This window comes from Calliphora vicina, chromosome 1, assembly GCF_958450345.1.
Source record: "Calliphora vicina chromosome 1, idCalVici1.1, whole genome shotgun sequence".
In the NCBI taxonomy this organism is placed as follows: Eukaryota; Metazoa; Arthropoda; class Insecta; order Diptera; family Calliphoridae; genus Calliphora; species Calliphora vicina.
This window is the reverse complement of record NC_088780.1, coordinates 146,026,899-146,315,256: the sequence shown is the minus strand read 5'-3', so window position 1 is coordinate 146,315,256 and position 288,358 is coordinate 146,026,899. Positions and strand designations below refer to the sequence as shown.

The 288,358-nt window shown below is 29.8% G+C and overlaps 21 protein-coding genes across 25 annotated transcripts; 11 read left to right on the top strand and 10 right to left on the bottom strand.

Moving 5' to 3' along the window:
* Nucleotides 1–70,961: 70,961 nt before the first annotated feature.
* On the top strand, nucleotides 70,962–196,089 carry kay (transcription factor kayak). Of its 2 annotated transcripts, none has more exons than XM_065516063.1 (3): nucleotides 70,962–71,693; nucleotides 192,860–193,280; nucleotides 193,356–196,089. In XM_065516063.1, the coding sequence occupies exons 1-3, from the start codon at nucleotides 70,977–70,979 to the stop codon at nucleotides 194,531–194,533; spliced, it is 2,316 nt and encodes a 771-aa protein (XP_065372135.1). In that variant the 5' UTR covers nucleotides 70,962–70,976; the 3' UTR covers nucleotides 194,534–196,089. The 2 variants fall into 2 exon arrangements, with proteins under 2 accessions (XP_065372135.1, XP_065372134.1); XM_065516062.1 differs by lacking the exon at nucleotides 70,962–71,693 and adding an exon at nucleotides 185,309–186,808.
* Nucleotides 196,090–198,462: 2,373 nt separating this feature from the next.
* On the top strand, nucleotides 198,463–201,266 carry sro (SDR family oxidoreductase shroud). The gene is made up of 4 exons (XM_065516057.1): nucleotides 198,463–198,671; nucleotides 200,108–200,504; nucleotides 200,577–200,938; nucleotides 201,000–201,266. The coding sequence occupies exons 1-4, from the start codon at nucleotides 198,568–198,570 to the stop codon at nucleotides 201,112–201,114; spliced, it is 978 nt and encodes a 325-aa protein (XP_065372129.1). The 5' UTR covers nucleotides 198,463–198,567; the 3' UTR covers nucleotides 201,115–201,266.
* A 593-nt stretch (nucleotides 201,267–201,859) lies between these two features.
* On the bottom strand, nucleotides 201,860–203,819 carry LOC135964013 (zinc finger protein-like 1 homolog). Its single transcript, XM_065516058.1, has 5 exons — nucleotides 203,582–203,819; nucleotides 203,401–203,512; nucleotides 203,149–203,342; nucleotides 202,826–203,087; nucleotides 201,860–202,754 (listed from the first exon to the last, which is right to left on the bottom strand). The coding sequence occupies exons 1-5, from the start codon at nucleotides 203,681–203,683 to the stop codon at nucleotides 202,462–202,464; spliced, it is 963 nt and encodes a 320-aa protein (XP_065372130.1). The 5' UTR covers nucleotides 203,684–203,819; the 3' UTR covers nucleotides 201,860–202,461.
* A 264-nt stretch (nucleotides 203,820–204,083) lies between these two features.
* Nucleotides 204,084–205,549, bottom strand: Polr3F (RNA polymerase III subunit F). The gene is made up of 5 exons (XM_065516059.1): nucleotides 205,407–205,549; nucleotides 205,238–205,279; nucleotides 204,754–205,162; nucleotides 204,438–204,689; nucleotides 204,084–204,379 (listed from the first exon to the last, which is right to left on the bottom strand). Exons 3-5 carry the CDS (start codon nucleotides 205,144–205,146, stop codon nucleotides 204,143–204,145), a joined length of 882 nt encoding a protein of 293 aa, XP_065372131.1. The 5' UTR covers nucleotides 205,147–205,162; nucleotides 205,238–205,279; nucleotides 205,407–205,549; the 3' UTR covers nucleotides 204,084–204,142.
* LOC135964015 (uncharacterized) lies at nucleotides 205,347–206,673 on the top strand. The gene is made up of 2 exons (XM_065516060.1): nucleotides 205,347–205,508; nucleotides 206,192–206,673. Exons 1-2 carry the CDS (start codon nucleotides 205,419–205,421, stop codon nucleotides 206,558–206,560), a joined length of 459 nt encoding a protein of 152 aa, XP_065372132.1. The 5' UTR covers nucleotides 205,347–205,418; the 3' UTR covers nucleotides 206,561–206,673.
* Rpt2 (26S proteasome regulatory subunit Rpt2) lies at nucleotides 206,507–208,238 on the bottom strand. Its single transcript, XM_065516055.1, has 3 exons — nucleotides 208,083–208,238; nucleotides 207,034–208,005; nucleotides 206,507–206,971 (listed from the first exon to the last, which is right to left on the bottom strand). Exons 1-3 carry the CDS (start codon nucleotides 208,083–208,085, stop codon nucleotides 206,627–206,629), a joined length of 1,320 nt encoding a protein of 439 aa, XP_065372127.1. The 5' UTR covers nucleotides 208,086–208,238; the 3' UTR covers nucleotides 206,507–206,626.
* A 1,329-nt stretch (nucleotides 208,239–209,567) lies between these two features.
* On the top strand, nucleotides 209,568–211,120 carry Srp14 (signal recognition particle 14). Its single transcript, XM_065516061.1, has 4 exons — nucleotides 209,568–209,700; nucleotides 209,760–209,832; nucleotides 210,652–210,752; nucleotides 210,823–211,120. The coding sequence occupies exons 1-4, from the start codon at nucleotides 209,677–209,679 to the stop codon at nucleotides 210,952–210,954; spliced, it is 330 nt and encodes a 109-aa protein (XP_065372133.1). The 5' UTR covers nucleotides 209,568–209,676; the 3' UTR covers nucleotides 210,955–211,120.
* On the bottom strand, nucleotides 211,082–220,244 carry Dcr-1 (Endoribonuclease Dcr-1). Its single transcript, XM_065516054.1, has 9 exons — nucleotides 219,529–220,244; nucleotides 217,308–219,435; nucleotides 216,717–217,253; nucleotides 215,275–216,652; nucleotides 213,317–214,677; nucleotides 213,098–213,230; nucleotides 211,812–212,449; nucleotides 211,504–211,745; nucleotides 211,082–211,432 (listed from the first exon to the last, which is right to left on the bottom strand). The coding sequence occupies exons 1-9, from the start codon at nucleotides 220,146–220,148 to the stop codon at nucleotides 211,264–211,266; spliced, it is 7,206 nt and encodes a 2,401-aa protein (XP_065372126.1). The 5' UTR covers nucleotides 220,149–220,244; the 3' UTR covers nucleotides 211,082–211,263.
* Nucleotides 220,245–224,170: 3,926 nt separating this feature from the next.
* LOC135958602 (uncharacterized) lies at nucleotides 224,171–226,456 on the top strand. The gene is made up of 2 exons (XM_065509499.1): nucleotides 224,171–225,960; nucleotides 226,374–226,456. Exons 1-2 carry the CDS (start codon nucleotides 224,407–224,409, stop codon nucleotides 226,437–226,439), a joined length of 1,620 nt encoding a protein of 539 aa, XP_065365571.1. The 5' UTR covers nucleotides 224,171–224,406; the 3' UTR covers nucleotides 226,440–226,456.
* Nucleotides 226,457–226,859: 403 nt separating this feature from the next.
* HP1c (Heterochromatin Protein 1c) lies at nucleotides 226,860–227,752 on the top strand. The gene has a single exon (XM_065516053.1). It carries the CDS (start codon nucleotides 226,968–226,970, stop codon nucleotides 227,640–227,642), a length of 675 nt encoding a protein of 224 aa, XP_065372125.1. The 5' UTR covers nucleotides 226,860–226,967; the 3' UTR covers nucleotides 227,643–227,752.
* LOC135964007 (mitochondrial GTPase 1) lies at nucleotides 227,751–228,815 on the bottom strand. Its single transcript, XM_065516052.1, has one exon. It carries the CDS (start codon nucleotides 228,701–228,703, stop codon nucleotides 227,765–227,767), a length of 939 nt encoding a protein of 312 aa, XP_065372124.1. The 5' UTR covers nucleotides 228,704–228,815; the 3' UTR covers nucleotides 227,751–227,764.
* A 491-nt stretch (nucleotides 228,816–229,306) lies between these two features.
* Nucleotides 229,307–231,028, top strand: twf (twinfilin actin binding protein). Its single transcript, XM_065516051.1, has 4 exons — nucleotides 229,307–229,461; nucleotides 229,546–229,623; nucleotides 229,691–230,466; nucleotides 230,534–231,028. The coding sequence occupies exons 1-4, from the start codon at nucleotides 229,437–229,439 to the stop codon at nucleotides 230,687–230,689; spliced, it is 1,035 nt and encodes a 344-aa protein (XP_065372123.1). The 5' UTR covers nucleotides 229,307–229,436; the 3' UTR covers nucleotides 230,690–231,028.
* A 2,534-nt stretch (nucleotides 231,029–233,562) lies between these two features.
* Nucleotides 233,563–234,710, bottom strand: 140up (RPII140-upstream gene protein). Its single transcript, XM_065509498.1, has 5 exons — nucleotides 234,491–234,710; nucleotides 234,268–234,433; nucleotides 234,117–234,205; nucleotides 233,780–234,050; nucleotides 233,563–233,721 (listed from the first exon to the last, which is right to left on the bottom strand). Exons 1-5 carry the CDS (start codon nucleotides 234,658–234,660, stop codon nucleotides 233,629–233,631), a joined length of 789 nt encoding a protein of 262 aa, XP_065365570.1. The 5' UTR covers nucleotides 234,661–234,710; the 3' UTR covers nucleotides 233,563–233,628.
* A 2,928-nt stretch (nucleotides 234,711–237,638) lies between these two features.
* Etfb (Electron transfer flavoprotein beta subunit) lies at nucleotides 237,639–238,913 on the bottom strand. The gene is made up of 3 exons (XM_065516050.1): nucleotides 238,895–238,913; nucleotides 238,740–238,828; nucleotides 237,639–238,575 (listed from the first exon to the last, which is right to left on the bottom strand). The coding sequence occupies exons 2-3, from the start codon at nucleotides 238,788–238,790 to the stop codon at nucleotides 237,865–237,867; spliced, it is 762 nt and encodes a 253-aa protein (XP_065372122.1). The 5' UTR covers nucleotides 238,791–238,828; nucleotides 238,895–238,913; the 3' UTR covers nucleotides 237,639–237,864.
* A 1,990-nt stretch (nucleotides 238,914–240,903) lies between these two features.
* LOC135964004 (3'(2'),5'-bisphosphate nucleotidase 1) lies at nucleotides 240,904–242,092 on the top strand. Its single transcript, XM_065516049.1, has 2 exons — nucleotides 240,904–241,104; nucleotides 241,182–242,092. The coding sequence occupies exons 1-2, from the start codon at nucleotides 240,991–240,993 to the stop codon at nucleotides 241,983–241,985; spliced, it is 918 nt and encodes a 305-aa protein (XP_065372121.1). The 5' UTR covers nucleotides 240,904–240,990; the 3' UTR covers nucleotides 241,986–242,092.
* Nucleotides 242,093–244,269: 2,177 nt separating this feature from the next.
* On the bottom strand, nucleotides 244,270–248,664 carry ncd (non-claret disjunctional). Its single transcript, XM_065516048.1, has 3 exons — nucleotides 248,411–248,664; nucleotides 247,659–248,347; nucleotides 244,270–245,740 (listed from the first exon to the last, which is right to left on the bottom strand). Exons 1-3 carry the CDS (start codon nucleotides 248,610–248,612, stop codon nucleotides 244,520–244,522), a joined length of 2,112 nt encoding a protein of 703 aa, XP_065372120.1. The 5' UTR covers nucleotides 248,613–248,664; the 3' UTR covers nucleotides 244,270–244,519.
* A 1,843-nt stretch (nucleotides 248,665–250,507) lies between these two features.
* Nucleotides 250,508–255,218, top strand: PolI (DNA polymerase iota). Its single transcript, XM_065516047.1, has 3 exons — nucleotides 250,508–250,601; nucleotides 252,154–253,153; nucleotides 253,218–255,218. Exons 2-3 carry the CDS (start codon nucleotides 252,173–252,175, stop codon nucleotides 254,685–254,687), a joined length of 2,451 nt encoding a protein of 816 aa, XP_065372119.1. The 5' UTR covers nucleotides 250,508–250,601; nucleotides 252,154–252,172; the 3' UTR covers nucleotides 254,688–255,218.
* Nucleotides 255,219–258,073: 2,855 nt separating this feature from the next.
* Nucleotides 258,074–262,900, bottom strand: Ada2b (Transcriptional adapter 2B). 3 transcript variants are annotated; one of them, XM_065516044.1, is made up of 5 exons: nucleotides 262,856–262,900; nucleotides 262,660–262,757; nucleotides 261,552–262,424; nucleotides 259,599–259,678; nucleotides 258,074–259,524 (listed from the first exon to the last, which is right to left on the bottom strand). In XM_065516044.1, the coding sequence occupies exons 1-5, from the start codon at nucleotides 262,860–262,862 to the stop codon at nucleotides 258,843–258,845; spliced, it is 1,740 nt and encodes a 579-aa protein (XP_065372116.1). In that variant the 5' UTR covers nucleotides 262,863–262,900; the 3' UTR covers nucleotides 258,074–258,842. The 3 variants fall into 3 exon arrangements, with proteins under 3 accessions (XP_065372116.1, XP_065372115.1, XP_065372118.1); XM_065516043.1 differs by lacking the exon at nucleotides 262,856–262,900 and having other exon boundaries at nucleotides 262,660–262,831; XM_065516046.1 differs by lacking the exon at nucleotides 262,856–262,900 and having other exon boundaries at nucleotides 259,267–259,524; nucleotides 259,599–259,748; nucleotides 262,660–262,835.
* A 1,601-nt stretch (nucleotides 262,901–264,501) lies between these two features.
* Nucleotides 264,502–269,569, top strand: Wdr37 (WD repeat domain 37). The gene is made up of 5 exons (XM_065516042.1): nucleotides 264,502–264,860; nucleotides 264,924–265,473; nucleotides 266,844–267,218; nucleotides 267,289–267,535; nucleotides 267,619–269,569. Exons 1-5 carry the CDS (start codon nucleotides 264,704–264,706, stop codon nucleotides 267,742–267,744), a joined length of 1,455 nt encoding a protein of 484 aa, XP_065372114.1. The 5' UTR covers nucleotides 264,502–264,703; the 3' UTR covers nucleotides 267,745–269,569.
* Nucleotides 269,570–271,261: 1,692 nt separating this feature from the next.
* Nucleotides 271,262–274,049, bottom strand: wda (will decrease acetylation). The gene is made up of 7 exons (XM_065516041.1): nucleotides 273,894–274,049; nucleotides 273,656–273,822; nucleotides 272,726–273,577; nucleotides 272,388–272,666; nucleotides 272,033–272,333; nucleotides 271,627–271,973; nucleotides 271,262–271,565 (listed from the first exon to the last, which is right to left on the bottom strand). Exons 1-7 carry the CDS (start codon nucleotides 274,014–274,016, stop codon nucleotides 271,424–271,426), a joined length of 2,211 nt encoding a protein of 736 aa, XP_065372113.1. The 5' UTR covers nucleotides 274,017–274,049; the 3' UTR covers nucleotides 271,262–271,423.
* A 3,343-nt stretch (nucleotides 274,050–277,392) lies between these two features.
* Nucleotides 277,393–285,855, top strand: Pex11c (Peroxin 11c). 2 transcript variants are annotated; one of them, XM_065509483.1, is made up of 5 exons: nucleotides 277,393–277,584; nucleotides 284,691–284,873; nucleotides 284,936–285,117; nucleotides 285,221–285,277; nucleotides 285,351–285,855. In XM_065509483.1, exons 1-5 carry the CDS (start codon nucleotides 277,519–277,521, stop codon nucleotides 285,565–285,567), a joined length of 705 nt encoding a protein of 234 aa, XP_065365555.1. In that variant the 5' UTR covers nucleotides 277,393–277,518; the 3' UTR covers nucleotides 285,568–285,855. The 2 variants fall into 2 exon arrangements, with proteins under 2 accessions (XP_065365555.1, XP_065365561.1); XM_065509489.1 differs by lacking the exon at nucleotides 277,393–277,584 and adding an exon at nucleotides 282,182–282,397.
* Nucleotides 285,856–288,358: the final 2,503 nt, after the last annotated feature.

Here is a 288,358-nt window from a genome sequence, read left to right as displayed (position 1 = left end):
ATAGACGTACATGGCTTAATCGGCTCCGCTATCTATAAGGATCCAGAATATAAATACTTTATACTTTTTTTTGTAATGCACTTTAGTTATTTTGTAGTTATTTTACGCACCAGAAGTAATATATTGAGAGGAAGGTTTTTAAAGTTAACTGACTCTATGTAACCGGTATGTGAATCAAATGCATTGACTATTTTGGACCAGTTATCAGACAGTCTTATTGGAATCCAAAATGGCCATGCAGAGGGTCATGCCTAACGTGACTAGTTAAAATAACTAGTCACGTAGCTAGTTATGTAAATAGTTGTCACCCTAAATAATAGGTAATATCACTAGTTTGGGACAGTCTCCTAGTACTGTTGGGGTGTGGTCTGCCAATTTGTTATCATTTAGATGTTGGTACACTTTTGCTAACCTAAGGATACAAATTGTTTTAATATTCAAATTTAATAACCATTATTACATATTTGTTTTTTTGAGTTATTAAGGATCCCTTAATAATGCACAGAAAAAATTATGACTAAAATATTTTCAAACAAATGCATGTTTGAAATCAGATTTGTATTTTATTATTTATTTTATTTGGTTTCATAAATATTTTAGTTGGTTTTAAATTTGATGGTTAACAATGCTAACAACTTTTTTTAATAATGAGAAACGTCTATTTGTTTTGTAAATATTTTAACATAATGTACTTAAAATCAAGCACTTTTTCATTTTGTGATACATTTTTATAATATTCAAAATAATAGACAACACTTGTACATAACAAAATATTTTCTTTATTAAAATTTTGTTTGAATTTTTTTATAAACTCAAACAATTTTTTAAATTATTGAAAAAATGTTTGTTTACTTTGAAACAAAAACAAATTTATAGTGAATTTTGACAAACAGCTGTAAAATAAAAATAAATTATACATATATTTTGAAAAAAAATATTTACATATGTACACAATTTTTAAGTTTTGGTCGTCATGAAACAGACTAGGAGTTCAAGGGCTCAATAACTCCTCACGTTTCAAGATTGGTAAGTATGTATGAACTTAAAATTCTTTATTATATCATTGTTAAACATTCCGGTATAATTGCAGACGTTGTTAGCTTCCTATGACAGAAATTTGGGAGAATACGACATAATTGGTAAGACGATTGATTTTCATTAAGATGAATGTGAAAACTGGTTTATCTTCCCACAGGTGAACAATATCCATATAACTTGGATTCCCGTTTGCTGGATAGTCCGTAAGTGGGAGAAACTAGTTCATATTTTATATGACAGTATTTTCTATAGAAAATATTGTGTATAACAGTATTTTCTTTAGAAACTATTATATATAACAGTATTTTCTTTAGAAAATATTGTATATAACAGTATTTTCTTTAGAAAATATTGTGTATAACAGTATTTTTATATAGAAAATATTGTCTATAGCTGTATTTTATATAGAAAATATTGTGTATAATAGTATTTTCTTTAGAAAATATTGTGTATAAAGTATTTTCTTTATAAACTATTGTGTATAAAGTATTTTCTTTATAAACTATTGTGTATAACAGTGTTTTTCTATAGAAAATATTGTGTATAACAGTATTTTATATAGAAAATATTGTTTATAATATTATATTATAATATATAATTAAAATATTTATTGATTTTGAATTTAAATGTTATTAATATTTTAATTGATTTAATAAAAAATATTGTTTGAATATCTAGTCAAAACCAATTATTTGTTTCTATGGTTTTATTAAAAATATTGTTTGATTTTATGTGGAATTTCATATAAATGTTTCATTGATAGCAGAGCTGTAAATGAATCATTCATTTTTGAATTAATTCGTGAATCATTCACACAAAAATATGAATTGAATGAAATTTGAATTAATTCAAATGAATTTGGTAAAAATGAATTGCAATTCGTTTCCAATTCATTTGAATTGAATTGATTTTGAATTAATTCAAATGAATTAGAAAAAAGAATTAGCAATTCATTTCCAATTCATTTGAATTGAATTGATTTTGAATTAATTCAAATGAATTAGAAAAAAGAATTAGCAATTCATTTCCAATTCATTTGAATTGAATTGATTTTGATTTAATTCAAATGAATTAGAAAAAAGAATTAGCAATTCATTTCCAATTCATTTGAATTGAATTGATTTTGATTTAATACAAATGAATTAGAAAAAAGAATTAGCCATTCATTTCCAACTCATTTGAATTGATTTTGTAAGTAAATCTACAGTAAGCATCACTGTCGTTTTGTTATTCAACTAATTTTTTATGTAAAAGACGTTTTGTATATCACCTAATATAGTCCAAAGACAAAAAATTCTTAGATTTAAACTTTAGCAATAATTATTTGTTTAAATATTTGTATATTGTGGAAAATTTCTTTTTTGAAAATTTTTCAATCGAATTTTAAAGATTCTAATGTCTTTGAGTCGTCAAAGATGGCTTTGATTATAGTTTATTGTTTGTGATTGAGAGTCAATATATTGTTTAAAGTTTCTTGTGATTGATCAAAAAATTAATATTGTTTTGTTTAACTATTAAAAATGTCATCAGCAAGTGATTTCTCAAATGATGATGAGTCGATGGATCCAACATATTCTATTCAACAAATAACCAGAAAACGATTGTTTGATGATACAAATGAAGACGGACCATCTTCCTTTAAAATCTCGCGCGTTGCTCTTGCAGATATGACGGATAGCAGCACATTATTAGAATCAACATCGTCAGAATCTACTAAATGCTCGCCTAGGAGTTTGCTTTTTGGACATTTTTTTTCAATTAAAACAAAGGTTTGAAATTTGCTTCTAAAATTATAAATTATTAAGTTTGACATTATTTCTACAGCGTAAGGAGACTATAAGTAAACTTAATAAAGGACAAGTCATGGCAAAGTGCAACAATTGCGATAAGATATTATCAGGCTCATTGAATGTGACATCAAATTTTATTCGCCATCTACGCACGCAACATAAAAAAATATATGATGAGTACGAGTTGATGATGAAAGTTGAAAAAAAAGCTCCAAAAACACAATCAGTATTTGACTTACTTGTCCTTAAGTTTATTGCTAAAAATATGCTACCTGTGTCACTTGTGGAGTCAAATTCATTTAAAGAATTGATGCATTTTGCAAATCCGACGTTAAAAGTTATGTGTAGGCCAACCGCAATGAAGCTAATGGACTCAACTTTTGACACCTTTAAGGCTAAAATCAAGGACATAATAAAAAGTGGAAGTTTTTTTTGTACCACAGCAGATATTTGGTCTACAAAGCACCGCAGCTTTTTTGGGTACACATGTCATTGGCTGAATGAAAAATTTGAAAGAAAGTCAATTTCGCTAACTTGCAAACGATTTGGAGGTACCCATTCTTTTGAATCGATTGGTCAAATTATAAACGACATTCATACCGAATACGGTCTTAATGTTAGCAACTTGGTAGCAACAACAACGGACAACGGATCGAATTTCGTTAAGGCCTTCAAAGAATTCGGCGTTCTCGGCGAAGAAACCAACGAAGACGAGGACAATATTCTGGATGAAGAATTAACAGATTCATCAAATCGTGCTTTGAAACTGGTTTTACCAAATCATATTCGATGCGCAACCCACACACTAAATTTAGTCGCGACAACTGATTTCAATATAATTATTAAATCACAGAACTTTATTTATGAAAAGCATAAGCAAGTAAGTCAAATCTTTATTTTGCCAAAATACTTTAACGGTTTTTCAGGTTTATTCTCAATTTTAAAATTGCTTTTGTGTTAGGTTTTGAGAAAGTGCAGCTTGCTGTGGGCGAAAGTTAACAGGCCTAAGTCATCGGAACAGATAGTGCGATCTTTGGGGACTCAGTTAAAATACCCTGTAGCAACAAGATGGAACTCTTTATACGATAGTATAAAAGACTTACTGTCCCATAAGTTCGAGCTCTACGATCTATGCCAAAAGTTAAATATTGAAATTTTTCTAGACAGTGATTTTGAATATTTAGAAGAGTACTTACAGCTTCTGCAACCAATAGCAGAGGCTATAGACTTTCTCCAAAAAGACGACGGCATGTTATTTGGTTATCTGTTGCCATCCTTAGCCACAATTCAAATAAAATTTGCCAAAATACAATTGAAAGATGGAAGTGGTTATCTGAAAAATATGGCTACAAAATTAATGGAGGCGACGAAAAAAAGATTTAACAATTTCTATAACTTAGATGCAACCGTCAAAACAGCAATTGTGGCATCTCTTCTTTGTCCACCAATTAAGTGTCTGTGGTTAAAAGCTTTGAACCCAAATTTTGATATTGGCACTGAAGCAGACATTATTCAAATGGCAAAGGATGCTGTTCAACAAATGTCTGATAAGGACATCACAACGTCAACCAATTCAGAGAGTAACATGTTAAATTACTTCGATTTTTCTATTTGTGGTAATTATCTAATCGCTTTGCAGAATAATTTTAAAAAACATTAACCATAATATTTTAACATTTATTACAGAAACTCCAGAAAATACAGTGTTACTCAATATTCCCGCGGAAGCGGAATTCGCAGCATATTTAGCAGATTCTTCAAAATCATTAAGTATGCTGCATAATTATCCGACGGTTAAAAAGGCTTTCTTTAAATTTAATACGCCGTTACCATCGTCAGCTGCTGTTGAAAGATTATTTTCGTACGCCTCTATTCTAAACATCCCTAAACGTGGATCTCTTTCAGATGATAATTTTGAAAAGTTATTGTTGTTGAAGGTGAATGATGCATTCTAATTAAATATAATTAGCCTTATTTTGTAACTAAAATAATAGCATAATTAGTTGATGCAATTAATTCCTTATATATGTAGCTCATTTAATATACATATGTACATACATATGTATGTATGTATCTGTTTAGCATATTTATGAAACACAATTGTTTTTTTGTTGAAGATAGTTTTATTTTTTTGAAATAAATATAACATAAATATTAGCAAAAAGTTTGTCGTTGGGTGGTCGTGGGTCACAAAATTTCAAAATTTATTAATTGCTTCTTGAATTTGATTGATTGCAACTCATTTTTGATTCATTCATTTGAATTGCTAATTCTTTTTTCTAATTCATTTGAATTAATTCAAAATCAATTCAAATGAATTGTAAATGATTTGCAATTCACTTTTAAAAATTCATTTGAATTAATTCAAAATCAATTCAATTCAAATGAATTGTAAATGAATTGCAACTCATTTTTACAAATTCATTTGAATTAATTCAAAATCAATTCAATTCAAATGAATTGGAAATGAATTGCAACTCATTTTTACAAATTCATTTGAATTGGAAATGAATTGAAATTCATTTCTGCCTAATTCGTTTGAATTGATTCAAATTTCATTCAATTCATTTTTTCAATTCAATGAATTAATTCAAAATTTAGCTAATTCATAATGAATTAAAATCAAAAATGAATGATTCATTTACAGCTCTGATTGATAGTTAAAATATTTTAATAAGAAAAAAAATTTTTTTTTTTCAATAAAATATTTACAAATTTTGTTGTTTGATTTTGTGATTTTTGTGATAGGTCCCATTTCAATAAAATATTCAATTGACTTTATGAATTTTGTGATTGGATTTGAATTTTTGTTTTTTCTGTGTGGGTGTCCCGAAATTAAATTTGTCAACCAAAAAAGAAAAAAATAAATAAAATTTTGACAAATGACAGACTGACCATACTGTTCTTTTCCGAACAGGCGACAAAATTTCCGCATTCGTGATCATATGAGTTTGCGAAATTACAATGAATAATAAGATAATTACGATCTATTTTACGCGATAACGAATGTTGTAATTCAGCTCCAGAATCTTAAGACGTGAAAGATGGATCTTACAATTTCGTATGCGTTGAATTCACTCATGTTCTGTGAACAGAAACCGAAATTGAATCGACATGATTTACTAGTTTTACTTTTGAATACACAAACCTGGGGCTGTCATAATCTCAAATAAGAAAATCAATTTTACTCGATGTCGAATGCAGAAATTCTGCCCTTATTTTAATGTTCAAAATCGTACGATTGGCTGAAAATCAATTTGTCAATTAAACGGTTTTTTAAATCGCCCATTTTTGAAATCACTCTACAGAACAGGGATGATTGTCTTCTAGGGAAACTAAAAAAATAAGAAAAGCAAATAAACAAAACAAAAGAAAAAATAAAGAGTTTGAAACCCATTTTTATGATTTCATATAAGACAAAATTACCATCTTACACTTATCTGCCGAGAAGACTTTTTCTGAGGAAGCAAAATAATGAAGTAAATCCACTTTCGATTAGAATGGAATTCTATGATAGGGTGGACATTTCTAGCGACAAGAATAGGAGATATGTAGTATCCACCTATTCTTCAATATCCAAACCTGGGATAAATTAGAGTTTGCAGAAGACCATTTACGTCCTTTTAATATTCATAAAGGTCCATTTGTTTTAATATGAGTATTTCAGGGGACTCCAATAAAAATTGTTTTTTAAAAAATGAGCAGTGGTGTGGGGACCACAAGCAGGGGACGGCATAGTTTATGCATGGTGGTTTGAGTGAGACGGTCCTTAATGCTGCGTTTTGGAATCTTTGAATGATTCTCCGGGTATCACTCAACGAAAATGACAACATTGGAGCAGCGTAAGCACCGACAACAGCTAAGTTGTTCGGTCTCAAACGTACTGCCTAAATATGACGTTTTCCCCATTCGTGTTCCAAAATCTTTGTTTTCCAGTGCCTTTAGTCTTTACAATTTTAATTTCTAGTAGTTTCAAAATATGTAAATGATAATTTTGAATTTCGATGTAGATTTCTAAGGGCTCTAAAATATGACCCTATTGCGTTGGATATATAATAGGATATATAGTCTAAATAAATACTCGTTTAAAAGCTAATTTAAAATTTTAATATTTCTAAAAGTGATTTTCAAAATAAGGGGTAAATAAAAAAGCACTAACATTTCCTCAAACTTAAGTCAAATGTAAAATATATTCAGTTCAATGCATTTAATTTCTTTTATTATTATTATTTATTTTTTGCTTAATCAAATCAACAAGAAAAAAACATGTTTATAAACCAATAATTCATTAATACAAATTGAAATTGACCCAATTTGCCAGTTGCATAAAAACAGCAACCAAATTGGTTTTTTTTCCGAAGGAGACTACTGCTGCTGTAGTCTGTAAAATTTGTAAATAATATTTACTATATGTAAGTAAGAGCTATAGTTCGAAATTTGTTTTCATATTTGTAGGAGTCCATATGTTTAATAGACAACACAAGAACAAAAACAATAAATAAACAAAAACATTTGTTTGCAACACGTGTGTTTTCTCAATTTGCACAATGTTTTGCAATGTTCAAACCTGTTTTCATTTACAATTTTTTTTAAGGGATTTTGTGTGTTCAAAACACAAAATTACAAAAAAAAAAATTTAAACGGAAAAAAATGTACTTTGACACAGATACGAGTGCTGGTTGGTACTCGTGCAATGATTTAACAGCAGTCAGCTTTTTGTACATTGTATCTTTCAGATACTCAATTGTTGTGGCATAATTTGTTTCATTCATTCACAAATACAGCACAACACACACATTTCTACAAATAAGTATAAGTATGTGTTAACTTTTTGTTTGTGCCACTACAACATGTTGCATGCTGCAACTTTTTTGTTTGGTGTCTTGTGCTTGTGTTTTTTTTTGTTGCTGAATTTACAACGTTTTATAAACAGCTGCTAAAGTTGGCGCGTGAACACTTGGTCGGTGCTAAGAGTTGTTGCAAAATGTATTTTGGTTTAGGTATATTTTTTTAAGGAATTAATTCATCATTTTAAGAATCAATGAAACGATTTACGTCATATTTCAGACCGAAACTGTTTTTTAATTTTTTTTTACATAAAAAACTGAAAACCAAGGTTGGCTACCGATAGATTTCAGTAAACTCAATTACGGACTGTTTTCATAATTTAGAATTTTTTATAGAATAACGGTTATGGTTTTTTCGATTATTTTGGTAACGCTTTTTAAGAGGTAACGGTAAACAACCTTGTTCAAAAACCATCAACTTGAAAATGATTTAAAATCAAAACCTTTCAAAAAGATCACAATTATGAACATTATTTTTTTAAAGAAATGGGTTTATTCAAAATTTTTCAAACCATATTTAATTCAGTAATTTTAACAAGCATTTATTTAACTTACAATGTTTGAACAAGTTTTCGTAGACCGGCTGAATTGTGGCATTTATGCATTAATGACAGTGCAATATTATCGTGACCTGGACCTGATGCTGCTGCCGACTCCGAATCTACCGACTCCTCAATAGCATACAGCAGCCATATCGTGTTTAAGTTCGTCAAATTTGTCTTGACAAAAGTACTGCTCGAAAATTCAGATTTATGTTTGAATCATTTTTAAAACTGTTAAAATAAAATAGTTTTATTTAAGTCCGATTTTTTAATTTCGAAAATTAAAATAATTAAAATTTTCATGAATTTTAAATTATTTTCAATTTAGTTTCAGAATATAAGCTTTTTAAGATATTTTCGAAAATTCGAATTTATATTCGAACTTTCGAAAAAAAAAATTTTAATTAATTTTACCACTTGTTACGACATTTTCGAATTTCGAAAAAAAAATAAAAATGTTCGGAAGAAAATTTAAAAATGTTTATGAATTTTGAAAGCACATTCAGTTTGTGAATATAAGCTTTTTAAGACACTCGAAACTCGAATTTGAGTTAAATAATTTGAACATATGTTCGGAATAATGGGTGTATGACTTAAAAATGGTATTTTTTTTTTAATTTTTAGTTTTTATTTTGAAACATTTGTACAATATAATTTTAATCAAAGTATTGGCCATTGTTAGCTATGAGCATTACCCATCTTTCTGGCAACAGGCCTAGAACGAATAAAGCCAATATCGGATACTCTGTTCCGATCGGACGGGAAACATCCGCTTTATAATCCATAATAAAGCGGATGAGGCAAAACATCCCAACCTCTTCATTCAAAATACTTTTTAACAGGTATTGCAACATGTGGCCGAGCGTTGTCATGATGGAATATTACGGTTTCATGTCTGGCCGCATATTCTGGGCATTTTTCGACAATTGTTTGGTACAGGTTCCCTGTGATGGTCTGTCCAGATTTCTGCAGCACTCTTTTGCTCTTTTGCCAAATACATATAATTAATTACGTTAGCGCCAGAAATATTTGGCTTTGGTTTCGATTCGTCTGGTTGGCCGGGCTTCACATACGATCTCTTACGCTTCGGGTTATTGTAATGGATCCATTTTTCATCGCAAGTAATGATTCGATGCAAAAATTATTTTATTTTATAGCGTTCAAGCATCATTGCAAAATCGTCTTTCAAGGTCTCTCGGCTTCAATTCGTATGGTACCCAATTTCCCTGCTTTTGGATGAAATTACTGCTTGAGTAGCTCCCATTGATTTTGCAAACTCTTGTTTGTAAAACAATCTTCATAGAGTAATGGCTCCAATTCTTTGTCTTCAAACTTTTTTGGCTGGCCACCACTTCTAAACCGCAAAAACCATCTCTCGCACGTTTAAACCGATGAACGGTGGGGCAGAATCAAAATTCAAAATTAGTGGGCGTTTAAGTTATTAAAATGGGCCCTTCAAATGATCTATAAGCGCTATAAGGGCTCAAATGAGGGTACCTTCGATATGTAAAATTTTTTAAACACGTGCCATATTTTTGTTTCCCATCCGATTTCAAATTGCTATTTATCTCAAAATTGAAATTTTAAAATTTTGCCATATTTTGTTCCACTTTTTTTAAAATATAGGACGTACTTTTGGACCGAATGTACTCACATTTTTTCTTATTAGTTAGGCAACTAAATTACAAATAATACACAAAAGATTTCAGTTATGGATCCAAAAATAAACGATTTTTCAATTTAAAAATTCAAAAAATAGTAGATTTTTGCTGTTTTTTGGGCGAAAAGATGACTTAACTCTTTTTCTTTCTGTTAAAAAATATAGCAATTTTATTAATGTTATGTTTCTCTGTAAGGTATCTTTACGGAGAACATTTTGGTATAAAAAACATGTCCTATTTTTCGAATATGTTGCCCCAACGGCCTTCGGAATTTGACCTATTTTTTATCAAAATTTCAACTTTGGGTCACATGTTCTAAAACCCCAAATCACAAACCAGAGGGAAGCTCTGGAATATGTACATTGATGTGATCCCTATCTATCCCCAAAGTATTTTCCCAGACCCGAAGGAAATGTGGACCGTATGGGCAAAATTGTAAAAAATACCATTTTTGGGATTTTCGCTCCAATTTTTAGGAATTCCCATTGACCTTTTGACAAGTTTTACAAACAAAATTTCAAGTCAATATCTCAATTAAAAAAAATAGAAGAATGTTTATTTAGATGATTTCGTAAAGAAGTATGTATTTACATATCAGAATACCAAAATACTTCTAAATAATCCAGATGGTATGAAGTAGTCATTGAGAAGTAAGCGGTTCAGTCATAGAGAAACATAGAGCGGAAACTAGAAAAAAACTCAAATAAAAAATTACTCAAAATCATCACACATACGAGTGTTGTTTTTGTTTTCACATAGTTTTGTCTACTAAAACATTCTCACCACTTAGGTTTCTGACAACTGAGTTAGGTCTTTGACAGGAGAGTTTCCGCTCTATGTCTATTCTCTATGGGTTCAGTAATTATTTATTTTCTACTTTCTATGTAGTATGCTTAGATTTTTTCGTGCTTGGAAGATAATTTTGGAATAATTAATTCATTAGCAGCTCTGAATATACTCGTACAAGAAGCTGCTGCAAATGAAAAAAAAAATAAAAAATATCAAACAAGAAAAGTTGCTATTTTATTGTTGCTGTTGTTCTTGTTGGGGGAATGCCTGTCTTTGGCACATGCGTACCCACAAACATGAGTCATTTAAATTATTTTTTTTGTTCAGTTTTAACCAAAATAGCTAAGAAAAAAATAGTTTGTTTTGGTTTTAATGGCATTATGAAGGAAAATAGCAGCAGCAGCAGTACAAGAAACAGCAAAAAACCGAGCTAAAAACGTTTCTGCTTTACAAAATATAATATTCGTATGAGCGTATGTATATTTTTGTTGTCGTACGTACAAAAAAACCATACGTACGTTTTTGTGGTTTTCATTTCATCCATTTCAGACGCGATCAGATCACCACATATGGAGCGTATGTAGCCATGATTATGTGCTTATGAACGCATGTCAAGTCAAAGTCTTCATTCTATATACGAACTTTTTCTGACTCTGGCTCTGGCTCTCTGTAGTATATTTTTATCTTTTTGCGGTTTGATATTGTAGTCATTTATGTAAATTTGTGTATTTTTTTTTTCTTTCTTAAATTTGTATGTTTTTGTAGGTTGGTTGGTCGTCGGTTTTTTGTTGTTTGCTGCTTCTAGTGTTTGTTGTTGCTGTTTGTTTTCTTAGTTTTTCTGGGTTTGGCTACTGATTAAACTTTTGGACTCTTGTTTATTTAACGATGATATCTTAACACCTTTATTTTGGGTTTTTATTTTATTTTATTTATTTTTTTTAAATGTTAAACATACACACAATTGTCAAAAGTATTTTGTTTGATTTTGTTCTTGTCTTGACTTGTCTTTTCTTGTCTGTTGTTTGTTTATTTTTGCTGTTTGGCCAGCAGTCCGTCCGTCGGTTTATCTCATATCGAACTATGAATGTGGTTAATTGACAAAACGGAAATTATGTATAGGCATAATCTATTGTACTCGCACTCGTATTGCAAAAGTTAAGTTTTTTTTTACTGTGGAAAGTTTGGGTAATTCTAGTTAACTTACTAACCCTTTAGTTGAGGGCTATATTAAATGATCATATCGTTTGTAACTAACTGTAAACTTGTCAAAAACGTCATATTTATTTTAATTGGATAGTAAGTTTTTCTAAAAACAGAGAACTGGCAAATATGATGTATGAAAATTTATTTTTAAAAATCATAAGGAGTGAGATCGAAAAAATCTTAACATATATAAATGTTAATAAAAAAGAAACCATTAAACCTACAGTTTTGATATTTTTTATTTGATTGCAATTATTATTACAAAAAATATTATGAACCTTTCCGGAAACACTTCCATTAAGGTTTTTATAGAGCTTTCTGTCACTTTGTTCGAACAGGTAGTCCATATCCGTTTATAATCTACCACATTTTTGGACACCTTTTTTTGCTCTTCAATTCTCTTTTACCAAGATCCCAATATCTCTCCACTGGCCTTAGCTACAGACTGTTTGGTGGATTTGCCTATCTTGGTTCCAATACCACATAATTGTTCTTGTACCACTCAAGACCGTGCTTACCATAGTTATAGGATGCCAAATCAGACCAAAAATAAGTGGACACAATAAGAAGTCTTATGAATCGGTATATAGTGCCGCTAAAGCGCACAGATTGTTCACCGAAGCCTATGGTGAATGTGTTCCATCGGTCTTTATGTGGGAGAGATGGTTTGTACGGTTCAGAATTGTTGATTTTAACACGGAAGATAAATATAGCCAAATAACCATAGTGCTAAGGTAATGCTGTGTATTTGGTGGGATTAAAAGGGTCCTATCTATTATGAGCTGCTGAAATCTGACAAGAAACCTGTACCAAACGCAACTGATTCGCTTGGACCGAGCATTGGCCGAAAAACGCCTAGAATATGTGGCCAGACATGAAACCGTAATATTCCATCATGACAACGCTAGGCCACATGTTGCAATACTTGATGGGAAATGCTAGGAAGATGGGAAATGCTCATAGCAATCTATATATATAAAAATGAAATGGTCCATGTATGTAATGGCATCACGTGAGAATGGCTAGAGCGATTTGGCTGATTTTTTTTATTCGATTCGAAATTTTGAGGAGATGGTTTGTAAAGAAAAAAATCTAAAAATTACGGGTAAAACTCGGAAATTTTTTTTTACTCCAGCCAACTGTACTGCTCCCTAAAGTATGCAGTACAATTTTGGACATATCATTTGCAAATAAATAAGAACAGGCAGGTGTATGTGGGTTGGAGAAACTTGAAGAACTAACATTAGTAAATAGCTACCGGGCGAAACCAAAAAACCGGTTTCCGGTTTAACCGAAAACGTGTGTTTTTGAAAAAACCTGTTTTGATTATTGTAATTTAAAAAAGCCGGTTAAACGGTTTCGGTTTTTGTCTTCAAAAAAACCGGTTAACCGGTTTATATTAAATTTTTATTTAATATGAAAAAGGGCTTCTTAAATTTATTTTTATTTGTAGACGCTAATAGGAAATGTGTTAAGAATTATGTACTAAATCTTCGGAAATTTAGCATTTTTTAAATTCTTATTCATTAGATATTTTATATCTTTTACGAAATATTGTCAAATGCTATAATTTTCTATAAAATAAATCAATATTTTTAAAAATGGTATCAAAGTTTTTCGGAAATATATTTGAAAATATATTTTATTAAAACCGGTTAACCGTCTTACAAAAACCGTTTTGATAAAAAACCGAAACCGGTGGAGTTTACAAAGATGGTAAAACCGGTTGACCGGTTTCCGGTTTTGGATACTCTAGTACAAATGTTTCAAAATAAAAGTTAAAAATTTAAAAATTTCCGCATTTTTAAGTCACACACCCAATAATAAAATTTACAAATAATTAATTATGTTTTAAATTTTGTTTTTTTGTTTCAATAAACAAAATTATTGAAATCAAAAATTACTATTTTTATAAATTAAACAATAATTATTTATAGAATATCGTTAACGTTATTTAGAGCAAGTTTTAATATAAATAAGGAAAAAAAAGAAAAATGTAAAATAAATTTTCACCAGGATCCGTGCCTGATTTAGAGGTAACGGTATTTACGAGTATTTCGGTAACGGTAATTGATGTTATTTCTGTAACGATAACTATTTTCGGGGTAACGGTAGCCAATCATGGCAGCAAGCAAATTACATATATAGAGAATGTTCACTTACATTACCAAATTCTTAAAAAAACAATTATCCTCGTCCCACTGTATTTTGCGTTCTATATTTTTAAAAAATTAAACACAAAATAAAACATACACTTATATTAAGAGCGGTCTTTTTGATCCATATTTGCGGTTGTCAACATATATTTTCAGTTAAATAAATAAATTTTAATACTTTTTTTTAGGTATTTTTTTATTGTTTGTTGACTTGTTTTTAAATTATGAAAGAATTCCCAAACAAAAAACTGAACAATTCTATACAATACTCGTACATACACCTTAAAATAAAAAGATTATCTACATTTTTCATCACATCAACAAGAAATAGACTGAAATCTAGCATTATTTTAAAGCAAACACATACAACAAGTACTAAGCATTTGAAAAACACACAAATATTTCATCTAATCTTTAAAGATCTATCTTGCTTGAAATGTGTGTGTTTTTCGTTTAGAGTCAAATATATAATTCACATAAAAATAAATAATTACTCATACGCCATGATGTCTAGTGGCAATAATGGGAGAAAAAAAAAATAAATACAAAAATAATTACGAAAATTATACACTGACAAAAATGATGTAAGAAAAGCTAAGTTTCATTTTATATTACGTTAATGGGGACGTGTGTAATTTCTACAGTGTAAATATATTGCTATCAAGTCAAATTCCAAATATCAAATATTAAAGTTCTTAAATTTGTATCTCAAAATTTTTCTTTAATAAATTCTGCTTAATGAAAATATTTCCTACAAATAAATTCTTTCCCATGTACTCTTCTCACCAGCATCTATGATTTCCAAAACTAAATAAGCAATTTTTTTAAATTACATTTTAAAATTTAATATTTCTTATAATTACATATTTATTTGCTGTTACTAGCAAGCATTTTTTTGTAATAACTTAACAAATGCAAACAAAACAAAAAAAAACTATTTAAAAAGCCGCCAGTTATTTTTTTCTCTAAACATTTTGCTGTTTTGTTTTCAAAATAATTCATAATAATGTGACAATTTGAAATGCAGGTGCAAAAATGAATAAAATTTAAACGAATATTAAAACATTAGAATATTTTGTGGCAAATGTTTAGTATTGTTTTTTTTTTTTATTATTTTTTGTTCAATGTTCATGCTCGTAGTAAATGTATGAATATGAATTGCAACAATATGAAACCCTCCCTCATAAATTTGAATTGTATTGTGATGTTGTTGGTTGTCGGGTGTTTTTATTTATTTTTTTTTTTGTTATCATGATATGCTGCATTAATTTTTGCTAATTTTTCTTACCAAATTAAAACCGCTCACTGAAAAAAATAAAATCATGAAAAATGTAAATTAGTTTTTTTGTGGCATGTTTCCCTAAATACAAACACCTTAGTTGAAATATCGATTTAAAAGAATTGTTTCATATTGAATTTTGAGAACTGTTAAATGTTCTAAAAATATTTGTTAAAGTTTCTGTTAAAAATATCAACATATACAGGCCTGTCACACATTTTGTTTGTAAAAATTTTAGAAAAAGAAATAATTACAAATAAATATCAATTCCACTTGGAAAACTGAAAGTGGTTTCATTCCGAAAGAAATTTTCGTTTTACTTTTTCTGAAGAAGCAAAATACGGAATTAATTCCACTTTCGATCGGAATCGAATTCTGTGACAGGCCTGATAACCAAAAACTCTGGGCCATAGTCACCTTTAGAATTTACAGAGGAGTTACGAAAACAACTCCTTGGTACAATTCTGAAACCAGTTCTTTAACTAATGATTTTGTTTGGAATTATCATTTTCGGATCTAGTAGGTATTACGGAAGCGTTAAGTAATATACACCCTTGTGTTTAGAACGGCTCCAGAACTAGTTCATTCATCAGCTATCGTTTATTACAGAAGAGATATATTTTGCAAAAATGTTTCGCTTACGATTCTTGAATCCCTTGAAGGGTTTCTTGAAAAGATTCGAGTCAGTTTTTTCTGTGAAGACGATATTTTTTTAACATACAATTTCAAATACATTGCAATTCTATCAAATATTCTATATTTATTAATAATTTGCATATCTAAACAACGTAATATTTTGTTATATCGGTACGCGATATAGCCATTTCAATCTGTCTGTTGAAACTTTCGAAAGCCCCCAAATAACTTACAATCATGATTGATACCTCAATATATAATTGTCAAATTCACAATCGGTGTCGTATCGTTGCATGGTTGTATGTCGTAATTTTATTTATTAATATTTTGTTTTTGTTTCGAAAAATTTATTTGAAAAATATTTATGGCATACAACGTTACAATGCTACGACACCGATTGTGAATTGGAAAAATGTGTAATTAGTTCTCCCAGCGTCCTTATTCAAATTGTTCCGAAATTGTATTTGAAATCAAATACATTTTTGTAACGGTTGGTTTAAGGTTGCATCATCTTTCTCAATCTTTCTATTTCTGGAGGCATCTAATTGTGGACAATGTTGTTTACCGGCCGATTAACAGCAGTTCGAGCCCTTAGCGCCAAATTATCGTAAGCGACAAAACACAAATTTTACAGGAGAAGGTTTTTTCGATTATTTTGAAAATTATACATAGAATTAAAAATTTTATGATGCGATATATTATAATTTCGATCAAGCTATTTGTCTATTTTTCAAAAATATTTATAACTTTTGACAATTACAAATTCATGGAATATTTTATTGAAAAATATGACAAAAAATGTTTTTTTTATTGAATTTTTGCATAGATACAAATTTTTCGAATTGAAATAATTGTTATTTATGAATAGTTTTTAACGAAATTTCACAGTTATGTGAAATTTTCTATTTAAAATGAAAAACTAAAAACGAATTTTGAAATTTATTGTCAGCAATCCCGCAATTCTCAAAAAAGTGTTGAAAAATCCTAAAAATGGAATTTTTAAGTTTTTTGGCTATAATATCCATACCAGGGTCGGAGTTATCGGAACCCTTTACAAAATAATTAAAAGCATATTGGGCCATCTAAAAGCGGTTACTATATTTTGATATCGAATAAGCGATTTGAGAATTTTTGCCCTAAATTTTAATTTTACATAAAAAATAGGTATTTTTTGAATGGACCTGGTCCCCTCAAACATTTTTAAATTTTTTTTTCATTTAAAATATTTTATGAAAACTTAGCTTTCAGAAAGTATAAATTCCTTATACATCCTCTTAGAAATTTTTTGCGGTAACTTAAAAAGAAAAAAGTTATTTTTTCCCAAAAAATTAGCGAAAAATCGGCATTTCAAAATGTTTTAAATTCAAATGCATATAACTTTGGATTTAGTCATTATTTTTAAACAGTTATTTTCTTATTTGCACATACGTATGTTGTTAGTCCAATGAAGGAAAACTGGAGAAAATCGGAAAATATTTGGACACGCTGTTATCAAAAAACTGGAGTAGGTTGGGTAAAAATTTTGAACATTTAATTTTCAAATGCGAATATCTCCTAAGCTATAAGAGACAATTGATAGCTACGACTAGGTATTTTGTAGCACTCGCTCGATTTTATGTGTGTAATTCTTTTGAAATCGGAACACAAACGACGAAATAGGATCATTTTAAAAATTTAATATAGCCGAGGTGTCCTACTTTGAGGACCCTTGGTCGCGGTCCTGGTGGGCAAATGAGGTCCACGATCAGAACTTAAACTCGAGAACACTTCTTCTTTGCGCATGTGAAATTTCATTCAAACCAATCTAACCACATAGAAGTTACAGATTTATTTCCCTCTTTTTTTTCTATACCACTATGTGTCGCTTACGATAAAATTCGTTTACTGTAAAATGTAAACATTGATTTACGATAAAATCTTACCCCCTATAATTTTGAATTTATTAATAATTTTGATATTCTGAGAACGCCATCAAATTTTAATTTTTGCAATAAAAAAAAATTGAAAATGTCGCTTACGATAATTTGGCGCTAAGGGCTCGATATCTAGCGGATTTTTTCCCGTTACCGCAAATTTTAAATATAGATTTAAGACAGGTTGATATATTTATAAAAAAAAACTATTTGCGTTTTTTAGATAAAAAAAAAAATATATAAATAATCTCCAAACATTACCGCGAATTGTGGGTGAACTTTTTTGACAACCGCGAAAAAGTAATATAATTTTTTTAAATAACTTTCCATGGTCTATAACTATGCTAGGGCCATTTTGATATTTGCTAAAAATTTAAAAAAGTTATAGCCCTAGTGTAACATACAACATTGAATAAAAACTTTAAGTGGATCATTGTAGAAATATAACTTTCATGATGCTACTTTAAGGAAGATGGCGCTGTGTATAAATACTGGCGGCGCTTGCAGTCTGTGATTTTGGAATTTTTAGCTTCCAATAGCTTCTAATTTAGGGGCCAATACCAAATTTAAAGTTTAAATACTGAGATGTTAAAATTAACCATCTTCTTTGGCAGATCTGAAACAACAAGGTCCACTACTAATTTTCAGTCCAAAAACAGAAAATATCCAAATAATACGATTTTTCTTTTGTTCGAATAAAACGGCTTTACTTTTCTTAAAACAGCACAGAGTGCCTTCATATTCCTGGCCCGATTTTGCATCATGCCACTTTGGAAAAAATGCCCTTGAGTGGAATTCAAACAATAATGTAAATTTTGTAACAAATCCAACCAACTGTTCAGAACTTCGGTCTGCGGAAAAGTATTGGGCTCTTGTAAAAAAAAGAAGAACACAGGAAAGGTATCCCAGGACATGTCCGATTTTAAAATTTAGATATATTTCAGGCTACTCGTATTTTAAAATTAAAGGTCCAACTTGCTATAGCCTAATATACATCGTTGCAATGGACTTTGAAATATCTATCATTAGATATCCATATTGTCTATCAGCCCAATTATGAAAAACAATTCCCCCGGAGTTTTTTCCCTTTTCTTTTTTTTAACATAGAATTTAAATAGGAATAATGAGAAAAGGGAAAAACTCCCGGGGAATTTTTTTTCATAATTGGGCTGATAGACAATATGGATATCTAATGATAGATATTTCAAAATCCATTGCAACGATGTATATCAGGCTATAGTAAGTTGGACCTACAATGGGTCAAAATCGGGAAAAATATTTTTTAACCCGAATTTTTTTTCATCAAAAAATTCTGTTTCCAAAAAATTTTTTAATTTTTTTTAGAAAACAATTTGTAAAAAAAAAAATTTAAAAAAATTTTAATTTTATTTAAATAAAAATATTTAAAAAATATTTTTATGTATAATTTGGTGAAGGGTACATAAGATTCGGCACAGCCGAATATAGCTTTCTTCCTTATTTTTTTCCTTAGAACCAATTAGTTCAGAGGATAGAATGAATTCTGGAAATAATGATGGCATCTTTATTGTTTCCTATTCATTAAAGAGATTTTTTTATACAATTTTAATACAAGTTGTTTATTCTTCTTTTGTGACGTGGTAAAGTTTCTGTGAAAATATATACAAATGTTTTCCCTTCCAGGACCAAAAATTAATATTATTATAATTATATATGCATAAATAGTTTATAAATTTATCACAGGTTTATCAAACAAAATTTCCATACAAAATTTGGTTTATAAAACTTTAATAAATTTATTAACTGTTTATACATATGGGGGTAAGTTTTTACCTGGATTTTTACCAGAAATTAAAACTCAATGATTCTTATTCCTTTGAAGTACTGGTTTTTATTTAGTATCACAATTTAAAAAGGGTGTTACATATAGGATGTTTTTAAATTATATCCACATATTTGAGTTAAATGTAGGAAAAATAATAATATCTAGTTCAGAATTTTAAATATTTAAAAATCTTCAAACAAACAACTATAAATCCTTCATATAGGAAATGTCATCTTAAGACATTTACAATTATAAATAAATGTGGCATGAGTTAAGAATCCGAAAAAACTCTTTTTAAATGTCATACCCTGTATAAAACATATATGAATTGGTTATGTGCCTGCATTTTATTTAGTTTTTTTTTCCGAAATGTTGCATGTTGTCTCATTGTATTTGTGTTTTATTTAACTTTTTCTGTTGTTGTCCCATGTTGCTGCTGTTGTTGTTATTAATATGCTACAATAATGAGTATTTATTTATTTTGAGGGTTATCTGATGCTGTTTGTTTTTTAACATTTATTTTTTAATTTTTGTATTTTTTTTTATAATTCCATGGCCATTGTGTGCAATATTGATTTTATTTAGAATTTCAATTTTTTTTTTTTTTTTTCAATATATTTTTTGTTTAATTTTTCAAGGAGTGGCAGTGCAATTTCTAAGTGTTTGGAAGTGTTATGGTTTCGATACCTACCCGCACATAAATACATTTGGTACTTTGTGTTATAATTTATTTCAAATATTCATATTTTTATCTTAACTTTAAGGGTAATCATGCATTTTTCATTTAGTGTTATTTCGAGGTTATGAAATGGGCTAAAAACAAAAACACTGTGAAAGTAATAAAACATACAATGTTGGAAAAACAGTAATATACTTGGTTAGGAGTTTGTTGTTTTATTAAGTGTTTGAAATTGGAATTAAATTCAACATTTAGGTAACTTTAACAAAGGTGTAAAATTAATAATTATTAAGATAATTAAAAATACATATATATACAGTATCGGTCAAAATATATTAGACTAAATTTGCAATGAAAGTTTTTATAGAAAGAAGAAAAGAAGAATATTTTTTATGCACTTGTTTGTCCATAATACCGTCAATTTTGTGTAAAGAGGTCCTAAGCTTTTACCAGAAAAGCAACCCCACAACACAACATGTTGTGTCCGCCTGCATTCTTAAATGTTACAGTACAGTATTTGGTATTTAGTCTGTAATTTACAGGTCGTCGAACTCTATACATTCTATTAGATACCACAAAGTTAAATTTAGATTCTTCGAAAAATAAAACGGTATTCCATTGTGCTACAGTCTCGAGCAAATTTAAGACGCGATTTACTATTTTTCTGCAACATTAATTTAGCCCAGCTAAAACTGATCTTCCATACTTAACTCTGGATTGAGTAAATCTATCACTTTAGAAGCTGACGTGTATGGAAATTTTTTTGAACTCTCTCACAATAACATAACCCATCGATCGATAAATATTTCGATGTTCAAATACAGAGTTTGGCCAAAAAACCATGGACGTTCTAAAAGTATCAAAAAAAATTGCAAGTGGCTGAAATTTAGTTCAAAAATAGAGAATAAAATATGTGATTAAAAAAAAAAATTGGTCATTCAAATTTCGGATTACATATACAGTAGAGTGTCCCTTAGAATTAAATTTTTTGAAATGTTGAAACGGTACCCGCTGAAAACTTTCGTAATGACCTAAAATACCACCAAAAATGTTTAGCTTGTTCTAAGAAGGGCAACCCGTGCCCACTTTCGATTTAGTTTTGAGGTGCATTTACAAGGGGAAAAAATGCATTTTTTCACTTTTTTCAATGTTTGCCATTAAGCAATTTAATTTAAAAGAATCGAAATGTGTACGTAATTGTCGTTCTAATGAGATATAAAAGACAAAAATTGGTTAAAAAATGTTAAAGTTATTAAAAAATCTCCAGGCCATTACGTGTCTCAGGCCACTAGAACAAGAAATGTAGGAATAAAATTAACATATTTTGAAAAATATTAAAACAAAACTTTATTCTTACTTAAAACATATCCATATTTACTTGTATATGAGTTTTTATCTTCATAGGATACAGTTAACCTATTCCCAGGTATAACCAAAAAAAAAATATTTTTTTTAACTCCAATTTCAAAAATGTTGTTAAACTAATTTCAGAATATTTTGATCATCACATGGGGATTTATTTACAACATAATAGGGAATAAAAATGTGAAAAAGTTTTTCGTACCTACGATATAAAAGAAAGATAGCGAAATATTATATATTTTTGGGCCGATTTTGATGAAACTTAAGAAAAATATAACATGAAGTCTAGTATTTACAATAACAGTACAAAAATGGAAATTAATCCTTAAGAGCACTTGGGGTTAAAATGACTGTGTTTTAAAAACACAAAATTTTATCAAAAACTGAAAAATGTGCATTTTTTTCCTAATTTTGACAATAATACAGTTTGACACAAATTAGATACAGGGTTAATTTTAAATTTGTTTTTTAATGTAATATTCATTAATATAAATAAATCTACATATTTCTAGAAGACAATGCAGAATGTTAACGAGTTTCACCTATTTATTCCATATAAATAGTAAAATTTAGCATATATCTGAACTTTGACCTCGATGCGCGTATAGAAATCGTTGTCCAATTTGGCTCAAATTTTCAGCACTTAACTTTTCAAATCTAAAAAAAATCGGCTGTCACTCTAGTATATACAGTGGTTGACAAAACAATGGAAACTTTTCCAAATATTTCATTAGTGGCCTAAAATCTGAAATAAGTTTTTAAAAATTTTTAACATTTTTTTAGTATTTTATTTGTATACTTTTATTAACTTAATTTAACAAACAACAAAGGACATAATTAATTAAATTCTAAAAATGAGAAAACAAAATTAAAAGATTTCTTTATTACGGCATTGGAAACTTAGGTATTATTTTAACAAATATGGTCTAAACTTTGCAATAATTCAATATTTTGTTGGGTATCCCTTATTTTTTATAACTGCTACACATCGACGATGCATTGAACCAATTAAAGAGTCAGTGGTCTCCTTTGAAATATTTTGCCATTCCCTTATAACCGCCTCCGATAAATCTTCCTTCCTGGTGTAATTTTGGGCCCTTATTTTACGATCTACAATTTTCCATAGATTTTCTATGGGATTGAGATCTGGCGATTGGGCAGGCCTCTTCAAAACACGTACCTGGTTGGATTGTAACCACTCGGTTACAACCCTAGAGGTGTGTTTCGGGTCGTTGTCGTGTTGGAATCTCCAAACTAGGGGCATATTTTCCTCAGCGTATGGATACATAACATCGTTTAATATGGTTCTGTATCCTATACCTGTCATGGTATCTTTTATAATATGAATTGGGTCCATGGCTTGCCCTGAAAAACATCCCCATACCATAATATTGCGATCGCCAAACTTTACAGTCTTATTTGTGTACTTTGGATCTAATCTTTTTCCCTTTGGTCGGTCGTCTTACAAATGTTCTCCCATCACAGCCTCTTACATTGTATTTGGATTCGTCGGAAAAGAGGACAGTACTCCATTTCTGTATCGACCAGTTTAAATGATCCCTGGCAAATTGTAGACGAGCAGAACGGTTCTTTTTAGAAATGAGTGGTTTTTTCACAGGACGATAGCAACCAAGAACATCCTCATTTGCCCTGCGACTAACTGTTCGGGTACTTATTTCTAATTTTAGGCTATTAACTACCTCTCAAGGAGTTATTTTTGGGAATTTCTTGAACTCTCTCGCTATTAAATTATCTTGTCTAGGAGTAGTCTTACGAGTTCTTCCACCTAAATGTTGAGTTTTTACAGAACCGGTCTCACGAAACCAGCTTTAAAATCGTTAATTATTTTATTTTTGAAGTCTTCAAAAATCTTAACTTTAGCCATTTTCGTTAACTTTGAAAAAAAAAAAATAAATTATGCGAAAAACTTAGAAATAGAAATTGTGAAAAATTACCAGAATTTAAAAATAAAATAAGATAACTGTAAACAGGATGGTTTTTACATCGTTCTTTTAAATATTATTTTCGTTTTACACTTCTTTCTTGCAGAAGTTTAAAAGTTTCCATTGTTTTGTCAGTAGCGAAATAGTGAATATTTTTAATTTTGTTCCCTTTTTTCAGAATATAATTAATAATGTTGTTTGTTTTTCAGTTAATTTATATAAATAAAACTATACAAGTAAAATACTAAAAAAAAATTTTTATTTTAAAAAAATATTTTAAATTTTGGCCTACATATGGAATATTTGGAAAAGTTTCCATTGTTTTGTCAACCACTGTATGTATATTCTGGATCGTTTGTTGAAATAACGTGCATATTTAAAATCGGCTCATAAATGGCTGAGATACATATAAGAAAAAAAACGTTGACTACCTCGATTTGTTCATCTATTTTCACCAACAATTATAGTTTTCCCTATAGAATCAATTTTTGTCCAATATATTTTGACCGACACTGTATGTCTCTATTAAGATCTAAATATATTTCAGATGTTAAGCCACAAACCATCATCTATAATAGATTTTTATTTTCAATTCTAAACAAATGCACTCTATTTACCCAACCGATATATAATTTTATGGAAATAAAAAAATGCATTGCAATTAATAGAAAAACCTTCACCTTGACTTAAAAATAAAATGCGACGCGTCGTATAAATTTATTTAAATTTCTTTTAACGATAAAAATGCAAAAAAAAACGAAAACAAAAACAAAACAAACCAATGGCATTTCCGTTTGTGCCATCATACAATTTACTTCAAAGGGAAACACGGCTGAAACACACAAACAACAAGTTTAGTGTAACAACAATAACAACAATCTGCTACATTTAACGGTTCTTGATTGTTCCGTGAAATTAATTAAAGTGTTAATGTTAATTTTAGTGAAATTCCATCATAGTTAAGTTAAGTTTTTGTGTAGACCTAGGTCCGGCATACAACTGTACAACAAATTGCTACAAATAATTTATTATTGTTTAGTGAAATATAAAATACATTAAAAATCACGTTTTTCCACTGAATTAAAAAGAAACAAAAATTATTGTATTTTAATTTAAGTCACATCGCATCTTACGTGCGATAACTCAATCGTATCAGGTATGAAATTATGGTACAGTTGAAGGTACTTTTTGAAACTATATTTATTAGAGTCGGATCGAATATTCGGTTTCGGATTTTGGCAAAAATCGGTTACATTTCGGTGAAGATTTGACCGAATACTTAAGGATTGAGATCGAAAAAACCTTAACACAAGTTTTTCCAAGTATTATTTGATTTTTTTTGATCAAGTTACCTTTGAAAAGTATGTCGGTTATTATTATTTTTAATGTCATTTAAAATGAGTGACGAGAAAAAAGTGCATACTAAAAGTATTAAATATTTTCAACAAAACCCAACTTGATCCTACAAATAGTTGGCCAAACAATCAAAGATCTGCCGTCAAACTGTTTCCAATGTTATTAAACAGTATCGGGAGAACTTTTCCGTTGATAGACAACCTGGTTCAGTTAGAAGGAATGGACCACATAATGTTTCTAAAGTCTGTAGGAAGAATTTTCAAAATAGCTCCCAACACATCCGGTAGGAAAGCAGTCCGGTTAGCTCAGTACTCGGACTATTTGGTACGAAAAGTTAAAGCCAATGCAGGTCTAAAATAAAATACGAGGCTCAAAATGATCCTGATAGGAACTCTGCTAAAAATTTAGAGGCCAAAAACACAGCACGGAAATTGAAATCAAATTTTATAAAATGGATGACGAAACGTATGTTCTGGAAAATTTCTGGCAGCTTCCGGGTCAATATTTTTATGTTGCTGATGCTCGAAGGAATGTTTTGAAAAAGTTTTTGTTACAAAGGGTTCTATAAATACCGAAATTTACATCAAGGAATGTTTACAAAAGAGGATGCTTCCATTCATAAGACTTCTTAGGGCCATTATTACAACTTGCCGTTATAGTTAAAGGTAACTTTAAGCAATAGAAAAAAAGTACCCTTAAAGGCAACTTTAACTATAACGGCAAGTTGTAATAATGGCCATTAATGTTCACTTATTTTTGGCCTGATTTGGCATCCTATAACTATTGTAAGCAAGGTCTTGAGTGGTACAAGAACAATAATGTGTACAAAGAGAGGCAAATCCTCCAAACTGCTCGGAGCTAAGGCCAGTGGAGAGATAATGGACTCTTGTTAAAAGAGAATTGAAGAGAGTAAAATCATTGGGAGCTACTCAAGCAGCAATTTCAAAACGTTTGCGAGCAGATGATGGATGAATCCTGATCCAAAAACAGGGAAATTGGGTACCATACGAATTGAAGGCGAGAGACCTTGAAAGAAGATTTTGCATGTCCGAAACGCTATAAAAGAAAACCATTTTTACACCGAATAATTACTTGCGATGAAAAATGGATCCATTATGATAATCCGAAGCGTAAGAGATCGTATGTGACGCCCGGCCAACTAGCCAAATCGACACAAAAGTAAAATATTCATGTCCGATATTGACTTGATTCGATATTGGCCGCAAAAGATGAGCAGTTATTTTGGCGCGGAATCCATATGTTGCTAGAAAGATGGGAAATGATCTTAGCTAACAATGGCCAATACTTTGATTAAATTTATATTGTTACGTTTTAACCTTTTTAAAATTTTGGTTTATTTCCTTTAAATAAACCGGATATTTTTGATTGCAAATAAAAGCCGTTTAGTAGTTTGAAAATTGTAACAACTATTTATTTAAAATGTACAACAACAGAATTAAAAGTCACTCAGTGTTTTCTTATATACGTTTATAAATTCGCAGAAATATAGACTCACTTTATAATGTACACGAATTCACTTGAAAAATACAGCACACTTTAAGGAACTCAGTTGATGTTATTTCGAATAGCATCTCTGATAAACTGACTAACGACTGCAACCTCTGGCACTGTTTATAACACTGTCATCTGCAATCTAGATTGTTCTTTAACTGTCAAAGCTTGTGTATTCGAAGCCTAGAGCTTTCTAATACACACGCCATTTCTGGTGAACTTTCTACAATGTTCTTTAACTGTCAAAACTGAATATTCGAATTCGAATATACGAGTCGCAGAAAACATTTAGCGTTGCCATTCTTACGATCAATGATCCCACAGATATGTTACAGTTTGAGAGGCACTGCTATTTGAAAGCATTATGCAACTTTAAATCAGCCGTTAAAATCGTTATATTTGAATTCAAGTACAATTTCGTAACAATATTGTGTAAATGCTTCAAAATAAAACCTGAAAATTTTAAAAAATCTCGCATTTTTATGTCATACACCCAATAAATAATTAACAATTTTAATTTTAGTATTCTGAGGTTAAAGAAATTAATATCGTAATATTTATTTTGATATCGAACAACAATTTAATTTTCCATCTCTGGAAACAAGCATGATTAATGATTTCTATTATTAATAAAAAAATTTAACATAAATTAATTATTGCTACAATTAAGGCCCTAAAAGTACCAATTGTTAAAATCGTTTCGTACAATTTCATAATATCATTTCACATCCCTGACGTGTATTATCAAAACCAGTAGAAATTAAAACAAAAACTAGGTTAAACTTAACACTCTCACACAATCACATGCAATCACACACTGCTATACTCCCTGACAAAATATCAATAGAATGAGTCAGTCATGTCTTACGATCATTATTCGTCGTCAGTCATAGAAGATTGAACGTACGAACAAACGTCTTCGAAATATTTTGTACTTTAAACGATTGACTGTTTTTGTTTTCTCTAAAACAAGACTTAAACAACTGTTCGTACAAAAGACTAAATACTAATTTGTATTGACAATAAAAATAGTAGTAAGTAGATAAATGATAAATGATCACTCACAAATACAGCACAGTGTAATGCATTGTTTATTCTGCTACTTTTTGTGCTTAGGGAAAATTTGTTTTTTTTGTTTTCTTTCTTCGATACGTCTTTATCAATTCTAGGAGACACTGGGAGCAGTTTAGCAGAAAAACATTTATAGTTTGAATTAAAAGTTCTCTATGCTTTTATTATGGCTTTTTAATCAAATGACGTCAAATGAGGTTTATTTTTTTTTTTATTTCAATTTCATTTTTAAACAAATGACGTCAAATTGTTTAATATAGATTTAATGAGCAATATTTTATAGTTTTAATTCATTATTATGAGTACTTCATAATAATAATTGAAATGATGTTGTGATTAAATTGTAGCCCAGCGAAATTTATGATTAAGGGTATGGAATTTTCGATTTTATGTATTTTTTTTTTATTTTCAAGCATATTTACAGTTATTAAAGCGACTTCTAAACGGTTAGTCCAATGGAATTTGACATGAGCAAAGAGGAAGTGTTGTCGAGTTAAAGTTTTGAATTTAGACCTTATGTGTCCATCAGGCCACCGCGGCCAGGGGTCCCCAAAGTAGAACACCTCGGTTATGTTGAATTTTAAAACGATCCTATTTTATCGTATATACCTCGTCATCAGTGTTGCCAATTTAGCCCTTTTTGGGCTAAATTTAGCCACAAACAAATTAATTTAGCCTTTAGCCATTTTTTTAGCCTTTTTTATTTTTATTTAGCCATATATATTTACTCTAATGAAAATTATATATTTACTCTAATGATCTGAAATTTTTGCTGTTGAAAATTAGTAAAATCAGTTTTTTAGCCTTTTTTTCTAAGTATTTAGCCCTTTTTGTTCACCATGAATTGGCAACACTGCTCGTCATAGCTCTCAGTTATTTGTTACACCTTACGAAATTAAATTTTCAACATTTGAAAATAAAAATTTCAACATTTTATACACCCTACTCCAGTTTTTTAATAGCAGCGGGTCCAAATTTGTACATATAATTGACTTGTGTGGGAATCAAACCAGCATGCTCAATTATTCTTTTGTGTTTGATAGTCCAGCTTCTTACTCACTGCTGCATGTACGAGTTATTTTATTGTAAGTTAGCAATGGTTTTAGCATAAATTATATATAAATTAATATAATACTAGCTGAACCCGGTCCGCGTTGCTGGCCCTTACAATAATTCTGTTTTATATTGCATCTCGATTTGAATATACAGTGTCGGATAAAAAAAAAAACACGGACTCCCCCGACCTGACATCGCACCCGAAACACTGGGGTGGTCATATGACAAAGTTGTAGCAGATATCTATAAGTACAGTGGCATGATTTGCCCTTAAAAAAAAGAAACGGATGTATTTAATGCAAATGGGATATTATATTTATGAATTCATCTTAAGGACATATATACGTTTCTTTTTTTATTTACTCGGGAGCAAACCACATACAAAACATGAATTTTCCAAATGTAAGTCAGCAATAGTCAACGATTGGCCTAATGCTTTGTCGTTGGAAATCTTTGGTATGCGTGAAATCATTACGTCTTCTGATTTTAATCTGCCACCGATGATTGTTGCCTCAATTAAATTTGGTGAACATTTTTTGATGGTCAATCGTGTTCCGTTGGATAATTTTGGCGCGTTTATGTTGCGGAGAAACATTATCTGTGATCCAACCTTCAATGTTTCAGTAGCATAATTGAGGCTTGTTCTTCGTTCATTACTGTGTCAATCGATTTGTATTTCATTGTTTCGCCAGTCAGTTTCAATTAATTCGCTCATTGAGCTTGTTGACATCATCATTTTTTGGTACCAAAATTGCACGTTCCCACAGCCAATCCGAATTTTTGTAGTTGGTTGTAAGACTTGTGAATACCTTGTCGACAACGGATTAAATATTCATTTGCATTTGGCAGAAGTTCGGCGGGAACGAAATCTGATTTCTGATAATCTGATCTGATAATATAAAAGCACTTTTATAGTACAATGTTAACAGCGGCCTACTTGTTTTATCGAACGATATGAAAATTTGGTATGTACCGGACATGTTACACCAAATCATTCGCTTCAGAGTACACCACTGTGAATTAAAATTTTTAGAATGATGTTAAGCAACGAAATTAAAATTAGCATTGTTTGATCGTTGAGAATGAAAAAAAGCATTTATTTCTCGAATGAAAAAATAAAAATAATTTTTTGACAATATTTTTTTTGGAATTTTTTTAACTTTTTTTTATTTGCAAAAGTTTGGCCACAATTACTGACCTTGAAATCATTAGCGGTATAGTGTAAAAATTGGATTTTACCACGCCCCTCCGCCCACAGACCGAAAATCAAAAATCTGAAGATAAAAATCGGTCCAGCCATATCTCCGGAACCACTAGTCGATTTTGTGCAAACTTCCCAACGTACCGTGAAATTTTGGTTGAAATCGGTCGACCCGTTTTTGGAGTTAGTGGTGACATCAAAATGTACATTTCTTTTTATATATAAGATGAACAAAAAATTTTCGTCCATAAACATCTCGCTTTTCAATCAAACACATGAAACCTTTGTACAATGTAAATTTATTCAAAGTATTAGCCATTGTTAGCTATGATTCCGAGGCAAAAAAACTGCTCATCTTTTGAGATCAAGAACGAATCAAGCCATTTCGGATGCCCTGTTCTGAAGTGAAGAGTATCTCAGAGAGAGAGAGGGCATTCTGCATCGATCGAAACATATAGTAGTCGCACGGGACAAGGTCTGGAAGGCGGGTGAGGCAAAACTTCCCAACCACTTCTTTCGAAAGAGTTTTTAACAGATATAGCAACATGTGGTCTAGCGTTGTCATGATGGAATATTACGGTTTCATGTCTGGCCGCATATTATGGGCGTTTTCAGCCACTGTTCGAATCAATCATATATGTTGCATTCGGTACAGGTTCCCTATGATGGTTTGGCCAGCTTTCAGCTGCTCATAACAGATAGTACCCTTTAGGTCCCACCAAATGCAGAACATTACCATAGCGCCATGTTTATTTGGTGTTAGTGTCGATTCGGCTGGTTGGCCGGACTTCACATACGATCTCGTACGCTTCGGGTTATCGTAATGGATCCATTTTTCATCGCAAGCAATGATTCGGTACAACAATTATATTGTTTTATAGCGTCCAAGCAGCATTTCGGACATGTAAAATCGGTTTTCAAGGTCTCTCAGCTTCAATTCGTATGGTACCCAATTTTCCTGCTTTTGGATGAATTCTGCTGCTTGCAAACGTTTGAGTAGCTCCCAATGATTATGCAAGCTATTGTTAAGTTTGACAAAAATGTTCATGACCTGGCGATTTTTGTCTTCCGTGTCAAAATCTCGACTTGTGAACCGAACAAACGATATTTCGCACGTTGAAACCGATAAATCACATTCGGTCTGCTTCAGCGGCACTTTTTTTTAAATTAAGGAAGTAAAGCAAAACTTCCCTCATATGAAGATATGAAAAACTTTGTTTTTTCTTGTTCGATATCGAATGTTAGTTTCTCTAAAAAGAGAATTTCAATCAAATTTACTCTATATCGAATGAGGTAATTCGGCCACTGTTTTTTTATCGACGCACTCCTTAATATAAATGAAGTAACATTAATTTATAATAATTGTTTATAATTTGATTACGAAAACCTTATATTCATATTAACAAAATGTTCATTGATTTACTTTAGCAGGGCAGGGCGTAACTAATGTTTTATATATTTAAAAAAAATAAATATAAAACCAAAATAAATATTATACATTTGTTATAAAATGCATGAGAATGTCTATTATTAAATATCATATAATTTATGCATCTAAAATACAAATTTTTAACTTTCAATAAAACAAACAAAAATATAATCTTATCGATATTTTCAATCTGTTTCAGTAATTAATTCATTTGCATAAATCTACAGATTTAGGTTTTGTTCAAATAATCGTAAATTTAATATTATTTTTTTAATTTTTTGTTGTTGTTGTTGTTAAGTATAAATTATTTCATATTTTTGCTATACATTATTAACAATAACAATATGTTTGTTTAAAAAAAAAATATAATTTTATTCAAAAATTTTATGTCATAAAAACCAACAACAACTCAGAGAAGTAAACTTAAGCCATGTAGATGGATGAGTCAGTCAGTAAAGATCTTCTGTGTGGTCTGCTGTTGATCAAATCCCTCCCGCTGCCAGAATTTTGTTGTTGTTTTTTTTTTCTTTTATTCAATCTGATTTATCACAAAACAGATTAGATTTGTTTAGGAATTTATTTATTTCAGTATTAACAAGATTTCAAAGTGAATTCTAAGTTTTTTATCGAGCAGGTTATACTAAATCCTTAAATTTAGCTGATCATTATGACCAGCTTTTTGTAAAAGTTAATTTAAATTTTTAAAAATGATTTTAATTGTCAAAAATAAAAATATAATCAAATAAAATCGGAATCATATTTGAACTTTGAACACAAATTAATTCCACCAATATTAATTTAATTCTTTATATACATAGTTTTACTTCTTAATGAATTGATTATATTACAGATACCTCTATATCTCAATGACCTTGGTTCATTGCAATATTTTCTTATTCTAAATTTAGAAATGACGTTTTTTTTAGTATTCGTTGGTCAGGTTTATTATCACTTTAAAAGTTTTTGCGCTTATCAGTTGACAACAGTTTAATAAGAATTGTCTTTTTTACAATGACTTGCTTGTTTACTTAAATTAATAACTATATGGGAAAAAGTTTCAGTTATCTTGCTTTGCGAAAATGTGGGAAATAAAATAAATTGTTTGTGAGCAATCACTATCACTAGATCTAAGTAGATCTAGTGATAGGATTTTTACAACATAATTTTTACAATTAATGAAAATGTAATAGTGCCAAAAATTCAACTATTATGTCATAAATTCCTTTAGTAATAGGACGACTCCACTGGGGATTTTATTTTTGAGTTTAATTGTTTTCTAATGTACAACAATTAACTCTAACAGCGCCTATTATAAACTCAAACTGACTGCAACTTGCTGTACATATTTATACAAACAGTGCCATATTCTAGAAGCTACATGAATTATCTAACAGACAAAATTAGAAGGTTCCATTTCTAGATCTTTCCGCAGCCTTAATGTTCATGTTAGCAACTTTTACAGTTAATGTTAGCGGCAATTTGCTGCCAAGTATCCACTTATGATAATTTATGCAAAAGCTGTTGGATGTGGAAATCTGTCTCGAAATAGTTAAATTCAAATTGATATTGCAATTTTGTAACAATATATAGTCAATATATTCGTTCAGAGTAGAGTTTCCTAAAACCGACAAATTGAAAACCTCGGTTTCGATAATATACAAAAAATACTATACATAATAACAAAATTGTAAGTTTAATTGTCAGGAAATATGATCAATATTTTTCTACCCTACACCACCATAGTGCACGCAGAGAAACAATATAATTGGGCATGGTTACTGTAACCATTTACATAGTGTTACAAGTTTTTTAACAATATTATAGTCACAGTAACTATTTACATGATTGTGGTAACCATAATATGGTTAATTAACGATTCACATGATTGTATCAACCATATATATGGTTACAGTAAACATATATATGTTTGTGGCAACCATATTTATGATGAAAAATGTTATCATAATATGTTGTTCTCAGAATTCTTCTTCATCATATGAATGATTGTCACAAACATATATTTGTTTACTGTAACCATATATATGGTTGATACAATCATGTGAATCGTTAATTAACCATATTATGGTTACCACAATCATGTAATTGGTTACTGTGACTATAATATAGTTAAAAAAACTTGTAACAATATTGAAATGGTTACAGTAACCATGCCCAACTATATTTATACCCTACACTACCATAGTGGGGAGGGTATTATGCGTTTGTGCAGATGTTTGTAACGCCCAAAAATATTAGTCTAACACCCACCTTAAAGTATACCGATCGACTTAGAATCACTTTCTGAGTCGATTAAACGATGTCCGTCCGTCCGTCCGTCTGGTTGGCTGGCTGGCTGGCTGGCTGGCTGGCTGGCTGGCTGGCTGGCTGGCTGGCTGGCTGGCTGGCTGGCTGGCTGGCTGGCTGGCTGGCTGGCTGGCTGGCTGGCTGGCTGGCTGGCTGGCTGGCTGTCCATGTAAACCTTGTGCGCAGAGTACAGGTCGCAATTTTGAAGATATTTCGATAAAATTTGGTACATATTACTTTTTCGGCACAAGGACCAAGCCTATTGAAACTGGCTGAAATCGGTCCATTATTTCACCTAGCCCCCATACAAATGTCCCCTCGAAATTGGACTTTATCGGGCATAAATGTTTAATTTATCTATGTATCTACACAAATTTCGCTCCAAATAAGTTTTATATATACAAAATTCATGTCACCAAATTTTGTTACGATCGGTCCATAATTAGTCATAGCTCCCATATAGACCCGCTTCGGAAAATCACTTTAACGTGCATAAATCGCTTAAAAATGTTGGTATACACACAAAATTCAACATAGTTAACTTTAATATAGACATAAATCACACGACCTAATTTTATGGTGATCGGTCCATAATTGGTCATAGCTCCCATATAAGGCCCACTTCCGAAAATCACTCAAAAATAAAAATTATTAAAATTTTAAAAGAAAAATATTTTTACTCATTTACTTGGTGTAGGGTATTATATGGTCGGGCTTGACCGACCATAAATTCTTACTTGTTTTTCTCTGCGTGTGGGGAGGGTATAATGCGTGTGTGCAGATGTAAACCTTGTGCTCAAAGTACAGGTCGCAATTTTGAAGATATTTCGATAAAATTTGGTACATATTATTTTTTCGGCCCAAGGACCAAGCCTATTGAAACTGACTGAAATCGGTCAATTATATCACCTAGCCCCCATACAAATGTCCTCTCGAAATTGGACTTTATCGGTCATAAATGTTTAATTTATATATGTATCTACACAAATTTCGCTCCAAATAATTTTTATATATACAAAATTCATGTCACCAAATTTTGTTACGATCGGTCCATAATTAGTCATAGCTCCCATATATAGACCCGCTTCCGAAAATCACTTTAACGTACATAAATCTCTTAAAAATGTTGGTATACACACAAAATTCAACATAAATAACTTTCATAAAGACATAAATCACACGACCTAATTTCATGGTGATCGGTCCATAACTGTAATAGCTTCCATATAAGGCCCATTTCCGAAAATCAGTCACAAATACATAAAATTATTGATATTTTAAAAGAAAAATGTTTTTGGAAAAACATTTAGTTAGTGTAGGGTATTATATGGTCGGGCAAGTGTTACTAGTTTTCTGGTAGGTTTTGTCGACTACAACAAGAATATTTTTTTGCAATTTGGTAAACACTCCCAAAGTCTTTCGCACCTTTATTTTAAGTTTTTCGTATGACTTAAAAATGCGGGATTTACGATAGATGGCGTTGTTAATAACTTATATGTCATTTTGAAGAGTGGCAAGGGTATATATAAGTTTGTCATTCCGTTTGTAATTTCTACAATTTTTATTTGCGATCATACAAAGTATATATATTCTGAATCGTTATAGATAGCGAAGTCGATATAGTCCGTCTGTGTGTTGAAATCAACTTTCTGAAGCCCCCAAATAACTTACATACACGAATGATATCTCCGAAATTCTTCCGGCTCGGTTGGTATTTAAAATCGAGAAAATCGGTCCACAAATGGCTGAGATATAAGGAAAAAACCAGGACAACCTCGATTTTTTGACCCATATCTGGATTACTAAATCATTAATATAGACAATATGGATATCTAATGATAGATATTTCAAAGACCTGTGCAACGACGTATATAATACCATAGTAAGTTGGACCTACAATGGGTCAAAATCGGAAAAAATATTTTTTAACCCGAATTTTTTTTTTTCACCAAAATATTTTTTCACTAAATATTAAAAAAAAAAAATTAAAAATTAAAAAAAAAAATTTTTTTAAAATAAAAAAAAAATTATAAAATTTAAAAAAAAAATTAAAAAACAAAATTTAAATTTTGTTTACCTAAAAATATTTAAAATTTTTATTTTAAAGTATAATTTGGTGAAGGGTATATAAGATTCGGCACAGCCGAATATAGCTCTCTTACTTGTTTATTCTCACTTAGTTATTGAACATTTTTTTACACTAAAAAGTCTTTTTTGCTTCGAAAATGTCGAATTTTGTACCACCAAAGCGTCACACAGAGCAATGGCTTCATACATTTTTTCCTATCCAAGTAAAAGTCTAGAAATTTGGTACATATTTTTTCTGAAACAAAAGAAGAACGTATGCCGAGTTTCAATAAAATCGGCCATGACCACCGCATACCGCCCATGCAATCCAAATGCAATACATTTTTGTATAAAAATTATAAGGAATGGTCGTCGAGCATTGAAATTTGGCACCGAGAATTATATGGACTAAATTAAGAAAAAAATTAAATTTCATCAAAATCGACCACGCCATACAATCCAAATAGATTTTTTCGCATAAAATTTTTCCGGAAAGTTTTGCTTTACTTCTTTAATTTGAGAAAAAAGTGCCGCTGAAGCACACTGATTGCTTACCAAAGCTAATGGTGAATGTGTTCCATCGGTTTCAACGTGCTAAAGGTGGTTTGTGTGGTTTAAAAGTGGTGATTTTGACACGGAAGACAAAGATCGCTCACGGCAGCAAACAAAATGTTTGATGACCAAGGCTTGGAGGCCTTACACCATGAAGACTCAATAAAAGCTTGCAAAATCATTGGGAGCTACTCAATCACGAATTTAAAAACGTTTGCAAGCAGCAGGATTCATCCAAAAGCAGGAACATTAGGTATCATTCGAATTGAAGCTGAGAGACATTGAAAGACGATTTTGTATATCTAAAATGCTGCTTGAATGCTAATCATTTACTTGAAAAATATATAAAAAATTAAAAGACCTTTTAGTTTTAATTGAACCAGCTTAATTGGATCTTCGTTGGGTTATACTATTAGGGGTTCCTCAAACACAGAATCCAAATCAAATATTTTTTTGCATCTCTTACATACTTGAGTACTGGCTGGAGGGCGTATTTAATTTTAAATAATTATATATTTTTCCATATACAAATACATGCAAATATGTTATTCTATACATTTTTAATTGTAATAAACTCTCAGATAATTCCTACATTAATGTTCCTTACATAAATGGTTACAATTTAATTAGTGTAATAAATCCCAAAGTTCATTAAACTTAAAATAATTAAATATTCCCTCCGTACTCATCAATCTCTTCTAAATCGCACTCAGGCAAAACCAGCCAGGCATATTTAACATTCACACTCGCCTCCGATCATTTCTGACTGTCCGTCTGTCAGACTGTCTACACCTGTTTCTTTTTTTTATTATTATTTTAATTTCATTTTTAATTCGTATATAAGTATTTTTAATAAATCAGAAGTAAATCTCTGTTGTAAAAAAGCAAAAAAATAAAAAGAAAATTATAAAAAAGATCATGTAACAATTAATACTCGTACTCGTAAGACGAATTCAGTTTTAGTCTTTCGAGAATGCACACTTTTCTTAAGTATTTGTTTTTTTTTTTTAGTTTTCGTAAAAAGGCATTTATTGCGTCGTAAAAAATTTCAAGTCCATTCACCATCATTGTTTTGTATGTTTGTATTTTAAAAGTTGGTAGAATAGAGAATATATATTTGTATGTATGTTCTTAGTATAGTTATAGTAAATAGTATTTATTTCAGAGTATTTACTTATATGTGAGTAAAATGATCATGCAATCAATAGCTATAGAAGTGTAATCTGTTGTCACGGCATTAAAGGAATTTCCGTTTTTCAAAATATATTTTAAATTATATATTTGTAATTTTAGTTGTTTGTTTTTATTTAAAAAGTGTTTATTATTATAATTAATTACATTGTATTGTAATATGTAGTATATGTAACAAATTTTCATAATAAAAGTCACGAGTATTTGTACACAAAATAATTTTAACAAAAAAACTTAAAGTTTCATAAGGACTGAAATTGAAAAAACCTTAACACACGTTTTTCATTAAAACATTTAACCAAAAACCCAACTTGGTCCTACAAAAAGTTGGCCAAACAATCAAAGGTCTGCCGTCAAACTGTTTCCAATGTTATTAAACAGTATCGGGAGAACTTGTCCGTTGATAGAAAACCTGGTTCAGGTAGAAGGAATGGTCCACATGATGTTTCTAAAGCCAATAAATAGAAAGCATTTTCATAACAGCTCCCAACACATCCGGTAGGTAAGAAGTCCGGTTAGCTCAGTACTCGGACTATTTGGTACGAAAAGTTAAAGCCAATGCAGGTTTAAAAACATACAAGTCTCAAAAAGTCTGACAGCAGCTCTGCTAAAAATTTAGAGGCCTGAAGTTGAAGTAAAATTTTATAATGGATGACAAAACGTATGTTCTGGACAATTTTTCGCAGCTACCGGGTCAATATTTTTATGTTGCTGATGCTCGAGGAAATGTTATAGGAAAGTTTAGGAACTGAAAGCAGTAAAATTTCCCAAACAATTCTTGGTATGACAGGCAATATGCAGCCAAACATTTGTTACAAAGGGCTCTATAAATACCGCAATTTACAGCAAGGATTTTTTACAAAAGAGGAGGCTTCCATTCATAAGACTTCTTAATGTGTCCACTTATTTTTGGCCTGATTTGGCATCCTGTCGCTATAGTAAGCAAGGACTTGTACAAGGTACAAAAAGAAAATGTGGTATTTACACCAAGAGAGGCAACTCCTCCAAACTGCCTGAAGCTAAGGCCAGTGGAGATCTTGGGCTCTTGTTAAAAGAGAATTGAAAAGCACAAAAAAGGTGCTCAAAAGTGTGGTAGATTTTAAACGGAGATGGACTACCTGTTCGAACAAAGATATAGAAAACACTATAAAAACCTTAATGGAGGGGTTCCGGAAAAGGTTCATAAATCACTAGTGATTAGAACTAAAAAAATATTTTTTTTGTAAGTTGTAATACACAGAGAAAACAGATTCGTGATAGCAACCGAATTTGTTGCCAATCGAATTATTCTATCTTAGTGACCGAATTTTACAGTTGTGTCTACAATATTTTGTAAGGGGTAACTAAAGTTTGGTTGCCTCAACTGAAATTCTTCTCTATCAACTGACATTCTGTTGTTAGAACTGAAATATTCTATGTGTGCAACCGAATCATTCGATTCGGTTGCACACTGTTTTCTGTGTTTCTGTTTTCTGTGTGTAATAATTTCAATCAAATAAAACAAATCAAAACTGTACGTTTAGTGGTTTCTTTTATATTAACATTTATGTATGTTAAGATTTTTTCGATCACACTCCTTATTCAAAGTTTTAAATTTAATTATCGCTGTTGTGTTGTCAAAACTATTCTGTAACATTAAGAAGCAAATTTAGATGGTTCAAAAAATCGACATTCTTGAATTTTTTTTCTTAGACCTTCTTTAGGCGGATACCTCTCAATAATGGACAAATTTCCGGCAACCGTAGTTGTCCACTATAGAGAATTTTCACTGTAATCGGTTTCATTCTCAAATATGGCAAAATTAAGAGGTCCACATAATTAATATTCTCTGATAACATTATTGACAATGATTTAAAAATTCCTTTTCTCAAATACCAAACACTTGAAAGATTTTAAATAGAGCTGTTTTAAAACAAAAATCTAATTAGGGCCAGGTTATCGCAAATTCGTTTTCATGATTAGATAAAGGAAGAATAGGACTATTCATATATATCACGTTTTGGTGAAAGTCGGCAATTTTACAAATTAAGAAATCTGAATATAAATAGTTATAGAGAAATGAGGGAATTAAATTGCAGAAAACCTTTTGGGTCTTTAAAGCTTTAGATGTCCTCTGCTTTAAAAATGTACACTCGTTAGTTTCATTATGTATAATTGATTCTATAAAAGTTTGAAAGTAAATTCGTCGGCCTGTACTCTACTATTTAGAAATATTTTAATATATTGATTTCATCAGATATCTGGTTACCTCGGAATATTTATTTCAAGCAACATAAAAAGAACTGTTTATGTTTGAGAAAGTTTAGAGAATTAGGTTTTTTATCAAATAAAAATAACATTAGTTTTATATCGTTTGACTTTGTGTACAAGCGAAGACCTAATGCATCTTCAATAATCCGAGATCTGGAGACCGACGCATTTTCTACATTTGTACTGGACTTCTGCACTTCATTGACGATCACACCTTGAGCGATCAAATACTATCTTAGGACGATACAAAACGTTATGATAATTACATTAGTGTTCTTAATATTCAACTATTCCATGTGTATTATACAGCCAGGGTGCCATTAATCGAATAATTTTTATTCAAATAAATAAAATTATTAAAAATCGACAAATAAATTTATTTTCAAATAAAATTTCTTTAAAATTAACTAAGAGCCTCATACAGATCAACAATAATTTCATAAACTATTTAAAAATGGATTATAAATAAAATTTTATATTTTATTATTATTTACAAATTATTGAAAATGTTCTCCTTTATAATATTGGATGTATGACATAAAAATGCGGGATTTCTTCAAATTTTAGCTTTTATTTTAAAACATTTGTACAATATAAATTTATTCAAAGTATTGGCCTTTTCCCATCTTTCTGGCAACATATGGATTCCCAGCCAAAATACCTGCTCATCTTTTGAGGCCAAGAACGTATTAAGCCAATATCGGATACTCTGTACTAGGGTATTCGAATTATTCGATTTTTCTTTTGTTCGAATAAAAGGAATAATTCGAATAAGAGATTTTAACTTGTTCGAATAATTCGATCACACGTTTAAAATTAATCGAATTATTCGAATAATTTAAATTTTTTTAAAAAAGTAAAGAATGAAGTTTTGATGTCGGTTTTTTAATATTTTATTGTTAAAGAAAAACAAAAAATAACGTTAAAGTTTGCAATTTAAGAATTGATGTTAAAAAACATTCGAAAACAAAGTCCATCATTAAATTTTCAACAGAAATATTCTGATCAGATTAACTCCCGAACAATCTACAAAACAATTGACTAGCAAACCATTTAGTTTTCGTTTTGGAGCTATGCTTTAAAAAATTTGAGCTAGTTGGACATGATCCTGAATTCAAATACAATATAAACTTATTAAGAACTTTTTATGTCGTTCATTAATTTGGGGTTTAAATTGAGTAACTAATTCTTTAGTAAATTAATTATTCACTATTTCTAAATTATTTATAACAAATTGTATTTTCCGTCAAGCTCTATCAACGTTGCCGAATCTTTGCTTAATAAAGTGGTCTTGGGGAATTACACAATAAAGGGAATCTGTCCAAAGTTTGATATCATTGTCAGTGAACGTGGCTAATATGAAGTCAGGCAGTGTATGATTGAGGCATTTACAAATACGCAAAAAGTTTATTACCATGTTAGACAAAGATGTTCAAAATCATGTACATATAATACGAACTCCATGCTTTTCTTGCAACAAAACGTTAGTTTGCAATATTTGTGTTTATCATTCGATTTATTTAATATTTTGCAACACTTACGTACACGGTTAATAACATCACTTATATACATATATTTTAAGATCATGGCCTTCGTCTATTTCAGTGTAATCATTATAAATGTTATCCTCAACATCACTTCGACGACCGTTTCAAAATCACATTCAACTCCACTTTAATCTAAGTTAAAATTTTGATTATTAATTGCGATTCTTCTAATATTTCTCCAGCTAATGCCCGTAATTTCAACAAATAGATATCTATCAGTTCCTAGTTACTTATGGAGTAAAAATATATGGTAATTTTTACCGGTAGATATTGATTTGAAATTAATGTCAAGTTACCTGTGAGGTAAATTTATCTGCTGGGTATTTTACACCGTAAATATCTATTTGTTGAAATTACGGGTATAAATAACAAATATTTTATTCCGTACCTTTTATTTTCATTGGTTCAAGCCCTAAGTAAAAAATTTTGAAAGATTTGTTTTTAGAATTGTTACTTCTTGCAGTAATATTTATATATTTATAGAAGGAGCTATCGGAACACTCATCTACAGTGATCGAAAGTCCCTTTGTCTTTAGTTATTTGTCGAATTTCCGAAAGAATACAATTTTTTGAGTCATTATTACTTATATAAATTTGGAATTATGAACAATTTTAAGCAATTTAATAAATTTAAATATATATAAACATTTATTCGATTATTCCACATAAAATTGTTCGAATTATTCATTATTCGAAAATGGTCATTTTTAAATTGTTCGAATAATTATTCGTAAGAAATTATTCGATTAATCGAACGATCATTAGTCGAATGAATACCCTACTCTGTACCAAAGTCAAGCGTATCCCAGAGAGAGCGTTCTGCTTCGATCGAAACACGGCACGGCCTGGACTATAAAGCGTCCGTTCGGTACAGGTTCCCTGTGATTTTCTGGTCAGATTTCAAGTAGTAGTAAATGTAATGAAATGTAAAGAACATTCTAAAATTATCTAAATATAAAACGGAAATTGCCTCTTATTACTTTAATGTTAGTTATATTTATCAATTAACTGCATTGCATACCTTTTAGGAAATTAATTATGAATTTACAATATTTCCTATCTAAATTCTCATTGTAAACATAAAACAAAACATTACACTCGTTTGAATAAAAACACATTCCAAGATACCAATAAATAACCCAGACAGACCAACCAACCAACCAGTCTAGTGAAAGCTCTCAAACAAATTAGTTTCACTCATTCCCCGTCAAAGGCAAATGTAAATTCTAATTTTTGATTGGTAGATGATCACGTCATTTAAGTGATTTTAAAACAACATGACTCACTTTCATTACACTGGGTTGGTAGGTAAATGAACTAAATGTGTATGTATTGTATTGTATGCAGTGGTGTGGAGTGGAATGGTAAGGAATCGGTCATAGATGATCGTAATTATTTTCTCAATTGTATTGGTGAATTATATTTTATTTCGTGAGTTTGCTAGATGGGAAAAGAGGGAAGGGAAGGCGAGTGGACTAAGTTGGTAAGGTTGGAAGGTTTAAATAGTACGTACGAGTACTCACTCACTTACAGTACATTTAGATTAAATATGCATGTCGTATGAGTTATGAATGGGTATCACAATGAATTTCAATTAATTGTAATTTGTTTATTCGTTGTGTTCGGTTTTTATTTTATTTTTGATTTTTATTTAAATGGGAATATAAAGAGATTTTTTGCAACTGATAAATCGTAAGCAAAGTATTAATTAGTCGGCAATTGCCAATAATTAGAATGAAGGTAGGGTTTGTTTTTTGGAGCGAACACTCAACTCAAACTTAAAGAAAAAAAATAAACAAAAATTTAAATATCATTTTTAAAATTTAATGATTTATGGAATTATACCAACATTTGTGTTTATTTTTTTTGTTCATTATTTGTTTTAAGCCGTTAGATCTTGTATAAAATATATGAAAAACCATAAATAACACTCGCCAAAACAGATTGTATGTCTGCTCTTTGAAATTAATGTCTTTCGGTAATAAAATAAAATATAAAACATTTACACAAATCATTTTTATAATCAGCCATAACACCAAAAAACAATACTCGTAATAATAATAATAAAAGTTAAAATTTATTATCTTTTTACCTGATCGATAACAACAACTTTGTTTTAACAGCGAAATGAAATGATTTTTTTTTTTCGTTGATGTTTTTTTTCTTTGTCTTAAATAAATGTCAATAACATGTCAAAAATATACAGAAAATATTTCACAAAAATTCTGTAAAGAAATGGCATAATATTAAAATCATTTTATGATCGCCTCAAAAGGAGGTGTCGTGTCGGATTTTTAAATAGTAGATCGCCGTCGTGCTAATTATGAACAGCAACATCAATGTCTTTCAGGCGACAATCAACCAATAAGATGTTGTTTTATTATGGTTTGCAATGTCAATGAATGTTTGTTTGAGTGACAGAGACTCCCTCTCTCTGATGACAGCCTCGAGTCTGCTGTCGGTCATTTGGCCAGCCAGCAGTAATAATTAAAACAATAGCATTGTCTTTTTATTGTTGTTAGTGAGTGAAAATAATTACTGCTGTTATTTTTTGAAATTGTTGTGCATTCTCAGCAAAATGTTTTACTTGTCTTGCGTGCTTAATGACAGGTAGGCGTGTAATGTTGTGATTCTCTTAATTAAATTAAAATGTTCTTATATATGTCAGGGTTTAGAAAGACTACATAGTTACTTTGAACTAAAGTACATTTTTGTAAAGGATGAACTAGAAACGTTTGCTATTTTAGAATATTTAATAACATCTCGTAAATAATTAAAAAAAAATAATCTCCATTATCATGTTAAAAGGTAAATTTGGCAAACTATTCTTCCTCCATGATTATGTTATTATTATTATGCTAAACATTAAAAATCGTTACATAATCTAGAAATAATTTCATAAACTATTGGCAGTATGACTTAAAAATGCGGGATTTTTTTAAAATTTTTAGATTTTATTTTGAAACATTAGTACAATATAAATTTATTCAAAGTATGGGTCATTGTCAGCCATATTTCTGACAACATATGGATTCCGAGCCAAAAGAACTGCTTATCTCTTGAGGACAAGAACGAACCAATAAAATATTGGATACTCTGTTTCAGAGTGAAGCGTATCCAAGAGAGAGAGAGAGATCGTTCTGCATCGATCGAAAGCAATAGTAGTTGGACGGGCCACGATCTGGACTATAAAGCGGGAGAGGCAAAAAAAAACAGATATTGCAACATGTGGCCGAGCGTTGTCAGGATGGAATATTACGGTTTCATGTCTGGCAGATCGTAATGGATAGGACCCTTTTGGTCCCACCAAATACAGAGCATTAAGCACTAAGGGCCATGGATATTTGACTGGTTGGCCGGGCTCCACATACGATCTCTTACGTTTCGGTTATCGTAGTGGATCCATTTTTCATCGCAAGTAATGATTCGGTGCCAAAAATTATTTTCTTTTATGGTGGCATACGTAAGAGATCGTATGTGGAGCCCGGCCAATCAGTCAAATATCCATGGCCCTTAGTGCTTAATGCTCTGTATTTGGTGGGACCAAAAGGGTCCTATCCATTACGATCTGCTGAAGTCTGGCAAGATAGGCACAGGGAACCTGTACCGAACGCAACTGATTCGTTTAAAGCGAGCATTGGCCAAAAAACTCCCAGAATATGCGGCCAGGCATGAAACCGTAATATTCCATCCTGACAACGCTCGGCCACATGTTGCAATATCTGTATTTTAAATATACAAAATCGTCGTTCAAGGTCTCTGAACTTCAATTCGTATAGAACTCAATATTCCTACTTTTGGATGAATTCAGCTGCTTGCAAACGTTTTGAAATTGCTTATTGAGTAGCTCCCAATGATTCTGCAAGCTCTTGTTGAGTTTCACAAAAATATTCAGGGAGTAATGCCTTCAATTCTTGGTCTTTAAACATTTTTGGCTCGCCTGGTCGATCTGTGTCTTTTGACAAAGATATGTACCCTGCAAAATGATATATAAGTTATTAAAAACAAAAACCGCGTTCAAAAGATACGCCATCTATTGTAAATCCCGCATTTTTAAGTCATACATCCTATAGAAAAATAATCGTATGTTGATTCTGCATGAATATAAAATAATAAATTCAGGTAAATCCGTATAAAATTTTACATTATTTCGACTTCTAGGGTTACTAAATTCCGTCTGCTTATATCTCTGCCATTTGTGGACCGATTTGTTTGATTTTAAATAGCAACCAATGTTGGACAATATTTATATATCAGTCATGTCTGTAAGTTATTTGGGAGTTTCGTAAAGTTTATTTCACGAAACTATTTATTGAAATTGCCACCAATGTTGGACTATAGCGGATATATTGATGTAATGCCCTGGTAATTAAAGTAATTTAAAACACTATTAGTGCCATTAATTTCTCTAAATATGAATATCCTTAGAAGTATCAATATTAGACCCCTTAATAATTTATTTAAGAACTTGAAATTAGTTTTAAGTCGAAATTTTCCTTCTTTAAAAATCTGTTCATGTCATATAGTGAAAATAGTTTTGCATGTGATAATAAAATTTGATAATAATCGAATGATTCAGCCACTTTCGTTTATTTGAATCGTAATTCATCTTTGTCAACTGACTATCTTGTTCTTAGAACCGAAAAAATCTATAAATACAATATAATTTAATCATTCGATTAACAACAAATTTTATCATAACAATAATTCTGAATATTGTTACTTTAAGAATAAAACATGTACAAAAAATTCGCAAAAATATCCCAACAAATTGTTCGCTAGTAAAGACCTTATCTTTCTTGGAAATTAATCTGGTTTACACATTTGAAAGACAGTTCATATTCTATCATAATAACATTTGTTGTCTGTGCCGCTAAAATATGAGATAAATCTACTCGTAGTTTTTTGGTTCAACCGAATCTTAGTGAATTTCCAAACCCTGAAAAACTAATGAACAATTTTAATGACCTGTGTTTAACTATTTTAATTACAATCCTATTCATTCATTCATTCGCTATTTCTTTCTCTCTCTTGCTTTCTTCCCTACATTTTCGTTCTCTAGCCATAAATAAGACTCTCTGTTTTGATTTTGAGCCTCTAATTGTAAACAAATAGTGTTTGCCAAAGTCATAAAAACAGCAACAATTGACAATTACAAATATTTAGGGCGTAAGGTGTTAATTGACTAAATGGCTGGCTGTCTGTCTGTCAAACTAATTGTTTGGCTTTGTAACCAAATCTCAGTGTAAAGAGGGCACAAGTATTGAAAATAAGATTTAATGAAAAAACTCAAGATTTGTGTTGTTTACAAACAAACCAAATTGTTTGTAAATGAGTGTGTGGGTATGGAATAGTTCAGGGTAACTAATGAACTACGAATTGTACTTTGTATTTATTTAGTTGACAAATTGTACCTGGCTCTTAATGTAGGAATGTCGTAACTCACTATTTTATTCGTGATTTTAAAACACCCACCTTAAAGTATACAGATCGACTGAGTCGATTATACGGTGTCCGTTATTTTTATAAAATTTGGTATATGCGTTTTTTCGATCAAGGGACGAAGCCTATTGAAGTTGGTTGCTATCAGTCCATTATTTCACTTAGCCCCCATACAAATGTTCTCCCAGAGTAGGACTTTATTGGTCATAAATGTTTAATTTGATATTTGACAGATATAAATAAGTAACCCAATTCTGTAAGAATCCGTTTATAATTAGTCGTAGCTACCACACAAAGTCCCCGGCAGAAAATAATTTTAACGGGAATAAATACAACAGGAATAAGTTTAATATAGAAATAAATCACGCGACCTAATTTCAAGGCGATCAGTCCATAATTTTTCATAGCTACACCACTTCAGAAATTGACTTTAACATAAATGAATTAAATATTTTGACATCCAAATAAAATTCAACACAAATAAGTGAATTCGCTCATTTTCACAAAATTGTATGTGTATGGCTTAAAAATGCGGATTTGTACAATATAAATTTATTCAAAGTAGTTTCGAAATCTTTCTGGCAACATATGGATTCCGAGCCAAAATAACTGCTCATCTTTTGAGGCCAAGAACGACTCAAGCCATTATCGGATACTCTCACGCAGAGAAAAAACATGGTTAGACATGGTTATGACAACTATACTATGTTCTCTGTAACAATATATTGTTGTCGTAAACATATAATTATTGTTTTAATTTAATTTCAACAATATTAAAGTTACTGCAAACGTTTATATTTTCATCGCAATTATAAATATGAATATGGTTTTCGAACAACTAAATAATGATTATTAGGTAAACATATTATTTCTATGTACAACCATTAAATGTTAATTTTATATACTCGTAGTCATAATATGTTTAAGATGTTAACAGAATATGTTTACAACAATTAAATAATAATAAATGTAGTCATAATATGTTTAACATGCAAACAAAATATGTTTACTTTTAATAGTCTGTTTTCCCACCATTTGTGAGTGTTGGTGTTTGTCTAAGCTATGTTATTTTTACAAGTAAATTTTGAGTGTCTGTAATTCCCATTCGCTCTATAGTTTTATTTGTATATTATCTTTAACTTTCCTAGAGCGAATAACAATAAATTTGATTTAATCAATAATATTTTAATTGAGAATTTAGTACTTTAAAAATAAAACCTATTCAAATTTTGTATTTCCAAAAAATAAATTTTAATAATAATATGATTATTTTGGATCATAATATGATTTAATTGTATCATAATATGATTTAATTGGGTCATAAATATGATGACTTTGGGTCATATTATGATTGATTTATATCATATGATTATTTCAAAATATATTATGATTGATTTTTATCATAATTTGATTATTTCAGAACATATTATGATATTTTATGATACTAATAATGATCATAATATGTTTTGGACTACAAGCAAAAATCTGAATATTATATTTTGCTCTTAGTTTATGGTTACCACAACCATGTTTTTTCTCTGCGTGCTGTTCCAAAGTGAAGCGTATCCCAGAGAGAGCGATCTGCAGCGATCGAAACAAATAGTAGTCGGGCGGGGCAAGGTCTAAACTATAATGCGGGCGAAGCTAAACTTTCCAACCACTTCATTCTAAATAGTTTTTATCAAGTGTTGTAACATGAGGCCGTGTGTCGACCTGATGTCTGGCCGCATATTATAGACGTTTTTTGGTAAATGCTCGCTTCAATCGAATCAGTTGAGTTTGGTACAAGTTCCCTGTGATGGTCTGGCCAGATTTTAGCAGCTCATAATAGATATGACGCTTTTGTTCCCACCAAATACAGAGAAATACCTTAGCGCCATGGATATTTGGTTTTTTTTGATGATTAGGCTAGTTGTCCGGGCTTTACATATCTTACGCTCCGGGTTATTGTAATGAATCCATTTTTCATCGCAAGGAATAATTCTATTGGATGAATCCTGTTGAAGTTGCTGTTTAAGTAGCTCACAATGATTTTGCAAGCTCTTGTGGAGTTTGACAACAATTTTCATGGCTGCTTTCTTCTTGGTCTTCAAACCATTTTGGCTGGCCTGGCCGATCTTTGTTTTCCGTGTCAAAGTCACCACTTCTGAACCATTTCTCGCACGTTGAAACCGATTGAACACATTCACCATAAGCTTTGGTGAGCAATCGTTGTGCTTCAGCTGCTCTTTCTTCAAGTTAAAGAATTAAAGAAAAACTTCCCGCATATGATGATGCTTGGTTGGCATAAAATTTCGACATTTTCGAAGCGAAAAAAACTTTGTTGTTTACACTATAATGTTCAATAACTAAATGAGAATAAATGACAGATATGTAGCCTTCAAAATGACAGCTAAGTTATTAATAGATACATCATCTATTGTAAATCATGCATTTTTAAGTCATACACCTAATAATTTATTTTAAAGTAAACTTTGGCAAGGGTTGGGTACATAAGATTCGACACAACCGAATATAGCACTCTTACTTGTTATACCCTTCACCTTCGTGAGAAGGGTATATACATATAAGTTTGTCATTCCATTTTTAATTTCCACAATATAATTTTCCGACCCTATAAAGTATATATATTCTGGAACCTTATAGATAGCGGAGTCGATTAAGTCATGTCCGTCTGTCTGTCTGTTGAAATCAATTTTCTGAAGACCCAAGATTTCTTCGGGATCCAAATCTTCAATAATTCTGTCAGCCATGCTTACCAGAAGTTTCCTATTTAAAATCAGCAAATTCGGTCCACAAATGTCTGAGATATGAGGACAAAACCAGGATAACCTCGATTTGTTAACTATTTTTGACCTATATCTGAATTACTAAGTCATTAATATAGACAATATGGATATCTAATGATAGATATTTCAAAGACCTTTGAAACGACGTATATAAGACCATAGTAAGTTGAACCTACAATGGGTCAAAATTGGAAAAACTATTTTTTAACCCGAATTTTTTTTCACCAAAAATTTTTTTTTTTAAATTAAAAAAAAATTTAAAATAAGAATTCGAAATTTTTTTTCAAAAAAATTAAAAAAACAACTTTGTATAAAAAAATAAATTTTGTTTACCTAAAAATATTTAAAATTTGTATTTTGAAGTATAATTTGGTGAAGGGTATATAAGATTCGTCACAGCCGAATATAGCTCTTTTACTTGTTTTTGGTTACTTCTCTGATTTTTTGTTGCTTTTCTGATATTTGTTTTGCTATAAAACTTTGGCCCACAAATTAATATTGAGTGCAAAAGAAAGATCATTGAAGTATTTGGAAGATTATGTCAGATAATTCATTTCGGTAATTCTTTTCATGTTTAAAATGTACTAAAAGTACCTCAAAATATATTCATATATAAATATTTACAACAAGTGTGTACTTTTTATTCTGGTAGCTCGGTGGTCTATTAGAATTTCTGATATTATATGATTTTTTTGCTTTCTTTAATTTGTTGTTATAAATATTTGTTTCATTTATTTATTTTTTTCTTCAATTTAACGAACGCGTGCTTAGTGTTATTAGTCATACTAAAAAAAAGGCGGCAGCCAAGAAGACTACTCGTATAAAGTTTTTGTTGTTACAATATGTATTTTATTTTCAATACGTTATTTTGTTTTTGTTTGTGTTGTTCCACAGTACAACAAACTTTTAGCTAACCGCGCATACAATGGAATGAGTGTTTGACACTTGTGATCATACACTGAAAGTGTTAATACGGAAAAATTTGTTTGTAAAAAAAAAGTGAAGTGAAATGAAACGAAAATAGTAACAAATTATCGCGAAAAATAAATAAATGCTTAGAAAACGGAACAAATAAGAATGTGAAATACATATATTTTGAGAAAAAAAAATACAAAACGGAAGTTTGAAATTTATTAAAATACATACATATGTATTTCTAATGCAAAACAAATTTATGATTAATAAAGTGTTAAAGAGAAAAAGTATGTTTATTTTAAATTAAAAGTTTTTTTTTAAATAAAAACCCCTAATATGTTTAAATGATAACGCAATATATTTTTTAATTTATATATATTTATAATATATATTAAAAAAGTTCAAATAACAAAAGTGAAATAAACAATCTAAATAAAAAAAATATTATTTCCTTGCATTAACTAACTAAACACCATTAAAAAAATACTTTTCAAAAAAGTTGAAAAATTCAAAATACATACCTACTTAAAGTTAAAATAATAAATTAATTATATTTATCTGGTGTGAAAAATTAACGGTCACTTAACTTTTGAAAACACCAAAAATTAAATACATTCTAAATTCATATTAAATTACCAAAAAAAAAAATACCCCAAAAAAAAATTGTATTGTATTTATTTTAAACATTCTACATTTATAGAGAGTGAGAGGGTTCTAAACCAAAACAAAAAAAAAATTGAAAATTGGTTTAAAAAATTTAAAAAAATTACTGACCCGTGTTAGTCATTCTCAATTAACTATAATATTTTCTGTTATTTTTTTTTTCATAAGGGTATAGTACAACAACAAAAATAACAATTATAACTCAAATAAAACAAAAATTATAGAAACAATATAAAGATCGAATTAAAAGTGCTCTACAACAAGTTATAAAATAAAATTTGAAAATAACTTCATTCTCCCTTCATTCTTAATTTGATTAAAAAAAACTTTATCGTTAAAATAATAAAATGTATCACAAAATATGTTGTATTCAGGGTTGTCATTCGAATAAAAATTATTCGAATAATCGAAATATTTTTATTCGAATAATAAAATTTTTCAGTTTAAAATAAAAAATTATTCCATTAATTATTATCAAATAATCGAGTACCCGAATATATTTATTTCAAAGCTAAAATTTATAAATTGGAAATGTTTATAACCAACGCTAAGGGAATACAAATATTCAGGGTTGTCATTCGAATAAAAATTATTCAAATAATCGAGAAAAATAAAATATTTTTATTCGAATAATACAATATTTCAGTTTAGAATAAAAAATTATTCCATTAATAATTGTCGAATAATCGAGTACCCGAATATATTTATTTTCAAGCTAAAATTTTATAAATTGGAAAAATTTATAACCAACGCTAAGGGGATACCCTATCGGAATGGAATTCTGCATTCCGATTGAAAGTGGAATAAATTCCGTATTTTGCTTCTTCAGAAAAAATTAAACGAACATTTCTTTGGGAATGAAACCTCTTTCAGTTTTCAAAGTGGAATTGATATTTGATTGTAATTTTTGGTTTTTTTTTTAATTTTTAATCAATTTCTGTACCAAAACCTTAAAATTTGTTTTAAAATGAAAAACGCTGTCAAATTTAAATCAGAAATACAGAATTATGAAATATTTTTGGAATTAATAAATTTCACGGAATCTGATGAACCTAACACGAAATCAATCGGAATAAAAACTACGGAATTGAAACCATTCCGAACGAAATGTGTGACAGGCCTGTATATATGCAGTTGATGTTAGGAAATAATGTTATGAGTTGGAGGAAAGAGGGTGTAGTGTTTGTGGACGTTTGACTTGTATTGATAAATATTATATACCGCCGGGAATACGTTGGCAGGTAGTAAATTCGACCAACAAATAATTTTCCCTGAATTTGTGAGAAGCGGTTTGAAAAGGGTAAAAATAGTTTAGAAGAAAAAAAAGTATTATTGAATGATAATATTTATTCATATAGGACATAGAATAAAATATACATAGAAGCGCTACTGAGAGACAAAGAACATAAGTTTTTTGTCAAAAACCTAAGTCTTGCAACAGCAGAATACATGTAAATCTAAGCTCCTTTTCTTGATTAAACGCTTATTGGCCAAGTTATTAACGATTTTAGATATTTTGTGTTTTTATATAAAAAAATCGATTTTTGTTAAGAAATATGAGTGATCACAGATCAATCTCCTTTTCTTGATTAAACGCTTATTCGCCAAGTTATTAGCGAATTTAGATATTTTGAGTTTTTATGTAAAAAATCGATTTTTGGTCAGAAATATGAGTGATCACAGATCGGGTTCCTTTTCTTGATTCAACGTTTATTGGCCAATTTATTATAGATTTAAGCTATTGTGAGTTTTTATATAATTAATCGAATTTTGGTCTGAAATATGATTGGTCACTGACCGATGTATTTTGCAGATGTATTTAATAAGTGGACGTGGACAACTTTTATTTATGTAAAAACTTTTGCGGACTATGTATAGAGAACATTAAAGAAATTAGTTAAATCGGTCCAGGCGTCCTGCGATTTTAGATATATCGAAAAAAAAATTGGTGTGATCAATTTTTCTTTCAGTAAAAATTTAAATTGGATTACTATGATCATTTAAACAAAAAATTAGCCAAATCGATGTAGTCGTTTTCCGATTTTAGATAAATCGAAAAAAAGTGGGCGTAAAAGTGTGCGTGATCAGTTTTTCATTCCGTAAAAACATAAGTTGGGCTATGACCAACATTTTTTTAAAAAAATGTGTCTAAATCGGTCCTGCCGTTCTCTACTGATGCAATTACCAATGAACGACATTTGATTTTTATTTATATAAATGAGTGCGAATGAAAGTGCGCGTATTAGGTATGAAATTACTTATGTCTGCTGAACGGCACCCCTGATAATATATGTAAAATAAGGATCAGCTGGTCACATTCCGAAGATGTTCTAAAGTATCGATGAACCGGATAACAGTTTCATGACCTATAAGATCAACCTTTGTACCCGGTCCAGAAGCTCTCGACTTGTTATTGCAGCTCCGGTTCATATGTAGGAATTATATTACATTTTTGGACGAATGAAGCTAGTGTATATAAAAAGAAGGTCGGAAGGGGAGAAATATGTCCGATACCATCTTAAGCAACCCAAGCATCTAAATGTTTCATTCGCAACATCGAATATATGACGATTCCAACGGACGACACACTGTCTTCTCGTATGTAGAATCAATCTGAAAATCCATCAGTTTCGTTACCAATACGAAGAATTGATTGTGGTGAAATCTCAAGACGTTTATGTGTCAATAGGCAACACTGAGTTTTGAGTGCCTAGAAATTAAATCGGTTCAATTCACCCCATTAAAGGGAAGGAGCAAGAACAGAGCCCTGGAGGACTCCAGAGCTCAATATGAAGTTCTCGGAGCAAACACCATCTATTACTACCAGGGATTATTTTAAATTTTTAGCTTTTCTTTTGAAACATTTGTACAATATTAATTTATTCAAATTATTGGCTATGAACTTTTTCCATCTTTCTGGCAACATATGAATTCCGCGCCAAACCAATATCGGATACTCTGTTATGAAAGAGAGAGCGTTCTGCATCGATCGAAACAAATGATAGTTGGACGGAGCATGGTCTTGATTCTAAAGCGAGACAAAACTGCCCAACCACTTCATTCTAAATACTTTTTAACAGGTATTGCAACATGTGGCCTAGCGTTGTCATGATGGAATATTACGGACCTTTTTGCTGCCACCAAATACAGACCAATTCGGCTGGTTGGTGGGGCTTCACATACGATCTCTTAATGGATCCACTTTTCATCGCAAGTAATGATTCGGAGCAAAAAATATTTTCTTTAATAGATTTCATGCATCATTTCGGACTTGCAAAATTAATTCATATACAGCCCAATTATGAATAAAAAATTCCGCGGGAGTTTTTTCCCATTGAATTTGAATAGGAAAAATGAGAAAAGGGAAAAAACTCACGGGGAATTTTTTCATAATTGGGCTGATAGTACCCAATTTATCTGCTTTTGAATGAAACCTGCTGCTCACAAACGTTTTGAAATTGCTGTTTGAGCAGCACCCAATGATTTTGCAAGCTCTACAATTTGTGCAAGTTTTACAATAATCTTAATGGAGTAATGCCTCCAATTGTTGGTCTTCAAGCATTTTTGGCTGGTCTGGGCGATCTCTGTCTTCCGTGTCAAACTCACCACTTCTGAGCCGCACAAATCATCTCTTGCTCTTTGAAACTGATGAAACTCATTCACCATAAGTTTTGGTGAGCAATCGGTGTTCGACATTCGAGGCACTATTAAATGGCAATATAAAAACAATCGTAAGAATCAAAGTCAAATCAGATGCCTCACATTACCAACTGCATAAATCACATGAATCGTGGTTATTCCTAAAATTAGACCGACCGCCCCAACAAACATTATTTATAAAATTGCGTGAATAATAGCCCACAATATTTTATATTTAAACAGTTTTTATTCTGAAATTTCCAGCTTAATTTAAAATTGGTTAGAAGGAAATTAAGATTTCTTTTATAAAGATAACTTTGTCATATATTATTTAGCATTAAAGGTGATCTTTAAAGTTAAAGTCTTAATACAATTTGCGAAACTTTAAAAATCCTGTTATTACATGTGTAAGACAACATTTTAAAGTTTAAGTTTAAAAATAGATCTTCTAATGATCTTAAAATTAGACTAATCCAAACTTGTTCGGAATTAGAGCGAAGAAACATTTTGTCATATGAAGTTTTGAATGGAGAGTGTTTCCTGTAGCAATATTGTATGTATTCTATGCAATAATGACAAAGAAATCAAGATATTACCCTTGCAATTAGATCAGTACAGGCGCGGATCCAGTTCGTTCTCTAGTGAGGTGAACAAATTAAAATATATTTTATCATTTTCTTTAAATAAAAATTTCTTTTACCGACTTTTGCTTTCATACAAAAGGTGGTTCCTTGGAAACTTAAATCTATTTAGAAAAGTTTTGAGAAGAAACTTGTTTATGATTGTAATTTCAGGTACATTTTAACCCATTAAGAGCCATTATTACAACTTCCCTTTATAGTTAAAGTTAACTTTAAGAGCATCTTTTTCTATTGCTTAAAGTTGCCTTTTACTATAAAGGTAAGTTGTAATAATGGCCCTAAAGCGGATAAACATTATATCCGAAACAATCAGACATGAACTTGTTTCAATTTTTTTTTTTACTCAAGCTTTTTTACTGGCGATATTTTGTGAGTCATAATATGATAGATTTACATATATTGTTTTTAATATAATCCAATAATCATTTGACCGGAATTCACTAAAAAAATTAAAACGTCTAGGATCTAAAAGCCCTACCATAATATACCATCTTATACATTAGCACTTTTTATCATGTCATACCTCACGAGATTTAGTTTTTTATGTTGTAACGAAATTGTTCTGCTTCCAGTTCGTAAATTCACTGGTCGAAGTCACATTGGGTTGAATAGACAGTAGAGTATGTCTGGAGTCTCATGGGGACCCTGACCAGTAGAGATTAATAATGTAGCTCCATCCCTACTTCTGTGTCTTCCAATGGGTGTTGGGGTGACATCTAAATATAAAATATTGCTAACGCGAAATTGATATTGTGTCTATGTGTTGAAACTAGGAAAACAGGTTATGGAAGTTCAGTTAGAGGGAGTAGTGTTTGTGGATATTCGATTTGCCCACATTGAAAGTGACGAGAAAAACTTCATTCAGCACGAAGATTATTCTACAAACAGAACAGAACCCTTCAATATCGTTTTATTGTACGTTGTATGTTGTGTTGATATTGTATGGTATGGTATTCAGGCAGCCGTCCAAAACCTTCGTCTCGTACAGCTCAGTTGGGTTCAATAATCGTTCCCTTTGTGATATTGTAACAGGTCTTCTGTCGTGGAAAGTTCTTCCCTGGTGAAAAAACTTCGAGTTCATAGAGCCATCACTGTGTTGACAATCATTGGCCGAGTGAGACGAGAGGCAGATTCAATTCTCGTGAGAACCAAAACTTGATTTCAAGTTGCAGAACAATTTCCCAGATTAGAATACATTAGAATGTAGTATCGATCGAACAGTGAAACACAATCCTCATTACGATGATGTTACATTGAATTAATGGAGTTGGATACCCTATTCTCTCCTCTCCAAAATAGACTTTGAAGCATCGGCGCATACATGAGAATTGTATTCCATTTCTGGTGAAATATTATAGGTGAAGTAAATAGTAAGGAGATTAGAGTCTGCTTCATTTGACACTTGAAAAATGTTTTTAGTCACAGGTGAACATTTTTGATCGATTCACAGTAAAAATTTGGGTTCCATAGGCGACGAAAGTCTGAGATCGAAGTAGTATCATTATTTCGGCGATTAGAATAAAATATTGGGAAACAATTGATAAGAATAATAATAGTAATAACAGTTTATATAAAAACAGTCTAATTTTAAATGTGAGTGTGTTCATGTGGTTTCTTTTTGAAATTAATAAAAAGTATTTTCTGAATAGTACAATTCGGTGAGTCATAATTAGAGTGTCCAAAAAACCGGCAAAATTAAGAAATCGGTTTCCGGTTTAACCGAAAAGGTGTTTTTTGAAAAAACCGGTTTTGATTTTTATCTTTTAAAAAAACCGATTAACCGGTTTCGGTTTTTGTCTTCAAAAAAACCGGTTAACCCGTTTATACTAAATTTTTATTCAATATGAAAAATACGCTACTTTAAAATTTTTGAATTCTTAAAGCAATATTGTCAAATGCTACAATTTTCTATATAATTAATCAATATTTTTAAAAATGGTATCAAAGTTTTTCAAAAATATGGTTAAATGAGCTTTTGAAAATATGTTTCATTTAAACCGGTTAAGAAAACCGAAATCGGTCGAGTTTATAAAGATGAAAAAACCGGTTGACCGGTTTTCGGTTTCGGTTTTGGATACTCTAGTCATAATGAAAATTTTTTTTTTAATTTTTCTTCCTTGAAACGGAATATAACTCCTGAAGAAATGGGATTTAGAAATATTTACTTATTTAATTCTGAATTTCCTTTTATATACATGACTATAGAATATTCAATAACCAAAACTGGAAAACGGTTAACCGATTTTTTCAGCTTGAAAAACCGACCGGTTTCGAATATTTCATATTTTCGAATAATTCGACATGACAGTTGTTTCTATCAGTTAACTGGGTTTTTATAATTAAAAACTTTTTTTACCAACGGAAATGTAATTTTTCGAATATGTAATCCACAAATTGGTTTTCTAAATAAATCATTTTTTGAATACTCTAGCCATATAGTTAGTGTATAGATAGAGGTTCCTGATGTAAGAACTCAATGAGATTTTTAAGTAAATCCTATTTATAACACAGTTCTGTCCAAGTTAACCCCTTAATTGTGTGCAGAGTACAGGGTGTAATAATCTGCTTCAGTCAACAAATTATCAACAACAAAACATAGTAGTTGTAGTATCGAAAAGACGACAGCAACAACAACAAAACTAAAAACATCACACTAGGCCAACAGCAGCAATAGTAATTGACGTCGACGACAACTATGACGGCGTTACAATCATTCTACACTCAACTAAACCGATCGATCGATCGATCGGTCTATCTACCGACCAAACGGCCAATATTCAAATTAACAACAAAATTTTCATATTGACCATCGAGTGTGTGTGTCGTGTCGTGTGTGTGTTTAATTTAGTTGTGGAACTAAAGTAAATACTTAAGCGGCGGCGGCGTCGGTGGCGACAATCCCAATTTCCAGCCATCTGAAGTAAAATAATAAAAACAACAACAACAACAACTATAATAAAGTAACAGAACTGAAATGAAATAAAGTTAAAAGACAACAAAAACGATCGTGTAATAACGACAGCGACGACAACAAATTATTGTGTATAACGTCGTTAATTCTTTTTGTTGTTGCTGTTTAATGTTGCTCGTTGCTGGTTAATGTTGTTGTTTTTGTTGCTGTAATTTTTCAGTTCCTTTTAGGAGTAGCGTAAGTAAATGCGAGTTTGTCATTTTGTGTTGTTTTGTTTTTGTTTGTTGCTGTTGTTGTTGTTGGTGAATTACCAGCGCGCGCATACTCGCGTGCATATTTCAAACCCAAAATAAACCTACCAATCAACCAGCCAGACACATTCAGCTAAAAGTCATTGCAACAGTGGTGGTCATATGTTTAAGAACATCAAAGCTAGGTATTGAAAAAGTGTGATTAAAATGAAAATTTTAAATGTTTTTTTATTGTTTACAAGATTTGTTTTTCAAATATTATATAGGTCCGTAGTTTGTTGTTTCAATTTAACAATTTAACTGAATCTAAAGAATCTATCGGATTCCATCATAACCATTCCGAACGGAATGTGTGTTAGTTCTGCTATTTTAAAGAGAAAATATTTGTTTTATAATAATGTCCATTAAAAAACTGCAAAACAATACGAATTGTTATTGTTGAAACATCAATTTATCAAAAAATTTATAATTTATGCAATGATTTTTGGCAACCATAACCTGGACCAGTATCATTGTAATTAACACTAAACAATACTATATCTGAGACCTATCAAAGAGTGTCTGAATGACCCTTTTTAAATTTAAAAGTGTTAGATATTCAGCCTATCTCTACCATCCAGGAACCAGCCACGTAATAGTGTAGCAGTTGACTTTCTTCTAGGAGTTCTAAACGTTCTTCCATAATGGCCCAAACATATAAAATACTTTTGTTTCAACTGCAACTGAAAGACATTTGTACATTGTGCTGAAGTTAGCTTGTCTGTATATAAATTCAAGTATTTAACTGCAGCTGTCAGTTGCAGTTAAACCGAAAACAATGCATGTATGTGGTTGGGCCTTAAAACATTGTCCATTTGTGGTCGTTTGGTCAGTGAATCTCACGATCCACTAGAGCAAATACGAAATGTTCGTAAGTCGTCTCTCAAAATCTAAGAAGTGGATCCTAATGGAATATTAACTATTCATGGCAACATTTTCGGCTTATTTCTATTTGATTTCGTCGAATTGATAGCTTTATAATTTTTTAAAGTTTTCTTGTTGTAGCATCCTGATAAGTTTTCTAAATTTGTAGGCACCATTGCGACAATACGGTTCTTAATATCTTGCAATTTGATGGTCCAATCGAAATTGGATGCAATACAAAGCAGTAAATGGAAGCAATACATACTACTGCTAAACTACTATTGCTACTCACAGTAGAAACTGTCAAGTTCATGTGAAGTGAAATCGATGTCTTCTGATCGTCAATGAAATTTGCACCAAGGTTAGTCCTATTGGATAGTATTTATGTCTTGAGTTACAAAACATTTATTTTGATATATATCCCACAGCGACCAAAAACCTCTTAAAGGAATGTACCTAAGCTTTCTTTTGAGCAATAAAAAAGGTCCCATTTTGAAAAAAGTTAGATTTTGCAAAAAAAAAGTCAAACATTTTATATCTTGAGTTACAAAATATTTATTTTGATATATATTCCTCTAAGCGAACAAAAAGGTCTTCTAGGAAAAGACCTAAGCTTTCTTTTGAGCAAAACTTTTAAGAAAAAAAGTCATCAAAGTTTTTGATTTTGCAAAAAAAAAGTATGTTTTGAGTACCAAACCTTTTTTTTTTGGTAGATATCTAACTCGCATCCCAGACCAAATAGGTCTTTCTTTTGAGAAAAAACGGCCAATTTTGGAAAAAAGTGAAAAAGTTTTTTATTTCGGGAAAAAAAATTCAAATTTTTTTTATTTTTTTTTTTTTTCGAAAGATTGAAGAAATAGATATCTAAACTATTTGGGACACATTTTTCTGTTTGGCGAAAATATCAAATTTTCGCCAAATAACTCAGAGAGTTCTCGACCGATCTTGTTGAAAAATTGTTTCTAAAATTACTATCCAATAGGACTAACCTTGGTGCAAATCTACCGATCGGAAGACATCAATTGCAAAAGTTGGTTCACTTGACATGAAATCGCCCATATATATATTTTCCCGTAGTTGCTTTTAGGAGCATAGGGCCTCAGTACGCCGAGATTCTTAGTAATTCATTTACACACAAATAAAATACATGGTTATGACAACTATGCTCTGTTTTACTCAGTCATAAATGTTTGTCGCACACGACTATATTGTTAAATACATTTTATTTCAATAATAACTTACAATGTTTTCGGTAATATTAAGTATTAATAGGAGGGTCAGGCGGCATGTATTGCTTGTGTATTGGGACATGTATTCGATACATATGGAATTCCATGTGTACGTCAAAATTCACGTTATACATACGATTAGCAATTTCCACGTTCAAACGTACATATGTAATTTCATGTGACATAACCTCTATTAGTTTATATGTTTGTTGTTTTTAACAATATATTTATTTAAAACATTTTTAAATCACAATAAATATATTTAATGCAATGAAACTTATTTTGTGATGATTTTTCTTATCCCTTTTATTGTTTAGTGTTTTTTATTTTGCAATCACACAGTGTTGTATTTCAAAATACAACACTGTTGTACACACGAAAATAGAACATGATCCAAATGCCAAAAATGTCACGAGTAATACACATGTATTTTACATACACATAGATTCATATGGATCACACGGTATGTATATGTTTACATGTGGAAAAATGTCTCAATACATGGCACAAAACACAAGCAATACATGCCGTCTGACCTCCCTTTAAGCAATTCTTTTAAAGCAACTTTTCAATGTATTTACATGTATTGCATTGTCCATTGGAATGGTAGTTGGAGCATAACGATTTACTGGAACTTGAATTAATTCTCAATGAATTCTTTAATGGCATGGTTAAGAAATAAAATTTTATTTGATTTTGAAAATTGTATTAAGAATTTATTATTACGAACTTTTGGTAGAACGCAGCAAAGAAACAGTTTTACAAAGGAGAATTTTAATGATTTCATACTGAAATCAATAAATACAGCGGATCATTCTGAAGTGCTTATAGTTGAACGGCATCTGACCAAATCCAACAATAACCCACTACTTTTTCGGATATTCTCAAAAAATATTAAATTACGTATCTCAAAATTATTTTAGATTTTCAGATGTTTTAGTTTTTTGATTTATATTTATCTGTAGGCTTTATCCCTTGCTTAAACTTTGTTCCAATTCAACCATTTCGGATTTGAAAATACAAAAAAAAATATTTTTTTTGAGACACTCCTCTAATTAAAACAGCTTTTGTTGCACAAAAATTCCAAGGAGTTATACAAGTAGTCAATGTATCCCTTTCAGACAGTAATTTTCACTACTGTAAATTTTATACATCCAGGGAAGTCTAAAGTGACAAATTACACTTTAGTGTCTCTAGGTAATCTAGGATGTAGTCACTTTAAACTTTTTTTGTACAATACTTTACAAGATAGTAATTTGCTATTAGATAGACAATTGTCATTCAGTGTGCTATTTTAAATTACCAACTACCCGTAAACATTTAATGCACACTGTACAACATACAATAATACAAAACAATCCTCAGAATGAATATATGTAAGAGAGTATGTGTGAGTGTCAGTGCCTGTGTGAGTGGTAGTGTGTGTGTGTGTATTTCGTATTTTTCGCCAGTCAAACAAACATTATTATTTCAGCTCAGTTTACTTAACTTACTACTACTAAATTCTACTCTACGCTAAACTCGCGGCGCACACACAACACAGTAAAAAAAGGTTTATCAAATTTCGGTTTACATTTCGTATTTTAATATGTTGCGGGCCCTGCTAACGTAAGGAAGTAAAAACAATAACAACAAAAACTAAATACTATCTAGTACAACAAAAAAAAGAAAATTTAAAACCAAAAACGAAAAAAAATATTAAAAATAAAGAAAATCCCTTAAATGATAAAAGTGACAAATTAGCTAAAGAAAAATATCAAAAAAAAAATTAACTAAAATTTATTTTTTAAAAAAAACCGAAAAATTATTTGAAATCACAAATGATCTAGATCTATAATAAATCAAAGTGCCTCAATATTTCTCTTTAAAAATGTGGAAGTTTTTACAATTTTACAGTTGTTTCACAAAGCCGATTGATTGGAGCTGATGTCAACGACCTTTTTCGTTTAAATCACAATTAATGCAATAAAGTTATAATTAACAAAAAACAACAACAACAACATATACATATTTCAAATTTGTGTAATTAAAAAAGTACAAAAAAAATAACAAAAGTTTAAAAAAAAAAATATTAAATGCTTTTTGAAAAAAGTTGTGGGTGTTAAAAATAATGCCATTTATTATTCTTAAAAGTGCCAAAAATGTAAGTGGTTTTTTTGTGTGTCATGATGATCAACGATCTGTTGAAAATGAAAAAAAAAACTTAACTAAAATACAACACAACACTGTTCGAAATTTTGTAAATGTTTGTTTAAATTTTTATAATTTTTATGGTGAAATTCTAAGAATTATAGTTGGCTTTGTTGTTATTATTGTTATTGTGCCTGTGATTAACAACATTGATAAGCCATCAAAAAGAAAAAAAAAAACAGTTTTGAAAAACGTCGTCGTCGTACCTACAAAATACCTGTGACATTGTGAAATTTTAGTTAAATTTTGCATCTCATAAAACAAATTATGTATTGTGTTCTGTTCTGTTTAGTTCGAAAAAAAAAACAAATCAGAAAAAGGTGTGACTTGAAAAATTAAAGTTTTTATTTTTCAAAAAAAAAAATTGGTTTAAGTTTTTTTTTGGGGGCTGTAAAAATTTTTAATGAAACTGAATTTGTACGATAAAAAAGTTCAAACGTAATTGTGGGGAGTTAAAAGAGAAGTGTTAATTTTAATAAAACTGTTACACAAATTCTATTAAATTTGTTTAAAAACCAAAATTGTTCCCTAGTTTTATAAGTCAACATCAGGAACTCATAGCAGACTTTTTTAAACAAAAAATGAATATATAGATTTATTTATTAATCTTCGAAATATAGAGACCAGAACTGTCTTGTAATTCGCACGACAGTATATCAAAATAATGGCGGTAACATTTTGTTAAACTCTGTAAACTTAAATTTAATTAAAATTAACATACATATTATTCAAAGCTGGCTACTAGGGTATTGATCGTTCGATTAATCGAATAATTTCTTACGAATAATTATTCAAACAATTTAAAAATGGCCATTTTCGAATAACGAATAATTCGAACAATTTTATGTAGAAAAATCGAATAAAACGAATAAATGTTCATATATATTTAAATTTATTAAATTGCTTAAAATTTTTCATAATTTCAAATTTAAATAAGTAATAATGACTCACAAAAATTGTAGTGTTTCTGAAATTCGACAAATAACTAAAGACAAGGGGACTTTCGATCACTGTAGATGAGTGTTCCGATAGCTCCTTCTATAAATATATAAATATTACTGCAAGAAGATACAATTCTAAAAACAAATCTTTCAAATTGATTAACTTAGGACTTGAACCAATGATAATAAAAGGTACGGAATAAAATATTTGTTATTTAGCTGGCGAAATATTAGAAGAATCACAATTAATAATCAAAATATTAAGTTAGATTAAAGTGGAATTGAATGTGACGGAGAATGTGATTTTGAAACGGTCGTCGAAAGTGATATTGAGGATGATTAGATTGAAATAGATGAAGGCCATGATCTTAAAATATATGTATAGAAGTGATGTTATCAATCATGCACTGCCTGACTTCAAATTAGCCACGTTCACTGACAATGATATCAAACTTTGGACAGATTCCCTTTATTGTGTAATTCCCCAAGACCACTTTATTAAGCAAAGATTCGGCAACGTTGATAGAGCTTGATGTATAATACAATTTGTTATAAATAATTTAGATAAAGTCAACAATTAATTTACTAAAGAATTAGTTACTCATTTTAAAACCCGAATTAATGAACGACATAAAAAAGTTCTTAATACGTTTATATTGTACTTGAATTCAGGATCATGTCCAACTAGCTCAAATTTTTTAAAGCATAGCTCCAAAACGAAAGCATTTGCTAGTCAATTGTTCGGGAGTTAATCTGATCAGAAAATTTCTGTTGAAAATATAATAATGGAATGAATATTTTTTAATGATCAATACTTGAATTTTTAACTTTAACGTTATTTTTTTGTTTTTCTTTAACAATAAAATATTAAAAAACCAACATCAAAACTTCATCTTTGCTTTTTTAAAAACAAATTAAATTATTCGAATAATTCGATTAATTTTCAACATGTGATCGAATTATTCGAACAAATTAAAATCTCTTATTTGAATTATTCGTTTTATTCGAACAAGAGAAAAATCGAATAATTCGAATACCCTACTGGCTACCAATTCAAAACGGTTAATAGGTAACGGTAACGCTAATTTGGATTATTTCGGTAACGACAATTATCTGTAACGGTAACTGTAGCTTTGCGCTAACGGTATTTGCTATGATTTCGATTGTTATTTCATTGATAATGTTTGTTCTATGCGTTCTATGTTTAAGTTTCGTTTAACGAAAAACAACACGGATCTGCAATGATTTTGTATACCCTGATTCTAAAGGTGGGTCACATATGGTAAATATTTGCTCAAAAAATCGTAACCACTTTTTTTAGTACAAATTTGTTTGACGTGTTTACTCTTACAAGTGTTTTGCAAGACCAAACAGCATCAAATAAAATAAAACAAAATTTTTTGTTTCGAATCATCCTAAGTAAAATAAGTTTTTGAAATAAATAAAAGAATTCAAATGTATTTTATTTAGTGGTTAAGTCTTTCTCGTCAAATATTTGTCATATGTTACCCTACCTTAACTGTATACCTATTTTTTTCAATGCTACGTATAGTTTTCTAGTAGTCTTGAGTAGTACATGAACGAACTAGTTCAATTGAACGATTCATTTGTTTGAACTAAATGAACTAAAGAGTGAGCCTGAATAAACTTATATGTACTTGTATTAAGTTAAATAAAACTTAAACCGTTCAATTAGGCTTTTTATCCCGGGAATTCCCGGGACAAATTTCCCGGGAATTTTGCCAATTTTTCACTACACGATTACCGGGATTTTTAGTCGGGATTCCCGGGAATTAAAAACTTTTTTTAAAAAAAATAAAGTGAAAAGTTTTTTACAGTTTTTCGTTTATAACTCCGCAATAATAGAGCGCTTATTATTGTTATTTATTTGGGGTTTTTCAAATGAACATTTAAAATAGCATATGGAAAACTGCACAATCTAAAAAAAGGTGAATAATCTTCAATGTCAAGATTGACCAAGATTCCAGAAAACACTAGTAGAACAAAGGTCCCTACTTTTTATGGAGGCACACCATTTGGTATTTTCAAGTATTGAATTGATTTTGGACATTTTGGTAACAATGACAGCTTTATAATGAGTGTGTTTTGCAGATGTTGTATTATTTTACCTTTGAATGTAATAATTTAGAAATTTTCCAGATCAACATCAATTTTATCTCTTAACTATCCAGTATTCATTCCTTTCACTAAAAATTTAATCATTCAAAGTTTTAAATAAATTCTGTTATTAATTAACTTCAAAATTAATTCAATTTAAATGAAGCTTTTGAAGGAAGCTAAATAATTAGATATTGGGAATGGATTTATGAAATGAAAGGCTGACATTTTTTAATTACGGATTAAAATTTTAGTGAATTAAGCTCAAATTGAATTAATTAATACGAAGCTCTATATAGTATAATGATTATAGCACTAAGTTTTTATATAAAATTTTGCTATAATATTCATAGTTTACAGTATTATTATATATTTCGGGTATAGCCGGGTACCCGGGAATGTAGAGAAAATTTTTACCGATTCCCGGGAATCAAAAAAGGTCGGGAAATTAAAAACCCTACGTTCAATATAAAAATTCTCAAAAAATACGTAAATTTATTCAAATATTGAGCAATTTCATTAAACATTAAAATATTAACATATCACATTTTCCAGATATTCTCCCATTAAAGATTTTATAGTTGCTTCCGTTACCTTTTGGACGAGGTGGTTCATTTACACTTAAAATCGAACATATCCTGGCATACCTTTCTCGTGTTCTTTAATTATTTTTTTTACAAGAGCCCAATACCACTGGCCGAAGTAGTGGACAGTTGGGTGGATTTGCCTACCGTGATACAAAATTTACATTATTGTTTTAATACCACTCCAGGACCTTTTTTTATAGTGACATGATGCCTAATCGGGTCAAAAATTTGAAGGCACTCTGCGATGTTTTAAGAAAGGTAAAAGCCGTTTTTGTAGAAACTCCGTAATATATATTTCTCTTCTTATCGTGCCTGATATTAAAAATGACTGGCTTCTTTTGCCACAACTGCAAATGGCTTGTCACACAAGAAACATCTTGGTGAATTTTGTTTGTTCATCATCATAAGCGATCGTGCATCAGCCATATACGATCTGGAATTTTCTGAACTGTATACGTCTTCAACCCAGCATTAGCTTTGACTCTGTGCAAAAAAGAATCAGAGCATTTAATTTTACGAATTGCTTTTCTGATAGAAAAGTTGTTCGATTTTTTTTTTTACTTTTTTTCTTTCTGATCCAGGTTTTCTTTCAACGTTCAAGTCTTCCTTATTCTGTTTAATGGCTTTTGAAACAGTGTGACGATGAATCGTCAAAACTTTTGCTATTTTTTAGGAAAAGTTTTAATTATTTTTTAACGTAATTTTTTGCGGCGACCATTTTGTTTTGTGTAAATGAATGATTTAGAAAAGATAATATCTAATATATATTTAAAAGCTAAAGTGATCAACAAATTAATAATTTGTTGGATCAAGGATAAGTTTTCGCTGGAATAATGTGTTTTTTATGACTCACTCTTTATGAGGGCCATCCTAAAATACTAGTTTTTAGTTTTTCTATACTCAAACCAGGAAACTTTCTTAAAAGAAAAGCATGTATCTAATGCTATTATCTCTGGAAACCAAAGGCGGGTTTAAAACATTTTGTTTTCCAACCGTCATGTTTTCTCTCAGAGACCACTTTTTCTTGATCCAGTTATCTACTGTCCCATAAACACATGAAACATGGAAATTTAGTGCAGACACTTTGTTGACCTAAGATGAATTGCAATAGTGATTCGGGTCTTAATCTCCAGACTTAGTGTTTTTCACTAAGTCTGTTATAAGCTTTCTCAACTATTTGAGTGTATATTAAACGCAAATGTAACAAAACACATTTAGGCCATTTGAGATATGAATTTATTAATATAAAATTCACTTTTTGGCTTTTGTGGTTAGGCTGTTAGCTTGTTTGCCCATTAAGCTAATGATAGTTTGTAAATGCCAACAAATCTATTATTTTTTAAATTATTATTTTAATGTTTATTATTAAAAATTCATGAAAACAAGCTGCTTTTGAACATATTTGCTTATTTTTAATCAGTACTTTACTTGTGCCTTGACTTTGTATATTTTTTGTCAAAAAAACCCCCGTTATCGATTTTTATAATATTACTCAGCATAATTTATTTTTGATATTAAGTCTGCATATTATTTTGCTATACTTTCTATTGCAAGATATTAAACAAAATTAATTTGAGTATTTAAAAATTAATTTTCCAAAAAATAAACAAAAATACATATAAAGTTTCTGGGATATCCTAACAAAACCCGTCGATTACCACTCACCAAATGTGCTAAAAATATGTAGTTGAATATTTAAGATAAAGTTAATTTGATTATGAAAAACTAAAACTTTTGTATATAATTTTTTTCTAAATGTACGATTTTACTATAAACGGAAATATTTGGATAAAAAAATTTTAAATCTAAATCATTGTTTGAAGTGGTATTTACAGCGTATGTGCAGTACACTAGAAGGAGAGTACTATTGGGGGTTTTCTAAAATAATATTTGGTCCAGTGATAGTGATGTTACTATAGACCAAAGGTTCGAAAGAATTAATTCTTAATTTCATTATCGAAATCAAAATAATTTTATCTCTTAACTATTCCGTTATTAAATTTATTCTGAATCTATTCATAGGCTTAATTCATTTGTACTGTAAATGTATTGAATTCAATCCTTTAAGAATTAATTCTATACAGAATTAATTTTTTATTGAATCATTAAAATTTTCTTGAATTCAAATCCATTACAAAACAGCTTTAAAAGTGTATTGAATGATTAAATTTTTCTTCAATTAAAATTTTTTATAAAAAATAATTTTTTTCCAATTCATTAATGATTAAAAGCAGAACAAAACCAAGACTGACCCCCATTAACACGAAGTCTGGTTATGTATTAACTATTTTTGTATGAAAATTGTCAGTATAACTGTTAATAGGATGAATGAAGAAAATACATTTTAATTCAATTTGTATAAGATTTGAATTAACAAAAATTTTATCATTCAAAGTTTGAATGAATTCTGTTATGAATTAATTCAATGGTGAATGAATTATATTTAAAAAAAAATCCTTTGAATGAAGCTAAAGAATTATATGTTGGTAATGGATTTATGGAATGCATGGCTAACATTTTTTAATTCTGAATGAAGATTTTAGTGAATGAAGCTCAGATTTAATTAATTCGAAGCTCTGCATGTATAATCTTATCCCCTATATTTTTGATGTTATTAACAATTTTGATATTCTGAGAACGCTAAAACATCAGTCGGTCCATAAAATTTTAATTTCTGCAATAAAACAAAAATTTTAAAAATGTCGCTTACGATAATTTGGCACTAAGGGCTCGATATGCTATGAGCAAATATCAGTGCAAATCAAAAAATCCATCCATCGATTAAAATTTAAAAATTTTGTGTTTTTGCAGATTAGTCCAATTATTAGGTTCGGTTCTGAAAAGAGGTTTAGGTCAGACTCTAATGTTTTTCATTATATTAAAAAAATAATTCATTTTTGATTTTTAATTCACCATAAATTAAAAGATATCGATGCATTAAAAATAATATTCAACTTCCATTCATATTTTGGGCAAAATTAATGCATTGCTAAATGATTCAAAGATTTATTCAATAATGAATCACTCTTTTGCAGTTCTGCTACCAAATATTACATAGTATGATTAAAAGTAATAGCATGTCATTACCATGTCATTTTGCTGGGAAAACTGTCAGTACGATAAAAAATAACTACAGATTGAGAAAATGAGGTTTAGTATGCTTTGGTAGTTTCCTAAAAATTCACGATTTATTTTGTATTAACAACTATTAACAAGAGTAGACCTGCCTCGTAATTCTTATTTTAATCTTATAAATACTTTTATACACACAATTACATGTATATAATTTATCGTTCTCTTAATAATAGATTACTTAATAACCTAGAGCTTCTTAATTGCAACTATCTTGTTACAAACCAATTAAACAACTTTATAAACAAACTTGCATTTAATAAAATATAATTTTTTTTTATTTCAAAACCACACACAATTTTTTTTCTTTCCACTCACACAAACACACTCTGAAATATTGTCAGATTTAGAAATTTCTTTATTATTAAAAACTGAGATGAGTCATTTTTGATTATTTTGCGTAGACATTCGTTTTTATAAATTGTTTAACGTGAAATTTCAAAACCACAATATTGTTCACTTACGCACGATGATGATATAATAAAGACACACATTTTCAAAACAGAAAGAGCTAACGAACGAACGACCGAGTATTTACTTATTTATTTAAATTCGTAATAATAATTAGCATAATGTCATTGTATCCAATTTAATAATCTCACATTGTCTGTCTTCAATCGTCATTGTATCTAGTAGATATTTGTTGTAGTATTTTCTGAATATCACTCATTGTATGGCCGTTTATCATAAATTTTACAAATGTTTTGGTATTAAATGATCATTTTGTATTTAATTCAATTAAAATATTATATCAAGCGATTAAGTAGCTTGAATTTAAATTTCATATACTGATTATTGAAATTTTTAAGTGGGCGTGGCAATAATAATAGATTAAGGTGTTATAAGCTGTTAAAGTCAGATTAAAGATTTTTGGGGCAAATATTTTAAGTTTTGTAGAGACTTACAAACAATTAATTTAAACATAGATTTTTGTTAATCCATAATTCAAGTTTATTTCTAATTTTAGATAATACTTAATACATTGTTTAATTTGAATGTTGGTATGTATTTATAATACAATGACCTCTTTTGAGTTTTTAATTTAATTTTGTCTAAATGTTAAAAATATCAATGGTACTTTGTTGTATTAAATAAATACTTCACGCAATATTGTGGTTTTGAATAAATAGAAAAAAAGTAAAATTTACATATTTGTCATACATATTTTATTATAAGGAAATTCCATAGAAAAGTATTTCATTTGAATTTTTGCCATTACGTAGAAATTGGCTTAAAATAGTAAGGATATTTATGATTTTATATTAAAAAAATATATAAAATACGTAATTATTATTATAGATTAAACAAGCGGACTTATTAAGATCATTACAAACATTTACAACTTTCGAACATTTGATTTACTAAATTTCAATTTATTATAAAAATATATTCTAAATTTTATTTATCCCTCTTCATTTATTTTCAGTTTAAAATAGTCTAAACCAAAATGCAAAATACCAATAATAATAAAAACTACTATTATTACAATAATAATAGCAATAACAATAGCAGCAGCAGCAACAACAATAATAATAATCAAAATGTTGTCAGCAATAATATGTTGCAACAGCAACAGTTGCATCAGCAACAACAAATACGTGTTTCGACATGGGTACACGATACAAATCGTAATCAAAATCAATATCAAACACAGATAATACAGCAACAACAACAGCAGCCGCAACAATGCATGCAACAGCAACAGCTGCAATATCAAAACTATACACCGTCACCGCCACAGCAACAGACACAAATATCTGCAGCAGCAACAACAACGATCTCTCCCTTACCCTCAATGAATTATTATTCTAATCATAATCATCAATTGTTGCAACAGCAACAATCACAAACACTTGTCTCGTGTATGCAACAGCAGCAGCAGCAGCCGCATACACAATCACGACAACATTTGCAACAACAGAATATTAAGCTTTTACAACAATCACAATCCCAACACCAACAATCATTACAGCATCCTCAACAAGTACTGACACCCGCGCCCTCTCCCATTACACCTAATGCCAATATTTTAAGACAACAGCAACAACAACAACAACTGCAGCAATCTCAACCTCATTTGACAGCCCAGCAGCGATTACATCAACTACAACAACAACATGCTCAACATCTGCAACAACAGCAACAGCATCCACAACAAAGCAGGGTAAGTGAAATTGATTTTGTTATATCGTATTTATGTAAACAGTTTTATAAAGGAATCAATTCATTGATTTGTTTAAATTTATTTAAAACAAGTAGGGCCGTTCCTTACTAATTTGGAATAAAGTTTTCTGTATTTCTTGTGTGAATACCGAAATTTTTGAACAAAAATGCGCGTAGAAATTTGTATGAGGGCTAGGACCGATTCAATCAGCAATTTCAAAACATTTGCAAGCAGCAGGATTCATCCATAAGCTGAGAGAACAAAATGATGCTTAAACGCTATAAAAGAAAATACTTGCGATGAAAAATTGATTAATTACAATTACCCGAAGCGTAAGAGATCGTATGTGAAACCCGGCCAAGCCGAATCGAGACCAAAGCCAAATATCCATGGCGCTAAGGTAATGCTCTGTATTTGGTGGGACCATAAGGCTCCTATCTATTATGAGCTGCTGAAATCTGGCCAGACTATCACAGGGAACTTGTACCGAACTGATTCGTTTGAAGAGCATTGTCCGAAAAACTCCCAGAATATGCGACCAGACATGAAACCGTAACATTCAATCATGACAACGCTCGGCCACATGTTACAATACCTGTTAACCTTTATGTTTTTTTATGGAATGTTTTGCATTTTCAAAATGCTGTACCTCTGAATTCGATATTCGGATCGACTTGAAATTTCTTGATATCCTTGCCAAATTGTCCCAAGTTTGGTTAGGATAAAGCCCATTTACAAAGTTGCACCCTTACGTCAACAGGATACATACCTGGGTATCCATTGTAAAACGCATGCAAATATAATGATAAAATTGAAAAGTATATTATTTTTTTAACGTTTTTGATAACAGCGGGACCACATATATCCCGATATTCTCCATTTTTCCTTTATTGGACTAACAACAAATGTATATGTCAAACAAAAAAAGAGTTATTTAAAAATCGTGACTGATTCCAAAATTTCAAAGAAGATGTATTAGGAATTTATACTGTTTGAAAAGCTAACTTTACACTAAATATTTTAAATGAAATAAATTCAAAAATTGTTGATACGGAGGGGACCAGGTCCATTCAAATAACACCTATTTTTTATGTAAAATTCAACTTTAGGCAAAAAAATCAAATTGCTTAGTCGATATCAAAATAAAGTAACCTATTTTAGATGGCCAAATATGTTCTGATGAGGATATTATAGCAAACAAACTAAAAAATCCCATTTTTAGGATTTTTCAAATTTTTGGGAATTACGGGATTCCTGATTATAAATTTCAAAATTAGTTTTTATTTTTCTATATCTACTAGAAAAGTCTATATAACTGTAAAATTTCATTGAAATTTATTAAAAAATAAAAAATTAATTTTAATTTAAAAAATTTGTATCTTTGCAAAACAAAAACAAACACTTTTTTCAAAAAACAATGACTAAATGTAAGGGTAAAACTGGTTTTTATTAAATTTTTGAACCTTTTGTCTATTTCTAAGAAAATAAAAAAAAATAATACAGATATTCCAACAAACGAGTTAGATATTAGCATTTTTATGTTAACGGCATGCCATTCACCATACAAAACGTATGAACATACCCAGGTATGTTGCTGTTGACGTACGTAAAGCAGTTCTGCTGCTGACATAAAGGTTAAATAGTATTTGGAATGATATGGTTGGGAAGTTTTGCCTCACCCGCTTTATATTCCAGACCTTGGAAGAGAGTATCCAATATTGGCTTGATTAGTTCGTTGAAATTACTTTATAATACCATAAAAAGTTTGTTTTTCAATTGAAAATTTTGATTTTTTTAATTTAACTAAAATTAGTTCTAAAAGAAAAAACCAAAAGTGGAGAATAATATTCTCTATTCGGTTTTCGTTTACGTTTTCACCAGCAGTTTATTTATATTTAAAATTTGTAGTGGTTATTGTAACAGCTACAACAAGGTCAAGGAATTGAGCAACACATTCTACACATTCCAACCTCAACTGCGCAGGAACTACTCTGGTTTTCTGCGGCAGGTTCTTCTCTATGTCTGCTATAGGCCTTGGTATCCTGCGACAGCTACAACAAGGTCAAGGAATTGAGCTACTTTTGCTGGGTTAGTTCATAAATCAATTAGACGAAGTGATGGTTCGACAGCGCTTTTGGACACAGTCTTTGGGTGGACCAGTGGTGGGTACATTCAAACCTAAATTGTGCAGGAACTACTCTGATTTTCTGCGGCTGGTTCTTCTCTATGTCTGCTATAGGCCTTGGTATCCTGACCGAGGATACTTGGTTGATCCTGTTTGCAAAACATTTCTCGAGCTTCCTCTAAATCAAACTACTGCCCAAAATTTGCAATGACACAATTTCCATCCATTACTATAGATCAGTGACAAATTTTAAAAAAATATTATTTTTTGAGAAATTTGTTTTTTACCTCGACCTTCTTCGATCTAGGACTTTTGGAACATTGAATATCATAAACCCAACATTGTCTTTAACTCGTCATATATTGATTTTTACACATATATTTGGTTGGGACCTACCTCAAAAGCTCAAAGTTCATCCCCTAGCCGTTTGTTTAACCGCTCCAGATTTATGCTCATTCATTAGGTCCTTATTGAACTTTGTGATCAATTTGGAAATATATTTCTTGATCACATGTAATATGAAATAGTTTGAATTTATTTAATCTACTTGTATTTTCCTCTCCGTTGCAAACTAACAAACAAATCAATTTTAAAAACTCAAAGGAATATTAAAAGCTGTTCCACTTTTTTCGACGCTCTCCTTGTGTTAAAAAATTTAAAAATAAGAAATTTTTATATAAAGCCTAGAAAATGTATATCCAATATGATAAATAATGTTCCAATGTCACAAAGATAAAATACCCCAGTTTTGACGACGATATTTCTTCCCGATCAGCCATGTAATGCTCCAGATCTATTTTTGTAAAGTTATAAAATTGATTGTTGGAAAGATTCCATATCGGATAAATGTATTTTAAGCAAATAACTGTTAAATTTGAATACTATCTCAGCATTTTGTCTTGGATTGAGAAATCCTGCTATCGCATTTTCAGCTCTCCTTTAATGTTATTGTTCTCCTTGTTATTTTTTTTTTTATAAATATCAATTGTTTTTGTTTACATGTTTAAATTTCATTTTGTTTATTATTTAGTATTTACAAAAACACACCTCTCTTGCTCTTTATTTATTTGTTTGTTTGTTGTTGCTGAATGTTCGTGTTTTGTTGTTGTTGCTGCCATTAAACAATTAACAAGACAAGAAGAAAATGCACAATTTGTTGACAGTGCGTGTGTAAATTGTTCATTCGTTCTACTCGTCGCTATCATGCTGTCTTCTGATTTGTTGCATTCATTTCTTCTCATTCTTATTGGAGGTGGAGTCTTCTACTTCATCTTTGTATTTTTGTTTTTCAATTTCTTATTACGTTTATAAATATTTTGAGAGGGGTTTTGTTGTTATTTTGAAATATTTATATCTGTTGGATTCTGTGTGTTTGTGATTCTGTGATGAGATGATGTTTTTTATTTTTATTTTGTGCTCTCATAGGTGATCTTAATCCCTGATGTCATTTTGTGGTTGATGGCAGATTTATGGCAAAAACATATATTTTTTTGTTTTAAAAGTTAGAAAATTTTATAGGTAGTAGGTATTTCGATTGCGTCAATCGTTTGATACAGCAATCGTTTTAAGAAAATTCAAATATGTAGTACAACTAAAACAAAAAAACTTTTAAAATCAATTAGGTTCTTTAAACTAATTATTCTATTGACATGACATTTTATTTTCAACATAAATTGATTTTCTCTGTAAAATTCTTCCTTTTTTAATTGCAAAATGCTTTTAAAATGTTTTTATTTTTTATGAAATTTTTGTTGAGTATTTATTTTATTTATACATTGTTTTTATTATTTACAAACACTATTTAATTGTAAAAATATATTTCCCGGAATTCATATAAACTTCTCTCGAAGTGTAAATTAGAGTTACGTGTTCGGTTCTAACTAGGTATGCCAATCCCGATAATCCCTGAATTTTTTGGGATTTACGAATACTGATTTTTGATATCTTGGGAGCTTTATGAAGCTCCCATATTACTTTAAAAACTAAAATTCGTCGTATTTATAATACTAAAACTAAGCAGGTCTCCTCTACATATTGAATAATAAATATACCGAACACCGATAATACGGTGCTACGATGGAAAAAAACTTGGAAAACGGCCTAGCGTGGGTTATAGGTCTTGTTGAGTACACTACAAATTCTCTCTAAAAAGTTCAGAAACACCCTCAAATTCAGAAGTTATTCTGAAAAAACCGTTTTCAGTGATGTTCGTCGACTTATCGCTTAGTCAGTTTTTGTCCGACTTTAAATTTTTTAACGGGTTTGGAAAAAAACTGATTACTCTTTAAAATGACGTTCATTTTTTGATACATTTTTAAGTTATAAGCAGGAAAACCAAAATATGCAAATGCATATTTTTTCTGGAGAGTCTAATGAGCACATGGATAAGATATTTACACGTTTCAGAATTATTTAAGAATTTTGGCATCGATTTGTTAGTGCATATTTTTGCATATTTACCCTTAAATGCATTTTTTTGCATATATTCGTTTTAAGAGCATATTTATGTCATATTTTGCGTTTTTAGAGCATATTTTACTGTTTAATAGCATATTTTGACTTTATCAAAAACAAATTTTGTCTTACTTATTTTTCGCTGTTGCGTTACAGGTTTTTACTTCCTTTGTTTAAAATTCAAAATTGAAAAATAGATTGCTTTTTTTAATATAAAATAAGCACTTTTTTAATAATAGCGCCATCTAAATATCAAATTTTAGTTCTAATTCAAACTTAACAGTTCTAAGTGTTAATGAAATATTGTCTTTTAAATTTGCTCCTATAACATCAGTTGATGTCGAAAGAACATTTTCTATGTATAAAAATGTTTTCAGATCCAATAGACAACGATTTTTATTTGAAAATTTAAGTTAATATTTTGTAATTTATTGCATAATAACCTTAATTGAAGAAGTGACTTTATATTTATATAAAATATCATCAAAAAATACCTTTCGAGGCCTTTTCATAGCTTATTGTTTTTATGTTGTATTTATTTTTTGTTTTACTTGTTTTAGTTTATGTTATTTTTGTTTATTTTATGTTACTTTACCTATTTAGAAATGAATTGTATTGATTTTTTTAAATAAAAGTATATTTTTTGGTTAAAAATTATGTAAAAGTTTGTTTTTTAAGAGCATATTTTTTAAATTTTAAGAGCATATTTTAAAGTTTTTACTGCATATTTAAAGCGCTTAAAACGCTTTTTTAGGGCATATTTCCGGTTTCCCTGGTTATAAGTATTGTTTTTCTTAAGAATATCTAAAAGAAAAACAAAAATTAACAACTTTTTTGATTTTGGTCGCTTTTTATGTTTATTTTGATATGAAAGTTTATAAAAATTTATACCAACATATATAGAAAATTTAGTTCTTAACAAAACATGGTTTTAATTATTCAAATCGGATGAAAATTATAAAAGTTATTCAACTCTTAATTAACACCATTTTTAGTATTTTCTCCCCCAGCGCATATAAATAAAAATAAACAAAAAACTGTAGAAAAAAAAATATTTGTAAAATTTTGAATTTACAAGGTAAATTTTTTGCAAATATAAACCGATTTTAACAAGTAATATCTTATTTTTCCCATATAAAGTTGTCTTTAAAACACTGTGCAAAAAAGAATAGGTTTTCATAGAAAAAAATTAAATTAACTATTGTTGAATATAAAAATTACGAAAAAAAATAAAGCGAAACTTTTTATAAAAACTTACGGAATTTTTCTTGATATACATTTTGTGCTTACATTTTATGAAATATTAATTCTTTGTCTATCCATAATAGTTTAAAATTTTGAAATCGGTCTAAAAATGTGTGAGTTATAGGTACTAAAGTACTACGACCTACCCTAAAACAGTTTTTTCAAAATATCTCAATATTTTGAGGGTGTTTCAAAATCTTTGAAAACGGTTTTAGTATGTCCTCACCTAGGCCTACAACCCCCATTAGGTCGCTTTTCAAGTTCTGACAAAAAGTGTCATTTTGTAGCAGAGTGTAATTATTCATCGGTTTTTTCTTTGAGAACTAATTTCAGCAGAAAAAACTTAGAACTAAAAACAAGCTTTTTTAAATTTGGATAGTAGATGACAGTAGAAAACAAGACTTTATATCCTTATAATTCATCCACCTAATTCTTCAAATTGTTCTAGCATTAATTAGCTTTGAAAAATACGATTTTCTACAGACATATTACGCTATTCTTTTATTTATTTATCTTCAATTTATATAACCAAGCCTTAGGAGCCATTAATGGCTAGTATAATAATTTGCAATTTCATTTAAAAGAAGCGAAATGTGTACGTAATTGTCGTTCTAATGAGATATAAAAAAACAGAAATTGTTTAAAAAATGTTCAAGTTATTAAAAATTCGTGCCTCAGCCCACTAGAACAAGAAATGTAGGAACAAAGTTAACATATTTTGAGAAATATTAAAATAGAGGCTCATTTTTACTTAAAATTTATACATATTTACTTGTATATGAGTTTTTGACTTCGTAGGATGACGTGAACTTATTCGCAGGTATGACCAAAAAAAATTTAATTTAAAATTACCGTTAAATTTTTAAAAATTTTATTTTTTTTAGAATTTTTTGATCATTACATTGGGATTTATTGAGAATATAATAGGGAATAAAAATATGAAAAAATTATGTCAATCACCCCTATAGCGAATCAATATTTCAAATGAAATATTTTTCCTTTTTTCGTTCATCAAATTGGTTCATGTGAAAAAATTTCCCTTGTGAAAGTTCAAAATTACCTATTGTGAATGAAAAGTTCATGGGAATATCACAATAACAATTTTCACTTCGAGGGAAATGAATATTTCATGGTAACATAAATTTCACATGTTATTGCCGATAGGGGTGAATATCTTCTACAGTTTTTCCGTAGTTGCGATTTAAATTTTGCGATTTTCGGGGAAAAACTAATTTGTTGGCCATATTTTGGCGAATGATAACAATTTCCTTACTGTTATGAATTTTAAGTAAAACCTATACCGAATATTATAGGCCATATAGTTATAAATATACTCTAAAAGTTTTACAACGTTAACCCTTAAATCGTGAAGGTCAAAGTTGCACTGTTGTAAATTTATGACCTTAAGGTATATTTTTGCAACTTTCATTAAAATCGCGACAAAAATGTATAATATTTCGCTATAATTCATTTAGATATTCCAAATATTGCAAAATTTTACCTGTTTTTACCCCATCGATCTCATACTTTTGTCAATTTTTTTTTGTATCGTAACATCACACAAAACTGCCCTTAGTTTTTGAAAAATCGAAAATAAAAAAATTTTTTAGAGTTGCATTTTTTTTCCTCGCATAATTTTACCACAGTTTTTACTAAAAATTGTGTAATTACACTCTGCTACAAAATGACACTTTTTGTCAGAACTTGAAAAGCCACTTAGTGGAGGTTGTAGGCCTACACCCAGCGAAAAAATGAACACATCCGTGTACAATTTGACACCATTCGGTGTCAATAGTGTATCAACCCCGTATGTGTACAAATTGTAAACGAACGGTGTCAATTTGACAACGAAAAAATTACACCATTCCGTAGCCGATTTGACATCATTCATTGTCGATTTGACAACGTTCGTGTACGATTTTATAACAGACCTTTGACAATTTGTCACCGTTTGTGTACGATTTGACAACAAAAATTATCGACTTGATACCGTTTGTGTACGATTTGACACCTGACAATTTTTCCTTTCTATTTTTTTTGGTAATTAATATAAATAACAATTTCTTTATTTTTTAGATTTTTTTAATACAATACATATGTATAAAACATAAATATAAAATAAATATAAAAACTATAAATTTCCATTTGGAGTTGTATGTCGTCACTGGATTTGGTGGTCTTCTTTGCCTGGATCTCCACTGACTTCACTGCCTGGATCTTCATCTGCATCAACACAAATTCGCAATCAAACACAATTACACTTTCTTTTATATTTTGGTTCTTAAACCATTTATTTGCATCACTATTACCCTTTATTATTTATTAAAATATTTTAAATTTTTTAATGTAAATAAAATTAAAACACACTTATGAAAAGCAACTTTCGTTGAAATGCGTCGCAAATAATTTAACAATATTGCGTTGTCGATTCGTACCCGTTTGTTTACAAATTGTAAACGTACGGTGTCGAAAAAAAGTGACACCGTATGGTGTCAAAATAACACCAACCGTTGTCGATTTTGCAACGTCGTTTTTCCCTCAGTGTAGGTGAGGACATACTAAAACCGTTTTCAAAGATTTTGAAACGCCCTCAAAATTTTTAGTTTTTTTGAAAAAACTGTTTTAGGGTAGGTCGTAGTACTTTAGTACCTCTAACTCACACATTATTAGACCGATTTCAAAATTTTAAACAATTATAGTTAGGTAAAGAATTAAGCTTTCATAAAATGTATGTATAAGATCTATATTCCTAGAAATTGTTTAAGTTTTTATAAATAGTTTGGCTTTCTTTTTTATTTTTTCTTAATTTTTCAAATTCAACAATAGTTATTTTAATTTTTGTCTATGAAACCCTATTTTTTGCACAGTTTTTTATAGACAATTTTATGTAGACAAAAACAAGATATTAGTTGTTAAAATCGGTTTATACTTGCAAAAGTTATTAAACTTTTTGACACAATTTCTAATGTACCCAGCAAGCCCTATAACCTACGCTAGGTCGTTTTCCAAGTTTTTTTTTCATCGTAGCACCGTGTTATCCATACGTACAAAAATATTGGACAAAATGTCATACAATAATTGCCTATGATCAAAAAAATATAAAAATAGCAGATGGGGAGAATTGGATTCAGTTATAAGAAAAATAATACCAGTTGAAGATCACATAGCATTGCATTTTTTATGCTTGTTACTGTATATTCACAACTGAAATCAGCCAAAGATGTGCCTAATTCTCACTTCAGGACTCATTTTCACTTCCAAATTAATATATTTATGCAATGCGACAGAATCTTTTGCACTATGGGTTTAAGTTAATGAAATATTTGCAAATAAATCTACATTTAACTTAAAATATTCCAAGTGCATCATGAAATATCATTAAACTTAATATGTAAACAAAAAAACAAATAACATTTAGTTTAACAAAAAGTAGTAGTGTCCATGAACTTTTTGTTTTGATTTAATTTAATTATTGTTGTTGATTTTTTTTATTTTGTTATTGTTTGTGCTATCCTCCCAACAACTGTTTTTATTTTCGCTTGTTTTGTTGCTGTTAATTTAATATTATATTAATTTATAACAAATTAACAGCTTTAAGTAGCATCTGATATAAAAAAATCGTTTAATGGTTTTAGTTCTTTATTTTATTTTACTTTAATTTGTTTTGTTTATTATTGTTGTTGTGTGTGATGGTTTATAAATATTTTTTAATTTAATTTTTTTACTCCACCAGACAGTTGATTATAATCATGGAAATCTGTGTAATTTTTATTTGTTCAACGTCATCATCATCAAAAACATTCATTAATTTTATTACATTTTTATTTAATTTGTTGTAGTTGTTTTTTTTTGCCAAACACAGCAATAATTCAAAGTCTTTAAAATGTATACGAATTAAAAAATAAAAAAAAAAATAAGGAAAACAAACAAATAATCAGGGCATTTTTTGATATGAAAGCAAATAAAAAATGTAAAAGTATTTGAATAATTTATGAAAATTTTATTTTCTTTGACAATTATCTCTTAAAATTTCATAAAACAGGAATTATTTGAACTACTATTACCGCTATTTTGAAGTAATTTAATTAAACAGCTTAAGTTTATTCAGCTTAGTTCCACTATAACTGAATACTCTACTGTTTTGGATTTATTCTTTGTTGCAAAAGTATTGCTAAATCTGTCTTTATTATAAAAATATTGCAATTTTATTTATTGTCTTTAGTACATATTTTTTATTGTCTTTGTATGTATTTGGCCGATCACTTTAATTGGAAACATATTTATTTAATTTATTACTCAAATGTCTTCCTTTGAAATAATTTCAAACAAAGATGATTCTTTTTGCATGTATAATTGAATTTCTAAATTATTCAAATTGCGTTATTGCAATTTATGTCACAAAATTAATGATAAAAATTCAGATTATCAAGAAAAAAAATGTTTTCTTTGTTTTTTCTAAGTTTACGTTTTTTGCTACATGTGACATGTTGCAACATCTAGTGATAGTCAGGCTAGACCATCTGAGATGAGCAGACTCAACAAATTTACCTATATGAGTGATTAACAATAAGAAAGCGTTATACCAAATAAACGATCGATTCAGAAAATGTTAAACGAAAATTTCTTTCGGAATGGAACCACTTTCTTTTTACAAAGTGGAATTGATATTTGTTTGTAATTATTTGTTTTTCTAAAATTTGTAATCAATTTTTGTAACAAAAACTTCAAATTTGTTTTAATCTAAAAAACGCTGCACAGTGGTATGAGAATAAAAAAAGAGGGAAATAAATCTGTAACTTCTAAACCCTTACGCCGATTTGAATGAAATTTCACATGCGAAAAGAGGAAGTGCAGTCGAGTTTAAGTTTTGAATTTGGACCTGATGACCCCACCAGGAGCGGGACCAGGGGTTCCCAAAGTAGGACACCTCGGTATGTTAAATTTTTAAAATGATCGTTTGTGTTCCGATTTAAAAAACATTACACATACAGAATCTCCTCGTCGAGCACTACATAAAACCGCTATCAATTATCTCTTACAGCTTAGGAGATATTCGCATTTGAAAATTTAATTTTCAACATTTTTACCCACCGTGACCGTGGTGGCCGCGGTTCCAAATATTCTCCGATTTTATCCATTTTTCTTTTATAGGATTAACAATAGATCTATATATCAAATAAAGAAAAAAGTGTTTAAAAATCATGACTGGGTCCAAAGTTACATGAATATAAAAAAATAAAATAGGCGATTTTTCGCAATTTTTTTGGGAAAAAAGTACTTTTATTCTTTTTAAGTTATCTAAAAATTTTCTAAGAGGATGTATAATGAATGTATACTTTTTGAAAAGCTAACTTTACGCCAAATATTCTAAATGCAAAAAACATTTATAATTTTTGATACCGACGGGATCGGGTCCATTCAAATAATGCCTATTTTTTATGTGAAATTCAACTTTAGCGCAAAAATTCTCAAATCGCATACTCGATATCAAAATATAGTAACCTATTTTAGATGGCCCAATAAGTTCTTAATTATTTTGTAAAGGTTTCCGATAACCCCGCCCCTATTATGGATATTATAGCCAAAAAACGAAAAAATCCCATTTTTGGGATTTTTCAAGATTTTGTTGGGAATTGCTGGATACTTGATTACAAATTTCAAACTTTGTTTTTATTTTTCCATTTAAATAGAAAAATCTACATAACTGTGAAATTTCATTAAAAAATATTTATAAATAAAAATTTTATTTCAATTTGAAAAATTTCTATCTATGCAAAATTCAATAAAAAGCATTTTTTGTCATATTTTTCAAAAAAGTATTCCATGAACTTTTTAATAGTCAAAAGTTATATACATTTTTGAAAAGTAAACAAAATCCTCTATTCATTGATATATAACATGTCTACCTTATGTTTTTTACGTGTCAAATAAATTAGGGGAAAACTAAACAACTCGCTGAGAATTTACCTAAAATTTAATTATAAATATTAAAAATACGTTCTTGAATATGGAATAATTTTAACTCCCCAAATATTTAAATTCGAAACTAGTGTGTTCTGTCGCCATTTTCGAATACTTCTGTTGACATAATAACTATAATTTCTGCAATTAATTATTGCTTGACATCTTAACTTTACGATACAAGTTGTTTTATGGTTAATTTCAATCATTTGCAAAAATTAATTATGAGATGCATACACCTTATATAATCCACTGTGCATCGATCAAAAAATTAAAACTTAGACCCACTGTACAAAAAAAAACTGGACTATAAGTTTATTCTACAAAAATGATCTACTCAACATGGCCTTTCAGAATTATTGGGTAGCTATTCTGTTCCAAAAATGTTGTTGGCCAGTGTAATCCAAAAAAATTAAAAATTTTACATTTTAATAAACTTAATTATTGAAATCAAAAATTTATATTTTCATAAATTAAAATTATTTACATAAAAGTGATAAAGGTATTTAGAGGTAATTTTAGAACCTTCACATTAAATACAAAATGTATCTAGGCAATGTTTCTAGCAACAATGTTGCTACTTTCAATCAAACACGTGAATTAGCTTATAGGCCACTTTTTTCAATTAATGAAAAACAAAAAAGTATTAGAAATATTTTTTAACTGAAATGTCCACATGATAAGAGTGAAGAGTGAATGAACACACTTTAGCTCTCTTCACATACCTATATATACTTCCAAACACATGTTTCGACTGTCTTAAGACCCCAACAATCCAAGAAAATCATAAAGTGTCGTCTCTAAACAAACATTTCACATGAACATAAATATAATCAATAATAAATTATTTACGATACATTTTCGATGTACAAGTATTGATAAAAAAAATTAAATAAAATAATACACACGATTTATAAAATACAACCAAAATCATAAAAAAACTAAAAAAAAATGTATGCAAATATTTGACCAAAAAATATTTATAAATTTTTGTTTAAGCGTGAGAACTGACAAATTTACATCACGGTATCAAAAAGCGAAATTGTTTTGAAAAAGTATTCAAATGAAATTTAAATACAGCAGACAACAAGCAAAATGTTTATTAAATTCAAAATGCAAACCACAGATACATAATTTTAAAATTGAATATAAATTTAAATGATGAGGGTTAAATAATGTTTTTTTCTCTTTATTGTTGTTAATTTATGTTTTTATTTTATTTTTTTTTTTTGGTTTCATCTGAAAAGTTTATATAATTGATATTAATTTAATTAGGCTAAAAAACTTTAATTTATTTTATGAAGACAATGAAAATGACTGGATGAAAATATTTATTATGTGATACATATGTATATGATAATATGAAAATGTATTAAAGTGACTTGAAGCTTTAAAATTAAAACGTTGTTAGAATTAATTATTCAGATAGAACCCTAAAGGGAAGAGAACTGTCAAAGAAGTAGTTATGTAACTGGTTCCTTTCCCCCAGGTAACGATATTTTAGCTGTAACGGTTATTGCAGTTATAAATACAAGGTCCGACCAATAAATTTTGATAGAGGAGACCAAAAAAAGACACACGTGTATCGGCGTTTTAAAAGTTTTCATATGGATTTCAGTTGAGGGGGGGTTTAAAGTTTCCCAACTCTGGCACATTCTTATTGTTAATCGACATCGGTCGGACCTTGTAATTTTGGAAAAAAATTGATTTTGTTTTATAGTGTTTTCGAAGAAGTCTGGTCCAATGATGCCACCAGCCCTAAATTTTCTTCAAGTAGTGAAGGGTTGTGGATGAATTTGTTTTTCGATAATCAAATGTGGATCAGCTAAGTCATCAAGGTGAAAATGTTCTTGATCCTTTAGAATGAAAACAAATTTTCAACTTAGCTGCCAAACTTTCATAATTTTTTATATATTGTTCAATAATGAAAGCGCATTATTTTCTCTAGTAATGCTCAATTGTTACTAAACCAAACTGTCAGTTGTCAAACACTTTCCTGAACAAATTGCGACATCGAACAGACGTCTAAAGTCCAATGTATTGCGTGCTTCTTAATTATGTAGAAAGATGTATGTATTTGTTATCAGAAATATTAATACTTTAAGGGTACAACTGATAATTGTAATACCAAATACATTTACCCCCATATTCATCATAAATTTTTAAATAATTAAACAGTATTTCCATTCAAAATTTTGTTTAATAAACCTTTGATAAATTTAAAAATTAATAACTTAAAATTATTTAATTTCATATTATATGGGGTGTATGACTTAAAAATGCGATATTTTTTTAAATTTTTTAATTTGTACAATACACATTTATTCAAAATATTGGCCATTGTTAGCTCTGACTTTTTCCCATTTTTCTGGCCACATATGGATTCCGAGAGAACTTTTCATCGTTTGAGTCCAAGAACGAATCAAGCCAATGACGGATACTCTGTTCCAAAGTGAAGCGTATCACAGAGAACATTCTGCATAGATCGAAACAAATAATATTCGGTTGGGGGCAAAACTTCCCAACTACTTCATTGTAAATAGTTTTTAACAGGTATTGCAACAAGTGGCCGAGCGTTGTCATAATGGAATATTACGGTTTCATGTCTGGCTGAATCTTCTGGACGTGTTCATTACGTAGGGTACAGATTCCCTGTGATGGTCTGGCTAGATTTCATCAGCTCATAATAGATAGGACCCTTTTGCTACCACCAAATACAGAGAATTACCTTAGCGCCATGGATATTTGGCTTTGGTGTCGATTCGGCTGGTTGACCGGGTTTCACATACCATCTCTTACCTTCGGATTATTGTAATGTATACAAGTAATGATTCGGTACAAAAACGATTATCTTTTGTAGCGACCAAGCATCATTTCGGACATTCAAAATCATCTTTCAAGGTATCTCAGCTTCAATTCGTATTGTACCCAATTTATCTGCTTTTGAATGAATCCTGCTGCTCTCATATGTTTTGAAATTATTACTTGAGAATCTCCCAATGATTTTGAAAACTCATGTTGAATATTACAGCATTCTTCATGGAATAATGCCTCCAATTCTTGGTCTTGAAAGTTTTTTTTTGACTGGCCCGGGCGATCTTTGTCTTCCGTGTCCAAAATCAGCACTTCTGAACCGCACAAACAATCTCTCGCATGTTAAAATCGGTGGAACACATTCACCATAAGCTTCGGTGAGCAATCGGTGTGACTCAACGACACGTTTTTTTCAAATTAAAGAAGTAAAGCAAAACTTCCCGCATTTGACGCTTTGTTGGTACAAAATTCGACATTTCCAATCAAAAAAAAACGTAAATTGTTGTATTGCTTTCGAAAATGTTCTGGCTTTAACGTCGCCCCCTTATATAATCACCCTTATCGTGGTTGGCGGATGTGTTTTACGGCTATGACTGTTTCGTACTAGATTAAAGGAACAGGTTACATTTTATCTTTAATCTAGTACGAAACTGTCATAGGTGTGGGACGCTTTAAGGTCCTATTATAAACCAGTGATCGTCATAAAGAGAACGTGGATTATAACAGAATGTTATTCACTTTTTTCTCTATTGAATACGGTCCGGCTTTTAATTGTGATATTCGTTTATTATTTGAACTTCGTCAATATTCTCATTGTTTAAAGGTTAATAAACTATCATGGGCGGCTTTTGGTGATCATGAGCGCTGATCACTGTTTTAAACACACTGTATATTACATAAAATTTACAATTTATTAATAAATTTTAAATTATTTAATATTAGAATGAATGATTGAATTTCGAATAAACAGTGACATGTTGTTATCCATTATTATGTGAAATGATTTACAGGATTTAGAATTATCTGCATGTAAGATATAGATAAGAAAAGAAATCTCCAGATCAGATGATGAAATCTGGGTTGGAACAATGAAATTGAAAAATAAAACTGATAAGCAAAGATTATTTTTAGTAGTTTTACAAACATTTTCTTTAATACCCTCGTATGTTCAATTTCAATCGTAATTATTTGCTAAGCTAATTGACCATTGATAACACTCTAATTTGCATTCAAATCATAAACAACATCTTAATCCCCTAGTGATCTCAGTATATTTAGGGAAATATTCCAATTTTAATCAAATTAAACTCAAGTGTGATTAATTTGTAAGAAGATTCACACTTGAGTAAATATGAAAATTATAATAAAACTAAATCACATGTTAAATATTTAACTGTCCAATGAAATAAACTGCTCTAAAAATAAACATTATTCCATAAAAATTAAGGCGACTGTAAACTTTTTCTTTATTTGCATACAACTGATAAAATAGACTTGTCAAGGAATTTATAAAAAAATAGAACTTAAAACATTTGCTATTAGTCACTTGATATACAAACCTTTGTACTTTTTGTTTTAACCAAACACGTAAATTACAAATAAAATTTCAAACCATTTTTTTTTCTAAATTTAAAATTGTTTTGTGAGTTGTGGTAATAATTATTTGTTCTGGTGCTCGACTATAATTATAAATCTTAGAAATCACATGATCATGGTTTTTTTTTCTTCCACTTACATTTAAGTAATTTAATATAGATGTGTAATATTAGGCTGCTTCAAAATAGCATGAAGTAAATAATAATTTAAGATACAGCTTGTAACTCCCCTTTGTTTAGTTTATAGTAAAAAACTCATTCTGCATTATCGGTCCCGAAGTTTGGAAATGCCTTTGAAAGGGAAACAGAGGTAGTTTCTCTTTTAGTTATAAATATTAATAATTTTAAAAGGACACTAGTTCGAAATCCTCTGTTCTGAATGTTTTGGGAATACGCAACAATTTGATGAATATAACAATAGTTGCGGTCGAGTTTTAATAAAACAATTTCAAAATATACAGTTCGTTAAAAGTACGTTCTAAATTTTTAAAGGACATCTGTTTCGTATTAAAGGAAACTTTTTTGTATGTTGGAGATTTTTCATAAAGTGATTAAGGTATTTATAGACGGCAATACAGAGTATTAACGCTTTTCAAATTTAAAATATTATTGAAATCATTCGGTATTTCAAGAAATCAAAGGAAATATTGGCCGTATGACTTAAAAATACGGAATTTAAAATAGATGGCGTATCTTTTGATTTCAATAACTTATATGTCATTTTGAAGGGTACATATCTGTCATTTATTCTCACTTAGTTATTAAACCTTATAGTGTAAACAACAAAGTTTTTTTTTGCTTCGAAAATGTCGAATTTTGTGCCAACAAAGCGTTATATGATTTACTTCTTTAATTTAAAAAAAACCAACCGTTTGCTCACCAAAGCTTATGGTGAATGAGTTCCATCGGTTTCAACGTGCGATAGATGGTTTGTGCAGTTCAGAAGTGGTGATTTTTACACGAAAGACAAATGTCGCCCAGTCCAGCCAAAAAAGTTTGAAGACCAAGAATTGGAGGCATTACATCATGAATATCGCTGTAAAACTCAACAAGAGCTTGCAAAATCATTGGGAGCTACTCAAGCAGCAATTTAAAAACGTGTGCAAGCAGCAGGATTCATCCAAAAACAGGGAAATTGGGTATCATACGAATTGAAGCCGAGAGACCTTGAGATACGATTTTGCATGTTTTAAAAGAAAATCATTTTGCATCCATTACAATAATCCGAAGCGTAAGAGATCGTATGTGTAGCCCGGCCAACCAGCCGAATCAATACTAAAGCCAAATATCGATTGTGCTTAGGTAATTCTTTGTATTTGGTGGCAGCAAATAGTTACGTCTCTAACTATTATGAGCCGTTGAAATCATCACAGGGAAACTGTACAGAAAGCAACTTATTCGATTGAATCAAGCCTCATCCGCTTTATAGTCCAGACCGTGCTCCATTGGACTACTATTTGTTACGATCGATGCAGAATGCTCTCTCTGGGATACGCTTCACTTTGGAACAGAGAATCCATTTATTGCCAAGGTTTAATATTAGGCACAATTTTTATCTAAGTGCTTTTCTCCAGTTTTGGGAAAATCCACTAATCTGTATACATTTATAAGAGTAACGTTCTGAGTTACTGACCAACCGATTCATCATCGATCAGGCCAAACGGCTCTTTTTGTAAATTTGAACTTTTTGGGGGTGAAAATCTGTCTATTCTTTTTTTGGTAAACATGTTGGTACTTTTTGAATCAGAATTTGTTCCTTGGCAAATAAATGCTGACTTGTAACCATTTGAGTCATATATTTATGGAGTATTTTGCACATTTAAAGGGGGAAACGTATTAATAAATCTAAAATACATAAGAACCATATATACTGGTGCATATTCCTATAAACGCACACTACTTTTTTTTTAAAAAGATTGTAAAAATTAAACATGAACATATTTAGGGGGCTACAAATTTGTTTATTAAATCAGTTAAGACTTGTTTACAAAAAAATTCATTTGTACTTTATTTATTTTGTTTTACTTAATTTTCGGGATTAACAGCCAATTTTAAGGGTATTTTCCTATAAACGCACTTTAATTTATGGGCCACTGTAGCATTATTAATAATGTGTGGTTGGTCCTTTGTTATGGATTGTTTCAAAAATACGGTCTGGCATTGATTCCACTAATTTTTTAAGCAGATTGGAATCAATTTCCTCCCAGACTTGTTTAATTCTTAGTTTCTGCTCTGTCACAGTCATTATGCTTTCATTCTGGGCATTATTTGCATAAACTTTACGGGCCATGTATCCCCACAAGTTCACCATTCGGTTTAAGTCCGGACTACAAGCCGGCCAGTCCAACAGAGGAATGATATGTTCATTAAACCAAGATTTCGATTGCTTAGAAACATGGATTGCAGCATTATCTTGTTGGAATATGCAATCTTCATCCATTTTTTCATCCATAAATGAGAGAAAAGCATCTTCCAACAGTTCGTTATAAATCGCACTATTCATTTTTGTCGGAAAACATATTTTCGACTTGCCAACTACAGAAAACGCTGCCCAAACCATAACTCTGCCACCACCGAAATTACGTTTTGACATCCGAACATCGTTTGATCTCAAATCGTGCCAATAGCATGAGTATGAGTCAGGACCGTCAAAATGAAATTTTTTTTCGTCAGAGAAAATTACTTTTTTCCACTCCATTTCATATATTTTCTTGCGAATTTTAGACGATTTTCTTTATGGTGCCTTTTTAGCATTGGTTTACATTTCGGCTTTTTCCATTTTATGTTTTTATCGTTTCGTAAAATGTGTGCAACGTGTTTGGAAGTCACTGGAAGATTCAATTTATTCTTTATTTGTGTGGAATTCAATTTGTTGCGGGTTGCTCCTTGTTTTATTAGATTAAGTTGTCTTCTTGTTAGTTTTGTATTTCAATTTGTAGGTTTGCGAACTTCATAATTTTGACCTTTCTTCAAGAAATTTCGCACCACACTTTCCGAACGATCGATTTTACGTCCAATTTCTCTATTGGAACATCCTTGGTCGTGAAAAATTTTAATTTGAATCTTTTCTTGATCAGACAAAAAAGTTCCCTTGAGCATCTTTAAAAGTGATGAAATTTATTGATTCAAATAGAAAAAGTTGCAGTAAATTGAGATGTTACTATTAGAAACGTACCTTTGGTTGAAAAAAAAAAACTAAAATTGATAATACTTTATTTTTGGTAACTTTTTTAAAAACAAATTTCACGTCTGCGTTTATACGAATCTTCCACTTAAACTAGCACCAAGAACATTTGATCGCATAATTAAGGCAAACAACAAGAATAAGAAAAAAAACGTGTTTACTTTCAAAAAGTACCGTTAAGTTGTCTCTCATTAAAAAAGTTAAATTTTGCTTTTGGATGAGATCAACAAAGATATAACAAAAATACAGAAAAAAATTAAGTGCGTTTATAGTAATATGCACCAGTGTATTTCAAATTGTATTTTAGTGCTCCTTTTTTTAATCCGATGGTACCTTTTTATTCTTCTAAATCATGGAATTAAGTTCATCTGATCCAGGAATCTAGACTTTTTTGTTACGGTTACGGTTAAATACATATTTCAATTCAATTTTTGTATGGACCAGCCTAATAAAATGTTCATACCTTTTTATTTATTTAGCTTGATGTTTTTATTAAAAAATTAACTAATTTATTTTTTAATTTTATTTTCAGGTAAGTGACGTTTTCCTATTTTATTTACTTATCACAGCTTTAACAATGTAACAAAGTAAGTAAATGTGTATAATTCTAAAAGTTAATATTTTAAATATTCTAAAAATTTAGTTGTTTAGTAAATTTTAAAATAAATTTTCCCAGATTTATTCAAGAGTTTTTTGCAATATTAATTAAATCTAGTCCTCAGATGCCTGACAAACTTTATTTAACCAAAAATTTAAAAATTGAGTCACAAATTTATTTAGAAACTCTTTTAAGCAAGACTTAGGATCTGATTCAAAAATTTTTATATAAAATTCCTCAGTTTTCAAATAATTTTTTAGTGTTTTTCATAAACCAATTTTAATATTGTTTTTCTATCATATTATCAAGTCAAGCCATTAGTCATTGGAAGATTAGTAACACCAAGAAAAATTTAGTCCTTGAATAATCACATAACTATACAACTTCATAATCTAAAAATCATATAAATCCTACTTAATTCACCTTGGCATATCTTTTGACTTGATTAGCTAATGTTAAAGTGTTAAATTCATAACATTAAATTCGATAAAATATAAATTTTAATTTGAATACCCCCCTAAACCAATCAACATTATTTAATCTTAATCAATATTATAAATCTAGGCAACCAGACAGACAGACGTATTAGATCTAAATGTTCTCAATTTAAGAAAATCACACAAAAGTTCACACACATCAATTTGGTTAAACATTGATTCTCTTATATGGCACAATCTCAATCACTGGGGGTGGTAGAATTATTATTTTATTTTGTTTTATATTTATTTTATTCTTCCTTTGTATTTATTTGTCTTATAACTTTAAATGGCAATACAGTAGTAGTATTTTCTATACAATACAATGATTTATTTCATTATTATTTTTTTTGCTTTTGTTCCAAAGTAGCCTCTGGTGAAGACCGCAGAGACTCAACATGAAAATGTAATTTCAATTGCAATTGCTGTAGAAGCAGAGTTTGTAAGTAGTGGATTCATGTAACTGACCGATACAAGTTTAAACTAAAGTTAAATTTAGTTTAAATTTCATTTCATTAAAAATACAAATATTTATTAAACTTGTTTTAATGAGTTTTTTTAGATGAGCTAAAGTTTAGTTAATTAAAGCCAGAATAGATATTGATTTAGTCAACTATTACCACATCATTTATATGTGGTTTAAAGCTGGTTTAAAGGCATTTTAAAGGGTCAATAAAATACTTATAAATCAATAATACTTTGAATACTTTTTGAAGAACAAATGCTTTTAGAACCTTAAGAAATCTCGAATTAAAACAAAAAAGTATTCAAAAATGTGTTACATTTAAAAATGACTAAAATATTCTTCTGGAATATTCCTTTTTTCAATTTGTTTTCCAATTTATTTAAGATTTAGTCCAGTATTTGTACTTTGCGATATACAGTATTGGCCATAACTAAAGCACCCCTTCAAGGATATACTATAAAAAATTTTAGTTAATTTTTTGTTGCAAATCCTTTGTTTTGGATGGCACAAGAACATCTCTTGGCATAGAAGATAATATGTTTTTATGGCGATTTTCAATATTCCTTCCCAGGCTATTTTAACGGCATGAAATAAATCGTGAAAATTTCCGATCCTTATTTAAACAATTTTCACGATTTATTTTCATATTAACAATGTGCCACAAGTTCTCAATAGGACTGAGATCGGGACATTGACCAGGCCAATGAAGAACTTGAATCTTATTGCTGTGTAGCCAAGTCTTACAAACTTTGGAGGGGTGCTTAGGATCGTTATTCTGTTGGAAGCTCCCTATAATTGGCATCTCTTGACTGGCATAAGGCAACATTACAGCTTTCAATACATCACGGTATATGAACCGATCCATAATCCCATAAATTTTATGATTTGGCCCAAATCCTTGACCAGAAAAGCAACCCTAGACCATTACATTGCCTCCTCCATGTTTAATTGTTCCTTTGCAATACTTAGGATTCTGTCTTCCTCCTTTTCTTCTGCGTACACGCCTTATTCCAGCGGAACTTTTTAAGTTGTATTTGGATTCAGCAGGGAACAGTACTGTCTTTAATTTTTGGACACTCCAGTCGATGTGGGCTTTGGCAATTTCAATGTAGCTTTCTTGTTCTTAGCTGATAGAAATGTTTTTTTTGCTGGTCGTCAGCTGAATAATCGGGCTTCTACTACTTTTCTACATATTGTTCTTTCGCTAACACATAATCTTAAACTTGTTCGTACTTAAATAGCTGATGCTGTAGGATCTTTTTGTATTGCTTTTTTGATCAAGGAATCATAATATCGTGTTTTTTTTCGCGAAAGACCTCCAGAATGCACCGGAAATTTTCGACCAGTCTTAAAAAATTTTGAAACGAGCCTGGAAATAACTGATCTGTTAATTGAATATTTTTTACTAAATTCATGTAGTGATAAGCCCGTCTTCCAGTCTTCAATAACTTTAATTTTAAATTTACTGGAGTACTTGTTCCTTGTCATTGTTTTTTTCACAATAAACTGTATAAAACTTAAATTTTGCACACTACGTCTTCCTATATTTTTATCTTTTGGAATTTTTAAGTCCATTCATTGTGATTCCCGATAAATCACATTGCAAATATGCAGTACCGAGTCAAATTTTTAAACATCTTATAAGAGGGTGCTTTTGTTTTGTCCGTTGCGTTTTGAGTTTTTATATGATTTATCATTTTAAATCAATTTTTAATAAAATGATCTTTTACTAAATGAATATTAAATGAACATTAACAATATTAGTTAATAAAATATATACAAAATACATCCCAAAAAAGCCGTTTTTATCAAAAAAATTATGATTTGAAAAAATCCATTGAGGGGGTGCTTTAGTTATGGCCAATACTGTATTACACAAGATTAACTCCACAACTTTAACTCGAAACAACATTCGAAAATATCTTAAACTAATCGTCAATCTTCTAGTCAAATTCCCTCTTAAACCATCTTTAAACGTTTCAATATAGCGTTTAAACTATGTTTATGGCTTTTGCGTTTTTTCTTATCCTTCTCCTCTTTTCTGAGTCGGAAAATTTTACCCTTTTTGTCAATTAAAGAAATTGGTAATTAAGTTTTGTTAGATCCGAAATAAGAGTGATCACAGATCTTAATTGATAATTCTAGATTACTTAAGTTAAATTAAACATAAACGTTTAGTCAGATATATGTATGTATTAGATTAAATTCTTAAGTATTAAAAAAGCTATTGTCGATTTAAGATTTTCATAAGAAAAATTTTTCAAAGTTTTAGCTTTTATTTTGAAACATTTGTACAATACAAATTTATTCAAAGTATTGAACCTATGAACTTTTCCCATCTTTCTGGCAACATATGGTTTCCGAGCCAAAATGATTTCTCATCTTTTGAGGCCAAGAACGACTCAAACCAATTTCGGATACTCTGTTCTAAAGTGAAGCGTATCCCAGATAGAGCGTTCAGCATCGATGGAAACAAATAGTAGTCGGATGGGGCACGGTCTGGACTATAAGGCGGGTGAGGCAAATCTTCCCAAACACTTATTTCTAAATGGTTTTTAAAAGGTATTGCAACATTTAGCCGTGCATTATTTTGATGAAATATTACGGTGTCATGTCTGGCCGCATATTCTGGCTGTTTTTCGGCAAATCTTCGCTCCAAACGAATAAGTTGTGTTCGATACAGGTCACCTGTGGACTGGTTAGGTCACCTGTGGACTGGTTAGATTTCAGCAGCTCATAATAGATAGAACACTTTTGCTCCCACCAAATACAGAGTATTAACTTAACGCCCTGGATATTTGTCTTTGGTATCATTTCGAATGGTTGACCAGGCTTCACATACCATCTCTTACGATTCGGGTTATCGTAATTGATCCATTTTTCATTGCAAGTTATGATTCGGTTCAAAAATTACTTTATTTTAAAGCGTTCAAGCTTAATTTCGGACATTTCAAGGTCTCTTAGTGAATTTAGATGAATTCTGCAGCTCACAAACGTTTTGAAATTGCTGATTGAGTAGCTCCCAGTGATTTTGTAAGCTCTTGTTTAGTTTGACAACAATCTTCATGAAGTAATGCCTCCAATTCTTGATTAAAGAAGTAAAGCCAAACTTCTCGCATATGACGCTTTGTTGGTACAAAATTCGACATTTTAATGTTTAATAACTAATGTGCTGTTTTTCGATAGCGAACGATTGCTTTGAGTGGACGTTTTACATGTATTTTGTTTTTGTTACAATAACAAAACACATGTTAAATTTCCATTCAAAGCACACGTTCGCTATCGAAAAACAGCACATAAGTATAAGAAACAAAAATCGCCTTCAAAAGATACGCCTTCTATTTTAAATCCCGCTCGTTTTTCAATTGAAAATTATGGAAAATGGAAATTTAGATATCACAGGTGAAGCAATTTTAAGATTAAATTTTTCATATTATTCAGATTAAGCCCAACTTCTTAATTAAATGCTTATTAATAAAGTTATTGACGATTTATTTCCCATCTTCCCTCTTTGGTCTTATATATTGCTGCTGAATGAAAACCTATATGCGTCAACACCTAAATGCGTCACTGATTTACAGATGTCCAGTTTAAACTGCTTACAAATTAGATTAACAGCGTTTAAACCTACATTGATACATACATAAATCTAAATCATAAGCAATTGTTGATTGTCTTTTAACTGCTGGTTAAACTAGGAATGTAATGTTAGGCTAAATGAAGCATTTATGGATTTTTTGTTTAAATTGAAACTAAATTGTGAATTAGTTTAAAATAACAAGAGATTACTTAACCCTTACCCCGATTAACTAAACTTTAACTGCGTCTTAATTCAAAAAGTTTTTTAAATGATAAACTTTACCACAATGCAAAAATAATGAGAAATGTTTGGGTGAAATTTTTCAATATTAAAACCTGCATTTAGTGACAACTAAATGTCGGTTTAAAGATTATTAAAAACCGTTTTATCTATGTATGTTTAGTTTAGTGTTGAATTCATTACATTCCACCTCTGACTTTTTTGCTCTATGCAATCTCAATTGTAATTGTGTTCTGCCATGAATTATTGCAATTTAATTTTTGTTGTAGAAAAACAACAAAACAATCTAAAAAATCATGGCAATTCTCGCAGCAAGCAACAACAAAGTAATACAAATTTCGCGCTGATTTTACTATTGCCTGCTTTTTAAAGGTTAGACAAATAAATAAAAACAAATCGCAATAAAAAAAAATAAAATTGATTTTATTGACTTTAAAGTTTTTTAATAAAATTTATTACATTTTAATTGTTTAACTATTTGAAAAAATAATTTTTCAAAACCCAATTAAATTCACGACTGACTAAATGGCACAAGATAAGAAATTGTTCTTAATTTTCAATTTCCAACCACCCTCTAATGAAACAAAAAAGTATTTATCCAAAAATTCACACTATTCCCGCAGGCTCTATAAAAGTGCAATTTTTAAAATGTTTGTAACTTTTTGCTCCGCCACAATTACCAAACAGCCCACTAGCAGAGTGAGAGAGTGAAGGGAAAATTAATGGTTGTTTGGTAATTTCCTGTCATTTTACAATATATGGAAAAACAATGTGGCTTTATTTTGCCATGATTCTTTTTTCTTTTGCCTTTTCAATCATGTTGTAATAAAATATTACCCACAAATATTGGTTGTATCCGTTTGTCTATTTACAAATATTTACTTTGATTTGATCAAATATTTACGAGTGCACGAGTACAAATATTTCCCCCCTCATAAGTAAATATTTGAACTTGTTTTATGTTTAAGAAATATATCTAGCAAATCATTAACAATTGCGCCAGAAATTCCCATAAAAATATTAAAAATAATTTGATAACTGTTTTAAAACAAGGTCGACATGAGGAGAGCCTTATGATTTTTTTATTGCAGGAAATATTAGAGACTGTTTTCAAATTACAGATCGATGGAATTGTTTTCTTTATTGTAAAAAAATAACATTTTAGCCGATTAAATGTTTCTTAACTAAGCTATTGATAATTTTACATTCATATTACAATAATAATTGATCAGAAATATGAGTGATAACAGATTCAGACTCTCTTGCCGTCTGAATCTGTTATCTGTTAATGTTTTAAAACTAAAAATATATTTACTTTGAGAACTTTTATTGATTAAACGCTTAAGGTATTTATAGACGGCAATACTGAGTACTAACACTTTTCAAATTTAAAATAATATTGAAATCAGTCGGTATTTCAAAAATCATTTCGAAAAAACATTTATTGTTTATACGATAGTATTAAATTTTTTTATTTCTTTGTTGATTGATATTTTTCTGAAAATTTTATTTTTATTTTATATTTTCTTGACATTTTTATTTTCCTTATTTGTTTTTATAAATACATATCCGATACATATGAAAATAAAAAGTTTTTGAATTGTTTTAAACAAATTTTCAATACCGACCGTAAATCAAAAAAATCATTTGTATTTTTTGAAAATCTAATACAAATTTTGTTTAGACGATGAAATTGTATTATGATACTTGAGTTTTTGACAAATATTAATACTCAGTATTGCCGTCTATAAATACCTTTAATAACAAAAACTTATTTGAAATTTCTCATTTTGTTGAGCTTTTTAAACAAAATTCGGTTTTTGCTCAAAATTGTTTGGATCACAAGGACTCAAACCAAAAAAATTACTCAAAAAAGTTACACATACGAGTGTTGTTTTTGTTTTCACATAGTTTTTTTTACTAATACATTCTCACCACTTAGGTTTTTGACAACTGAGTTAGGACTTTGACAGGAGAGTTTCCGCTCTATGTGTTTTCTCTATGGCAAGGACTTTTGAACAGATTGAGTGATATGGTGATATTAACAAAAGGGGGCCTAATTAAAAAAAAAAATGAACTGACAATTGATTTTTAAAATTTTTATAGAAATAACTCAGGTTTCAAAAGTTGATATTTTAGGTGAGTTTTTTAGATTGAGGATCTTTTGACCTTTAAACGAAAATTTTATTTATTAACCATTTTTTGCCATTTAAACGCAAGGTATTTGCTTGAAACTCTTTTGACGTATAAACATAGTTACTGATAATTATATCTGTGGACTTTTGACAAAACAACTTAAGTTTAATTTTTAAATTTTTCAGGAGTGCGCAAAAACTGACAATTATTTTATTATTTGACCTTAACGAATTTCGAGAGCGTTTTTTAATTCTTTCAGGCAAATAATAAAGTTCTTCAAGGTCAAATAATAATCGATCAATTCAACAGGTACTCCTGACAAATTTTAAAATTAAACTTATGTTGTTTTGTCAGAAGTGAGTGATCATAGATTTAGGCCATTTATACAAGTGATCGCTGATCACAGATTGACGCACTGTTGTCAATTCAAAGTTATTGAAAATTTTCGTCAGAAATTTAAATATCACAGATTGAAGCCGTTTTGAGGCAGATTCGATTTTTAATCAGAAATATAGGTGATCACATATTAAGCTAATTTTCCTAATTAAACGCTTATTAATAAAGTTATTGTCGATTTTTGATCTTTAGAGTTTTTTCATACTAAAAACTAATTTTTTGAGTTTTTCTGATTTGTGATTAAAAATTATAGGGTCCAATTGCCAATTAAACGCTTATAAACAAAATTATTGACGATTTTAGTAAGCACAGATTAAATCATCAAATTATATCATAAATATGCGGCCTTTACAATAAATGGTGTATCTTCTGCACGCGGATTTTGTTTTTAATAACTTATATGACATTTTGCAGGGTACATATCTGTCATTTATTCTCTCTTAGTAAACAACAACGTTTTTTTTTGCTACTTATGTCGAATTTTGTGACAACAAAGCGTCATATGCGGGAAGTTTTGCTTTACTTCTTTAATTTGAACAAAATGCAGCTAAAGAACACAGATTGCTCAGCAAAGCTTATGGTGAATGTGTTATATCGGTTTCAACGTGTGAGAGATGATTTGTACAGATCAGAAGTAGTGATTTTGACACGGAAGGCAGGCCAGCCAAAAAGGATTGAAGGCCAAGAATTGAAGGCATTACTCCATGAAGATTGTTGTCAAACTCAACTCAAGAGCTTGCTAATTCATTGGGAGCTACTCAATCAGCAATTTCAAAACGTTTGCAAGTACCAGGATTCATCCAAAAGCAGGGAAATTGAGTAACATACGAATTGAAGCCGAGAGACCTTGAAAAACGATATTGCATGTCCGAAATGATGCTTGAAGCGAGCATTGGTCGAAAAACGCCCCGAATATGCGGTTAGACATGAAACTGTAATATTCCATCATGACATCACTCGACCACATGTTGCAATACCTGTTAAAAACTATTTAGAATGAAGTGGTTGGGAAGTTTTGCCTTACCCGCTTTATAGTCCAGACCGTGACCCGTCCGGCTACAATTTGTATCGATCGAAGTAGAACATTCTCTCTGGGATACGCTTCACTTTGGACTAGAGTATCCGATATTGCCTTGATTCGTTCTTGTCTTCAAAAGATGAACAGTTCATTTGGCTCGCAATCCAGAATGATCATAGCTAACAATGGCCAATACATTGAATAAAATGTTTCAAAATAAAAGCTAGAAATTTGAAAAAAAAAATCCCTCATCATACGCCCAATATAAAAATAAATTTTGAGTCAATAAGTGATTACAGATGGAGAATCCTTTGCCTTTTACATGCTTCAAAAATTTGTATTGAAATTTAATATGAGTGATCACAGATTCAAGTCCTTTTGCAATTTAAGATTTTGAGTTTTTAATTTTGACCACTCATTGTTATAAATATTTGTGATTACAGACTAAATAAGGCCGTTTCAATGCTTAGTCTGCTTTTACACAGGGCAAGTTTTCTTGCGCAAGTCTAGAGTTTATAGGAGAGAGAGGCAAGAAGAAAGAAGAGGGGTACACACTTGCTTGTACTGGCAAGTCTCTTCAATTCTCTTTTGTTTTCTCATTTTCATTATGGCGTCTATTAGGTTTTGACATACAAAATTGAACACAGACTTGCTGTGTGTAAACGGTCGAGCAAGTTTAAAAGGGAATCGAAGAGACTTGCTTCAAGTAAACTTGCTGTGTGTAAAAGCAGACTTATCAACATAGATATCGACAATTTATTGACAATTTCAGTCAGACATTTACATTTAACAGATCGAAGCCATTTTAAGACTGATTATTGTAAAGTGATCACAGATTATGCTCATTTTATTAAAAAAAAATTGACAAATTAGATTTTATGAGTTTTTTATAAAAAAAAAAATTTACTATTGGGCAAAACTTTGAGTGATCACAAATTAAGGTCCAACATTTCTGAATTTAATATCAAAAATAGATTTTTGGACAAAAATATGATGATCATACCTTTTAGAAACCCAGGTTTCACCGTTCCTTTGTGCACAGTTTAACATATTCAACACTTGTCTGTAGTGTGCAACAAACAATAAAATTTGAACAAAACTGTTTTTTTTTGTAAATATATAATGTTTTACCACCCCAAATATTTGTGTGCAAAAAAAAAATTAAGAAAAATAAAAATGACAAACGAAAATTTATGGATTAATCTCTGTCAAAATGAGACAAATGCAAGCAGAGGGGGGAGAAACATCGTCTTTATGGGCATAAAAGAACACACAAATTTAAACACTTGGCGTTTATTAGTGGCAGGATATATCAAAGATACACAAATATAGAGACACAAATACCAGTAAGTATATATTTATAAAATACTTAATTTTATAATGTACTTAAGGATACATACACACAACGCACAACATTCCTTAATGACGCTACCACAATTAGGCAACATATTCAAAATCCCAGCCATACCAATTCAATTCCCTTCAATACAATTCAATTTCATACAAATTGTCTCCGTTCCTTGTCTGTGTTGAGCAGAGCTGAATGGGGTTTGAGTTTAGATCAATTTACTTCCTATAAGAGCACTTTCCCTTATCAACCTTTTGACTCGTTTACAATTATAAATGTTTTCTCTTGTTTCTCTGTTTGTTATTGTTGTTGTTGCTATTGAGATAGTGATTATATCGAGGGTCTTCATATTAATATTGCTGCTGCTGCTGTTGTTGTTTTTTAGTTGTTATTATTATCCTCTTTGGCAACCTACCTGCTCGTTTTTATTGTTGAGGAATTTTTATTATGAATTCGAATTTCTTTTTACTGATGATGTTTCTGAACAACTTGTGTCCCAGTCAGTAAATGCGATTCAATGGGATTGTTAATGGATTTTTGTGTTAATGGCATTTCATGCTTTTTACAAATTTTGTTCGTAGTTCTGAAATAAATATAAAAATATTGTACATAATGAATCCTTTAAGAACGACACTTGGCTGCCTGTTTGCCACTAAATTGTATTCGATTCCATTCATTGCAATTTTTCCTCTACCTGTCGTTTAGAGAGCAGCAATATTCGTTGCTTGTCAAGAGTCGTCTTGTTTGCGTTCTTATTGTCTTGACAATATTGTATAATTTTATCTTGTTTTATAAATATTTTGTTGCGGTCATTGGATTTTTGTTCGCATTCCATTTGGTATTTATTTTAATATTTTTTTTAATATAGATTTTTTATAATTTAGCTCTTATGGTGTTGGGAACAATATGTGAATGACTTCATTAGGAGGTGGCTTTTTGGATGCCTTCAAGGATATTTTGTTAAGGAATTTAAAATATTTAAAATAGTTTGTAAAACATGTTTGAGAGTAAAGTTCATTTTGATTTTTTTTAATCTATTGGCATTATGACTTACAATAGATGGCGTATCTTCTGAACTCAATTTTTGTTTTTAATAAGTTATATGTCATTTTAAAGGCTACATATCTGTCATTTATTCTCTCTTAGTTATTGAACATTAGTGTAAACATAAAGTTTTTTTTGCTTCGAAAATTTCGAATTTTGTACCAACAAAGCGTCATATGCGGGAAGTTTTGCTTTACTTCTTTAATTTAAATAATAGTGGCGCTTTGCTCACCAAAGCTTATGGTGAATGTGTTCCATCAGTTTCAACGGTGGTGTGTGCGGTTCAGAAGTGGCTATTTTAACACGAAAGACAAAGATCGCTAAATCCATCCAAAAAAAGTTTGAAGACCAAGAATTGGAGGAATTACACCATGAAGATTGTTGTAAAACTCTACAAGAGCTTGCAAAATCATTGGGATCTACTCAAGCAGGTTTCAACGTTGGTTTGTGAGGTTCAGAAGTGGTGATTTTGACACGGAAGACAAAGATCGCTAAGGCCAGCCAAAAAAGTTTGAAAACCAGCCAAAAAAAGTTTGAGGACCAAGAATTGGAATTTTACACCATGAAGATCGCTGTAAAACTCAACAAGAGTTTCCAAAATCATTGGGAGCTACTCAAGCAGCAATTTCAAAACGTTTGCGAGCAGCAGGATTCTTCCAAAAGCAGGGAAATTGGGTACCATACCTTGTGACCTTGAACGCTATAAAAGAAAATCATTTTTGCACCGAATCATTACTTGCGATGAAAAATGGATACATTACGATAGAGATCGTAGAGAAGAGATCGTATCTGAAGCCCAATCAACCAGTCGAATTGACACTACAGCCAAATATCCATGGTACTAAGGTAATCTCTGTATTTGGTGGGAGCAAAAGGGTCTTATCTTTTATGAGCTGTTGAATTTTGACCAGACCAGGGAACATGTACCGAAGGCATCTAATTCGTTTGAAGAGATCATTGACCGAAAAACACACAGAATTTGCGGCCAGACATGAAACCCAACCACTTCATTCTAAATAGTTTTCAACATGTTGCAATACCTGTTGAAAACTATTTAGAATGAAGTGTTTGGGAAGTTTTGCCTCACGCGCTTTATAGTCCAGATCATGGCCCGTCCGACTACTATTTGTTTCGATCGATACAGAACGCTCTCTCTGGGATACGCTTCACTTCAGAACAGAGTATCCGATATTGGCTTGATTCGCTCTTGGCATCAAAAGATTAGCAGTTTTTTTTGGCTAGGAATCCATATGTTGCCAGAAAAATGGGAAAAGGTCATAGCTAACAATGAAATTTATATTGTTCAAGATAAAAGCTAAAAATTTGAAAAAAGCTAGAATTTTTAAGTCATGCACCCAATAAAAACTGAGTGATTTTCTTACAACAATTGTTTTCCTTTCATGTTTCTGAATCAGGTCCTTAGTTTTTGTATGAAAAAACTCAAAAAAATACTGAAATTATCAAAAGAGTCTCAATCTACGATCACTAATAACTTTTGGAGAAAATGAAAATCAATTGTTTACTCAGATTATCAATATGACTTCTATTTTTTTTTTTACGTAAAATGAAGTTTTATATTTAAACTTGAACCGTAATTGTCTTTAACTTTGTTGATATGTGCTTCATTGAAAACTGTGATCACTCGATATAATCGGCAAATAATGACCACCTTGGATCATTATAAACGAATTTAGTGCTTTAATTTGGCTGAAATATTAACTTCTTTATGGAAATGCCAAATTATGTACAATTATGTATGTGCAATCTGCAAATTTAAAAGTCCTTTTTGCATACTTATTTTGCATTCGGCCCCACTATTCCATGGTTTTAACATCAAATCACAAATTGCTACTAACCACTCTACTCTGCATGTCTCCATTAATCCTAGAGAATTTCGCACTTTACTCGTAATTTATATATTTTTTTTAATTTATTTACTTCATTTAATAATATTAACGCAAAAATTCTTAAGTTTAAGTATCAGATCATAAAATTTTAACGTATACTACTGATTTATACATAAACATTTAACACCACTTTATATGTGGCACAGTCAGTCGGATCTCTTCTAATACACACAGTTTCTTCCATACGGGGTCATGAATTTATTTACATACAAATGTAATAAATAATTAAAGTTTAACTGAAAAAAAAATTAAAAGAAAAGCAACGCAACGCACATAAAATCCACAATTAACTACAAAAACAATTAAATCAGCGCCAAACAACAATAAAAACAAAAGTGCGATCATAAAAATAAAATGCGAGAAAAAATGCATCAAAACAATAATAAAGAAATTTCAAGAACAACCACAACAGCAACAACAGCAGCATCCACTAAAACACTAAAAACAATCTAATAGCAACAACAAGCACAACGATAACTGTGGCAACAAATGCAGCACACGTTCATCACAGATAATTACAAAGATGATGAGATGAGTTGAGTTTATGGTACAAGTAGTAAATAGTTGTTGGTTGGTTGGCACAACAACGAGAAACTGGAATAAGAAATGGAAAAAATGCAGCAGTAAGTTGTAGTTGCTGTTGCAATGCTGTATGCCACAATGACATTTGCAATCAACACCATGAAATCCCCAAAGTCAATCCACACACACAGACAGAAAAAATCTTGATTTTGCAAATGCCATTATATGCTGGTACTAAAATATTGTACAAATGTTTTAAAATGCTGAATGATTTATTTGGTACCATCGGCCATCTTGTGTCATGAACAGAAGAGTTTTTTTTAATCAAACAGTTCATAGAAAGTTTTCAATATCAATTGCTTTCAATATTCCGTTTACAATAGCCGAGTTCACTGTTAAGTGCTAATGGTCTTGCATCATTGCAAATGCAAAATTTTATAGGTTTTTGTGTGTATTTTGTTATTGGATTACTGTCAAATTTTGCAATTGCAATGATGCAAGATCATTCACACCTAAGAACTCCGCTAATATGATTTTCTATAGGTATAGCAAAACTTGGTTATAACACAGTGTTTCAAATGGTAGGGTCAGTGATCGTCTCGTATTCTGTTTACCGAGAAAAGTTGTATCGGTAAAAAAATGTTATAAAGTGCCGGCGTTTTTCTGGGACAGGTCTAGGAGAGATATATCGATTTGAAGTTAGCAAGTATCATTTGTTGTGACTTTTTCATGCATTTTGACCATAATGTCCTAATATCTCAAAGTGATCTTCAGCAAAGTTGTTAAGCTCGCGAATGAATCTTAAAATCCCATGTGATGAAAGATTAAAAACAGCCAATTAACTAATAAATTTCTATATGACCCCAACGGGGGAAATTCACAGATTATATGCCCTGAGCTTTCGTCGTGCAACCCAGACAATCCACACATATTCAGAACGTATTGACGCTGATCCAGGTCAACCATTTCGAGGGTGTTAAAAACTAAAATTTTTTTCTTTGTTTTTTCCTTTTTTATATTAAAACTTTTCGGTTTTGAGGGGGAATTTCCTTCTGGATCCGCCTCTGATAAATTAAGTATCTCAAAATAGCCATTATCGAGCAATAGTAGCTTCTGAAATTTACTCCTGGAGTGCGATATAAATCGCTTAGCGTTTCTGTTCTGACCAATGGCGAACAAACTCCAACCGAACTCAGGATCCGGTGTTTTCTCTGAGAAAAAATATACGAAAATACACCTAGACCCTTATTGGTCAAACAATCAGCCGGTTCATTACTAGAATGTTCCTTTTGGCCCAGTATTAGTTCGTTTAGAGTAATACAGATCATGACTACTCGCGAATTTATATCATACGCCTATAAGGACATGACTATATACATATCATTCTACTCTTCGCTCGAACAGAGATGTTTCCGTCCAATAAAAGTACGCTACCGTCACCCCACCCCATTGATCAAACCAACTATCCGTTCGCTACTAGAGTGGTCCTCGTGGTCCGGTTCCTGCAGAATGCTAAACTGTTGTGCCTAATTAGTTCATTCAGAGATGTAATGCAGACTACAACAACTCTCGACCTTGTCTCACAAGACGTTAAGGACATAAGCGAAGCCTGGCTATTCTAAAGCACAAGATCTTTCTCCTCAAATAAAGATAGCGAATGAAATTTTGAAAAAATTTTCTTCAAATACCCGCACGGAATTTACCATTTACCTATTTGGATCCGCGTGTAAACCATACTTGATCAGCCTCTTCGTGCCACCAATTCCGGATGAACCACTGGTCCCAATTCCATATTAAGACATATGTATGTAGTTTCCCATGGAAATGAACGTTTACAAATTTGGTCCACAAATACACGCTCGGGTTTCACCATTTACTTACGAATTTGGATCCGTATGTGGATTATACTTGATGAGCCTATCCTTGCCTATTCATGTGAAAAACCAATAGAACCCTGATATTAGAGTAATTCTCAAAAATTTTGAGAATATGTCCCAAGTCACCGTCTTTTAATCCAGCTATGCTTGATAAGCGAATTGCGACTTTTCTATCTCTTGATATAATAATAAACAAAGTTTGATATTGATTGAACCAATGGTACCCTTAAACAATGGTACAATTAAGGACAAAAATGTCCAATTTTTGATTTGATTGGTACAAATAATATTTCACACAAACAAAAAAATCTTAAAGTCTTTAAATGCTCGCACAACATTTTTAAAATTTTCTACCATATTTGCAAAATAAATAATAAAAAAAAATCAGAAAACAAATGCAGCATACAAATGAATCAAGGCACAAAAGCACCTCTTTTCAATAAAGTACTCAAACGTACACACAAACTATCACACAACGTTGTAGGGGACTAGCAAGTTGAAGATTTTACACTTTTTTTCATACGATTTTGGAAAAAACCCCGATGAGTCATCATCATCATCATCGGTATTCATGTTGTGTATACACAACGACAACAAAACAAACATGCATCTCAATTGTATGAATTGAATAAAAAAAAATTAAATAAAACTAAGCCAACAACAACAACAATAAATAAACTCATGTAAATACAAAAACAAAACAAACAAAAAATGTTGTCAAACACTGTTCAGGTGTGCGCGCCAAATTCTTATAGTAAAAAATCCACCACTCACTCACTGCAACAGCAATACAAACAAGTGTTACCTATACTTTACTCTCTCTGTACAAAACAAAGAAAATCTATAAACAATTTGAGTGATAATTTTACAACACTCTCTTTGCTGCACATAACATGTCTCAAGAGAAATTTACACAAATGGCAAACAAGAAAATTCTCGCAACTAAAATAAAAACTAATTTTATATCATAGTGTTTTAGTTTATATTTATTTATTTAGCCATGTTAGAAAAAATAATATTTCTAGCATGTTAGTAAATTGCAAAGCCTATCACATGTTTTTCTCTGACATTCTCTCATTCTTCAATTGTAGTTAGTGTGTGTGCACGTTTTGTGTGTTTTGTTTTGTTAGATTTTTCCTCTTGCTTTCTTATTTTATAAATTTTGCCATGTCATTTTGACATTTAGTGCATAATATTATTTTCTTATTCCATTTTATTATACTTTGTATTCGTTTCTTTGTGTGATTTTTCCATACATCTGTGACGGAGCACACGTTCACTTTAACAAAGTTGCCGTATTTATTTTATAGACCTGAATACAAAGTATCTTATAAATACATGCAAAGTATCTGGTGGTTTGTAAATGTATCTACAAACTAAATAAATATTTATATTTAAATACATACATATGTATTTTAGATACATTAAGTCCAATTTTCATGATTTCTGGTTATTTCTTGACTGACATTACTTTACATTACGAAAGTGTTGGTATATCTTATTGCTTTTTCTTTCATTTCTCTTTGCTGTTTCGTTTCTATTGTTATAAAGTATGGCATCTTTGTAAAATGTGGGTTTTTTGTGATGGAAGTGTAAATAAAGAAAAAAATTCCAGAAAGTGTTAATTGGACTATTGTCATTGGTCGACTCGAATTGTGCTCTAAAACACATAAGGTAACATGTCATAAAGTGCATTTTGCATACCATTTTCTTTAGAAAACATCTGTTTTATATTGCATCTCGATCTCGATTTTAATATACAGTGTCGGAAAAAGTCGGTAATCCAACCTTCAATGTTAATACATGTGGTGGCATTTTGGCTGGTTCCAATGAATTCAAAAATTCAGTAGGAGAATTTACGACTTGTTCTTCGTTCATTACAGTGTCAATGGATTTGTATTTTATTGTTTAGCCAGACACTTTCAATTGTATTTGGTCATCGAGCTTGTTAACATCATAATTTTTTGATTAAAAGTAGATTTGATACTGAAATTTCTTATTCATGCACCTAATATGCAAGAGTAAACAAAATTGTTTATCACAGACCGAAAATCAAAAATCTGACTATACACTGTTACCCAAAAAGCTTTTCTGAAGATTCCGTGAACATTTTATCAAATTCGGTCCAGCCATTTTTGAGTCCATACGGAACATACACACATCTATTTTTATGAAATATATAATGTAAAAATTGGATTTTTACGCGCCCCTCAGCCCACAGACCGAATATTTAAAATCTGACAGTGTTACCCGCTGGGCTATTCTGAAGATTCCCTGAAAATTTTATCAAAATCGGTCCAGCGGTTTTTTTATATATATATGGCATTAGCGGTATAATGTAAAAAATTGATTTTGCCACACCCCTCCGCCCACAGATCGAAAATCAAAAATCTGACTTTAGAGTGTTACCCGCTAGGCTATTCTGAATATTCCCTGCATATTTTATTAAAATTAGTACAGCCGTTTTTGAGTTCATTCGGAACATACATCCATTTTTATATATATGTATAGATGAAAACTGTTTGTATGAGAAAATTCGAAAATCTTCTTAACAAAAGCACTGAATGGACCTAATGTAATATTTTAGGTGTCTAAAACCATATTCAGGAAATTTCCTTTCCAATGATACCAGTTTGGAGCTAATCGGTTGGATGGTCTCAGAGTCTATAACGGACATAGGTAGAAACATTTTTTGTATTTTATATATATAGATAGATAGATTCAAATATTTTATATTTAACATTTTTATTTAGTGCCAAATTGATGTCTCAAAAGTGCCAAATGATATGAATAGTTGCAGTGCCTTTTATACACTTATTTTATATGCACAGAGAAAACAGATTCGTGATAGCAACCGAATTTGTTGCCAATCGAATGATTCTGCCTTAGTGACCGAATTTTACAGTTGTGGTTACAAAATTTTAGAAGGGGTAACAAAGGATTGGTTTCTTCAACTGAAATTCTTCTTTATCAACTGACTTTCTGTTGATAGGACCGAAAAATTCTATGTGTACAACCGAATCATTCGATTGGCAACAAATTCGGTTGCTATCATGAATCTGTTTTCTCTGTGTGGTAGAATATTTTTTTGGCAATAAACTGCCGATATAGTACATCTGATATACAGCGATGATGATCCCTTCATTTATTGGTACGAAACCAATAAATATTTTGTACAATGTGCACTAGATGGATTCTATTCAGTGTATATTTTGAAATTGCTATGAAATGTATTTTTTTTTTTTCATTTTCAACTTAGGCGCCAAATATTTTCAAAATGTTGTTTGTCTTAAAGCTAAATTTTGTTTGCAATTTTGTACCAGTTATAATCAGGGAAACCGATTATATATTCAACATACATATATCCTTAACAGACAAACATATAACATACATATGTTAAATATTCAATATAAAATTTACGATACAGCATTGGAATTCGAAAGCCGTACCAACAACGGCAGTTATAAACGGACTTTAAAATTGAAAAAAATAAAAACTGTAAGTAAAATATTTGAACCAAAAATAGGTATCAAATAAAGCTAAAAAGTCAGGAATCCAATAATGTTATATGTTTTGCCCCATAGAATAAACATAGAAAGGAAGGTGAGAGTAATAGCAATGGAAAAAAAATTAAGCTCTTTTCGTACATACGAGTGCTACAATAACAAAATATATGACAATACATTTTCATCAATTATGTTTTTGGCAACAGACTTAGGTTTTTGGTTTTCAGTTGTTTTCCCCTTTCATCAATGTTTTCCCCTTGATTCAATAATAAAATTTTTAAAATTAAAATTTTTTATGAATGAATTTTTTTTTTTTCAAACAAATTTCATTAATTTTGAAATCAGATTTTTTAAATCCATTTATCATTTGAAGTCCAATTAAATGCAAAATTATAAATCGGTAGTTTCAAAAACTCTACAAGACTTCGTACAACTACTCCAAGACAAAGTAATTTAATAGCAAATGAGCTTAAGAAATTCCTAAAAATTACTCCCCGAAGGATATCAATAATCTAATATTTCCACTATTAGTTCTTGTAAGGCAAATGAGCCCGGTCTTGGTTGCTATCGCCCAGCGATAATCCTCATATTTCTAGAAAACCGTACTGATCGTATATAATTGAAAAAAACATATAAACTGGTTAATATATGAATAAGACTGTCGAGTTTGGCTGTGGCAATATTATGGTGGTGGGGGATGCTTTCAGGGCAATTTAGGTCTAATCACCAGACCTCAATCCCATAGAGAACCTTTGGGGACTTGCGGTTATAAGGAAATGGCCAAATATTTGAAAGAACATAAACATGATATCGTTGTGCTACTATTATAATTAAATTATGGTTAAGTACACAGAGAAAACAGATTCGTGATAGCAACCGAATTTATTGCCAATCGAATGATTCGGTTGCACATATAGAATTTTTCAATTCTATCACCAGAAAGTCAGTTGATAATGAAGAATTTCGGTTGAAGCTACCAAACTTTTGTTATGCCTTCTAAAATATTGTAGCCATAACTGTAAAATCATTCGATTGGTAACAAATTCGGTTGCTATTACGAATCGGTTTTCTTTGTGTAAGATCATATAATGACTTTTTATAATGATACATATGTATATATATAGTCATATATAATTAGAGATGCTAATAGGGACTGATTTTTGAAAATCCCCGGGTTGGGGATTTGGGTTCGGGCTTGGGATTTTCGGGAAATCTGAATACCGAAAATTATAAGATAGAATTATAATTTGGTTTCGATATAGTTATTTGGGTTTTCTACATTTATTAATAATATCTTTTAGCCTTTGAGCAACCAAAATATTTTCATCTGAGATAAAATCAATATCGTTTGAAGATTGATTTTTTTAGATAACTTACACAAATAGGTAAAGAATTGATTTTCCACAGGCCCACTCAAGGAAAACTAAAAATACCGCTTTCTTTTATTAACTATGTTTTCGCAGGCGTTGAGCTTAACAACTTTGGAGAACATCACTTTGCGATATTCGGGCATGTAGAATGTCAAAATACATGAAAAAGGCACACAAAAATTACAATTTCCCCTATTTATTTATGAAAAACGGGATTTGGAAAATCCCGGGATTTAAAATTAAAAAATCCCGTGCTTCGGGGTTTAAGAAATCCCGAAAACCCCGGGATTTTCGGGAACGGGATTTCCCGTTTGGCATATCTATAAATAATATTATAGCAATATAAGAACCCTTATATAGTTTGCGATAAAATGTAATAAAATTGCAGTGCTTTTCCTGGGCAGCATTTAGTACTGGTTCACACACGTCAAGTTCACTTAAACTAGTCTTGAGTTTGTTAAACAAACACAAACTGCGAAGCGTTTTGCTTGTCTGCAGATACACCCAAAGTCTCTGATGGGAATCGAACCCGCAACCCTCAGATTGTGATCAGTTGTGATGCTCTGGTCGCAAATGATTTCTTAGTATATATCTGGTGAGCAATTTAAAATAACCGGATTGAATATATGACATTTGAAACCACATTATTTCCCAATGTAGGGTGACCGTAAGTATTATTTCTTTTCATATTCCAATTGACTGTCACAACAAATGTAGCGAACGAAATAAACCAGCAAAACGTAGACAACAATAAACACAACTACAAAGGCAAAAACAAAAACAAAACCAATATACACCCATACACTAATCCACATCTCACACATAGATACTACGTAAACAACAGATGATGGGAGAATGGAATGGTTCGAGAGGCAGTGAGAAACGTGAGAAGAGTCAAAACAAAATATACAATTGTGTGTGAATTTCTACATTTGTGTAGTATTGTTTTTGTAGCTATAATATGTACAAATGTACATGTTGTTGTTATTGTTGTTGTTTTCGTATAATTATTTGAATGTGTAGTAGATGAATGAAGATAGAAACGTAGAAACGTAGAAACGTAGAAACGAAGTTTATGGAATTTAGTTATTTTTTGATTTTCAGTTAAGATCCAAACGACCGACGTAGACGCGCTTGAAAAAAACCCCCCAAAAAATATCTGATATATATTATTTTCTATATAGAAAAACAGCCAGAAAAAGCCAACAAATCCCAGAAAATTTCATATGAGAAAAGTGAGTGTTACAAAAAGAGCATGATGATAAAATAACAAAGAAGAAAACGAAAATATTAATGAAAGCAAGAAATAACGAAACGATTACGACAACTTTAAGACTTTAAACTAAAAGTGTGACGTGATTCCAGTGAAATAACAACAGAAAATATTAATAAATATTAAAAGGTTTTCTGTTTTTTTAATAATTTGTGTTAAAGTTGATAAATAAATTGCGTTTTAAATAAACCAGCGAGCGTAACTTACATTCCTTTACATTAAACACGAATTTTATAGAAAATTAAATTATTTTCATTGAATTTTGTGTAAAAAAAAATAAAAAAAATTAAAAAAAAATCTGTGTGCCTAAAGTTCAAGTACGTTCATTATTTTCTTTTGTTTTTTTTGTGAAACAAAGTGTAGAAAAGTAGTGTCTGCTGTTTTTTTGTTGTATTTTTTCCTTTTTATTTAATCTAATCATCACATTGAGTAGACAACAACGTCGTTAATTGAGGGGTGGTGAATACGGGTGCATAATACAAAAACAATAACAACAACTGCGGTTATTTTATTGAGAAATAAAAAATAAAAAAAGAAAGAAACAAAGTACCTATTTACAAGGTGTTGAATGTCTGTGAATTGGGAATTTTTAGCGAACATTGAACGTAGTCGTAGATACAAATGTTGTTGTAAAATCAACAACAAATATTTTACTGATATTTATTGCAAATGATTGCGAAACTTTTTAAAAGCCGTCCAGAAAACAAATAACACAACAAGAACAACAAAGGGGATTTAGAAATTAACACATTACAGCGTTGATCTGTTTGCTACAATTGTACTTTTTTTGGTACCAAATATTCAAACCTTAAAATGGCTGTGATACATTATTTAGTTCTTTTGTTTGTTCTATAGAAAATTGGCTGTATTAAAGCGTTTTCTATAGAAAAATGTGTGAATAACTCGATAAAAACTGTGGTGTATAACAGTTTTTTCTGTAGAAAATTCTGTGTTTCTTTAGAAAGTTTTGTGTATAACAGTTTTTCTATAGAAAATAATGTGTATAACAGTTTTTTCAGTTTTTTTGATAAAAAATCTTGTGTTTTTCTAAACAAAAAAATTGTGTATAACAGTTTCTTTCTATAAAAAATAATATGTATGTATAACGATAAGAAATTTTATTTATAAAAGTTTTCTCTAGAGAAAATTGTGTTTCTTTAGACATTTTTCTGTATAACAGTTTTTTTATAGAAAGTTTAGTGTTTCTTCCATAAAATGTTTCAGTTTACAGTTTCTTTCTATAGAAAATAATATGTATAACATATTTTTCGATAAAAAATTTAGTTTATAACATTTTTTTCTATAGAAAATTCTGTGTATAATAGTATTTTTCTATAGAAATAATGTACATATATAACAGTTTTTTCAATAGAAAATTTTCTGTATAACCGTTTTTTCTATAACAAATAATGTGTATAACAGTTTTTGCAATAGAATATTTAGTGTTTTTTCCATAAAATGTTTGTGCATAACAGTTTTCTCTATAGAAAATAATGTGTATGACAGTTTTTTTTATAGAAAACATTGTTATACGCAGTTTTTCCAATAGAAAATCATGTATATAACAGTTTTTGTCGATAAAAAATGTAACAGTTTTTTCTATAGATAATAATGTGCACATCGGTTTTTTCTTAGAAATTTTTGTGTTTTTTCTATAGAAAACTTTCTGTATAACAGTTTTTTCTATTGAGAATAATGTGTATAACAGTTTTTCGATAAACAATTTTGTATATAACAGTTTATTCTATAGAAAAATTTAGTGTTTTTACCATAAAATGATTGTATATAACAGGTTTATCTATAGAAAATAATGTGTATAACAGTTTTTTTCGATAAAAGTTGTGTTTATAACTGTCTTTTTTATAGAAAACACTTTTATACACATTCTTTTTTAAATAAAAATTTGGCTACAATAAACAATTTTTCAATTTCGATGGTACAAAATGTAGCTTTCATTTGCCTGCCCTGATACAGTGGGTTTTTCAGTATAAAAAGAGAAATTTGCAAAGTTTAAATGCATGTGTAGTAGGCATGTGTGGGTTTGTGTGAGAGAATGTATAATTAACCCTTATATGTTTTGTATTGTTCATTATTTGTTTTCATTCACATTGGCATTTTGACATGTATTGTCACATTTAACTGTCATTGTAGTTGCCGCAGCCATTGTTGTGCATGTTTTCTTTTGTTTTTATTATTATTGTTTATTTCCTAAGTGAGCAACTGTTGAGGTGAAAAAACGTGAAATAAACAATTTTTTTTTTTTGCGTTGCCTTCCTTGTGCTTTTTTGCAAATTCCTTTTCAAAGCATATTCTTTAACATAATTTTGTGTTTTATAAACAAATTGCAAAATTTCTTAATTTGTTACTAAAAAAACCCGAAATAAAACAGTGTTTTTAAATAATAAATAAATTGCCAAAATCCATGCAATTTAATGAAATAGAAAGTGTATTTTGTTAAAACAAAATTCAGTGAAGTGTAACACGTTGCTTTAATCCAAAAATAAGAAATGAAAAAAACCTAAAATCACTATTTTAAACCAAATCGTTACTTCAAAACAGGGTGTGTCATTTAAGAAATTCAAAAATAAATAAATTAGTTTAAAACAAATAAGAAAAAACGACATTTAACCCAAAAAAAATATAAATAATTAAAACAAAGTCTTACATTCCATATTATTTTTGTTAAATTCCTACTTTTCCCCCTCTTTCTACTACCAATAACAATAATAAAAACCACAAAACATACTCGTCCAACACAATACAAAAATGAAAGTTAAAGTGGATCCCAAAACAAATATTTCCAAACTTAAAGATAAACTAACATCTTCGACCTCGTTAGCGGTTATAAATTCGTCAAAAACGGATTTAGATGAACAGGAAAACGACGAACAACAATTAACAACAACATTAGGTGATTTAAAACAATCTTCTTCCTCTCTTACTGTCAACAGCAAGACAAGACAAGCACAATCACAAGTCGTCGTCGAAGAAGAAGAAGAAGACGAACAAGAAATAGTAGAAACTTTTGACATTTTACCTCATTTATCAACAACGCGCAATAATAATCTTATCGTAAGTATTTTAACTTAAATTCAAAATAAACAAAAACACAAACAAATTAAACCTTCTCTTCTCCAAACCCCCTAAACAATTTCGTTAAATTTTTGTCTTTCTATTCAAGTAATTAGTTTTAATTTTATTTATTTATTTTATTTTTTCTTTGCTTTACAAAAAAAGGCGCAAAAAATTATTATACTCATTCGTATTGTTTAGAATTTTTAAATTAAGACAGCCGTTCTTAAACTGTTTTTAGGGAGAGTCATTGTTTTTAATACGCCATTAAAATTTTAAATTAAAATAATATAACATTTCTTGAGCTTTGCAAATAAAAAAGAATCCAGTATTTAGAAAATGATTCCCTATACCAGGGCAACATTTTGTTTGAAAAGAAAATTACATAGAATCCCAAAACGTATTTGAATTTAAAATGTTTCCAAATCAAAATTCCAAATTTCATCTTATTTTCATAGCAAAATTTGCAAATTTATTGTTGAGCCTACTTCTACTCCTGTTTCCAAAACAATTTGACATTTTCGGAGACTTGGAATATGGAAAGTTGTAGGCAATTTGGTGGGATTATGCACTTCGTTAAACAATTACAGTTTTACTACCATACCAAATACATATTTCCATAGTTCCTAGTCAGCTTGAATTCATGTTTGCAAACCAATGGAAACTTAGGTTTAATTTTTACAAAAATTGTCTGGCTCTTTTAGTGACTCAGTATTTGGATCTATTTATTACTGCATAACAGCGACGATGCATTGAACCTACTAAAGAATCAATCGTCTCCTTTGAAATATTTTGTCATTCCCTTATAACTGCATCCGGAAATGCTTCCTTCGTTGTACAATTTTGAGTCCGTATTTTGCGATAACAATTTCCCATAGGCCACTTAAAACACGTACCTCTTTGGCTTGTAACAACTCGGTTAAAGATGTAAATCCTAAGGGAAGGTTTACTTTGAGACTGATCCTACTCGGTTACAAACCTAGAGGTGTGTTTGGGATCATTGTCGTGCTGGAATCTCTAAACTAGCGGTATATTTTCCTCTGCGTATGGATACATAATCACCCCTATCGGCAATAACATGTGAAATTTTGTTCCCATGAAATATTCATTTCCCTCGAAGGGAAAATTGCCATCGGGAATATCATGATGAACTTTACATTCACAATAATTGATTTTGTTCGTAACAGCTGTTTATTGTTTACAAAATTCCATCTAAAAATTTCACAACAAGGGGAATTTTTTTCACGTAAACAAAGTTGATGAACGAAAAAAGGAAAAGGGAAAATATTTCATGTGAAATGTTGATTCGCGATAGAGGTGAATATCGTTTAAAATAGTCCCATAACTAGTCCCACACTAAAACATTGCCACCGCCAAACTTGACTGTTTATTTGGTTACTTGGGGACCAATCTCTTTCTCCTCGGCCGTCTTACAAATGTTCTTCCATCAATGCCTATTAAATTGTATTTGGATTCATCTCGACCTGTTTAAATATTCTTTGGCAAATTGCAAAAATCAATATAACTCGAAAATTAAAAATTGGTCACAAAAATTATGTTCAACTAAATTGAAATAAATTTTATTCTCCTCAAATTGAAAACAAATAAATGCAGATTAGTCTTGTAATTGTAAGTTTTATATAACATTTTCCAGATTATTTTACAAAATATTGTAAAAAGCAGGATAATTAAAATTTTGGCGCCAACTTGTAAAAACATACATTTTTTCACTACCCTGTATTTTACAAAACAAAAATACGTGTGTTTGCAATTAAAGTAATTTATTCTTCTATACATTTTTAAGAATTTAATTAAAAATAATTGTAGTCTGAATTATTTTCTTCTTATAAAACACTTTATTACAAAGAAAATAAATTTATTATTTTAAATTCATCTTATACTAAAAACTAGTTTTTGAAATTTCTTTGTTATAACTTTCTATATAATTCCCTTGACGTTACTCCCTTTTAGCCTGCCATAACTAAGAAATTAATTGTTAATGTCTGTTATAATTAACTAAAAAAAAACACAATTTTTTCCTTGTATTTGTTTTATTAATTATTTTATTTCCATTTTTATTGTTATTTTTTTGCAATTTTTTTTTCTACGTTTTTATCTATGGAATTTCAATTTACACTTTCATATAAATTTTTTACTAGTTTGTGTTTTCCTCCTCTTTTAATCTGTCGCCCTCTCTGTGGCCTTTGTGTACATAGTATCTTGTATCTCCTTTTTTTATTTCGTATTTTTTTTTTCATTATCATTTTCATCGTGTTTGTTTTGTTGTGGTTTTTATTGCAGTTTTATTTTGTATTGTGTTGGGTTATGTGTTAGTGTTTTTGTGTTGTTTCTTTTTAGTTTATATTTCTCCAATTGGAATTTGTTAACATAACAACACAGCAATTCATTGTTGTAAATTTTTCTTCTTCTATCATGTGTTTGATTTGACGTTTGTTTGGTGTAAAAAGAGAATAAGGGGAGAGAATATTAAAGATAGTTTATATCATGCTATAAGTATTTTTTTATTTTTCTGTATTTTAAATGTGCATTTGTATAGCGTGGATTTAAGGATTTCCGTTTTGTCAAAAGTCACATGTTTGTTAATTCAATTCACATCCATGTGGAAGGTTATCACTGGTAAATTACCAATTCGCAGAAGAAAAACTTTTGAATTATCTATAAACCTATTGCAAATGTTGTGAAATCTTGTGTGTTCGTAGAAAATATATTTTTTTTTTTTAAATATAACTCCATTTTTTTAATATTAAATGCTGTATTAGATCTCAAATTTATTAAATAATACATAAATACATATAATATTTATTGGTCTGTTCTCTTTAAATTTTAAGTCCATTTCAAGAAATTACGAAATTGTCTGTAATTTGTTATTTAAAGCCAAATAATGATTCAATTATCCTTCTGATAGAAAATTTATTAACTTTAAAAGCTTCAGATACAAGTTATCACACAATATAAGTAAAGTTTCTAAATGAATTTGCTTCCAACTGCAGAAAAATATTTAAAATACAATCAAAAATCGAAACAGTAGATCCTTTGATAAAAGTAAATGTCAACTGGACTTTTTCTATAGAAAAGTTTGTGTCAACTGGACTTTTTCTATAGAAAAGTTTGTGTCAACTGGACTTTTTCTATAGAAAAGTTTGTGTCAACTGGACTTTTTCTATAGAAAAGTTTGTGTCAACTGGACTTTTTCTATAGAAAAGTTTGTGTCAACTGGACTTTTTCTATAGAAAAGTTTGTGTCAACTGGACTTTTTCTATAGAAAAGTTTGTGTCAACTGGATTTGATTGACTTCAAAGATATTTAAATCAATGGCTTAATAACTTTTGCCATTTTCCTTATTTTCTGAAATTCGTAAAAACGGAAATCAATTTCCAATATAAAATGTAATTATTATAAAAATCTTATTTATACTTTGAATATTCCATTGATTTAGTACAAATTATTCTAAGAATTCTAAATTTAAAGGAAAATCCAAAAGAATATTGTTGTCAAGAAGACAATTGAAAATGGCATGGTTAAGCTTCAAACAATTTAAAATTTATTATTATGATATTTTCCATCTGTTACTGAACAAATTTTGTCTGGCAATAATGATTTTTCAATTGGTTTTTTAAATTAACCCTAAAATAAGCAAAGATACTAAAATGACGTTTAGATATTCTTTTAAATGGAAGAAATTCTAATTATGTTTTCAATAACAAATTTAATTTAACAAGAAATTTAAACAATTTGTTATAGGTATACTAAGTAAATTTTGACCTTTGAAGACCCCTTTCAACTTAGTAGGGTTAATGACTTTCCTCACTCTTCTTTATTGTTTGAATTGCCAAATAGTTTTTACTTTCTTTTAAGATTGGTAATAAATTCATTTCAAGCACAAATTATGTACAATTTCATTTTCATTTTAAAATAAATTCCCAGAAAAACGGCGGCAAAAGCACGCAAGTTTTTTTTTGGATTTTGACAAAACGCCCAAAAATTCGGATAAAGTGTGTAGGGGAATTTTCATATAAACCAAAAAAAAAGGACATAAAAACTATGAAAATTATAACAAGTAGTAAAAACCCAATGACGTCAACTTGAAACACACACAACATTTAATAAAGAACGTATGTATTAAAATAAGTTATTCTACTACGAGTATTTTCATTTTACTTTTTATAACTTAATATAAAAGTTTATATAAAAAAATGTATGACGAAATTTAAACTGGTTTTAAATTTAGAGCGATTGTGAAATAAACAAAAAAAAATCAAACAAATATTTGTTGTTTTAATTCATTGCTTATTTTGGTTGTTTTGTAGTCAATGAATACACTGCATATTAAATAATTTATTTATTTAAAAGACTTAATAACATGTCTGAACATGACCGAAATATGCAAAATAACGCAGACAACAAAAAAGGAGAAGAAACTGTAAACACCCGAAATAAAGTGAAAACAAAAAAATATTTTTATTCCAATTATTTATCTATTTTTAACAACGCGTCGCAATAGTGGCACTCTCTAACAACAACAAACAATGTGTTTGTTATTGGTCACAGTGAGTCTCTGAAGTATGTGGACAGATGTTAAGCGATGTGCGCAGTATTAAAAGGTTTTTTTTTCATAATTGTAGACTAAAAAGTTTGAAAAATCAACATTTGTTAGAAAAATAGACAATCAATGTACCAATTCTTTAAACTATTGCTCAGTTTTAATTAAAAATATGACCAAAATCTACCATTATTAACTATTTTACTGGTAGGGTTAAAGGTCAATTTATTTAATAAACAATTATAAGTATTTATGCAAAGCTTTAGAAATATATTTGTAAATTTTTATAATTAATATTTAAAGAGTAATAACGGATGTTAATTAACCTTTTAATGTCATTGTACAAAAATGACCCCGGAATAAATTTTGCATAATTTTGAAGTATTTAATTTTCTATTCCTGACACCGGAAAAGAAAGTTTGATCAATGTTAGGTTAATTAATGTGAGCTACCAGTTTCCAATAAATTCTAGTTCAAAAGAGATGCATGAGGCATTACCAATTTAAATAGCCGTCATAAAAAAAGCTCAATTGAGGAGTTTTATCTTTTCCTTGAGAAAATAAAACTCATTTGAGGTGTTTTATTTTTCCCGTGACAAATTAAACTAATTTTATATAAATTGACACATAAAGCTTGCTGCTGGTCAGATCATTACAATTTGTAAAGCACCTTGCATTGCAATTGAATAAATTGTTAATAAAATAAAATCAAGTCGGATTTTAATTTGTTTTTGTTTGATTCTTATTATCAAATGGTTGTTTTTTTGTTTTATTAAACAAATAAATTACTACAAACATTATACCATATAGACTCAATAAAGAAAGATACAGAAAAAAGGTAGAAAATAAACGAAAAGAGTTTTATTTTCTGATGGGAAAAATAAAACTCCTCAAATGAGTTTGTTTTTGACTGAAAAAATAAAACACCTTAAATGAGTTTTTTTCTGACGGCTATTTAAAACTCTTTTTTAAGAGTTTTATGCTAAGTTTTATTTTTACGATGAAAAATAACTGTTAACTGTAGAGTTAAGATCATTTTTTAACCCTTCGTTAGTCGCAACTGATCTGGTTGATACAAGCAAAAATTTGTTATTGTAAATTTTTTTAAATACCCTAAATTTTAAGCTATTTTTTGATAAAAATATATTTTTATTGAAATTTTATTTTGATAACTCTTTTAAATACTTTAAATTTAATATTGTTTTTTATGTTTACGAAATAAAAAGTGACGAGATTATTTTCAAACGCGGCTTCTTCTTTATAGATATCAGTTTGAAACATTGCGACTAGTCTCAATTGAAAATGATTGCGACTAACGGAGAGTTAATATCACAATATATTCTGAATGAGCACATCAAAACGAATCTATTGGTATGTAATAGTAGAGGCCTCCATTGCCTCCAATATATAGAGTTTTTGATTTCCTTGTCTGTAAAATACCGTTATTCTATAAATAGTTCTAAATTATAAAAATACCATTTTTTGCTTTACATAATTGAATTTCCATAATTAAATTATGTTTAATTACACTGTCCAACAGCATTTTTGGAACATAATAGCGACCCTATAATTCTGAAAGGGCATATTGAGTAGAGCATTTTTGTAGAATAAACTTATAGTCCACCTGGTCGGAATTTTTTTTACAGTGTGTCAAAGTTTTAATTTTTTGATCGAAGGGAGCAGTAAACTAACTGAAAAAAATGTTGTAAGTTAATATCTGAGAGAATTCTTATGGTCAGAGTTATATTATGGAATTTTATGGGGATCATTTTTGTGGAAGATCTTAACCCTTTAGCTCCTCTCTTTAGGGGTCAATTTGTAATTTTTTTGAGAAAATCAAATAAAGTCCTTTCGAAAAGGACATTTATGGATTCAAATATTCTATGAAAATGTTTGCCGGAAAATTTCAGTGGGGGTCACCAAAGATACCAAAGTTGTAATTTTTTTGAGAAAATCAAATAAAGTCCTTTCGAAAAGGACATTTATGGATTCAAATATTCTAAGAAAATGTTTGCCGGAAAATTTCAGTGGGGGTCACCAAAGATACCAAAGTTGTAAATAAAGCTGATTACGCATAATTCGCAAGATTACACGCCACCTTGGGTCTCACATTTTTTAAAAAAATCACAAAAAAATCTATTTATGATCCGAATGAGCTGATATTTAAAATATAAATAGTCCTAGAGAAGATCTACAAAAAAATTTATGTTTATTTATTTATTTTTTTTTAAATTTGTTCCATCTGTTTTTAGTTTTTTAGATATGTCGGGCCTACGGTGGTTCGAAATTGTTTTTTAAAACATCACCAATATTTGATGTTTTTGAAAATTGCTTCAATTATTCAACAAAATGTTAAGCAATAACTTAAGTTATATCAAATCACATTATAAAATATAAAAAACTAATCTAAAGATACATACAATATGAACTGGAATAAATAAGGCTTCTTAAGCAAATAAAAAAACAGTTTGTATTTGTATTTGAAATTGATTTATCTTTGTATTTAAACACGTGTCATTTAATTAACCCGCTGTGTCAATTCCTTTAACAGATTTTACCTTCACATCTAGAACTTAAACTACTGATGTCATACAATCCCAGATATACACACTCCCCACAAACATACATAAATATTATGTTAAATATACAATAACAACAACTGCAATAGCAGCAGCAACAACAACAAAACATAACAATGTCAAGGTCATTTTGGATACAAACACAACTCCAGCAAAATATTTCATTTCATGAACAAAACCATTAAAAACATAAACGACACGACAAAATGTTAAATAAACAAACTAAACAAAATTAACAACAATCTTTCAACATTATAATGCGAGAAGTATACAACAATACAACAATAACAACAAAAAGTGTCAATACTGAAAATAAAATGTGGCAGGCAGATTTCATTTAAATACAAGTAAAAATAATTTATGTAGATGACAAGTGACAAAAGTCACGATTACATGACAAAAATGCATAGAAAATTTTTAGCAACATTTCATATATAGAAGTGACATTAGAAAAAAAAAAAATAAATAAAAATTAGAGATAAACGAATGTAATAAACACTACTTTTAAAAATATGAACCGAAATAAAAGACCAGCGGCCAAATTACCGCACTCGTGATCGAATGAACTATCGTATCGAAAAATGATTTCGATATCGTAATTATAACAAAATGTACTAAATTTCATGTTCGATATCGAATGCCGTAATCTCAAATCAGAAAATTACGATCGAATTTACTAGATATCGAATGCGGTAATTCGGCCACAGGTCCACCATTTGTGAGGGGAGGGGTGTAAATAAAGTTAAATTGATTTTAAAATGTGGCCAGCTTAAAAAATTTGCACAAATATAAAAGGACGTTTATTATCAATAACACAGGGCAACAAAATCGAAAAAATTTTAGAGGCTTTTAAACCACTAAACCAAATATGGTCCAAGATTTTTGTGAATTTTTTTTTTGGAATTTTTTTGTGAATTTTTTTTTTCCACATAATTTATGATAACTCAAAAATGGTTAGTTCGATATTATTAAAATAAACTTAGAAAAGTTCAAATTTACATAACCTTTAATCTGTTTATATATTGAGTTGTAATCGGCTCAGTAGTTTCGCAGTTATAATAACAAATTGAAGCAAAAAATATATTTTTTACGTGAAAATAACAAATTTTTGTGTTTTAAAAAATTCATGAAAAATCGAAAACGGCAGTACTTGTTTAGGTTTATTGCTTTATCGCAAATTTACATATAATAGCAACAAAATGAGATATCGATCAGAAAAAATCGCTGGATTCCTTTCGAATTTATTCACCATTAAGTGAATTCGCTCATTTTCACAAAATTTAACTTTTTTGTTTGATATACATAAAATTGAGTAGTTAATGTTCTTCTTTCGATTGATTGAAATTTGAAAACATTTTCCCCATGCTATGTACAAATTTTCACATATATATTGCGTTTTAATTGGCTCAATAGTTTGGGAGTTATAATAACAAATTGAAGCAAAAAACATATTTTTTACGTGAAAATAGCAAATTTTTTTGGTTTTGAAAAAATCATGAAAAATCGAAAACGGCAGAACTTGTTCAGGTTTATTGCTTTATCGTAAAGCCATTGACTATAAAAATCGATGGATTATTTTCGAATTTATTCACAACCCTTTTTGAGTTATCATAAATTATGTTGAGAAACATCTAAAAAAATTCACAATTTTTGAAAAAATATTTAATAAAAAAATCTATTTTATCATTTTTGTTAGTGAAGCCTTTTTTTGCAATTGACCTGTGTAATATATACTTTTTTTATACCCTTCACCTTCGTGAGAAGGGTATATATAAGTTTGTCATTCCGTTTGTAATTTCTACATTTTTCATTTCCGACCCTATAAAGTATATACATATATTCTGGATCCTTATAGATAGCGGAGTCGATTAAGCCATGTCCGTCTGTCTGTCTGTCTGTTGAAATCAATTTTCTAAAGACCCCAGATATCTTCGGGATCCAAATCTTCAATAATTCTGTCAGACATGCTTTAGAGAAGTTTGCTATTTAAAATCAGCAAAATCGGTCCATAAATAACGGAGATATGAGCAAAAAACCGGGACAACCTCGATTTTTTACCTATTTTTGATCTATATCTGGATTACTAAGTCATTAATATAGACAATATGGATATCTAATGATAGATATTTCAAAGTCCATTGCAACGATGTAGATAACGCTATAATAAGTTGGGCCTACAGTGGGTCAAAATTGGGAAAAATATTTTTTAACCCGAATTTTTTTTCATCAAAAATTTTTTTTGTCATACATATTTTTTTCCAAAAAAAAAAATAAAAATTAAAAAAAAAAAAATTTTTTTAAAATTTAGAAAAAACTTTTTTTAAAAAAAATTAAAAAACAATTTCAAAAAAAAAAAATTTTGAAAAACAATTAAAATTTTGTTTACCTAAAAATATTTAAAAAAAATTATTTTAAAGTATAATTTGGTGAAGGGTATATAAGATTCGGCACAGCCGAATATAGCACTCTTACTTGTTAAATATAAAAATGTGGTTTTTGAGTTATAGGCCTTTAAATTTTATAACTTAAGAATTGAACTATTGTAAGAAATGAGATTTTCTCTTAAAATTTTAAAGGACAAATCTTTATATTTCGAACTTTATTGTTGAACAGTGTATAGTTTCAAAGTTTTGTGTTCCCTTTTGTGAACTTTTTAAATTTTTACGACAGCATACTTTTGGACAGGAAAGGGATTCAAGTCGAAAAGTCTATGATTTAACATAAACTTGCGATAAATAATAACTGTGATACATTTTGTTAAAACCGAAAATAAGAAATTCGAAAAGTGTTGTTTTCTGTCCGGGATGGATTCTCCCATATTGCTTATTAAAATTCATATGATATTTAAATAAATTAAAACAAATTTTTTAAATCTTAAAACCACTTTTATTAATAGATATGTATATTTCAAGTGTCCACATCATAACAGTAGTTTCGAAATTATATATTTATTACCAAATATTTTCAAATTGTTGCCACTGTAAGCATAAATCTGTATTGCTACTTGTAGGGGGTCTTCAAAGAAGACATTGATAAATAAATTTAAAAATACATACAATAATATTGGACAATAAATAATCACTAATCAAATCCTCCCACACACAAATCGAAAAATAATCGCAAATATACGATTAAAATAAATAATTATTGCTTGCAAATTTAAATTACAACACACAGATGACTGCATGTATCTGCATTTTTACACTTTCAACCTCTCTAACTGCTATAAATATTCATAATTACTTGCATATAATATTTCATTTCATTTTATTAAGAATTATTAAATACAGAAAAATAAAATTAAAATGAATTTCTTGTTGACGCCAAGTTGAATGACTCTTTCATGCTGGCTGCACACACAATCTTTCATGTCATCTAACACTCGGACAAATACGACAAAATTTCAGAATAATAATTTATTTGCAGAGCCTGCCTTGCTTTAATTAGCATGTTTTGATTGGAGCTGGAGAGCAAAATAACACCTACTTTCGGTCTTTAGACCTTAAATAATGTGAACAACTGTTTTGCACGCTAAATAGTTGTTTTACTACTTGTATCATAAAACATTTTTGGGCATTTAGTGTTATATTTTTGCATTAAATTTAAAATAATATTTTGATGCCATAATGACATCATTTCCATAGTATTATGGCGTTGTAGTGTTTTGTTTTTTTGATACAAATAACAGATTTGTGGTTGTAGTTCAGGTAGTTAAATGGTTTTTTGTTATGATAACGCGCAAATATTTTAAATAGATTTTATTTGTTCTTTTCTTCAAAGATACAGTTTGTGCCAAAAATCTGTGGATTTTGTTTAAATCTAAGTGGTATTTGTTTGGGAAGTATTTGAAAATACTAATTTAAAGCACACTCTATAAAGGATGAAAAATCTTGTATGAGTTATTCTACTTCGACACCTTTAAGTTACTTTTGTATTGTATAATGTTCTAAACAATTTTGGCTTTGTGTATTGGCACAGTGGGCCATTTTAAAACTCAGTCCTTCAAAAATATTGCGTTTTTTCATATTTTAGTATAAAATGTGACTAAGTCAGAACCATTGACTTGTTGTTGAATGAAATATTAAGAAAATTTATACAAAAATAATATAAAAAACTGCAATATTTTTGAAGGGCTGAGTTTTCGAGTGGCATATTTTTTATCTAATTGAGATATTGACTTTTTCCCCCAAAAATAATATTTTTTTACAATTTTGCCCATAGGGTCCACATTTCCTTCGAGGCTGAGAAAATACTTTGGGGTTAAATGGGAAACACATCAAGATTTCCAAAGCTGCTTTCCGTTTTCTGATCCCAGCTTAGGGATTTTAGTTGTTGAAAGTTTTAAATTTTGACATATTCGAAAAAAGGACATGTTTCTTACACCAGTAAAAAAACCTTACAGAAAAACATAAAATTGTTATATGTTCTTAAAGAAATAGAAAAAATCTACTATTTTTGATATTGATATTGCTCTGAAATCTTTTGTATATTAATGGTAATTTAGTTGTCTAGCTAACAAAAAGAATTCGAGTCCATTGGGTTCAAAAGTACGTCCTACATTTTTGTCCAAATTACCCTACTTTGAGCCCTCATAGCGCCGGTCCTGGAGCATTTGTAGGGCCCAATTATATCCCGATCGGACTAGCCGGTGAGAAATGACAGATTTATTTCCAAAAAATTTTGATTCTGCCCCACTGTGCAATATTCTTTCAGTTCGACCTCTAAAAAACAGTTACGCAATAAATGCCATTAACGGTACTCAAATAAAACTTCCCAACCACTTCATTCTAAATACTTTTAAACAGGTATTGGAACGTGTGGCTGTCCGTTGTTATGATAGAATATTACGGTTTCATGTCTGGCCTAATATTCAGGATGATTTTCGGCAAATGCTCGAATTAGATACGTTCGGTAAAGGTTCCCTGTGATGGTCGGGCCAGATTTCAGAAGCTCTTAATAGATAAGACCCTTTTGGTCCCGCCAAATACAGAACATTACCTTAACGTCATGGATATTTGGCTTTGGAGTCGACTCGGCTGCTTGGCTGGGCTTCAAATACGATCTCTTGCGCTTCGGGTTATCGTAATGATTCCGTGCAAAAATGATTTTCTTTTATAGAGTTCATGCATCATTCGGAAATGCAAAATCGTCTTTCAATTCGTATGGTAAACAATTTGGAAGAATCCTGCTGCTTGAAAACGTTTTCAAATTGCTGATTGAGTAGCTTCCAATGATTTTGCAAGATCTTGTTGAGTTTGACAACAACCTTCATGGAGTAATGCCCCCAATTCATGGTCTTCCAACTCTCGCACGTTGAAACCGAGCATCAGCAGTTCTTTTTTATACCCTTCACCTTCGTGAGAAAGGTATATATAAGTTTGTCATTCCGTTTGTAACTTCTACATCTTTCATTTCCGACCCTATAAAGTACATATATTCTAGATCCTTACAGATAGCGGAGTCGATTAAGCCATATACGTCTGTCTGTCTGTCTGTCTGTCTGTCTGTCTGTCTGTCTGTCTGTCTGTCTGTCTGTCTGTCTGTCTGTCTGTCTGTCTGTCTGTCTGTCTGTCTGTCTGTCTGTCTGTCTGTCTGTCTGTCTGTCTGTCTGTCTGTCTGTCTGTCTGTCTGTCTGTCTGTCTGTCTGTCTGTCTGTCTGTCTGTCTGTCTGTCTGTCTGTCTGTCTGTCTGTCTGTCTGTCTGTCTGTCTGTCTGTCTGTCTGTCTGTCTGTCTGTCTGTCTGTCTGTCTGTCTGTCTGTCTGTCTGTCTGTCTGTCTGTCTGTCTGTCTGTCTGTCTGTCTGTCTGTCTGTCTGTCTGTCTGTCTGTCTGTCTGTCTGTCTGTCTGTCTGTCTGTCTGTCTGTCTGTCTGTCTGTCTGTCTGTCTGTCTGTCTGTCTGTCTGTCTGTCTGTCTGTCTGTCTGTCTGTCTGTCTGTCTGTCTGTCTGTCTGTCTGTCTGTCTGTCTGTCTGTCTGTCTGTCTGTCTGTCTGTCTGTCTGTCTGTCTGTCTGTCTGTCTGTCTGTCTGTCTGTCTGTCTGTCTGTCTGTCTGTCTGTCTGTCTGTCTGTCTGTCTGTCTGTCTGTCTGTCTGTCTGTCTGTCTGTCTGTCTGTCTGTCTGTCTGTCTGTCTGTCTGTCTGTCTGTCTGTCTGTCTGTCTGTCTGTCTGTCTGTCTGTCTGTCTGTCTGTCTGTCTGTCTGTCTGTCTGTCTGTCTGTCTGTCTGTCTGTCTGTCCATCTGTCTGTTGAAATCAATTTTCTGAAGACCTCTGATATCTTCGGGATCCAAATCTTCAATAATTCTGTCAGACATGCTTTCGAGAAGTTTGGTATTAAAATCAGCAAAATCGGTCCACAGATGGCTGAGATATGAGGAAAAAACCAGGACAACCTCGATGTTTGACCTATGTATATCTGGATTACTAAGTCATTAATATAGACAATATGGATATCTAATGATAGATATTTCAAAGACCTTTGCCGAAGTATATAATTTTTCATCAAAAAATTTTTTTTCATAAATTATTTTTCCAAAAAATTTTTTTTTAAAAATTAAAAAAAAGTTTAAAAAAAAATTTAAAAAAATTAAAAACAATTTGGAAAAAAAAAATTAATTTAAAAACAATTTAAAAAAAAATTTAATTTTGTTTAAGTAAAAATATTTTTATGCATAATTTGGAAAAGGTATATGAGATTGAAATAAAATAATCGAATAAAAAATATTTATTTTTTCTTCGATTATTCGAATAATTTTTATGGATTTCATTGCCAAAAGCTACAATATTTGATAAAAAATACTTGCTGTTGAGTTAATCTAAAACAAAATAAACATAGTAGATGTTCTCGATTAAGTTCTATATTTTACTCGCCATAAATTTTACATTAATATTGCCTGCGCATCTGTTCTTCTACAATTTCGAACTTCCAAAATTTAAAATAAAGTTCACATAACGTTTTTAACTGTCACATTTCATTTTATAATTCCTTTTTTTAATCTTTTAAGTACATACATAATAGGTATGTATTAATAAACTGCCCAAAAATTTGCTTTAATTTCTGTAAAACAACTAAAGTTCAATAATCCAGAAAAACAAAAAATAACCCATAAGGATGAAAGTTTTCCACGAACTGCGTGCGGTTGTGCGTATCGAATAAGGTTTCGCAAAATAAATAAACAAAAATTCCCAAGAATTTATTGCAAACAAAATCACAAAAAAAAAACATAAGCTGTGAAATTCCACATAATAAGAATGTATGTATGATTATAGTCGTAATGGGTACACTTCCACAATCGGAAAAGGCTTGATAACTTTGAAAAGCTAAAAGGCCTGTGGAATGTTGGTTGTTTAAGCGATAAAGCCACTCCTACCACACAACACAACTACTAAAATGTAAAACCAGTATAAAAACACAAATCTCTTAAAACCAAAAAAAAAATACTCTTTTGAGTAAATTGTTTAAATAAATTATCTAATTAAACGATTAAACTTTTAAAAGCTCTTTTACTCATACAACAAATTGAGCCATTTTATCGTGTTTCTTAGAGAGATTTCTATGGCTCCACTCCATATCGATGTTTGTTTTCAAATAAACACTTGTTTGTTGTTTTTCACGTTTCATGTTTCTCCGCTTAACTTGGAGGTAACAACTGGTCCCTAGTGGGGACCAAAACAAACTACTGCCAACCACATCACCTCCCCCTACTTAACATGGCTTAAATATTGTTATTGTTTAACCAATTCTTGGTAAAATGCGTATGAGTCATCATCGTCATCGCCAGCCATCATCAAGCTGTTGGTGTTGTTGCTGCTGCTGCTTTAGCTTTTGGCGTACGTTTGTCGTTTTATTGATGTTGTTGGGCTTTTTTGAATTTCATTCATGAATGAGAATTGACTGAATGAATTTGTATATTTTTTTTGTTTGTTTGTAGTTTCTGGTACTTGGTTGTTGGATTGGCTGGCATAGATATGACACAACCAGTATCTTGTAGAATAAATTGTAGATCGTTTGTTTGTTGAATGACTTGTCATTTTGTGACTTGTTACATTTTGTGCCCAGCGTTTAGTTCAGTTCAGGTGTTGGGAGGTATGATTTTTCCCAGCAGTTCTAGGAGACTTTACCTATCATTTAGGATGACAACTAGTTACATAAATAGCTACGTGACTTGTTATTTTAACATGCACGTGTCCTATTCAGGGGGTAAATTGACCCTACATAGATTGCAAATAGACTGTCTAATAGCTGGTCCAAAGTATACAATGCATTGGATTCATATAACGGTTATATAAAGTCAGTAACCGTACTAGCTACCAAACTGGTTACTTGATCAGCTACATAACCATTTATTTTACCATAAAAAGACATCTCATAGACAGTCCAATAACCGATTGCTTGCTCAATTAGCTCTAAATTGATTAGAAATAGACTGTCAAATAGCTGGTCCGAAGTTGTCAACACATTGGATTCACACACCGGTTTCATAGACTCAGTAACCTTACTAGATACCTAACTGGTTAGTGGTTCAGCTATATTACTAGTTATCTTAACATGTACGAGTGCTAATTAACCTCAAATATTCAGTAGCTCATAGACTGTCCAATAGCCGATTGCTTGTAAACAAACCTTTCTCCGACAACTCTCCAAACGATTACTTTTGATGGGTAAAATAATTGCTATCTAAAGTGCAGTACAAAATAAACGTTCAAAGTGGCTACTTAGAGACACTAAAGTGGCAATTGACTTCACGCTAGTTTACATGGGATGTCAGTAAGCAAAAAGTAAATAAAATATATCAACAGAATTGGAAAAAACCAGTAGTAACTATACAAATGTTTAAAGTTACTATACTCTAGATTTTTTAGAGACACTTAAGTAATAATTGACTTCACGCTAGATTACCTGGGATGTAGAAAGTAACCAATTGATGTCTCTCTGCTCTACAAAGAGCATATACGTGTCTAAAGCCCAAAATATATCAATTGAATTTTTCCAAGTGATCAGACATTAGTGATAATTACTGTATATAAGGTAAACATTGACTGCTTACATAATGTTGGGTTTTACTAAATCAAGAAAAAGTGATCGTTTTGGGTCTTTCAAATATCTTTGTTTGACAGAAATATGAATGAGTGATCATTACAAGGGTTTTAGAAAATTTTATGGAGAATTATTGATTTTTTCATTTGTTTTCAATCTGTATTATCTATCTAACAAAAATTGCTTGCATAAACCTATTCAATAAACCCACTTATTTCAATGAATTCATAGCTTTCCAGTTCTGTTAAAAAATTTGTTTAGCAAAATAATTATTTGCTTTTTTAAATAACATTCATACAGTAACAACAATTATATAAAATAGTGAATTTCTTTTAGTTGCTTATTAAATATTTACTTTTGCTATCTGTTAAATAAACAATTTATTAGTTTTTTTCTCATAAAATTTTACCATATTTGGCCAATTTTCTATATTGTTGCCAATATTGACAATTGTATTCATCTTCGTAGACAATCGCACACGATGTGGTTAGTGGTGGGGCAACAATGATGGCCTTAGTTGCATGCTGCAGCACTTAGCTGACTGACATTCAGAGAGTTCTCCTCCATTTAGCCAACATTGTTTTTTTTTTTTTGTTTTTTTTTACTTCATTATCAACATTGTATTTTATTTTTTGGAATTTTCTATATGTATTGTATGCAAAGCTGCCAGATGTTCGATAATTTTGTAATCGAGAAATTTTCACAAATTTTGTTAAACTACTACCGGTATGTCGCGAATTACGCGAGTAATGTTAGCTTCCAAGTCTAAAATCATAGCTGGTATATCGACAAAGACTTTTGACTTCACTTAAACCCAAAGAAAAAATCCAGAGGTGTGATATCACACGCTCTATCCAGCCAGTTGACAGGTCCGGAAAGCGAAATTATCTGCTGGCCTCGGAAGGTCGAACGACATATGGTTTACATCAATATTTTATTTTTTTTTAAAACAAACACAAACTGCGAAGCGTTTTGCTTGTCTGCAGCTACACCCAGAGTCTCTGGCGGGAATCGAACCCGCAACCCTCAGATTAATAGTTCAGTACACTATCGACTGATCAATCGGAGCACCCAATATGTTGCTCGAACTGTAAGAAAAACATGTCTAAAAGAACGCTGATTTTCGTAATACTGCTGAATAATTTGGAGATATTGCTGCGGTATGAGCCTTTCCATTATGAATTGTTAAACAGTATTGAATAAAAATAAGATGACAGTATGCAACCAGTTAAATAGGATCTGAGAAAAAACCTCTGAATGAATCAGAATTTATCTAATAAATAAACATTTGTATGCCAGTCATTACAAAACTACTTCTAAATAGTGCTGATGGTATATAGTAGACATTACAAACAGAGTTAATTGGTAATGAATAATGCCATTACCAAGTTTTTGGTGGGTTAATATTTATATATTAAAATAAAATTCGTCACATTTAAAGTAAAATTCATCCACTTTGTTAATTTTATACCAAAAATTCCCAAAAACCCCTATAAATCGTCCAATCTGGCAGCTATTATTATTGTTGTATGTCCTTAATGTTTAAGGTTCTTTTTTTTATTAATTTATATTTCTGCTCTTGTCTCTAGTCTGTAAACATTGCAAAAAAAAAGCTGTATTTTTTTATTTTATTCAGAAATATTGGCACCCGTTCATACACGTTTTTGCGTTATAAATAGTGTGGTGGTGGCGTTTAAATGTCATTTAGTTTTTCTCTGTATTGATATTGTTGCTGTATTCTTTTTTATTTCATTTGATTTTTGTATAATTTTAAGGGAATTTCCGTTTTTGCTTATTTGTTATTATACAAATACATAGTAGTAGTAAATTGTGGCTTTTATATATTTAATTTTTTTTTTTGTTTTGTTTAAGTTACTCGTACCATTATAATTTATTATTAAGTTTAAATGATTTTTGGGAAGGTTGGTTGGCTTTTCTTAGAAAACGATTTTATTGAAATGTTTTTTGTTTGTTTTAAAGTGGAAAGAAAGATGTTTGTTTAATGAATTTTGTATTTTTATTGTATTTAAATTAATGTTAATAAATTTTTTTTTTTTAAATTATTTTAATATTTGTTAAAGAAATTGTTTAAAAGGTTAGTGCCATCTTTATTAAACAAATTTAAATATTTTGAACAAATAAATATCTACTTGCATATTTGTTTAAACTAAAACAGGAATTGATCTTCAACTGATCAGTTGCGTTCTGTACAGGTTCCCTGTGATGGTCTGGCCAGATTTCACCAGCTCATAATAGATAGGGCCCCTTTGGTCCCACCAAATACAGATTGGCCGGGCTTCACATACGATATCTTCTGCTTCGGATTATCGTAATGGATCCATTTTTTATCGCAAGTAATGATTCGGTGCTAAAATTATTATTATTATCTCTCGGCTTCAATACCAATTTCCCTGGTTTTGTATGAATCCTGCTGCTCGCAAATGTTTTGAAATTTATGCTTTCGGCTGTGCCGAATCTTATATAGCTGGCTTAACATGCAAAGGCTCTAAGTCCACTTTTTTTAGAAATTGAGATTTTAATGTAGTAATGTACAATAAGTAAAAATACATTGATAACAAAGAAAAAAATTGGAGTTATCTCGCTTTTGGTTGTTGTTTTGTAGTGATGAGCAAAAGCGCTTAGTCCAATTTATCACAAGAAAAAGCTCTAAGTCCTTATAAAAAGTACATTTTAACCATTTCTGTCAAATTGTTTAATGACGTGTATTAAAACAAGTAAGAAAAAATGGTCGGTCAAGCCCAACCATTTAATACCCTACACTAAGTAAATGAGCAAAATTATTTTTCTTTTAAAATTTAAAAAAGTTATTTTCGGAAGAGGGTCTTATTTGGGAGCTATGACTAATTATAGACCGATCGCCATCAAAGTTATTTGCATTGAATTTTATGTGTATTCCAACATTTTTAAGAGATTTATACTCGTTAAAGTGATTTTGGAAAGCGGCCCTATATGGGAGCTATGACTAATTATAAATCGATCGGCATGAAATTAGGTGACATGATTTCCATAGTATAAAGTATATCGGGAGGACATTTGTATGTGAGCTAGGGGAAAAATGGACCAATTTCAGCTAGTTTAAAAATTTTTTTTTTCTAAATTGTTTTTTTTTCAAGTTTTTAAAATTTTTTTAAAATTATTAGTGAAAAACAAGTAGTAGAGCTATATTCGGCTGTGCCGAATCTTTTTTTTAAATTTTTTTTTTAATTTTTAAAAAAGAATTTATGACAAAAAAAAATTTGTTTAGAATATATTTTTCCTGATTTTGACCCATTGTAAGTCCAACTTACCATAGCCTTATATACATCGTTGCAATGGAGTTTGAAATTTCTATCATTAGATACCCATATTATATAAAGCTAGTAAATAAGAAATAAAAGACAAGTTCTAAGAAAAAGACCTAAGTCCATAAAAAATATAAACTAAGCAATAGAAAAAGCTCTAAGTCCAAAAAACCTTTTATCTCGGCAAATACTTATTTTAAAAAAATACAAAAAAAATTGCGTTTACAGAATTCAAAAATATTTACCCAAAAAAAAGTTTGAATGTTTTTTGTCTCTCCTGTAAAATATTAAAATATGGACTTAGAGCCTTTGCATGTTAAACCAAATTGTACTTTAAACTAAACATTTTAAATATTACTGGCGCGGATCCAGTGGGGGTGAAATATGAATTCCCCTCCTCCCCAAGAAAACCGAAAAGTTTTCATATTAAGATGAAAAAAAAAAAATGTAGAACAAATATTAATTTTTGGGGGCTACAGAAAGTTGATTTCAACATATACTGAATTAGATCCTCGGTATACAACAAAAACGTTCAAACATGGTGGTGGAAATATTATGATATGGGGATGCTTCTCTTGGTATGGCGTTGGCCCAATTTACTGGATTAAGGAAAATATGGATAAGCACCTGTACGTGAATATTTTGGAAAATGTTATGAAGCCACATGCAGAATGGAGTATGCCCTTAAAATGGGTATGCCAACAAGATAACAACCCAAAGCACACTTCAGGTCTTGCGAAAATGTGGTTTTCAGATAACAAAATTGATATTATGAAGTGGCCCTCGCAATCGCCTGACTTAAATCCTATCGAAAACCTATGGAAAATAGTCAAAGATAAACTTGGACCTGAAAAAGTGAAAAACAAGGAAGAATTATGGCAAAAAATTCAGGAAATCTGGTACGCTATTCCTCGTTCTACATGCGAACGATTGGTAAATTCAATGCCAAAAAGATGTGATGCTGTTATCAAAAATAATGGTTATGCAACACAATATTAGGAAAACGATGCGTTTTTAAGATGTTCTTTAATTTTTATAAGTATTAGACTGATTGATTCTATTTTAATGTCTCGTATCTCATTTAGTTTTTTTATATTTGTCATAGTTTTTAACATAAGAATATGTTCATTTTTTATTTTAGTTTTATTTATTTGTTGTGTACACCATAGGCATTAATATATACTGAAATAATTTAAATTTTTTAACTAAATTCTGTAGTTTTAATGATTTACTTAAATTTATATGTAGTGATTCTATTGTATTGTCCATCACTGTAGATCCAGGCAGCATTTAAATACTCCTTGAAAAGTTTTAGATCTAATCCTAATGAACTTGGATAAATTTTTCATCGTTAAATTATTTATTTCTTAAGACCAGGTTTTACCGGTTTGAGCAATTGTCACAAATTTCTTCTAGGAATAATGAAAAAAAGCGAAAAGTCGCCTTGAATTTAAAAAGTTTAACAAGAAGGAATCGGGTTATAGCCTAAACCTAATCTAAAGTTTACCCTATTGGGCATTACCGTATGAATTCCATTAGATTTTGAATGTGTTAAATAGGTTTTGTCCCTAAGAATAGTTGCAGCATAGCGGAACGTTTTATTGGGAGCGACAGGGTGTTGAGTTTAATTATTTCTGTCGAAGCTGTGGAATTTGGAACGACGATAAGACCATGGAATACTCCTTTGATCACTGAACCGTATTGTCAAGTAAACAAATGTTATTCATGGGATCGGAGCGATCTACGTTAAACTGTCTGACCTAATAGAAATTGATATTATGAGTTTTATAACGAGATTGGGGTAGACCAATTGTTGCAATGTGAGTTAGGTTTGAGTTTGACAACCAGCCTTAACTGACTTAATTAGATTCTGAGATACTTTTGTTATGATTTGCTATTGTCAATATCTTACATATCATATTTACTTTTGAAATTTAATTTATATACGATTGTAATTGGTGCAGGGTATCATATGTTTTCAATGATACCACTTCGCTCCTTTTTTTGTACAAAATTAAAATGTGGTGTTAAATTGTAATTGATTTTAAAAATTTACAGAATTTCATTTGAAGTCCATTTGGTCCATTTTGTTGCTTACATTTTTGTAACATGCTCTTTTTTATGTATTACCTTAAAATTTCTACCGAACTTCTAATTGAAATATTAGAAACCTTTTATGATTTTATAAAATTCTACTAATTTGTTGACAATTATTTTTAACAACAAATTTTTTCCAAAAATACCCTCTAAATAATATTTTGTTGACTGTTAAATTAACAAATTAATTAATTAATTAATTCCACGTATTGCGAAACAAAATATGAAGCGTTAACGACATTTCAATGTCATTTTATGGCCAATTTTAAACATTCTGATAACAACCATCTACAACAACGCAAATTTACGTTTTCGACAACGGAAATGTGCAAATAATTAAAAAAAATATACAAACAACAAAGAAAACAAATAAAAAAAAATATTACTTGTATAAAGTGTAAACGCAATTTCCGTTAAAAAAGGATTTACCATTAAAAAAACGGAAAACTTAAATTATGAATAAGAAAATTTAAATTGAAAAAAAAAATAAATAAATAAAACTATATAAACCGAATAAAACATGAATGAATGAAATATTTTTAGACATTTACATCAACCTTTTGTACTTATTTTGTTTCAAAAATCCTGATAAGAATTCTGAACACAATATACACAAACAACAATTAATTACTTTGACTTAGCAGACAGCCTATGTTGGTGACGCCTTCCTTTTTTGCACTCCCTCCCCTGTCTACTACTTTCATTTGGATTTTTATCAGTTGAATGAAAGTGCATTATTATTATTATTATGTAGATCATTTTTATATGAAATTTAAATTTAGTCATATTTACGAGCTGTAGACAAATAAGGAAGTTTATGCGTTACGAGTATTTGCAAGAATTATACGGAATCGTTTGAAATCATTGTTATTTTATAATATTTACTTAGTTTTGTTTTCGCCATAATAGATAACTTGTGCTAGAGTTAGACATTTGGGTACCTATGTCTTAATTTAACCCTTAATGGGTTAAATACATATCTACAGTATCTATTACACTAGCTTATTATACCCACCATCAAAATTTATGGGGGTATATTGTCATTCCGTTTATAACACATGGAAATATTCATCGCAGGCCCACAGATGTGTATACATTCTGGGTCCTTATGATATTCTAAGATGATCTAGCTATGTCCGTCCGTCTGTGTGCTTAAAACACGATCGAGTCCAAACGAAAGGATGGCTATTTGGTTTGTTTGTTATTGAAAATGGTCAATATAAGGTCCATGATTTCACCTTGCCCCCATACAAATTTCACCCCACCCCCCTTGGAATTCTGCTTGAGCCGTAAATATGTAGATTATGCGGAAATCCTGACAAAATTTTGCACAAATTAGTTCTAAACTACAATGGCACACAGGGCCAATTAAGGGTTAAATGAAACTATCATAAATTTTTAACTATAATACTCCCATAAATATTTAATGTTACTTTTTTTCAATTGACGTAACATTTGTTTTGTTTTTTTAAATAAAAAACAAACATTCTGTTATCGGTTTTTAAGAAATGTTGTACTTCCGATTTTAGCCATTCATCATTCATATAAACGAATATATTTTTAAGCATTATAAATGTAGGATTCTTTAGAAAAATAAAACGAGTAATGAACAGCCTGATATTATGAGTATTATTTAAAATAATTTCTTTTGAATTTCAAATTGCATACACAGTTTTTATCAACAAATTTTGTTAATAACAATACTATAATACACTAGTATTATCACATTATAAATAATCTTTACAATAACACACATGTTCATTTAAGTTTTTTTGTTTTATTTTTTTTTTCATTTTATTAAGTATTACTCTACAACTGATTAGAAATTATTTTTAGTTTTTTTTTTTTGTTACAAAGGCCGACTGTTTGAAAATGTACACAATAAATAGAAAAAAAAGTAGAAAAACTGTAAACAAATATTATTAACATTTGTTTAACCCATTTAATGCGTGAATTTTATTAACCGTTTGAGATAAGGGTGGTACCTATTTTGCACAAACCAAACAACTTAACTATTTTGAATGGAAAAACCTAAAAATTTTTATACTTATTTTCAAAAATTAAGGTAAAATTTTATACAAAAATACATTTGTTTTGTATAAAATTTGACTGCCATTTGCAGTTGTGGCAAAAGAATCATTTGTGACATTTTTTTTTTTTTTTTTTTAAATCAATTTCTTTATTTGCAATCTATCCTAGAACATTAAGCAAATTTGATGGGTATAATTAAATTCACATAAGTTATTGATTACCAGTGTAATCAATAGCATTATCTATACATGTATGAATTTTACATGTATTTACATAAATAAAAATGTATGTTATAAAGTAAATAATATAAAAAAGTATTTAAGTAAATATATACATATGTACAAATATATACATTAATATAGTTTATTATCTAAATGGGAGATCTAAAATATGAACTCTTCTTAATCTTCTAATACTATCACTTTCATCTAACAATGAGATGGCCAATGGATTAACGTGATCACTTAACCTTTGAAGATATCTGTTACTAATTTTTTTTATTTCTTCATTAATGTATGGAATATCTAAATCTTTGTGTATTGCGTTGTTTGTAATATACCATGGCGCTGCGACAATCATTCGAAGTGTTTTTGATTGAAATCTCTGTAAAATTTCTATATTTGAGTTACTTGTTGTACCCCAGAGTTGAATACCATACGTCCATATCGGTTTTATAATACATTTATAAAGAAGTAATTTATTCTCTAGACTAAGTTCAGATTTTGGACCAAAAAGCCAATACATTTTCTTAATTTTCTTATCTAATTGAGATCGTTTAGATTTTACGTGCTCCCTCCACGTCAGCCGCCTATCTAAATGCATTCCTAAATATTTAGCATGGTTACTTTTTGGAATTTGAGTCCCATTCATAAGTATTGCTGGGCAATCATCACGTCTTAGGGTGAAAGTTACATGGGTAGACTTTTGCTCATTTACTTTTATATTCCAATTATTTAACCACGTCTGCAGTTCGTCAATCTGGGTTTGAATTAAATTTGATGCTTCTGTTGTCGACGGACTTATTGCTAAGAAAGCGGTATCGTCAGCATAAGTAGCCACCGTTACTTCATCCATACAAGGCATATCAGAAGTAAATATGGTATACAACATCGGACCTAGTACACTTCCTTGAGGTATTCCGGCTTCGATTTTGCAAAAATTTGAAATTTCATTGTTTACTTTAACATAAAAGTAACGTTGATCTAAAAATGATTTCAGTACTAAATAGTATGGTGCTGGCAAAATTGTTTTAATTTTATAAAGCAACCCATAGTGCCAGACTCTGTCAAATGCCTGTTGTATATCTAAAAATACAGCTGAACAGTACTTTTTTTCCTCCAGTGCTTTCATAATTTCATTTACCAGTCGGTGACACTGTTCCGGTGTACCGTGTTTGTGGCGAAAGCCAAACTGGTGATCAGGTATTATAGATTTTTTTTCTAAGATGGGCAATAACCGTTTAAGGAATAATTTCTCAAATATTTTTGAAAATGTTGATAGTAGACTTATAGGTCTGTATGATGTCACGCAATTCTCAGGTTTATGTGTTTTATGTATCATAATAATTTCGGCACATTTCCATTGAATAGGGAAATGCTGAAGCCTCAAGATAGAATTGAATATTAGCGTCAGAAAAATAATTCCTTTTTTTGGTAAATTTTTTAGTACAAAAGGATCAATTTTATCATATCCTGCTGATTTTTTATTATTTAGCTTCGCAATTTCCTGCCTTACTTCCGACGGTGAATAGTGTTTTATTGGCAAGTGCATTTGACAAGCAACATCCAAAAATGACTTAATTTGCGTATCATTTTGGTTAAACTGAAAAGGTTTGAATGTGTTTTCTAAATGGGTTGAAAAAGCTGTGGCCTTATCCTTGTCTGTTCTATTCCAGTGCCCGTTTATATCTTTGATTGGAATATTTCGTTTAACAGGTCGTTTTAGGTATTTAGTTGCCCTCCAAAGGTTATGTTCACTTTTTTGTGCATTTACTTTTAATTTATTTAGATAATTTCCAATTTCTTTGTTTTTGTGCTCGGATAGTCTTTCCTTCAAAAGTTTAGTTGCTAAGTTGAGAATTGTTTTATCTCTCGGATTTCGGGAACGCTGCCATATTCGTCGTAGTTGCCTCTTCTTTCTGATGAGATCCCTTATCTCGTGGGAAACGTATACATTGGACCCATTAGATATATATGGTATAGGAGATGGTTGTGACATATATGCAGACTCATGAATTAAATTAGTAAAGTTTTCAACAGAACTCTCTAATTCCTTAGGAGTTTTAATTGAAACTCCCAAATTAAGATTTTTCTCAATCCAATAACAGAAAGATTTTAAGTCTGTTTTAGGTGATAATAATTTAACATTTTTATCAACCATTTCAACTACTGAATTAAGATTTATTACCAACGCTGTATGATCTGAGTCAAGGTCATCATCATTCAGTATATCTAACGATGTTCTTGAAATGCCATTAAATACAGCGAAATCCAAGAGATCTGGAATTTTATTGGGATCAGATGGCCAGTACGTAGGTCTGCCTGACGATAATATGGAAAAACGATTTTTTGAAATACATTTATACAGTTCTCGACCTTTCGGATTTGTTAACCTAGAACCCCACCAGGGATGTTTAGCATTGAAATCTCCAGCCACTAAAAAACGATGACCAATTTGGTTAAAAAAGTTTTCAAAATCTTGACATTTAACATTATGCCTGGGCGGAATATATATTGAATATATAGGTATAATATTGTTGTTGCAATTTATTTTAACACCTGCTGCTTGAATAAATGGTTTTCTAATCTCTTCAGCTATTTCATAACGAATGGTTGTTTTTATAAGTATAGCTGCTCCAGCGTGACATCTTTCATCAGGATGATTTGCTGTAATTAAATCATATCCTCTAATTTTAAAATGTGATTTTTTGTTTAGATGGCTTTCGGAAATTAAAAATATATCGATATATTTTGTTTTAAGAAAATGTTCAATTTCATTAAATTTTTGAGAAATACCGTTGGCATTCCATACTGCTATTCTAATGTTTATTTGCATAATTTGCTTATTAAAAGGGACAACATATTCATGAGTTGGCTAAACATATTTTCAATATTTTTTAATGCAGTTGTTTCATTTTCCTGTGTTTTATTATTTTGCTGTAATACTTCAGAATATGTTGCATTTGCAGGGATATTATTATAATTTCTTTGAGAATTAGTCTGTTGAAATTCCGACGAGTTGGTGACGAAATGTGGTTGGCGATAATTTCGAATATTGTTATTTATTTTTTGTCTTAACGACTTATACACTTGGCATCCTTTATAGTTAGCGGTGTGATTTTGCAGGCAATGGACACATTTGGGTGATGCATCTCTAGATTTTTGGCATTCGGCGGTTGGATGATCCATTCCGCATTTTACACAAACAAATGGTTTTTTACAGTACGATTTTGTATGACCAAATTCTTGACAACGGTGGCATTGTACAATGTCATTTGTTTTGCGTTGAGGCTCTATTTTAACAACAGCATTATTAATATATCTTACTTCATATATTTTATTATTGTCTGGGGAAGGATCCAAATCGACGAAAAACATTGGTAATGGTTGTTTTGTTACTCGGCTTCTAACATTAGTAACGCATCTGACTTGATGACCCAAAGTTAAGAGATCAGCTTTAATATCTGCAGTCGATGTTGTATGGTGAAGACCTTTGAGAACTACTCTATAAGCACGTTCATTCTTAAGCTGATAAGTATGAAAACAAATTTTGTTAGTATCTAAATACTTTATAAGTTTCCTATAGGACTCTATTGTTTTAACTAAAAGTTTTATTTGACCATCTCGTAAGGATTTGTAATTAAAATCTCTATTAGGAATAACACTAGCAAAACAAAGCATCATTTTACTTATATTATCTACACATGGTATAAATATAGGTGGTGGTTTTGGGGTTCTTTCCTCTGGTGGTTGGGCTTCAGCTTCAGGTTCTTCATCAAGTGCATCAAATTTGTTGTTAGAAGTACTAGGTTCTTCATGTCTTGGCTTCTTTTGCATGTCTAAGCTAATTGTTGTTTTCTTACGTTTACTGCTATTCATCACTTGCCAGTTCATAACACTGTCTTCACTGCTATCACTTTCAGAATTCATTCTATGTATATTGCTTTACTTGTTTTTTGCAATTCGAATTGAATTGTTTTTGTTAGCAAATAAATGTGTTAATTTTTGTTTTTGCTTTTTTAAAAACGAGTTTATTTTTCAATGCGTAAACGCAATGTAATTGTTTTTGGTAAATATTAATGTTTTAATTTTTGAAACTTATAATTTTTTTTAAACTGAGGAATAATATCAAGCGCACAGAATACGTCTGGTCACTTACACTGATCAATCGCGACTATTTGTGACATTTGAGAATTTTTATATGGAAGGATTTAAGATTTATTTAAATTAATACAAGTATAAGTTTATTCTGACTCACCCTTCAGATCCAGTCTTAATTTTATAATTTATTTGACTTTTTTTTAATTATTAAATTTCTTTCTTTCTTTTCAGGTAAGTGTTCCTAATTTAAATTTGCCACAATTTGTAAGTAATTACAATATTAATAAAGTATATTTTAATGTAAATGAAATGAAATTTCTTAGTGAAGCCAAGAGTTATAAAAAAAATTAAAAAAAATGTAAAAGTCCGAGTAAATTGTTAATTGTACAATTGTGAATTTACGAGACTACACTATGTATGAACAACTTTCAATACCATTTTAAAATTAAGTGATTCTTATAACAATTATTATATAGAACAAAATGGTTTGCAGATTTTGAACAAACTTAACCTTAAAAACTAAAGGTTTACTGCTAAAGTTTTCAAAGGCAATATATTACTTTTTGCTCTTTGCAATTCTGTTGGAGATATCAACTAGAATAAAATAAATTCCCTAGACTCGAACCCAGAGGACTAAGTTTTACAAAAGCAATTTCAAAACATTATACCTCAGATCAATGAAACCGAAAAGTTTATCAAAATTAAACAACTTTAACCAAACCATCTTAAAGCTCAAAGATAATTTTTTTTACTGCTTTATTTTTATAAATTAAAACGAAATATGCCAGGAAAATTTTTAGAAATAGTTTTAAAATATCTTGCTACAATACAAAAACAACAGCAATTTTTGTTTGTATAATTCCTTCTAAACTGTCAAAAAAAAAAAAATTCACAAAAACCCACGTTTTTAAACGAAATAGTTTTTTTAACACTTTCAAATATTTTACGCACATAATTTTTCACATATAAAATAAAAAATTTTAAAATGTTTGTAAATACATTTTTGACATTTCAAATGGGAAAACATGAGTAGAGCAAAAAAATAGCCAGCTGGCGTAACGCTGCTGGTTTGAATATGCCTTGCTTAGAACTAATTTGTTCAAAATTTTGGACCCATTTTCAATACCAAACAAACCTTATCAAGAGACAGTACTTAAGGAGACAGCTAGCTCCTTATCGTGTTTTCAACAGACAGTCTGACGGAAGGACATAGGAAATATATACTTTTGATGATTTGCAATGAATATTTCGATGTGTTACAAACGGAACGACGAAATCAATATAACCACTTTTATATAAAAATTGCAAATACATATATATCGAGTCATAACAGCAAAAAAGACGTAAGCGCCAAAAAACAAATTTTACAGGGGAAGGTCTTTTTAAATATCCTTGGTTGAAGTCTAAGTATTACCGTGAAATTGAGTATGTATGCACAGTTACTTCTTAACTATATATTGCATTTATTTTATTTCATATATTTCCAAGATAACGGGTATTTATGTCGCTTACGTCTTTTTCGCTGGCAGTTACACCCTTCCAATTTTATTAAAAACACAATTTAAAGTTTAAATTTTTTTATATTGTTCAAATTATATTCATTTACACAAATTCAAATTAACGTTTTTAACCTTAAAAGACTAATATTAATTAATTTGTTAAAACTAATAAAGACGTAAGCGCCACTTCTTGTTCACAAAATATGTAGAAAAAGCAATAAATTGTACTTACGTCTAAATTGTTTTTGCTGTAATATCATAACGGTACATTATTTATGAGATGATGCGAATGATCGAGAACTATCGATATTTATCAAAAAACGAAAATTGATAATCATGGTGATTACGTATTTTTGGAGGTTATGGCTCGATATTATTATATAGAAATTAATTTGACTTTAAAACAAGTAAGAAAGTTGTAAGAGTAAATGAGCAAAAACATTTTTTTTTAATTTCAATAATTTATTAATTTATAAATTTATTATTAAGCCAGCAAGTATAATTGGAGCAAAGCGATAACTACTTATTATTTGACTGAAACTCTACTTACCGTTGTTCGAGATTTTTAAAAAATTCAGGGGTCAAGCTTACAAATGTACTTACAATCAGTTGAGAAATAAGTAGTAAATTCACAACAAGAATATGTAGCTAAAAAAAAAACACAAAAAATATTGCCTTGTGTGGGGATCGAACAGTCACATTATTTGCTTGTGTTTGATAGTCAAGCTGCTAACTCACTGCTCCATGTACGAGTCATTTTATTGGAAGTTAACAATAGTTTTAACATCAACATATAAATGAGTATGATATGAACAAAAAAATTAATGGCTTTGACAGGTGGCGAACCACTAACCTCCCGTTTTCCAGTCAAACACACTAGATAGCTGTGCTAAATGCAAAAGTTCATTACCAGCCTGTATAAAAATAAGTACTTATTCTAGTAAATAAAATAATGTGCTGGGTAACCACCACTCCTTACAAAAGAATGCATGAAATAACTAGTTGTCATTACAAAAATTCACAAAATTTTTGCTGGGTATGGATCGATCGCCATGAAATTAGGTCGTGTTATTTATGTCTATATAAAACTTATTTCTGTTGAATTTTATGTGCATACCAACATTTTTAAGATATTTATGATCGTTAAAGTGATTTTCGGAAGAGGGCATTATATGGGACCTATGACTAATTATGTACTGGTCATCATAGACATTACTTCCGTGTATATAAAACTTATTTGGAGTGAAATTAGTGTAGATACCTATATAAATTTAAAGAGTTATTACCGATAAAGTCCAATTTCGGGAGGACATTTGTATGGTTTGAAATAGGCTTGGTCTGAAAGAAATGTATGTAGCAAATTTGATCGAAAATGGACAGCCAGACACACAGACGAACATTGTTTAATCTAACCAGATTCTGAGTGATTCTGAGTCAATCGGTATATTTTAAGGTGGGTGTTAGACTAATAAAAGGGTATAAATACCCAGCACTATTCGAGAAAACCCACATCACTAATTTGTACAATAAGAATCTAAAAATACCGCAAGAATTAATAAAGAAGTAAATTGCATACAATTATTATAATTACACATTTAAAAATTAAAAATGTGATTAAAATGAGAACACGAATAATCCAGATCTTTTATTTAAAAATACATTAATTTATATACAATATCATTATATATAATACTATAGAAAGTACTGAATACCACAAATTCAAAATAATAAAAAAATGTTATTTGTTGCACACATTTTATTTAAAAATAGTAAAACCATATTTGAATTACATCTGAGCATAAGGTTTGAGAATAATTTGAGATTAAAAGTATTTCTCAAATTTAGAATAAATTACCCATTTTTGTTAAGCAGGCTATTATTCTAAAATATTTAACAAACCATTGAATTAATGTTGGTAATAGCAACTAGTTATCACATGCATTACTTTGTAATGAGTGGTCGTCACCCAGCACATTATTTTATTTAGTAGAGTAGGTAGTTATTTTTATACAGGTTTGTAATGAACTTTTGCATTTAGCACAGCTTTATTTATTTAGATTTAAAATTCATAAAAGTATGTCGTGAAAGTTTTGAATTAACAGCAAATGTTCTGTTTAGTTCCATGACCAGTCACGGGTGTGAAGTTATAATCTAGTCGACAAGTGCCAGTTAAAGTGACAGGTAACTTTCATACAAAGTGGTAGATCTAGAACCACTCATATAACAATTTCCGTGTGAGTGACCATTTCCCCAATGTTATCCTGATAATTTTTTACAGAATGCTTTTTTTTCAACAAAAATATAAATCTGAGTCGAAGCTGACTGTGGCCTGGCTATTCTGCCAAAAAAAGATTCTAACCAATAATTATTATATTTTGTGTGAATAGGGGTTTTACTGTATTATTTATTTGTAACAGAAATAACTACCTCGTCCATACTCTTTTTTATTGTTTTAAAAAAAAAATACAATGTGGTTTTTGCTGGAATCACATTACACACATTTGCCACAAAGTCAATTACAAAAATATAACAAATGTGGACAGGGACATTTGTATAAAAGTCAGAGAGGGGGGGGGGGGCTACAGTAAAAAAAAGAAAGATAAATGAATGCAAGAACGTACGAACATGAGTTTGATAAAATTTTATAAACTAAAAAAACAACAGCAGAATAGAACCGAACCAAACAGAACCAAATACACCTCATACACCTAAAATATAGTAATTTGTGTATTTATGTGTTTGATTAAAATTGGCGACAGTATGGAACCGGTCAAACACTTGGACTACTTGGTCTAGCTTCAAAAAAAAAATAATTCAAACTAAAAGGAAAACAGTTACACAAATACAGACATCAAAATTGACATAAACAAATAAAAATTTATTATTTTTTTTTTAGAAAAAAGTCTACAGCACGATTGTGTTTATACTTTAGATAGATAATAAAATCGGACAAATGAGTTCAAATAAAGTTACAATATCTTTTTATAATTTTTTTCTTCTAAATACTTAAGCATTATTATTTATATTACTTTTGTAATCTTTTTTTTATATAATTTTACTTTTCTTTTATGCTAAAAGGCATTAGAAATAATTAATATTATTTTTTTCTCATTATTACGACATTATTTTTTTAGGGTAAGAGGGCTGTTCCTAATATTTACTGCTTATTCAAATATTTGCCTAATTATTTATTTACTTATTTAAATAATTTATTATCGTTATGGCTGTGTTATCAATACGTGCATATAAATTCGTTTTAATTCTTTCTGTCTTTTAATTTTAGGAGTGCGCTCCATTTTTCGCCCAAATGTTGTCTTTTTGATAAAAAAAAATAACTCGTAAAAAAATATTTAAAGTTCCTTTTTTTTTATCAAAAATATTATTTCAAATTATTGATAATGATTATAGTATGTGAATTTATTTGCAAACAAAGGTTGGTTTTAAAAATCGCAAAATGTATTTTACCCAGCAGTATGGTAATTTTGCCAGTTTTAAAAAGTGTTTGATTGTGAAACGATTGCAAAATACTGCAAATAAATGCAGTTAAATAAATTAAGAATATGTTTTAATATCTTTGTAAAAGCTGGAATTAAGGTGTGTCTTTATGGGACTTAAAATAAAGTTTTCTGAAACAATTAAACAATCCAGTATCAGTAAAGATTTGTGTACCCTACACCACCATAAAAAGTTATAGCTACCATATAAGGCCCGCTTCCAAAAATCACCTTAACGAGCATAAATCTCTTAAAAATATTGGCATCAACATAAAATTCAACAGAAATATGTTTCAGACAGACATAAATCATACGTCCTTATTTCCTGACGATCGGTCTATAATTTGTCATAGCTCCCAATAAGGCCAAGTTCCGAAAATCATTCATGAAAATAAATTATTGACCGACCATACTTTCCTACTTGTTTCAGTTGTATTTCCAAATATTTTCTAGAGGAATTATTTTTATTAATTTTCAATCTAGTTGAAAATGACGTACCTAATTGTTTCTTTGTGAATTGTTTGCCATATTGAAAATATCATATCAAGTTTTGAAAATTTGATTTCATAGTATATTCAGCAACCACTAATTCGTACCTGTTGTCCTATTAGTTCGAGTTCGAGAGGATTACTCGGCAACTCGATTTGAAAATAAAAATATACGAATTTGTAGGTTAAAAACATTGCAATTCAAACATGTTTTCTTTGGTATCAAATTACGATAATATTCCCTATTCATATTCACCGACTCAATTAAGTATTTTATAACAAATTTTAATTTTTAAAAATTTATTTCTGTTTTTTAATTGTTTACCATAACCTATATGTCATTTGATCTCTTTTTAAGAGTGTTTAGCAACCTCAAATCTAACATTCCAGCAATTTTACAAGTAGTCTATGTATCCCTTTTATACAGTACTTTCCTCTAATATCTAATTACACTCAGGTCTCGTTTTATGCGATAGATGCGTTCCAAAAAAAATCGCATAAATTGAATTCGCATAGAATGATACTCTAGCTTCATATAAAAACTAATGATTCGTTCCAAAATTTTGAAAAACCGCATAAATTCAATTTTAATTAAAAAACCAAAGCAAAATCGCATAAAAAAATCAACAAAACTATATTTATTTCATTTACTTAAACAGTAAATCAAAAACACTTTAAAAAAAATTAAAATATAATATTAATTCATTAATCACAGAAAATGATCCAAAAATTAAGCTAAAACATTTTTTAAGGAATTTCTGTAAATATGTATGATCAATCTGATATGTATGATCAAACTGAATAATTGTCGTTTAGGAATTGGTTCAACGTCATATTGTCAAATATCATTTTCATCACTAGAATTTAAAAAAAAACATCTAAAATTTTAAAATCTGAAAAATTCCAAAAAAAAAAGTTAATTTAAAAACCGCATACATTTGAATCCGCTTAAAACGAGACCTGAGTGTACTTGGTTGACTCCAATTTTGGATTTTTGACACATATGTGTTTTTGTAATGCAAATAAAAGTCATTGGTTACTTTATACATCCCTGGTAATATAGCGTGAAGTCGATTGTCGGTATCAGTGTCAAAACCAATAGTTTTTAATTCGATAGATTTTCATCACATAATCGATTGTTCTCAAATTATTTTCAAATCATTCGGGGTTGTCATTGAAACCAATCGTTGTCGGAATCGGTTTTCAAAACGAGAGAAGAAGTACATTGGTCTCGTGAAATCGTAAATTATCGACCTAGAATTAAATTGTTTATCGATTAAACAAAAAATTACATTGGATTTCATAAGTCAAATTTAGCTTTTTTGTCGTTTTCAAAACCGATTCCGACAATGATTGGATTCAATGACAACCCCGATAGTGTCATTTTGTAATCCCAAGTTTAAACTTTATAATCTACATAGAGTCAAATGACCTCCGCCTTCACATAGCTAATTATGTACCCAATGGTAAAATCACTAGCTCGGGACAGTCACCCAGGACTGATATATGTTTATTAAAACAACTTAAAATCATAAAAAAATTATATTATCTGACATTTTGGATTTTTCTTTTAAATTTTACAGCCTAAGGAAAAAATTCTAGTTAAATTCGAATGGAGATATTGAACGCTGTAATTTCTCTGAATATTGAAAATTACAGAAAATTTCTGACATAAAAAAAAAAATTCCATACAAAATGACAATACGGATGAAAAAGTAGCAACTTTAGACGTACAATAGACTGCAAAAAGTAAACAGAACGCCTAACTTACAAATTTGACAAGACATTCTTTCTCAAGTGTCATACGTTTGAGAGCGATTTGAAAAACCTTTGAAAATATGAGCTTATTGTTATGATGTACATAGTTACCCCCATATTCTCAATCTCTGGTTATTTTTTATCGTGACGATAAACTGACAGTTCTCATACAAAAAAAATGTTAATTGGAGGTTTATCGTTACGAAAAACGATAACCAGATATTGAGAAAATGGGGGTTAGAGTATCCAAAATCGAAAACCGGGTTTTTTAACTTTTCGGTTTTTTGACAAAATATATTTTCTAAAGCTCATTCAAACATATTTAAGAAAAACTCTGATACCATTTTAAAAAATATTGATTTATTTTATAGAAAATTATAGCATTTGACAATATTTCGTAAAAAATATAAACTAATTGTATAAAGATAGAGCCTTAAGAATTCAAAAATGCTACATTTTCGAAGGTTTAGTACTCAAATAAAAATAAATTTAAGGAGATCTTTTTCATATTAAATAAAAATTTAATATAAACCGATTAACCGGTTTTTTTAAGACAAAAACCAAAAACACACTTTTTTGGTTAAAACGGTTTTTTTTGGACATTCTAGATGTAATATTACGGTTTCATGGCTGGCCGCATATTGTGGGCCTTATTCGCTTCAAACGAATCAGTTGCATTTGGTACAGGTTCCCTGTGATAGTCTGGTCAGATTTCAGCAGCTCATAATAGATAGAACATGGGCCGGTCTTCACATACGATCTCTTACACTTGAGGTTATCGTAATGGATCCATTTTTCATCGCAAGTAATGATTCGGTGCAAAATTGATTATCTTTTATAGCATTCAAGCATCATTTCGGACATGCAAAATCCATATTTTCTCTGCTTTTGGATGAATCCTGCTACTTGCAAACGTTTTGAAATTGCTGTTTGAATAGCTCCCAATGATTTTGCGAACTCTTGTTGAGTTTGACAACAATCTTCATGAAGTAGTGTCTCCAATTCTTGGTCTTAAAACTTTTTTTTTTGGTTGGCCTGGGCGATCTATGTCTTCCGTGTCAAAATCACCACTTCTACATCCAAAAGCACATCATTTTATTTTCAATAGGAAAAAGTATAAGATCACTAACAAGCAAATTTAATGCATTTACAATTCTTTTGAGATTTTATACTCAATATTGCTTGTCTTATATAAACGATTACATTTTTCATAATGTGAACACCCCTTTTAAGAAAATTATCTTCTGTTGTTATTAAGCGTTACATATTTATTTTATTTAAGTCTTAATAAAATTTAGGCCAACCTGTCAGCATCAAGACCTTCTATTTGATCATCGAAACTTTAGAGATTTTGTTTTAAGCTAATTGTTTGTATATATTTATCCTCCAAATAAAATTGTATTTGCTTTTTTAATATAAACAATCCACAATAACTTCTAACCCCTAAATATCCGTTTATGTTTGCAAAAACCTTGATATCTAGCTTTTTATGTTCTTCTATTGAGAATAATGACCTTGTGGTGGCAGGAAACTTAAAATTTAACAGCAACCAAAAATATTTATATAGTTTTTTAATCTTATCATCATCAAATTAAACAAAAAAGATGAGAGTTAAAAATAAAATACACATTTAAGGGGATTTACCAAAAGACTCCAAATATAAATAAACATAAATGTCACGAGACTTGAAATAATACTTTTTTTTTCAAAATTTATTACAGAAAAACTAATAGAACTAATAAATAAATGATGTTTAACAAGTGCAATATTAATTAAAATTTATTTAAATAACCATTAAGAAAACGAATTTATTGAAAAAGTTAGCAGGAAAGGCATACAAAGAAAACAATGCCAAATGCATACAAATGTTTTTAAATATATTTTTTATTTTATGTTATTTATAAACAAATGGAAAAATAAGCAAATTTTATATATAAAAAAAACACATAAAAATAATAAGGAAATTCCTATAGCAAAAACCGCAAAATTTACACTCGTTATTTGTTCTCTTGCTCTCTGTCTCTTGCTAAACTCTCATTGAATTATATCTTTATTAAATATTTACCAAAGAGAGTTGTTTTTTTCCTTATGTGAGCAAAGTATCTTATAGTTTGTGGTGTTTTGCGCTCATTTGAGTAAAATATCTGATAGATTTGAGTGAAATTTTCACTCATTGTGTTAAACAGTTTGAGCATTTTATATAAATACAAAATTTATGACGATGACGCATTCAGTCTAAACAAGTCTATACAACAAACTACTACACATTATTATTTATTTATTGAAATTCAAAAGAAAAATATCAATTTAAAGCGTCGTATAAGAAGAAAAAATATATATTTTCAAACACAAACCAGAAATTGCATTAAGAAAAAAATTACGTAAAATACTATAAAAAAAACTCAACATTTTTTTAATAATTTAAAAAACCGGAAAATTAAGAAAAAAATTTATTGCAAACCTTAAAAAAAATCGTAAATAATTTTGAAGAAAAAAAATCAAAAGAAAAGAATTTAAAAACCCAAACTAAAATTGTGCTGTGCTCTAAACTGATTTATTGGTTTGACAATAAACCAATTTGTTTATATTTACTTGTTTTTGTTGCTGAATTTGCGGCCCCCATCAACAAAATAAAAACAAAATCAACAAAATCATGTATTTCTTGAGAAATTTACATTGAATCATCACTTAAATTTACGTTTTTCGCGTATTTTTCTTCACACGTTGTTGTCTTTTTTAGAGACTACGACAAATGTTTTTGTTTTGATTACGATTTTGTTTATGTGATATATAAACTGTTTAGAAGAAAAAGAAAACACTAATTTGTTAAAAAAAAGTATTTTAAATTAAGCAACCCCCCGTTTACACAAAAGTATTCCTTTTCATAAACCTAATTTATTTAAATAGAATAAGACATTTAACAGAAAATAAATCAAAATGACTTTAGACAACTATAATATATTTAGTGATGAATATCTCAATTTACCATTTAATATGCCGCTATCGCCATTGCCAAAAGTGGTAAGTTAATATTTTTTATTTTTTTATATTTTATTATATGAAATGTGTTTTTTTTTAATATTTCCGGTGGTTTACCTAAAATATTAGCTTTGGTTTATAAATAAAAATACTTTTGTTTTTTTCTATATACAAAATTAATTTTGCAAAATGGTTTTGGAATTTCTTTTGGATATATGTAGTATATCTACCTATACATATACATAATTAAATATGTTGGTTTTATAAAATAAAAATAAATCAATTAAAAGCATTTTTGAATTCCGTAAATATTGTTTTATAAATTTGTTTATTATCATAAACTGATCCGAACATATTTACAAAAATTTGACTACCATGCTACTACTCCCACATATAAAGTAACATCACACAAAATTGATCTCCATTGATTTTTTTTCTTGAAAACTGGATTTTTATTGTAATTTTTTAGCTTTGTCTAGAATTTTCGGAAACTTTTTAGAAACTTGCAGACTTTTGCATATGCACTCATTATTCACCGGAGTTTCTTAATGTACATGTCAAATATAAGATAGATTTTTCTGTACTATTGCCAATCTGCTGACTTTGTCCGGCCAACAGCAGTCAAACTTTATAAGAAACTCAGATGCATACGTCGGCAAGGACCCAGATGAGGATCCAGGATGGTAAAAAATTGAAATCCCCCCTCCAGAACCGAAAAGTTTTAATATAAAAAACAGTAAAAAAGAAAAATGTAAAATAAATTTTACTTTATTTACACCACCTCCTCCCCCCCATCAAAGGTTACCCTGGATCCTTGTCTGAAGAACCTGAATACCAAAACTAAAGTATCTTCCAATCGTCCAGCTATTTCCACTTCTATAAGAGCTTAAAGCTAAACACATAATTATTATTATTATTAACTCCTGTGCAAAAATTGTGTAGTTCACAATTAATCAATGAAAGTTTGAGCTTAGATTTGTTTTTAAGAACATTTTGCAACGATTTTTTTTGGAAAATTTCTTCTTTAAAATTTGAAATAACTAATTTATTAAGTATATTAATTAAAAATACGGGATTTTCTTTTATTTTTAAACATTTATACAGTATAAATTTATTCAAAGTATTGGCCAGTGTTAGCTATGACCTTTTCCCATATTTCTGGCAACATATGGATTACGAGCCAAAAGAATGAGTCCAAGAACGAAGCAAGCCAATTTCGGATACTCTGTACTGAAGTGAAGCGTATCCCAGAGAGAGCGTTCTGCATCGATCGAAGCAAATAGTAGTGGGATAGGGCAAGGTCTTGACTATAAAAAGGGTGAGACAAAACTTCCCAACCACTTTATTATAAGTAGCTTTTAACAGGTATTGCATAATGTAGCCGAGCGTTCTCATGATGGAATATTACGGTTTCATGTCTGATCGCATATTCTGGTCGTTTTCAACCAATGATCGCTTCAAACGATCAGTTGCTTTCGGTACAGGTTCCCTGTGATGGTAAATTTCAGCAGCTCATAATAGATAGGACCCTTTTGGTCTCAACAGATACAGGGCATTACCTTAGCACCATGAATATTTGGCTTTCGTGTCGATTCAGCTGATTGGTCGCGCTTTTCATATACGATCTCTTACACTTCGGGTTATCGTAATGGATCCATTTTTCATCGCAAGTAATGATATTTTATAGCGTTGAAGCAGCATTTCAGACATACAAAATCTCACAGTCTCTCAGCTTCAATTCCTATGGTATTCAATTTCCCTGCTTTCGGATGAATACTACAGCTTGCAAACTTTTTGAAATTGCTGATTGAGTAGCTCGAAATAATTTTGTAATCTCTTGTTAAGTTTGATAACAATCTTCATCCAGTAATGCCTTCAATTCTTGATCTTCAAACTGTTTTAGCTGGTCTGGGCGATTTTTGACTTCAGTGTCATAATCACCACTTCTGAACCGCACAAACCATCTCTCGCACATTGAAACCGACGAAACACATTCACCATAAGCTTCGTTGTGCTTCAACGGCACTTTTTCAAATTAAACAAGTAAAGCAAAACTTCCCGCAAATTTGGCAAACAAAAACTTTATTGTTTGCACTTTCTTTAACGATAATTGAGTAGGAAATTCATTAAGCGAGAGAATATTGCTCAGTCCTAGAGCCAAGAAAAGCATAAGGAATACAAATGCAACAAATACTAAATCTTAAGAATCAAATTAAGCTATACACTAATACCCCGGTTTGCGTCGCTAATTGGGCCTGGAGAAATGCGACGCAAACCTAAACGAAGCACGATTTTTCATACATTTGTATTGATTTTCATTTAATTGGTGCACAAATTTTCATATTAAGGACGCAAATCGAAGTACTGACGACGCAACTTCGAAACCATGCGACGCAAACTGAAACAAAAACGATGCAAATCGATGCGCTAACGACACAACTTCGAAATCACAGATATTTTAAAATGACGCAACTTCGCAGAACGAAGCGACGCAAACCGGGGTATTTGTGTATTTGTAATTCAATAAATATTACCATGCATTTGAATATAAAACCTGTATATTTTACATAAAATTACATCCCACAACCACAATTATTTACTAAACTGTATTTGTCTTTAACATAATTAAGAAAAGTTCAAAATTTCTTATTTATATTTCCTTCAAACTTTTCAAAACTAGCACAAAGCCAAATTTATTGGTTCATATAACAAATTTTTGGTATAAATGTAAGCATAATTAAAAATTTATTTATACCTGAAACTTAAAATTTCTTAAGGCTTTATTTTTGTATACTAAAATATATGGTGTACGGTGAAAAAAAGCCTTTTAAATAATATTAAAAAAAACCCACACGAAAACTCTCAACTTAAATTATATTTCAAGTAAAAATCATTTCAAAACCTACACTACTTCACACACTATTATCAAAAGACACCAACAACACCGGCCGGGTACCAGAAAATAGAGTATGAATACAATCACAACTACAACAATAATAACAACAACAAAAAACCGCTAAAAACGAAACAAGTACTTAAATAAGTTGGTTGGTATTTATACCCTACACCACCATAGTGGGGAGGGTATTATGCGTTTGTGCAGATGTTTGTAACGCCCAAAAATATTAGTCTAACACCCACCTTAAAGTATACCGATCGACTTAGAATCACTTTCTGAGTCGATTAAGCGATGTCCGTCCGTCCGTCCGTCCGTCCGTCCGTCTGGTTGGCTGGCTGGCTGGCTGGCTGGCTGGCTGTCCATGTAAACCTTGTGCGCAGAGTACAGGTCGCAATTTTGAAGATATTTCGATGAAATTTGATACATATTATTTTTTCGGCTCAAGGACCAAGCCTATTGAAACTGGCTGAAATCGGTCCATTATTTCACCTAGCCCCCATACAAATGTCCTCCCGAAATTGGACTTTATCGGTCATAAATGTTTAATTTATATATGTATCTCCACAAATTCCACTCCAAATAAGTTTTATATACACAAAATTCATGTCACCAAATTTTGTTACAATCGGTCCATAATTAGTCATAGCTCCCATATAGACCCGCTTCCGAAAATCACTTTAACGTGCATAAATCGCTTAAAAATGTTGTTAAACACACAAAATTCAACATAGTTAACTTCAATATACACATAAATCACACGACCTAATTTCATGGTGATCGGTCCATAATTGGTCATAGCCCCCATATAAGGCCCACTTCCGAAAATCACTCAAAAATATAAATTATTGAAATTTTAAAAGAAATTTTTTTTTGCTCTTTTACTTAGTGTAGGGTATTATATGGTCGGGCTTGACCGACCATACTTTCTTACTTGTTTTTCTTTGTGTTTTGCAAAAGTACTCGTACTATTTTTACCATGTAGGGTTAAGATAAGAAGAAAAAACAGTATTTTTAGAGTTTTTTAAAAAAAAAAAATAATAAAAGAAAGTTGTTTTGTCGTATTTAAAGTGGGTGTTTTTTTTATTATATATTTTTGGAAAATTAATGTGGTGGTTTTAAAAATTAATATAATTTAAACACAAATATAGGCGTCCAAAAAAATGAGGTCATGTAAAGTACTTGAAATTGAAAAAACAATTTTTGAGTTTTTTTTTATTTTAAATATGTATTAAAACAAATCTTAACCAAAAAATACACCCTTTATTTGAAATTTAAGCTTTAAATGGCTGCATGAATAATAATGTATGTGTTTGTTAAGCTTTTCTAATGACTTTTTAATTCCTGTTAAATATCTTTTTATTGTATTTGTGTGCAATAAAGAATTCTACTTTGTATTTTTTTTATGATTTCCTTTTTTAATATTTTTAAATAAATAATATAAGAAGCAAATCTTGCCAATTGGGGGAAGTAGGCTAAGGTGAATATTTCAATTTATATTTCTTTTTCAAAATATTGTCATTATTTTAATATGAAAAACACTTCTCTGCCCTTCCCCTGTTTTCAAATATCAGCAATGACCTTCCCTTTTTTTTAACTTAAAACCGCCATCATTAAAGAACCTGCAAAAGGTTAAAACAAACGCTAAACAATTAGATACTTATGAAATGCATAAAACACAAAGCAACTGAAATAAAAATAATTTGGCTTTTGGCTTAAAATTCACCAAACAAAAAAAAAAACACTATATCAAATGTCTAAACTGACATAAAGGGTTAAAATACATTTTTTATAATACGTTTTTTATGCGTTATTTTTTTTATATATATTTTTTTTTTTTGTTAACCACTTATTTAAAACGAAAAACTGAACTCTAAAGTCATCAATCCTTAAAATAAAGTCACGAAAGTGGCACGTGTACAAACATATTTACATACACACGTATAATTTTCAACAAAAATTTAAAAATATTTTTCAATGCACTTATATATTTAACATGTCGTAAATATCGTACAAAGAAATTTTGTATATTTTCTTTCCTTTCATTTTGTTTTATTTTTGACTGGTTGGGCGTTAAGTTATTTATTTGGTTAAAAAAAAAGAACCAAACAAAAAAAATAAAGAAATAATCACATATAAAAGTACCATTTACAAAAAGAACATATGATAATGAATATATTTTTTTATTTTGTTCAAGTCATGTAGTGTTTTTGCGATAAAATATTTTTGAAATGCATTTATTTTGTAGTTGAAATAAAAGGGGGATTTTTTTTTAGAATTAAATATGTATGTTTTATACCCTGTTGGGGTTAAAGATAAAATGAAATTAGTGAAAGAATGATGTGTTTGAATTTTTAATAATATTATGGCTGGTACGACTGCTATTATACCCTCCAGCATAATTTGTTTAGTGTGTTCTTTTTTGTTCAAAAACAAATAATTTTAAAGTTAGGTGCTAAAAAGAGATTCTTTCATCCATCACTTTTGTAATTTAACTATCGGGTGTATGACTTAAATGCGTTTTTTTTTCAAATTTTTAACTTTTTGAAACATTGGTTCATTCAAAGTATTGGTCATTGTTAGCCACGACCTTTTCCCATCTTTCTGGCAACATATAGATTCCCTGCCAAAAGAACTGCTTATCTTTTGAGACCAGGAACGAATAAAGCCAATTTCGAATATTATGTTCCAAAGTAAAGTGTATCCCAGAGAAAGCGTTCTGTATCGATCGAAACAAATTGTAGTCAGACGGGGCATGGTCTGTACTACAAAGCGGGTGTGGCAAAACTTCCCAATTACTTTTTAAATAATTTTTAACAGATATTGCAACATGGGTCCGAACGAATCAGTTGCTAGTTCGATACATGTTCCTTTTGATGGTCTGGTCAGATTTCAGCAGCCATAATAGATAGGACCCCTTTGCTCCCACTAAATACTTTGCTTTGGTGTCGATTCGGCTGGTTGACCGGGCTTCACATACGATCTCTTACTTCCCAACCACTTCATTCAAAATACTTTTTAACAGGTATTGCAGCATGTGTCCTAGCGTTATCATAATGGAATATTACGGTTTCATGTCTGGCCGCATATTCTGGGCGTTTTTTCGGTCAATGCTCGCTCCAAACGAATCAGTTTCCTGTAATGGTCTGACCTGATTTTTTCAGCGGCTCATAATTTTGCTCCCACTAAATACAGAGAAATACCTTAGCGCCATGGATATTTGGCTTTGGTGTCGATTGGGCAGGTTGGCCGCACTTCACATACGATCTATTACGCTTCGGGTTATCGTAATGGATCCATTTTTCATCGCATGTAATGATTCAATGCAAAAATGATTTTCTTTTTTAGCAATCAAACATCATTTCGGACATGCAAAATCGTCTTTTTGAATGAATCCTGCTGCAAATTTTTTGAAATTGCTGCTTGAGTAGCTCCCAATGATTTTGCAAGCTCTTATTGAGTTTTACAGCAAACATGCTTGGCTGGCCTGGGCGATTTTTGTCTTACGTGTCAAAATCTCCACTTCTCCACCGCACAAACCTTCTCTCGCACATTGAAACCGATGGAAAACATTCACCATAAGCTTTGGTGAGCAATCGGTGTGCTTCAGCGGAACTTTTTTTTCAAATTAAAGAAGTAAAGCAAAACTTCCCGCATATGACGATTCGTTGGTAAAAATTCGACATTTTCGAAGAAAAAAAAACTTTGTTGTTTACACTATAATGTTGAATAACTAAGTGAAAATAAATGACAAATATATAAATATTACATATAAGTTATTAAAAACAAATATCGCGTTGAAAAGATACAATAAAATTTATTCACAACCAACTTTTGAGAAAAACATTTATTATAATTATTTAGATGTTTCTGATATAGGTATTATATTGGACCGATCCTTGCAAAAGTTTGTAGGAATATAAATCTTGTTCATGACCAAATTCACAGCGATATTAATTATAAGCCTTGTATGGAGACTAGGGACTACTATTGCCCGATTTTGCGCGTACTTTACAGTATAATTTCAGAGTTCTTAGAACTAATTTGTTAAATTTCACCAGGATTGTCGCATAATCAACATATTTATGACATTTGTATGGGTAGTCCCCATGCAAATGAAATCATGGACTCATAATCAAACCTTATCAACAAAGATTATATGTAGTAAATTCAGCCAGCTACTTAATTCGGAATTTATATGAGCTAAAAAAACCTTCTAATTAAGAAATAGTTTAATGTAATTGTTTTATTTTATCAAATTATCTAAAAATTTGTTTACAAACAGTATTAAATAAAAATAAACTATTTCAAAACTTAACGAAAACAAAATTTAATTATGGAAAAAAGTAAACGTTTACCAAAAACAAAACTATTTTATTTTAAGTCAGACATTAAAAGAATAAATATTGGCAAAAAGAAAAAATGAAAAAAATGAATTTCTTTTAACGTTTAAGGGCAAAAACGAAATGGTAAAAACAGTCGCCAAAATAAAGAAATAAAAACAATATTTTTATCTGTTTTCTAGAAATTTCACGTCATAGATAAGAAAAGCCAAACAAGCAAAATATAATGAACAAAATATGATAAAATTCCTAGCCGTACTAGTTCAAATAAAAAAAAAACAGTTCTAAATGGATTTTATATAGCATATTTAAAGTTCATTTGGACTTTTGTTCCACAACAACAATTATTCAAAGAATTTTATAAAATATCTAAGGTTTAAGGACTTGGCATAAATGAAATCTTATTTCCATTTCCGCTCGACTACATTTACCTCCCAAATACTGTCACCATTATAAATTAAGAAGATCCTGTAGACTGAATTATTACTGCCCGATATTTTTTTTTTACTCCTACAGTTTACCGAAATTCATAAAATATAGAAAATCAAATTAATTTTAAATCAAAACAATTTCCTTTATAAATCTAAAAACTAATGGAAATATACATATGTAATTCCAACCATAAAAAACGATTGTTACATATCATTGAAAATATATTTGTTTCATGTGCTATTTGTCAAATATTTGTTTCTTTTTCCTTAATTTAAAAAGTGAAATTCTTTTATAAAACTTGCATTTTCATTTCATTTCCCTTGAAATTTTATTTATTTGTTTTCTTTCCTACACATTTCTTTAGACAAATAAAACTAAAATAAATAAAAATAATAATGAAAAAAGGGGTTGAATATTTGATGTTGCCATTTAGCTGCATTGTTGTGTGGTGTGTCTGTGTGAATTTAAACAACTCTGTCTTTTTATTGCATTTGACTGTCCCTTTTCACCGAAAAAGTAAAACAAACAAAAAGAAGAAGAGGGAAAAATAGTTTATTCGTGTCCTTGTTGTTGCTGTCAAGTGAATGAAGTTTTTGTTATTGTTATTGTTGTAATGGTTGGCGTTTGTCGCTATTGTTAAACAGTGTCGCGACAAAATGCATTTAAATAAATTAATTTGTATTTCTTTGGTTGGGTTGTGCAAAAAAAAACATAAACTAAAGGAAACTTTATTTATATTTTCAATGCGAGTGAAAAGCAGTGATGTTGAAATGCAGTCGCGTCAGTTGTCTCGCAATATTAAACAAAAACAACAACGAAAGTAAAGTAAAGTATTTCTCTTTATTTCATTATTTATTGTTTTTGTTGTTGCAATTTGTGGGGTATGATTTTAGGGGGGCTTTTATTTTGTACTGCGAAATAAAAGTTTGCGTGTTTTCATGATTTTTTTTTCAGTTTTTTTTTTGCTAAAATTTATTGTGGTTTTGTCTACCCCAGTCAGTCAGCCGGCCAACTTTAGTATGTTTTAAAAATGGGCGTGTTTTTTTGGTGTAAAAGTAGAGTTTTTTTTAAAAAAAAAGAATTTTGTGTTTTGTTTTAACACATTGAAGATTAATGTTAGTGTTTTTATTTTAAGAAATATTTGCTCCTTAAAGAATATTTTTGTATTATTTCAAGAATCGAGAGTATTTTGATAAAAATGTTTAAAGTTGACACATTTCAAAGTCAATGATTTATGCATGATTTATGTAAGGAGTGTAGTTTTTAGGAAGACAATTTGTTTTATTTTTTTTTTTTTGGAAAATCACCAGACAAATAATTCAGTTACACAATAAAATATTTTCCTAAAAATGGTTGGACCACAAAATCTGTTTATGAGGATGATCAAAGTTTTCTTTGTTTAAAGATACCATTCCGAAATAAATTTGTTCTAGCTTTGGGAATTTATGAACTGGATTAAAGTACCAAAAGTTCCTGATTTGTCACATACATATTTGTTCCAAACCAAAAATAAGCAATAAAATATTTTTATTATTTTTTTCACAAAATTTTGAATTTTTTTTCTAAATTTCTAAACGTCCAAAAACATACATTACAAAGTAATGACTTAAAATGATAATATAATTACTATTCACTACTTATACATTGGCATTTCAACTCATTATTTGAACATACTAATGTTCATTTGAGGCCACAAATAGGTAGTAAATTCTGAATTTCCTAAACAATTACTTATATATCAGATCATATGGCAGGCATTACCAAACTGCCTTTAAGTAATGCAGATGGTATGAAGTAGTCACTTATGTGATTATCAAATATCTTACCCACTAATCCATTTGACAATCATATAACATTTATAAAATAATTTCAACAAGTTTTAATTCAGAATATTCATAGTATATTGTTTTATACATTTTTAATTTAAAATGTCTTGTTTTGTTAATATTTTTCTAACTATTTATTTTCTTTTATTTTTTTAGGTAAGTGTACAAAATTCTATTCTATATTCTTCAAATGTAAGTAAATTTTAAAATTCATATTGGAAAGCAATACTCTTGAAATATTCAAACAATATGGAAACATTTTCTAAACAAATTAAAAAAAAAAATTTAAATGAATTTCTTAAGACAATGAAAGACAAATTGTGATTAAATTATGAATTATTATACTTAAAATAATAAAAAAAACTGTTGCCACTTTAAACTAAAACTGTTCCCAGTTAATTTTAACAGTTTTGAACACAAAAACTTAAAAATAATTTAATAGATCTGTTAGTTTTTTTTTTTAATTTAAACACATTTTCATAAGAAAACTAACAATTTTCATTTAAGCAAAAACTCTTCCCACCCCCTACAAAAGGAAATCTGGTCAAATATTTTAATTTTTATGTAGAAATTTAGGCATTAGTAAAAACTTTTATGTTTCGTGCAAAAATTAAACTATTCCCACTTTATATTAAAACTATTCCCAGTCAGTTTTAACAGTTTTGAACACAAAAACTTTATAATTTTCTAATAGATCTGTTATTTTTTATTAATATTAACTTTTTGTAAAAAATACAAACTCTTCCCACTCCCTAAAAAAGGAAATCTGGTCAAAAATTTAAATTTTTATATATAAATTAAGGCATTTGTAAACAAACTGTTCCCACTTTATATTAAAACTGTTCCCAATGAGTTTTAACGGTTTTTAACTCAAAAACTTTATAATTTTCTAATAGATCTGTTAATTATTTTAATTTAAACTTTTTTAAAAGAAAAACAAACTGTTCCCATTTAAACAAAAACTCTTCCCACCCCCAAAAAAGATATGCGGTAAAATATTAAATTTGTTAAGGCTTTTCTTAAATTGGTATGTATTGTGTAAAAATCTCACTGTTCCAAGTCTTTTATAAAACTGTTCTCAGTATGATTTCACCATTTTAAGAGAAATCACTTATTAGTTTTCAAATAAAATAGCTGTACATCAAGAAATAATACATTTCACATAAAAAAACACTTTTGGAAAAATTCTTCCCAATTTAAACATTAAAATTTCTTAAGCTTAACAACAGACATTAATATTTTTATTTGAAAATAATCATTAAGATTAGTAGTAGTTATTTCTTCGCTTCTTTAAAATAAAAATTCCTTTCGGAAAACATTTTGATTAAGCTTGAAATCAAAAGCTTTATTTAAGAGCATTATTCTATACAATTACCAATGTGGGAATGAATACCCAAACATCTCTAGTGATGCTGATGCAAATTTCAATGGCTTTCATATACAAAAATGTAGGCATTTTAATTTCATAAAAACGTTTGCTATGTATGTATTTAAAAATTGTTTCCACAAAGACATCAATTTCATTAATTAATATTGTTATAGAAAATTTTATGATTGACACAACTTACACTATGGATAATTACTAAGCCACAAAACAAAATATTACAAATTGAAATAATTTGGCTGACCACATACATTGTAATTAAATTACACTGTATGTCCTTTAGCTTTTCTCCTCACATAATGTGACAAATTGCTTTTGGACAGTTTATAACCGAAACACTGCATACAATTTTTGTCAATCTTTACTAAATTTAAAAAACAACCATAAACTATGTACGTATCTATCTATCTATATAATTTAAGTAAATTGAAAATTTGTTCATTCCCTGTCATCATGCAACCTGTAATTTTGCAATTTGTATGGTATTTCCTTTGAAAAGGACACATGCAACACAACACACAAACAAAAACAACGAAAATCCTTAATAAAAAGGATTTTAATTTTAGGTGAAATAGAGCCAATATGGCAAGAAGAAAGCATGTCTTAAAATATAAAAATGTTGCCAAAATCAAATTAGATTATGGACAAGGAAATACACCAATGTATAGTACACAGACACATTTAGAAAGTTAAAAATTGTTTCAAAATATTTCATATTGTTAGTAAGTTTTGAACGAATGTGAACAAACAAACGAATGAGCGAATTTGCGAATTTGCCACATGCAGCACAAAGCTATCAACCTCAATTTGTGTTGCCTCATACATACCAACATACATTTTACGCCATTCAGTCAGTCATATTGCAGTCGTTAGTTTTTGTTTTTGTAGTTTTTGGCCAAACTCTCTGTAGTAGCCACTTTAAAAACTGAATTCTCTATTGGTCATGGTCAGCAGTTAGACAAACTGAACAAATTTTATATTTATTTATTATAAAATAAAATTGTACACACACAAAACTAATAGAACTGTGAAAAATACTTCAAATAACTTTTTTTTTTGCTCTCTTCTCAGTTTTTGCTTTTGTTTTATTCAATATTTTCCTTTCACTTGGCAGCTTAAGCCAAAAACTAACAAAAACAAATAACGAAATAAAACCGTAAAGAATAATAAAAGGTTGCATGTTGTGTTGTATACCAGCGCAAAGAGAAAAACCTAAAAGCCAACAAAAATTCCCAAATGAGGTATAACAACTAAAACTACAACAACAACACTAACAATAATAATAATAAAATAAAACTACAGCTGCATGGCAACAAATTCTTGATGAAATCAAAGAAACTAAATACATATTTTGGAAATTTAGTTTGTTTCAATTTAACTAACCGGCCCTCATGGCGTATGAGTTTTATTTATTATTTGTTTAATGTGCGCTAGTTTCTTCAACAAACCTTATTTTCTATAATAATTTTTATTATAAATATGTAAATTTTTATATTAAAACAAATATTTAATATATTTCTTTGTTTTATGCAAATGTACAGGGGAAATTTTTCCAAATTAATATGTCACAATACAAAAAAAAAATCTTTTTTATTTTTTAGTATTTCATTAATTTGATTTACTTATGTTAACAACAAAAAATAAGAACACGATTAATTAAATTCTGTAAATAGAAAGTAAACTAAAAAGTTTTCATTATCATGGTACCTATATTGACAAAACAATGGAAACTTAGGTTTAATTTTTTACAAAAATTGTCTGGCCCGAATTGGAAATTCATTGCTTTTTATTAAAAAGTGAATCAGAAAAACCTTATACACACAATTCCAGCCAAAAATTATCCTAGGTCAAACAAATTAGTCTTGTTTTAATCACTAAATCATTAATTTTCAACTGTTATTTCGGTCAAAATGGTCACCGAAAAAAGTACGTGAAAAAATAATTAAAACTTTTCAATAAAATCCAATATGAACTTTCAAAAAAAATAGCAAAAGATCCGAAGGTTCATCGTCATACTGTTTCCAAACACGGCTTTTATCTTTCTTAAAACAGCACAAAATGCCTTCATATTTCTGGCCCGATTTGGCATCATAACACTATGGAAAAATGGCCCTTGAGTGGTATTCAAACAATAATGCAAATCCACCCAACTGTCCAGAACTTCGGCGTGTGGAAAGGCTCTTGTAAAAAAAGAATTAAAGAACACAGATAAGGTGTCCCAGTAGATGTCCGATTTTAAGCTTAAGTGGACCACCTTGTCTAAAAATGTAACGGAAACCATGTAAACTTAGGTTTAATTTTTACAAAAATTGTCTGGCTCGTTTATTTATATTCCTAGTTTTTTATTCACTACTTCACAGCCATTCCCTTCGTGGTATAATTTGAGCATGTATTTTGCGATCTACAATTTTCCATAGGTTTTTTAACAAGGGTTTTCAATTATTGTAGTTTTATTTTATCGAATAAAAGTTTATAATTTTTTTTATTATTCAAGTAATCGATTAATTTAAAAATTTTTCTCGATTATTCGAACGAATAACAAATAAAAATTATTATTTGAATAATTTTGTAAAATATAAGTGGTTATTTACAATATAAAAAATAAAATTAAAATTTTAACTTGAAAATAAGCATATTCGACAATTATCAATCGATTTTTTTTTTCAAAATTGTACAATTTTATTATTTCGAATAAAAAATGTATTTTTTTTCTCGATTATTCGAATAATTTTTATTCGAATGACAACCCTAGAAGTGTGTTTGGTGCTCCAAACTAAGGGCATATTTTCCTCAGCGTATGGATACATAGCATCGTTTATAATCGAGTATTCGATTAATCGACAATTATCAATCGAATATTTTTTTTTTCAAAATTGAACAATTTTATTATTTCGAATAAAAAATTTATTTTTTTCTCGATTATTCGAATGACAACCCTAGAAGTGTGTTTGGTGCTGGAATCTCCAAAATAAGGGCACCTTATCTTATCCTCAGCGTATGTATACATAACATCGTTTACAATGGATCTGTATCAAATTTCAGTCATAATATATTTTTGATTGGACCCATACTACAATATTATCACCTCCAACCTTGATTATCTTATTTCCGTCCTGAGAGTAATTTTTACTATTTTCTTATAATCTTTTGCTATTGAATTATTTTGTGTAAAAACGCAACCTGACTCACAAAATTCTGAAAATAAAATAAATATTGAAGTATCGGTAAAAGAAGTTTCTTTTTATATCGTTCTCTTACATATTCTTTATGTTTTAGTTTTCTTTCTTGTAGAAGTAAAAAAGTTTCCATTGTTTGGCAAATGTTTCAAAGAAATGAAGCTTTAATACTTAAAAACACTATTTTAATAAAAAACCTAATCAATTTGAATTTATCTGAGAAATATACATTTATATTTGGTAAAAGATTATGGACCTGATTCGGAATCACGAAAGGAAAACAATTTTCAAATTTTTGTATGAAAAACACTCAAAAATTATTTAAAAACTGAGTGATTTTCATAACAAAATTTTAAAATTGTTTTCCTTTTGTGTTTCTGAATCAGGCCCTATGTTTTTCAAAACTGAAATTAGGGAATATAATTTTTCAAAAAAAATGTCCATTGTATTTTCACTCACTTTATATATCCTTTTGTTTACATTTAACTTTGTGTCAAAGGCTGACAGATGATTTGGCCTAAAATATAGTTTAAATTAGTTTTAAACTTGAAAATTTAATTTAAAATCGGCTTTGAAATACTAATAAAATAAAAAAACAATTGCCTTTAACAATTATTTACTCTATTACCCCTGGAATGTCCTTTAACATTTATAAAACTAGAACTTGCATGTACAATTTTAATTTTTTTATTTTTTAGTATTTTCAATTACAAACATATTTATTTCAAGACCAAGTCTGAATTTTTGCAATTGTTAATGCACAATTTAAGCTGTAAATAAAAAATAAATCCAACTCTAGACATTTCTAAAGTCAACGTCATGGTAGACTTGATTAGCCATTTATTTCATTTTATTTTATTTATTTAATTAACAAAACCCAACAAAATGGCATGCAATATTTAGTTTATTTGTTTAAAGTATTTTAAACTCATTAAAATGAGAACTACTTACTTACATACATACGTTATTTTATCAGCAGACACACAAATTTACAAAAAAAAGCATTTTCAATTGTAAAAAAAGGTCCCTGACATTTTCTTTAAATGAATTTATCAAACTAAATTTTATAAAAGCAAAAAACCAAAAAAAATATGATTTCCTATAAAGTTAAACAAAAGATAAATTAAAATTTACAAAAATTCGAAAATTTTTCAAAAGCAAGAAAGGGTGGGTGGCTGAGCGAAAGAGAGGCGTAAAAGCACAAATCACTGATTGAGGGAGTGAGTTGTTGAGATTTACCATATAAAACAACACAACTTCAAATGAAAAAAATCTTTAATTTTACTTGACCAAAAATGGTTAAAGCGTGAACATACATATATATATACAAATAAATAATAAAAAAAAATATACTAAACATACACATTTTCTGTATTATTTTTTTAAGTTTTTTTTGTTAATTTTTTATTGAGTGCTGTGTTGTAGCCGGTCGTTAGTGGAGCCATGAATACAAAAACAAAACACAAAGATTCAATACAAATTGTTGTTGCCAATATGGCGTTAAATATAAAAAAACCTAACTATACGACAATAATAAACGGCGGCGTTAATGTATTTATATGCTTTAAAGTCTGTCTGTCCGTCCATCCATCCATTCGCTCATCCGTCCAAACCTTTACCAAACTGAAAAATCGTTGAGTTTTTTTTTTTTATTTTGTACTCGTTCGTTCGTATGTGGCGTGCAATTCTCAAAGTCATTGACTTACTTGGTTGCCTTAATTTTATTTTAACAAAAATGGTTTTCGGTTTTTATTTATATAGTTTTTTGTTGTTTGTTTTATTTTTCGCAAAAATTAAACAAAAATAAAATTCTAAAATCTAGTCACGTTACGACAGAGTCTTGAAAAAAAACTCTAATTGAAATTAGCTAAATACTCGTACTTACTTGTTCATACCTACATACGTAAAGTGTTTGCAAATTTTAATTTAATTAAGCTTATCTAGATTTTTAAATAATTGGGTTTGTTTTTCAAAAAGATTATAATGTGAATAAACTTTAACGAATGTATGACTTAAAAATGCGGCATTTTTCAAATTTTTAGCTTTTATTTTGGAACATTTGTACAATATAAATTTATTCAAAGTATTGGCCATTGTTAGCTATGACATTTTCCCATATTTCTGGCAACATATGGATACCGAACCAAAAGAACTGCTCATCTTTAGAGGCCAAGAATGAATCAAGCCTATATCGGATACTCTGTTTCCAAGTGAAGCGTATCCCAGAGAGAACGTTATGCATCGATCGAAACAACAAGTAGACTAAAAAACCTCTTCATTCTAAATACTTTTTAAGAGGTATTGTAACATGTGGTCGAGCTTTGTCATGACGGAATATTACAGATTCATGTCTGGCCGTATAGTCTGGGAGTTTTGCTCGCTTCAAACGAATCAGTTGCATTCAGTACAGGTTCTCTGTGATGGTCTGCTCAGATTTCATATTACCATTTTGAATATTTGGCTTTGGTATTCGGGGTTGTCATAGAATCCAATCATTGTCGGAATCGGTTTTGAAAACGACAATGAAATTTTTTGTTTAATCGATAAAGAATTTAGTTCTAGATGAAATATAAAACTAATAACTTTCGATTTCACAAGACCAGTGTACTATTTCTGTCGTTTTCAAAACCAATTCCGACAATGATTGGATTCTATGACAACCCCGATTGATTCGGATGGTTGGCCAAGTTTCACATACGATCTCTTACGCTTCGGGTTATCGTAATTGATCCATATTTATTACAAGTAATGATCCATCCGAATTAAAAATGCGTCTCCATTTTTAATAGTAAACACTTAAAAAAGTTGAGTGCTTTTTCACACACGTCAAGTTTACTTGAGCAAGTCTTTAGTTTGTAGAAGATAGAGAAAGAAAAAGAGGAAATTCTTTACAATCTCCTCTCTTATCTCACTACAAACACAAGACTTGCACAAGTAAGCTTGACGTGTGTGAACCAGCGCTTAACTACACTTTCAGCATAAATGCAGTTATCGATAAAATGCCGCCATTTAAAGTGTTACCATTGAAAATTAATACGCCACAAATTGCCAGACCAGGCAAAACAAAAATCACATAATATTATTACTGCAAACAATATTAAATGAATTATTAATTTTAACAAATCAACAAAATAAATAGTTTATACTTAAACAACACATTTAAAATTCTTAATTAAATTAAATAAAATGTATTGACTTTGATAAAAAAAAAATAAAACAAAAATTACCTTGACTGACAAAATTTGCCATAAATTAAATAAACAATAATACATTAAACCGATTAATATAAAAAAATAACACATAAACGTATAAAAAAAAAATCAAAAAAACGTCAAAGAAAATACTTCAAAACGCAGTAATGCATACTCACTCACTCATTCATTCTCTCACACAAACATTAAAGAAATTACTTTTCAAAGCAGTTTTGTATATTTTTTTCTTCTGTTGGCTTTATTTGACAACGGTCATAAATTATATTTCATTGAAAGGATAGTATGAAAGAATCTCAAAAAAAGCTTGTTTTACCACCTTATTAATCAAATTAAGGCAGCTTGGATTTGAGGGAGTGTTTCCATTAAATACATTTGAAAATTAAATTAATTTCAGGACATTCATGTTTTCATATTTAAATACATTTGTATGAGATTGAAAGTTATGTAAAATTTACTTATGTACATTAAAGTTAAAGCCAATGAACTTTTAGTTGCCGTGTTTTTTTTTAACATTTCTTAATTATAAAAAACTAAATGAAAACCATTATGAAATATTATTGCTTAAATAAATGTTTGTAATTTATAGTTTAAACATGCTTATTTCTTAATTCAATTATTTACTTCAGGAAACTTTTGCATTTCCAATTACATATTATTGCCAATAATAAGCGAAAATGCACTTGACATCACTACTGCATATTGTACAGAGATGCCACAATATGGTTTTCTCTTAAACCCAAGATAAAGAAAATTTGTAAATTATTTAACTGACATATTCTTTATTTGATTTAAATTAGATTTCTACACAGAGAAAACAGATTCGTAATAGCAAACGAATTTGTTGCCAATCGAATAAATCGGTAAGACACATAGAATTTTTCGGTTATAGCAACAGAAAATAAAGATTAAACTTTTGTTAACACTTCTAAAATTTTGTACTCACAACTGTAAAATTTAAGGATTGACAACAAATTCGGTTGCTACTACGAATGTGTATAAAAATATTTAACTTCAAAATCAACGATGTGGAAAAGCTGAATACCAAAAAGTATGATTCGTTTAGTAAAAACAATTACAGGTATTTTTTTTCATAGTAGGCCATTTTCAAAATACAGGAATAAATTGGTATGACTTTAACAAAAAACAAACATTAGCTAGTTATTTATCTGGAAATATAAAATATTGGATTACTGAAAAGTTAAATAAATCAAAATATTTAAAAAAAAAAAAGTTTCCCATAAAAGCCTTGAAATTTCCCCACTTAAATCTAAATAATACTGTCTACATGGCATCTCTTGGCATATATTATCAATTTTATTTAAAGTTTAACCCAAAGGTCAATTAAAACTAAGTGCCGTAAAAGAAATTTTCCAAAAGCAACAACTGTCTAAAGACTTTAGGACTGACGTACTAAACTAACAACATTAGCTTTTTTGTTTAATAAATAAGAAAATTGATAATAAAAAAAGACAATATTACTAAAAATAGAAGAACAAAGTGTAAAGTAAACAATATGCTACTTCTCTATAGATTAAAGTAAACAAAAACTAATAACCTAAATAAAAATTGAATTAATAAAATACAGATTCTTCTAAAATTTAAAGACATAATCGTCTTTAATTGAAATATGTATTTTGCCATTCCCTTATTACCGCACCTGATAAAGCTTCCTTCGTGGTATAATTTTATTATTATTTGAATTGGAGCCATAGCTTCACTCTAATAAATTTTCATGTAAATTTCCTACATTAATAGTAGGAAACTTTTCTCCTTCTATAATTAGGGTAAAAATATATGTTGTGTGTAAATTCAAATATTTTTTTTATAATAAATGATTTTTGTTTGTTTTTAGAAATAAAATTTTGACAATTTGTATATTAAACGTTTGAATTACTTTACACACTTTATGTGTAAAACTTCAATTTATGCACAATATATGTAATTTTAAATATAAAATGCTTATTATATTATAAAAATTTAAAATAAAACATTTTGTTTGTATTTTTGCTGAAAAAAGTATGTAATTGATTTTGATAAACATATTGTGCTTAAATTTACGCATATTGTGTAAGTTTACATAAAAACTTACTTACTTTATAGTAGTAGATTTACATGCATTTTTTAGAGTGTTGCAATAGCAACCAAGGCCAAGGTCGAGAACTAATTTCAAATTTTATATTATTGCTAATCTCCCGGTTAGTAGCAAAATCAAGAGGTTGAGTTTTGATTTTTGTTAAATTTTTGAAACTGCTAATTTATTATTTGTATATTTATCACAGATAATTGTTTGCTTCAATCCAGCATAAAATAGGTTAGTTGATCTAGCTATGTCTGTCCGTCGGTCTGTCTGTTGAAAACACGATAGAGACCAAACGAAAGGAGCTAGCTGACTGAAAAATATTCGCTGTTGATAAGATTTGTTTGGTATTGAAAAATTTATTATATTTTAATAGAAAACCTAGAAAATTTTAATTTATGTTAGAAATATCCATAAATATATTTGGTGAAAGGTCAAGTTTTTGAACACTGAAATTACGAAATATACAGGCCTGTCACACATTTTTCTCGGAATGTTTTCAATTCCGTAGTTTTTATTCGGATCGATTTCGTTTTAGGTTCTTCAGATTCAGTTTAACTTATTAATTCAAAAAATATTTAATAATTCTATATTTCTGATTATAATTTAACAACGTTTTTAATATTAAAGCAAAAGTGAAGTTTTTGGTACAGAAATTTATTAAAATTTTTAGAAAAACAAAGAAATATCAAGTCCACTTTGACAACTGAAAGTGGTTTCATTCCGAAAGAAATTTTCGTTTCGGAATTAATTCCTCTTTCAATCGGAATGTAATTCTGTGACTAGGCCTAATAATTTTCAAAAAGAGTTGCCATTGTATTGTCACTTACGGTATAAACATAAAGTACAAATTAATGTAAATATTTAAATCGAATCAAAAAGTTGTGGACGTTGGCTTTAAATGACACTGATATCATTCTTCTAGCTTAATTTAAATCAAAAACTAGAGGAGCATGAATTCACAATGTTAACCTACTTTTAAGAACTCAAAGATACTAAAATAAAAAGATAAATTAAGTATTTAATTAATATTAAACAATTAGTTAGTTCAAACAACTAATTAAATTGCACATGTTCACAAAAATACTGCAAAACAATTTCATAGTACTAAATTTTCCAACTCTGAGGCACGCATACTTAGAAGCTACTTAAAATGTCGTCTATGCAGTCTTTATACTCGCACGTACACTCACAGAAATTCAACAACTGACGTGTTGTGCTATTTTTAAAAATTTGAGTATTTTTTTGTTTTTGGTTTTATTTCGTATGAATATTGTGTCGTTTTTATTGTATATACTGCTGCTACTGTTGTTGTATTTGTTTTTGTTATAATTTAAAAAAATGTTGTTGCTTTTTTTGTTGTCACATTAACAGCAACAGCAATAACAACGTTTGGTGACGTAATTGATTTATTTTGCTTTTTAGTGTTTAATAAAATACTACAATTGTGATAGCACGAATTTCAAATTTAGATAGATATTGTTTGTTGTTTATAGAACACAACAGAAAAATGTGCAAATTTTGTATATTTGTATGTACAATGTACCTACATACATATTTCTTTAAGGGATTTTGTTTATTTTTGCGATAGAATAGAATTAATTAATTACAAACAATTTACAAAAGAGTAAAAATAGTAATTAATAGTAAAATAGTGAGTAATGAATAACGACTAATGTATGCACAACTACTTTTAGAGTTTTATTCTAAAATAATGCTAAATAAATTTAATAATAACTTTGTCCTTATGAACGTTGGGTTCAAGAACCCCAGGAGAAATATTTAGTACACATAATTTTACTTTATATACAACTAAAGCTATTTATTATATATTTTTATTTAAAATGTAAAGTAATTAAATGTATGTATTTGTTTATTTTGAAACAAAACCTTCAAGTTCATTATACGCCTGCCTCCCTGCATATTTGTACACCGCGCAAAATGTTCAGTGTCAATTAAAATGAACATACAGCTATTTAAAATTCTAAAAAAAAAACTTTAATAAATTACATACAATCAAATTGTCTTTATTTCGCAAAACAAAAAAAATATGTAAGTAAGCGGCCAATTTACAAAAATTAAATCTGTAATTGTTTAAAAATAAAGTTAAATTAAAACCAACAATTCAAATTTGACAAGTTCAAGTTTGAATTAAACTACGTGTATTAAACACATTTAATTTTGTTTGTAACTATGATATGTTTTGTTGCTGCTGCTATTTTTTTTTTTTTGCAAATTTATCAACATCTGTTGGCAAAACAACAAAAATTCTTTAACATTAACATTTAACAATTATTTTTTTTTTGTTATTTGTAAATTAACAATTGTTGTAAGTTTGTTTTAATGCGCAACAATGTTTTGTTGTTTAATGTATTTTTTTGCAATTTAAAAATTCAACAACATTTTTTTATTTTGCCTCAATAATTTCAAAATAATAATGATTTTTTTCCTTGAATAAAACAAATTGAAAAGAAAAAACACATTTTAAATTAACAACAGTTGCAGTAATAATTAAGTGTTAATTTGTAATTGATAACGAACAAAGAAAGCGTTGTCTATAAACAGGCTTAAATTTGTATGCCAAATGTGTATATTTTTATTGTTTTAAGGTATATTTTGTCCTCAACAGTTGGTTTTTTTTAAATTTAATTGTTCAGTTTGTTTATTGTTAAATTTTTGTAGGTGTAAAAATAAACTGCAATAAATTTTTCCATTTTTGAAAATAAAAATAAATTTTATTATGTAGAATTTCATAGAAATACAGCTTTGTCGATATAATTTTGTCACTCCGTTTGTAATTTCTACATTTTTCATTTGCAACCCCATAATGTATATTAGGGTGGGTAAATTTTTTTGACTACTATAGCGTATAGCAAATTCCTAATCTACGGAAAATTCTAAGAACTTTTCCAGAAGAAACCATGGTTCTAAAATCAAAATCGAGCTTCCGGTTTTTTCGAGAAGATTTGGAGCTCAAGACCTCTTTTGCTAGGAGACCTCGGGTATGTACAATTTTAAAAATAATAATATTTCTTCGTTTGTGTTCCGATTTCAAAAAATTACATATATATAGAATCTTCTCGTCGAGTACTACATATAACATCTCGTAGCTATCAATTATCTCATTTTTAACATTTTTACCCACCCTACTCCAGTTTATTGATGACCGCGGTTTCAAATATTTTTATTTTTAATTTATAGGACTAACAAGAAATGTATACAGTGGTGGCCAGGAATTTAAGACAAAAATTGTTAGCTAAATTCCACGTGATTGTCAATTATTTTGACAAATATGTATGCATGAGGATTGTTTTAAAACACAAGTGTGTTTTATTCGACTGTGTCAATTCATACATATTCACCACGAACACATAACATTTTTCTACAACTTGACCAAAAAAAAATTTTTTTAAATAAACATATTTTCTCACATTTATATCATTATATTTTTATTATTATAAAATATTCGGACCAAATTTCGTATTTTTAGTTCCATTAGTTTCGGTCATATCATGTTATTAACAGCGGATGTTCGCTGAAGTGGGTCAACGTATTTCCACATATCTTTGTCCATATATGTTTTACCGATTTTTCCAAACATTTTTCAGAAACTAGAAACATTAATAATAAATTTCATACTCTTAGAGGTCCTTTTATTTTGGCTGTATCGCACTTAAAATTCAGTTGATGAAAAAAATTCAAATATTTGTCTTAAATTGGTGGCCACCACTGTATATAACATAAAGAAAAAATTGATTAAAAATAATGACTGAGTCCAAAGTTATGCTTAAATTTCAAAAAATTAAAAAAGGCGATTTTTCGTTATTTTTTGGGAAAAAGGTGCTTTTATTCTTTTTAAGTTATCTAAACAAATTTCTAAGAAGATGTATAAAGAATATATAGCTACGTGATGTTATATGTAGTACTCGACGAGAAGATTCTATATATATGTAATTTTTTTGAAATCGGAACACAAACGAAGAAATATTATTATTTTTAAAATTGAACATACCCGAGGTCACCTAGCAAAAAAGGTCTTGAGCTCCAAATCTTCTCGTAAAAAACCGGAAGCTCGATTTTGATTTTAGAACCATGGTTTCTTCTGAAAAAGTTCATAGAATTTTCCGTAGATTACGAATTTGCTATACGCTTTACCACGTTTTTTGGGCCCGAACAAATTGACCCACCCTAATGTATATACATATATCTTGGATCATTATAGGTATGTTCGTCTATACATATGTGTGTTGAAATCAACTATTACATACATGATTCATATATCAATATATTCGCTATAGTCCCGGTTTCGATGGTATTTAAAATCGAGAAAATCGACCCACAAATGGCAGAGATATAAGCAAACAACCACAAGTACCTAGATTTTTTTTACCTATTTTTTATCTATATCAGGATTTCTAATTCATTAATATAGTCAATATGGAGATCTAATGGGTAAACTATTTTTTATCCCAAGTTATTTTCAATAAAAAAAAATGTTTAATAATTTTTTTACAATAACATTATTTTACTATAAATTTTTACTAATTTTACTAATGAAATTTCCAAAAAAAATATGTTTTTCATTAAAAAATATTTTCACTTTATCTTAAGATTTGGCGTAAATTCTTCAACTAAATTGTATGCTTCTTTTAGAGCATATTTTTGTTTGCCCTGGTCTTAACTCAAAATAGGTGGTCGGCATAAAGAGAACATATTATATGAATTATGGAGTTTCTTTCTCTTTTGTAATCGAACCAGCTATTGATTGTGATTTTCGTTTTTCATTTGATAATTGTTATGAAGATTTGTGTTGTTTACAGGAAGATTTGGCAAAAATTGTTTTATAAACTTTTATTTATCTTATTCATTCAAATATATTATTTATATTTGTTTATAAATCATGCCAATTCCCATTGTTTGTGTTTTTTGTTTTTTTTTTTTGTTTATAAAACCATTAAAATTTAGCAGTGAAAGTTATTAAAACAATATTTAAGCTAAAGTGTTTACAAAGTGTGTATATTTATCTTAGGGGGTAATAAATAACATCCTATTTATATTATTATTGTTTGCAAATAAATATAACAAATCCTTAAAGTTGGCATACAAAATATTAATAATTAATTTGCAAATGTTGATCAAATTTGAACATATGAATTAAACTGGCTGCCAAGTGATGAAGAGTCAAGTGTTTGAGCTGTCATCGACAGGAGTGTTTTCAAGTCTATTTACTTCGTAACCTAAAATTTTCCACCCTGTATATTAAAATGGCAATAATACTGCAAATTGTAAGAGATTATTACAAATGTCCTATTGAAATTTCCGAATTTTAAAAGTCATTAACAGTAATTGAGTGATTAACCAAGGTTAAAAACCGATACCGATTAAATATAGTTTAAAGTGGATCACAATTGTCGATGCCAAAATTATTGGCTCCTGCAAATACCAATAATAAAAAAATATTTCCCTTGATGCCGATATAAATTGAGTAAGTTTTAGTTTTTGCTGATTTCTGGAGAAGCTCTGTCATGACTAAATTTATAATATCTGGCCAAAGTTTCAACAAAAAGATAAATTTATGTTATTATGTATTTAAAAATACAAAGTTGTACAACGAAACAGTCTAATTGAATACAGTCATCAAACTAATATTCAAATTTTCTACACCATCCAAACCCAAACATATTTACTTATACATACTCGCTTAATTGCGTCCTCACATTTAAAATGTTGCTCTTATGCATTTGTCTTAATTAATTAAACAAATTTCTACATCATGATTAATATAAACTATTTTTTATAATTTATAAATGTATAATTTTTATTTTTTATTTTCAAAATGTGTGTATGATAACTATTTAACAAAAAAAAAATAAAAAAAAACTTTTGAACAGATGTTTAATATTTTTTCACACAAAAACCAACTTGTATAAATGCCAAACTAAAAACCAAACATATTTCAAATGTCTAAAATATTCTAACAATAATTATAGTTGTTTTTGTTGTTGATTTTTGATGAGCGTATACGCTATAAAATGACATAATTGTTTTATATTAAAAATCCCCAGATAGTCTAATAAATTCGCTCACACTCTTTGTAGCATTTACTATGTGTTTTCAGATATTTAGAGTGCTTTATGTTCATTTATTGAAAATGTGTAGTAATTCTTATTTTTAAAAATTTGCCAGTTTAATTACTTCAACTTAATGTTTTGCTTCTGAAAATAAAATAATATACATAATTTCAGTGACCATAATATTGTTAAAAAAAACTATTAAAAATGTTGGTATGGTTATGATAAACATGTACAACAATATTTTTACTCTGTATATTTTCCTCTGATTTTATTTAAACCAATTTATATCATTGCTGTTTCGAGTATATGTGAACTGATCATAGAGCGAGCCAAAATCGGATAGTCTGTTCCAAAGTGAAGTGTATCGCAGAGAGAGCGATCTGCATTGATCGAAACAAATAGTAGTCAGACCCGTATAGTCGGGGCACTGGTCCATAAAGCGGGTGAGGCAAAACTTCCCAACCACTTCATTCTAAATACTTTTTAACTGGTATTTCAACATGTGACCGGGTACCGTCATGATGGAATATTACGGTTTCATGTCTGGCCGCATATTCTGAGCGTTTTTCGACCAATGTTCGCTTCAAACGAATCAGTTGAGTTAGGTATGGTCTGGCCAGATTCTAGCAGCACATAATAGAAAGAACCCTTTTGCTACCACAAAATACAGAGAATTACCTTAGCGCCATGGATATTTAGATTTGGTGTCGATTCGACTTGTTGGCCGGGCTTCACATACGATTTCTTACGCTTCGAGTTATGCTTTTGAATGAATCTTGCTGCTATTAAACGTTTTGAAATTGCTGATTGAGTAGCCTCCCAATGATCTTTCAAGCTCTTGTTGAGTTTGACTACAATCTTCATGGAGTAATGCCTCCAATTCTGGGTGTTCAAACTTTTTCGGCTGGCCTGGGCAATCTCTGTCTTCCCTGTCAAAATCAACACTTCTGAACCGCACACACCATCTCTCGCACGTTGAAACCAATGGACACATTCTTCATAAGCTTTGGTGAGCAATCGGTGTACCTCAGCGACACTTTTTTCGAATGAAAGAAGTAAAGCAAAACTTCCCGCATATAATGCTTTGTTGGCACAAAATTCGACATTTTCGATGCAAAATTGAACTATGTTGTTTACACTATAATATAGTGAGAACAAATTACAGATATATACCCTTCAAAATGACATATAAGTTATTAAAAAACCGCGTTCAAAAGATACGCCAACTATTGTAAATTCCGCATTTAAAATTAGTAAGGAAATAGCGAATGTTCTTAGAGAATTATAATAGAGGAACTTTTACAAACTAAAAAATCGTTCGCTAAAATAACAATCGATACGTTCCTACTTGCCTGTATCATGCAAATACCTATTAAAATCTTTGTTCTTAGAATTTTACTAACGCTTCAAAATGGTTTAATATTTTATTATGGTTGCAGCAATTAAATTTTTTTAATGTATTTAACATACAAATATTAATTACAAACAAACAATTCATGTGATGACTATAAAAATGTGATAAAACTGCGTTTTTTTTAACAAAAACAATAAATAAATACTAAAAACAAAAGTACAGTTGAGAAAACAAATTTTATTTAACAACAATAACAAATAAGAATCTTTGAAAAAGAAAATGCCGCCTTTTATTGAAAGCTAAAATGTTTGCAAAACAACAGAAAATTCTATATATTTAACGACCCACTTAATTTTTGAGGTAATTTTTTTTTTTGTTTAACAATATAATTAGCAAAGAATAATAACAAAGTAAAGAAAAAGTCTTTAAAATAAAGGCAAAATTATTTCAAATATACATACTATACTACATAACATTTTCAAAATCGTATACAACTTGTCATGTTTAGCGTTTATCAAAGGTTTTCATTTGTTTGTTAGTTATTTTTTTCTTCATGTGTATTTTTTTTCTCACTGTACAATTTAAACACCTGTTCTTTTTTATTATGAATTATTTTCATTATGGCAGATTTCTTGAAAATCTTAAAAATTTCTTTTAATTCGCCAGAATACAATAATAATAATAATAAAAACAAACTGTTCGCTGTTCATGTTAAACAGATTAAGGAAATTTTAATGATAAACCATCAACATTTAAAATAAATTAAAAAAAAAAAAACACAAAAAAGAGAAATAAATAAGACAATACTCGTACAATTTATAAATACGATAAACGCGAGTATAAAATTGGCAAGCATTTGAAAACGGAAAATACTATAAAGCAAAAAATTAAGCAAATTTAACAAAAAACTGTTTATCTAAAAATATACATATGGTGAGAAAAGAAAAACTATTTTAAAATTAAATTTATAATAATTGAGTGCAGTCGAATTTGCAAGTTTGCTATAGGCGAAAGCGAGATGATAAGTTTCAGTGCAATTGTATCTTTTTGTATTTCAAAAGTTCAATAGACAAAATATGTAGACCTACTGTCCATATAAATGTTTGCAAAACATCTTCATACAGGAAATAATCCTTGAATAATGAGTAAAGCCAAAGAGTAACTAAAATATGGCAACATCTTAACTAACAATTATTTGTCTTTGTTTATTTTCCTTTTTACTGTCTTGCTTGCTCTATTATTTTAATTTCGCCATTTTGAAATGAAGAGAGTAAAAAATCTAAACCTTTTGAGTGTTTAAAAGACTTAGCACCATTTTCTAAAGCTCTGCTTATCGGTTTTCGTAGCGATATACTTCCTAATACGGTTGTCAGAAAAATGGTTAACAACCATATGTTTCAACATCAGTTCACATGGTTGTATTAACCATTTTCTGAACATTTTTCTGTAAGATCTGACAACCGTGTACCCGACTTTTAACATAATTATTGCTGATATATATAATTTAGAAAATGAGAAGATATAAACCAAATATTCTCTTAACTGTTTGTAGGGCGCATAATAAAAATACAAACATTTCGCACAGGGAATTGAAAAAAGTCAGACACACAGAGAGAAAAAATTTAAAATGTTTAAAAAAAGCACACAAGTGCATAAAAGAGAGCATGTTGTAAAAATACAATACAAAACTAAAGAGTTAAAAGAACAAAATGTCACATTTGCCGTTCATGTTATTTGTAAGTTTATAATCTATTGTATATTCAACAAAATTATAATTTTATTAATTAAAAATTTTACATAAATGTGTGTTTATTTTGTTCTTAAAATGTGTAGGCAGCAAGTTTTTTATTCTATTTCACAAAATTATTTTGAAAAAAAATGTTCTCTTGAGTTTAGAAAAACTAAAATGCTTTAATTATAACAAAAACAACCAAATACAGAATCTTGTGTGTGGACGACGACAACGACTACTATGGCTATGATAAATAAATAGATGCTGATGTTTCTGCTGCGACTACTAGTCAATGATCATGATCATGTAGATATTTTGAATTTTAAATTTTGCACAGAATTTATAGAAAAAAAATATACGAAAAAAAAGAACGAAACGAAATCTCAAACTAAAAGAAAATTTTTTCTTGTGAGTGTAATTTAGTCACAAACGAGTAACGAGCCACTGCGGTAATATTTAACGGGTGTTGAAAAAGAAATTAAATAAATAATAAAAAAAATTTAAACGAAATATAAAAAATAACGAAAACGAAAAAAATATTTTTTATAGCAAAAAAAAAAAATTAACTAAAATCGTGAATTTTAGGCAAATACCCGACTTTAAAACAAATATTTACAGGCGGTGGATCTGTTTCAAATCAATTTAAAGAAAAAAATCAATTTCAATAAAAAATTTCAATATTACAACGAATATAATAACGACAAAATAAAAAGAATATATAAATGAAATAATTATAAATATCATAACCTCATAACCACGAAATTACGAAATTAAAAAAGGAAAACATCTGCAAGAGAACATAGAGAGCGAGAGAGCTGTTTAGAGATTTTTAAGATTTAAAAAAATTGTGGTTCAGCGTGGGATTTTGAAAATTACTAATAGAGTTTCATTTACATACTACCATTGAAAACAAATTATAATTAAATTTACACCATTATATAACAATTTCAATTGTTTTACATTTGTAATAACAAAAAAAAAACAGAAAATAATCAAACGAATAACGACACCTTTAATGAAAAGCTCTCATAACTGAGTATATTCAAAACAAACAACGACATTTTTAAAAAAGAGAGAGAAAAAAAGAGTTGACTCAAAATAAATATAAAATCGTTTTGAAAAAAAAACAAAAATAATAACGAAAAAACACGTGAAACAATTATAAATATTAAAAAAAAAACAAAATATGCAAATATTAATAATTTCAATATAAACAAAAATTTATAGCTGAAATTTATTTGATTGAAAAAACACATAAAAAATATATTTTTTTATAAAATTTGAATAAAATTTTCCCTAAAAATTAATTAATTTTATATATTTGCACTCAAATAACAACAAAGTTGTTTAAATTAACTTACAATTTTCACAAAAACTATTTATTTTATAAAAAAAATATACTTGATTATTTAATTGAGATAATACCCAATTAACAGAATTTGTTAATTAGCCAAATATATCAAACAACTTTTGTAAAAAAAAAAACTGATTAATTTTACAAAGTTTTTTTTTAGTTTATTTATTCTTAATCATTTATCATTTTATCGATAATTGTAAAATTAAATTTTTCATGAATTTTATTTCGTCATTTCGTTTTTACAGTTAATTTAACCCTTTATCAGCAAATATTTGTTTTATATCAATCAATTGTTTGCTTGCACAAATTAAATTTTATGATTTCTAAAAGTTTGACATATTTCTGGTGTAAATTGATAAATTAATTCAATTTAATTAGCAATTGTTGGTAATTGTGATTAAATAGTTTTTATAATAAATTTTTAAATTTTAAAGTTCTTTTATTTTGAACTAGAATCATTTTTAACCAATATTTTAAGAGTAAATAAACTATTAGTAAAAGAATTGTTAATAATTTTGTTTATATCTAAAAATTAAATTTTATATTATTTAATTTAAATTTAGCATAAAAACACTTTAAACTATTATTACATATTGTTATTACTGTTTTACTTAAATGTTTAATATTTTCAATTATTTGTTAAACTTGTTGATTAAACTTAATATAAAAATATAGAAAAAAAAACATATTAAAAATATTAAAACAAAAACATTTTATTGTTTTACATTTAAAATATAATTATCAATAATAATAAAAAGAATTTAAATAATATATTATGATCACGTGGATTTTGAAAACTTTACAGTTGGTCGAAGGCGACCAAATTTTGGAGAGTCTCAAAACTAAACCACAATTTCAAATAACAAAAGTGTTCACAAATCACAACAAACTGCTTGTTATAAAACCACCTGAAAAAGACTGTCAAAATATTTGATAAAGATATTTCAATAACGATTTAATAACGACGACATTTTTCTCTAAACGATTTAAACGAACACCATTAATAACGAACATTTTCAATAATTTATAAACACAAACCAACCAAACATTAAACGAAATAGAGCAAATACGTGCCATAGAATTAACATTATCAAACGAATTTAAAACAAAATATACTGTATATAAAACAAAATATAATTTATAATATTGTTTATTTTTTGGAAAACTTAAAACAAGTTTTGCATAAAGTTAAATTAAAACAAAGGATTTTTAAGATATTTTATAAACAATTTAAAGATTTTTATCTTTACAAACAAAGAAAAACAAAATTGACTGTTTTTGTAATTTTTTAAGTTTTTAGGTTTAAACTAAGAAACAAAAAAAGCTTAAGCTAAAAATCTTTTCCAAGAAAAGTTTATAGATATTTTTTTTTTCTTTTTTTAATTATTTATTAAATAGTTATTAATTTTATACAAAACTTAAGACATACAATTAATTTAACAAAATAACAAAAAGACGCTAAATATTTTATAAAATTTATAGAATTTATTCATAATTATTAGTTAAACAATTAATTGTTCACTAAACTAGTCATTTACTTTATATTTAAATATATAAAAACACACAAAAAACACTACTACTATCCGCCCTTTATTTATAACAAAACAAAAAAATAAGCTTTAAAAATATTAATTTGTTATCATAGTTTTCTAAGTATTGTGTTTTACTAAAATTTAGCTATATGAAAAATTTAAATATTAAACAATACCACCAAGCGTATCATCCATATGAAATACCAGCAAACACTCATCAGCACCAGCCACAATTTACAAATCCCTATAATAATACTGCAGTAGCAACAACAACACCTACTAACCAAAGATTTAATTTTAGTAATTCTTATAATTTACCACCAACAACATCAACCACAAATTCGGCTGGTTGTAAAACCTTACAAAACTCTATTAACAATCGTAATAATAATAATCAAAATCTACCATTATCAACATCAGCAATATCATCATCTCCACCTACGCTTGGCGGTTACTTGGCAAATCAACAACAGCAACGTTTACAACAACAACAGCAGCATCATCAACAATTGCAACAACACTTTAATCAACGTACCCAAACAGCCCAACAAATCAATATGTTGAGTTTAAATCAAACAAACACTTTTAATTATAATTTTCATTTCAATGCCAACAATAACAACAACAACAACCACAACAACAACACCAGCCACAATCTTAATATAAATAATAACAATAATAGCAGCAACACCAAATATAACCACAATAACAGTGCTCTCTCTCGTCCACAAAGACCAAACTCTCTAAATATCTCTGCAATGGCTTCATTAGCAACACCTTCTTACTCTTGTTCTTCGACGGCTTCAATGAGCAATGAGCCCTCCTCATGTCATTCAGCTCCAACAACAGGTGGCTACAATTTTACTCCGAATCATTTTTACAACAATCAACGTGAAAATTTATTTAATTTTCCCATAAGTCAGCAGCAGCAGCAGCAACAGCAGCATCATCAACAACTGCAACAACACCATAATAATCATAATTATAATGTACAACAACAGCAACACAATTACAATAATTATCAAACTAATCAACAGCAACAACAGCAATTGCAACAATTTCAGTTATTACAGCAACAATTAAAACAACAACAATTGCATATCAATAATAATAATAGTAGCAATAGCAATAATTGTAATTTAACCACGCCTGCTGTATCATCATCTGCCTCATTGTGCAGCAGCAGTGCTACTACTTCTAGCTGTTCTCCCTGTACAAATAGTTCAAATAATGCTCTAGCTACTGCTACAACTGCTGTCGCTGCTGTCAATTCAAATACAGATCAATCGAATACTAATAATAATTGCGATAAACTTACTATGGATGCCTGCGAAATTGCCAATTTCCTTGCCAATGAGCTATTTATGCAACAGGTATAATTTGTTTATTTTCAATTTTTATTTCAAATAATTTTCAAAATGGAATTAGCATTTACCATTACATGTTATAATCATAGTATCACTATGATTATAACATGTTTAAGCTACGTTTCCGCATACACCGTAATCGGCACCGAAAACGAAATTTGCCGAAATACATTTGCACCGAAAAAAAATTCGTTTTAGAAATCGGCAACGAAAATTGGGAACGAAACGGCACCGATCATTAAAGAAAAACCTGTCATTTGGGGCCGGAATGAAAACAACTTCAAGTAGGTTGTTTTCGGTGCTGTAGGAACGAAATTATTTTAATTATTTTTTTATTTAAAATTTAAAGAAAATCAAAATGAATAAAAAAATAAAAAAATTTTCTTTATTGAAAGAGGAAAAAATATTAGATTTTGTCAAAAATAATGAAATTCTATTTAATGTGCGACATCCAAAATTAAAAAATAATTTCGTTTCTGTTTTATGCCGCTACGCACCCAACTGAAACGAAAACAATTCAGAAACGAGATGGTGACGAACACCAACATTTTTCAGTTTTCGTTATCGGTGTATTCAAATAAAAAGTTTTCGGGTTATTCGAAAATTTCGGTTTCAGCCTGAAAACAATGTTAGCCAACCGTTTTTTAATATATCAGGAATTACACCAAAGAGCACAGCAAAAAAACAAATTTTTAACAAGGTTGGCCACCGATTCGAAACAGTAAAAAGTTAACGGTAACACTAATTTCGATTATTTCGGTAACGATGACTTAGTGGTAACAGTATTGCATGTTATATCGGTATTTAATTGATAACGGTAACTTCAATAAAATAAGTTGACAAAGTTGGTATTCTACTACATATATGGTTACGTTTTTACCTTTTAAAAACGGTGGTTTATTTCCTTTAAATAAACCGTAATCTTTTGATTGCATATAAAAGCAGTTTAGAAGATCTGTAACAACTCTTTATTTATTTAAATTTATATAACAATTTAAATAGTCACTCTCTGGTAATGATGTTAGTTCTAACAGCGTCTATGATAAACAAAGCAGACTGCAACCGTTTTGACTACATATTTATATACCGTGCCATTTATATGCAGCAGTTTCATGAATTATCTTAACGGACAAAACTAGAATGTTCTATTTCTAGAGCTTTTAGCAGCTTCAATTTAATATTGCCATACTTACAAACAATGTTAATAACTGGGTGTTATCCATCTACAGATGGAAATGTTTATAAATATGATGAATGTTTCCAGCAGCCGTTAAATTCAAATTGATAGTGAAATTTCGTAACAATATTTTTAATTCTGAAGATTTATTGAAATCTCAAATATTAAATTAAAAAAAAATATTTTTATAATTTCAAATTATTTATAGAATATCGGCAACGGTATTTACGATTATATAGGTAACGGCATTTTAGTGATAACGGTAATTGCAGTTATTTCGGTAACGGTAGTTGAGCTGAAAAATATTTTAGAAGTAACGATAGCCAACTTTGATTAGGTCTTCTTATTTTTACCAAATCTAGTACCTATGACATTTTTATTTTTTTAATTTCGAAAACATCGATTTAAATTTATAAAAATCAAAAATATTTACTATGTCAGAAATACTTTAGATATAAGCTAAAATCGGTACTTAAAAAATCAGGGGGCTAATTCTCTATTATTTGACTGCTATTTTAACTATTGACCAATATTTAGTTGGTAAAAATTGCTAGTAAAATTAGCTCCGGAAGAGAAATATTTCATAATACAATAGATTTCTTTCTTAAAATCTACAATTTACGTTTCTTAATATATATAATATTCCTGTCTAATATAAACTATGATGCAATTTAATTTTTTTTTTCGATATCATCTACATATATTTCTCAAAACATAATTTTCTAATTTATGTGCAATTTAAATCATTAAAAATCAAAAATTTATGCACCTGAGCATAATTTTTTTATATTTTTTTCCACATTTAAAAAAACAACAACACTGACGAAATTTTAAATACGATTTTCTTTGCAGACCTTTTGGCTTCTCTACACAATTAATGTTTCACAAAAAAATTATATATTCTCACAACACAATGGGATTTTTTTCCTAAAATATTAAATTGTATATTTATGTATGTAGTATGTATGATATGCAATTTAAAATAAAGACTTGTCACATTCGAAATTTAATGGGTCACACCTACACGTGAGATAGATATTATTTTGTTACGTATGCAACGAAATCATTTGTTTAATAAGTGATTCAAAGAGAATAGTAGTTGGAAAATGAAAGTGGTGGCTAATGAGGAAAATATTTTTCAGCGCTAATGAGGTGGATTTAAAAACTTGTTTGTAAAAATAAAACATATTTTTTCTTAAATATATTTTTTTTAAAATACTTTTTACGGTATTGTCATCTTTGTTTAGAGCAATTTAAAGCTTTTACTTATTATTTTTCCCAAGTTTACCAAAAATGTTCCATAATTTTTTTCTCTTAGTTTAACAATTAAAAATGTTTACATAAATAATAGATTTTAATAAACACACAGAAATAAAAGTACTTATGAACTTTAAAGTTTATTTACATTTGAATTGTATATACAATTTTTTTTTTTTTGCCAGTGTATTGTAGTATTTATCAAAAAGAATATGTGTTTTTCAGCTATTTAACTAATTTGTTTAAATTTATTTATTTTCATTGTTATTTTTTCTGAAGAAAAATAAAAAAAAAATTAAGAAAAAAAACAATGAAAAATACAAAACAAAATGAAGAAAAAAAATTCGCGCACACGTTGTCCATGTTTTATTTTTAAAGATGAACTCGTTCAAGTATAGTACTTTTCAACAACAATAAAAACAACAACAAATACAACATATGTATATGTACTAGTACATATAGTTTGTCATTTTGTTGTTTTTGTTATTGTAATGAAACAAAGAAACGATTTTAATTAATACTAATTAAACGCACTTGTTTGTTCTTTAGTTTTTTCTCAATTAAACAAACAAAATTAAGGAGTGAGATCGAAAAATTCTTAACATACATATATGTTTATAAAAAAGAAACCACTAAACTTACAGCTTTAATTTTTTTTTTATTTGATTGAAATTATTATTACAATTTACAAAAAAAATTATTTTTATAGTTTTAATCACTAGTGATGAAATTTTGAACCTTTTTCGGAAACCCTTCCATTAACGTTTTTATAGTGCTTTCTGTCACTTTGCTCGAACATGTAGTCCATCTCCGTTTAAAATCTACCACACTTTTGGACACCTTTTTTGTACTCTTCAATTCTCTTTTAACAAGAGCCCAATATCTCTCCACTGGCCTTAGCTCCGGGCAGTTTGGAGGATTTGCCTCTCTTGGTACAAATACCACATTATTGTTCTTGTACCACTCAAGGGCTTGTTTGCCATAGTGACAGGATGCCAAGTCAGGCCAAAAATAAGTGGACACATTATGAAGTCTTATGAATGGAAGCAGCCTTTTTTGTAAACATTCCTTGATGTAAATTTCGGTATTTATAGAGCCCGTTGTAACAAATGAGTGGCTTCTTTTGCCGCAACTGCATATTGCTTGCCATACCAAGAACTTTCTGGGAAATTTTGTCTGCTTTTGGGTCCTAAACTTTTCTTCAACATTCCCTCGAGCATCAGCAACATAAAATTTTTGACCTGGAAGTTGCGAAAAATCTGCCAGAACATACGTTTCGTCATCCATTATGCAGCAAGAATATTTTTTTATAAAACTTGACTTCAATTTCCGTGCTCTGTTTTTGGCCTCTAAATTTTTAGTAGCGTTCCTGTCAGGAACTTTTTGAGCCTTGTATGTTTTTAAACCTGCATTAGCTTTAACTTTTCGTACCAAATAGTCCGAGCACTGAGCTAACCGGGCTGCTTTCCTACCGGATGTGTTGGGAGCTCTTTTGAAAATGCGTTCTATTTTTTTGGCTTTAGAAACATCATGTGGACCATTCCTTCTACCTGAACCAGGTTTTCTATCAACTGACAAGTTCTCCCGGTACTGTTTAATAACATTGGAAACAGTTTGACGGCAGACCTTTGTATGCTTGGCCAACTTTTTGTAAGACCAAGTTGGGTTTTGTTGAAAATATTTAATAATTTCAGTACGCACTTTTTTCTGGTCACTCATTTTAATCAGATTAACAAAAAAATTAATATAATTGACATTACACATAATAACTGACATGTTTTTCAAAGGTAACTTGATCAAAAAAAAATTCAAATAATACTTGGGTTAAAAAATGTAATGAAAAACGTGTGTTAAGAATTTTTCGATCTCACTCCTTATCTAAATAAATAAAAAATAGTTTTGTGACAAATAATTTCGAACTATTAGAAACAAAAAGGTTCTTATTAGGAAGTCTCTCTTTAACAATAGACTTTTTAATTTGAAACCGATTCTCACAAAAGTTGGTAGACAGATTTAGGTTCATATAACTAAAACTTGTTTATGTCCAATTTCATCACGATATTAATTATTATAAGACAATTACGAATGATCAAGTAATTGAGGGGGAGCTTGTATGGGGACTAGGAACAAATGTTGCCTTATTTTCGCCATAATTTATTTACAATATAATTTCAGTTTACTTAGAACTAATTTTTTTTCCCTAATTCGATTTGAAGGGAAATCTTTTCGTATTACAATGTATTTAGAACACATTTTCATTTTCGGATTGAGTTAAGCAGTAACCCATGATTGCCGCATAATGAACATAATTATGACTGCTTAAACAGTATTCTGGGAGCATTTGTCTTGGGAGCTAGGTGAAATCATGGACCGATATTGCGCATTTTAAATACCAATCAAACCTTATCAACAGCGAGTATTTGTGGAAAATTTCAGCCAGCTAGCTACTTTATTTTGGGCCCTATCGTAGCTAGATCGTCTTAGAATTTCATAAGGACTCAGAAAATGTATACTTTTGTGGGTTTGCAATGATATATGTATAAACGCATAGTTTTCGTAAAAAGCACCAAAATGAAATATTACATTAGCGGACTTCAGTATCAAGTGCGAATGGTCTATCAACATTGCGAATGCAATATTTTAAAGCTTTTTCTTCGTATTTTGTATTTGATTTTTTGCATTTACAATGTTTGCATCCACACTTAATACTGAACTCCGATATTGTTTAAATTGTATTTCAATGTTTCAAATTCTTATCAAACATAATAAAATTTCATACAAATATGTGCAACCAAAATATTTGATTATTGAGTATTTTTAATATGCATCAATTAAATTATCTTTAAATACATAAATTAAACTATTTACGATTTCACTACACACATTTTACCCCTATATTGTGATTAAACTTATGGATTTGAAATCCCAATTCAAGGCTGTTTTTAGAATTATGTAAGGAAGAGGGATTTTTAAGTTTAAACGCTTTAGTTTTTTTTTTAAACATGTTTCTCCTAAAAAAATTAAAAAATTAACAATACAATGGAAACTTTTCCAAATATTTAAATAATATGTCAAAAACAAGTTTATACTTTTATTTACATACATACATATATTTTTGCGTATTTTGCGATTTACAATTTCCACAGGTTTTCTATGGGACTGAGATCTGTATTAAAAACACGTACCTCATTGGATTGTAACCACTCGGTAACAACGAGTGGGATCCTGGCCCTGTATTTTATTTTTCAAGCTGATTTTGAAATAATGTTTAAATTAAACTTGAGGTGTTTTTTCAATTCTAAAAAATATTATGCGAAAAGTAAAGACAGAGAAATTGTTTAACAATAATTTTATGACAAAGCTTAGGCCAAAAAAAGATAGAGAGCGAGTATTTGATCTTAAAAAAAAAAAAATATTTACAAATTTCCAAAATCCAACAAAAGGAAAATAGGTCAAGAAACGCCTTCCGAATGAATATTAAATATGTAGCTTACTTACATTTTCGATTTTAATTTTTATTTTCAACATACATATTTACATAAACATATAAATACATATGTAAATATGTATGTGTATATCTTAAAAACAAAACTTAATTTTATTTTAACAACTTTTCGTTACAGCTCGTTTCAATGGAATGCATGCAAACAGGTGTACCCACTCTGACCACACCCACCCTAACACCTACAACGCTCAAGAGTATAGAGGAATCGTTTATACAGTTAACTAGCGAGCCAATGAATGCACCATATCAGGCAGGATTTATACCACCACCATTGGGTTCTTACAATGCTACAACAACGAATACGATAAACAACAATAGCAATAACAATAACAACAACAGCAATAGTACATTGACAGCGACTACAACATCAGTTGCCGGTATATCACCAAATGCGGCATTGAATAATGTCTATTTGGGTGACATTAGTGCCGGGGCCAGTTTGCCCGACTATGGAAATATGACAGAATCGGAAAATTCTCAGGGATCATGGACGGGCAATCATTTAAATGAAGAGAATTCTATGGCCACAACAGATACTTGTAAGTGTCTATTAAGACAATTCTTTTAATTAATAAAATTTCTAATAATGTTTGTTTTATTTCACCATATTACAGCAAGTGCCGCCACAGATACGATTTCATTTCAAAATGGCCTTAATGGTTTGGGTGTGAATACCTTGAATAATTCCAATTCTTCAACAACAAATGATTTTACCACAGTCAATTTGGCTGCCTTAGCTGTGGCGACGGCGGCTGCCAAAATATCTGGCAATCACAACAATAATACCTCATCAAGTGCCACTACAACAGCTACCCCTACTCGACGTGGTGGCGGACGTCGTCCAGCCACTAACAGTAATATATCACCAGAAGAAGAGGAGAAGAGACGTATACGGCGAGAACGTAATAAATTGGCAGCCGCCAGATGTCGCAAGCGTAGAGTGGACCAAACTAATGAACTGACCGATGAGGTGCAACTGTTGGAGAAGAAACGAGAAGAGTTGCAAAAGCAAATCGAGTCATTGAATGGTACGAAGCAAGATTTAGAATTTCTTTTAGAAGCACACCGTCCTACCTGTCAAAGAGTTGTGGCAACAGATATTTTATCCGTCAATGCATTCGAGGGTCTGATGCCTTCAGCAACATCGACGGTCAATGATAATATTACTGGCATGGATACCAGTTTGGCTACAACTGCTAGAAGTATTTCTCCTTTGGACTTGAAACCAGTATTGAGTGATCAATTATTAGCTCAAATTAAGGCTGAACCTTTGGATTCAGCCCTAGACTCAAACTCATCCTTAGATCAAGATGGTCCACCCTCGTCAAAAAGATATATTTTATCCAACAATAATCCCATGATACCACCGCCTTTACCAAATGTTGCCACACTGTCAGCTTCTTTGGCGGCCGCATCGGCTTCACTAAACACACCCATTGTAACAACGGCTCCCGTTAGCTTTGGTTCCATGTACTCCAACAATCCATCACTTAGTGCTCCATTAACAAAACCCAATTCGAAACAACGTCCCAATTCATTGCCAACAGTACCACGAAATTTGGCTCAAAATTTAGGCTTAAATGTCAATGACAACAAGCCGCCTACAGATATCAATGGCGTAGCCATACAGACGCCATCGACGGGTATGTTCAACTTTGATTCTCTCATGGATGGTGGTACTGGTCTAACGCCGGTTTCCGGCCCTCTAGTACCCAATTGTTCCTCACAAAACAAACATCCCTTGGAACTGGTGACACCTACAAGTGAACCCTCTAAGTTGGTAAGTTTATAACAATAAATGCATAAAGAGCGTGCGTCAAAAGAGAATAAGAGCATAGAAACCTGAGAGATGAGGAGAGAGTGCAAACGAAGCTGGTCTTAAAAAATTAATTAAACTTTAAACTATTAAGAGATAAATGAATGAAAAATTTAATTCTTAAAGAAAAACTACTACTTTTTAAAAGTATGTGTATTTTTGTAACAAAACAAACAAGAAAAGAAAATTTTACTACTATATGTTTTAAAATAAAATTAAAAGATAAAGAAATGTTTTTTTTTTTATTTTTATGTATGTACTATTATTAAGCAAATTTCCTAGATACTTTTAATTCAAATTTTATAAAAATTTTCTTAAATTTGTAATAATATAGTGAACACGAATTGGAAACCAATCCAAGAAATCTTTAAAAGTTTAAAAAACGTTTATTTAGTATTTAATTTTTTAACTTCTTTATCAAAAAAAAAAAAAAAAACAAAAAGCATTATCTAACAAGAACAATTTCATTTTTTTACCACATATATTTTTTATGCTGTATTATTATTTTTAATTATTTGTAACTTAAAAGCAAGTAAATCATAAAAATTGTTTGTTAATACAAAATATGTATCTTATTTTATTTTTTTCATATCAATTGCAATAAATGTTGTTTTTCAATGAAATTAACAAACAAAATAATGATGACTTAAGTTTTGTTTGCTGTTATTATTGTTTCAATTTCCGTTTATTATCTTTTCGTATTCATATTATTTTTTATTTTCTTAATTTTTTTCTATGTGCAATTATTAAAAATTATTTATTTAATAAAAAAAACTAAATTAAACTACAAAAACATCCAATACAAAACATGGTTTTAATTAATTAATATATTTAAGTAAAAAAAAAATAATTAAAAAAGCCAGGCGTTGTGATATTTATAAATAATATATAAAAACTGTAAACAAAAATATTTTAAATCCACAATTATTTTGCTTTTTATAATATGTTTTTCTTAAAAAATGGCCTTTTAAAATCTAAACAAGAAACAAATAAATTACTTTAATATATGTAAATCGTAAAAATCATTGATAATGACAGCCTTATATAATTTTTAATTGTTCATATTAACATAAAGATTTGTATATATATTTTGCTTACATCTAAAAACAAATATATTCATATATTGGAATTTGTAATGCTTAAAACTAAATTTAAAAAAAAATATATAAAAAACTAAAAGAAAAAAATGGAAATGTAGGAAATGTAAAATAAAAACAAATCAACAAAGCAATTTCTATCTCTGAAAACAAGTGGTAAAATGTTTAGCTTTACTCAACTATACTAACATGATAAACAAAATAATATTATTATTGAAATGAATAGAATCATATTTTTTAAAAGAATTATATTTAAAAGTAATATAATAAACAAAATGAGAATGTCCAAAAAATAAAAATTTAACAAATTTTAAAGTGAAAATTGTTTAATTAAAAATGATAAATAGCAATAATAACAGTTTTAAAACAAACACCAAATGATTTCAAAATGAAAAAACGATTTGAAAATAAAACACTAAAAACTACACATAGAAACATGTATACACATTTATTTGCATTTGAACTCAAGGTAAGTACAAACAATTTTCTATTTTAATATAAAAACTTGTTTTATTACCTTAAAATATATAAAAAATATGTTCTAGCTTATTTAAATTTAACACCATTTCAACTATTCCCTCTGGCAATACCGTATAGTATTTGTGTAATTTTTCACGGTTGGCAATGCCATGTTTAAGGCTAAAATTAGCGCCATCTATTGGGCGGCCATATGTAAATTTTGCCATACAAAAACATGATGATCAATAGATGGCGCTGTTTTTACATTAATACAGGGTTGCTCATTTTGGTAAATTATTATAAAAACGGGATGGATTAAAACAGTTACAACTTAATTTTTCTTAATTTTTTTTTATGTGCAATTATTAAAAATTATTTATTTAATAAAAAAAAAACTAAATTCAACTACAATAACATCCAATACAAAACATGGTTTTAATTAATTAATATATTTAAGTAAAAAAAATAATTAAAAAAGCCAGGCGCTGTGCTATTTATAAATAATAACATCCAATACAAAACATGGTTTTAATTAATTAATATATTTAAGTAAAAAAAATAATTAAAAAGCCAGGCGCTTTGATATTTATAAATAATATATAAAAACTGTAAACAAAAATATTTTAAATCCACAATTATTTAAAATGTTATTATTTTGGGGATTTTGATTTTAAAGTCTGTGAAAATAATTACAAAATGTAAATAATTCAGATTAGCTGGAAAATTATTCATTACGAGTAATATTCGGATACATAGATAAGATTTTTTTTGATATTTCGTTTATTATTCGACAAAAAATTTTATGTTTTCATCCTGTTCCGAAAACTTTTTTTTTTAATCGAAACAAGACACTCCCAACTTTCATTTTATTAAAAAACAGCTTGTGGGAAAGTGGGGCTACATTTTTTTTCCATGGAAAATCAAAAATAAAATAATTTTTAGAGACTTATAGATTTGGGCATATCTCTTAACGGTTTATGATATCCCCATAATTTTTTTTTTATTTATGGAGAAATGTTATATTTTTCAAATATGTATACATATATAAACCACTGAATTGCGTGAAAATATACATAGTAAATTTTTGCTAACACCCTTTACTTCAATTTTTTAAAAATAAAATGAAATTTTTCTTAAAACTATAAGTGTACATTTCATCTTTAAACATTTCTCTACAAAACTGCATCATTTGATTTTTGAAATTGAGTGTTTGCAAAATTTACTTTTTGACACCAAAATCCCTCGGCGCGCCGTGTAATTAGCGAACAAATATTTTGAATATCAAGAAATTTATTTTTCAAAATGATTTCTTGACAAACCTATTGACAATACTCTGTGTATAGTATTGCCGTCTGTAAATACCTTTAGAAACATCGTCAAATTTATTTGACTTCATACAGACAGAATCACAATATCAGTGCTATTCTGTTAAGCCTAGATTATAAACTAAATAAAGTTCATCTGAAAAATTAATTATTAAATAGCTAACACCTTTATCATAAAATAACATATAAATTAAATAAAAGGCTCTGCTTGATTATCATCTCTTTCACTTTGGGGGTCATATACATAATTTAAATGCACTTAAATGCAGACATACGACTAACTTGCTTACTCACACATTTTAATTGATAACTAAATTTTAATACCTACAACTGTATTCAATTTATAAAAATTTCACGAATGTTTTTTTTTTTTTTTGCAAAGCCAAAAATTTTAATTCGAGAGTTATTCATACTTTGGTTCATTCTGTAATAACGAAAAGAATGAATTCTATATGTATGTATGTAAGTTCATACCATAATATATACAATACTTAAGTATGGATGTATGTATGTAAATATGTATGAAAAACCGGTATGTATTATACAATTTTCATTAAAAACATCCTCATGAATATAACAAACCTAAAATTATGAAAGCGTTACGACTTTTAGAACACACTACAAATTTATTTAAAAATTAAGCAATACTTACTTTGACATTTAACAAACAAGATTTTTTTTTAGTAAATTTGGATTATCTAATTTCGATAATTTTCGAAATCATATAACCAGACATTCAATATTAGGTTCAAAATCGTTGTCGTAATCGTTTCTAATTTTATAAATAGCTCAATTTCTGGTCTTACAATATGTACCGATTTTTAAAATTCAATCATCGTTTATAAATTGTAATGTATTTCCAAAAATAATAAAGAAAAAACAACAAAACAAATTCCCTACATTTGCAGTAACTTTATACTCGTGTATTTCTTTTTTTACATTTCAGTCAGAAAGTTAAACGGACAACGATAACACCAAAAAAACAAAACATCTTAACAGTAACAAAGCAAAAAACAAAAAAAAATAAAAATACGTTTTCAGAATACTTAACAAATGTATTAAACTGAGTATTCAAGTTCAAGGGGCTTCTTTAACATAAAGGAATTAAGAAAAATTAAAAAGAAACAAAATGTTCCGTCGTGCTGTAACAAGAATTTTAGGAATAGGTGGTCGGCAATTAAAAGTTTCACCCAATAATGTTGTTCTAATTACTGGCTGTGATTCCGGATTAGGGTATGTACATATACATTGAAATATATGTAGGAAATTAGTTAAAATTTTCATTTGGATACATACAAATGATCTGTGTTAAATTTTAGTTCGATATCGACATTTGTAAGACAGTTGTGTAGCATAAAATTCGGTACGGCGATCTGTATATATATTATGATTATTTATGTCGAATTTTAACCAAATAAAGGTATTTATAAGAGATTTATGCGCATTTAAGTGACTTCAGGGAGATTACTTTATACAAACAAATTATCGTTTTGTAATTTATTTTTACATATAACTTATTTTTGCTGAGTTTTGTATGGATACTGCTATTCTATAGGTATTTATGTATTACAGAGCCATTTTGCGAAGAAATCATTGATCGATTCTTACCATTTTCAACGGAGATTGTAATTTTATCATAGGAACAATGAGTCCAAAATTGCAGGGTATTATCTGCAATATATTTATAGAAAATAACAAAAAAATACTTTTTTGGAGGTTGATTCTACTTGAGCGATTTTTACCATTTACAATACCAAACATTTCCGATCAACAAAGAATATTTGGGGAAAATATCATCCTCCTATGCCATTATCGAGCCAACAAAAGACACACGGGCGAACATAGCTAGATCGTCTTAGAAATTTATAAGTTCCAAGAATATATATACCGTTTCGTTCTACAATCAATATTTCGAAAAGTTAGGTACGGAATGTCAATAAATTATACCACCGGGTTTAAAAATCCAAATTTAAAAATAAATTATTAACAAAAATAGAAAATTAATACAGGAAAATTAACATTTATAGTAACATTAAAACTTCTAGGGACTTTCATATTTAGAGCAAATACTAAAATGGCAAGAATAGCTTTTTATATTACTATGAATGAAATAAAAAATAAAAAAATGTGATTTGAAAAAGTTCTCTTTCGAAATGAATTTCCAAATTTAACTTAAAGCACAGCACGTTCACATTGATCAAATATTTGACGAAAAAACATAACCACTATTTTAAATAAATGTATAATTTGATCTTAGATAATTTTTATAAGAGCAAATGATGTATCGATTACGAAATATTCAGCCTTATCCTGTAAGGCGTTGGTGTTTTATGCCCTCGCCAGCTTCGTACTAGATTAAATAAACAGGTTACATTTTATCTATTATTTAGTATGAAACAATACCATATACGATAAGGCTGATTGATTTTTTAGTTATAACGTTTTATCGTCAAATATTTCAACATTGTGACAACATTTGTGAGTATGACCTTTTAAATTTCTTAATAAAAATATATAAATTATTGAATATTGACCAATTATTTGAAAAATTTTACGGGTTTTTGGCTTAAATAAGTACAAAAAAAAATTCCCGGGAATTGAATAGATTTTATTAATATATCCTGCATTTTAAATTAAAAATTATACCATAATCTTATTATATTTCAAAGGTTCTCTCTTGCTTTATACTGCCATTCCCTTAATATGACGGTAATTTCGGCCTGCCACAATGTTAACTCAGATGGAGCTAAAATGCTACAACATCTTAATGATCCTAAGCGTATGATAACAATAGAATTGGATTTACTGAAACCGGAAACCATAACAAATACACAGCAGTGTCTACGAGATATATTGACGAATCACAATGATTATCAATTCACGGCATTGGTTAACAATGCCGGCGTCATGTGTTTTGGTGAATTTGAATGGCAAACATGGTCGCAAATTGAAATGCAAATAAATGTTAATTTATTGGGTACCATGAGATTAACAAGAGAATTGATGCCATTGGTTAGGCAACATCAGGCACGTATTATTAATGTAACTAGCCATTGTGGGCTACAGGTGAGAATCAAACAAATATATTTCCATTTCTATAAATAAAACATCTGTCTCTATTCTACCAAACTCTGAAAGGCCTTGCCGTCTACATCTCCGTATGCTGCTTCCAAAGCTGGTTTACGATTTTGGACCGACTCTTTGCGCATTGAAATGCAATCTTATGGTGTGGAGGTGGTGAACTTTATTCCCGGTTCCTTTGTTATGTCCAGTAATATATCCGCCAGACAACAAGATCATGCCAAATTAATGTTTAATAATTTCAACCGAGAACAACGCGAATTTTATGGTACATACTTTAAACGTTTCAATGATTATTTGAATATAATTTCCGGTTTTAAGCCGGCAAATAGTATGAATGATACCAAGTTACTCGAAAAATTTAAAGATGCATTAACTAACACCCAACCAAAAGCTTTGTATATACATGAACCATGGCGGTGAGTTTGGTTTTTGCTAAATTTATGATAATAATCACACAATAATTTGTGTTCTTTTTAGATACAAAATATATCGTTTGTTATTCTCGATTTGTCCTGCTCCTCTGGTCGATTGGTTAAGTATTAAATTTTGTGCAATGCCAACTTATCAACAAGTTCAACAGGAAAGTAATTGAAAAAATAAAGTGATTTTTTATAGTTGTTTAATATTTTATAGAATATATTTGCATTTGATATAAATATTTAATAGTTTTGTTGTAAAATTAAATTAGTTTAATAACATGATAATTAAAATAAAAATGGAAAAATTATAGGGGAAGAAAGAAAATTGTTTTATAAAATTTACAAAAACATCGAATGACGCCAAAAAACATCATAATGAGTGAAATAGTTTAAAGCCATTTGCACATAAATACTCGTAGTGCTAGTGATTATGAACGTGGTCCAAGACAAGATTTCAAATGATATATGTTATAAATATTATAGTACTTATACATATATATTTGACTTAGATTTAAAGTTCTTTAATATCCAGTCGTTTAACTTTGAACGACTTTAACGAAACTAAACTACCGATATACAAATTTCCCTTTTCAAAATATATTTTATTCATGAAACAATTTTATAGACCAATTAAATATGTTTTCTAAAAATATATCATGAAGACCGATATTGCCCATTGTCAATACCAAACAAACCCTATCAACAGAGATAATTTGTGGAAAAGCTAGCTACTTTCGGTTGGGCCTTATCATATTTTCAACAGACGGACGAACTTAGCTAGTTCGTCTTAGAATCTTATCAGTACCCAGAATATATATGATGTGTTACAAACGGAATGAGAAAATTAATATACCCCATCTTTTTTGATGGTGGGTTTGATATATATGTTTGATATAAAAATAAATAAAAATTGTGTGATTTACCTCCGTATTCTAAACTTTATTACAATAAAGCAATTTTAACAAAATAGAAAATTTATATATAAAAATTTGTATTAAAAAATGTTATCATTGTCATAATGTTCAGATTACGGATATTAGTATAAACATATTTTCCCAATTCACAATTGGTGTCGTAGAGTTGTATGTCCTAATTTTTTTTTAGTAATGTTTTGTTTTTGTTTCGAAAAATTTGTTTGAAAAATATTTATGACATACAATGCTACAACACTACGACATCAATTGTGAATTGGGCAATTGTATAATTAATTCAAATACAAATTTGAAAATTATCTATAACTACTTAATCAATAGCACATACATTAACGAGCATTTAATTGCAATAAATTTAGAACAAAACTCAAGTTCAGTGCCTACAAGTTGGTCAATTTAACAAAAATTCAGCTTTAGTTTTGAAAGTTTAAAAAATTAATTAATTTTTAGCCAAAAACGTACAAAATGTTAAATATCAAACTTCGAAAACAAAAATTAAATATGATGCAATTAAAGGGGAAGGGAGAACAAAAAGACATTAATTCTTATTAAATTTTAACTTATTTTTCATGTGAAACATGCAATTTATTACTCATAATGCTTAGGCTTAGGATTGGGATTATTCCATGCATCGTCTACGGAATCCTGAGAACCACCGCGACCAAAAGCAGCCATCAAATAAATGAGTACAACAAATGCCAAAATACCGCTAAGAACCAAAAACCAAGTACGTCTCCAAGGTGGCCTAGAGGAGGGTGCATAAAAACGCCTAGACCAACGCGAAAATATTTCTGCTGGTGTACGTCTAGCATACTTATTTTCATCACGATCTGCACCACCAATTGGAGATTGGCGGGGTAACAAGGGTCGACGACTGCTAGCTGTTAGTTTTAAATTGATTTTTCTTTAACAGGAACCAAATAAAAATAGTTTAAAATTGACAAAAACATACCATGAATATCAGCGTTTGAGGGTGGATTAAATGCATCCATAAGTAAAACGGAATGTGGACTATCTTGTTTCATGGTGGTGTTTGGAAACCCACCATTCGTCTTAGAACGTTCCAAAGTATTATTTTGGTTAATATTGCTGCTATTGCTATGATGTATCTTAGTCATACTACTCGTAGCCACTGCGGCAGGTGATGATTGTATTGTTTTTGAAGAAAAGTTGTTGGAAACATTTTTTTGATTCGGTGCTGACTCTTCATTCAACTGAAATACAGTAAGTTTCAAGTAATTACAATAAATAAATACCCATTAACTTTAAAATTACCAATGCTAATCCCAATCCATTGCGACCCCAATTAGCCTGTACCAATTGTTGCTTTAAAGCATCTGCTACCGGAGAGACCAAATTTGATGTGGGGAATATTTCAGTTTCACACACAGGACATTGATGCCCGCGGGGAGCAGTGTTTGTAGGCAACGCCGATTGTCTAGCATTTAAACAATCCCAGTGGAAAACATCTGAGAAAAATAATTAATATAATAAATGTTCCAATGAAAGTTAAAAAAGAAAACTCACGATAACACACTAAACGCACACATTCTCCTTCTTCCAAACCAGTTGAACACAATGTACAATTTGATACGTAGTCACTATCTCTAAGCCATTGCAAATATGATTGTACTATGCACTATTTGAAAATAAAGACAAAAGGAAACCTAGATTTTATGTTTCTTTTTTTTTAAATAATTTGGAATACCTTTGGGTGGCTTTGTACCATACAGTGTTCACAAACATTTACGCGATGTTCAAAACAAAATTGATTCGTCACTTGACGTTTGGGACATTTGCACAAACCCATTGTTTAAACACTTCTGTTTTCGTAGATTTTATTTTATTTATTTTAAATGTTAGGAAATATTATTTAAAGCAATATTTTTCACCTAATTAATGCAATTAATTAACTTATTTTCTTATAAATTCATAAATTTCTGCATTTTTTTTCTGTCGTCGTTTTAAGAAATTTCGTATGTCAATTTGTACTTTTTTTCATATTGGAAAAAAAGTGACAGGCCACGTCAAGATGAGTTAATTCAGGCGTTTTTACACTACATAAAATGGATTTTTAAACCGTTATATTAATTTAAAAATTATTTTTATTTATACATTTTGTACATACACATTGGTTATAAAATAAATAAAAAATATATATTTGTATGTAATTGTGGTTTCAAACCCAAATCAAAGAATGCGATAAAATATATTTTCTTACCGAAACACATTATGTAAACTAAGTCGTTTAACAAATTTTATTATCTTTCTAATCCAACCATTCTTTCATATAATGACATTTTGTGGGTGTTACATCACCACATTTAGAACAGTTTTTAATTACAGGACAAATGCCACACGGCATTTGCACAAGCCCTGGAGGAGGTAAAGGTGAATTTATGGCTCTATAAACAAATACACTATCTGACATGAGAATTCGCTCAGCATTACCATCATATACGACAGTTTTTAAAATTGTTTCCAAGTCATCTTCGTCTAAATTCACCTAAAATCAAAATCATTTGTTTTATGAAAAAACCAAATACATTAGCATAAAATCTCACCTTACTTATACCCAAGTCGGATATGAACTTGTGTACTTCTTTAACTGTACAACATGACAATTGCTTAAATGCCAAAGGGCCCTCACCTTTTTTCAAAGCATTTTCACGTTTCATTTGTAAAAACCGCAAACATTGCTGATTTAAAACATCAACAAACTCTGCTTCAAAGTCTTGATCTTGATACCAAGCACCTCCGGTAACTGAACGATCTGGTTCCAAGTTATATAACATATACACTTTCTTTTTGCTGGCCTGTAAATATAGCAGTGTATGTTAATTTAAGGATTTTATCAAACACATTATGATGGTATCTTACATTCACAGACTTTACTGCTTTGATGAGCTTTTTAGTTTCCAAATTTTTTAATATTTTATTTAACTGTGTCATATTTAAATTTGATTGTATGCGTATATCACGTATCCATATACCTTTATTGCTACCCTCTTCGATGATACCATAAACAATTTTCTCTTCGTTATCGGCATCTTTCGGTAATACACTCTTCTTGGGGTCTTTTGATCGGTAAAAGAGTTTATCGCCTTTTTTCAAGATTTCTATTGATCCCTGTTTCAATAGTTTATTAAGTCCTTCAACTCGAGTTGCTGGTGGAACATCGGGTAATCCTTTTTCTAAATCATCATTATTTGCTCCTGCAGGAATACCTTGTATTAAAGCCAATATCTGATGTGAAATATCATCGGACGACATGATGATTTTGAGTAAACTAATATAAATATTATATAGTGTTTATAAAAAATATTAAATTTCGAATAAAAATAAATTTGTAAATACGACTTACCTTCCTTTTACCTTATGTTTATATCAGTTGTGTAAAACCGACCTAAAATAGAACATGTTTTTAATAAAGTGTCAAAATTAATAAAGAAAACAAATGAAAAAAAATAACAAGAACAAGCACACTTCGGCATTTTTTTAAATAAACTCTATTTTAAGAATAAATTTATTACAATTTTGTAATAATGTTGGCTACAAACGATGAAGTTAATGGCACTGATTTTTACGAAGTTAATAAAAATAATTTTCAACAAATAAAACGCAAAGCAACTAAGGTAAATAATATAAACAATTTCAGCACGTACTTCACTACACACCAGGGATGGAAATGGAAAATATTTGTCAGTATCAAAACAAATAGTACTTTTTTCATCATCAGAGTACTAAAATTAAAATTCTTTTATCATTTTCATATCAGCGTAATTCTGTGGTACAAATTGTTTTAATAGAAAATACCGTTATAAACAACTTTTTGTATAGAAAATATAGTTATACAAGAAATTGTGTATGGAAAATACAGGTACACATACACATAATTGCTAAAATTACTATATAATAAACCGAATTGCAAATTTTATTGGGTTCTAATAAAACATACAATAAGCGAGTTCTTACGTTTGCATGACTGTCTTACAAATGGCGAAATTAAGAGAAAAATATAGAAAATAATATTTCGACATAATAAGACATTCTTACATATGTATAACAGCGAATAATTCTATACGCTACTTTTGAGTGTAAAATGTACAATTTTCCAACCCTGTTATATACGGTTAGATTAAGATAAAGCTATTGCAGTTGCCAGATCATTAAAATAATGAAATGATTGGGAAAATTCATTCAAACAAAATCATGTATTCTTCAGAGTTGAAATACATATAAATTATATGGATTAACAAAATACGAAAGGATAGTGTAGTGTCAAATATAAAACTAATTTTTTTTTCTTTTCTTCTAGATTGGTTATGCTGATGGTGTTAATGATGGTCGTGAAAGTGTCTTCCAAAGTGGATTTGACCAAGGATATAAAGATGGACTACGAACTAGTTTCGATTTAGAAAAATTCCGATTTTTCTTTAAAAACTTAAATACAGATAAAATAAACAGTAAGGAATTGCTTAAAGAAAAAGAGGAATATGAGAAACTTGCACTAATGGAATCGAAATCTCAACAGCATTTCAAATACCTTAGTCACACAGATGAAAGCTTAGATCTTGTATCCCAAAAGCAAAGTGAGCATGTTGATGAAATAATTCAAAAAATTGCACAAAAATTGCCAAGAACAACTGTTTTATTAAATGTGCAATCGAGTACAGATGTTATGTAAAAATTTAACTTAAGATCTTGTTTGTTTTATTAAATTATAAATGTAATTTTATATAATATTGTAGATTTATAAATAAAGACCTTCGGGAGTGCCCTCTTTTTTACGGTACAAAACACTTTCTTTCGATTTTTTAAAGTCTTCGTTAGTAACTTTCATGCGCCGTTCACGTAAAGCCATTAAACCAGCTTCAGTACATATAGCTTTGATGTCGGCACCAGATAAATCATCCTTGGCCATGATCAATTCGCTTAGATTGACATCTTCGGCTAAGGTCATACGCGATGTATGTATATTGAAAATGCGACGTTTGGTTTTTTCATCGGGCAGGGGAAATTCTATCTTACGATCTATACGACCTGGACGAATAAGAGCAGGATCCAATGTTTCTATACGATTCGTGGCCATAATAACCTATAAAATATGTATTATTACTAATTTCCAATAAATGAATGTATAAAAAATATTATTCTTACCTTGACATCGCCTCTGGAATCAAAACCATCCAATTGATTCAACAATTCCAACATAGTTCTTTGAATTTCTCTCTCACCGCCAGAATTGGAATCATAACGTTTTGTGCCAACTGCATCGATTTCATCAATGAATACAATGGAAGGAGCATGTTCTTCTGCAACACGGAAAAGTTCTCTTACCAATTTTGGACCATCGCCTAAATATTTTTGAATCAATTCAGAGCCCACAACTCGCAAGAACGTAGCAGAAGTCTGATTAGCAACTGCCTTTGCCAAAAGTGTTTTGCCTGTTCCGGGAGGTCCATACAAAATAACACCCTTGGGAGGTTTTATACCCATTTCTTCATAATACTCAGGATGTGTCAGTGGCAGCTCTACTGATTCTTTAATTTCCTGAATTTGTGTATCCAAGCCTCCAATATCAGCATATGTTTCTTGAGGAGCTTTCTCTAACTTCATTACGGTCACCATGGGATCTGTGTCATCACTGAGTACACCGACTACAGCATGAACTTTGTGATTTAATAGCACTGAGCAACCAGGCTCGAGCTGATCTTTGTCCACAAAGGACAATATGCTGACATAATGTTCTGAGCCCACACTGGTCGATACTATGGCATGATTGTCGTCGATAATCTCCTCCAAATTACCAACTGACATGGGTGTGCCTCTCAAATCGTCAACCTTGGAACGTTCTTCTTCATTTTTCTCATCTTGTGGCTTGAGACGTTCTTGGTTGCGTATGAATTCTTCCTCCATCATCAGATAATCCTTGATGCGTTCCAATTTTAATAGCTTCAACCGGCATCGCGTGTGAGGTGTGACTTGGGGCAATTTCATAGCCGCATCGGGACCCTTTGCACGCTTCTTCTTTTTGCCCACACGAGTTGGAATTGGAGGCTCGTACTTCTTCTTTTTGTCTTTGTCATCTTTTTTATCTCCAGAACCTCCTTGAGCCGATTGATTTTGACCCTAAAAATTTAACAATAAAAATATTTACGCAATAGTGTAATTAATTATTGTTTGGTAATAATTCAATATGTATTTACCATTTCTTCTTTGAATATATGAAACAATTATTATTGATAAATTACAATTTATTTTACTTTTCTGCTGTTTTGCAAAAAAATGACAAGACAATCGTATTTTCCAAAAAATTTGTTTGTCATGGCAGATGCCACGGCTGTATAATGTAGTAGTATATTTGCTGAGTGCATTTTTCAAACCAGAGTTTGAAAAAAACCGTATACGTACAGTACGTTTGAAGAACATATAATATAATGTGGGAATACTACTCAAACACTGCGTGATAATGTGCAGAATATGAAAGATATCGTAAACAAATTTTAAATAAGTTTTCATGTAACCAATATCTATGAATTCAGCTGGACAGTTTTATTCGACAGTTTTTTTCAAGTGAAGACCAACAGAGTTGTAAACAAATTTACTACATTATCCCAAGAAATGTTTGTATTGAAAATTATGGTAACCCTTTTTTAATTTCAACAACTTTCAACAATTTACTTGCATGTGTAAATGTAGGGTAATGTAGTAATTAGGGATGGAAAAGTTGATAGTACTCCTGAGCGTAGTACTCCTGAGACTAAATTTTATACAAAGAACAAACTGAAATGTGATTTAAATTACGAAACTTATTTTCAATTATTTTTTTATTAAATTAGAACCAATGACGAAAATTGTTGATTCAATTATGTACTGACATTGTAGGTAATTATATTATTTTATCTTTTCGAATAATTTGTACAATATCTACTAAAGGTATTTATAGACGGCTATACTGAGTATTAACACTTTTCAAATTTAAAATATTATTGAAATCAGTCGATATTTCAAAAAACATTTATTGTTTACACGATAGTATTACAAATATTTTATTTCTTTGTTGATTGATATTTTTCTGAAAATTTTATTTTTATTTTATATTTTCTTGACATTTTTATTTGCCTCATTTGTTTTTATAAATACATACCCGATACATATGAAAATAAAAAGTTTTTGAATTGAATTTTCAATACCGACCGTAAATCAAAAAAATCATTTGTATTTTTTGAAAATCTAATACAAATTTTGTTTAGACGATGAAATTGTATTATGATACTTGAGTTTTTGACAAATATTAATACTCAGTATTGCCGTCTATAAATACCTTAAAAATATTTTTAAAATAAATTTCGTTTTTGATTAATAAATGTAATTGATTCCAGTATTATAGCATTCCATAATTGATCTTCAGAATAACAGTATGTATATTTTATATTTATGTATTTCATTTATTTGAATTATCAGTATAACACTATTTTCTATAAAAAATCTTCAGTATAAAATTATTTTATTATTATTATTTATTATTATAAATTATAAACAATTTTAAATAAAGATTTTTTTCTTGAGTAAACAATTTTTTATTAGACGATTTCAACACAAGACTACGCTATATGAAAGTAATTAAATGATCTATTGTATTACTCTGAAATTCCAAAAAGTACTATTTAAAATTTTAATTTTCCATCCCTGGTAGTAATATATTGTAGTCAATTGTCATTTTGACATATACCTGTCTATTGTGATTTATACTTTGGTGTTTTCTTTTTCTTGTAAACGGAACCTGCCAACGCATAAAAAATGGTTTTGCTTGATAATTCTTCGGTAATTTTATTGTTTTCTATATAAAATAATCGAATTTATAAATCTTCCTTAAATTTTAGTTTATAATACGTTTGCAGAAGCTTGCAAATTCAGCAAAAACAGATTCTTCATTCACTGTAACTTTTAAAAGATGTAAGTACTATATATATAATGTAACATACAATGACCAATTCTATACGCAATTGTCCTTTTTTGAATGTAAACATGAAGTAACAAATTATGGCCTAACTCAGCACTTTTTTTAATTTCTCAGTGATATAAAAATATTTGAGAGTACTCTAATATAGAAGTTATAGGCCATAGAATAAACACATCATAGGTATGTTATAGGCCGTTGAAATCACATTTCTCTTAGAAACTCAAATTTTCAGAAAAATATTTACATATTAGCCGGTTTTCGACTTAAAATAATGTACATATTTTCGTGATCGGATAATTATTAAAGACGATATACCTATGAGATTTTTATAATATGATTACTGTTAATAATTACTTTTTTGTATAACCAGCCTTCAGTCGGCCCAAGGACATTCAACCCTGAATATGTACATAATTACATATTTTTTAAGAACCTTTATTAATACAGCAGAGAAACAAGCTGATCGGTTGAAAATCGGCGGCTAGTCGCTAGATTAGGGCCTAGAGCTGACACATATGTATATTTAATTTATCCCTACATACGGGACTTATAATAACAAAATACATACAAGACAAAAATATAGCCCAGTTCACGGAAAAGTTTGCCCACTTCAGGAAAAGTAAATAATTTTGAAGAATTTAGGCAAGAAACAACATGAAATTTTAAATGATGGACATAACGAAAATATTAAATGCTTTATGAAAAAGCAAGTGTTTCATAAAGTTTCGGTTTAAAATGCAATTTGAGTCGATACAAATATGTATATGTTTTCGAATGTTCAAAATGTTGCTTATGTTAAATTTATTCTTTAGACAATGGTCATGACAAACCTAAGCCACGCGAAGGAAAACCAGCACTACCTGAGCCTGAAGAATACATGTGTCTGATGAGAGCTCAATCAAAATCTAAAAAGGTATTTACATATTTTTTGTCTACAAACAAAACTTAATTATTTGTATTTGTTTAAAATTTTATTTATGAAGCTTTCCACTGTGGTTAAACATGAGGATGTTCCCAAAATGATGACCATGTATGCTCAATTCATGAAAAGTAGTATGGATGGCTTGAAACGTGTTAAAAAGGTTAAAAGTAAAGCCAAAGCCGCTAAGGGCTAATATGAAAATACAATTTTAACACGTATTCGATTCCTTCTGATTGATTTACTTTAAACTAGCATTTAACGTTATTTTTTTAAATATTCTAGAATCATATAAGAAACAGAAATAAATAAAACAAAGGATATTTGTTACAATGATTTTAAAAAATGTTACTAAAACATAATGGTATTATTTGAAAATTGTTTGCGATATTAACACAATATGACATGTATATTTTTAATTACAAACTAACTACACAACATTTATACTTAAATAGAGAAAAAATTATAAAAGTAAAAACCCATGAAATTAGGTTCGCGGATTTGCTTATACTCGTTTTTCAACTAAACCCTTTTTCTTTAATTGACGTAAAGCACATTTCGCAGCAGTGCACTTAGCTATTCGATAGTTTCTACCAATTCCACGATAAGTGCCTTTGCAAAATACTTCGACCGTAACTCGAACTCGACGGCCGTCCGCTAGCTTTTCAGGTTTGCTAAAAGGTAATAAAAAAGACAAATAAATTCATAATTAAAAATAGTTTTTAAAAGATATATTCAGTCTTACCCGAATTTTGCAGTTTCAGGCTCTAATTCTAATAATTCTCTTATTGGCGATTTTGGCACAGAATTGCTAAATAGTTCTATTTCAGGACGCATCATATTGTAGTAAACTAGCCATACAGCATCTAGGGACATATTTGAGTCTAAGAATATGGCTCCTGCTACCGATTCAAACACATCACCTAAGGCCTTTGGTACCTCAACATCTTCAGCATCATCGCATTCCTCTTCGGACAACAAATAATACTAAAATTCAATGTAAATTGTGTTTAAAAAACGTAGATAAGTCTGAAAAATATAATGAACTCTCACCTCTTCACTTATACTATGACCATTTTCAGTTTGTATTCGCACAAAACGATCAATAACTTCGTTGAGGCCTGGCGACAAATGTCTGAAGTATTTGTGAAAGCCATGTCTAACTGCTAATGACGCAAATATGGTATTGTTGACCAATGCTGATCGTAGATCTGTTAACGCTCCCGGTGAATGTTGTCTAGGGTCTTCATATAAATGACGAGTTATCAAATAATCCAACACTGCATCACCCAAAAATTCGAGACGTTGATAACAATCCGTCAATCTATTTGGTGTGTAAGAAGCATGTGTCATGGCTTGCAATAAATAAGATCTGTCTCGAAATTTATAACCCAAATTTTTCTCGAATTCATCATAACCCTCCAGTAAGGCGTCAAGCTCTTTTTCAGCATTTGGTGTATAGTGCAACAGTGGAGATTTTGGTGGAGTCCATGAACCATAAACGGTTATCATTCCATCTTTATCGGGCAAAGTATTACCTGACTCTCTTGCTTTATCAGAATTATATGGTACACGTTCGTATGGAATAACTCGAATACCCAACCAAGCCATAAATAGTAAGGCTCCTCTTAGACCACACTCAATAAGATATGCACCTATTAGAGCCTCAACACAATCGGCTACAGATTTATCTGTAAATTAAAGAGAATGACAAATACATTCCCGTGTTAATATATGCCCTTTTTTATTACCTGTGATTTAAATTTCGCGGTTATCGGACAAACTTATTTTTCTTTGTTTCATTTTAATGTTATGAATTTTAAATAAAGCCTATTTAGAATATTGGACTTTAATATATTTTAAAATATACCCTGAAAGTTTTACTAAAATCGTACAACTTAAACATTTTATCGTGAAGGTAAAAAAAAACTACAAAAAGAAACATCAAAATGCATATATATTTTTGATCCGATTTTTATAAAACTTGGGAAAAATATACAATAAGACCGAAAAAATCTAAATTAATCCTTAAATTCACTTGGGGTTAAAATTACCTCAATCTTTTATAACATGAAAGACACGAGCCGTTAACGTTCTCCTATCATCCTAATATTTATCAGTACGCATTTCTACAATCCATAGCACAATTATAGATGGGATCGGTCTGTACTTTGATATTTTTTTCGGCCATACAATCTAGGACCACTCTAATGTACATTTATAAGTGAATTAATATTCCTATCATAATTTCGAATGGTTTAAAAAAGGTTTGATCGATCAGGGTTTAATATCTTGTGATACTAAATCCAATGAGGAACTTTAATAATATATTCACATACCTGGAATACTGTGTTGTGATACTAAATTATATGGTATGAAACAAGAAAACTCAAAAGGAACGTGATTCGGATCATCCCAATCGTGATTCGCTGTTGTTATGTTGCCACCGTTTCCTTCACCAACATCCTGATCCTAAAAATAACAAACAAAAAACATTAAGTGAGAAGTATACAATAACAATAAAATACATTTATGTATATATTTTTTTATAATCGTACCGAAAAATTGCAACCCCACTCGTCAGCCTTCTTACGAACCAATTCACAGATTTCAGCATTTGTCAGCTTTTTAATATTGACTAAATCAACTAAACTCCAATAGTGTGGAGGTATTTTGGCTTCTATTAAAGCTTTTTCTAATTCTTTGGGTACGTAATAACACGGTGGCAGCCAATTATCGCTGGGCTCAAATTTAGTAGCAATCATATACTCGCCCAATAGTTTTCGCCTGCCCAAGCGATAGAGATTTAAATTAGCCACTTGTTTTGAGCGCAAATGACTCAACTTTCCTTCGTGAACATTTTCATACGTAATATACAAATAGGTGGTAATGGCATATTTTAAAAAAGAATCACCTATAGTTTCCAGTCTTTCTAAATTTATACCATCATTTGCATTTGACATAGTAAGGGCTTGTAGTATAATACTAGGACTAGGCCCAGCATGTGTAGACAAGTCGGGTTGATAATCGAAACTAAAGTTCTCTACAGGAAAATGTTTCAAATTCTTGCTATATTCGTTTGAGGAATCTTGCATTTGTTTTTCTTTGATATACTCCTTTCCCTGACTTTCAAAGTCGATACGAATTAGTTTCTTTCCTGTTTCTGACAAAATTAGTTTTGGAGAGTCATTAAAGCTGTCAAACAGATCTCCACATCCATCAATTGTATACAACTCTTCGGGGTGATTGCTTAACCATTTCAAATTAAAAGAGTATAGCTGATCAACATTCAAGGCTTGATTAAGAGCTTGATCATTCGACAGAAACTTCATAAAGTCATAATCGGTTGCGTAAGGTATAAATTGCTTAAAAGTGTCTAAACACAATTCTAATGTATTTTTATCTTTGTTCGATTCTTTGATTTTTACGGGCAATTTTATATTGCGATCATACTCAACCAACATACCTGAATTTCGTATGTCGTATATTAATTGTTTAGTTGATTTTTCAAATTGTTCTATAGATTGTTTTAAATTCTCTGAAATTTCGTGTTTAATATCCAGAAAATTGTAACCCACTTGAAGATTTTTAGTTTCCTGATAATCCCGATCATTGGCTTTTGTCGCTTGTATAATTGAAAGTTGTTTATTAAGTTTTTCTATATCCTGCTCGGTTTCTATAGTTTCAGCTTCATTCTTTGAGGTTATAACTATGTCATCTTCATCGGTGGACTCTGTGTCATCAATCATTTCAACATCACTGTCAAAACATGATTCGGCATATGATATATCTGAGTCATAGTAGGCAAAGGCAGGTTCTTGTTTCTTCGCTTTAGGTTTTTTGATTGGTGGCATATCATCTTTTTCATCCAACTGTATGTCGGTGAAGGTTGGGGATGTTGCTCTAGCTGCATTTTCATCTAAAATTGTGGAAGACAAATAAAGTGTTTTATTAACTCGTAACACATCGAAATTAAAAAAAGAAAATAATAAGTGAATCAAAAGGTATCATACATAATTTGTGTCCGTTTAACGCTTGTTAAAATTACTCTTGATATCTAGAGCAATTTTGCAAAATTGTATATAACATACATATTTACTAGGGTTGTCAAATATTCGAGTTTATCGTTTTTATTATTCGACGAATCGATTAATTATCCTAATTAAATTACAGATACTTTAACCTTTCCCATGTATTGGTAGCAACAAGGTTTTTGTTATTAAGTTCGGTTTCATAATATTCTGATAGTGGTGTATTAATCCAAAGGCGATTGAAAATATTAACGTATAAACTATTGGTCTAGTTTCATTGCGATAGTTTTGTCCAAATTTTTTTTTAAATTATAAACTATTTTTTTTTATTCGATTAATGTATAAGTATTGATCAAATAATTGTTTCTTCTAAATTGAAAATATTATTCATTCGAACAAAAATATTTGTTTCCTCAATTATTTACCTATTAATTAATTAATTATTATGTATATTATATTATATGTACATATATAAATAAACTTACTAATTTTGTAGGATACTGAAATTAAATCGTTTAAAACTTCATCGTAGTCCTCATCATCCGTATCAGAGTCATAAAATCTATAATCCAAATTGTTAGCCATTTCATTAGACCATGTTCCTATTTCAACAAAACCAGGCACATCGTCAGGATTGCTTTCTTCGTCCATAGAAGTCTTATCTTGTTTGTCCGATTTTAATAAATCGTCGAGAACTTCTGGATCATTTGGCGTAGCCTTTTTACTCTTATCTTTTTGACCGAAATTTTCACCATCTGATTGTTCCCCGTCATTATCATCATCAGTGTTTTTGAGTTTGTTGGCTTTCGTTTTCTTCAAAACGTCACTTAAACACCAGCCGAAATCCAACATAGGCCAATCTTTATCTTCAGATAATTCAATTTGTCCTAAAGCCATATCTTTTACAACTTTCTTGCGTATGTCATCAGCCAACAGCAGACCGTTTATTCTGTACAAAATACAAGGTAGGCACACTGCAGTACGCCATAACGAGGCAGGAAATGGATGCACAGTACACAATTCTGGCACAAGTATTTGCTTCAATTCCAAATTTTCCCGTTTAGCTCTTTTAGTTGCCTCAGAACTTGTTGGCAAAGCTACACCCTTACGATTGACGTAGCGAGGTGTAAGGAAGTTTAATCTTGCACTGGTGTGGTCCACATCTAGCAACGGTTGTTTTGGATGAATTTTCAAGCCGTATTTTAAATAATAGTAATGCATAAATGTGCGATATTTCTTGCTGGGAAACATGCTTAAGGGAGACAGTTGGTGACATATTTCAGCTACATAGAAGTAGTGAGGCTGGTCCTGATTGCGATACCAGGGCATTACAACAGCATCATTGAACCTGTCTGCTGAGAATTCTTTAGCATGACGTTCTTCTTCGGGCACAGGGGTGGGCATCATATTGGCGTTCTGTTCTATTATCTCTAAAAATTTCCAATCAATAGTCTTGTCATCATCTACCGTTTTGACCGTGGGCACTATAAAGACACAATTTTCGGTAGACTCTGGATCGAAAAGCATTAAAAACTTTTTCAAACGCAACACTTTGGTAAATGTGTAATTAATAAACGTGTTAATGCAAGAAATTTGCTTTTCAGTTAGTACCACACGTTGCGGATGTAAAACTAAAGAAACCTTAACTTCTCCCGAACGAGTAAATATAGGAAACGAACTAACTTTAGGTATTTTCTTGAGAGTTAAAATGCCAAAACCTTGCAACGCATCTTCTGGTGGGTATATTTTGCGACCTCTAGTGTTTTGTTCTTCCGGTATGGGACATTGTAGAGTGAGATCCAGTAAGTACAAGTAACATGGTACACCAGCAACAGGTCGACAGTCGCAAAACTCTGAAGCAATCTTAAAATATTTAAACAAAAAAAATTTGTTAAGTTCTTGTTTGCATTTGGAAAGAAAAACTTACTCTTTTATAATAGTATTGCCTTCTTTTAGTTGTACCCGGTCTTGGTTCAGAATTTTCCATTACTATTTTTTCATCTTGTTCTTCTAATTCGAAGTTTTCCCAATCCATTTCAATTGCTCTGAACCCTTCCTTGCCTATAGGCTGTAAGTTATCATCTAATTCTCCAGATTTGTGTAACTCAATGCAGGCCTGTAATGCAGCCATTCTACGAGCTAAAATATGTGTAGGCATTGGTAAGCCAACAATATCATATTTTAACGGTGAATTAATTGGCAATCTTAAGGTGTACTGGTACATTGTTATATTATTACGCTTGGTGTGGGCACAACGCCATAGTGGTGTTAGTTTAGTAAACGTATCGCTAGGTAATTTGGCACAGTATTTATTTACTAATGCTATTGAATTACTTAAATCTACAGATGCGCCCGTTAGTAGACGAACCAATGGTTTATACGGTTTAATGCATTTGTTAAAAATGTCGGCTTCTCTATGTTCATTTTCTGGAGGCTCTATGTTGGCGCATTTATGAAGAAGCATCTGAAAATTAATTATTTTAATTCATAATAGTACACATATGATTTTTCTAATTACCTTTTCAATTTCCCTATATTCTGCCATTTGCTGAACAATTGTATTTGTTGTATTATCCATATTTTCAAACTGCTTGATTTCAAATATAGATTGACTATTTTCTCCGTCAGATTCATCGAACTCGCTGAGCAAACAAACGAATTTTTTCTTTTCCTTCGCTTTTTGAACAGAATTTGAGGATTGATCGATTTTATTGGTCTTAATTTCCAAGTTTTTCAGATCTTCATCAATATAAAACATTGTATAATCATCATTCGTTTTCGATGAACTTGTAGGTTCAGAATTATGTTTTTCGCAATGAGATTCGGCCATGTTACTATTACTTTCATTTATTTCTTCTATGTCAATCACTTTATGAGTATCGCATGCTTTTATCACAGATTTATTGGAATTAAAGCTTTCATTTAAACTAATGGAATCATTTAAAGTGTTGTTATCACCTTCATTCAATACTGTTTTGTTAGAGTTCTTATCATTAGCGGTGGTGTCATAACTATTTTCGACATCGTTATTAACTATGTTGTGCTCTTGTATGTCTTCTATAGCTAGAGTTTCATCCTTGATTTCTTTCAATATTAAATCACTGCTAATTGTAGAAGGTTTCGATGGATGTTTGTTAGTTATCACCTCTGGATTTAATATTTTTATTGTACCTTTAATGGAACCATATACAAACTTTTTTTTCGTAGAAATGCCATTAATTTTATCGTCTTCGTCTCCGTCTTCGTCGTCATCATCTTCTTGGCCTTTTTCCGAATTATCTGAATCGGTTATACAATTGTCTTCATCCTCTTCTAAACTGCATACTAAACGATGACTTCTGTCTTTGATTTGTTCATTTGTGGTCGCTAGATTTGTTAAATCTTTCCAGTCAGACGCGACTAATACTATATGATACGCTGGTACCGCTCTAGCTCTTCCCTTACATTGAACATAACTACGGTATGTAGAGGGAGCATCCCATCTAACTACCAAATTACATTTAGGTACATCTATTCCCTCTTCCAGAACAGATGTACCAATTAACACGTTGCAATCATGCATGCGAAAACGTTTTAAAACTTCCTCTTGTCTTCGATGCTCTGCCTCGGCTTCTTTTGGTTCGGTTATTGGGTCGGCTACTCGGTCCGTGGTAAATTGGCATTTAATAAATTTCAATTCGGGATCATGTCTACTCATTTCGGCCAACAATTCAAAAAGTACTCGGGCTATGTAATTTGAATTGCAAAATATTATAGAACACAGAGTGTCAGCGGCATCATGATGATCACGATGATGACGTCGAAATGGTCGTCTCTTGGGACGATTATGATTATGTCCACCAGATTGACGACGATTTATGTTAGATAATGGTTGAGCTTTATTTGAAGTAGTTGTGTCATCAGACTTATTGGTATTGCTTACAGGTTTACTATCCACTTCTGTGCCAGAGTTTAATTTTTCGTTTGTCATTTTCATGTGAAATTCAGGTTTAACAATCGAATCGAGATTTTCAACTATTGATCGGGACTCTAGCTGTTGTTTTTCAACAGCTTGCTCAACTGAATGACATTTGGTTTCCAGAATACGAGTAAGTTTTTGAAAATCCATTGAATCTAATTCTAAACTTATGCGCTTCATTGTATCATTTTTACTTATATTGTCATCTGGCTTAAACAATCTTAAAACTTCCAACAGTCTCAACACCTTTGGGCTCGAATAATTTTCTACGCAGTCTTTATGATTATTCTTAAATTTTCGAAAATTTTGCTCACATAGAGCATGAACTTCTAAGAGAGCTGTATTTACTAGACATAAAAGAATATAGTGGCGTTCGTGTGGAGTTTTTATCTTTTGCTTCTCTATGCGTTGATACATATTGAATGCGACCCTATCGGCGGACCATGGACCCATTTCTAATAAAACTTGTAGCATAATATCTAAAAATTCAAGTGGTTCTTTTTTAGGATCTGGTATGTCTTTTAATTCTTCTAGAAACTCATCAGTACTATAAATTTCAAACGGGTCGTAACGATGATCAGTAAGAAACGCTTTGCGAGTCAATAGAATGTCCTGTAGTAAAGAGCACAATTCACTTTGTTTGTAAGGCGCACATTGGACAATGAATTCAAAGGGTTTGGCGCAATATCTGTAAAATTATGGTAAATTAAATATTATTTATAAAAAATTAATTGGCGGAGGTGAAATTTTTGTTACTGTATATGCATTTTATTATACTAACCTTAATACTGTAACTATATCGCTAGCAGTTTCCGTTTTACATTGCACTGTATTTTCCAAAGTATTAAGCATTGCTGAAAGTTCTGCTAAAGCACAACCGGCACTATGTAGAGGACCAGCCAAACCCAATACCTTTGGCATGTACTTCAGCTCTTGGGGTATATAAAAATTCTTAAAAATCGCTATAATATCGCATTGTACATTATCCTGATGACAGTCTTCCAAAACCAATAAATTTATGTTTTTCATTTGTATTTTATCCTCATTTAACAAATTCAAACAGGTTTTGGGATGTAAGATATAAACATGATAACCCTCTGGTAGTTCAATACTTGGTGCTGCAGAAGGTTCCTGATATACTCTCAAATCCGTTAAATGCTGCAACATGGTGAACATAGCTGGAGCTTTATTGACACTTAAATAAATACTTATTTTAGATTTCTCCGAACGTGTTTCACGGCCTAGTTCTTGCATTAACTTAAGAGAGATAAATTCTTTGGAAGACTTATGGCCCAAACATATCATCGTGTTTCGTTCAAAGGCGGCTGCCAAAAGTTCGACTTGATAGTCTCGAGGACTAAAAACCGCTGTATGTAAGTTATCACACCAATGAAAAGACATGGTGGATAAGAGAGGTTACTGCAAAAATTAAATCAGACTAGTTAGTATAATAAAATCAAAATAAGAAAGGGGAATACTAAGTTTTTTTGTTTTAACACAGCGGCTGTTTGATTTTGCAAAAAACTTTTATCTGCAAAATGTGACAGAATGAATGTAAACAAAAAGCATATTTTATTTATACACTCCTCGAAATAAGTATATGGTACAATTAAATAGAGTATTTTTATATGTAAACCAGGGAGTCAGTAATTATTCCTGATAGATAGGTAACTGAGTGTCAAAAACCTAAGTATGTTGTCAAAAACCTAATTCATGAGAATGTATTGCATGTATTATGTTTTTGTATCACCCGTATGTGTGAAAAGAGAGTAATTTTTTACTCTATCCTTCCGTACTATGCGTCTATTCTATGCCCTTCACCTTCTTGAGAAGGGTAAATATAAGTTTGTCATTCCGTTTGTAATTTCTACATTTTTCATTTCCGACCCTATAAAGTATATATATTCTGGATCCTTATAGATAGCGGAGTCGATTAAGCCATGCCCGTCTGTCTGTTGAAATCAATTTTCTGAAGACCCCAGATATCTTAGGGACCCAAATCTTCAATAATTCTGTCAGACATGCTTTCGAGAAGTTTCCTATTTAAAATCAGCAAAATCGGTCCACAAATGGCTGAGATATGAGGAAAAAACCAGGACAAACTCGATTTTGACCTATTTATGATCTATATCTGGATTATTAAGTCATTAATATAGACAATATGGATATCTAATGATAGATATTTCAAAGACCTTCGTAACGACGTGTATAAGACCATAGTAAGTTGGACCTACAATGGGTCAAAATAGGAACAAATATTTTTTAACCCGAATTTTTTTTTCAGCAAAAAATTTTTTTTTTAAATTTAAAAAAAACAATTCGAAAAAAAAAAATTTCCAAAAAAATGAAAAAACAACTTTGGAAAGAAATAAATTTTGGTTACCTAAAAATATTTAAAATTTTTATCTTGAAGTATAATTTGGTGAGGGTGAAGTATATAAGTATATAATAGAGCTCTCTTACTTGTTTTTGGTTGAAATAGTCACCATTAGAAACTAGTTTCAAGAAGCAGATGAGGAATTTTTACTGTTTCCATGATTAATTTATAGAATTAGATTTAGTTGCATGATTTTAGAAAAAGATTAATTTCCAAAATGTTGCTACAAAACGCAATATTATATTATTTCCACCATTCCCAGTACATTTGTAGAATTCCTAGATGATTCATTATACATATTGCCAACTTAAATGCATGAGTATTGGTTGCTTTATCGAATTACATGTTTTGCTTCTACGATAGTGAAGTGTTCATAACCACTACACTCGTTCCAAAAGTAGTTATTTTGAAAATTTTTCATGTTTTATATTTTTAAAAATTTTCTGGCAAACATTAAATGAAATTTCGATCCTAATTTAGTTTATTTTACTCATTTTAATTGGATTTCCAATAAATCTATCAGATTTAAAAAAGGATTTTTGTATTTTATTTATTTTTTGAAATTCATAGTAATATAAAAAGTCCCTTTGGACCAAAATAACTTATATTACATAGTTAAATTACCTGAATAAGTATACATTAAAAAAAATATAAATCAAATAAAATCTTATTCGATTTCACTTAAATTTAAAAATACAGATCACAATGGCTCCCCAATCACGAAATAAAATATATTGTTATAAAAGTTATTATCCCATAAATAGCAGCAAGATGAACTTAAATTTAACACTAGTCAAATAAAGCAATTATATAAAAAAGAGAAGTAGTTGAAAATGTGTATGCTACATTCAAAAGCCACCAAAATGTTTCAGTGTTTTCAAATAATGTACTCCGTATTCTAGGTATTACAACCTGAGGATTTCTTGTGGAACGAGAAAATGATAATTCAGAGCGGCAATCCACTTTTAATCACCCTATAGAAATCGAATTCCGAAGTGATATGAAATCTCTAAAAGAACAACCTAAAAATGTTCTTACATATCCAGAAATATGCATAAGTCTTAGGACATTATAAACATAACGCACAATCATATTCACAATACGATTCAATCTTTGGATGTTATAGGACATGGTACCAGAAATAACTTCCAGTCCATAGCAAATATTGGCATCAAAAGGGCATAGGCCAATTTCCGTTTAATGGCATGAGTTAGGTACATATTGCATGAGTAAAATCTTCTAAGAATACCAACAATTCTACCATATAAATATTCTCAATTGAATAAATAAAAAAATAAAATACGAAATCTTAATTGGATTATGACATAATAGGTGTGTTCGCGTACTTTCCAGTAAAAAATATCCAGTAACTTTATTTTAGAGAGTAAAAATAAATTACTCTCAATCTAAAAAAATATCCAAAAAAGTACGCGAACAACAATTTGTAAAAATAAGTTGTATTTTATTATAAATCAATTTAAAACGTTTGTTTTTTGTTATTTTACTTCTTTTCTTTGCAAAACTTGTAAATTGTATTTATTTTCAACTTTTTAGTTCTGTTTACATTTGCAACCACATGTTTTAAACACAATTTTATGTTGATATTTTTTACTGGACAAAAAATTTCCAGTAAAAAAATATCATGTTCTCTATCTACGAACTATCACTTTTAACCAGTGATGTTCAAAAATAAAAATGAAGATATTTGGTGAGAGAGCTACCCAGCAAACATAATGTCAAACACTTCAAATAATAACAAAATGAAGAAAGTTTAAATTTAGAATTTTTGTCAAATAAAACCAATTTATTAAATGAATATAATTTAAATTTTAAGGAAATGAAAGAATATACATTATACGGCCGAAATACTCTCAAATTTTTTATTTATTTTTAACTTTGTTTTTTTGTGTTCAATTGTAATTGAAACGCGTGTGTTTGCTATGCTTCATCCAAAAACCAACCAACAACAATGCTTATTGAATTTCTGAAAAAATGAGACATTTATTACGCTCTTTAAAAGAGCGTAACAAATGTGTTTAAATTTTTTAAACAATTGTTGTATGGGATGAACATCACTGCTTTTAACACTCTCTTGCTCTCTCGTTACAAGTTTTTAAAAGTATACGAACGGAATCCCGTAACTTCCAGTAATAATTTGTACAAATTATTACAAATTAAATTTTATGTGAAAATACTATGAATATGATTGGCTGTTTCTGGACATGGCTCTTCTTAGGCGTAAGCCGTAATTTCATATAATTTCAGAGCTAAATTAAGTAATTTAGGTGCAATCTGAATGGGCTATTTCATATACTATATATGTATGTATTTTGAATTAAAAATAAAAAAATGTGTGAAATATAGAAAACAATTAATAATTTTATTGATTGTAGATTATTATCAAAATCTACAAAACTGTTTAAGTATGTAAACATATAGATTTTATTCTACTTGAACGAGATTTAAAGTTATTCAAACGAGTGTAAATGGGGTATAAGTAAAATTGATAGATATTTTTAATTGTTTTAAAAAAAAGTTGCATTCATACAAATTTGCTTGTATTTGCACATCTTCTTCTACTTGTTCATTTAAATTATAATATTTAGGAGTTTTTTAACTTATTTATCGCATAAATTCAAAAACCTTAGAGCCAAATATTGTTGATCAATAACTTTTGAGAAGAATTCAAGGTTAGCTTAATTGTTGAGAATTAAAAAAGTTTAAAAGTCATACAGTAAAATCATTCCCAAAGAATTAATTATTTATTCAATTAATTCATAATAAAATTATATCAACCTTTAACTAATTCAATTACATATGTATTTGTTAACACAAATCTAGACGACATTAGTAATTAGTTCTTAATAATACATACCAAAAACTAAATAATATTCAATTCAAGAAATTTGAACCATATACTTATTTCGAGGAGTATTTAGTACTATTTTTAAGGCAGCTGATTTTGACAGCAATCTTAAATTTTCAGGTCACTCTTAAAATGATGTTGGCAATAAGCTAGTAGTACAAAAACAACATCCTTTTTGTTTTTGTACATGAAAATAGTTCTGTCAATTTCAGCCTGATTTTGTTGGGTTTAGATTTTTTGCACCAACAAACACTAGCACGAGACACGAACATAAAATTAACTGGGCTTTCGACGCCATCTTGTTAAGCTGGTTAATATTGGAAAAATATTGCGGCTTTTTAAAAATATATAAAAATAATTACAATAATAAATACCTTTTAACCACAAAGTATATATTCTGTGCTTTTAACTCGAAGATGAGACGTTCTAAGGCACCATCTGTTTTAAATAAAGCAAAACGTGTGAGTGATTCCAATGATTACAGTAATGAGACTGAAGTAGGTGGCCATGATTCAGATCCCGAGGATGAACAATATAACTGGGGTTCTCGTACTCATAATGGTGAAATTAAACCCAACAGATTTGAAAACAAACGAATTTTTAATATAGTATGGCGTGATATATCTACTAAAAAACATAAAACTTGGAAAGGAGATGGAACGCTGGAGGTAAATAATTTGATAGTAAAGGCCATTTTGAAAGATGAAACAGGCAAATACTTGGGATGTTCAACAAAATTTAACAAAAACGACATAGCTCCAGACTTTCAGATGGTAATCGGAGGCAAAGAAATTGAAATACAAAATGAAATCACGGAAGAAGACGAATTGCATGAACTTCGTAAGAGACAAGTTCTAAATCGAAACTGGGGTGAGGAGTGGATATCTCCTAAAGAGCTGACTGAGGAAGATAAGAAACCGAAAGGAAGTTTTAAATTTAAACCTATTTTAATGTTAAAGCCTCCAGAAGTACCCTTAAGTGTCAATTTAAAATCCAACTGGGAAACGAAAGAAACGCAAAAACAAAATACTTCTTTCGGTATCAACAAATCTGACATTTGTTCATCTAGCCAAATTAATTTAAAAACTCCTCCAAGTACTGGTTTATGTAGAGAATTTATTTGCTTTGTAAGACCCTCTGAATTGCAACAATTCCTTCTTCTAAAGGCAGTAGAATACTATACCTCGGTAAAATCTTGTTTAACTCTGGAAAAAATACAATCACTTGATATAGATCACATTCTAAAACACATTTGCAACCATCCTTCATTTATCAACCATAAATCTACCACAAATGAATTAATGCGCTATCTAATACCCACCTTACCCGATTGGTCCGAAATGGGTCCTTTTGATTCGGGTAAATTGGAATTTGTCCAGTATTTTTTATCCGATTTAACAAAGTTTAAGCCTCAACATTGCATAATTCTTGCAATAAATTCAAATGTCTTAAATATGCTACAAGGTTTATGTGATTTCATGAATATAAAGTGTTTACGGTTAAATACAAATCTCTCCAAAGACGACAAATCACGAGTTATAGATGAATTTTGTTCATCAGAAAAGGACTTAACTCAAGTTTTACTAGTAAATTCTCAAGAAGTAATGAAAACTTTTGATTTGTCTACTTACTGCAACAAACTTATAATTTTTGAGGAATTTTCCAAAAATATTAACATATCAAATTTACTGCATAAATACAAAGAAATGAGTGTATATTATTTGGTCACTGCATTTTCTATTGAAGAATTATTACTGCTTGATACATATAATAACAATAATAGAGAAAACTTGTTGGAACTAATAGATGAATTGGTTAATATATCAAATATGGACAATGATTGCTGTTATCTACATTCGAAAATTGAATGTAACTGCTTTGAAAGTACTGATGAATGTGTTAATGCTAATAATATATTCATAAAGAATTGGCAACATTTTAAAATTCCATTTGATGTGCAACTTTTAAAGGTAATAAAGGTATTTATAGACGGCAATACTGAGTATTAACACTTTTCAAATTTAAAATATTGAAATCAGTCGGTATTTGAAAAAATCGTTTCAAAAAAACATTTATTGTTTACAAATATTTTATTTCTTTGTTGATTGATATTTTTCTGAAAATTTTTATTTTATATTTTCTTGACATTTTTATTTGCCTTTGTTTTTATAAATACATACCCGATACATATGAAAATAAAAAGTTTTTGAATTGTATTAAACAAATTTTTTGAAAATCTAATACAAATTTTGTTTAGACGATGAAATTGTATTATGATACTTGAGTTTTTGACAAATATTAATACTCAGTATTGCCGTCTATAAATACCTTAAATAATATTTAAACATGAGAATTTAATAATAAAATTTATTTAAATTTTCAGATTTCTTCTTTGGAAAACTCGGCGGAAAATATTGTTTCAATTTTTTGTAGAAATCTTCATTTATAATAAAAATAATTAAACTTTAATAATAAGGGTTATTCGAGTTTCAATTTCACTATATTTTGGAATGTACAATGGATTGAACGTGGGTTGGTTTATTATCCTTATTTATAATTATTTGAACATACATACTTTTAAGAATTACAGCCTTGGACTCTGAGAATAATTTTGAAAATTATTTAGAGTTATTTAATACATATACAACAATGCTCTTCAATCATTATATTTCTCTACTTCAAAAAAAATGTTGGCTCATAATATTTTTATGTTTGCTAATTTTTTTTCATATATGGATTAAAGAAAAAATCAAAATTCCCAATAAATCTTAAATTAATCCCGGCAGCATAAAATCGCAAAAAATTTATGGTATGGTAGCTCTGTTTTAACCGTAAATAAAAAATTGTTTATACAGTACTGCATCATTAACAATACCACCATTTTTTATGTGACATTTACTTGGTACACAAAAATATTTTTCTATCGCGGCGTTTATTTAGAAAATCTTTCAAAATTTTTAAATCCGACTATAAAAAAATGGTGAAGAGCACACCAAAAGAAACTGGCTTTGTAGTGGAAAAAATTGTTGACAAACGAATTACTCCGGAGGGTAAAGTTGAATATTTTATCAAGTGGCGCGGTTATCCTAACACGGATAACACTTGGGAGCCGGAAGAGAATTGCGATTGTCCAAAACTAATGCAGAAGTTCGAAGAATCCAGAGCCAAATCTAAGAAACGTGGTGAAAAGAAACCTAAGGTAGAGGAAATACAAAAATCCCGGGGTTATGAAAGGGGTTTACCCATAGAACAAATTGTGGGAGCCACTGATACAAAAGGTGACATTTTCTACTTGGTGAAATGGCAGTTTTGTGATGAATTCGATTTAGTACCCGGTGCGGAGTTGAAGCAAAAGAATCCAGAGTTTATAATCGACTTTTATGAGAAACGCTCTATTTATCAACGAAATATAAATGACCGTCTACTAGGTGTGCCGGATGAATTAAGAATCTTAAATGCAGATGGAAATATGGGCTTATCAAGCGTACCAACTATAGCGGATGCGGCTGCAGACACAGTAGATATTACCATGCAACAAGATTTAAATGAAAGTGGAAACAGTGTCGACAGCAATGCGGTTTCGTATTCTATACCAGTACCGGGTGTTGGTAACATTGCCATTGACGTGCCCATTATACAACCTGTTGTATAAATATGTTCGTATGATTGAAATGGACATTTTTTCTTTTAATTTCTAATTCTTAAGTTTGGAAATCCCAAAAAGCTTGTATGATAAAAAATAAAAAAAAATATTGGCATGTATTTTTTGATTTACTATATTTCTTTATCTAAATTGCAGGCACCTAATGCTTTTGTCCTAAAAAGCTTAATAAAATGTCTGGCAGAGTTCAAGATATCGGGCATAACTAATATTTGTCCATCACTTCTTTTAACTTTCCTTTGTATACCCATTTTATTTGCCCATGCTACTAGAACTTCAGATATGTTGTCTGTAGGATTTTCTAAACCCATCAGTGAAACATACTCAAAGCGTTCATGACGATTCAGCCAAAATAGTAGATAATCCGCTATTAGATCCTCTCCAACCAAATGATCCGGCAGACATCCAACTAATGCCAATTTCATACCCATTTCGTCACTGCTAATGCGGGGTTCCAAAATTCCAGGCGTATCTATCATGTACATTAAAGGGTCTTCACTTATTTTGATTTTTTCCATTACTGAGCGAGTGACACCTGCTATACCACCTACTTGGGCTACTCCTTTTTTCTTTAGGTGACGATTTCGAAGAACATTTAGTAGAGAACTTTTGCCCACATTCGGTACGCCAATGATCATCACACAATAATCTTTCTCACCTTCTCTGTTATATCGTCCGGAATTCGAGATCAGTTCATTAGCTAAAGGCATTAATTTTCGCATTCCAGTACATTGTTGATCTTTGCAGTTTGTGAATACAATATGTTCCAAACGCTCTTGTTGCTGTAGAGCCCTGGTTATATACTTTTGATCTCTGGATGATATTAAATCTTTCTTATTTAGAACTAGTATGTGAGGTTTTACTCCGCCCGCTATTGTTTGCTGGAATTCCGGATTTCGACCGGAAAACGGTATACGTGCATCATGTACTTCCAAAATGCAATCCACCGACTTTAATTTCTGTTGCATTTGCTTTAAGCCTTTACCCATATGTCCAGGGAACCATCGTATGGCTTGTTTTGTGACTAATTTATAACTTTGTCTAAAGCTCATTGTAATGAAATACAATTTTAATTGATAATTTGCAAATAATTTAATTCTTTCAATGAACACTATTAAATAATAATTTGTTATGATTGTATATACGAGGGCTGCCAGATGAACTATTTGTATGTCGCAGATGATATTGTAAAAAAAATACTTTTGCTCAACGTGTGCTGGAGCAAAACCATTTTTATATGTATTGGTTCTTTCGTAGTAGTGAGAAATAGCCCTATAAATAATACACACATGTAAAATATAGCCCATAAAGAACTAGGACCAAAAGTCATTCAAATATATTGAAAAAACATGGTATATTTAACATTAGGTGTCCTAGGGCTGTACCAGCGGAGTAGTCTTAAAACTACTCCATGGACCATCCCAGTGGATTAGTTTTGCAAACGTGTAAACACAAAAATAAGCCGTTAAACTACAAAATTTTATTTAACAATGAGATATTGCATACATATGGGGGTCTTCAAACCAATCAGTCCCATAAGAAAATCACGGTGTGTGCGTTATTGTGTTTGACGTGAATTGAACAATCTGGCAGCATTTTATTATATCTGGACAATCTGTCAAAAATTTTCTTGTATTTTTTCTTATTGTTTTTGTTACCATTAAACCGTGGAGTGAGTAATAAATACAATTGTATGCCAAAAAAGCACAAAAAGGGAAGATAAAAAGAAAACTAACTAAAAAAAATAGCAAAATCATTAAATATAAAAAAATAAATTAATAGAAAATGTCTCATCAAACTGGTATTAAAGGCAAGTATTTGAAATTAAATTTAACAAAGAAAAATTAATTTTATGGCAAATATCTTATGGACCCCCCGTTTATTTTCTATGCAGCCAATGAAAAACTATTGAAAGTTTTTGGAAAAGCTAAAAATGGAAAATTACGTGTCATCAAAGTGTCTATTGAAAATGGTAAAATTCTTTTTTTTTAACAGTATAATAAATTATGAAATGTTCTATTCTACATTTGTACTTTTAGAGGAATTATCTTGCTCAACCACCGCAGATGTAAAAAAAGACTGGGAAAAAGATTTTGATAAACTTGTTGCTCCTCTAATTGAAGACAATGTACCATGCTATATTTTATACCGTTTGGATAATAAAACATCGTTAGGTTATGCCTGGCTGTTGCTCAGTTGGGTACCTGATACTGCTTCCATACGCCAGAAAATGGTTTATGCTTCCACTAAAGCAACGCTCAAACAAGAATTCGGTTCAGCTCATATCACTGAAGAAATACATGCCACCTCAAAAGACGAAACTACGTTAGAGGGTTACCAAAAGCATAAAAAAGCCTTTGCCGCTCCAGCTCCTCTAACTACACGTGAAGAAGAGATGGCTGAATTACGAAAAACTGAAGTAAACACTGAAATAAATACTGATACTCGCCATCAAACACTGGGTGGCATATCATGTCCCTTGTCGGATGCCACAAAACTAGCTGTTCGAGATTTACTTAGCGGATCCTATGATTATTTGCAATTTCGCATTGATTTAGAGGCCGAACAGATACATGTTTCGCATGCTGCGGTCGTACCATTAACAGAACTTCCAAAACAAATACCCGATGATCATGCTCGTTACCATTTGTATTTATTTAAACATACTCATGAAGGTGATTATTTAGAATCGTTTGTCTTCATTTACTCCATGCCCGGTTACAATTGTTCCGTAAGGGAACGAATGATGTATTCTAGCTGTAAACAGCCATTTTTGGAAACCTTACACTCATTTGGTCTAGAAATAGTTAAAAAGGTAGTGTCATTTTAGATTATTATTTCCAAAAAAAAAAAAAAAATTATACTTTTCTTTACATTTTTAGCTTGAAATTGACACAGGTTCTGAACTAACCGAAGAATTTCTGCAAGATGAATTACATCCTAAAAAAATGCTCCACCGACCAGCTTTTGCCAAACCAAAAGGGCCTCCCAATCGTGGTGCTAAGCGATTAACTAAACCCCAAGAACAATCAACATAAACGTATTAATTTAGCATTTTGAATTAGATATTTTTTATTTTGCTTTTTTAGTTAATGGTATTGTAAAATATCAGAAGAAATTTTTTATATAATTTCTTTCCAGACTGCTTATGCTATTTACATACATATATTTCAGAATGCTTTTCTTAGCCTTGAAATTGAAGTATTTTTTTATTCATAATTTTGTGTGCATTATTTTTTATAAGAAAATTTAACAAAGTTTTTTTTCGTATATTATTATTTTATTTTTTATTTTATTGCAAATCGAAATTGGATATTTATTTTAGCTATATAAATATATGTTTCTTTAATAAAATCATAAAACTATAATCCTTTAAATTGTGTATTTTAATTTGTTTATGTATGAACAACTTTTTACATTGTAGTAAAAAATATGTTTTTGTTTCATTGTGAAAAAATGTTTTCTGATAACTTTAATGTGAAATAAAACAATAGATTTATATTCGACTGTGCCGAATCTTATATACCTTTCACCGAAATATACATACTTTAATATAAAGACTGAAAATAATTTCTGTTAAAAAAATTTGGTTAAAAAACGAGTTAACATTGTAATTTGGATATAGATAAAAACAAAAAAATTTAACAAAATCGAGATAGTCGTGGGTTTTTGCTATATTATATCTCTGCTATTTGTGGGCCGATTTGGGAAGATAAAGATTGAAAACAATTTCTGTTTAAAAAAATTTGATGGATAAAAAATTTTTGTTTAAAAAAACGAGTTAACATTGTAATCTAGATATAGATAAAAAGAATAGGACAAATTCAGGTAGTCGTGGTTTTTTGTTTATATCTCAGCTATGTATGTGTGGGCCGATTTTACCTTATTTTTATTCATTTATTCAAGTAATATTGAAAGGGAGATGATGAAAAAAATGAAAAATTTACAAAAGCTAAAAAATGTTTTTTTGGATGATAGAAAGAAATTGGTCCTAAATAAAAAGTAGTAAAATTTTAAGTTGACAAAATATATTTTCAGGAATTTTTTTACTAGAGAACACCAAATTTTGTAATAACTGAAGAATTTGCATTCATGATCTTAATAAAATAAATAATCGAGTTAGCAAATACAGTCCAATTGGTGTTATCATAACTCAAGTAAAAACAGTGTGATCAGTTTAAGTTCTATACATACACATCTGCTCAAAATAATAGATACACCTAATTGGAAAAAATTTAAATGGCGGTAACATTGAAAATTTCCTCGCAAGCGTTAAGAATACATCATATTATTAAAATTTCTATCTGGCAATGTCATGTCAGTCAAAAATCTGGCAACTATTTGCTTTCATGTTGATTTTTAAAAACGAATTTATTTGAATTACAAAAAATTATTTGCTCATAAAAATAGATACACATCAGTAATTTGTAATTTTTTTATATACAATTTTTTTTTGTGCAATTTTTTGTTCCTATTTACGTGAAACAGTAAGTATAATTTAAATTTTAGCAACAATTTTATAAAAAATAGGACTCTTTTGAAGAAAATGGGACGAAATCATCATTGTACCGAAGATGAGAAAAAAATTGTTCAAACGATGAGAAATCAAGGAAAATCATTACGGGAAATAGCAAAGAGCATAGGAAGATCTTTACATTTTGTCCAAAATGCTTTATCTAAAAAACAAAAAAGAGAAACTCGTGGTAGACCAAAGAAAACCAGTCCAGAAACAGATAGGCGGATCGTCCTTATGGTTAAAAAAGACCCTTTCATATCATCGAAAGCTATTTCTGCGGAGCTATGTAACGAAATCAGTCCACAAACAGTTCGTCGTCGTCTTTTACAAGCTAAATTGCCGGGAAGAATTGCCAGAAAAGTGCCACTAATGCGCCAAAAAAATATCAAGACAAGATTAGAATTTGCTAAAGAGCACTTACAATGGTCCGGGTGTGAAGGCGAAAAAAAATGGAGAAATATTTTATGGAGCGACGAAACAAAAATAAATTTGTTTGGAAACGACTGCCAAAGAAATGTACGCCGACCAAAAGGAAAAGAATTCCACGTTAAATTTACAAAAAAGACGGTAAAACATGGCGGGGGAAACATAATGGTTTGGGGTTGCTTTTCATGGAATGGTGTTGGTCCGATATTCCGAATAGAAGATACCATGAATGCTAGTGGGTATAGAGACATATTGGAAAACGTAATGCTTCCATATGCATCGGAAAATATGCCATTAATATGGACATTCCAGCAGGACAACGACCCAAAACATAGTTCAAGATTAGTTAAAAACTGGTTCTTGGAGAATAACGTACCTGTTTTAAGCTGGCCCAGCCAATCCCCTGATTTAAACCCAATAGAAAACTTGTGGAGTGAATTAAAGATAAGGCTTTCGAAGGAAGTTTTCAAAAATAAAGACGATTTATGGGAGAAAACGCAAAAAATATGGTACGAGATTCCATTGGAGAAGTGTCAGAACTTGATATCCAGTATGCCCGGAAGAGTGTAGAAAGTTTTACAAAACAAAGGTGGATATACTGGATACTAGCTTTACTTTAATAATAAACTAATTTTTTTAAGATAAAATTTATTAGCTTTTGTTTAATAAGAATTTTTAAAAATGTATCTATTATTATGAGCACCAAATTTTTCGAAATTTAAGAAATTTAATTTACTTTATAATATTTATTATTAATTATGAAATATTTTGTTTTTGTTTTTTACTCTCCTTTTAACTATAAATAAAAATCGACTGAATTTTTTTTATAATTTTACAATATACCATTATTTTTTTTCGTTTTTAAAAAATAAATTTTGGTGTATCTATTATTTTGAGCAGATGTGTACATAAAATGGATATAAGGCTTGAACCGCTGTTTCCCTTTTCTGACCTTTCCAGTATTAAAAATTCTATGAAAAATATGATTTTACTTTATTATTCTAAAAAACTAATAAAAAATAAATAGTCCATTATTTATTTAACATTTTCTAATGTAATTTTTTCACCAACTTTTGCATCGTGAGATTTCAAAAGTTCGGGTGTAGGTTCATCTTTTTCGGCTGCCAGCTAATAGTTAAAATAGAATAGTTAACACAGCATAATAAAAGAATTAAAAAAAAAATACCTTATAAGATTCAGCAATGGCATCATCGCGATTTGCACGCCATTTATATTGCCAGTAACGAACCTCTTCCATTGAAGTGCCCGACAAATTTAAAATTAACAAAGATGCGGCTCCACCTACACCACCTAAAACTCCACCAATAATGCCACCAGCGGTCATACCTCTCAGACCCATATTAAATTTGTACATGGCACCTGATAAAGTGCCAGCAGCCAAATATTCATAAATAGAAGATTTTTCTCTATAAACAGACACTAAAGTAATAATACCACTAGAATGGAAAGAACAAGTCTAGGTTATAAACTTCTTTTAACTATTTATATTAATATCGGCTTACTAGTAGGAAGTGGTAAATAAAGCAACGCGCCAACCCCATTTAAAACCTCCCCTGGCAAAATTCATTGTAAATTCATCTTGTAGTTTCCTCTGGTCACAAAATAAAAAATGATCATTAAAATTAATTTTTCTTATATCAAACTTCAGCTTACCTTGGCATCCAAATGAGATCTAAAAGCTGTAGCTTGATTATTTTCCATAAAATTCATGTATGCCTGACGTGATTGTATAATACCGCCATAGATGGCACCCACTAAGAAACCCAAGAAACCGGCTTGATATATTGAATTTAACTCGGTCGAAATGGCCCCAAATTCACTGTAAATGCATGTCTCATCAACAAAATCGAATTAGGACCGTTTTTATAAAACTTACTCCACTTGGAATACTTCTTTGACTCTTTCCCAACCACTTTCATTTGAAGGCGGCCGTTGCACAAACGATTTGTATGTTCTGGTGTCTTTGGAAACCTTGTCATGTTCATCAGAGTGCAGAGGTAATATTCCTGCTATTAACCATTTTCCTGTGCTTCGTAAAAAACTCATTTTTATTGATGCCCTTGATGTGGAAAATTTTTGTAAACACGCCGAATGAGTTTTCAAACTAAATGACCAAACAGACAGCTGTTGGGAAAACAAACGCACAGCTGACATAAAAGCTAGTGATGGGCAAATACGTACACCAAGTACATACAAATGGGAAGTTAAAAGTACCCAATACAAATTTTAATTACAACACAAATCAATAACAAAATTTGGAATTTAACTATATCCGATATATTGAAGAATCAATCATGTTTGTAAGTTATTGGGGGTTTCGAAAAGTTGATTCCAACAGTCTAACCGACATAGCAATATGGACTCCGCTATATATAACGATCCAGTATATACTTTATGGGTTCACAAATGAAAAATGTGGAAACTACATTTCAAATACCTTTTCAACGTCTTATAAACGCCATAGAAATTTGGACTCCAATTATCATGAAAACAAAAAAATTTAAAGATATTTTTTTTCCCATATAAAACTATCGGTTTGTCGCCGTGATTTAGAAAATAATACCCTATACATGAAAATCGTCACCTAAAATGCAAAATAACGTAACATCACTTTTCAAAAGTTTATAGGAGAAGGAAAAAACAATATAAAATGAAAACTACTTGAGATATTGAAACAAAATTTTCAAATCTGAATTACAAGACATTAGAAATATATATTATAAAAAACAACTAATATTTGCAAAGCACACTTTAAGATATGTGGCTTACATTAGTAGTGTTCGCGTACTTGATAATTTGTACAAATTATCACTGGGAGTTACGGGATTATGTTCGTTTACTTTTAACATCTTGTAACGAGTGAGCAAGATAGTGTTGAAAGTGACAGTTCGTAGATAGAGAACATGATACTTTTTACTGGACCAGTAAAAAATATGTTTAAAACGTATGGTTGCAAATGTAAACAAAACTAAAAAGTTAATACAATTTACAAGTTTGCTAAGAAAAGATGTAAAATAATACAAAACAAACGTTTTGAATTAATTTATAATAAAATACAACATATTTTTACAAATTGTTGCGTACTTTTTTGTAATTTTTCAGATTGACCCCCAGTAACACGAAGTCTGGTTATGTTTTAACTAATAGTTATACTGACAGTTTTCATACAAAAATAATTTTAACCGACAATATAACTATTAGTTAAGGCATAACCAGACTTCGTGTTAATGGGGGTGAGAGTAATTTATTTTTACTCTCTAAAATAAAGTTACTGGATATTTTTTACTGGAAAGTACGCGAACACACCTATTATTTTCTGAAACAAAAAAACGTATCATCAATATAAAATTTTATGAAAAAATAAAAACTTAAATAAAAATATTTTTTTATTTTAAATAGAAGCAGTTTATATGTACATTTTTAAATTTTTTGTTTTTATTTTAGTTACTCTGGGTTGTCATAGAATCCAATCATTGTCGGAATCGGTTTTGAAAACGAGAAAAAAGGTACATTTGTCTTATGAAATCCAATGTATTTTTTTGTTTAATCGATAAAGAATTTAATTCTATATCGAATATAAAACCGATAACTCTCGATTTAACAAGACCAATATACTTTTTCTGTCGTTTTCAAAACCGATTCCGACAATGATTGGATCCTATGACAACCCCGACTAACTACTTTTTTAAACTAAAAAATTTACTTCATTAAATTTTCATAAAGACTGCAAAAACTATTAAATTGCAACAAATTTATTCAAAAACAAGGAAGAGAGTTATATCCAGCTGTGCCGAATCGTATATACCCTTCACCAAATTATACTTCAAATAAAATTTTTAAAAATAGGTAAACAAAATTAATTTTTTTTTTTTTTTTTTAATTTTTTGGAAAATATTTTTTTTTTTTTTTTAATTTTTTTAATATTTAGCAAAAAAAAAAAAACTTTTGGTGAAAAAAAATTCGGGTTAAAAGACCCATTGTTCAAGACCCATTGTAGGTCGAACTTACTATGGTCTTATATAGGGTGAATTCCAAAATGTATGTATGCAATGCAACCTTAAAAAGTCGCAACCCTGTAAACTTTAAAACTTTTTCATATCGCAAAATGTATGAAAAAGTAAAAACAGGCATTATGATAAGTTTTTTTAACTACGCGTTTGCATGCTTTGTCTTGATAAAGATATAACTGCATTGCATACATACATTTTGGAATTCACCCATACTTCGTTGCAAAGGTCTTTGAAATATCTATCATTAGATATCCATATTGTCTATATTAATGACTTAGTAATCCAGATATAGGTAAAAAATCGAGCAAAAATCGACGTTGTCCTGGTTTTTTCCTTATATTTCATCCATTTCTGGGCCGATTTTCTCGATTTTAAATAGCAACCGAGCCGGAAGAATTCCGGAGGTATTGATTTATGAATCGTGTATGTAAGTTATTTGGGGGCTTCGGATAGGTATAAAAATTAGTATACTACCTAAAATAATGTAAAAACGATTTATTGATTAATTACTCAAAGCGTATACGTTATTTTGTTTAAGAAAATCATGTACTTGATGATACTTTAGTTTCAATTTTGGTTATAACTTGGTTATTCTTTGGTAAAAGTTTAAAATTTTATACACATATGTAATATGATGTAGTGAATCGTAATCAATAATAACATCTACTTCAAATTTTTTGATGATACGTTGTTTTGCATTTTAGGTAACGATATATACTTTTGTTTAATTTTGTTATTAAAATGTACTGTGCATTTGACTTTTTTCGAAAACAATTTAAAATATCTTCCACAATGCATATAACAATAAATGTATTTCACCAATGAAAAAATGTCCATACAAGATTTGTTTTACAAACCTTTGATAAATTTAAAAATTGATTTAAATGACACGCTAATGTTTAAATTATGAATGCTTTACCTGCATAAACTACTTCATTGTCATATAATTTTTTGCTGGGTTAATATTAAATCACAACAGCGATATGTCGCGAGTAAACAATTATTAGAAAAATGTACAATTTACAATAGGAGTTTATTAAATCAATTAAAGCAATAATAAAAAAGTAAATTTGTTTATAACATAATGGTTGTTCTATTTTCTATAATAAAGCCAATTAATGGATACAAACAAAATAAGTAATTTTTACTACATACATAATAGTGGAGGGGAGTTTTTAAAACTTATATAAATGCACATTTTTCAAAATTCATCTTTGTTCAAGAGAACACAAAACCTTGATTAACAATGGCCGCCTTCCTTGAGCTTACTGACCAATGTATCAACATCGGGCACGACAGCGCCAGCCTTGCGGACTGGAGGATCCTCTACGGAAATGACTTCAATGCGTGGTGTAATATCAACACCCAAGTCCCCAGCGGATACCTTTTTTAAGGGCTTCTTCTTGGCCTTCATGATATTGGGTAGAGTGGCATAACGTGGGGTGTTCAAACGCAAATCTGCACTTAAAACTGCGGGAGTTTTGGTCTTAATTGTCTCAAGACCGCCATCAATTTCGCGGACAATTGTCAAACCATCACCAGTTTTTTCAATTTTGTTACAGAAAGTGCCCTGAGGCCAGTCAAGAACAGCCGCGGTCATTTGGGCAGTTTGATTGCAATCGTCATCGATGGCTTGTTTGCCCAAAATAACCAAATCAGCTTTCTCGTCCAAAGCCAACTTAGCTAGAATCTTGGAAACGTGAATAGGTTGCAACAAATCATAATCCTTGCCGGTAATCTCGACGTGAATGCCACGATCAGCGCCCATTGCCAAAGCTGTACGAATGACTTCTTGCGATTGAGTGGGTCCAATTGATACAGCAACTACTTCGTTGGCCAACTTCTTTTCCTTCATTTTAACAGCCTCCTCGATGGCGATTTCATCGAAAGGATTCATAGAGTGTTTAACACCTTGGGTGACAACGCCAGTTTTTTCTGGATTGACGCGCACCTAAATAACCAAAACAATTCATTTTTTATTCTTGAACGGGTAACGCATCACATCATCTCTGATGGTGATTACGCAAAAAATGTGATAAGAAACAAAAACACTCGCTAACTATATTTTGTCCACCATATGTGTGCGAACGTAGTGAGAGCTACATTTCTTCTTACCTTAACGGCATAATCAACCACACGCTTAACACCAACCAAAACGCGAGACATTTTCTAAGTTATCTTCCCAGAAGGCACCTACAAAACAACTACAACAATATTCCAATTTATTCCTTAATTGCTAAAAAAAAAAAAGAGCAACGCAAAAAACGAACCTGCTACAAAGAGTGTTGAAAAACTGGCAATAAAAAGTTGAATAAAAATTTGACAAGTCCAAAGGTTGTAAAAGAAGAAGAACGATCATAACATACTGCATTGCCTACGACGGTGTTGCCAGATAATTACCTAGAGATGAAATCTGTCAATAATTGACAAATTTTTATCATAACAATTAATTACGTTTGTTGTCAAGACAAAGTTGTCTCAGTAAAAATACAGTGCAATGGTTTTGACTAAAGATTAATCACATTTTATAGATAAGCGTAAACATTAACCTACATCTAACTTATTTTTTAAAATTCATAGCCGAGTTTTTGTATATTTTTTCGGGATGTTTCCCCTCCAATGGATTTCCTAATTGCTGCTGAACACTTCCTACGGTGTCCCTTCTATTTGTATACCCTACACCGCCATAGTGGAGAGGGTATATGGGATTTGTGCAGATGTTTGTAACGTCCAACACCAACCTCAAAGTATACCGATCGGCCCAAGGACCAAGCCTATTGAAACTCGCTGAAATCGGTCAATTATCAGCCCAATTATGAAAAAAAAAAATTCCACGGGAGTTTTTTTAACATAGAATTTGAATAGGAAAAATGATAAAAGGGAAAAACTCCCGGGGAATTTTTTTTTCATAATTGGGCTGTATTACTCCTAGGCCCCATACAAATGTCTTCCCGAAATTGGACTTCATCGGTCATATATGTTAAATTTATAGAGATATCTACACAAGCTTTGCCCCAAATATATATGTATACGGAATTCATGTCACCAAATTTTATGAACGGTCCATAATTAGTCATAGCTCCCATATCAACCCGCTTCCGAAAATCACTTTAAAGTGTATAAATCCCCTAAAAATTTTGGTATACACAAAATTAAACATAAATAATTTTCAAGAAGTTATACGGGAATACAAAATTTCCCAATTACATATAATAAATTTACTGACATTTATTGTTGGGGGATAAGCTAGTTCCTATGCGCATTTCACTGGTTGCTTAGGCAGATCATCAGGAAACCTTTTCCCAAAAGGCTTTAGATAAACTAAATATATTATACAAATCAAACCAGAGAGTGAACGAGAATTTCAGACACTCCAGCTTTATTTGCTTAAACAAAACACCAACAATAAACATTGAGTTTATCTTTTCTTACATTCCCTCTTTTTCATATAGACATAAATCACACGATCTGATTTCGTTATCAGTCCATAACTGCTCATAGCTCCCATATAAGGCCCACTTCCGAAAATTACCCATGAATTAAATTATTGAAATTTTAAAAGAAAAATGGTTTTGATCATTTATTTAGTGCAGGGAATTATATGGTCGGGCAAGGTACAAGCCCGATCACTCGATTTGGATAAATTTAATTCTTCTCCAATTTCGTGATAACTATTTCCATTTTTCAATTCATCAATTATAAGTTTCGAATATAGTCGATATTGGCTTCCCGCGCACCTTTATACATTTTGAAAGCTTTATTTTTCAACAATTTAAGAAAATAATGTAAATTAAATTGCCAAAAAAGAAAAATTAACCAAAAATAACGGAACTTTTTATACCGTATGAATTAATAATGGTCAAATTAGAAGATCAGCATTTTTAAGTACTTAAAGATGTAAAAAGACTGCATTCAAAAGAAACAGTATTTTAAACTTTATTCGACATTGCATATTTTGGTACTTCTTTTCAGAATCATAATTAACAAAAACTTTATGTAATGATTTAAATTTTTTTTTATTTTACCACAGTACGAATTAATAGTGGTTAGAATATCGTACATCCAGTTCAAAAGATTAGATGTTGTAGATGTGTTACAAACGGAATGACGAAATCAATATAGCCCATATATTTTTGGTGGTGGATATAAAAATAGAAAGTAATAGTAAGTAAATTGCATTAAAATCAAAATAATAACAAAGAACATAGAAAGAAAACAAGTGTCAAAAAACAACTGTTGTTGTAAATATTGTAAAAAAAATTTTGTCACTTCGAGTTTTATTAACGAAAAGATTTCACTTAAATTAGTTGAAATTCAACAATAGCTTTAAAATTAAATAAAAATCGAAATTATATAAATATTAATAATGTCACAACCATTAGTGATGAGAATAATGGCTTTGTCCATTAACACAGCCATACGTGCTGGTTCAATTATACGAGATGTCATGCAAAAGGGTAATTTGGGCATAGTTGAAAAGGTTAGTTGCTGTATCACTTTCTCATATCTTATCTGATTAAGATTAAACATCTACAATTAATGTACTTATTATTGTAGGGAAAAGATGACTTGCAAACTGAAGCCGATCGCTCGGCACAACGTAGTATTATCGCATCACTGAGTAAACAATTTCCTACAATAAAAATAATTGGCGAAGAAGGAGGTTCCGATTTAAATGTTTGCAATGACTGGTTGGTATCAGAGTATGATCAAGAATTACTTAAGCAAAACTGTCCCGAACAATTTCGGGATGCTAACGACGACGATTTTGTAGTATGGGTTGATCCGCTTGATGGCACATCTGAATATACCCAAGGATTCTTGGATCATGTCACAGTTTTAATAGGAATTTCCATTAAAAATTCAGCTGTTGGCGGTATAATACATCAGCCTTATTATAAAAACGCCAATGGTGAATTAGGACGCACTATTTGGGGCTTAAAAGGTCTTGGTACTGGGGGATTTGAACCGACTGTAGCTCCAGCAGATCAATTTATTATTACTACGACACGTTCACATTCCAATGCCATAGTTCAAGCCGCCCTAGATGCTCTCTCTCCCACAGATGTTATTAAAGTTGGTGGAGCTGGCTTTAAAGTTTTACAGCTGTTGGAAGGTAAAGCTCATGCATATGTCTTTGCTAGCCCTGGTTGTAAAAAATGGGATACATGTGCCCCAGAGGCTGTATTAGAAGCTCAGGGAGGATGTTTAACCGATATGCTTGGTGAACACTATTCATATGCGAGTGATGTTGAACATCCAAACAAGAGGGGTGTTTTAGCAACAATTGGTAAAGTGTCACATAGTGATATTATTGCTAAATTACCAGCATCAGTCTTAGAGGAAATGCGCAGTAAATAGTAAATAAATACTTTTGTTATATTTATTTATGTCAAGGATAATTCTTCTGTAATTACTTTCCACAAAGCATTTAACATATAAGAAAATAAATGTTTAATAATAAACTACTATCAACGATTTTTCTTATACTATCTTACGATAAGTCGAAAAGATAACTCAATAAAAATATTTTTCATTACTTATTTTTTGCCCAAACATTTATAATTTTAATTAATATTGAAAAATTACATTTTCTAGTTGATAATAATCACAGGTTATTTAAAATTTGTGTTTTTGTTCATTACAAAATTCTATTAGGAATCTGTCTAAAGCATTTGATTTATTGTTTAATAAACTTGGAAGTAGATATAAGTTTTCAATGTCGGCTTGTCGACTAATTTGGTCATATCTACATATGTGATCGTAGGCAATTTGTATATGTCAATGGCTTATCTTCTGACTTAAAATTTGTAAGGTCTGGTGATCCGCAGGGTTCTGTGATTGACCCTATTTTATTTACTTCTTTCTGAATGATTTATTTGAATCGCCCGGAATTGATTTATTTGACTTCAATTAAAATTATGTAGCTTGAGATTGTTAGTAGATTGCAGTACCTAGGGGTAATAATTGATGACAGGATATCATTTAAACCAAATCTTGATAACGTCTGTACTGGAGTCTATCTGACACTACGTAGGCTATATCACCTGAATCTGTACCCACATTTACAAGTTAAGCGGACTGTTGAACATACCTTATGTCACAAGTTAATTATTGTGTTGAGGTTTATTCGGGTTGACGAATAAGCCTATTTTTAGCAGAAACGCATTCTACGGAAAATTCTAAAAAATTTTCCCCAAGAAACCATAGGTCTAAAATGAAATCCTATCTTGCGCATTTCGACTTTTATCCAATGATATTTCAGTATATTATATATTATACTGAAATATCATTGGATAAAAGTAGAAATGCGCAAGATAGGATTTCATTTTAGACCTATGGTTTCTTGAGGAAACTTTCTTAGAATTTTGCGTAGATTGCGTTTCTGCTATACGATTTTTTACTTTTTTATCGTCCATACAATTCGACCCGCCGTAATGTACATAGAGAATTTTAAATAGAGACGATATACAACAAATTATATGTGATAATACAACAATATAGATTGATTAGCATGTATTTTGTTGTTGCAAGAGTTAGTTTTTTGACAATTACGTCTCGTCTCTAATATGCTACCTTCTTGAGTTTATACATTTTGTTTTCTGGCCAATGCTAAACGAGCACAATTAAAATTTTATTCTTGTATTTGGGAAAACAAAATTCTTATCCATGAATATAAACATGTGCATGTCTGTAAAAGTTGCTTGTTCAACACCCAGCTTATTCCGAAAGTGAAATGATAATAAAAGACAACGATAATAAGTGACAATTGACAGGAGAATCGACTTATATGTAGCCAACAAGTTTCATTTAAACATGTCCTAAATGCAGTCATGTGTTGAGGCAGCGAAGAAGCTTTCGAACGGAATGACCCGAGTTAACTCGTCCAAAGGCTTTCAACTCAACAACCACTGCTATTACTACAAAAACTAAAGTCGAACAGTTGCACTGATCGTCTTATATATAGCCAACGGCTTTTCTCCGGAAGTGTGCGGATGCAATGAAGAAGTCGAGCGTTCTTTAGAAAAATATGAAATAAACAAGAGTGTTGACAGATATCCCTTGTTGAATTATATGATGTTTTGTGCTTGTATTTCTAAACTCGTGTTTCCACAATTCATCTGTTCAGATTGTATCGAATCTCATCGATAGATTTAGTACCACGAGTATCCATATTTTTACAATGCTTCATCTGGTGAAACTTGAGTGCAAATTTTAGAAAAAAAAAACCTTTTTCAATCGCTGATTTAAACTATGTATAAATATATATAACTTCCATATCTATTATTATATTTATATCAATTTTCCATTCAAAGTAATAATAAAAAGTCGTAATAGGGTCACACATGACAAATATTTGACGAAAAAGACGTAACCACTAATAAAAATAAAATAAAATTTTCTTATTTATTTCCTTTTACTTAGTACAATTCAAAACAAATACATATGTATTTAGTTTTATTTTATGATGTTTGATCTTACAAAACACTTGTAAGAGTAAACAACGGCAAAAAAAATGTGTGCTAAATAAAGTGGTTACGTCTTTTTCGTTAAATATTTGCCATGTGTGACCCTACCTTAAGAAAACAGTTGAAATAAGAATATAAAGGTCCCGCCAAATGTATTTGTATAAAAAAAACAAAAGTTCTTAACAAGTTCACGATTTTATTTTAAAAAAATAGCATATAAAAGATGGAATTTTTGAACATAAAAAACCAAACATAAATAAATTAATAAAAAAAATATACATACACTGGATATCGATTAAAGAAATGTTAAGAAATATTAATGAATTCTAACATAAATGAATCTATATATTTTTTTAAAGAAATGCCTTGTTGATGAATTATTTAAAAAGGAAATAATAAAAAATAATAATAAATACACATGTAAAACTAATTACTAATCGTACTACTACTACTATTTGCTAGGGAAGAGGTATTTAAAATACGATTACGTTTGGCTTTGGCCATTTTACATTGATTAACGGTGGCTGCAAACCGTAACGATTTCAAAGACTCAACAAAACAATCCTGAAACGGAGCTACATTTATAAACATAAGTGTTTTTGAATTGCCGCCCAATGATGGCATTAGGAGATGAGTGAGTTTCGAATTGCGATATGGTATATGATCCTGTTTTTGTAATAGGGCCAATATAACATTTGTCAGTTCAGACAAAGATCTGTTAATATTTTTTGTTTCATTCATTCGAGTGCTGGTTTTGGGTGACTCAGAACCAGCCAAATCAACCAGATTAATTGAGCCAATAGAAATTTCTTGTCTTTCGGCATGTCTACCAATCAATTCAATCTTAGTCACCGCATGCGAACGTGATGATCTTTCATTACCCACCGTGGCAGCAGTGGCACGATTCATTTTTGCTATATCCATTAGTTGGCGCAAACGCGATGCTGTCTCCACCGTCTCTTGTGTAATATTTGATACGTAAATATCGTTTTTATTATTTTTAGCCATACGGATTTCCATATCCTTTTGTTCGTTGCTCAACAAATCGTATAAAACTTCATTGTATATTTCCAAAAATGTTACTTTGATTTCGTATTCCCAGCCTAAATGACGGTAGTTTTTAATGGAATCAAATAGCAGATCAACCGTTCGCGGTATAACACCCGGATTACTAGATATACCATCCATAGTATATGTTTTACCACTACCAGTTTGTCCATATGCAAAAATACAAATATTGTAACCGTCCAAAGCGGACTGTATTAGAGGTGATACCATTTCGAAAATGGATTGCTGAGCGGAGACAGGATGAAATACTTGATCAAAACTGAACGTATGAGCGTTAGTTTTATTTTTATCGTAATTGACGATTTCGACCGTAGCTTCGTCCAGATAATTCCAACCACATAATTGTTTTTCCAGTTCGCAATCTAGTGGTGGACGTACCCTACAGAATACCCGAATATTACCGCGCAAATCCATAACTGTGTTGTGCAGTTCCTTACGTTCCATGTTTGATCGAAACAGCTGTTCTTTGCATACTTCAATCTCTTCCAAAAGAGCTGAATTTTTTTCTGCCAAATCTGTGGAACGTTCACGTAATTCAAACACTTCCGTACTTATTTCAGCATGTTCTTGTTTTAATTTCTGAAAGTTTATTTAAAAAAGCTCAATTGTTTAATATTTTTTTTCTTTACAATTTTTTTATATCTTAATATAAGCTATATTTAATTGCTTGATTATATCTGATCAATTTACTTTTTTAAAAATTTAAAATATGTAGTTGTGAAACCCCTCTTAGTTGTTTTTATTAGAAGAGTCTAATAACATTTCTTTCCTTTTGCCATATTAATATCTTGCCACCAGAGACCGAAAATCACAAAATGGCTTGTATATTGTTATTAAAAACAAAACTCTCAAAATAACAGTTATAACAGTTTTCTAAGCTTTGGTGAGATAAACAATTTCCATTGGGGTTGATTACTATTGTTATTCTCATTTATTTGTGTTAATATTTAACAAATTATAGAAAGAATATGATGTAATGCAGTCTGATATGGGTGGAAAAAGTAGCAGAATTGTGAAAATTTGTTCAGTTTAGATTGTGAAATTAATAATTTGAATTTGCAGATTTTTAGAAAAATTTTTGATTTTTTGATCTTTGGAAATTTATGATTTTTTGTAAAAGATTAGATTTTTTGTAAATTATATTTATTTTTTTTTGTAAATTTTACGATATTTAATAAAATTTTAGATTTTTTGTAAAATTTAAAATTTTACATTCATTGATGAATTTTTGCCATTAAAAATTATAACCTGAACGTTATGAAAAAAAATAATAAATGACTTTTCTTGACAGTTTGTGTTTTTTAATTTTCTGTTTATCTCAACCACTCTCCTAAAAAATTGTTATCTTATTAATCATTCTAACAGTAACATAGGTCGTAATCTTAAAAATTATAAGTCGGAATTAAAAATTTAACCAAAATATATGTTGTAGTTTTATTTAAATACAACTTAGTGTTAGCAAAAATATTGTCATATTTCAGTCAAAATTTTAAGACTTACAGTAGTGCTAACTTTAAGTTAAGTTTTTATTGTTAATGGCCCTCAGTAATACAACACAAATAACCGATTTTTAAATGGTAAAGGTTGCCAATTTACCATTGAAATTAGTGAATGGTAAATCGATTACGATTATGGTCGAAAATCGCTTTTCAGGGTCTAAAAACGATTATTTCGTGACCGATTATATACTCCGATTTTTATGCTGAAATCGATTATTGATACCGATTAATCGAAATAGAAATAAAATTACGGAATTTTTAGTATTGTCTACGTTTTTTGCTTTCATTAAAATTTGCAATATGTTAATCTTCAGCTGACATCGGAAAATATTCACGGAGGACCTCATTTTTTAATGCGAAATTTTTTTAAAACTTAAGAAATTTTTATAAAAAGTGCTAGGAAATTGTTTCCATAAATGTTTGCCCATACGGTTTATAAAATGAGCACCTCAACATAAAGGAGTTATAACACTCTTCCAAAATATGATTTTAATACGTAATATGGGTCATTTGCTATAGTTTCCAAAAATGCAGGTCGATTATTAAAAAATCGATTATTGGGTTCGAGCTTTTCATACCATCATACCATTCACTAATTGAAATAATATAAGAATACCCGATATTCTCTATCTCTGCTTACCACTAATGTTTCTAATCGATTTTTAAAACTTATGGCTATGTTAACTACATTGTTGGATTCGCATTTGTATAATTTGTGACGGTAACTGTTTTTTCAAACCGAATCATCTTGTACAGAATGGTTTTCAATCTAAAATTAGTTTCTATTATATTAATAATATATAAGATCTCGTATTTGAGGTATGATATTCTAAACTTGATTCTTATTTTTACATAAACTATTATTTTTGGGTTTCGGGGTTTTCCTCAAATACCAGCTGAAACCAGATTTGTTGTCTAATCGATAATTCTATTTTGTTGCCATGACAATTAAAATTGTATTTTAGATAATTTAACAAAATAAACATCAAAGTACTCACATTATAAACCTTTGTCAATTTATCCAGTTCCTCTGTAGTTTTACTTAGGCTAGCTTCAGCTGATTCAATCTGTTCTCGTTGCAATTTAACTTGACCTTCTAAGCATCCTTTTATTGTTTGTGTATGTTTTAATTCATTTTGAGTGGTAATAAGCTGATTTTGTGTATCTTCTAACTGCTCAGGCAGGCTCTCTAAAGTTCCGAATTGTTCGCATTTATCTTCGAACTTCTCCTTTAGGGCCTTGTATTTTTCGAGCAAATCATTGTAACGGGCTTTAAAATCATACGGAGGAATACGTTTATTAATGGGTTTTCCTGCACCCGTTGTCGAAACAGATGTGGCCGAGCTTGTAGCAGCCGCAGTTGTTTTCTTTGCACCACTTGCCTGTGCCGTGGTACGTACTGCTACTGGTCTAGCTGTTTGTCCAACTGTACGTTTTACTGTGTTATTTGTGTTGGTTCCGCCAATTGTATTATTATTGTTTGATGCTATACGTGGGGGCCTATTGGAATTGGCACCGGTTGTGGTTGTAGACATAAGACGAGATGCTTTGGCGGGAATAGGAGCTAAAGTAGAGTCCATACGTTTCATGGGTCTCATATCACGTATATCGCACGCTGAGCGACTTCGTCTTAATTTCGCTCGAGCATGAGTATTTGTTCTTACAGCTTCAGGTGATGCAGCACGTTCTAAATGACAAAACAATAATAAATTCTTTAATTTTAATAATTTAAATTACAGAGTACGCTTACCTCTTGGATTGGTAACATTTTGTACATTAGTTAAATCTCTTGTTAATGGTTGAAATGTGTACAACGATGCTGTGCTGTTACTTAGTAGTTGTGAACCTTTACTTCCAAATCCTGTTGTTTTTATTCTATCCATTGGTAATATAGTTTTTGTTAGTGGCATCGGCCGTTTCAAAGCCGATGGTTTTGGTAATCTTGATTCCATGTTTTATTAACAGTTTGTATTTGCACAAAATTGTGTAATTTGATAATTTTTTAACAAAATAACAGAATTTGCGCGCTTTCTGTGATGGAATTATCAGTAAATTGCTTTATAATTAACACTTCTATGCCAACAAAATCGTACAAAATTATTGAAATTTCACAGTATTTATTATTTCAAGTTTATTTTATAAAAATTCACAATGGAGCATAAAAACTATTTTAAATTTATTTTTTTTACAAATTTATAGTAGCTAAATTATTTGCACAAAATCAGTTACAGCGTTCAATTTCAATTGGACGCTTCTCTTTTCGAATGCACAATTTCGAACTTAGGAAGTGTTCAGTATATAAATGTGTCAATTGCCACTTTGGAATGAATTCGAATGAAAATGTAGCGCAGCCATATCATTTTTCTAGGAAAAATACGTTTCTAATATTGCTTTATTTGACTAGTGTTAAATTTAAGTTCATCTTGCTGCTATTTATGGGATAATCTCTATTATAAAAATATATTTTATTTCATGGCTGGTGAGCCAATATGATAAGTATTTTTAAGTTTAAGTGAAATCGAATAAGATTTTATTTGAATATAATTTTTTTTGAATGTATATTTATTCAGGCTATTACTACGTTTATACGTAGCCTATTCGCAAATAAAAATTATTTGCAATTACTTACTACGTTTATACGTAGCCTATTCGCAAATAAAAATTATTTGCAATTAACTAACTCACTGTTTATATTTCACATTAGTTACGGAAAATTCTTGTTTTTATGAGATGCCGGATGGTAAAATGTAATTATTTGGTAGCTCTTTCATTACCCTAGGTCTCCACGTAGCAATATTTATTGCTGCAATTGTCAAATTTGATTGCGTCAATGAAATTTGCGAGTGTAGACTGCAAATTGCCATATGTAGCAATCCATTGCGCAATGATTGCTCTGCTGATTGTCTGAGCAATTATTGCTAAGCAATAAGCTGTCAGTTCAGTTGTCATTAATGTAAAATTTCTTCTTTCTATGATTCGATGCGATTAATTCATCCATATTTAATTTATTTAAGAACCAAAACAAACAAAAAAACAAAGAAATTAGTGAAAAAATCATTTAACGTAAAATAAACCACAGTTTTTCATAGAACTTCTCGCTTTGAAAATTTTGTATTTGTGACGAACGTTTTCTCCACCTAAAACAATCAGCAATTACTTTGCTGTTGCTCTGCCGACGTTATTGCTTGAGCTTAGCAATAAAAATTGCTACGTGGAGACTTAGGGTTAAATAAAATATGATACATTATTTATTTTTTTAAATGTAAAAATTATAGAATCTTGTCCGTCTTGCAATCCAATTAATTCAAAAACGCAATGAAATATTTAAAAAACATCTTAATAAACTAAAAGCGTTAAAACATATGGCAATGCTTAATATCTTATTTCCAAATAGTGTCGTTAATCAGGAATTGTTTTCGTGAGTTAGCTTTTCGCAAATAAAAAATTAATTCACTGTTTATGCGGCAAATTTTTCTAAATGCAATATTTTTATTTGCGAATAAGCCGTGCGTATAAACGTAGTAATAAATAACACTACAAACTTAAAATATTAATAAATTAATAATAAAAAAATGGCTCCCCAAACAAAAAAATACTCAAAATAATCACATATACGAGTGTTGTTTTTGTTTTCACATAGTTTTTTCTACTAATACATTCTCACGACTTAGATTTCAGACAACTGAGTTAGGTCTTTGACAGGAGAGTTTCCGCTCTATGTCTGGTTTGCCGAAGTTAGTTTAAAAAATATTTAACTAAAAACTTACATCTGGCAACATCATTAAGCTTGTTTGTTTCTTTTTATTACAACCCTGTGCGTAAGGCAAATGATGCAACTGTACAAAAATGCAACTCTGTAGAAAGTTATTAATTTTTTCTTTTTGTTGTGAAATCTTCCCAAAAATTTTAGGAAAACAATTAATTTTAATAAAAATAAAAAAGTAAGCATTATAATAATAAGACAAATAATAATATTTAGTAAAACAATATATTACAAAGTGTGCTATATATTTATTAGAATAATGACCTCTCTGCATTGTTATTTACACAAATAAGGTCGTCTTTGTTTTTCGGATACGCCAATTAAAGTAGAATGAGTAAAACAAAAAATGAAATGCTAGAGACAACTAATAAGTCGCAATAAATTTGATATAAAAACAAAAGTGGAAACAAACCTATTAAATACGTCATCTGCAGTATTCTTTTTTCATTTACTAATTTGTCTTGTATTATTGTGATTAATAATATAGTGTTTAATTCCATAAACCCCTATTAATTAAAAAAAGGATATTGCTAAAATGTTATTATTTACAGTGTTTTTGCAAAAATGGCGCAATTTTTTTTATTTGCAAAAATATAGTTATTAATGATGATGCCTTTTGATTACTTTCGTTTGTCTATTATAAGGCAATTTGCATATATTTCTTTTGGAATAGCTTATAGTCACGTACGCACGAAAAATAACATTGAAATTAATTAAATACTTTTGCTGGCGATTCCCTTGCTTTAAAATAGTAACCTCTCGGTGCCGCCCACTTCTCATTCTAATTGCCGGCAACTAGTGCTTTAATGGCTGTGTATGCCTCCCTTGACTGCGATTAGAAAGTCTATGTTAGACAAATGTTGATATTATTAGTCACATTTTTAACATAGAGTAGACAATGTATGAATATGCACTTTGTACGTTAGATTTTGTTTTATTATAAAATGAACTAATTTAATGACGTACATTTGTTTACAGCTCGTTAATAAATTATTTATTAGCAATAATCTCGTGTATATAAAATATACACTGTCTACAAAAAAGTTATGTTATTTAATTAAATGTTCTCATTTTTAGAGTTTGATGAAATGTTCTGAATACATTATTCAATTTTAGACCGACTTGAAAAATTCTCGAATCTCGACTTGAAAAATCATAAAATTGGGCTAAGTAATTATATTATTCTGTGCATTACTACCTATATCAATGCTATTTTTTTTTATTTCATATAACCGAGTCTGAAAGGTTAATTATAGTTAAACAATATAACTAAATAAACAATATAACTAATAAAAATATAAAAAGGTACAAATTATAAATAAAAATGTAATTATGTATAATAATTTAAGCTTAAAATTAATTAACAATTACAAGAAGTTAAACTATTATGTTAAATATGTATTTATACAGGACAATAAAAAATAAAAATCTAAACTTTTACTAATTCATCCCTTTTCAATACTGTTAATGCAATTTATATCATTAATAATCAACAAGAAAATAACTGAGATAGGGAATCAAAAATAATTAAGAACAAACATTTTTGTAGCGTTTTTGAAACTTGTATGTCTAATTTGTGATGGAAAGGCCTATAAACTATACTATTTAATCTTTCAATTATATTTTTACTGTAACTCTAAGATTAAGATATGTATCATTATATGACAAACTAAATAATATTGAAATAAATTGATTCATATTGATACGTTGAAATACATATTATATTTTAGTCGCCATTTGACGACCATCATGGACTTTTCTAGCATGCTCAGTAAGAGTGAGCCACACCAACGTACTATTATACACTTGGATATGGATTATTTTTATGCTCAAGTTGAAGAACTGCGTGATCCATCCTTGCGTACAAAACCGTTGGGAGTACAACAGAAAAATATTGTTGTCACGTGCAACTATAATGCACGAGCACACGGCATAAAAAAGCTAATGTTGGTCGCTGAAGCGAAACGTTTATGTCCAGACTTAGTACTGGTAAATGGGGAAGATTTAACACCATACCGGCAGATGTCACAGAAAATATTTGAATTGTTACTTAATTATACTCCTTTTGTGGAAAAATTAGGTTTCGATGAGAATTTCATGGACGTCTCTTCACTGGTGGAAAAGCGAGAACAACAAAAACAACAACAACGGGACCAAGATTCCGACGATATAGATTTACCACCAGTCATAGGTCACATATATCCCTCAGATGGAACCACATTAAATGCCTGCAGCTGTGGTTGCGCCCAGCGTTTAGCGTTGGGCACACAAATCGCTCAAGAAATACGACATGATCTTGTGGATAAATTGGGAGTTACTTGCTGTGCCGGAGTATCGTATAACAAACTTTTGGCCAAATTAGTTGGCTCTCAATACAAACCGAATCAACAAACTGTACTTGTCTCATCGCATGCCGAACAATTTATGCGTGAATTGGGCCAATTAAATCGGGTAACCGGCATTGGACAAAAAACCGAATCTCTTCTGCTCGAAAGTGGGGTGGCAAATGTCGAAGAACTACAAAGTTGTGAATTGGATTTTTTGCGTAAAAAATTTGGTTATGAAACTGCAATCAAACTAAAAGATCTGGCCTTTGGTCGCGACACAAGTGGAGTACGTCCAACTGGTAAACCAAAAAGTATTGGTTTAGAAGATTCTTGTAAACCTATATCAGTTAGAACGGATGTCGAAGAACGCTTTCGTATGTTATTGATGAGATTAATGGAACAGGTAAGTTTACAAAATAAAAAAATCAACTTTGTATAAGTTTATTAAATTTAATTTTTACCTCAAGGTCGCTGAAGATGGGCGTATTCCAATTTGTTTAAAAGTTATTTTGCGTAAATTCGATGCTCAGAAGAAGAGTAGCCATCGCGAAACTAAACAAGCTAATATACTCCCGTCTCTCTTTAAGTCAACTTCTTGTACGGACACCGGGGGCCCAAAAGTCATGTTAGCGGAAGGTGCTCAAGAAAAACTGTTGAAAATCATTATGCGTTTATTTGAACGTGTCGTAGATATGAATAAACCTTTCAATATAACCTTAATAGGTTTAGCATTTTCAAAGTTCCAACAACGTAAAGTTGGATCATCGTCCATAGCAAATTTTCTTATCAAGAAAACAGATTTAGAAGTGCAATCGATAACATCTCTAACAAATACAGATGTTGTTGAGGCCAATCCGGAGGGATCGTCATCGTCAACACACTCTACTTCCCCAATGCTCAGTAATGATGAGGCATTTCGTTCGTCGCCTACAACTTTCCAACCAAGTGATCAATTTTATCGTAGAAGAACTACGGCTGCTTCCCCCATCCCTATGTTGATCGATAACGGTTCAGAATCGGGAGCTACAAATTCGGACTTTTCCGACTTTTCGGAAACTGAAGTGGAGCCTTCACCGAAAAAGAGCCGTATTAGTCGTTTGATAATGAATAAACGGCGTTGTTTTGGTAGTTCTGCCATTTACAATTCTACGGGCGATACAGCTGCTGAGGTTGCTTCGCCGAGTAAATTACGTGTGTGCGATTTACGATTAAATTCGAGGGATAGTGATCGTGATTTTCCGATGAGTCCATGCTCGGTTACGGCGACATCGACGACAACATCATCCTTATCATCATTAACGACAAGCGCAGCCACCAGTGAAACTACTACACCATCAACATCGCACTCAATTACTACCACTGCCACTGGTTGTAATAATTTGCAACGTTTTTGTCCTGTCCAACCTCCACCTTCAACTCTTTTAAGTCGCATTGACCGTTTGGAGGATTTTCGTGCAAACGCATTAATTTTTGCCCGTAGACATTCACTAGCATCTTCATCAGCCACCATTTCACCAATGCCATCTCCTATGGACGATTGCGTTGACACACAAACACTGCCAGTTGCTTTATCACCGCCACAGTTGGAAATACTCGAAAATGATACCATAAATGTAGAGAAATTATCAACAACCATCACTGGTAATCTTTCAAACATTCCCTGCCCTGCTGGGGTTGATCCTCAGGTTTTTAATGAGTTGCCGGTAGATGTACAAAACGAACTGATAGCATCATGGCGTTCCTCTTTGGCGGCAGCAGCAGCAGCTGTAGCCAATGGAAATATGTCTCCTCTAAATTCATCACAAAGCAGTGGATCGCAGTCAATATCTCAAACACAAACTACTGCAAATACGACTGCGAAAGCTGGTGGTAGTGGTGTCAATACTAATGGTGCTCAAAAAAATACCCTTTATAGGTATTTTTTGCGTAATAAGTGATTTAATACGCAAACAAGTTTATTTATTCTCAATAAGGGCTGGCTGTCGTTTTCGTACTTTATTTAATTGAATTTTTTTTTATCAATGCGAAAGTTAATTTTAAAAATGAGATTTTGTTATTGTGTTTTTATTCATTCTTTTTAAGTAGATTTAATACATACATACTGTTTTTTTCACTGGAATTGTTTTTTTTTATTACATATAACTTTAGTTTTCTTCCAGTACTTACTACTCAGATTTGTCGGTTTTACACGAAAGCGTCCCCTTACTCAAAATTTCAATATAATTTGTGGTTATTCTGACTAACTCTGACTATTTCTGACTAAAAGCTTTTAATCTGACTAGTACTGGAAGAAAGCTATTATAAACGTTTTAACTGAGATTTGAATAATATCGAAAATCGATCACTGTCATGAAATGTGAAAAATATCTTAACGTTGATTAATAATTTTATTTTTATTAATGTAGTGTTTTAAAAATGTTTATACCAATAAAGTTTCAAATTATATAACATACAAATATTGAAGAAAATTTAAATGATTGTTTGATTAATGTAACAGAAATAAATGCATAAATGAAAAATTATAAAAAAGGGTTCTTAGATGAGTGACCATAACATATATTACTAGGGTATAAAGGAAAGAACTATACGAATTTGAGCATAATTCACTAAAATCTTAATTAAGGATTTAAAACTTCTGCAAATCATTGCATAAAACAATTACCAACATAACATATTTTTTATATTCATTTGAATAGGATTCATTCATTCTTGAATTAATTCATAGTAACATCCATTCAACATTTGAATGATTAAATTTTGCTTAATTCAAATATAATATAAATTGAATGAAAATATGTACATATTTGTTCTTCATTCAGTTTTATTTTGCTTTTAATCATTTACAAAATTAATTGAAAGAAATTTACTTAAGCCTTTTTGTAATAGATTTGATTTGAAGAAAAACTGAATCAAGCGTGTTTGTTTGATCAGTTGGAAGCGCCTCGGCAACAAAGGCAATTTATTTTGGTTATAAATACATTGGTTTTTCGAAGGATTTTTCAGTTACTCACCTGATTTTATGTAATATGTACATTAGGATGCATCGATTTTTTTCACGAAAAATCGTATAGCAGAAACGCGTTCTACGGAAAATTCTAAGAAATGTTCACCAAGAAACCATAGGTCTAAAATCAAATCCTATCTTGCGCATTTCGTCTTCTATCCAATAATATTTCAGTACATATTTTTTTTTAATAGTTTTTTTTATTGGATAAAAGACGAAATGCACAAGATAGGATTTGATATTAGACCTATGGTTTCTTGAGGAAACTTTCTTATGTACATAATTTAATGTATTTTACTGGATTACAAAATTTTAATTTTTTTTATTATTTTTAATTTAAAATAAATATTTTTTGACAACAACAATTATAAAGAAAGTTTGACAATATCGCATATTTGCAAAAATTGTTTTATATTTATATTTTATTTTAATAATAACTGCGGACATACTTCAAAATATAATTTTTAAATAAGGGAACTATCCTCACACTTGCAAAAAAAAATTATGAAATTATTTATATAATTTTTCAGAGAAAAAAAAGTTTGGTTTATTTTAGAAATTGGTGTTGGTGCGTGATGTTTTTGATTCCAAATGACCTAAAAAAATGATTTTCATTACTTATACAACATATGCCAAAAATTTCGCCAAAATTAGTTATATGCCTAATGTACATATTTAAATAAATAACAATGCATGTATGGACACTAGGGTGGAGCGATAATGTATGAAATTTTTATTTGTTTTCAACGGCATATCGATATAAAGTTGACTTTTAATGAGTAAGTTGAACGAACGAAAGATTACTTACCAGTTTTGATGTTTTGAGGTGCCCCAACACAACATTTTTTTGTTTCAGAAAACAACGATTCAAAGAAATGTAAGCCACATATCTTAAAGTGTGCTTTGAAAAAATTAGTTTTTTTATAAAATATATTTCTAGTGTCATTGTAATTCAGATTTGAAAATTTTGTTTCAATATCTCAAGTAATTATTACTACTGATTTACACTAACATACACTTAACTAAGACCCATTTCACATTAGGCAATTTAGTTCCGCAAGTCTTTTGCCCAACAATATATACACTTTTCTTCTCCTTAACCCAACTTACTTCTGACATGTAACACAAGAGACTTGCGCAACTAAATTGCATAATGTGAAAGAGTGTAATATTAACAAACAAAGAAGCTAAGAGCAGTAATGCGAGGAAAACCCGAACCAATAAGTCCACCAAAAAGAAGAATTACTAGCAGAATATGTGAGGAAATGGGTAGACGGATTAACGGCGCCCGATAAAAATAACGGCAAGCAGATTTTGAAGAAAACTTGTTACCGTCTTCTCTTTAAAGAGTCGAAGCCAAGGTAGAACGGCAATTGTAAAATATCAAATAGATACTGCAGAAGCAAGGCCAATAAAGCAGGCGCCCAGTGAAGTGAAGGAGTTGCAACGGTATAATCGAAACATCTTCTAGTCCTTGTAGCTCGCCCGTGGTTTTAGTAAAGAAGAATGACGGCAGGACCAGATTTTGCGTTGATTATAGAAAACAGAACGACGTAACCAAGAAGGAATGCTACCCGCTACCTAGAATTGGCGACACCCTGGATACACTAGCTGGAACAAAATGGTTCTCCACATTGGACTTGCAATGTGGTTATTGGCAAGTAGAGATTTCGGACAAAGACGAAGAGAAAATCGCCTTTAGCGCGGGTGTTGGCAGTTTTATGTGATGCCATTTGGACTCTGCATAAATGGAACGAGTGTTTAAAGGACTTCATTGGAAGACATGCTTGGTGTACCTCGATGACATAAATGTCATGGTGAAGACTTTCGATGAACACCTGGAAAACCTTGAAGAATTCCTTAAACGAATATCAGAGGCTGGACTCAAACTTAGTGCAAAGAAATGTGCATTATTTCAGAAAAAATTAAGTATTTAGGGCATCGCGTAACAGCAGACGGCATTCAGCAGAAAAATGAATTGCTCAGTTTTCTAGGCCTTTGTTCTAGATAGTGATGTTAGCGGATACGGAATAAGTTAGAAAAAATCATATATTCCTGTGGGTACTACTAGTATTTCAGAGTAGAATTAAAATTTGTGAAAAAAATGTTTGTTTATAACAATCATGTTGGAACCGATTTGATTTTAACATACAGACGGAAATATTAGAATTCAAAATATAAATATTGGGCCAATTGGGCCTTAATATGGTTACGGCACTTTTTTGATTTATTGTAGATATCACAATCGTATAAAAAACTATTATTGTCTTACCTTATTTTATTGTAAGTTTATAATATAACTACAATTTAAAACAAAAGTTTAATTTGTTATCCATTTATTTTATTTACATAAATTCCTAGTACTTTTTTTTAATTAGATAAACTAGTATATATATTTTCTAGTTTTAATAGTGTAGAAATCTTATTTTAATAACCAAAGCTAATTCTTTATAGTGACTGAAATAATCATAAAGTTAATATATAACTTGATACAAGTAATAATACAATGCATAAAAATAATTATTAATAAAACTTCTGGGTCGATTATGGATGGCAACCGAACTAAAGTTGCGTTGTCAGTTTCCACAATACAGCGATCACAAATTTGCGGTTGCCCTCTCACAAAGCAACTGAAGTTCGGTTGACATCCATAATCGACCCATTTAATTTAAAAAGATGTGGTTAATGTATTTACAATTGCAGCCAGTGTGAAATTCTTTTCAGAATTTGTTTGGCAGAATTTTTAGTATTTAATTTTCTAATAAAAATAAAATGTTTATCCAAATACTTTAATAAACTCAATGAATTTGGAAAGAAAGTAAAATAATAATGTTATGAAAAATGGTATGAATTGTATAATAAAAAATGGGTAAATAGCAGACACACAATGTGAGAAACGAAATGATAAATTGGTGGTCGATTTGTTTAAAATAAATAATAAGTAAATTAAGAATACATATAAAAATTATAAATGTAAATAAAAATCTTAGTTATGTGTAATAGAAAAAGTTATATAATTAGTTTAAAATATAAATTTAGTTACTGTCTTTTTGTTTTTGTGTAATCTGTTCCATTATTAAAGAAAAATCTAATGGCTCAGCCAACCGACTTTAATGAAATACTTACGTAATGAACTCTCAACTGGCGACAGATTGTTGGAAGCTACTGGTGCACCACTTAACAATAGCGTTTTAAGCGACAGATAAGTTGTGGGTGGCAAGTTAAATACTTTACATAGTTGTTGTTCATTGCTCGATAAAAGATGTATGCCTAATGGTTGAGTTAAATGTTTTAATTCGTCCAGTTGCGAACGCAAAATACTACTCATCGGCATAGCTGGTGATGCTATTGACAGTTGTCCTCTTTGGCCGTTTGAATTGTTTTGTGTGGGATTGTTGTTTTCTTGCATTTGTGGCAGCCTTTCCACGTTTTGATTTGTTAGTACGACATCGTTTATCTGCAACTGTGGTGCGTTCTTCGCTGACCCGGTAAGCAATTGCTGGAGGTGGGGTTGCTGATTCTGATTGGTATTCGTTTGTGTTTTCATCAACGTTGTTAGGTTGGTTGTTAATAGACCGGCAGTCGGTGTTATGGTTGAATTGATCGCCGTTGCCATAGTCGTCGTCATCGTCGTATGTGCCGGTGATCCCCGATAGCTATCCAAGTAATTTCTGTTGAGCGATGATCCGACGTAGGAGATCTGGTCGCCTGTGTGGTGCATGTTTTTTGGTGCGATGGAATTTGAATTTTCGCTTCCGTTTGGCATTTCGCTAAAATAATAAATAAGTAATTAATTGAAAATTCTTAACATTTTTGGATATATCTCGTTTTAACAAAGACTTACAGTTTTCGTTGGCTGTGCTGAGGGGAGTGCAAGGAATACTCTGGCTGCCGATGATTTCCAGTGCTGTGATGCATATTGTCCTGTAGTAAAACATTGTCTTATACATCCATTCAAATGTTCGCCATTTGGTGTGCTGATAATACATGAAAGCTGAATATCGCAAAAAAGGTAAATAAAAAATTAGTATTTTTTTTTTTCGAAATTTGTACAACAAAAAAGTGAATTCTATATTGAGTGTTGTGCAATAAAATAAATGCAGTAATATTGCATCACTGCTGCATCATTGCTTTTGTGCCAAACATTTTTTAATGCAAATTGTTGGCAGTGATGCCACAAACTTTTGCAACCAATTTAGTTTACAGTTGCAAAAGTTTGCACTGATGCCACAGTGACGTACAAATTTACTGCATTAACGAACGTACCAAGAACCATAACCAAAGTTTTCAAATATAATTTTTTTAAACAAATATGTTCCATACCACATCAATTAGTTTCAATATAAACTATTTATATACGAATAATAATAATAATAATAACAGAAGTTGTAATTTTTGAGTGTGAACTAAAATAGAGCCTAGTATTTATGTTGAAATGTGTGAAAATACGAGGTTTATTCAAAAGGAGTCGAATTGATAACTCATAGCCAATTTAAAAAGAAGTATGAGGGCTATATTCGGCTGTTTCAAATTGTATATACGGTTCACTAAAGTATTCATTAACAAAATGATTAAAACTATTTTTGGTGTGAAAAAAATTATTAGTGAAAAAAAAAAATGTTTCCTGATTTTGTAGGTCCGAATTTCTATGGCGTTATATATGTCTTTGGAAAGGTCTTTGAAATGTGAATCATTAGATATCCACATTGTCTATATCGATGACTTAGCAATCCAAATTAGTGTTGGATTTTTTCTTATATCTTAGCCATTAGCACATACTTGTAAAACATAAATGCCGATTGGATTTGAAGGGGATATTGGAGAAAATAATTAATTTAATGATGACGACCATTGCTGTCGGTATTCCAAACAAAGCACATTTAATTCAATTTCATTTAATCACACCATTTTATTTATTTAATTGTTATGTTTTTGGACCTCAAAACTCTTTGACTCTATTTTAATTCACACGAAATTCAAAAAAATTTCAATTACTTTCACATTTAAATATTATTATATATGTAGTGTTATAGATAATATTATTATTATTATTCGTATATGATTGATTTATATTAAAATTAATTAAATAGAACATAGTTTGCTTAAATACATTTTTGTAAATTTTTTATATTTGAAATCGTTAGTCATGTGGCTATATTTTATAGCACACCACTTTAATTTGAATTTACAAGAAATTTACTAATTTTTAATTACCACACGATATTCAAAAGCCTTTGTGTATTAACAGTTATATAAATTTATAATTAAAACTAAGGTGTATCTACAAATATTTACGTATATCTCTATTAAATATTAAATTAACCTAACAGGACTACTTTCTATAACCAATTCCATGTACTCTTTTTAAATTAAGGTTTTTATATCTTTTACATAATATTATAGAATATAGTAAAATATAATCTTTTTCAAATGGATTCCTTTATAAATAGTTCTCTTTCGAAACAAAGTACTATTTTTGTCCCAGATTTAACTTAGTCGGACTTTTTAAATCTTTTAATACAAATATGAATTATGGAATTTTGACAGGTTATATGAACAAATTTTACTAATTTTTGGTACAATTTAGTACTAAAAATTTACGGGAAATTCTCTGGAATGAACAATTTTTTTTTAATATTTCAGGGGAATGGAAAAAGTCCGGGAAATTAGGAAACTTAATCGGCAATAAAAAATATTTAAATTTGTATGGTTGAATACCATGTAATTCAATAAAAGTGTAGAGATACCCTCATATTTCATATTAGCAATTCGCATACATAGTAAAATAAACACTTACAGTCTTTCCATGTCCATAAGGACCAGTTGAACGATTAGCCGCCATAGCAGCATGCTGCTCAAAGTGACGACACTCATCAATTTTTGTCAAGCCGTTGTAACGGTAACGGCACAGCTCCGACAAACGTATACGTAGTTCCTTTTCCCGTTCTAAAGAGTTCAACAAACGCTCATACTCGTTGGCAGTATAGAACTGGGCAAACACACGAAAGCGGTCACGGAAATCTTTTTGTTCACGGGAAAGGCCAGGATACTGAGCATAGTTTCGATTGCGAAAGAAATTCGCAACTAATTGATAGTCGCGCACTAAACGTTTACGACGCACTCTTTCCCTTAGACGCCTAGTGTAGAGATCAACATGAGCCAATTTAAGTAAGTAGTCCGCCTCAGTATCATCAGTGTTAAGTGACATTGTCGATATCAATTGTTCAGCCGTAAAGTCATATTCACGTTCGAAACTATCACGATTCGGCATATAACCCAGCTGGGCAGCCTCTTCTGCGGTTATATCCAACGGTGGTAGGCGTTGCATTGCTGTTGCGCCTAAAGGTCCGTTATCCTCGGAGGTATGATCAATCAACGTGGGTCTTTGTGCTTGAGCTGGGGTCCAGGTATGGCGGCCTATGGTGCCGTTAACAAATTTGTTAACATATTCTTCTTTGGCGTCTTCAGCTGATTTTGTTTCAATATGTTTGCTAACATCTTCCCAATTTCCATAGCCATATTGTTCAATAGCATCTAATAACCGTATTTCTTCTCTAGCTGTCCAAGCACCTTTACCTCGAAATACCGACAAAATAGCGGTACCAGTGTCCATAAATTGATAAGCATGATTATTTTGATGAGAACCTATTTCAGCACCAGCAGCGAAACACTTTAAAGAAAATGTAATAAAAACAAAGAAAAAAAAATATAAACAAATTCTCTTGGTAATAAATGTCAAAATAATGACAAAAAGTTCATTTCTCTTTTAAGAAATTCATTTTGAATTTCACAATTTTATTCTCATCTCTTTTTGACTCATAAATATGTACATACAAAAATAAAGCCCCTTTTTCCCTTTCCAGTGACAAAAAAAAATAAAATAACCACAACCATTTTTTACTTACTTGTAGACACAAATCGAAATTTTCACATTCTGCACAATGAACACGAATGCCCTGTATATCATCCTGGCAGTTTGTACAATTATATTTTGTAAATAAATCTGCAATTGTAGTCATTTTAATTAAATAATATTCACTAATTTTCTTAAAACTATGTGTTAATTTAGATGAATTCTAGAAAAAAATGATTCTTACGCACCCGCCATATTGGCTTTTTCGTGTTGATGAACAGTGATGCTAATACAGCTGTTTTCTGTATTTTGGTGTTGTTGTTTGAGTTGGAGCGTTTTTTAAATCGCTAATTCAACGCCTTGTTTACATTTATGTTTCCAATGATATAAAATTTGGTGAGAAGAAATTGTTTTGATCAAAATAAGTACGTAGTTTTCAACATGTTTTTTAAATCACGCCATAAATCAAGATCATCGAAACAGATTGCATTCTTTTCAAATCAGTAGAAATTTAGAAAAAAACCAAAAACTAGCCAAACGATGGAGATTTTTCATATATGTATACATACACCAAAGCTTGCAATATCCGAAAATGTTTACATAAATATGTGATTCGCACCCGATACAACTACATCTGTAAAACTACATTTTAAAAATATCTGTCTATATATATATAATTTCAGTTTTCGGTGCGCTTCGGTACACCTGTCGTAGTAAAATAAAAAATATATAGCTTATTGAAGCTTCCCAGTAAGGATCTATCTAAGTTCCAAATTTCAATATAATCGGTTCAGCCGTTTAGGCGTGATGCTCAAACAAACCAACAAACTTACAAAGACATTTATATATTTATATAGATTTAAACAAATTTCTTTGTTTTGTTTAAAGAGTTTTTGGGTATTTCTTTTAAGCATTTTGCTAATGAACACATACTAGAGTTCTATATTTTAAACAAAATGTCGATATATCGATTTTTAAAAGTCTACTTTACAACCTTCGAATGGTTTAATTTTTTGGTTTTGTCGATTTTAACATATCTTACACTGGATCTACAACCGATATGAAATGCTTAACATTAACACTAACATGATGTTAGTTGTAGGTATAGACTCATCATGTTGGCGTTTTTCTCATGTTTTAACATGGTTGTTAAACCATATGTTTTAACAACTCTTTAATGACATGAAATGACGTTTAAGCTTGACAGCAATCATTTTGTTGCTTTTTCATTCTAAAATTACAAACATGAGCAACATTACTATAATAAAGTTTTCGAGGAGTTATCTATAGAAAACATTTATTTACGCCGATAATGATGCCTTACACCCCAGAAATGCTGTTAAAACATGATATAAAAGAGTTGTTAAAACACATGGTTTAACAACCGTGTTAAAACATTGAAAAAACTCTAAAATTATATGTCTATACCTAACACTAACATCATGATACTGTTACAATTAATTTTTTTTTTAAATTAAATAGAGTAGACTTTTTTGAGATAACGTTATCGACTTTTTCCGACCAAACTTTCGATTTCGTCCTTTCATCAAAAAGTCGATTGTTCAAATAATCGACAATAGAACCCTAATTTTTAGCTGCAAAAACTGCACAGATGTTCATTAGTGTCTGGCAGCTTTATTAATACAAAAACAAAACACAAAAAATATTTGCGATTTTTTATTCAGAAAATAGTAAAAATATTTTAAAAATATACAAAAAGTGTCTATAAATTATAAAAATATTAAATAATTTTTAGTGTACAATAAAGCTTACAAATTAATCGTACTCCACTGTATAAATGGTCAATACGGGAACAATTATGATATGTTAATTAAATTAACAACTTAACTTTTGTGAAAACTTCCCGTACTAATTTTTGAAAAAGAATTTCTTTTAAAAAAAATGTCAAGAAAATGAAATACTTTATTAATTTCAATAATATTTCTTTGTAAAACAAAGAAATATATATATAAAACTAATTCCATTTTACACGGTTAGCTAAGAGGTAGGTGGGTGGTAAAAGAAAAAAACTGTATACAGTGATTTTCCGTATAAAAAAATAATAACTTTGATAAACTTTATAAATAAGTGACAATATGAAATCATCAAAACATCGTACAGCGCGTCTCTCGAGTTTGGCGGAAGATATGGGTATGACAATACCAGATGAGACACCATATCGTGCGAGACTACACCATCTATTTGCCCAAATTGAGAAGGAGTTTGAAATGTTGTATTTGGAAAACCTTAGCTGTAAGTAAAAGTATTAATAATTTTATAATGTACCCCAACGAGACTGTTATTTTTACGAAATAGTACAAGAGAAGTTAGACAATTACACCAATAAAGATTCTATACAATCATATGAACGTTCAACCTCAACGAATCCCAGTGGCGGTGGAACTAATGCCGCCTCAGCGGTTATACCCGTATCTGGACATGATGATGCAGATAATGCGACGGGACCAACATCCGCTTCGGGCAGCAAAAGCTTAAAATCCAAGTTCACCTCTAGTGGAGGTAAAGTTAAAGCTAGTCATAAAATTAAGGCCCAAACTAGTCGTATTGTATCGAGCTTTAAGGCTCAATCGGTAGTGAGTACGGTAATGCGAGAATTCTGCGGCCATAAGGATGGTGTTTGGCAAGTGGCTGCTAAAGTTGGACAACCTATAATAGGTACTGCATCAGCAGATCACACCGCTTGCATATGGGGCATAGAGAGTGGTCGTTGTTTGTTGCAGTATACGGGACATGTTGGATCGGTCAATTCGATTAAATTCCATCAAAATCGTGACTTAGTATTGACCGGTAGTGGCGATGGTACGGCGCATATATGGCAGGCCGCTGTAAATTGGGAAGTTTCAAAGTAAGTTAAAACAGGTATTTAAATTTATTTATTTAAAGTATTTTATTTATTGAAAGTATCATACAATATTAAATTTATAACATTCAATGATTCAATAGTGTGGACTACTAGGCCACTATATTATTTTTTACAAATTTAGCTTTTAGTGACATTTTCCCTTTTTAAAAATTTAAATTTTTTCCAAACCATTTCGTTTTTCACCAAAAATTTATTTAAGAAAAAATTGTTCACCAAAAATTTATTTAAGAAAAAAAATTTTGAATCGAAAAATAGTTTTCTGGTATTTTTTGTTTAAATTATTAACCCTTTAATATGAGTTTTGCATTCCGTTTGTAATTTCTACAATTTTTATTTCCGACCCCATAAAGTATATACATTAGACCGAGTCGAAATCGTATAGCAGTAACGCAATCAACGGAAAATTCTAAGAAAAACTATTAAAAAAATATGTATTGAAATATCATTGGATAAAAGACGAAATTCGCAAGATAGGATTTCATTTTAGACCTATGGAAAATTTCTTAGAATTTTCCGTAGAATGCGTTTCTGCTATACGATTTTTCTGGATTGTTGTATATAGCGGAGTCGATATAGAAATGCCCGCTACAATTTTTTTTTTCATCCTAATTTATTTTCACAAAATTTTTTTTGTACAAACAATTTTTTTCACCAACATTTTTATCTTAAGTATGCATTGGATATTTATGATTATACACAGGTGAATATACCTTAGGAGAACAGGAACTAACACAAAACTTGTTTCGTGAATAGTTCCAAAGTGATAGGGTTCTAGTTTAAACTCTTTATATGTATGTACCTGTCACTTTAACATGGCGTTGTCCCTGGAGGGGATAAGTTGACACCATTTAAGCACTCTGTGATATGTCACGGAACTAATCAAAAGCATTCGTTTTTTTGATATTTTAATACTGGTCATTTTGGTCATACTGGTCATTTTATTAAAATACTTTTACCAGATTTTTTGAAAAATTCATTGATAAAAAATGTAGTTCACAAATTATAAATTGTACAAGTCAAGTGATAGTCATCTTTAATCATATCACGAGGCTTGTTCGTTTAAAACAATTGACACAAATTTACCGCAGGGCAGCTCTCTTGCGTGTTTTTAAATAAAACTTGCAGTTTTCTTATGGCATGTCAGCAATTTCTGAAAAGATTTTGTGAAAATCTAGAAAACTGTGCAACATTTATCTAATTTCGATTTAAGAACTTATTGTTGCTAAGGAACGATATGTGGATGGAAATAAAGTTGTTTTAAATACGTGTACATTTTGGATTATCTATGATAAACATTATTACAATTCATTACCATAGCATAATATAATAAACAACTTTATTTCTAACTGCAGGAAGGGACATTCATCTGAAGAAGAACTTGATGACAGCGATGGTCAAGCGGAAGATCGAGATCGTGTGGATACATTGCGTACACCACTGTGTGAATTTACAGGTCCAGGCGGTCATTTATCCGTTGTTGTTGCCGCAGACTGGTTACCTAATATGGATCAAATAATAACAGGTAGTTGGGATCGTACTGCTATTTTATGGGATGTGGAAACGAGAGAACCTTTACAGCCTTTAACAGGACATGATCACGAATTGACTCATGTTTCATCACATCCTACGCAGAGATTAGTAGTAACAGCTTCTAGAGATTCAACATTTCGCCTATGGGACTTTCGAGATCCTATACCGGGTGTTTCCGTATTTCAGGGACACACAGAGTAAGTCAACAACTAATGAATGAAATGAAAAAGTTCGTTTGAAATTTATATTTCCAAAATTCTTTAAAAGGAGTGTAACATCAACTGTTTTTACCAAAGATGATAAAGTAGTATCGGGATCTGATGATCGCACTGTTAAAGTTTGGGAATTACGAAATATGCGTTCTGCTTTAACAACTATACGTACTGATGCTTCAGTAAATCGTTTGGCGGTGTCCAGCGGTGGTATTATAGCAATTCCACATGACAATAGACAAATTCGTTTATTTGATTTGAATGGCCAAAGAGTGGCACGCTTGCCACGCACTAGTAGACAGGTGAGTTAAACAAATATGTACATTTGTTTATGTAAAATATTAAAAAAAAAAATACTTTTAAAATCAAATAATTTTTCTTTTAGGGTCATAGACGTATGGTATCGTCAGTGGCATGGGCTGAAGAACCATTACTAAACTGTGATCTCTTTTCATGTGGTTTTGATCGTAGAGTATTTGGGTGGTCCATAATTTTACCAAAGGATAATTGAAAACTAATAAAATCTTCCCAATTGAAATAATATCATGCTACATTAATTTTTCCAATTTTGTTACTGTTTATTTGTTACAAAAAACTCTGTGGAAAAAACAAAAACAAAACTGTTAATATTTTCTATAAATATTTTACCAAAATCGATCAATTTTGCACTAATACTCATGATTTTTCGATGTTATATATATTTTTTTTTTCGAATAAACACATAACTCCCTCCATTGTCACAAATTTACTATATTACTACTTATTATACATTTTCATGCCAAATTATGGGAGATCATAATTAGTAAATAATTTTTTTCTTATTATAGTCAAAATATCAATCATACATATATATACATTAGGGTGGCCCCGTTTGTATGGAGAAAAAATAAGGTATCGATGTTCCCGCCTAAAATGAAAATTTGATTCATTCTAAGACTACGTTTTGAAATTTTTTCGTCCTGGGGTCAATATTTGGCGAGCTGGATCAAAGGATAAAAAGGTCCTTTTTTGAGGTTTTTTACATTTTTTCCATATTTCTTCCAAAGGAAGTATATGTAAATTTGGTATCATATGAAAGGTCTTTGAGAGACGCATTGAATTAGTTAAAAGAAATTTAAAAAAAAAAAAATTTAATTAAAAAATTTTAAAAATTTTCGACTAAATTTTAGTTTTTTTTAATTTTTTCATAGAATTTATTCAAATACATAGATGAAATTTCTTGATCATAAACATCATGTAATTTCACCGAAATGGTTTTTCTCGTTTTTTAAAATTCAATCCAGTTCAATGTTTATTCAAATTTGTTTAAACCTAATTTCATCCCTATCTGACAATCTCTGTACTCAATTCATAGTATATGTATGGGCATCAAAATAACTCAAATTTTATAAGCTTTCCATCGATGTATAAATTCTTATACTTTTCTTTTGTTACACTACGAATATTTAAATTTAAGCTAAAACATTTACTATACATCGCGCTATAATGATTATTTTAATGTTATTCCTTTGGAATGTTGTTGTTAATTTTAAGTAACATGTGAAAAACTGCTTAACAGATAGGGATGAAATTGGGTTTAAACAAATTTGAATAAACATTGAACTGGACTGAATTTTAAAAAACGAGAAAAACCATTTCGGTGAAATTACATGATGTTTATGATCAAGAAATTTCATCTATGTATTTGAATAAATTCTATGAAAAAATTAAAAAAAACTAAAATTTTGTCGAAAATTTTTAAAATTTTTTAATTAAATTTTTTTTTTTTAAATTTCTTTTAACCAATTGAATGCGTCTCTCAAAGACCTTTCATATGATACCAAATTTACATATACTTCCTTTGGAAGAAATATGGAAAAAATGTGAAAAACCCCAAAAAAGGACCTTTTTATCCTTCGATCCAGCTCGCCAAATATTGACCCCAGGACGAAAAAAATTCAAAACGTAGTCTTAGAATGAATCAAATTTTCATTTTAGGTGGGAACATCCGCAACTTAAATTTTGGGGCCACCCTAATATACATACGTACGTGTTTAGTATTCATGTTATAACATGCATTCGTAGTTTATTAAGTATATTTTTAAAAATTGTTAATCATTTAAAAAAAAATAATAATAAGAGAATAAACTATTTAATTACTACGTACATATTACTATTACAACTAAAAAAACTAACACATTTTAAATGTTGCTTATTGAACACTCTAAACAAATGGAATTTTAGAAATGAATGTCATATTTACATACATATGTTATTATACGTATTGTGGTTTTATTAGAAAATCCTAACTTTTATTAATGAAAAAAATAATAAATACACATCTATATTAAAACAAACCGTTTGAGTACTTAATTAATGAAAATATCAGACTACTTACTACTTGCCATAAAATATGAATACATTTTTAATAATTAATTAATGCAATAAACAGACCTGAGACACCTGCATTAAAGAGGCTAATGCATTGAAAATTTTTCCACATTAAAATGAAATCAATTATCACTAACTTTAACAAATACACACAGTTACTAAAGTATACGTACGATCGACGTTTTGGGATTTTTTTTAAAAATCTATATAAATAAAAATACAAGGCCTGACTCATTCATTCACTCACTCATTACTGATAAGTCAGTGAATGATTGAGTCAGGTTCTCAAATTATTTTCAAATCATTATGAATAACGTGCTGTTTTTCTATAGCGAACGAGTACTTTGTGTGAAAATTTATGTGTTTTGTTTCTATAGCGAACGAATGCTTTGAGTGGACCTTTTATATGTATTTTGTTTTTGTTACAATAACAAAACACATGTTAAATTTTCACTCAAAGTACTCGTTCGCTATAGAAAAACAGCACATAAAAAATCAATTTTTGTTCAGAAATATGAGTGATTACAGATCGAGCTCCTTTTCTTGATTAAACGTTTATTGGCCAAGTTACTAACGATTTCAGATATATGTACAGAATATCTGAAATCGTGTTTTGTACATAAATATGAGTGATCACAGATCGAGCTCCTTTTCTTGATTAAACGCTTATTGGCCAAGTTATTAGCGAATTTAGATATTTTGAGATTTTATATAAAAAATTGGTTTTTTTTCAGAAATATGAGTGATCACAGATCGAGCTGCTTTTCTTGATTAAACGCTTCTTGGCCAAGTTATTAACGAATTTAGATATTTTGAGTTTTTATATAAAAAATCGATTTTTTGTTAGAAATATGAGTGATCACAGATCGAGCTCCTTTTCTTGATTAAACGATTGTTGGTCAAGTTACTGACGATTTTTGATATTGTGAGTTTTTATATAAAAAATCGAGTTTTTGTCAGAAATATGAGTGATCACAGATCGAGCTCTTTTTCTTGATTAAACGCTTATTGACCAAGTTATTAGCGAATTTAGATGTTTTTTTGTTAAGAATTAGTGTGCTGATCACAGATCGAGCTCGTTTTCTTGATTAAACGCTTATTGGCCAATTATTAATGATTTAAGATATTGTGAGTTTTTATAGAAGTAATCTAATTTTGGTCTGAAATATGAGTGATCACAGATCGATGTATTTTGCAAATGTATTTAATAAGTGGGCGTATTAGTGGACGTGGACAATTTTTATTTCTGTAAAAACTTTTGCGGACTATTGCGAAGATTAAAAAAAAATTAGCCAAATCGGCCAGGTGTCCTGCGATTTTGGATATATTGGGGTGGTCAATTTTTCTTTCAGTAAAAACTTAAATTGGATTACTATGAACATTTAAACAAAAAATTAGCCGATTTCCGATAAATCTTAAAAAGTGGGCGTGGTCAATTTTTCATTCCGTAAGAACCTATGTTGGACTATGACCAACATTTAAAAAAAATTGTCTAAATCGGTCCGGCCGTTCTCAACTGATGCAATTACCAACGAACGAAACGTTTGACATTTGAGAAGGGGTTTGATTTCAAATCATTTCAAACCGCCGTTGCTGCTGTTATTTTGAAAAACCAGAAAACCCAACTCCTTTTACCAGGTTATTTAAAATAAACACACTTTTTAAGTTTGCTCCTTAATTTACTTTTTCATAATTATAAACAGTCTTATTTATAAAACAATTATAGGAAAGGTCTGCGAAAAGTACTTAGTGTAAAACATTAAAAATAACGATTAAAAAATTGGGTATAAAACTAAAAAAATACTAATGTTATGAATAATTTAACTCCCTAGACATGTAATAGTATCATTATTAGTAAAAAATACTTTAACCAAACGTTGACAACTGGTGGGTAACGCCAACAAACGGTTCAATGTAGTCGATGAAGATGACGAGGAAGAGGAGTTATACGAACTAGATTCGCTAAAATAATAAAAACAGTTATGTTAAAGATATGATATAATTTCAAAAATGAAAACATTACCTCATGGGTGTTAATTTTTTAACATCCCATACTCTTAAACTGCCATCACGACAACCTGAGGCTAAATGTCTGCCATTCGAACTCCAAGCTATGCTGGTAATCATGGCTGTATGATCTTTAAGTTCGTTTAGCTGTGAACCGGCTGCTAAATCGAATATACGGATTTTAGACTCTTCGCCACCGGCTGCCAACATTTTACCATCGGGACTAAAGCAAATACTACTAACTGGTTGTTTGCAATCAGAAAATACACGCATCAGCTTCCCACTAGTAACACACCATAAACGCACCGAGGAATCTGCAGAGCCAGTGGCAATATAATTACCATTAGGATGAAAAGCCAAACACTAAAAATATTAACGTTTAATATAGATTTTCATAGGATTAAAAATGTTATGTTGTTTACTTCAACATCTTGTGTGTGCCCGACGTAGGTTATTAGGGGAAATTCTTTTTCTAAAGACCACAGTCGCGCTGTTAAATCTTTAGAACCTGTCGCCACATACATTCCCACTGGACTTTCATCCATACACCATATTGGGTAACGGTGACCTCTATATATTCCACCACAATTTAAATTCTCAGCTCGCCAACAACGCATACAACCGTCTTTTGAACTACTATATATAAGAGGGTAATGTGTAGAAAATTTTATGTCTGTTATACCCGCACTATGACCACGTAAACTCACACCTCCATAGGAATTGCTAAAAAAGGATAATATTTTAAGCTTTGTTTATTGTTGGCAGAACAGTACTTACTATGAGTTGTCCATATATTTCTTTTGATAATATTTTTCTTGAAAATATTCCTTTTGGAGATCTTTGGTTGCATGCTGACACTTTATATCTTCTTCGATTTCATCCTCATCTTCCTCAACAAAATTATTCATTTCCCAACTGCAGTGCGAGGAGGAAAAACGTTCATATAGACTTCTACCCCGCATTGAGTGTTGATTCATTTGCCATAATTGTATAAGAGAATTATTAAAACCAGCCACTAAATGACATTCCTGAGGATCTAATGCTGCAGATGTAAGACTACAAAAAAAAGGAATAACAATAAGTTAACCTTATTTCAAGATACTTGATTTACTTACCCTTGACTTTTATCGGCAATTCTAACAATACGAGGAAACTCAAGAGAATTTTTAAAAATTTGTTCCCTTGAATCTTTGATTGTTTTTAAACATTGCTTAACATTACGAATAGTATCTCTTACATTGGAGGTAGCACCACCTTCTAAGGAATCTCCTTCTGATTTTATTGTACTTTCAGGTTGCTCTTCTGGTGGTCTTTTATTCGACGAATGCGTCTTCTCTGTGGATGAATGCGTTTTTATTTTAAGTGTAGGGGCTAATTCACTATCATCTTCGTCCTCTAGATGATCTTCTGGTGATATAAAGATTGTTTCTTCTGTATGCTGACGAATTTCATGGTCCATTATGTGGACATGTATCCATGTGTTGAGTAAATTCAATATCAAAACATGTCCCCTTTTCTCTAAAAATCTTCGCAGTATATTTACCACTGCTTCGCAGGTATGAATTTCATGTTTGGCAGAACGGAATTGTGCCACATCAGGATCTAATTCCAAAGTATCTAATTTTTGGCAAGCGGAGATTTTTTGTATTAATTTCATAAAATAATCCTGCTCCGGATCTTCTTCGGCGTAAGCTTCCCTGGCAAAACGTATATTTAAATGTTGCCAACCAGAATCCAAATTAACATCGTTGGACGGCAGTGAACAACCATTAATTTTGGTGGCAAAAGGAGCTTCGTACGTTTCGACGGGTGCCACTAAGTGTGAATATTTGCGCAAAAAGTCTACGGCTGCCTTTGTTTCGCGACCCTTTATTAATTCTATGTACAAGTGTGCCAACAAGGGGGCATAAAAACGCTTCAATTCCCCTCGTACTTCTTCTGTTTGAGATTCTATAAATTGAGAAAATCTACGGGAAAAATAAAAACAATTATTGAATTTACAATGAAATTTATAGCACAATATCCGAATGCTATTTTTTGTTTACCTTGAAAATTGTTGATCCACCATATTATAGTTGTTGGTTAAACACAAGACATTGGAGAAGACAAATGAGTTGCCGCCATGCAAATCTGAATCAAGCATTTTTTGCAAAACAAAGTTTTTTCTATTTTGCAACAACACCAATTCGGATTTGCGAAATTTTTCACTTCCCTGAAATAGGACATAAAATACACAAAAATTAAATAACTTTTATCTAAATGCATTTTTCCATTTTTACTTGCCACAAAATTTTTTTGCTTCAGGTACATGCCCACAGCCGTGCGCAAAATGTCGGTTTTAGATTTTTTTGACTTGTTGCCACTACACAATGGACTAGATGCATGATGATTACTTGGAACACTCATTTGTTGATAGTTTTTTTAATACTTTGTCGTTTTTTTTTTTATTTATTTTTGTTTATAATAGTTTTTCGCACGAATTCCGTCTGTTCTACACAAAAACAGAGATAGTCTATTAGTTTAAAATTGCTACCGCCAGATGGTGCGATACTAGTTTTTACAGATGTTTTTAGAAATCGTGTGTGTGTGATAAAAACAGGCAAAAAACTGGGGAAATATGAAAGAAAAATGGAGTATTCGTTATATGATAATGTCGATAGCACCGCTTCCGGCCAAGGCGAATTCATACAAGGTGGTGTCAGTTCTACAAAAACAACGATTGGTCTTAACAAATGTCAAAAAACCAAAATGAAAAATTAAACAAATAAGTATTTAAACTTAATATAGTGTAGATAATTGATTAGTGAGGGCTTTAATTATTTATGTAAACAATACATTTTTTGTTAATAAGCTTAGAATATATAGATATATAAATATAAAAACAAGCTTTGACAGTTGTTAGAACCAAAAAGCGAAAAAAAAATTATCAGCTGTTTGACTGACTCCACCTTGTATAAATTCGCCTTGCTTCCGGTGCATTTATAACTTGTTTTGATAATTGAACTGTTAATTTACGTGTATTTGTTGTGGCGAAAAATATAACAAACCCAAAAGCAAAAACAACAACAGGCAACTATGACAGTTCAATTAACTTTTAACAAAAATAAAGTACCAGTTGTTTTTGTACATGTTGTAGTTCTGTCGTCTCCTTCTATAAATTCGCCTAGGCACCATTCATAATTTTTTTCTTAAATTTGTTTAAGGTTCGAGCCAGGGCACACTTAGAAAGGTGATTGCATCACTACAACAAAAATAATTAGTGAATTCGCCTGTATTTATTTCAATTCGCTTTCACCTTGTTAAATACGCCTTGGTTCGAGATGTCAAATTCATTATTGTTGCGAATCAAGGCGTATTTATTTATTAAATGCACCTTGGTTGCGAATACTACAATCAAGATTAATTGATCCTTAAGCTGTCAAATTCACAAATTCACGTAACACTGCAGCCACACGATCAAGTTTTTCTGATAGTCTTTTACATATACTGTTTGTCAAAATTTATAAAAATTGAAAGCTGTGACGTAGGCAGCACGCAACTTGAAAACAATTTTAGTACAAATTGGGAAAAAACCTGTAATCAGCTGTTTTCTTGAAAGAAAAATTGAAAACCAACTTGAATGAGAAATTGAATGCAAGTTCGTTTCAATTCTTAAAAGTGTGAGTGTATTAGTAAAAAAGTGTGAGTGTATTAAAACTTGAAAGGCAAAACTTGATCCAAGGCAAAGTAAATTAATAAAGTAGCGACAGTACTACAACAAATACAACATTTACAAAAACCACAAGCAATTTTGTTTTTGGTTTAAGGTCTGAGCTGTCAAAGTTGCCTGTTGTTGTTTTTGCTTTTGGGCTTGTTGTATTTTTCGCCACAACAACCACAAGTGAATTGACAGATCAGACCAAAGTAAAAAAAATAGTCAGCTGTTCTACTGAGTCTACTTTATTAATTTACTTTGATCCAAGGCGTATTTAACAAGGTGACAGAAGTGGCGAATTGAAATAAATACAGGCGAATTCACTTATTTTTTATATATATAGTTTGACATACGGGCGTACGGGCGAATATTTTTTATATATGTAGTTTGACATTTGTGCGTACTATTTCTATAATCAGCTGTGCTGCCGATGGCACCTTATTAAATGCACCTTGACTTGATCGTGTAACCCCCAAGTAAAAGAAACAAGAACAACATGGAGTCTTTGACAGCACATACAACATAAACAAATTGCAAGCGGCTTTTGTAATGTTGTACTCAAGGCGAATTAATACAAGGTGGTGTTAGTTCTACAAAAACAACGATTGGTCTTAACAAATGTCAAAAAACCAAAATGAAAAATTTAACAAATAAGTATTTAAACTTAATATAGTGTAGATAATTGAATAGTGAGGGCTTTACTTATTTATGTAAACAATAAATATTTTGTTAATAAGCTTAGAGTATGTATGTATTTAAATATAAAAACAAGATTTGACAATTGTTAGAACCAAAATGCGAAAAAAAAAAATTATCAGCTGTTTGACTGACTCCACCTTGTATAAATTCGCCTTGGTTGTACTTGTAGTAGAATCGACACCAGCAAGGCGTACAAGGTGCATTTAATAAGGTGCCATCGGCAGCACAGCTGATTATAGAAATAGCACGCCCAAATGTCAAACTACATATATAAAAAATATCCGCCCGTTCGCCCGTATGTCAAACTCTATATATAAAAAATAAGTGAATTCGCCTGTATTTATTTCAATTCGCCACTGCTGTCACCTTGTTACAGCAGTGGCGAATTCGCAGTGGCGAATTGAAATAAATACAGGCGAATTCACTTATTTTTTATATATAGAGTTCAAATCAATCACTATTCCGAGATTACAAAATACTTGTCATGATAAATTATTAGGTATAGTCGCTATTAGTGTTATTGCATCGTTACCCCCTGTCTATACTTTACAAATATTTATCATAACAATTAATGACGTTTGTTGTCAAGACAAAGTTGTCTGAGCCAAAGCACTAACAATTGTGTCATAACGAAGCAATAATACTAATAAATGGGGACTATTCCTGATAATTTTGTATCTTGACAACCATTTTGACGTTTATCATGATACAAATTAGGTATAGACAGGGGGTTATGACAAAATTGTTAGTGCTTCAGCACAGACAACATTGTCTTGACAACAAACGTCAATAATTGTTATAATAAATATTTGTCAAGAATAGACAATGGATATGAATTTAGTGCTTTTTTATTTTCAGTAGTACATACATACTATAAAATACGACTGAGGGTATTGTTTAATTAGTGACTAGTGTTGCCATCCTAGGACCTTTATCGCCCAATTTGATTTGGGTGAATTTTTTTTTTTTTTATATTTAGACTCTAAATTTTAGAGCAATCATCAAAAAAGTCGTCTTTTCCAGATTATCCAGTAATAAACATCTTATGCACTCACATAAAAAATTAAATAAATATCAACTAAATTTTATACATAACATCCGAAATTTGTAGGACCTTAAGTTGCGAACAAATATAAAATTATACCACTATGTTCAGCATACAAATCTGAATTTTTGCTAAAAATTAGGTTTATATCTGGAGTGGTGCCCATAAACTAGAGTTTAGGACCATATTTTTGCGGTTCATAGTTCAGAATTAAAGCCAAGTGGGCTTTAGTAAAATGTTGTTGAGGAGTTTTGGGGATACATAAACGTTAACTGGGGATGAGTACAGACAAAATACTGACAACACTGAGATACTAAAATCAGCTGTTTACTAAATTTATTTATTTCAGTTGTTGATAAAATTTCCTCGATAGCGGTTACATTTCATTAATGTGTTACTATTTAACTAAACTTAAAGATACTAAAAGCATTACGAATTTAATTTATTAAAACAAATTTAATAGCGTAAAAATGTCGTCGGAAAAATATCTGAATGAATTCTGTGATATTATTGATACTTATGGTGGACGCGATAAGGTAACGTGAAAAATAACATTGAACCAAAGAACTCTTCCCTACATACTCGTGCCATTCCCTACATACATATGTACATATTTAGAGAATTATAAACAAAGCAATTACACTTAATTGATTTCAACTAAATTATAACCATCAATTGATGGTGGGTGCAAATAAAAAAGGAAAAAATATGCATTGTTGGCAAGTTTTTATTTGTCTATTAAACTGTTACCAATAAAACAAAAAACAAAAACTATTGAAATAACTGGAAGTTGTTTAGTAACATTAGGTTGGCTCGTTCGTTGGTTTGAGCGTTGATAAACAACAGGTTTTTATTTATTTTGTTTGATTATATTATATGTATCGCTTTTGTTAAGAAAATGTTACCTATTAGTCCGTATGAACGATCGCTATGTAGGTTTGAGTTGTACGTATGATGAAAGAACAATAAATGAACTCATATGTATATAAAAACCAAATACGCGCTCGTTGTTTCAACAAGAAATGGACCTTGAATTATAATTTCTTTAAAAATAACAAATAAATTTAGTGCAACCATGCTAAAATTTCGAACATTTAAAATCAATTGTAATGATTTATTTTTTTTTTGTACTTAAGTTTTCGATAGTTGGCAATGATTTAGGCAAGATAATGTATTTCCGGATTTAAATTTTTGTTTTAACAGTCGAAACAATATGCAGTAATATTTCTGTGACAACAAGGAAAAAGTTCGTAAGTCAAGTTATGCATAAATTATTTTATTACATTTATGAAATCTTTAGGGTACTGCCACACGTTCAATATACATATATTGTGATATTTGGATCGCGATCTGGATTTAACAATATTAGGCTATTCTGCGATCCATCAATACTGCTACACGTTCAATAAGTACCGCGATACTGGATCGCGGTCAATATATGTATATTGAACGTGTAGTAGTACTTAACTCCATACAGTGTCAAATTGGTATAACAATCCGACCAGTACGTTAAATGATATTTATAATTAAAAATTAAATTTATTACGGTTTAGTATTGCAGTTGAAACTTTCAAATGCTCTCAGGTTGGTACTTTTTCCTCGTTATTTGTCATCAAAGTAACAGAAATATGGATATTTAAACAATCTGCGAGTTAGTTTTTGAAATGTATTTTTGTTTATTTATACAACCAAAGTAGACAACCGCTTTGAAACGGTACCGATAAATAGCAGTTATTTCGATAACTGTATTTTAAAGATAACGGTAATTTCATCCAGAATTAAATTATTAATAAAATTTACAATTACCTATATTTTAAATTAAATTTAAATACACTCAAATCAAAATCTTGTATTTTTACAAGCTTCTATGTTTGTTTATTTGTTTGTACCTATATTTTAGGTCAAAATTAGTAACTGAATTTTGAACCAGTTCTCGTGGCCCGAATAGTCGGAAATATGGCACTAACATAATACAGACAATGCTGTATTATGTTCGAAAATTTCGAAATTAAATTCGAAGTTTTGTTCAAAAAATTCTTAAAGCTGATAAAATAATCTCTAGATCATGCATAACCCTGATGACAATGCAATACATATTATGTTCGAAAATTCGAATATATGTATGTTCAAACATTTTTGAAAGCTATTAAAAAAAATTCTAAATCATGAGGATTCTCAAAAAAAATTTGAGGCCAATTTCAAAAATTTCCCAATTTTGAAGTTATAATTTTACTTTTCACGATAACGATATTTTAGCGATAATTTAAGTTATATCGGTAACAGTAGTTCAGCTGAAAGGGTATTTTAGGGATAACAGTAGCCAACATTGTTACAATATAATATCGTTAACCTAGCGTTTACACATGCAAGTAACAGTTGCAAAAACTCAACACATTCATACTTTTGAACTAACACAATTGTGTAAATTTACACATGCATAGTAATTGTGTTAGAACAAACGTATAAATGTGTTCAGTTACTTGCACTGTTACTTGCATGTGTAAACGCCAGGTACATGTACTCACCCAAATGACAAGAATATACAGTGTGTGAAAATACAACGTAAACTTGTTTTAAAAACTATATTCCGTAAAGTTTTCAAAAACATGACCTTTTATCAAATATGTATGGATATTTCTAAGATTTTTTTTATATTATTTATTTTCAACAACCTAGCCTTATTGGCCATAACCGGTTATAAAATTCTACTAGGTTTTCTTTTCATTAATGCCAAATGGGCTTATCGTGAAAAACCTCGTACTGCCAGTTTTCGAGATATTTCCACATTTATGTTTTCACTAAAAACTTATTTTTTTAATAGCTTTATCTCAGTAACCTGGGAAGTCCTACTATTTTTAATATTTTTTTATATTCAACAACACTTTTATTCATACAAAAAATTATTAAATAAATATAAAGTGAAAATAATAACAGACCGTAGGATTTTAGAATTGTGGACAGACTTGTGTTCAACGTACAAAAATTATATAAAACAACTAAGAGAGCTATATTCGGCCGTACCGAATCTTATATAACCTTCACAAAATTATACTATAAAATAAAAATTTTAAATATTTTTTTTTTTAGTGAAAAAAAATAATATATGGGGAAAAAATTATTTTTTAAATTTATTAGTGATTTTTTGTGATGATATTTATTGTAGGTCCGACTTACTTTGGCCTTATATACGCAGTTTCAAAGGATTTTGAATTATCTATTATTGGATATCCATATTGTCTATATTAATGACTTAATAATCCAGATATATGTAGATCAAAAATAAGTAAAAAATCGAGATTGTTCTGATTTTTTCCTTATAAATATATCAGCCATTTGTGGGCCGATTGTCTTGATTTTAAATAGCAACCGACGACAAGTAACCGGCAACATACAGATGGACATGGTTATATCGACTCCGCTATCTATAACGATTCAGAATATACATATATACTTTTTGGGGTCGCAAATGAAAAATGTAGAAATTTTTTATACGGATATCGTTGAATGTACTCCTCAATCTATAAGTATTTAGAATTGTTTTTACATGTTATAGATTATTAATACAATAATAAGTAGAACTAGCTGACGGAATGTCAATTATGTACGTATGTATAACAATTATTTTGGGTGTGTTTGCCGTATTATAATCTACGACTTCAGCTATAATTTTTAAATATTTCTTCCAGTGCTTGATTATTTTTTGAATGTATTTAATTTTGTAAGCTTTTACTGCAAATATTTGCACATAGCTAATAAAAGTTGTTATTTATTTACATAACTGTGTACTACATACTAGTAAAACGTATGCACTATTCATAATTATAATTCGTTAGCTTAGTGAGCAAATGTGATAAGTCCACTTTTATGAAAATTGAGATTTTACTACAAAACGTTTGAGTAAGCAAAACAAAACTATTTACTTATAATCATTTTACAATTACTTAATTTTTACTCGTACCACAGTTTTTTGTTCAAAATTTCAGAATTATTATATTAGTCAAATGGTAAACTAACTAAACATTCCCACGACAGCCGGTTCTACGCACCGAAATGATCCGATTTCACTCGTCCAAGGGCTGTAAACTCAGCAACCACTGCTGCTAACGAATTAAACTTTTGGAAGTTTTTAAAAAAATCGCGAATTTTAATGAAAAGATTTTGGTCTACTTTAAATAATTACTATTTAATATTCATACTAGGTTAGAGTTTATTTTGATTGATAAAAAGTTTATATTTTGATTACATTTACCACAGTTATTACTTATTGCTGGAATACATACATATATCAATTCAAAAACATATTGAATCCAGAAACAAACTGGAAAATATGCAAAAAAGCATGAATTAATATTATTGTAATACAAAATTTGGTTACAAATTACAATAAAGTGTTTTTCCAGATTGATGAGAAAAAATATTTTTGCTTTCATCAGACTGGTGGGAGCATTTCGTAGCCTAATTCATGGATTTCTCCATGGAAACTCGGGAGCCATCTTGCAGAAAACTTTCAAAATTGAAATCACTGAGCCATGTGTGATGATGCCTATGGTTTTAATTAAAATCAATGGATGTAAGATCGAGTCCTATTCGTTTTTACACGATTTTTCCGATATCTTTGTCTTGTATTGAAAATATTTAAAACGCAGTTTCTACAAAAACGTCTTAAAGTCTATAATGAGAAACTAAAAAAACAATCGTCTTAAATAATAATAGTAATATACATAATTGATTATATAAGAAATAATTGTGTAGCGTGAGTATGATGATTAATAAAATAAAACTCTTATTGTCTTCTCTGGAAATACAGCGTGTTTTACTTTTGTTTGTTTGTTTATTTTTTATTTTTTTTATTTGTAGAATAAAAAATGTCTTTTTAATTGAATTATTAATTGACGTCGTCGTTGTTTATTACTAACAATAAACGCCTCTAAGGCTGTCTCCTCCCCTAAACACCTCAAACAATCGTTCAAACACAATAAAAATATGACTCTTGTGAATAAATTATTAAAAATGTATTAACAATTTAATTTTTCTATTTTTAGTCTATTGTTGAAAATAAAAGTATTATGATGTATGTACATCATTCACATTTTAGCAATTCAGTTTCAATTTAACTAAGAACCAGTCATAAATCACACTAGAAATGTTGATTCCATTGGTCGTGTTTACATTATCATTAGTGTTATTTTATTTTTTGATTGTTTTGAAACAATCACAATTAAATGCCAACAATAATACTCAATAAATAATTGGTATTATGTTTATCTGACGAGAAAATAATTAGCTGAGTGGTACGAGTAGATGGTTTTACATTTAATATCGATGTTTTGATAGCGAAATAATAAAAAGGTGTGTTAATTTAAAGTGATTTGCATGTTCATATTTATCAATCAATTTGTGATAGTTAATTCAAAACATAAACTCGATTTTTCATATGAAGTTTTTCGAAAAGTCATTAATCTTTAGTTAAAGAATTGATTTTTTTCAGAACATGAGTGACCACAGAGCGATCATCTTTTCTTGATTAATCGCTTATTAATTATACAAAGTTATTGATGATTAATGATCGATTTTTGTTCTGAAATATAAGTGATCTCAGATTGAGCTTTATTTCTTAATTTTATGCGCATTTGCAAATTAAGTGACGTTTAAAAGTTTTTTGCGTTTTTTATTTAAAAAAAATCAAGTAAAAGTGGGGCTGTGCAGAATCTTGTATTCCATCTACCAGAGTATCCGAATTTCTAAGCTGTGATATATGTATATGTACGTATGAGAGGTCTTTCATTTGATATGCATATTGTCTACGTTCATCCAAAAATTTACTCAAATTATATACAGTGGCGGCCAGCTATTTAAAGACAAATATTTGTATTTTTTAGCGACTGAATTTTAAGTGAGATAGTGCTCAAAATTTCTTTGTGAAAATACTTTGAACATAATATGGCTAAAACAAGTGGAACTAAAAATACGAAATTTGGTCTGAATATTTTCTAATAATATAAAAAATAATTATATAAAAGTTTGCAAATATTTTTCTTTAAATATTTTTTTTTAAATTGTAGAAAAAACGTATAATTTCGTACACACAAAAAAATAATCGAGGCTATATTAACTAAGCTTGCATAGTTAATTTCTTTTTATATGAAAACTAAAAATTAAGTTTTATTATCTATGCCAATAGGTAATTCAAACTATACACTTTACCTAAAAACTATGTTAATATAACTATTGGAATTAGTAATTTGATGTTTGGTATCTTCTTCGAAGTTTTTTTGTTTATTTTATTGTCAATTGAAAATATTTTTGGTGCAAAAGGGTATGTATGAAATTATCTAAAATTTTAGTTATATTAACTAAGAAACTTTGCAAATTTTTTTTATTTTCGAAATTGTTTTTTAATTTATTTTAAAAAAGTTTTTTTTCCCAATTTTTGGTGAAAAAAAATTCGGGTTAAAAATTATTTTTTTTTTTTTTACCGATTTTGACCCTACAATTACTACTTACTATTATAGCCTTATATACATCGACTTCGCTATCTATAACGATCCAGAATATATACTTTGTGGGGTCGCAAATAAAAAATGTAGAAATTACAAACGGAATGCCAAACTTATATACTATACCCTTGCCACTCATGGTGAAGGGTATAAAAACAATCAGATTCAAATTATTTTCATACTACATGCTAATTGAGCGCTTAGTTTTCGACGTCATCTTACCCTAAACATACTAATTAAATTAAAAAATTAAATATTCAGTTTAAACTACTATTTTTGCACTTCAAATGTTGTAATAAGCTCTAAATACCTTCACTCAGTAACATTTTAGAGTTTTCCTATTCAAATCACATTGAAAAAAAGTTTCAAAAGTTTTTGTTTTTTCAGTCGTGGTTGTCATTCATTACAAGAAATTTTTTGCAATTGCAATTTTTAAAAATATAAATGTTTTAAAAAAACAAACATTTTTTTTTTAAATCAGCAATTTTACAAAACAAAAATGTTTAAAAAATTCGCAAATTTGAAGAAAAATTCTCAATTCTGTTACTCAGACAGTTACAATTTGGGTTTTTTGGTATATGGACGAGTTATTTTCGGTCTCTGGTCTAACTTAAAAGTAAAAAATTAATAATACTGTTTCCATAACAAAAAAATAACAGAGAAAAATTGCTTTTAATTTTAAGTTAAAAATTCGCATGAGTTGAGTAAAAGATAAGCTGGAGGGTATTTCCATTTTGATATAAAATATAAGTAAACGTCTATATAAACATTCAAAATAATGCGATCTTTTTAAGGAACATTTTATGGTATCAATTTATATTTTTGAAATATTATTTATATTTAAATCTAAGGATATGTATTTTAAAATATCCTTTAGCTTCGAAAAGTGGACTTTGGTGATTTAATTAGAAAATCGATGCCTTAATATAAAAAGGCCCTAACTCGTGTTTGTTTTTGTAAGTGCAGATTTTTATTTATTTCGAGATCCCCTCATGATCAATCACTGATATGCCTAAAAACATGGATATGTATGGAAAAATCTTAAGTTCAAAACATGTTGCACTAGTTTTGTTCTTAAATTTAAAATATTTGGTGTTATTTTAAAAAAGTATTCAAATTTGAATTTTTAACAATTTTTCTTGCAGGTAATGAAAGCACTTTGTTACGGCTCTAAATTAATAGCTGGCTATTATGTTGACCGTAAACCTGAATTGGCAAAACGTTATGCTATAGCTAGTTCACGCATATCAGGAGCCCGTGCAACACTACGTTTAATTGATGATATACCCATGATACAATATGCATTGGAATATGGCTGGGGACAAAATGTAAGTATATAACAGTTATATAACATAATATGTATGTATATTAAAGAATTTATCTAAAATAGGAAAGTGATCGTACTATGGCTGTGCTGGGTGTAACAGCCAATATAATAGATCTGTTATATTATCCGGTGGAGAAACTATGCTGGTTGTCGGAGCATAAAATAATTGATTTAAAAAACGCCGATTATTGGGATAATGTGAATACAGTTTTTTGGGTAATAGGAGTCTATTTAAATCTAATGCGGTAAGTAGATATATTTTATAGACAAGTCAAATAATTTCTTTGTTATCAAAATCGAAATTGATATTTTTTAACATTAACTTATGTTTTTAATGAAATATTTTAGTACGTTGCGCAATTTTGGTATAAATCAACAAAAAATTAATCAAATTAAGGATCCCAAGTAAGTTTGTGTAATCAATTTCATTTTTCCTATATGTATTTCCATTAACACATAATTTCATTTATTTTTTTAGAAAATCTCCTGAAGATGAGCTTAAAATTAAAAAGCAGCGACTCGAAATCCTATCTTTAATAAGATTATCCTTAGATTTCGTGCATGCCGCCAGCTATTTACCCAGAGGTTATTTATGGGGTGGCAAATTATCTACATTCCAAATTGGTGCTGTTGGCACTTTGTCTGCCGGTATAGGAATTTATCAAATTTTTGCGAAACGGAAGCTAAACAAATAAAATTTATGTATTTGTGTCTCATCAGTTTTGATTAAAACCTGATTTTTTCTTTTGTTATTTGTATTTTGTAAAATGTGTGTATTTGTATTTTAAGCTAGTCAGAATAATATTTATACATACTCTATATTATTTTTGAAAAATGTTGTAAACAAAAAAAAGATAAAATAAGCAATATTTACATTAAACAAATTCTTGCTTTTAGTTTTAAGTTTTTATCGTGTTAATGGAACAAACGTCACCGAAATTTAAAAAAAATATAAATAAAATGCTACTATTTTTGAAATAAAACCATGAAAGTATTTTTTAATGTTTTCATTAGTTTTTTAAATTCTCAATAAAAAACTTTAAACTTAGTTTTTAAGTAATGAAAAAATTCGAAAATATAAATATGAGTTTGTCATTCGAACCCATTCTGGATCTTTTTTTTTTTTTATTGATTCTTCAATTACATAACCGAGCCCTTAAGGGCCTTATATGGATAATTATAGATGGTGGAGTCGAATCATGTTGGTTCATCATTATATCAGGTATGATCCTGGATCGGTTGCTATTGAAAATCCAAAAACTAGGTCCATAATAAGCGGATATTTTGTTAAAAAACCACGACTACCTCGATTTGTTACCTATTTTTGCCTGTATATCGATTACTATGTCTTGTATATAGATAATATGGATATCAAATGAAAGGCATTTCAAATACCTTTCCAACGACAATTAGAAATTCGGACCGACAATGGTTTAGTTTTGAGAAAACTATTTCAACCCGAAATTCGGATTTCAATGGTTAAATTTTTTCACAATTTTTGTTTATCATAATTTGTATTATATCTTTTTACTTTGGTGAATTATATAAGATTCGACACATCTGAATATAACATTATTACTTGTTTAAACTAGAGAGAACGCTACAGTTTTTAAATTTATTTTTCATTATGCTTTTTTGCCAATATCTTTTTATAGACTTTGGTATATCGTTGGACACATAATATCAATGGCTTTCAAATTAACTAACATGTATTTGCGAGTGTTAGGATTTTGACAATTACGTCTAGTATCAATGTTACCATATGTCATATGAAATAAAACTCTGGTGATTTGTTTGTGTTTTTTTGAAATGCTTTTATTTATTTTGATTATATGATTTTGAAATTTTTGTATGTTTTTAATTTTTGGTTTTTCATTAAATGTTTACATTTCAAAAAGAAACTTAAATATTCTAGGCTTTTATATTGTCATTACATTTTAAAAATGATTTTCATGCTATTGTTGGTTTTTATTTATTTTATTTTTGATTAAATCAACAGAAAGTATATTGAGTTCATATTTTATTTTTAATTTCATTAAACCAGTTTTAGATTCCATCATTTATTCTTTTGTTAAATATTACTAAAAACATAAAAAATTTATTTAAAACTTAATAATTTATTAATTAAAAACAATTTAATTCCCTATTTTTGCTTTTGTTTTCATTTGTTTTTTTTTAATTTTCTCATAATTGGTATTTATGCTTTTTTTATTATTTCATTTTCTTTTCGGTATTTTTGTTGTAAAATAACTTGTGTAAAATAACTTAGTTTCAAATGCTAAATATGTTTAAATATTTATTTTATTTATATTCATAATAAGTATTTTTTATTGCAGCTCATTTTGTTAGTTTTTGTTAATGCTTGTTTTAGTGTTAATTATTTTTTTTGTATATTTAATTTTGTTTTTATTATAATATTGTTGTTTTGTATTTGTTTAAAAAAAAGCTCATATATAAATATATATGTATGTATGTATAAGTATGTATTTTATGTATATAGTTTTAATTAAATATTGTAAGAGTTTTTTTGGTTTAGGGAAAGGGGTAGTAGTATGCTTTATGCTTTTGTCTTACCATTTTTAAGTCAACTCGTGACATATCTAATCTTTTTTATGTTTGTTTTGTGTTAAAATGTCTTTTGATTATATATGTAGTGTAGTTTATTAATAGTTTTATCTTGTTTTTATTTTTAATGATTTTCTTATAATAATTGTTTTGTATAATCCTAACTACTTGTTTCTGTTTTAAATATTTTATTAAGTTTTTTTTATAATGCTAAATATTTATTTATGTTGTTTATTCATTATAAGCCTGTAAATAATTATAAGTATGTATTTTCATTTTATATTTATTTGATGTTAAACACTTTGTCTTGATGTTTTGATGAACTTAATTTTGACTAAAAATTTCAACTTTCAACTCGAAACCTTCAAAATTTGTTTTTGTATATGCTTTGTTTTTTTTTTTAGTCACAATTAAGTTTTTGTAGTATTTTATTTAATGATTGTTATTATTTATGTATATTTTCTTAATATTGCTGAATTTATTTTAAATTTTGTTTTGAAAAATCGGCACAACAAATACGAAATATCTGTTGTTTAGGTTGAAGCTTCAGAGAGATTTTAATCATAGGTTTATTTATGATATTTTGTCCATAATATATTCGAGAATAATAGATTTTTTAAATATGTGACTAGGGTTTCATTTCTGATCGGGAAAATTTTCTCCGGAATATTTTTATATAAATTCCCGGTAAATTTCAGGAATTTCTTTATAAATTTTCTTCTTAAAGTTACGGTATTATTACTGCACATATAAAACAGATTCGTTGTGCCTTGTTGCCATTCGAATGATTAATAATATTATATCCATACCAGCAACAGAAAATCATTTGAAACAGAACTTAAATTTTTCAGTCACAACTTAAATTGTCAGGAATTTTATATGAGTATGGCACAATGTGCTAAATTTCCATTTTGGCTGAAA

Coding starts and splice junctions, on each gene's coding strand:
- kay (XM_065516062.1), top strand. CDS start 185,585: ATGAAAAATTTAAATATTAAACAATACCACCAAGCGTATCATCCATAT. Junction 186,809..192,859: donor ATGAGCTATTTATGCAACAG/GTATAATTTGTT, acceptor TTTTCGTTACAG/CTCGTTTCAATGGAATGCAT. Junction 193,281..193,355: donor TATGGCCACAACAGATACTT/GTAAGTGTCTAT, acceptor ACCATATTACAG/CAAGTGCCGCCACAGATACG.
- sro (XM_065516057.1), top strand. CDS start 198,568: ATGTTCCGTCGTGCTGTAACAAGAATTTTAGGAATAGGTGGTCGGCAA. Junction 200,505..200,576: donor CTAGCCATTGTGGGCTACAG/GTGAGAATCAAA, acceptor AAACTCTGAAAG/GCCTTGCCGTCTACATCTCC. Junction 200,939..200,999: donor TATATACATGAACCATGGCG/GTGAGTTTGGTT, acceptor TGTTCTTTTTAG/ATACAAAATATATCGTTTGT.
- LOC135964013 (XM_065516058.1), bottom strand. CDS start 203,683: ATGGGTTTGTGCAAATGTCCCAAACGTCAAGTGACGAATCAATTTTGT. Junction 203,513..203,581: donor TGGTACAAAGCCACCCAAAG/GTATTCCAAATT, acceptor ATTTTCAAATAG/TGCATAGTACAATCATATTT. Junction 203,088..203,148: donor ATGGATTGGGATTAGCATTG/GTAATTTTAAAG, acceptor ACTGTATTTCAG/TTGAATGAAGAGTCAGCACC.
- Polr3F (XM_065516059.1), bottom strand. CDS start 205,146: ATGTCGTCCGATGATATTTCACATCAGATATTGGCTTTAATACAAGGT. Junction 204,690..204,753: donor AAGCAGTAAAGTCTGTGAAT/GTAAGATACCAT, acceptor CTATATTTACAG/GCCAGCAAAAAGAAAGTGTA. Junction 204,380..204,437: donor CCGACTTGGGTATAAGTAAG/GTGAGATTTTAT, acceptor TTTTGATTTTAG/GTGAATTTAGACGAAGATGA.
- LOC135964015 (XM_065516060.1), top strand. CDS start 205,419: ATGTTGGCTACAAACGATGAAGTTAATGGCACTGATTTTTACGAAGTT. Junction 205,509..206,191: donor TAAAACGCAAAGCAACTAAG/GTAAATAATATA, acceptor CTTTTCTTCTAG/ATTGGTTATGCTGATGGTGT.
- Rpt2 (XM_065516055.1), bottom strand. Junction 206,972..207,033: donor ATTCCAGAGGCGATGTCAAG/GTAAGAATAATA, acceptor CATATTTTATAG/GTTATTATGGCCACGAATCG.
- Srp14 (XM_065516061.1), top strand. CDS start 209,677: ATGGTTTTGCTTGATAATTCTTCG. Junction 209,701..209,759: donor TTTTGCTTGATAATTCTTCG/GTAATTTTATTG, acceptor CTTAAATTTTAG/TTTATAATACGTTTGCAGAA. Junction 209,833..210,651: donor CACTGTAACTTTTAAAAGAT/GTAAGTACTATA, acceptor TTTATTCTTTAG/ACAATGGTCATGACAAACCT.
- Dcr-1 (XM_065516054.1), bottom strand. CDS start 220,148: ATGTCTTTTCATTGGTGTGATAACTTACATACAGCGGTTTTTAGTCCT. Junction 216,653..216,716: donor GGCAATACTATTATAAAAGA/GTAAGTTTTTCT, acceptor AAATATTTTAAG/ATTGCTTCAGAGTTTTGCGA. Junction 214,678..215,274: donor TTCAGTATCCTACAAAATTA/GTAAGTTTATTT, acceptor CCACAATTTTAG/ATGAAAATGCAGCTAGAGCA.
- LOC135958602 (XM_065509499.1), top strand. CDS start 224,407: ATGAGACGTTCTAAGGCACCATCTGTTTTAAATAAAGCAAAACGTGTG. Junction 225,961..226,373: donor TTGATGTGCAACTTTTAAAG/GTAATAAAGGTA, acceptor TTAAATTTTCAG/ATTTCTTCTTTGGAAAACTC.
- HP1c (XM_065516053.1), top strand. CDS start 226,968: ATGGTGAAGAGCACACCAAAAGAAACTGGCTTTGTAGTGGAAAAAATT.
- LOC135964007 (XM_065516052.1), bottom strand. CDS start 228,703: ATGAGCTTTAGACAAAGTTATAAATTAGTCACAAAACAAGCCATACGA.
- twf (XM_065516051.1), top strand. CDS start 229,437: ATGTCTCATCAAACTGGTATTAAAG. Junction 229,624..229,690: donor CAAAGTGTCTATTGAAAATG/GTAAAATTCTTT, acceptor TTGTACTTTTAG/AGGAATTATCTTGCTCAACC. Junction 230,467..230,533: donor GTCTAGAAATAGTTAAAAAG/GTAGTGTCATTT, acceptor TTACATTTTTAG/CTTGAAATTGACACAGGTTC.
- 140up (XM_065509498.1), bottom strand. CDS start 234,660: ATGAGTTTTTTACGAAGCACAGGAAAATGGTTAATAGCAGGAATATTA. Junction 234,051..234,116: donor TTATTTACCACTTCCTACTA/GTAAGCCGATAT, acceptor TTTCCATTCTAG/TGGTATTATTACTTTAGTGT. Junction 233,722..233,779: donor CCATTGCTGAATCTTATAAG/GTATTTTTTTTT, acceptor TTTAACTATTAG/CTGGCAGCCGAAAAAGATGA.
- Etfb (XM_065516050.1), bottom strand. CDS start 238,790: ATGTCTCGCGTTTTGGTTGGTGTTAAGCGTGTGGTTGATTATGCCGTT. Junction 238,576..238,739: donor TGGTTGATTATGCCGTTAAG/GTAAGAAGAAAT, acceptor TTGGTTATTTAG/GTGCGCGTCAATCCAGAAAA.
- LOC135964004 (XM_065516049.1), top strand. CDS start 240,991: ATGTCACAACCATTAGTGATGAGAATAATGGCTTTGTCCATTAACACA. Junction 241,105..241,181: donor ATTTGGGCATAGTTGAAAAG/GTTAGTTGCTGT, acceptor TTATTATTGTAG/GGAAAAGATGACTTGCAAAC.
- ncd (XM_065516048.1), bottom strand. CDS start 248,612: ATGGAATCAAGATTACCAAAACCATCGGCTTTGAAACGGCCGATGCCA. Junction 248,348..248,410: donor AAATGTTACCAATCCAAGAG/GTAAGCGTACTC, acceptor TTTGTCATTTAG/AACGTGCTGCATCACCTGAA. Junction 245,741..247,658: donor AATTGACAAAGGTTTATAAT/GTGAGTACTTTG, acceptor ATAAACTTTCAG/AAATTAAAACAAGAACATGC.
- PolI (XM_065516047.1), top strand. CDS start 252,173: ATGGACTTTTCTAGCATGCTCAGTAAGAGTGAGCCACACCAACGTACT. Junction 253,154..253,217: donor TGATGAGATTAATGGAACAG/GTAAGTTTACAA, acceptor TTTTACCTCAAG/GTCGCTGAAGATGGGCGTAT.
- Ada2b (XM_065516043.1), bottom strand. CDS start 262,773: ATGACTACAATTGCAGATTTATTTACAAAATATAATTGTACAAACTGC. Junction 262,425..262,659: donor ATTTCGATTTGTGTCTACAA/GTAAGTAAAAAA, acceptor TTTTCTTTAAAG/TGTTTCGCTGCTGGTGCTGA. Junction 259,679..261,551: donor CTTATGGACATGGAAAGACT/GTAAGTGTTTAT, acceptor GTTTTACTACAG/GACAATATGCATCACAGCAC.
- Wdr37 (XM_065516042.1), top strand. CDS start 264,704: ATGAAATCATCAAAACATCGTACAGCGCGTCTCTCGAGTTTGGCGGAA. Junction 264,861..264,923: donor GTATTTGGAAAACCTTAGCT/GTAAGTAAAAGT, acceptor TTTACGAAATAG/TACAAGAGAAGTTAGACAAT. Junction 265,474..266,843: donor GTAAATTGGGAAGTTTCAAA/GTAAGTTAAAAC, acceptor TTCTAACTGCAG/GAAGGGACATTCATCTGAAG.
- wda (XM_065516041.1), bottom strand. CDS start 274,016: ATGAGTGTTCCAAGTAATCATCATGCATCTAGTCCATTGTGTAGTGGC. Junction 273,578..273,655: donor GTGGATCAACAATTTTCAAG/GTAAACAAAAAA, acceptor TTTTTCCCGTAG/ATTTTCTCAATTTATAGAAT. Junction 272,667..272,725: donor ATTGCCGATAAAAGTCAAGG/GTAAGTAAATCA, acceptor TTTTTTTTGTAG/TCTTACATCTGCAGCATTAG.
- Pex11c (XM_065509483.1), top strand. CDS start 277,519: ATGTCGTCGGAAAAATATCTGAATGAATTCTGTGATATTATTGATACT. Junction 284,874..284,935: donor AATATGGCTGGGGACAAAAT/GTAAGTATATAA, acceptor TATCTAAAATAG/GAAAGTGATCGTACTATGGC. Junction 285,118..285,220: donor GTCTATTTAAATCTAATGCG/GTAAGTAGATAT, acceptor GAAATATTTTAG/TACGTTGCGCAATTTTGGTA.